This window comes from Corvus cornix, chromosome 13, assembly GCF_000738735.6.
Source record: "Corvus cornix cornix isolate S_Up_H32 chromosome 13, ASM73873v5, whole genome shotgun sequence".
In the NCBI taxonomy this organism is placed as follows: domain Eukaryota; kingdom Metazoa; phylum Chordata; class Aves; order Passeriformes; family Corvidae; genus Corvus; species Corvus cornix.
The window spans coordinates 2269889-2551117 of NC_046343.1; the positions used below are offsets into that span (position 1 = coordinate 2269889).

Consider the following 281229-nt stretch of genomic DNA (forward strand, 5'->3'; position numbering starts at 1 on the left):
TTTTCAGAGAACTGAAGTCTGCTTGGTCAGATTGACCAAAAAGCACTGAGTTTGCTTAGTCTTTATTTCAAACTGGCAATCTGATAACAGTGGGGTGGGTGGCTGGGGCAGAGATTTATCTGAGCGTGGACTTTCTCTTCGTGCGCAGAGACAAATCACAGAATCACAGAGGGACCTTATGGCTCATCTTATTCCATGGGCAGGGACACCTTCCACTGGAGCGGGATGCTCAGAGCTCCATCCTTGAACGCTTCAGGGATGGGGCAGAGCACAGCAGAGCACGGGGGAGCCTCACAGTGAGGAGAGAATAAACACAGCCCGGCACCCACGGCCGCGGGGACCCTCCCGGGATGGGGGCGCGGGGGTGGCCCCGCATCCCGGTGCCGGTCCCAGCGCCGGTGGCGGTGCCGGTCCCTGCGCCGGTCCCGGTGCCGGTGGCGGTGCCGGTGGCGGTGCCGGTCCCAGCGCCGGTGGCGGTGGCGGTGCCGGTCCCTGCGCCGGTGCCGGTCCCTGCGCCGGTGTCGGGGCGGTCCCGCGGCCGCGGGCGGGGCCGGGCTGCGGGCCGAGGCCGCGCCCCGGGGGCGGTGTTGCGGAGCGGGGAGGCGGCTCCGGAGCCATCGCGCCTGCCCGGCCGGCGGCGGAGCTCGGTGCAGGGGAGGGGGGCGGGGGGCGGCTCGGCGGCGGGTCTGCGGGCCCCATGGGCGGGTGTGTGGGCTCCCACCACGACTCCTCGGGCAGCCTCAACGAGAACTCGGACGGCACCGGAGGTGAGCGGCGGCGCCGGGCCGGGGGGGCCGCGGAGGGACCCCGGGGCGGGCGCTGCGGGCCGGGGCCTGCGGCGGGCGGGGGAGCCGCGCTGTCGCTGCCGGCCTCGGGGCGCCGCGTCCGGCTGTGCCCCGGATCATCCCCCGGCTTGTCCTTCAGGTTCTCCCCCGGATTCGCCCGAACTTTGCCGGGGCGGCGGGGCCGGGCGGGCGCTCGGCGGGCGCTGCCCCACGGGCGCTGCCCCCGCCCCAGCCCCGCGGCCCCGGCGTGGCGGCGGCTGTGCCGGGGCTTCTGCCGGCGGATTCTGTCGCTGGGCAGTGCCGGGGAGCGGTGTCGGGTCTGTGTCGCTGGGCAGTGCTGGAGGGCTCCGAGACGCGGCCCCTGCTGAAATCAAGCCAGGCTGGGGAAAGGGCCTGCCCGGGGCTCCCGAAGTTTGTTTTCCTCGGGCTCCGCTCCTTGTGGTGTGCGGAAAATGATTCCTCAGCTCGCTTAGATCCTGGCACTGCTGCGGGGCCGGGGCTTGTTTTTCAGCCGAGAGAGGTGCTTTGCTCCAGCCTCAGGCGTGCGAAGGGAGCGATTCCCGGAGGCTGGAGATGCTGGAGCAGCGTGGTCTCTGTCCCTCGTGTGCAAGTGCACCCCGGCTTGGGGAGCAAAGCCGGTGTGCAAGCACTGCTGCGGTGTCAGCAGCCTTTCCCCTCCTGTTTTTCTCCAGCTAAATGCCTGAATGATTGCTTTTTCAACGCTCTCAGGTTTGTGGACCCCTGATGTTCTCCAGCTGAGCTGTGTATGTTTTATAGTCATTTAAAGTCAGCCTACCAACAGGACACTTGACTTATAAGTAGTGCTCACACATGCAGGGTCCCCAGATTTCAGGAGGAGAATTTCTGACCTAGGTCTGCGTGTTCCCCCGTGTCTTACAGAATGTTACTTATCGGTCTGGTTTTATTTCGGATGTCCCAGTTGATGGGTGTTCTTTCTATCAGTGAGTCTGCTGTTATTTCATAATGTTAAAATATGCAGCACTTGGAGTTGTATCTGAACCAACCATCTGCTGACTAATGCCAGATACAGAGTTCATGGAAATACCAGAATTCCAGCTGCTAAGAACTATGTGGGATTTCACAGAATCCTGGAATACTCGGGGTTGGGAGGGACCTCTGGAGATCATCCAGTCCAACCCCACTACCAAGGCAGGGTCATCCAGAGCAGGTGACAACAGGGACACATCCAGGTGGGTTTGGAATGTCTCCAAAGAGAGAGGCTCCACAACCTCCCGTGGATTTAATCACATTAGTGTCATTACATGGAATTGTATAGCTTTGAGTAGTCTTCCTTACCCTATTCATAAAAAGGGAAGAAGTCGGTTACCTGAAATACATTTGTACTAAGCAGATTTATCAACCAGTAAAAACCTGCTTTTACCAGTAAAAGCAAACCAGTAAAAAGAGTGCTGAGCAGAATGGACCAGTCAGAGAGAAGGAATGGCAGGAATCATCATATACCCCAAAATTTGACCAAAAAGATAGCATTAAAAGCTCCACTGGTGCTTGCCCTGAGATGTGCTTTGGTAGCTAGGTGTTATGAGGTGAGATCATGTCACAGAAATAGGCTCGGTTTAATTTCCTCGCTCTTATCTCACCTGTGATATCAAATAAGTGAGATAGGAGAAGCACATTACCAGGGTTTGGGTGATATTGTAAAATAGATTGCACAGCCCAGAGCAGCGTGTGAGGTGGGCAGGCTCCATCCAGGGTTTCTGTGTCCCTGCCTGGTGCTCCCGGGGCATGGCACTGCTGCTGTGGGGTTAAATAACCCATTGTGCCTGTGCATTACAACAGCAGCTGGGCTTTCAAGATGTAAGAGATGTGAAATTCGTGTCAGCTGGCTCGTGTTGATTCATGCTCTCAGGATAATGTTCCTTAAGGTTGTCTCGCTGAAGTGAGAAGCGCTGAAATTTCACTTGAATTATGAGCTTCTTAGGACTGTCTTAAACAATCAGCTCCAGTGTGCAATAGGCTGTTTTGTAATGCTACAGATCTGTTCCTGCCTCTCCACAAGCAAGGAAGGGGGGGTAGGTTAAGCTGGAAGAAGCTCTGAGTGTCTTCTCTAAACGTGACTCCCCAGATGTCAAAGTCCAGCCTGCGCTGAGTCGGAGCTTTACAAATTCCGCCAGCGTGCCCTCGCCAAGCATGAAACCTGACTTGCTCTCTCAGGGGAGCTTCTGTCTGGAGGCATCAGCCAATGAACCAGCTGAAGCACAAGTGAAGACGATTTGGAGTCTAGACCAGTGCAGAAAGATGACTTTTTCCTGTTCCCCAAGTGAGGCTCATTTCCTCCAGCTCCGGGGTTGTGACCTAACCTGCTACATTCGCTTTCAGATTGCTGTCAGTGAGCAAGGCCAGAACATTTCTCAATCCTAGGAAGGTGTTTTGGAACAGAAACGTGATGCTTCTGACTTGCCACTGATGGACTTATTTTAGAAAGGCTTTGTCTTTTCCCCAGAATGGAAAAGTTTCTTGGAGAATTGGGAGCGCTCAAGAGATCGATCTGACAGCAGCGGCCGTGTGCGATGCTGGGTGAAAGTGAGAGCCAGATCTCCAGTCTGATTCATCCCAGTTTCAATTTACTGCAGGGCAGTGGGGAGTGGCAAAATCGTGCTCAATTGTGTTACTGGAGTTGAGAGGAGGGTTTGTCACATCCCTGTATTCTCCTCAGTGCTTTTGTCCATGGCCGGCACTTCCCGTTACTCGTGTGCAGCTCAGCAGAGCTGACGGCATGTCCTGGCCACGTGTGCTTCCTTTGTCTCTTACTCTGGGCATTTTTCAAGGTCAGGATGCCTGTGTGTGTCAGGAGAGCTGTTGTGTATCCTCAGGTGTGTCTGCCTGCGTGAGATGGAGCTAATCACAAGCCCAGTTTATTGCAGGGTTCTGTTTGCACTGACCGGAGCAGGAGGAGGCGGTTCCTCACCAAGAATTTAACAGATGCTGCTCTGCCCATCGGGCTGGAAATGAAATGGGCTTTGCAGATTGGTACCAGCTGTTTCATTAGCACTGCTCTTTTTGGCAAGTTCTCATTTCACCAGGATGTTGTTTGGCATAGACTGGAAAAGTTCTTGTCTTGGTGCTCGATGTGTTGTAGCCTGGCAGAGCCAAATTGTGGGTGTCCTGGGGGAGTTATTGGGGACTCATTAAAGGAGGATAAAAGGTGATCATTATCTGGTTTATAGACACAGGTTTTCCCCACTTCATCCCTTTAGCTCAGCCGTCTCCCACCTAAAATTCCAAGGTTTCAGGAGCTGAGCACTGCACCTTTTCCAGCTGTGCCCTGTCAAAGGTGACCGAGTTCCTGCAGGATGGTGAGACAGGGAAGAAACAGCTGCTCTCCAGCCACTTCCAGGCTGTGTGACCTCTTCACTTGTGTTCCTGGAAGAGCTTTGGGCTTGGAATTATCTGCTGGGAAACTCTGCCCTCGTGCCTGTACATCAGGTATGTTCAGTGGAGCAAAATCAGGAGAGCTGTGCCAGCTCCTATCCCCACAGGCAAGTCCTTCCTGGAGAGCTCCTCAGTTTATTTCTTTCCTCTCTTCTGAGGGGAGCAGTGAGAAGGAAAAGGAGGAACCTGTTCATTCTCTCGTGGCGGACTCTGACCCCTCTCAGGAGTCACATATTACTTTGTCTTACCTGGTGAATGAAGTTCAGTGAGACAGTTCCTTGTGTGGAATGAGGGAGAAGCAGGGAATACAGTGTCTGGAAGCACAAGTCATTCCAGATTAAGGCTTTTGGCTGCAGCTGTCTGATTGCTGCTGAGCTCTCCTTGACGCGATGCTCGCCTGCCTGCTGCAGTTCTTATCGCCCTTCCTTGGGAGCAAAGATGCTGATTCTGTTTGAAATTTGTCTTCTTTCCTGCTGCCCCCATCACCCAGCAGTGAGAACAGGGCCAAGTGGAAATAGGGCTGCCAGAATGGGAGTTTATTCAAACCATCAATTCCTCCCGTGGAGCTGGATGCGGTGCTGACGCTTCATTAACTCGGAGAAAGGCAAATGTTGTGCTCCACCTCTGCTCTCAGCAACTGGACAACAGTTTCTTAAATATTTTCCTTGAAGTGCTGTGCGGGGCTGCATGTCACATGGCTAATTGGGAGTCACAATAACTGCTTTCATGGAGCTGCTCTGCAAGACTGACCAGGGGAATTTGCATATTAAGCAGCGAGATTTGTTGCTCACAATGGCACTAATACAGTGGGGCTCTCTGCCTGCCTGGTACGGGGGGGGGTTAAACAAGCAGCTCCTGACTGAGCACTTAAGAGCATTTGGTGCCTCCCTTTTGTAGTGGAGCACACAAAGAGGCTCCCAGAGGGATTTTGCGGTGGGTTGGAGATGTTGGGTGCAGGCTGTGATGGTTTTTCCTGCACACAGCACCTGGCTGGGCTTCCACTGGCATCTGAAGGAGGCACCTCTGGGTTTCAGGTAGTTCCTGCTGGTCTGGAGTACAGGGCTGGATGTCTTTTGGCAAAAATATTAATAAATCAGAGCTGGGTTTTGCTGTTAGGGCCCACTGTGGGGTGTTTTCTGTGGTTTGGTTTGGTTTGGTTCTGTTGGGGTTTTTTTAATGGAATAATGAAAAAAGTTTAGCATGGCTCTGAAACTTGCTCCAAATCCTTCCTGCTCCATCCCTGATGTATTTGTAGGGTGTGTAGATGGAGCACACCATGGGGCCATGGTTCAGAGGTGGCAGTGCTGGGTTAACAACGATCCTAAAGGTCTTTTCCAGTCTAAATGAGTCTGTGATTTCCACAAAATGGGGGAAATATGTGGGTTTTATCAGGGCTTTGGAATAAAAGTAGCCCTTTATAACTCTGTTTCCTGAGGGCTGGGCACCCACAGCCTCCTGGAGATTATTAGGATCTGGGAATTAGTGCTGACAACTCCTGATAATTCAGTCCCAGGTATTCGTCTCCTGGCATGTTATTCTGATGCTGTGACACTTTTCATTTGTAAATTCTAGATTTGGTTTTGTTTTCCAGGTGATAACAAGGAGCTCTCAGAAACTGAAACAAGGTGTTATTTTTGCTGTTAATAAGGGCTGGCAAATGAAGCTGTTTGGTTTCCTTTTTGGCAGGTTCCTCCATGTAATTGTTTGTTTGGCTTCTAGATTGAAGTGATTTATTTTAATTTCTCTGTTTGGGATTGCAGTGTTGAAAACAACAACATCCTCCTTCACTGAATGTTAAATACAATAAATTGAACAGTCATTGTGCTTTGGAGGTCTTTGATAAATGGGAAATATTATTAGTTGCCAGTTTGAATAAACTCTACAAAGCAGCCATCCTCTCTCATTGCAGCAAGTAATATGATAGCTATTATTTTTCATGTGAATGTTGAATAATATAATTTATGAGTCACAAATTACAATATAGTTGAAGCCTGAAGTACAGATCTGCCTTGCAGTTAAGTCTTGCAAATTCCTGTGAGTTTCCTTGCATGTACAAAGAAGGGTCAAGTTGGCCTTAGTTGCTGTGGTTACCTCTAAAAAAGAAAGAATATAAATATGTAGAAAATTTGTGGCCAAGTGACCATAATTGAGAAGGGAACATAAATGGGTTTTTGCTGCTTTATCAGCAAAACAGGACTGTGGTAATTGAGGGTGTGATGTAACAAATCACCTTCATCCTTTTTTCCAGACTCTGTATAAATGTCTGATAGATATTTAAACAAATTATTTTCAGTTTGCCGCCTTGGCTTTCGCTGCCTTTGATGCAAATATTTGAGGTGGGTTTTGATGCAAATATTTGAGGTGGGTTTTTCTCTTAATCCTAATTTTTTTAAAGTTTGGGGTATTTTGCCCAAATTTCTACAGGGAAGTATGATGTATTGGCTGGTGGGTGCTTCTTGATCCTCCCAATTCTTTCTCACCACGTTCCAAATGACTTTTTGTGGGTGGCTGGTGCAAGATTCGTCCTATCCTGTGGAGAAGCCAGATCCCAGTGCTCCCACAGCCTGGCTTTCCCAACTTCTGCTCTGACAGTAAATATGGGAATTGCTTGTTTTTCCTTCCATGGGCTGCTCCCTATGCAGAGGCACAGCCGGGTGTGTGGCCAGGAGATTTTTTCCTTCCCAGAGCTGCTGGCATCCCTGTCTGGGGAAGGGAAGAGCATTTCTGGGGGGAAGTTGTCCCTCCCAGCAGCCAGGATGGAGCAGGGCGGTGTCCAGGGGGCATCTCCTGGGTGGTGTGGGTGCCCAACCAGGGAGGATCCTTTGGTTCACCTTCACCTTTCCTACGTGCAGGAGCTTTTGGGTGGAGGTTTGTGGGGTTTACTGGAAGCTCGGTAGGACTCTTGCTTCTTTTGCAAGAGTCACGTTATGAGTGGTGAGGTTCAGTCACCCAAAATCAGGAGGGAGAGGCATAGGGTGACCTGTTCTGTGGGGGAATAGAAAAGCTGGAGTCACTACCCTGGTTCCTGACAGTCAAATAAAACACTTTTCTTGCACTCTGAGGTTTTCAGTTACATTTTCATCTGCTGCCTCTGTGTTGTCTGGCAATTTAGAGTTGAAAAAACAGAAATGTTCCACGACTTAGGAAGTAAATGAAGTGTCAGTTTTGGTAGGGATTTTTTTTTTTTTTTTGGCTAGTTTGTTTTCTTGCTTTTTAAGAAAACAAAAAGGTTTCCCCTCACGTGGGGATTGTGTTTGCAGTGTAATTCACTGTTTCAGACTTGAGTTGTCTGTCTCAGAAGAGGTGATGGATCCAAAGCATCCTGCAGGGCTGCATCCCAAAGGAGCAGGAATGCTCATGGCACTGGATGTGGAAAACACCTCTGAGCACAGGATGTCAGCTGGTACTGCGCTGTTTGACCTGTGTGCTGGGAAAATGCCTCTTGTGGTTTAGTTAAGGTTCAGCTGGAACCTGAATTTTGCATTTGCTGCCTTGTGGTGACCCTGGCACACTCAGTTTAGTGCAAATGAGAGCTGGACAAAGATTGGGCACAGCAAACTGCATAAAGTGTTTTTTGTTCTGGTTCCCACCTTAGGAGTAAATGAAAAGCTCTCTTAAATGCTGAGCGAGGCTGAAGTTTTTTAGACTACCTTAAATATTTAAAATGCCATCAGTCTCATCCTGAGACTTCCCAGCACTGGGAAATGCAAGGGCACTGCAGGCTGGGCAGGTAATACATGCAGGAACAATTATGGGATGCTATCAATTTGCAGGAGCTGCTCCACATCCAGTTGACCTCTCAGGCCTCATGGAAAACATTTGGAAATTGTCCTTCCTAAAAGCAGAAATACTTCTGGGGATCCTTGCTGCTGGGATTGTGGATTAGAGCAGTTTTAGCAGCTCCTCCCTTCAGCCTTTTCTCAGTGTCCTTTTCCCTTCCCATCTCCCCCTCTCCTCAGTGAACAGGATTTAAAAAGGAAGATTCAAAGCCCTGCTTGAAAGCCATTTGTGGGAGGAGATGGGCACAGTTCTGAAGCGCTGATTTTTCGCTTCTGGAGAATCTCAGACATGCTGGAGGATTTTATATGTCTGTCTCTAGATGTGTGTCTGTGTATAAAGACATCCTTGTGCTGCAGATTAGGTGGAAGGGAGGGCATTTGGGGAGTTTCTGCATGATCTGTCATGTGGTTTTCCCCCACATTCTCCAACATGAAAGCAGAGGCACTTCACAAATGGTAGTGAAAAATGCTTCAGTCGTTTGCAGCAAGGACAGGTAGTGCCCAGGGGGAAAAAATGAGAGGCTGAAATGGGAAAATGCATCACACACGGCCAAGGATTGCGTGGTATCTCTGCACATGTTTAATAGGGAAAGTTCACTCTTAAAACATATAAATTCAGCCTAACATTACCAGCACTTTTCTATAAATAGCTTACTTTTCATCCCCCTGAAATGATAAACATTTTATAGCTCGTAACAGCTTCCAGTTTATAATAATGTATAATAAATGTAGCAACTATAAATAATTCTCTTAGTTCAGACAACAGATTATGGAGGAAGGCAGTTTTCACCTTTTCCCAGAGGAGCTGTGTGCTCTTTGAGAGCACTCCCAGGGCCTGAAATGGCATCGGAAGCAGAGCACAGCACTTTGGGATGGGAAGCTTGTTACCTTTCTATTTTTAAAATTCAGCCGTGAAGCTCCATGTCTGCTCCCATGCTGTGATGAAGGGCACGGTGGATTCAGCAGAAGAATCTCTCCGTGGCATTTACTTTGTTGCTTTGTTTCCCTGCCACAGAACTCTCATCTCCTGTGATTTCCTGCCTGTGTGGGTAAATACAGTCTCTTTGTAAAAGAGCACCTACAAAATAGCAGAGGGCACCTGCAGCTGCCAAATGCCATTTTCTCCTCTCCACCAGTTGTTTTCTTTGGCCCCATGCTGCTGTGGGAGCACCTGAGCCTGCAGCAGAGCATCAGCAAGCACAGGATAATGGCTGGCTGGAGAAAAGGGAAATGATTTCAGGAAAAATTGCTAATTCCCATGCACTGACTGCACAAAGCGTTTCCTGGAAGAGCTGTCACCAAGCACTGCCTGTGTCACGCATGCTGGATTTGTGCCTTCAGAGTGGGTTTGGATGTGTTTTTCTCCCTCTCTGGTGCACACAGAAGCTGGGTATGGCAGAAGAGTGGCTTTAATGCAGAATAGTGAGCTTTCAAATGCTCCTGAGCCTCTCTGAGCCATTGCTCTGCATCCCTGTCCCTCAGAGGGGACATGCTCCGAGTGGGAAGGGGACACTCAAATCTTTGAACATGCAAACGTATTTTAGATATTTTTTTAGTGCAGGTACAAATCCCATTCCTACCCAGCACAGCTTTGGCTGCTCCCAGCTTGTTACCACTCCCCAGGGTGAGAAGAGATGGGAAGGAGCAGTTGGGAAGTGTTTTTGGGAAGCAGAGTGTGGCGTAGCTTGGAAAGCACGACGGTTATCCGAAGGTTGGATGCAGTTTCCGTGGCTGGATGTATTCCCAAGGAGAATGTATTTGGTGGCAGCAGGAGTCAAACACATTCAGCTGAAGCTCAGCTGTCCAGTGCTTCCCACTTCCAAGGAGCAGCATTGCCAGATTTGCCTGGGATGTGATGCCAGTGTCCCACTGGCTGAGGGTGAGCCAGTGTCTCCCTTTCCCTGGGCATTTCCATCCTTGCCGTGCCTGGAGTGAGCAAATCTGCTCATGAAACGGGTGGGAAATCACAGGTCCCAGCTGAGGGGGAGCTCTCGGAGGGCTGAAGGAGAGGAAAGCTGTCACAGAGCTATTTAAGCTTTATGTTTTTTAAGAGTTGGATTTCACTCGTGAGTTGCATGTTGATGGCTTGGCTCGGTGGAACACGTAGCAGACTGATTTTTTTGTGTGTGTGATTTTATTTTTTTTTTTGCTCTGTGCCCACAGAAGTTCGTTGAAAGCACATGGGTTGCTATAAATACAACTGCTTCTAGAACAAAAATACCTTCTGTGAAGTGCTGATCAATATTGGATATTATCCTGAGACAGGTTTAAATGCTCATTTGAGATGAGTTCTCACACACATTTGTGTGTTTTTCACATCCACAGATCTCCATTGTGTGTTTAGCCAGATCTAAAAGTAGTCCTGGTGCCAAAAAAGCTCAAATTTCACCAGAAAACCACATGATTATTGCTTGACTGAAGTCACACACTTCCAGTCAGGCACACATTGGATGGCCCAGCATGGATGTTACAGCAAAATCCCATCACTGCCTTAGTGCATCCCCAAAAATCACATTCCTTGTGTGCATCCAGCTGCTCTGTTTATAATACAGTGCTAAAATAGCTCAAAAAATACTACAGGCACGAGTTTGGGCTTTATCTGAAACTCCTGCAAAGTAGAACAGGGAATACATGATTTTAGTCTGGCGTCTGGGAATAAAAAAGGAGCAGCAGCATTGTCAGAACAAGTGAGCGTGGCTGTTGTGGTTTGGTGTTACAAGGCAGTACCAGAATAAAAATCCTTTAGTAGTAAATAATCTTTTCATTCTTGAGCTCTACCTCATAATAGAGACTTTCTAAAGCAGTGTAGGCAGAGATTATTTTCCTGTAAACCTCTGAAAACACTTGAACTGTAGTTGGGGTATCATTTTTTTCTCCTAAGTAACACAAACCTTTAGAAAATGTAACAGGTTCTTCACGGCTGTTGTTGGAGGTGAATCTCAAGGGCTGTATGTGCTTTGTCTCCCTGGGAAGTTTTGTGCCCTTTCTAAGTCTCCAAAATCTTGGTGATGTAGGAATTAGGTTTAAGGTGAGGAGGAGAAGTCATGGCTTTTGATTAAATTATCACTCTGGCAGCTTGAAAATTGAAATTTTAGGTAGCTTGAAAATTGAAATAATCTGCTGGTTTGTGGAGTGTTGGTGCCCAGCAGCGGGGAAAACACAGTCACCCAAATTTCTTTTTTATCCTTAACATGACAGCAGTGGGTGGGCTCTAACCACTCCCCATTCCCAGCCTTCATCCATCCTGGGATCAGTCACGATCAGTTCTCAGGGAGCAACTTTTCCTCAAGAATTTTTAAGTAACCTTACTTAAATTGGTGCTTACCACAACTTCTTCACAATATTGCTTTGGGTTCCTTTATGAAATTAATTTTTCCTGCTTTATCCATCCCAAAGAAGGTGTTTTATCTTAGGAATGCAACTGCAATTCTTTCTGACTGATCGTGTTTTTTCTGATGATTGGTGTGCTGCAGGAGTGGGAAGGAACAACATTAGCATTTTATCTTATTGTGGTGGGAAGCTTATTACCAAGAGTTAATCATTTGCATTGAGCTCACATTAGTTAGGAAAATACTGTAGATATTTGGGGGTGGGGGAGGAAGCATTTTGGTTCCTGCCAGTGTCCTGCTTTAACATCTCTTGGCAGCTCTGTCCAGAGGGATGCTGAGATCCTGATCTGATAATCGAGCCTGTTAAAAATCTGTTTTCTTAATTAGTGACAGTTCAGCTTCAAACAAAGTTCTGCAAAGTCCAGGACGGCAAAGGTTTCTGTATCTCTGCTTCAGTGCTGTGTCAAGCAGAATATTCTGGCTTAGAAATTCCACCAACTGATCTAATCTTGCCTTGAAACTCTTTCCAGGTTTGCCTACTCAAGGATTCTGTCGCTATCTGATTGCTCTGCCTGCCAAATTTCCAGGCTGAACGCATCTTCCATTGATGAAGTGCATTTCTCTCTGCTCACTGCATTCACCCTTCCTCCTTTCACATGTCTCGTTTCATTATTATGAATTAATCAGGGGATTTTTTTCCAGCTGAGGGAACTCTTGCCATGCAATTCAGGTTTAGGGATCTGCACCATTTCTTTTCCTGTGTTTTGAAACTTTCCAACTTTTTTGGTTTATGTTGAAGGTTAATAAATGAGGAGCCTTTTTTCTCACAGAACATTTCCTATCAAGGTATTTCAGCGGGGACTATTGTGTGTTAAAGGCAGTTTTGATGATACAAATGGGGGAGCTGTGTGGATGCTGCTCACATGGGAACATTTTTTAGTGCATTTTTCTCCTGCTCATCCTCAGCTTTTACCCAGGTCTGAAATGTGGCCCCAGTTCTCCTGGGCTGGGCTTTGAGGTGCCTTTGTTCAGAGCTGTGGAATCAGCACTTCCTGGGCATGCTTTGCTCATTAGAGCACAGTAATTAGTGAATTTGCCATGGACTTGCATCCAGCCATTCTTATGAATTCTTTTAACTGTGCAGTTCTATCAGCAGGTTTCCATGCGTGGGGTTTTATTTCCCCAATGCTTTTCATGAGTTCCTTTACCTAAACAAAATCGTCATACCTGCCCTGAAAAGCCATGGGAGAGGTGGGCTCTTGTTTCCAGATGCCTGAAATAAGAATCTCTTTTTAATAATTCTCATTACCAGTCAAACTTCTCATCCTCCAGTTTGAAACTACTTTCCCTTGCAGAAAGGGGAGCAGGGGTGAGAAGAGGCTCTAACAGTGGAGACGTCTGCTTGAACTCAGAACTTTTTTAGCAGAGCTTTCAAGTCCAGTATCTTCACACACTTATTTAATCTGCTGTTACATCAGTTATGTCTGAAATAATGAGTAAAAGTAGGAAAAGTGCATCTGGCCTGACAAAGAGGTCTGCTCTTGCTTTGGAGTGGATAACACAGGAGAAATAAACTCCTTGAGCTTTATGGTGAGGACCTTTTTAGAAAGGACAAGCACAGGCCATGGCCAAGACCTGCTCCAGCTCTTGCTGGATATGTCACAACTGAGAGCGTTGCCAGCATCATCGTGGTGCTGCCAGTTTTGAGCCTGCCCTGAGTTGTGGAGAATTAAATGTGTTTTCAGTCAAATTCTGCGATCCCTGCCTTGGAAAGGAAGTTACTTAAGGGCTGTTATGTGTTGGAAACACTGAGCAAGCATCGCTCAGGCCATTAATAGAGCTAAAGCCTCGTGTGCTCAGGGACTTCTGAAAGAGATCAGATTAATTTGCTAAAGGTGGAAAGGCTCTGGCTGCTTTAATCTCGTTTCATTTCAGCAATTTAAATGAAGAGGGCAGTTTCCTGTGCTTCTTCCAAGGTCCTTCCATCTCACCGAGAGCAGCAGAAGTTGCTGTCTGTGCTCGGCATTGCTGGGAGGAGGAGGTCTTGATTATGTTCCAATTTGGGGGATTTTAAGAGCTTAGGGTTGGATTCACTGGCCCAGAGAAGCTGTGCCTGCCCCTGGATGCCTGGCAGTGTCCAAGGCCAGGCTGGATGGAGCTTGGAGCAAGCTGGGGTAGTGGCAGTGTCCTTGCTTGCAGCAGGGGGTGGCACTGGATGTCCCTCAAGTTCCCTTCCAACCCAAACCATTCTCTGATTGCATCAATAATCCTTGACCAGAGACTGTAACAGGGCTATTTTTTCCCCAAGTACATCCACAGGGGGATAAAAAGGCCTTGAAAGGATGAAGTTTTAAGGTTGCTTTGTTCAGTGCTCCCATTTACAGGATTGGGTTGGTTTGGGGTTTTTTTTCCCCTGGATGTACCAGACATTCAGATATTTATACAAGTTGCAACAAAGGCTTGGACATTCTTCATTTTAGCTTAGATTGCTTTCTAATTATCTGAGCAATCCACTGATGTCCTTATCTGCTATTACTTGTGTCAAACTCTGGGATAAATATGGATTTCTTAACAAAATATGTACTTGAAGGGTAGGAATTCCTTACGGCCAAGAGGTTGGTCGTGTTCCTACCCCAAATTCCAGCTGCTGAGCTTTATCCAGCCGTGAGTGCTGGAGTTTCTTGGGAGATGACTGTCCAGGAGAACACAGAGGAGTTGAGTTTCAAAACTAAGTGTGAAATGTTAACTTTGCCATGAAAATCTACCCTGTAAAATAGGGCTGAATAAAGCAGCAAGTATTGTGAGAAATCCAATTTCTTAGAATAAATCTGTGTTTATGTGACTTTCACTTTCACTTCTCTTTAAACCAAGCAATTGCTTTTCAGTTTTCCTCAGGCACCTGAGGAATGTAATATGGAAGCGTAAAATTAAATCATTAAGATAATGTATGTTTGGGATGTGTGACAGGTAAGATTCCTATTTTCAGCTTACACTGAGCTCTTAATTAACTGATGAGCTTAAGCAGCTGAGATACAGTAATAGTGCATTTAGTTAATTGGCTCATGTGAAACTTTATCCCTGCCAATAACTGTGACACTGGAATAAATTCAAGACATGGTGTTAGATCCTTCAACTAAGCTAATTTAATCGTTGGTCATTGCAAAAACAGTCTCCAACTTGGAGGCTTTGTTTTTGTTCCTTCCCTCCTGGAATTTGTGACTGCTGTGCTGGCAGGAGTTACATGGCAAGCGTGGCATGTCCAGCCAGATAGTCCTTGGGAACATGGAGTTGGCCATCTGTCCTGTGCATTCCACCTTGAATTACCCAGATTTCAGGGCTTGCTGGAAGGGTTTCATGCAGCAAAGCCAGATGAACGCTGTGCTGAGATGGGACCTGAAAACTCTGCTGCCTTCTGAGCTCCTCCTGAGCAGATTTACTTGAGGGAAAAAACAGAGAAAGATGGAGAGGGAAGTTTACAAGAGCATGGAGTGACAGGATACAGGGAATGGCTTCCCACTGCCAGAGGGCAGGGTTAGATGGGATATTGGGAAGGAATTCTTCCCTGTGAGGGTGGGGAGGCCCTGGAATGGATTTCCCAGAGAAGCTGTGGCTGCCCCATCCCTGGAAGTGTCCAAGGTTGGGGCTTGGAACACCCTGGGGTAGTGGAAGGTGTCCCTGCCCATGGCACAGGGTGGAATGGGATGAGCTTTAAGATCCCTTCAAACCCAAACCATCCAATGACTTTATGAAGTCTGGGTTTACTTGTGATAAAGTAAATTCCCTGGTGGCATCATCCAGAAGGTTCAGCCCCATGTTTAAACACACTCAGCACGAGGGCCTGCTGAGGAGGGTGTCCTGGCTGGCTTTCAGCACGCTCACACCTCATCAGGGTTTAAAGAAAATCATCAACCTAATATTTTTTGTCATTCTGGCAGGGTGAAAGATAAGGCTGCCTTTGATTATTTTCTTTATCCCCGAAAATTTTGCCAGTGTTGGAAGCACTCATGGTGTGTTAAACGCAGCCCAGATGTCCAACAGATGGCCCTGTGTCACTTCCCCGGCTCAGAATTTGTGGTGGCCTCGTGTGGCCGGGCTGTGGCTGCGTGACAGAGGCCAGCGGTGGCCACGCCGCTCCCATGGCTCAGGCCAACATAAAGCCAGGCTTTGTTTTAAGCCCTGCTGAGCCAAACCCCGACTTGGCCTTGCTCAAAGCACACAGAACTTGCCTGTCAGTGTGTGGGGAAGCATTTGGGATTGGAAGGTTTTTGATGCTGCTTCTTTTCCTTGGAGGTGTCCAAGGAAGGTCTGGAGGTGGCACTCTGGGCTGGTGACAATGGTGCACATTAGTCACAGGTTGGACTTGGTGATCTTGGAGGTCTTTTCCAGCCTCAGTGATTCTGTGATATAAGCCCCCAGTAAACTTTAAATCATTTTATTAGCAGTTCATGCAGCTGCTTGCTGTGCAGAGGTCAGAGGGAGAACATTATCAAGGAGGAAGGGAATTTGTGAGCCTGAACTGTTCGTTTGCAGCTCGAGCTGGATGTTTCCTGGTGTTAAATCCGTGCTGCACATGAGCCTGGAGCAGTGGGCAGTGCCCTGTCCCAGCAGTGCACCAGCACAGGTTATCCAGTCTGGAATTCACCCTTTCCACTTTCATCTGATGTGTCTAAAGTTCCCCTGTTAACTGACTGGACAGCGAGACACAGAAGGCTTTTAGTACTTTAAAAGTGAAGTTGTTGAGTTGCATTCTTCCTCAGAAAGCGCTGGGGTGGTTTTATTTTCCTTTTAGATAAGCTCTGTGCAGCTTCCCACTGCTCTGCCGTGCTCTGTGCTGCACTTGCTTTGCGTGTGGGGCTGCCCTGGTGCCAAGCCCTCAGCTGCAGTTGAGTTCTAGCTAAGCTGCACGCTGCAGAAGTCACAAGAAACGTGTACTTGATGCAGCCTATCCTAAACAGAATATTTTTCGTGTTGCTGACAGCTTCCTTAATGGTTCTTGTCATAGCTTTTAAAAAAGGGAGCCCAGTCGTGCGCTGTAGATGGTGCAGATTAAAGGTCTTGGTGCTTGCACACTGCGAGTTGGGAATGGGTAAATCTTTATCCCAGTGCTGTATCCAGCTGAAAGCATTCAACTGCCAGAGATAGGAGCAGTTTAAATTCCAGTGTAAACAGTGCTGACAGGTAATTGTGTTGATAATGTCTGTCCCCCGGAGCTACTTCACCTCAGCCCAGGAGGCTGGGGCTGGAGCTGAGCGCTGTTCTACAGCTCCTGCTGCTGGTCCTGCTGCCTGGGGAAGCTCAGATTGGGCCTCCAGGATTCCTGTGCTGGGAAATAACAGAGACAGATGGGCATCCCCTGGCCTGTGCCCTGCCTGGCAGGGTTTCTTTCTCATCCCTGCACACCCCTTGACTGAGGTGTTCCCTCCCTGAGACGTTTTTCTCTGTCCAGAGGAGCTGTTGTATCAGGAGCTTAATCAGGATGATTGAGAACTCCTCTGCTTGTGCTTCCAGCAGGAGGCTGGGTGGGCAGGCAGGACTCGGGAGTACCCACAGAGCTTTTGTAAATAATAATCAGAGAAACACAGAGTGGTTTGGGTTGGAAGGGACCTTAAAGATCATCTTGTTCAGGGCAGGGACACCTCCCACTGTCCCAGGCTGCTCCAAGCCCCAATGTCCAGCCTGGCCTTGGGCACTGCCAGGGATCCAGGGGCAGCCCCAGCTGCTCTGGGCACCCTGTGCCAGGGCCTGCCCACCCTCACAGAGCACAATTCCTTCCTAATATCCAGCCTAAATTCTGCCCTTGCCAGCTGGCTCTGGGCTGGGAATGCACCTCATGTCAGACAAAATGCACTGACCTGGTTTCAGTTCCTGTGTTGTTCAGGATGTCGTGGTGCAGAGCAGGCACCAGGGCTGGGGTCATCTGAACAGATCCTGCCTGTGCTGGGATGAGCTGGGATCTCTGGATCCAGAATACCACCGAGGGAGCAGATTTCAAAAGCTGAAGCTTTTATTTCTTGCTGTAACACCGCCGGCTCCTTTGAGGGATGATGAGTGATGAGCTGCCCGGAAATTCATGATTTCTTCTGCAGTTCCTGTTGAAAATGATGGGAGAAATGGAAAATACAGTGTAACAGCTGGTAATTAGAGTCAGTTTTTCTCTTTGTCCAGCTCATTCATATACCCTCATCCTCTCATGTTTTATGTCCCATGCTGAGAAGCCTCTGGATTGATGCAGGAATATTTAACGTGTAGGCAGAGGCAGGGATAAGTTGTGGGGGGAGGACTTGTCCAGAGCTGCCTGGAATTACCAGAGGAACTTTCATTTTACTCCCTGCAACTTCTTCTGGGCAATTTTTCATGTTGGATAAGAGCTGAGGAGAGCCTGGAGGAACAGGGAAGGATTCCCTGCTCCTCTGAGCGATGCTTGGTGACGTCCCTCGTGCAGCACTGGGGGGACAGCGCTGTGTGCCAGCCTTGGAGCACTGGGGTGGCACCAGTGATTGATGGTCCCCCTTGTCCCCAGAGGCACCACATCCATCATTTAGCACCAGCACATGGTGTCTGGCACGAGCACCAGCCTGCCTTTAAGTGCTGCTGCTCAGCCTCATGTCCCTGCTGATTCTTCCCCTCTCCATCTGATTTTTTTTTATTTTTTGTTTATTTTCTTCCTTTCTTCACCCCCTTTCAGGTGGGAGAAAGGGGAAATTGCCCCAGGGGTTGGGTGGTGGGTTTATTTCTTGTGTGCAGATGTGTCTCTGCTGGGTTTGCTGCTCTGAAAAGCTTCACAGTTTTGTTACTTGGCTCAAAATTAATGCCTTTGCCTACACCTTTATAATACTGCTTTGAGTTTGTAGCCTGGTGTTTCAGCACACAACTGTTTTAGGGTATAACTTGAATTCCTACCAGGGAAGTAGAGTTCATTTTACCCTGTGCAGTCTCATAAAAATCCATCAAACTCAGTTTCAAACATTATATCTGTCTATCTGTATTTATCTACACACAGCATTTGGAAAGCTCACACAGGCTCCCTAGAAATGTTCATTCATTTCCTTGTTAGGAAAGCCTAATTGTCCTAATATTTCATTTTTAAGTCTTTACCACTGTCTAGTTCCACCTCCTTTCCAAAATCCTCTTCTTGCCTTGGAAAAATGTGACCACCTTAAGAATAAAATTGCTGAAAATTAGCAATAAACAGATAAAATTCTGCTGTTTTCCTGTTGTTGTGCTACTTAATGTAATTTAAATTGTGTAAGCCTATGCTGTTTAATGTAATTCAAATTGTCTGCTACTTAAATGCAATGAATTTTCCCTTTCTCCCTCCCTGTTTTCCCTGCTTTTCTGCACTTTTCCTTTGTCCTGGCTCTTGCAAGCACCGTTGTAATTCAGGATTACACCGGAGAACGACGCAAAGAAAATGTTTAGGGTGAGCTGCGTGATACTGATACCAAATTGCAAGACACCTTATGAGGAAATTGGAGCAAAATGGATTTAAAATGGGACTCATTTGATGAAGCAGAGAACTGCTCAGTGATTGTGGGGAGGGGAGCCCTTGGGACTATTACTAAAAGAAATTTTATAGGTAGTAAACTGTTATTTGCATTTCATTTATCATAGAAAAATACTTCGGTAGGAGCCGAGCCTCAACAGGGAAGCAGTCTGGTAAAGAAAATAGTTTTGATCATTGGTTCAGTTTGTAAAACATTTCCTTAGCTTCTCCTGGCTGGCTTTAGGTTGTTCCCAAGGTTTTTCCAGCTGTGTCTCCCTGGGTGGATATCCCTTCTCCTGCTGGGGCTGTGAGTGCTTCAAACCAAACAGGACCTGGCTGTTCTCCTCCCTGGCCTCTGCAGCTCTTGGTCTGTGTTGTTCCCTTCACAGTTCATCGTTTCTGTCCTCTTCCCATGGACAGCCCTCAAATCCCATCTTTTGCACTGACAGCAGCTCCTGAACGTGTCATTCCCATTCAAGAGATTGTCGTGGTGATTTTTTTCCTTTTCTTGGGCATTCCTGCTCCTTTCCTCACGCGTCACTCCAGATCTTTTCCAGCTCTCACCGCTTAAGCAGTTGGCTTCATCTCTTGGATATTTTCTTAATCAAGACAAAGAAAAAAAAGAAAATATTATCAGGTCTTGCCAGATTGTCCTGTTACAACATTTCCCCATTTTGATCTGGGAATATTTGCCTGTGTCTGCTCTTAACTCGTGTCCCACCAATGGAGTGTCCCTGCCCAGTACTTTCTGGTTATGTGTCCATCTTCCCACAAATCTGCAGGGATTTGGAAGCACAGCCAGGCCCTGTTCTTGTAATTCCAGGATGCAGCTGCTGCTGAATCCTTGGAGATCAACAGCCTAAAGTGGACCGTGTCCAGTCCAGGTGTCTCCTTCTGGGTTTTCCATGCCCTGGGTGCGTTCTGCATGCCTGGAAGTTTTTCCACCACCAGACTGGGCTGGTTTCCTTGCTTTTTACAAAAGCTGTAAAGGACTAATGCTGCAAGCAACATATGCTTGTGTTTCCAAGGGAAAGGAAGGAATTTGCTGTGGAGCACTTGCAGGGATTGAACAGCCAAATTTACGTCCTAACTTTTATTTTTAGAAATAGGTGAAAGATGCTTGAAGGAATGGGGTGGGAGGGAAAAGCTCACGTAAGGCTGATGACAGCAGAGGTGTTTCCACAAATAATTAGGATTTTAGCTCAGCTGCTTCAGGGCTGTTCCAGGTGTGGGGTCTCATACAGGGTTACCTGGCAGGGCAGAAACTGGGGAGGAGGAAGATCCAGGTCACACCTGAAGCAGAGATCCTGCCCTTCTCTGGAGCTCTGAGCTGTCCCATGGCTGAGCTTTGTGGTGTTTGATTTAACAGAAAACCCTTTGAGGCTGAAATACTCCCAGTTTGATGATGAAGTGCTGTAGTTCAGGGGTGTATAAATTAGGAATTATGGATTGTGTAGCTGGATATTGGTTTTTAATACCAGAATCTTGTGGTAGCAGCTGCTCCTGCTCATCTGGTCGCCCTCGGAAGAGGCACCAGTGATATCCACAGTGATATCCACAGTGATAGCGATGTAACAAACACACCAGCTGTTCAAAAGAACTTTCACATAGACATTTTTGACATTCTGTTGAGAAACTGATTTAAATATCTGGGTTTATCTGCATAAGCTCACTCAAAAGGAGCGCAGATAACCTTACAGATTCATTGCTTTGATGGGAAGCTGCGGGGAAGGGAAATACATTTACAATTCAGGTTATAAAACAGTCTGCAAGGATTGGAGAAATACATTTTTCCTTCTGAAAAAGACGACTTTGTTGATTGCCAGGAGTTCAGTGGGGCAGACAGGAGTAGCTGCCTCGAGGATCCCAGGGTAGCACTCTGCCTGTGAAGGGAAAACAGGTTAGGCTGCTAAATCCTACAGATGGCACAGGAGCAGCCCATGGCTCGTGTGCCACTGGTTTGGGGTCACTCTGAGGTGTTAAACAGAATCATTAAGACTGGAAAAGAACCCCAAGAGCTTCTGTCCAGTGTGTGATCCATCATCATCACCTTTTCAAGCAGATGTTGGCAGGGGCTGCTCAGGGAAGTTTGGACTCCCCACCCCTGGATGTGTCCAAGGAATTCCTGGAGGTGGCACTCAGTGCTCTGGGCTGGGGACAAGGTGGGGATTGGGCACAGCTGGGACTTGAGGGGCTGGGAGGACTTTTCTGACCTCAATTCTGTGAATTTCTTACCCCTCTTTGCCGTGCACAGCACCACCTGCACGCCTGAACTGTTGGAACAACAACCTAACTTATTGTGGAGTGTCGCTGCTGATCTTTTACTTTTTGAAAAGTAGACTGGCACTGATTTCCACACTCCCTTCTAAATAAATCCCTTGCCAAAAATACCAACCATTGCCCTCTGCTGAGATGGTGACTTTGAGAATTGCTTCAGAGAGAACGTGCTTTCTTGGCATTTAGAAAACAATTCCTGCTTTCGAGCAGGGTATTAATAATTTCTTACTCATGTCGAAGTGATGTAAGATGAAAAATTAATGGGGACGCTGCTTTCTCTTCTGGATCTTGCAAGCTGGTGGTGCCTCTGATGTGTATGGTCTTAAATGAAGTCAAGGTTTCCTTTTGAGCTCTAATTTCCTTCCAAAGTGAGGAATAGAAAACTGACACTGTAAATACTTTAAAGTGGTTCCGACTGTTGATGTTTGTTTCTTTATCAGCTTTGTTAACAGAAAAGGGAAAGTCCTTTGATGTGGTCCAAAAGTTTGGTTGTAGAAATTCTCATGTTTTGCTTTGGTGACTAAAACATGGCCTAGAAAGAGAAATATTTGGGCCCTTTTACACATGATTTTTTTTACATGTCCCAAGTTTCTCGCATCCTTTCTGCCCCATCTATCCACACAGCTAAAGAGAGGAATATTTCTTCAGGGAAGGCATAAAGCTTTTTGGGGATCCTTGAAGCACTTCTAATAAACGATAAACACGCCAAAGACCTTTTTAAATACTGGCTTGTGGTGAAGCCACGTCGTGTTTAAAGGCTTAGTCCTGGGATGGATGGCTTGGTAGAGTGGGTTTGGCTTTTGAGCCATTTCTAGCGCCACTTTATTCCACCACTCTTCCTTCCAGCTTGAGGAAAAAATGAATTTATCACTGGGTTTATCATCACTGCTGTCTGTGTAGGAAGGATGGGATCTCCAGGGAGGAGTTCTTGGAGGCTGTGAGGATCTGTGCCTCTTGTGGAGTGAGGAGCAATAAATCTGAGTGCTGTCTTGGGCACAGTGGGAAGCAGGGAGAGGAATGGGCTGTTGGATTTGCAGTGGGGCTGCGGGAAGTGCCTTTAACCTGCTTCCATAATTCATGTTTGGGGACAAGGAGCGGGCCCCGTGGGAGAAACCAGCATTCACCGAGTGCACGTGCAAACAGATGTGAGCTAAAGCGGAATGGAAAGGAAGATGCCCACTGACCCAAATTTCTTAAGAGTGTCCTGTTGTGTCTGGCTGAAGATTTCATGCTCTGGCTGCTAAGCCGTAATAAGGAAACAATTCCTTGCTGGAGTGTTTTCCCCCATATGTTTTTGCAATTTCAGAATATCCAGTGTTTAATGCGTGCAGGGCTGCCTCCCTCCCCACTGTCTGAGGCTGCCCCAGCAGCATCTCCCAGGCTGCGTGTGCTCAGCTGGGCTTTGGACTGGGAAAGGCTGGGCTGTGCCAGGAAACTTGGTGTTTTGTAAACACTGGGGTTTGCTGCTCTGAAATCTGCTAAACGGTCAGCACTGCTTTGAAAAGCAAATGGAAGCAATCCCGTGGAAACAAAAAGCAATAAATGTTTGTGGTCACTTGAAAGGATTCAGAAGTTTATTATTGTTGGGTTCTGCGTGGGATTTGGAGGGACAGCTGGGGTCGGTGGATGTGGGCCATGCAATTGTCATTTGCTACTTTTAATTAGGAGCTTTGTTTCTGTGCAAATCCTCCAGAGGAGGCCACCAGGATTGGAGGGATGGAGGAAAGGCTGTGAGAGCTGGGATTGTTCAGCCTGGAGAGGAGCAGCTTTGGGGTGACCTCACTGTGGCCTTGCAGTGCCTGAAGGAGCTGCAGGAAAGATGGAGAGAGACTTTTTATAAGGGCTTGGAGTGACAGGACAAGGGGGAATGGCTTCTCACTGACAGAGAATAGGTTCAGATTGGGTATGAGGAAGAAGTTCTTGGCTGTGTGGCCCCATCCCTGGCAGTGTCCAAGGTTGGACGGGGCTGGGAGCACCCTGGGCGAGTGGAAGGTGCCCGTGGCAGGGGGTGGCACTGGATGGACTTTAAGGTTCCTTCCAACCCAAAGCATTCTCCGATGTTTTTTAATCTAAAGAAAGCTCATTCCTGTGCCTAGGTGGCAATGTCACCTCACAAAATCCTCTTTTCCATGACTTACACCCCAGGTTCACAGACTCTGCCATCCTGAGTTACCAAAGGAAGGAGGTAATTCTTTGGTCATATGGGGTCAGATTGAATAAGGTTAAACCTTATTTGGGTGTATGGCTTAACCTCCTGTGGGTTTTCTGTGAACTTGGAATCTCTTGCTCCAACACCAGGCACTGATGGGGAGGTGAGCAGGGAGTTTTAATCTATCAACTTTATACCTGTGCGATTACCTTCAAGTGGCCATTACACAAAAATAGCTGTAGATAAAGCAAAACAAATAGGTTTGTGTTTATTGAGGAGGAGGTAAATTCTGTTTAAACCCTGATGGATTCCTGGGTTTCCACGGGGAATCAGCAAGCAGGAGGATACATGTGCACAAAACCAAGGTCAGATCCTAATTAAAAGTAGCAAAGGACAATTGCATGGCCCACATCCACATCACCTCCCTTCTCCTAAGCTCCACGGTGGTTTGACCTCTTGGGAAGATTGAGGAGACTCTGAGTCTGTTTCTGACCATACAAGAAACTGGTAAAAACATAATTCTCTTAATAAATGAAAATTGGAATGAGCATTGTATAAATAACGCCCCTCTTGCTGCATCACTTGGGAGGCGACCAACAACACTGAGGATTGCCTGGGAGCAAACTCAGCTCTGTAAATCCTAAACAAAATAACCAAAAGCTGATTTGGTGCTGTTCTTTCGATGAATTCCCCTTTCCCTTTCTCCCCCACAGTGGCTCTCGGTCGTAACCAACCGCTGAAGAAAGAGAAGCCCAAATGGAAGAGCGATTACCCCATGACGGACGGGCAGCTCCGCAGTAAGAGGGATGAGTTTTGGGACACAGCCCCGGCCTTCGAGGGCCGCAAGGAGATTTGGGATGCCCTCAAGGCTGCTGCCCACGCCTTCGAGAGCAACGACCACGAACTGGCACAAGCAATCATTGATGGTGCAAACATAACACTACCACATGGTAGGTGCAGCTCGGGAGGACGTGGCCTCCCAGAAGGGGGGAACAGGTTGAAATAATGATGTTTCTACCCCAAAAATCAGTGGATGGAATGGTTTAAAATATCTGGGTTTCAGTGTGGGTGTGTTCCTGGTTGGAGTTTCCAAGCACATATAGAGGGACCAAGAAAACCTGCTTTTTTTTTTTAGAGTTCCTGCAGTTGGAATGGATGATCTGGTCCGTGGGGAATACTCAGTTTGAGGCTGATCTTTATGGGCAGCTCCTGGGACTTGCTGTAATCTCTTGGAACACCTGGATGCTCCAAGGCACGATTTTCATAACTTTTTTTCCAGCTTCTCTTTGTAAGGAAGTAGATTATTTTTCCCCTCTTGATTTTATGGGTTTCTTTGGCACTTGAACTGTTGGGGATTTTTTAAAGTTTCTCTTCTGAAGAGTTTGGAAAAATTTCCCAAAAATTTGGGGCTGGCAGTCTGCTGTTAGATCCTGTGTGAGATAAACTGCAGGCTCGTATTTTGGGTACTTTCCCCTTTGTTTTGTTACTCAGAATTCTGCTGGGTGGGGTTTTTTTTCAAGCTATTATTTCCCTCACTCCACAACTCTGAAATTAATCATTCCCCCATATTCCTAATAGAAATACAGTGAGAGGGGGCTGACAAGAAGTTACTGATTAAGTCACCATTCAGATAAATGGAAATAATGAATAACTCAAGAGATTGCATTTTTGCAGACCTAAGGGAGTTGCTGCATTGTTTTTAGTTGCTAAAATAGAAATAGTAGGTGCCAGGAAAATTCAATTTATATATGGGGAAGGTGGAGTAAAACACAGGTTACCTTTCCCTGGGGTCTCTTCCTCACATCAGGCTGCAGCTCAGCCCTCAAAAATTGTCTTTAATGTGGGAAAGTTCCTCTCTGGGAGGCTCTGAGCCTGTTTTTGGCCATACAAGAGACTGGTAAAAACAGAATTCTCTTAATAAATGAAGATTTGGAACCAGGAGCAGCAAGAGGGGATATTATTTCTCTAATGAATTTGATGAGCCCCCATTAACGAGCTGTTTTGGCAGTGTTGGGTTGTGCGTTCAGCTGAAATGTTGCACGAGCACAGATGAGCAGCACTTGAGGGGAAAACATTAAATTTATGGCATGTGAAGAAGGTGTTTGGCACGTTGAGACCCTGCTACCTCTTGTTAGAGTGGCATAACTGTGAGGGAGGATTTTAAGAAATGGCAGAGTTGGAGCAGTTTAATCCTGCCTGGAAGTTCCAGTCTGGCTTTGGGGTCAGAGGGGAGCCCCTTGTGTGTCTCAGGAGAAGACAGGATGTGTAATGTGGAGTTTCAAGGCTCCCAGATTTGGAAGAAAATGGATGTGAACTCTTAAATTTGTTTTTTCAGCAGTTTGTTTCGAGTCCTGCCTACTGCTGGCAGGTTATAATCTGCTTTCTAAGGCCCACATGCAGAATATTCAGAATATCTCAGAAAGAACTCGGAAATCAAAGCTGTATCAGAGGCTCTGCTGCCCAAGCCAGGCCTGGCTTGAGGCTGAATTCCAAACAGAGAGAATATTTAGATTTTTTCACCCAGGATGTGGATGTTTACTGGGGATTTTTGTATTGCATTGTGTGCTTTTTATTCAAAATTGTGACCCTTTTGTGCATCAGCTGTTGGCACAGGTCTCCATGCAGTGTGACCTTCCCACTCCAGAGAAAGCTGCTGCTTCTAGAGATTCAAATATTCCTCAGTCATCAGGCATTGTTAGTGCCAGGTATGAATAGATGATGAATCAAATCCTTTATTTATGGACCCAGGGATGCCTTTTGTCAGCAAACTGAGCTTTTCTCTGGGCAGGTAGAGAAAATGGTCTCTCCTTGCGCTGAGTGACACCAACAACCTCTGGGGTTTTGTTTACAAAAAGCTCATTTTGGGCAGAAGTTGGAATGAAGGGAAAATAGCAGTGAAGAAGTGCAGCTGTGGTGTGTGCAGCAGGATCAGATCCTGTGGATATTCCATCGGATTTCCCCATGGAGCTGCTGTGGTCATTCCCACCCTGCCCTGGGCTCTGCGTGGGGACCCAGAGTGTGGCAGGGGACCAGTGGCACTTCTAAAATTCACCTTCTCTACCCACTTCTTTTGTCTGGAGCTCTTTACCTGACCAGGCTCTGTCTTCTGTAGCAGAGTTTGGATGAAAATTAAACCTCAGGCTGGGCCAGGGCAGGCTCAGGGTGGACAGCAGCAGGAATTTCCCCATGGAAAGGGCGCTCAGGCCTTGGCAGGGGCTGCCCAGGGAGGTTTGGAGTGCCCATCCCTGGAGGTGCCCAAGGAATTCCTGGAGGTGGCACTCAGAGCTCTGTATTTGTGATAGGAATCAAAATATTTTCCTAAGAAAACCCCACATTTGCTGGATAAATTCCTTTAAGTCTATGTAAAAAATGAAAGATCTTTCACTAATTTTTGTCTTCTCCCAAAGGATGTCTGCAAAACGCTGCAATGCCAGGGGCTGTGGTGTTTCCTTTCATTCATTTGCTGTGTGTACAACAAGAGACTTAAAAAAACCCCAAACCTCAGCCCTATATCCACATTTGACTGTCCCTACTGTGCTCAAGCCACGGATTCCTGAGAAAAATGAAACCTTGCAGGAAGTGGAGGAGTGAGAAGAGAGGGGGCTGGGGAGTGAGTAAGGACTGACAGATACAGATTTTGCAGATAGAGACTCGGGCTTAGCTGATGCTGCAAAAATAAAATTGCTTTTTTATTCCAGAATCCTACAGGAAAGGGAGGGGGAAAAAAACCCAAAAAACCCACCTCGTCTCTTCTGAGGCCGCTTTCAGCCAGATCTGTCACTTGTCTGGTGTGAGGAAAACTCTCACCAGGGTAATTTTTCTAATGGATGTCTTTTGCTGGCTTCTGCTGGTAAAAATAGCATGTAAGAAGTATTAAATAAATAAATAAGCTTGTGGGATGGGCTTAGCACTTCTCATCTATCTTGGGTGACTCTGTGGGATGGATTTAAAAATAGAAATAACGTTATGGCCGATTTATACTTTTTTTTTTTCTCCTCCTCCTGTCTTAAAGTAGCACATCCTCCATTATTTTATTAATGAGTCCGTTTAAATTTAATGAAGAAGAGTTTTCCACACTTCTCAGCTATCAAACAGGAAATGTTGGAGTGTGTAGTATTTTATTATAATGTTAATGTTGAGCTGAACTTGGCCTGCAAGTCGTTAATATTAATTGCAATCTGGCCGGGGTGGAGTTTTGAAATTCCAGGATGGAACACTTGCTGTGCTGCAGCAGAGCTCCCAGGATATTGGGGTTTAATGTCTCAGAGATTGCAGATTTGCAGACCTGGCATTGTTTTGCTTGGTTGCTAAAACAGAAACTGGATTTGAAAAACTCCATTTCTACAGGGGGAAGTTGTAATAAAATGCAGGTTACCTTTAACAGGTAATAAAGTTCAGGTTACCTTTACCCTTAAAGCCACTCCACCCTCAGCTTTGGGTTGTTTTGGGTGTTTTTAACACTCATCAGTTGGAGGCAATAAATTCCAGCATGGACACTTCACCTGCCGCTGCAGAGTTCTCTGGATTTTGGGATTTAACTCCTTCAGTGCTGTTTGAGTGATGAAAGGGTCTCTCTGCTGAGCTTTCAACTTTTCTGTGCCTTCAGACACAGCTCCTGTGGCTTTTCCAGGGAGCAGCCTGGCAGCTCTGGCTCTTCAGTTGTGCTGAGACTCTGAAAAGTGGGGGTGGGAATATTTCACTGCGATGCTGGGGAGAAGTAAAGGACATTTCTGAAATGTTCCCACTCTGAATAGAGCAGTTTCTTCCCCTTTGGCGGAAATAATAAATAGAAAAGCTTAAAAAAAGTCCTAAATAACAACAAAAAACCCCCTCAAAGCCAAGAGTAGCAGTGTGGGGAAGGCATGGTGTGTTTCCCCCAAATTCCTAATTCCAGCAAAACTCTACTAATTCAATCACACGCAATCCCAGAATCACTGAGGTTGGAAAACACTTCCAAGACCATCGAGTCCAACCTGTGACCAGTCCCCCGCTTGTCACCAGAGCACTGAGTGCCACCCCCAGGTTCTCTCAATCACAGATTCGTCAGTACAACAGGTAAGTCCAATATTGCCTTCACACAAAAAGCAGAATTACAGAATTCCACCTCTGGAGCTGCCTAATTTCCAGGAGACACACGTAATTCCCTGGAATCTGTTCCTTGGACACCTCCAGGGATGGGCACCCCACTGTCAGGTTTGGGTTGTGGGTGTTTTTAGCACTCACCAGTTGTAGTCAATATAAAAAGTTGCCCTTTGCTATGTTGAAAACTCCATTTTTATTTATGTTGATGAAAATCTCCATTTATTGAGTCCATTTATTTTATTTTCCATTGAGAACTGAGCTGTCAGTGTGTGCTCCCAGCCCAGCAAGCCAAGCATTGATATTTAAATTTGCACAGTCATTCAGAAATATCTGCCACAAATTGATACAGGAGGTTTTTGACCATTTCATGGATGGCTCCTGGAAATTCAGTGGCTCCAGAAGTGGAACTGTGTGACTTTGCAGAGCTTTTTGTGTGGTGCCAATATTGGACTCACCTGTTGTAGTGATGAATTGGTGATGGAGTGAATCTGTCCTGTGAATTTTGCTGGGGCATCTTTAGCATTTAAATTGAATCCCCTGTGAACTGCTGCCCCTAAAGCCACGAGGTCCTTGTGGTTTTTCTTCCTCTCGTCCCTGACAAGTGCTGTGTCCATTGCTGGGAATTGAAGCTGTAGGAATTGCTTGCTTGTCTCAAGAGGCTTTTTAATTCTCATTAAAAATGGTATTTTTTATGGTTTACATTCTCTCCACGCACGTGGAACGTTGTTGGACAGTGTGTTTTTCTGTGAGGACCCCAAATACTTGCTCAGCTTTCCCTAAAGCCCCTTTAAAAGGGGAGTGAATGATATTTTGGTGACTGTGGCTGTCTAATTTTAGATTTCAGCAGAGTTACGAAAGCTTTGGGAGGTCGGACTATCAAAGCATGTCTGTCAGTATGATCAGCAGTAGTACTCAGAGGAAAATGCAGGCCATCAAAGTGAAGGAAACTCTAAAATCTGTAGTGAACATCATCAAATTTACAGCTGAGCCTCCTGGTTTGTTGCTTTTTGGGTTGTATTTTTTTTTTGCCTAAACTCTGCTCAGGAGACAGCAGTTATTGGAGGGAAGGTTTTTCTGGTTTGTTTTTACTTCAGTTAAAAAAAACACACCCAAAAGGCAGGGATTAAAACCCAAAATTGCTGCTGTCTTGTAAGGAAGCAGCCAAGCTGCTGCTGGCACTGAGGCCCTGTGTGCATTAGAAGAGTGCTTTTATTTTGGTTTTTCTTCTACACATCAATGTCTATTTTAAACCACCTTGACGTCAAGTCCCCTCTGTAGGCTTAGCTTGACTGAAATGGGGAGTGAATACACTGAGTCAAGCTTTCATAAACCTGCCCCCAGGCTGGTTTAATCCCTTCCTGCCTCACAGCACCCGTGGATCCTCTGGAAGAGGGGTGGGAGCTGCATCCCGGTTTTGCTGCTTGGCACCTCAATTTTGGTGGTTCCAGTCGTGTCATGGCCTCGCTCTGCAGCACAGGGACAGGGACAAGTGTGACAAGAAACCCTGCCATGGCACTGCTGGGTGTGCTCTGCTCCTCTGGGCTCCTGCCAAGCAGCAGGGGAGCCCAGCTCATCCCAAAATCCATTTCCCAGAGTGGGGGACTCCAGCTCATCCCAAAATCCATTTCGCAGAGTGGGGGACTCCAGCTCATCCCAAAATCCATTTCCCAGTGTGGGGGACTCCAGCTCATCCCAAAATCCATTTCCCAGAGTGAGGGACTCCAGCTCATCCCAAAATCCATTTTGCAGAGTGGGGGACTCCAGCTCATCCCAAAATCTATTTCCCAGAGTGAGGGACTCCAGCTCATCCCAAAATCCATTTCCCAGAGTGGGGGACTCCAGCTCGTCCCAAAATCCATTTCCCAGTGTGGGGGACTCCAGCTCATCCCAAAATCCATTTTGCAGAGTGGGGGACTCCAGCTCATCCCAAAATCCATTTCGCAGAGTGGGGGACTCCAGCTCATCCCAAAATCCATTTCCCAGAGCAGCCCCGCACGCTCTGGCTGCCCTGGCTCCTCACAAAGTGCCTCCTGCTGAGGAGAAATCTCCCAAAGGCTCTGCCTCTTTCAGTGCCCAGGCACAGGAATTGCCTTTCATTAGGAGGCTCCATCTGGATGAGGGATCTTCACCTCCAGGCCCAGTGCTCCCTGCCTGGCTGTGGAATTACCCCTGCTCCAGCTTCCCCCAGCCTGCTCGGGGCACAGTGGCAGCTCCTCCTCCTCTGCTGTCTCTTACCTCGGTGATTCTTGGCATTTTCCACATCCATCACCCCTGGAAAAGTGGCTCATTCCCCTTGGGAAGTGGCCCTGGTTCTAGTGAAGGATGTGCTGTGTTGCTGTGCTTCACCAAATTCCTCCTAAGCTTGGAAAAGAATCACTTTCCTCAAAGCCTCCTCCAATGAAGATGCTGCTTTCCATCATTTCTGCTGTGATTAATACTTTTTTAAATAGATCTCCACATCCTTTCTGAGGGATGCTGAATTCCCAATGTTTTCTTCAAGTGGAAGGAAAATGAATCAAATCCTCAGGATGCAAAGCAATCGTGGCTGGCTGAAATATTTATATATCTAAGTGCAGGTTAGAAACTCTCAACCCTTCAAATAAAAACCCCACTTATGGCTCCATCCTCCAGTTGTTTTCCTTAAATATCTTTAACTTCTGCTCTTGTGTTTTCAAAGGTATTTTGAGGAGCTTTGTCAACATAATTGCTTGGACTCTTCTCGAGTCTCTTCCCCTGTAGCTCTTGCCTCTCTGTTTCCTGTCTTTGGTTTCAGTTTGTGTTTTCTGGTGTGGGGAGGATGACTGTGCAACATCTTTTAGAAATGCTCTTTTTGGTTGGCTTTTTTTTTAACTATTAATGCATGACCAGAAAATTGCAGCTAATTCCTTTAAGGAAAAAAACCCAAAAAAGCCAAAGCAACAAACCCAAACTGGCCATGAGATGCTCGAAATAAACCCACGTGACAAAAGAACATCTCAAATTCTTCGTGTGAGAAGCTGCTTGTTGGTCTGGGTGCTGCAGATGTTCCAGGGAGGAGTGTGTCTGCCTGAAGTGAATAATAGTCCTGTGGTATCTGATAGTGGTCAGGACAAGATGTCTGGTTTATTAAATATTCCCCAGGAGTGGACTTCTACTCCATTACTGGCTGCTTACAGTGGGGGAATTGGCTATCAGCTTCATCTGCCTTGGTCTGCTTGGGAAATGAGGAGAAGAAATGTGAAGTGTTTAAAATGGAAGTGGGAAATGAAGTTTAAAATGTGCTCCTCCCTGAAGATTCCAGTGAGAGTTCTCCAGGGGTGGCTTTGCTGGCTTCTGGAATTGTGTTTCGCAGTAAATTTGGCGTTCCTGGAGGAATTGGTGTCCTCAGGTTGGTAAATGAGGGGCTCAGCCAGCCCTAGGGTGTCTCACTTGCTCCTGGCCCATCCCATTCCTCCTCCTCCATCATCTCCAGCTGATTGTGGCCAAAACATTTGGCTTCTTCTGCTGGTTTGGCTTCAGGAATATAAATAATAAGATGGTAACTTTTCTCCAAAGCCAAGGCAAAATAATTTGCCTATATAGACATAGAAGTGTCTGAGCCCCAGAAGGCTTCTCCCTTTAACATTTTAGGGGCAGGTGATGGCTGAGGAAATCCTACCTGGATGGGCAGCACTCAGGAGGTATTTCAGTATTGTTAAATCTCCCACAGCCTCCTTTGATAAATACCTCAGGCTGATAACTTTGAGTCATTATTAGGCTTCAGTGGGTGTGTGTTACAGACAACTTGACCTCTGGAAAAATCCTCATTTCTAAGAATTTTCCTGGCTTTGCTTGCACCTAGAGCTGGGAGCTGCTTTTTGCTGGCAGTTATCACTGAGAAGCCCAGTGGGGCTTTGCTTTTTTGCTGAACCAAGTCTGAGCCCAGCCCAGAGCAAGCAGTGTTTGGTTTGTAGCTTTATCTGCAGCAAAATGAACTCTGGGTTTCTATCCTTGGCATTACACAGGAACAATGAAACCTCTGAGGTGTTTTTAATAATTCCTGAGTGATCAAGGAAGGTTTGTAGAGAAGGTCACAGCTACAGCAAGGCCTCGAATTTTTAACCTTTCTGGGCTCTCACCATCTGTGCAGCCTCTGCTCAGTGCACGTTCAGGGGCAGCACCAACATTCAATCTTCCACCTTTGTGCTTAATCATGAATTTAGTTGTTTATTTTATTTACTTTTTTTATTTTATTTCCTCTGAAGGAGAAGCACCTTGGAGGTGAGGAGCAAATAAAGCGACGCTGCTGCCTCAAATCTCCCCTGTGACCTCCTTTAATCCCCTCCGCCCCCACAGCTCGGACCAGCCTTGTGTTGTGGTTTGATTTTAGGATGTGGGCAGTAATGTGGGATCGTGTCAGGCTGCTTGACCTCCCTGGAGCCTTTCACATTTTTGCTGGTGATCCTTGGAGACTGAGCATGCAAATGAGTGACTTCCAGGCTCATTAGCAGGTCTTGGAATGCCAGCACAGGGATACAGGAGTTTGGGAGCAGGCAGAACAAAAGCGCAGGGCAAACCTTTGGGTCATTCTGTGCTTGCTTTCTCTCCCCTGTTGCACACAGGTAGGTGCTGGGGAGAGTTGTTTGGTTTTAGGAGTTTTCCACCTCTTGTTGTCCTTGCAAACAGCTGGGAGAGCTCTCCACACTCCCATCAAAGCCAACATTTGCTTTGGTGTTCAGTCTGAGGGGCTGCTGCTGCCGCTGTACCTGGAGCTTTAATAAGTGCGGTGTCAGCACAAATTTCCTTCCAGATCCTCTTGGAGCTCAGATTAAACTGTCCAAAATCTCATTTTGAGTGGGCACCGGTGGGCAAGGGATTGTTTGGAGGTTGAACTCCCTGCCTGGAGTGCACAGGAGGTGGAGCTGCTCGAGTTCTGTGGTCACCGGTTGCTAATGGAACATCCCAACGAGTCATGGGCAGGCTGTGCCTCCTCTCTCTCTACAGTTCCCTGGAATGAGGTTGGAGCCAGGGGGGGTCGGGCTCTGCTCGAAGGGAACAGGGACAGGAGGAGAGGGAACGGCCTCAGGCTGGGCCAGGGCAGGCTCAGGGTGGACAGCAGCAGGAATTTCCCCATGGAAAGGGTGCTCAGGCCTTGGCAGGGGCTGCCCAGGGAGGTTTGGAGTGCCCATCCCTGGAGGTGCCCAAGGAAGGTGAGGACGTGGCACTTTGTAGACTTCCAGGGACAAAATCTGTGTCTGTCTGTGGTTGGCAAGAAAAAGGAAATCTCTATCCCTGCTTAATTTTAACCTCCCATTTAGTTTTCCATTGGAACCACGTTAGTTAAGGGATTTGGGATGCTGAGTGCCAGGTGCTCACTCTGGATTTATGGGAACAGCAGACTAAAAAAATCAATGGTAACTAGGGCAGTGACAACTTCTGTAAATCTGAGTTCAGCTTCACCCTGAACAGGTGACCTGGGGCCTTTAAACACTGCCAGGGTTGCTGTGCTTGGAGGAGTGCAGTGCAGCCTCAGGTGATGATGATATTCTGCTTTCTTTTTCTCCTCCAAAACCTTCCAGCCCCTTGAGGAAGCTGGATAATGCAGAACAGCAAATGTAAACGAAGGGGGTACACAGAGCAGCTCTTTTCCCAACCATTTTATTTTTACATTTTTATCTAAGAAGCCTGTCTAGACAGGCATCTATTTTCATGACATGCAAAGCAGAGTAGTAGATGAATACTTCATTAGTAAAATGACTTGTCATCTTTGAACCCTGATGGAATATCTCTTGGAAGCTGTTACTTCCATGCAAGATTAGATCCAAGTTTTACAGGGATATGGAAGTGGCAGTACATACGGCGTTGTTAACATGACAACTACCGAGCATTAATGCCTAATTACTTTATTTATCAACCCCAGTGATGGGAACCCGATGAACTTCACAGACTGGGGGTATTTGAGCTCTAGTAAAGCTGTATTAGGGAAGGATTAGCTCATGTGTGGAAGTTACACTACTGGCAAGGTTGGAGACTTCTGGTGTGGGTCCTTTTTTCCCTGCTTTCCCCTCTTTTTCTGTCAGGTCAGCGAGGTGGGGTGACAGATTCCAGCTCTTCTGGCAGGGTTGCCACTGCTGTTGTTGGCATTTGTGTGGATTTTTAAGAGAAATTTTGAAGGATTTGGTTCAGGGCCCTGAGCCCCCCTTTCCAAAGTGTCCCATCCCTCTTCCCTCTGCTGATCCCTCCGCTCTCCCCGCTCCAGCACATGGGGCACAGTAAGGGGTGAACACCTGGGAACTGGGGCTAAAACCTCAACAAAAGTGGCTCATTCATCCAGTGCAGAAATGTATTTGTTTTAGTAGACTGTTAATTATCTTTCACCTTCAGCTCAGTTAATTAGTGCTAATGAATGAAGTGATGCTGGTGCTCTGCTGTGCTGAAGGGAGAGGATCAGGAAGTCCAGTGATGCACATGGTATATGTGCAGCAGGCTTTTCCCAAAATCTGGGTTGGAAGGGACCTCAAAACTCATCCCACTGCATCCCCTGCCATGGGCAGGGACACCTTCCACTATCCCAGCTTTTTCCAGCCTGGGAAACTTCTTGGACACTTCCAAGGATGGGGCATCCACAATTCCTCTGGACAATCAGTTCATTTAGGAACCTGCCCTGTATTAGGGTGAGCTGTTCTCAGTTTGAAGCAGGAGGGCTTAGATACACCTGAGGGATCTTTGGTTGGATTCTCCAACTGGGATTTGCTCTTTAAAAGTATTATTTTGGTATTACAGCATGAGGAAAAACTTCTTTCCATGGAGAGTGGCAGAGCCCTGGAACAGCTTCCCAGGGAAGTTGTGGGATTCCCTCTCTGGAGACATCCCCAACCCACCTGGACACGTCCCTGTGTCACCTGCTCCAGGTGACCCTGCCTGGGCAGGGGTTGGACTGGATCTCCAGAGGTCCCTTCCAACCCCAGCCACTCTGTGATTGCAGGGAAGGCAGCTGGCTGGGACTGTTGGGGTTGGGAAGGATGTTGGAGACTCTTTATTTTCCCCTCTTTCCCCTTGTGATGTGCCAAGCACAGTCCCTGCGTGTCTGGTGCCAGTTGTCACACGTGGGAATGAGCTGCTCCTGCCCACCAAGCAGCTCCTGGAGCACTGGGATCTCCTGCTGGCCCTGGGAGTTGTTCTCCAGCGTGGAATGGAGCCAGACTGATAATGTTCCCATAATGGAAGAGCTGTTTTTCAGGCAGTTGGGAATGAGAATTATTAAATGCTTAATACTCATTATCTGCAAACCCCATCCTTTCAGGAGCTGGAGTAACAGAGGGAGGGTGGGGATGAGAGCAGGGCTTTGCATCCAAATTGCACCTTTGTCCAGGAGCTTTCTGGCAGTTAAAATTTGCATAACCCATGGAAATTTTGGGTGGAAGAAGCATGGGGGGGTGGTTTATTCTCAAGTTTATTTCCCCCACACCATTCATTCTTGTAGCTGCCTTACTGTCCTCTGTACAAGGCACTGGCTTGCACGAGTATTCCCACACATTTCCCTCTGGAAAATGGGAAAACCACATTGGTAACAGCAGCCTTGGACACTTCCAGGGATGAATTGAGCAGTTTTTAAGTCAGGAAGAGCTTTTTGGTGTGAACTCCTCCCAGTCTGGGCTGCTTGGAGGGGAGTGGAACAAAGCACTGCGTATTTGCTCTTGTCCCAGCCCTGCTCCCGTTCTGCACGAGCCACCTTTCACCTCTCCCACATCAGGACAGGGACTTTTTTCCTTATGAAATCTTGGATTTCCCAGCTCTGACCTGGAATCAGCAGCTAATAAAGATGAAGAGCTAATTCAGCTTTTCTGCCTCATCTTTGCTCTCTAGCAATTTCTGTGCTGTCAGACCCAGAGACCCCTTTGTTTTCCTACTGAATTTCAGGCATCAGTGATTTATGTTGGGTTCAAATCAATACTCCACAGGTGAAAGCTCTACTATTCCCAATTTATTCAGCAATCCAGGCTCAGCTTGGCTTTGGAATGGAGATTTTCAGTCAGAAAAACAACTGAACCAGCTGTTCCTTGGGCAAATGTGTTATACACAGACAGTCTCCTTAAATTAGCTGAGTCTCGCTGCAACGCCACATTTTGGGTTGTGTTGTCTTCATTTCTCTTCCTGCAGCAAATCTCTCTGGGAGAAGGGGAAAAAGAAAGATGGAAATCTGCTCAGTTTTTAAGTTTTGGTTGTTTCTGAGCAATGCTTCTCAGGATTGCTCTAAAACTTAAAGTACAAGGCACCTTATGAACAGAAAATCAGAATTTTCCTGAAGAGGATGGTGTGCAGCTTAAGGAAATGCCAAAATGCCGTTTCAAATGCAGTAAACTTTTCGTGTTTTCAGGTGAGTGTGGCCATATTTGCTTGACTTAATAACTCCTGTAAAAGTTGACCTTCCTGCCATTGAGATCTCTTAAATTGTTGGTCCTGCAGGAGGATAAGTAAGTGCAAACTCTGAGCTGCTATGGGGTGGAAGCAGCATTTTAACCAGTCCATTTTCGTGTTTTCCCTTCCCAATCCAGTGAAATACCCTAATAGTCTTCATAAAACAAAGTTTTTTGTGGCTTGCAAGGCAATTGATTTCAAAATGTTCCCGTTCCTTATGCTTGATGATCACATCTGCTTATTTTTCTCTCTGAAATTCTCAAGCTGTCTCCTACCTGGAGAACAACCAACAAGAAGCTCTGCCTTCCAGAATTCCTCACTCTCCAAGCCGGTGTTACTTCTGAAACATTAAAATAATCCCATCTGCTGTTGTTTTTGCGTTGTATCTTCGTGTCTGCCACCCTTCCTTCCCTCTCCTTTCCTCCTGGAATCTGCCCCTTCCAGGGCTTTCTTTGGATGATCCAGCAGTGAAAACTCCCCAAGTACCACCTCACCTTCCAGGCTTTGGCATCTGAACCTGCTCTGGTTTGGGGAGGGAAAGGGAAGCAGGGAAGGGAAATGAGGCTCACTTGGGCTGTGGGATGGTTGTTCCCTGCAGCTCTGAGCAGCTCTGTGCTGCCTTTTCTTCCTCTGGTTTAAGGAGGCTGCGTCCTTTCTATGCTGGAAGGACCCTGGTTGCCTAAGTAACAGAAAAAACCTGAAAAAATATTTCTTTGTCTCTTGTTTTCCTCTTTCTCATAAAAGCTTGATATTCTTTTAGTGCCCCTCCCAGCTGAGTGTGGTCCAAGCTGATGCATCCTGCAGGAAGGATCAGAAGTGTGATTTTCAGGTAGAATAGCGATGTTAGGAGGTGTTTGCTGGGTGGGATGTTTGATTTCCTGTGGTGCCTCGGTGAAGAGCTGCCACCTGGCTGGTGGGATTGGCCTTGCTGTGGTGCCTGGGGGTGATTCCATCACGTCTCTTCCTCTCCAATAACTCATGTTTGCCTTCATCACTTCAACCAACCTCACACTTAACTCCTGGTTAACTCAGCCATTCTTCACTTTGGAGCTCCACCGTGTCACCCCCTCATGTTCTGCCTGTTTGTGACACCTTGGAGGGTGTGAGGCTCCCCAAAGGTCACTTGACCCAAAGTTGTGATGGCCTGAGGGAGTGAGGTGGCTGAAGGGGACTGTGCTGGGTGTGCCTGGAGGGGCTGGGGCGCAAATCCTGTGAGAAGCAGCTGGGAAAGGGGCTCAGGCTGGAGCAAAGGAGGCTCAGGGGGGACCTTGTGGCTCTGCACAAGTCCCTGACAGGAGGGGGCAGCCGGGGGGGTCGGGCTCTGCTCGCAGGGAACAGGGACAGGAGGAGAGGGAACGGCCTCAGGCTGGGCCAGGGCAGGCTCAGGGTGGACAGCAGCAGGAATTTCCCCATGGAAAGGGTGCTCAGGCCTTGGCAGGGGCTGCCCAGGGAGGTTTGGAGTGCCCATCCCTGGAGGTGCCCAAGGAAGGGCTGGAGGTGGCACTCAGAGCTCTGGGCTGGGGACAAGGTGGGGATGGGGCACAGGCTGGGACTTGATGCGCTGGGAGGGTTTTTCCAACCAAAATAATTCTGGGATTCATTGGAGTTGGGGCCCAGCACCTCCTGTCCTTGGAGCTGTGGCTCAGCCTCAGCAGGTGCAGAGTGCTGGTGTGGAGGGGATGCTGCTGCTCTCAGTAATCACCTTCTTTAATCAATAGATCTGCTCCTAAAGCCCCTGATTGGCAGGTGAAGGGACTTGGGACATTTTCACCAGGATGAACAGAACACTGGGATTACTGGTGAGGTTTGCAATAACCTGTTCTTACATTACCAGTTTGCTGTAAACCATTCCTTGGTCTGGGATGGGACTGTGGGGTTTTATTGGCAAGAGCTTTCCTCTGCTGTGTCTTTTTTCTATTTATTTCTTTTTAGCCACAGACCTCCAAGTTAGCTGCTGTTGGAGAGGATTTGTTTTAATATTGCTTATCTGATGATGATTAAGGAATCCAGTGTTTATAGCATAAGCTTTGACCTTGATGTTAGTTCAGCTGGGCGATGAGATAAATGATGAAGAAATTCCTCAGCAAGCTCCCCCCATGTTATTTAAAATTAACTCTTTGAGGTGCTCTTCTAAAGCTGATGCATTCTTTTTAACATAGGTGGCTTTTGAAGAAATTTGAGCTGCTTTAGCTGTATTGAAAGGCTGTTGAGGTTTGGATTTTGGCTTTTTTTTAGCAGCAAACTTGTTTCTATGTCTGGAATTCAGTCCTGTGCCATTTAGCAAATCGATGAGGAGTGAAATGAATGTTGTAAAACAGAACTGAAGTGTGGGAACTTCAGGCTTGGGTCTGTAAATGACAAAGAACATTAAAGGGTTTGGGTCCAATACAGCTTTGATAAAAGTTGGTTTGCTCTGAAATTCATTAATGGTAAAACACTGTAATGAGCTGATGTAATTATATCTTTTTATTTCCTTTTTTCTTTGTTTTTCTCTCATAAATCTCAGGGCACAGCTGCCTTGGTGCTACCTGCACAAACAGAAAGCCTAAAGACATTGATCTTTTTATTGATTTCCTCTGTGTGTTTCCACCAACACAAATTATCCTTAAAAAAAGAGGATTTCTGTCCAAAAGTTTCCCAGCAGAAGATGCTGCTGTTATGCTGGGCTGGGTGACACCACATTTCCCTGTGTTATAATTTTATATTGTGATAATTTTGCTGATCAAACAGCAAAGTTAAAGACAACTCAGTGTCAGCACAAAAAAAAAATTCAAACTAAAAAAACCTCTTAGTTTCTAACAAGGAGCACTTGGCTGTGGTGTGCAGAACAGAGTCAAAGAGGTTTTTTAATATGCTGTAGCTCAAGGACTTGGCTCCTCTTCAAACATTCCCAGCTCCACAAGGATGGGTAATTTGGCAAGTGACCGTGCCCCCTCTAGGGGCAAAAATGTGGAAATTTGGTCTACAGGTAAGTTCAGACCAGGGGAGAGAGGGAGAAGCTGGGGGTTTAACCACAGAGAGAAGGGATTCCTGCTGGGATTTGGGATGCAGCTTCCTCAGTTTGCCAGGCTCTGCTTTCAGCCTTCTCTCACTTGAATTCTTTAAACAGCCCGGAAAATGTGCTGCTTTTCCAGGGTAGTGCTCAAAATCTATTTTATAAACCGGAATCTATTTTATAAAGTTACACTGTGCAAAACTCAGCTTTCATTTGATGCTTCAGCGTGTGTTAGAATTCCTGTGCTCACAGCCAGGTTCTCCAGATTATCCCGAGGGAGTTCAGGGAAATAAAAATCCCTCCTGACACTCCAGGGCTTTGAAGGTGGGAGTCAGAGATGCTGTGGAAATGCAAAATCCATGCTGGGCGCCGCTGCCGTGGCGGCGATGGAGCCGCAGACTTGGGTGGCCGCGTTTGTCCTGGCAGTGCTCTCTAAACATGAGGCCTGTACCAAACCATTTCAGCAATTTGGGGATGTTTGAGAAGTTCCAAAATGCTCCTTTCACGGCGCTGTCCTGCATTTTCACAGCTCGGGGTCAGCGTGCTGGAATTGGTCCAAGTGGCCTTTGCTGGGTGCACGCGTGTCCTGAACCTTGGCCATGCTGCTGCTGAAAGATTCCTCCTTGAAATGACAGCAGCACATCCTCATCCCTCCTCCCTGCTTTGGAAGTTTATCTGGAGGGGAGGAGTGTTTGGCTTTTAGGGGATGCTTTTATCTCAACCCCAAGTGTGCAAAGATGGGGCACTGATGCTTTTTGGTGATTTTTGTCTGGTCCTTTAAAAGCTGAATTCAGGCCTCACCTCTTGGGTGGTTGAACAGCAGGATAAAACTTCCCAGAGTGACCACATCCAGTGTTAAATGTACCAGGAATTCCCACTCATTCTCCCCCTCTTCTCTCCTAAAGGTGCTCTTACGGAGTGTTACGATGAGCTGGGCAACCGCTACCAGCTCCCCGTCTACTGCCTTGCCCCACCCATCAACATGATCGAGGAGAAGGGTGACCTGGAGACTCTGGATATTCCTGACCCCCCTCCCAATTCCGGGCACGAGTGCCAGCTCCGCCTGCGCCTGTCCACGGGCAAAGACCTCAAGCTGCTGGTCCGCAGCATGGACACCGTGTACCACATGAAGCGGCGGCTGCACGCCGTGGAGGGAGTGGAGCCGGGCAGCCAGCGCTGGTTCTTCTCTGGGAGGCCCCTGGCAGACAAAATGAAACTGGAGGAGCTGAAAATCCCAAAGGACTACGTGGTGCAAGTCATTGTGAGCCAGCCCTTAGCAAATCCCACCCCGGTGGAAAACTGATTTCTGCTCGTTTATGGATTCTTCTCTCCTGCGTCTCTGTTGTGGGGTTTGTTTTCGCTGCCCTCTCTTCTTCTGGGGTTGTCCTGCTCGTGGATGGGTTGCAAGGAATGACCAGCAAAAATTCCATCTGTGATGGAGATCTGCAAAAACATAAAAATGTAACCTGGCCTCTGGGGTTTGCCTGATCTCGTATAGAACACGACAGCAGGAGGAACGGGGCAAGGGCAGAGGAAGGAAGGGAAGGGAAGGGAAAGGAGGGAGGGAAGAGATTTTTCACTTAATACAGCTATGTAATGATCCTGAAACTATCAGTGGTGTCCTGATCCATGAGGCCTGAGCAATAGAGAGCACTTTTATTTTAAAAACCAACTTCGAACCGAATCAATGTATCCAGTTCCCTATCAGCAGCACACACAGTTCCTGCAGGAAGGAGCCGCTCACGGGGATCCCTCCGGGCGTGACCGGGCTCTGCTGGGCACGGCCAGCCCTGGGCCCTGGGGCTGGGCTGGGGTTTGCTCTCTGGCAGCTCCTGGTGATGCTCAGAGCGAGCAGTTGTACATTCCAAGGTGGCAGTGCAGCCCTGTGCCACCGCTGGCTCCCGAGCTGGCGCTCAGGCAATAAGTGAGGCTGTCTCCTCTCACGTACTGTACTGTAACTCACCTGCTCCAACACCGGCTCAGCCTCTGTTTCCTGGCTCGTGGGCACCTGAGCCTGTGCCTGCTGAATTCCCTCAGAGCACAAAGGGACGCTGTGCTCAGGGGAGCCGAGGTGAGCGATGCGCTGTGCCCCCGAGCCCCTCTGTCCCACAGCATCCCAGGGCCAGGTTACTCTGCACTTCCTCCCAGCTGCAATGGATTATGGATTGCAGCTCCCCATGCTTCCCTAGCGGGCACAAAGCATGGAAGATGGTGAGGATGCAATAGCACACAGTTCCCAGCTTTCGGGGTGTCACTGGAAGCCAGCCTCGGAGCTGTGGTGACTGTCCAGGACAGCTGGAGGTGTCCCCACCAGCACAGAGCATGGCCCTGGGCTTCCCCAGCCTGCAGAATGTAACAGGGGCCCTTTCAGCAGATGACAAATCCTTTTGTAGTCTCAAAAATCAGAGCACGGTGGGGCTGGGGGGATGTTCCCCCAGCTGGAGCTGCTCTGTGTCGCCCTGGCTGCTCTGCACTGCCTTTGGTGGAGATCAAGGCCCTGCTCTTTTAATCAGGATTTCTGTTTGCTTGGGGTTTAAGCCATCACTGAAAGCACTTCCTCCAAAGTCAAACGTGCTACTAAGATGGGAATAGCAGATTCTTCCTGGTTTCTGTCTTCCCTCTGTGAATTAAGTGACGCTGGGGGGTTACCTTGACGATTTTAAACTTGTTACTTCTGCTCCTTCAGTAATTCCATAGAAGTCAAGGTTCTGGCCCTCAGGAACTCTGAGGGAGTTCTTGCACCAGAGTCAGGATGATGGAGGTCACTTGGACATCCCAGCAGGTGGAAGCAGAATTTCACTGATGGTTGGGAAACAGAGCCACGTTTTGTTTGCATTTCCTACCCCACTCAACTACAGCTTTTTTTGGTCTTCATTTTGTTTCAGACCTGTGACAGCTCCACTGGCTCCACAATTTTAGGATGCCTGAAATGCAGTGGCAGAGCTGTGGAAAGGAAAATTCCCTGTTCTCATAATCACCAAAGTGACTTGCTTTTCTTTCCTATTTTCTTTTTTTTTTTTTTTTTTTTTCTTCCCTTTATTTTTAAAGGTGGAAGTGAGCTGATCAATACTAACCTGGAACGAGTGTTCTCTTGTGGAGGTTTTTTTAGGCAAATTTGATTTACTGTACTTGAGGTTTTTCGCAGCCAAATCTTTTTGCATTCCAGGGGAGGGGGAAATATTTGCTACATAAGCAAGTCAAAAAAAAAAAAGAATCTCTCTTGGGTTTTCTCTGGGCAAAGGATGGTTTCATGCCAGGAAGACACTACTGGTCTTTTAAGGCATAATTTATATGTCTGGTGTGATGGGTTAAGGAGGAGCAAACCAGGAGCTGTGAACACTAAAACATCACTTTTTTATTTTTGTAGGATCCTTTTTTTTTTTTTGTATTTTTTTTGTTTGTATTTTTTTTTTATTTTCATTCAGACAATTGTCACCAGGTGCTGGTTTTGAGGTGTAGGGGCTGGCATTGCTCCTTCTTTCCCTGAGCTGGAAAAGGCTCTGTTTTACAGCACTGTTCAGATGATTGTGCTGTATATGAATTGGTTTGATGGCAGGGAGAAAAGGTGATGCTCTGAAGGCCACGTTGTGAGTGGGTTCTGAGTAGAACAGAGATTTTGTTTGTGAGAATTCTCTTTACCAGCCTTCCCCCTCCTTAATCACATATCAAAACCTGAAAGAATTCGATGGTGAAATGCTTTTAGAGGTGACAGTGAAGAGTTTGACCCTCTCTGTATAAAGTGACAGCAGAACTGAGCACATAACCCTGCAGAAACACAATTTTACAAGATTTCTGTTAGGAAAGAATTTAAAATTTCAAAATAAATGTTAAAAAATATCAGTAACAAGCTGTAAAGGTACACGGCTGACAGGGCCACGTATAGAACTGGAGGTTGTGACGTCACTGGGAGAACATTTGTGTCTCAAATGCCTTGAGGTTGCCCTAAAAGCTGGGGTTTGGTGCAGATTCCAGAGCAGGGGAGCAGGTTGGGAGTGTGGGATGAGTTTTGGAGCAGAGGGGGTGTCCCCTGAGGGGAGGGAACTTTATTGGAGTGCAGGGTATGGCTGAAGTGGCACCAACCAGGGGCTGCTCAGGAGAGGGTGGATCACCCCCAGGGGAGGATGGATAACCCCAGGAGAGGATGGATAACCCCAGGGGAGGATGGATAACCCCAGGGGAGGATGGATAACCCCAGGAGAGGATGGATAACCCCTGGATTGCAGCAGGAGGGTGCTGGCAGCATGGTCTGGCTGGGTTTTGGCCCTCGGGGTGCTGTCCCCACCCTCCGAGCCAGGGGTATCCATGATGTAACAGGATTTTAACGCACACCACACAGACCAGAGAGGAGGAGTCAGTCTGGGCTTTTTAAATCCCCCCCCTCAGCCCTCTGTGCCATTCCTGCTCAGCTCTGCCTGGGAACTGATGCCAGGAGCATCTTTTTTACCCTGTCAGCGACAGCTCTGTTTGACACAGCTCAGATTTTTCTACTCTTCCTTGTCGCTTCTGCCTGAGCCAGGAGTAACGACCCGATGAAAGTCACGCTCCTGAAGAGCTCTAAGGGCAGAGAGGCACAAACACCCAGAGCCTGCCAGGGCCAGGGAGCCCCAAAAAAGCCCCAGGTGTGCTGCAGGTGCATTTGGGGCACTGCAGGAGGATGCTCAGGGTTTTATTCCCCACCCAAGTGACAGCTGCTCCTTCAGAGCCCCCCCAGATGTCCCTGCCTGCCTTGGTGCATCACAGTTTTTGGGGGTCCTCTGCACAAAACACAGCTTGGGCTACATTTTCGGAAAGCCTTTGCTTCTCTGGAGCTGGGGAATATTTTGGGAAATGAAATGGTGTGAGTTGGTGGTGTAATAAGGTGGGTTTTTAATAAACACCCTGAATTTGGGGTGTAACAACACCAAAAAACCTCAGCCCGGGAGCAACCAAACCAACCCCAGCTTTTCTTTGCCTTGCACAGAAAGTTGCTTTGGGGAGGAAAGAGGGAATCTTGGGAGCAGCTGTGCATAATGTTTGGTGAAGGTCAGTTGATAACTCGATAAAATATTGCTGTAGTGTGATGTGCTTCTGCCTGTATATCCATTGCTAGTAAATAATGTAAACTCCTTTTCTGAAAAGTATTAAAAATACAAAACTACTCTTTGTTACAATGCTGGGATGCTTTTAGCCACGGAGCTCTGGGAGCATTTTTGCTGTGTAGGTGTTGACAAAGTGAATGCTGAATGTTTCTCCATGTCTGTGATGCTTCAGAAGTGGAAGGGGCAGCTGCATTTCTGGCTCTGGAGCTCTTTCCCAGACTTTTCCATGTTCCTGTACAGACATCCGAGACCCTGCACCTTATGCAGAGAATGTTTACATTAAAAAAAAAAAAAAAGGAATTTTTTTTCTTTTTTTTTTTTTGGCTTTTTCCCTGTGCTGCTCAGATCCTGTCACTTTGAAGTGAAAAAAGTCTCTGTTAGAAGAAGGGGCTTGGTTTTTTTTTTTTTTTACCTTTGCCCTTCCCTGTAATCAAATCCCTCCTGGATCGTGGCTGGAAGCTCTGGGACAGCTTGGACTCTTTCTGGATTAGAGGTGTTTGAGAAGGGTGTTTTAAAAAACAAAACCTGCTTTGGGTGTGGGCATGAGCTGTGTCCACTCTTGGACTTCCTTGGAAAACAGCAAAACGTGCTCCAACCCCTCTGGATGTCGGTGGCTGCCTCGCAGATTCCCTGAGAAGCCTCGGAGTTGGATTTCCCGGCACATCCACGTTTGTGTTTCCTCCCCAAATGACGAATGTCCTGCTGTTCTCTCTGCAGCCACAAACACTTCTGGTGGTTCCTGATGGAGACACAAGTCTGCTCCAAGACTTCCCTTCTCAGGAATTGTTTGAGATTGCTGTGTCCTGCAGGTGCCTCTCCTCTCCCGAATTCTGTCTGCGCGGATCCTCTGGAGGGATGGGCTTGGAGCTCTCCTTCCCAAGGGAGACACTTCACTGAGCCTACACCAGGCAGGCAGCTGGAAAATGAGGTGTTTTAACCAACACGCTCCTTAAAGTGGACTTTGAGACTTTTAACCAACGTGTCTGCTGGATTTTCCATGGAAAATCGTGTCCCAACCCTCCGGGCAGGGCCACTCTCCGAGGGTCGCTCCAGAGGAACTCTGGATTTGTCCACTTCCCACATGAAGACCATTCAGTCAGAGCCACGGGGCAAAGAGACAACTTCAAATCCTGACTCCTGCCTTAAAACCTTCCGTTCATCTTGAGCTCCAGAAAATTCTGCACCTGCTCATTCCCAAATCCCGTTTTTTGGGTTTTTTTTTTTCCCCTTTAGGAAATCAGAATCCGCTCCAAAGGCCGGAGACAATTTAAGGCAATTGAAAGCAAAAGAAATTGGAGCTGGTGGCTTTATTAAAACAACAAACTGGTCTTGGCTTAAAAAAAACCCCCCTATTTGTGCCTCTCAAGTCCAGGGAATGTTTCAAAAGAGGTGAATTTGAGGAATGATGGCCAGGACTGCGTCGGGGACACTTGGGGACACTTGGCTTCCGTGTGCTCTGAGCAAGGGGCTCGGCTCTGTGTCCTCTCTGCCTCATGGGAATGGCTTTCAAAGATGGCTGGTACCATCAAATTTGTACTTCTTGAATAAATACCTTCATTTTTATGGTAAAGCTCTCGGCTGTGCGTTTGTTTGTGCCGTGGGATTGACATTCCCGTTCCCTGGCATTTTGGGATGGACCCAGGAAAGAGCCAGCATGGGGGGATTCCAGGGGTGGAGCTGTTTCTTTCCCCTCTTAAGTTTAGGAACACTTTTAGAATCAAATATTTGTGTAAAAAAGGCTTTTTAAATATTTTTCCCCTCCCCGCTTAGGGAAGAATTCCAGAATTCCAATTTTATCCTGCTTTGAACACCGAGTAACTTCCAAACTGCTTCGTGGATTTTTATCTGGTGCTTTATTTCACAGATTATCTCCAGATTGATAAATTACATGAGTTTTTAATTTTTTATCCTAGGAAAGATCTTTTACTGCTGAGAGCAAACCACCCTGAATTTCCACTGGAAACGCTGTGCAAATTTCCTGTATTTCAACCAAAACAAAACAAAAACCAAAAAACTTTTTCTTCCCCTGCATTTAAAAAATAAAAATAATCCTGGCCGTGCCATGCCTTAAGAAATCCACTCAGTGTTCATTTTCCTCCTTAAATTTCCTCAGTGGGGCTTTTGGTTGAGAGCTGGAATTCTCCACTTCCTCCATTACCTCTGCTACCCTTGAGGGACACATTTTCATACGAATTTGGGGCTGTGACAATGTTTTGTCTTGCAGACAAGGTGTGAAATCCGTGGAGAATGCAGGGCCTGGAGCTGTGCTCAGACACCCAGGGTGGGTTTGTGCCTGGCTCTGGATCAGCTCCTTGCTGAACAAAAATAATGGATCTGGGTAATTGTCCTGTAATTACATTCCCTGACACTTTGTCTTAATTCAGGTCACCGCTTTCATAGTCTTGATTAACTAGCAGAGGTATCAGAGGAGTAGGAGTAATTCTTTGTAGGCCACAGCTAAATATTTCCATTTTTTCTTAAATAAAACTCAAGAGGTTAGGGTGATTTCATTGTAGAATTTGGGATGTGAGTTACAACCAGCCAAGGGTGTGATTTTCCTGGAAATGTTTCCCCTTACAGATATAAACCCATACAATTTTCATTCCTTTTATACGGGAGTGTGTGCATATAATGTCTTTAATTTATCCATACCCCCCTTTTTTAATAGATACACATAAAACAAAAGGTGCGAAGCTTTGTATGCAGCCATTCCATGGAATCACAGGACACTTGGGGTTGGAAGGGACCTTAAAGACCATCTTGCTCCAAACTTTTTCCAAGGGCAGGGACGTTTCCCACTACCCCAGGTTGCTCCAAGCGTTCCATGCGGGATTCCAGCCTCCGTGGGAGGCCAGGGGAGGCCCTTGGAGGCTGGAATTTTGTAATTTAATGAATCCCTCATGCCGCAGCCATCCCTCTTCCTCAGGGAAACTCCGGTGGCAGCGTTGGGAGGGGGCTCCGTGGCAGACTGGGCTGTGGGTGAGGTGAGAGGGGGAAAATAAACCATGGGGTGATGTTCCAGTTTGGCCCAATTTAGAAATACATCCTCTGAGATATAATAATATATCCTCAGTTTAGAGGCATAGAAAGGCACAGGAATTGATTTCTGGGCATAGGCAGCGATGTGGGATACACACCATAAGGTCACCCCAAGACGGGTGAACAGCCAATATTTAGCAAAGGAGACAAAACTGCCTCTCTTCCCTTCTCTCCACGTGGCCTTAATTAGGTGGGTTCATTAACGAAGCCCACGGCGTTCCCTGTTGTGGGGCTGCCCCTCAGCACTCCAGCAGGGATTCGGGGGGATACGGAGCAGGAGCCGCCCCTGGGAGTGACCGGAGCCTTGGAGAGATCCCAGTGCGTCCCAGTCACACCAGTGTGGCTCCGGGGACAGGAGAGGGGCGGTTCGGGGAGGAGGTGACACCTGCAGCAGGCCTGGGGATGCTGTGGGGGCGGAGGCTGAAGTGCAGCTGCATCAATCCCTCCCGATGCTGGAGAAACCCCCAGGGAATTGCCGGGCTGCAGCTCTGGGATTTACTCCCTCTGTGAATCGCTGCCTCTCCGTGGCGACCGAGAGCTGAGCCCAGGGGCTCGGGGATGTGAGGCCGTGGTGTTCCTGGGGAAAGGATTCCCTGGGGGCGTTCTGGGAGTGGGCTGCTCCTGCTGGGAGGCTCTCCGGGATCCCTCCCGTCCTCTTTTGTTGTTGTTGTTGTTGGTTTTTGTCCGTGCAGGAGACTGCAAACATTTAGGATTCCCTGCAGTTCAGCTGCTAATTTTGGAGAGGAGATAGATCCCACCTTACCATGAGTTATTCCAGAGAAAGACCCCAAATCCAGGCTCTCCTCCCTATTTCCAGCAGTTTCCCGACTGACTTGGGAGAAATCAACCCCAGCTGATGGCCTGGGGCTCATCCCGGACGTGTTCCCGGCTCCCAGGGCACCTCCCTGGCACACGGCTGCTGCTCTGCCCTGCGAAACGAGCTGCAGATGTTGGAGTGATTCACAACATCTGGATGCTGCAGTGGCCGGGGGAGCGGGAGGAGCCCTCACAGCTGGGGCACAGCCCCTGCTGAACGCGGCCTTTTAACCAGGCAGCCCTGAAAGGACACGATCGACACAATTTGGGGCTAAAAATCTTCATTCCAGGAAAATACTGGGAGAGTTTTAGAACTGCCCAGAGGATGGAGGCTTTGGTACCTCCCTGGGCTAAAAACCACCCAGGGCGGGGGCTGCAAACCTGCAGGGCTGAGGTACAACCACCTCCAACAAATAATTGAGGAGACTCTGGTTGGACATAAAGGAGAATTATCCATAAAAACAGTAACCCAGGGACCTGGCAGCAGAAAGGAGGAGCAAGTGCAGTGATCCTCCTCAGTTCCTCGTGCCCCTGCAGCAGGTGGGGATGCTCTGCTCAGGGCAGGAGGGTTTAGGAACAGACGATGAGCAGTGATTTCCTGCTTGGAAAGAACACGTGGAGCACCAAGCAGTGCTCACATCCAGACAATGAAGGGGATCTCCTGCTTCTCCCACCCGCAGGAAATGCCAGAATCCTGCTGCTTCCTGCCATGGAGCTGCTGCTGCTGCTGCTGGGTTTGGGATGTGCTGGGAGAGTGACCGACAGCAGCCAGGCTCCAAAGCTGCTGTCAGAGAGTCACGGAGTGCTTTGGGTGGAAGGGACCTTAAAGCTCATCTTGTTCCAATCCCTTTGCCATGGGCAGGGATGCCTTCCACCATCCCAGGCTGCTCCAAGGCCCGTCCAACCTGGCCTTGGACACTGCCAAGGATCCAGGGACAGCCACAGCTGCTCTGGGCACCCTGTGCCAGGGCCTGCCCAACCTCCCAGGGAAAATTCCTTCCTAATATCCAATCTAAACCTGCTCCCTGCAAGTTTGAATCCATTCCCCTTGTCCTGTCCCTCCATCCTTTATCAATAGTCCCTCTCCACCTTTCCTGCAGCTCCTTCAGGCACTGCAAGTCCACAATGAGGTCACCCCAGATCTTCTCTTCTCCAGGCTGAACAATCCCAGCTCTCGCAGCCTTTCCTCCCAGCAGAGCTGCTCCATCCCTTGGATCCCCTGGTGCCTGCTCTGGACTCTCTCCAGCAGCTCCACATCCTCCTTTGAGAGTTCCTTTCCCACCCCTCCTGTGCCCATGGTTGGCTTCTCCCCTTCCTCCCCAAATCCCACAGGGGACACCCCCAACATTGACCCTGGGTGGTGCTCCTGCTCCAGAGCAGAGCTGCAGGTCGTGCCCAACATCAAAGCTGAGCTTTAGGGGTAATCCTGGCCTTACCAGCCCTCTCCCTCCCCACAGCATTTCAGCCCACTGGCTCAAAGAGCAGCAGGATCTGATCCTTTTTCAGGTGGGTCCCATCCTGGAGAAAGCCATAAAACATCCCTCAGGAGAGCAGGGAGCTCTCAGGCATCGCCTGCACAACGCTGAGAGCAATAATTAGCAGGATTTATTCCATTTGAAATGCCCACTGCTCCCAGTCAGGCTGCACAGGCAATTAACACCCGGGAACAGACACGAGCTGCTGCTCAGGATTCATGGACAGTATTAATAAGGTGATTTATGAGAGAGCCACGTGTGATTTCTGCACAGAGAAAATGTGACAGTGCTCATTGCTGTCTGCCTGTCTTCTCTTCCTGTCTTCTTCTCCTGTTTTCTCTTCTTCCTTCCCACCTTATCACTGGAGGAGAACAAAAAAAAAAAGGACTTTTCCAGCAAACCAGAAACACTGAAAAAAACCCCACGTTTTTCTTTTGCAGGTCTTCTTTTTCTTTTCAGTCTTCTTTAATCTCCTCCAGTGCAGTGCAGAGGAAGAGCCGAACCAGCTCTGGAATTTCAGTCAAACTTCCCAAAGTGCAAGCACAGAGCACAAACTGCCCCTGCTAAAAAGGAAAAACCAAAAATCTGCAGCCTGGGATGATTCCACTCTCCTTAAACCTTTTCCAGTGGGGAAACCTGTGGGAAGAGGGATGATTTGAGCTGGAGCACCAAGGGGAGCTCGCAAAAACATCTTAAAGGACAGCAGAATTGCACGTGTGAGGTGGGGAAGGGCGGAAGCAGCGGGTGAGGGGTTGCAAAAGGCCTCATGTGGAGGACTCTTGGCAAGAAACCCAAAAAGTGCTTTTTACCATGGAGCATGGCTGGGTTTTGGAAAGGATTGCATGTGCAGTACTCAGGAATGAGCTCCAGTGAGCCAGAAATCCCCTCTTGCCCCGTGCCCCTGGCATCCTGCACAGCTGGGAGGATCTCCTGCATCGCTGGCCGGGGCTTCTCCTACATGGATTTTGTGCTCCTTGTGCCAGGGCCTGGTTATGGTGTTTGGACAGCCTGGCCTGCGGGTTTCACACTCTGCTGGGACACAGGGGACAGGCACGACATGAATTCAAACTGGGCTTGGAGGCTCTTGGGGCTTTGTCTGTCTCACAAAGGGGAGGAGGCGGTGGAAGGGGGAAGGAGGATCCTCAAGCAGAGCTGAAATGGATCGAGGTGGCTCTGCCAGCTCCCTGGAGCCTCACACCCTTCAGGAGCAGCCAGGCCGTTGTCACCTCCCCGGGGCACGACGGAGCAGGGAGGATGCAGAGCTGTGTCTGAAAGCTTTCTGGGGAATTGCCAAGCCCCTGAATTAACCAAGCTGCTGGTTAATTAATATTACAGAGCACTGCTGTTGTTGGAACATCTGAAGTGCAGTATTTGTAATGTCACTGATCCCCGGTCTTAAACCCCAGGTGATGCAGAGTCCCGTGCATCCCTTCCCAAAACATCACACAGGGGCTGTAATTTCAGAGCATTAATGCCAATCCCGTTTCGCTGCTCAGGTGATTCTTTCAATCAACCTCCAGGAGCTGGAAATACTCTGCCAGTATTTTTTTTAACAGCAAGGACAAGGAAAGATGACAATCAGGCCAATGTTTTAGGGAATGATGTGTCAGGGAACTTGTAAGACATCGCTAAGATCAGGTGTTCTCAGAGAGAGAGCCTGTGCTGAGTTTTGCTGGAATTATCCTTCAGGATGGGGCGTGCAGTCCGCCCCCCCTCCCCGTTCCTGTGCCCTCGGCTGGGCGGTGGGACACGGATTTGGGGCAGAACGCTGGCGGCGCGGGTGTCACCGGGGTGTGCAGGGACAGTCCGGTCCCTCTGGGAAGCGCCGGGACGCGGGGCTGCACCGCCGGGGGGGGTCCCCTAGATGTCCCCATTCCATACGGGATGGCGGAGTCAGTTTTCCAGAGGGTTTGAAGTGCCACCGTGGGCAGGATGCGAACTTCCCACTGGACACCCGCTGGGTCACGTCTTCTCCAAAACCAGCGCGTGGCGGTGCCCGCGGGGCGGACTCGCCGAATCGCCGCTCCTGGGAGTTTGAAATCAGCCGTGTCCGCCTGCTTTCCCGGGAGAGGAACGGCGGGGAGCAGGAAACGGGGCTCTGCTGCCAGGGCAGGGCGGCACCGGGGTTTTCCATGCGGGGGTCGGACACGGCCCCGGGGATGCTGTGCGGGGGTCGCTCCTTCCCCGCCCGCCGGTCCCGGGATTTGCTTTGTTTGGTTCGGGATTGGGGACCCCCTGGCTGGCTCAGCAGCGGCGCCGAACCGAGCCGGGCTGGGCCATGGCCCGATGCACCGGGACGGGCAGAACGGAGCCGGGCTGTGCTCCGGCTGAAGCGAGCCGAGCCGGGTGTGCCAGGCTGAGCCGAGCCGGGCCGTACCCAGGCTGAACCGTGACGGGGCTGAGCGAACCGGGGCTGAGCCGTGCCGGTCAGGGCGAACTTTGACCCGGCTGGGCAGTGCCGGGCTGTACCCAGAGCGAACCGTGCCCGGGCTGGACCGTGCCCGGGATGAGCCATGACAGTCTGGGCGGGCCGTGCCCTGTCTGTGCCGTGCCCTACCCGGACCGTGCCCTGTCTGAGCCGGACCGAGCCGTGTCTGTGCCGTGCCCGGGCCGGGCCCTGTCTGTGCCGTGCCCTGTCTGAGCCGGACCGAGCCGTGTCTGCGCCGTGCCGTGTCTGTGCCGTGCCCGGGCCGTGCCCTGTCTGTGCCGTGCCCGGGCCGAGCCGTGTCTGTGCCGGACCGAGCCCTGTCTGTGCCGAGCCGTGTCCGTGCCCTGCCCGGGCCGAGCCGTGTCTGTGCCGGACCGAGCCGTGTCTGTGCCGTGCCCGGACCGTGCCCTGTCTGAGCCGGACCGAGCCGTGTCTGTGCCGTGCCCGGGCCGTGCCGTGTCTGAGCCGGACCGAGCCGTGTCTGTGCCATGTCCGGGCCGTGCCGTGCCGTGTCTGTGCCGTGTCTGTGCCCTGCCCGGGCCGTGCCGAGCCGTGCGGGGCGGTGCCGGCCGGGCGGGCGGAGGGCTCGGGCGGCCAATGGCTCAGTGGCGAGCAGCCCAGCCCAGCCCAGCAGGTGGAGCGGCTCCGGCTCGGGCTCCATGTGCGCGGCTGGAGGCGGCCCCGGCCCCGGTCCCGCCTCGCCGCTCCCCGGGCGCGCAGCGGCTCCGTCCTCCCGGGGCCGGAGCGGGCGGCGGCTCCGCAGCTCCCGGGGCCGCACTCCGGGATGGCTTTCGCCAATTTCCGCCGCATCCTGCGCCTCTCCGCCTTCGAGAAGCGCCGCTCCAAGGAATACGAGCACGTCCGCCGCGACCTGGACCCCGGCGAGGTGTGGGAGGTGGTGGGCGAGCTGGGCGATGGAGCCTTCGGCAAAGTCTACAAGGTGGGTGCTCGGAGGGGCTCCGGGAGCAGCCGCGGTCCCGCGGCCCGGGCTCGGAGCGGCTCCGCTCCCCGGACACACCGGGGCCGGTCCCGCATCCCGTTAGCCGGGAGGAGCCGGGCGGGCACAGCGGCTGAGCTGGGCTTGGGAACGCAGCGCTCCGGGAAGGGGAAAGGAGCGAGAAAAGCTTTCTTCTTTTTTTCTTTCTTGCCTTTTAAAAATTGTTTTTATCGCCCTGAATCGCCCGTTTTCAGAGCGATGCTTTTGTGAGGAGACCCAGGCGCTCCTTGCCAAGCCCGCCGGTGCAATGAATGGAGGGAGGTTTCTTGGAAGTCGACACTTCCAGGGCTGTCTCCCAAGTTTTTTGAGCCTCCGGGGGTGGCATGGGATTCGTATCCCCGCGGTCGTCGCCGGCAGGAAACTTGGAGGGCGAAGAGGAGCCGTGTCCAGGGCCATGAATGTTTAACCTCGGGGTTTAGGGATGGGGGTTTCAAAGACCAAAGCTTCCCTGGACTTTGCACTCCGAAGCAGCGGCGTTCTTGCTGTCCCCGGCTCTGAAATGTCCCCTCTCCCGTGCAGGGGTTGAGCCGGGGGGTTTGGGGTGCAGGAGCGGGCTGGGGATCCGAAGGCTCCCCAGGGCACACCTGTGTGACAGGCGCGGTTTGGAATGGGGGTGGGAATTGTCTCATGGGCAGCTGGGGTTTGATGGCCTCGTTAGATCATTTGAGAAGGTATTGCCTTTGAAAAACGGAGAAATAAATAGGCCAGGAAGGGAGGCAGGTGGCTGCAGGTCAGGACTGAGGGATTTGGTGTTTATTTCTTGTGTCTACCACGTCATTTGACAGAAACTCTCTAAAAAAGTGAGTGCTAAACGCCCACTGAGTGGAAGTGTTTAGTGAAGGATCCTGTCTTCTAATAAAACACAAGTCCTAAAAATCGTGTTTAAATCCCTTTTCCCTTTATCCTTTTGAAAGCAGCACCAGTAGAAGTCCTGTTGCCAGTCTGCTCTGTGAGGTGTGTTGGAAACCCATTTGTGTGTAGCAACACTCACTCCTGGATGATTCCTTGCTTTTATTTGCTCAGGTTTCTCAGGCGGTGACAGGAACCAGGTAAACACTGTTAAATAACTTAATTGGCCTCTGAGAGAAAGGAAAACTTAAATAATTATTTAAATGCTTCCTATTTTAAACATGTATAATGTATCCAAAGTAGGTGACTTAGAGAATAAAGCTAATTTAGAGATGGCTGGTTTGGTTTTTAGTCTGTTGTCATATCTGAATGCCTCAGTTATTAACCCCAGCCTCACACCAAGAAAAACATTGTCAGAGAAACTTAATTTACTGTAGGATGAGGGTGTCTGCCTGCCAGGCAGTAACATCTCATCTTCAGCTCCTTTCATCCCCATTTTCACCCACATGAGCATAAAAATGTCCCAGTGGAGACCACACATCTACAACCAGAAGTTCACTCCTTCTGGAACTTGAATATTCAGGCAAATTTTTGCTTCTGTGGAGTTTTAACCCTGCTGAGCAGGGTGAGGTTTAACCTTGTGCCAGAAATCAAAGGGTTATTTTATTGTATTTAGCGACATTTCACTTCCATTGCTTTGATCTCTTCTCCACCTGTTCTCCATTCCGGCTGGCAAATGGACATGGGCGGGTTTTGAATTCTCATGCAAGAGTTTGTTTGTTCATTGACGAATCCCAAATTATTTGGGCGCCCTGTGCTATAAATCCTTATTTTAGGTAATAACCAGAGGCACAATTTCCCTTCATCTACGGGGTTTTTTTTGTTGCCTTCCTTTGGTTTTTTTTTATATCTGGAGCACTACCCTAAGTGGGGATGAGTGCAAGATGGGGTGTGGAAGAAGAGGTTTGCTCTCTTGTGCTGCTCAGCTGCCAAAAACCTGCAGAGTAACCCACTAAAAACCTGCAGAGTAACCCACTAAAAACCTGCAGAATAACCCACCATGCTCCAGGAGACCGGAGCTGCCCAAAATGCAGTGAACAATTTGAATCATTCTCTTGTAATCACTTTAAAGTCCATTTGATCTTCTCACTGAAGGCATTGCTGGGAGCAAGGCTGAGTGTTTGCAGGGCCCTGAGCTTTTCAGGATGTTTGAGTGAAGTTCCTGCCTGTTTTCCGCCCCTTTTCCACACCCGGAAGCGTGGGGAGGTGACGGAATCCTGTGCCTGCATCCTGCCCCGTGTGCCATATGTTGTGTTCCCTTGGAAAGGTCTGGCAGCCCTCAGCAGGGCTTTGCACCCTGGACAAATTTCTGGGAGGAATTTAGGTGTGGAGAGGTGGAAAAATGGGCTGGGTTTAGTAGGATTTGCTTTTCTGAGGCCGGGTGTGAGCAGGAAGAAGGAGGCCTCGGGTGTTTGGGGTGTTCCTGCCCTGTGAAATCCCGTCTGGAGCTGTGTCCTGGGCTCCCGTGCACTCAGCTGAGCAAAGCTGAACTGGCTTTCTGAAAGTAGGACAGTCTTCATTTAAATACATATTAATTTAAAAAATGAAATTTATGGTGGAGTCTGGATCGTACACAGCAGAGCTAAAGAAACCTGCGGCCAGCAGAAACGACTGGGATTTCCCTGCTTTTACAGAAAGTCTCGTTGCAGCAAAAGAGGATCTGGCTGCACGAGGAACCAGTTGGGCAGAGGGTAATGAAGCTGAAAAGTAGGAGGGGGTGGGGAGGAGCTGCTTCTGCCCAGCTCTCGTTCTATGAATGCCGTGGCGTTGGCGAGGCCGGAGGTGCAGTGAGGATGTGGTGGCAGCCCCCAGGTGACCGAGCTTTGTCACCACCTCACCCAAAGCTCATTAAATGGATGATCTCCAATCCAGCAGTCGGGAGCTGTGGTCAGCGGGTGCCAGCCTGGGAAGGCCTGGAAAACTTCCTAGCGCAGACCCTTCCCGAGCTGCCGTGAAAGAAAAGCACAGCTATTTTCCTGGGAAAACACCTAAGATGCCGTTCATAAGCTCAGAGGATCTGTGCTGGCGCTCCAGAGCTGCATCATTTGGGAGGGACGCGTGGCAGAGGCTGCCCCTGAGCTGCTGTGCTGCTCTCAGGGCAGATGCTCAGGGTGAAACCAGCAGTGCTGGCTGCTTGGAGCCGCAGCATCACCTCCCCGCCCTGCAGAACCGGGGCTTTACTGCTTCACCCTCGCATTAGTGCCAGCAGCAAGGGATGCCCGAGGACTCTTGCGGGCGTGGAGAGCTCCCACGTTGGCAGGGGCTCCTCTGGCTCCTGGAGGACGGCCAGGGCCTCGCTGCCTTTCTCGTGGGGGGATTGTTGTGCCGCTCCCCTGCCTCTTGTGCAGCGCTATCTGCCCTCCCCAGCGCCCGCTGATGGGGACATTGGCTGCCCGATAAGGCGGCAGGGTGGGGACAGGCTGCCCACAGCCCCCGCACGCTGGGAAAGGGGGTTATTCACTTTATTCACTTTATTCCCTTCAAATCGCCTTCAAACAGCTCCATCCCGCCGAGCCCCGGGGCCACGGCGAGTCACCAGCGCGTCTTTTGTGCCCTTGTTCTCCTTTCTTCTCCAAGACGAGCTTAAAAAGGCGAATTTGGGTTATCTGATGTGTCGTGCTGCTATCGGTGCTGTACATGCTGCGGACTAGAAACGCGGCTTTGAAACCGGGGTAATAAAAGGCTGATTGTTGGATGTTGTGCAGCTGCCTCGCAGCAGCAGCAGGGCCGTTTGTGGGCACCAGGGTGTCCCTGTCACTCGAGGGTGTCCCTGTCACTGGCACACCTCTCTGCTCATCATCCCAGCCTGCACCATCCGGGTTTGCTCAGGTTGGCTCAGGTGATTCAGGCTCAGCTCTTGGTTTGATCCATGAGGGAGCAGGTTTAGATGGGATATTAGGAAAAAATTCCAGCCTGTGAGGGTGGGGAGGCCCTGGCACAGGGTGCCTGGAGAAGCTGTGGCTGCCCCTGGATCCCTGGAAGTGTCCAAGGCCAGGTTGGACGGGGCTTGGAGCAGCCTGGGATAATGGAAGGCGTCCCTACCCATAGCAACAAAATGAGCTTTAAGGTCCCTTCCAGCTCAAATCATTCTGTGATTCTACGATTTAACCTGTAATTCCTGGAAAGGGTGTCACGGAGAGATGTTAATCTGCCGAGTTAACTTAGAAAAAGAAAAGAGAAGGAAAACAAAAGCAGGGGAAGTTTGAGCTGATTGGCCGCAAAAAATGTAGGATCGAATCGTGGTCTTGTCCTTTAGAACAGCTGAAGGCTTTCCTTAAAATTAAATTTTCCTTAAAAAAGGTTTTCCTTTTCGCTTGGGAAAGAGGAATGGGAAGGTTTAACAATGTTAAACCTGGCTGAACTTTAAACTTGATGCTCACTTTCAACTCGTGGAGCCGTGGGATGCCCCATCCCTGCCGCAGCCCTGTGCTCTGCGGCCGTCTCGGTGTGACAGGGGACGGGGATAGCTCTCCATGGCCTAAATATTTGGACAATGACTTCAGTGGCACAGCCCAGATCTTGGCAGCGCTGCTGCCAGTGGGAGCTGTGGGCAGCTGCGTGCAAGAGACAGCTCAGATGAGCCTCTCACCCTCGAGCACGTGGCGATTGTTGCTGCTCAGAAAAACCCTGCCTAGCCCATCTCGTGATTTTTAAATGTTTTGTCTCTTGAGAGTCCAGCTTCCTCGGAGAACAGGTTCTTCTTCTCGTCCATGGGGTGCTGCTGTCTGTAAATGTGGGGTTCTCCTTGTGAGTCTCGGGTGAAGCCCCCTGTGGCTGGGGGTCCCCACGGGCTATGGGGGGTGGCTCTGCTGTCCCCCCATCCACTGGCACAGCCTGAATCCAGCGGGAGCAGGGATTCAGCAAGAGGAGCAAAGGCACACTTTGCTCCCATGGCAAAGGGAGAGCGCAACTCCCTTCAAGAGTAGTGTCTGGAAGTGCCACCCCCGGGATTGGGGCTGGAAGGGGCAGCGTGTCCCTGGCACAGGGCAGAGCCATGGCACCATTCCTGCTGGAGCTGCATCCCCTGACTTCTGCCTCCTGGCTGGGGAAAAGCACCTCAGTGCCGCCTCCCAAACATCTGCTCTTCCCAGCCAGCACATGGAAACCTTCCCGACCTTTCTCACCTCCATGTGCTCGTATTCTCGGGGCTCCTCTCCTTATTTGCTCAACCAAACTCTGGGGAGGTGGGAGAGGCAGAGAAGGGAGCTGTGCCCAGCAGAGCCAGCTGGTGTTGGTTCTCCTCAGCACTCGGAGCTGCTGGCATCGTTGTGCTGCTCCTGCCCCATATTCCTCCTGCCATGGGAAGTGCCAGCAGTGCTGGGCCACCCTGGCAGCCCTGGGCTCTGGAGACAGGGAAGGGCTGAGTTCTTTATTCTGCTTTTCAGCCCAGTATGAGAGGGCTGCCAGCCAGCCAGCCCTGCCACTGCCAGCCTAAACCCATTCCCTGGCTCTTGGGTGTTGCAGCCATTCAGCCCCTGCTCCCACAGCCCTCCGTGGACCAAATTTGTTGCAGGAAGTTGCTAGGAAACTCAGACCTGCCTGAAAGGCTTTTCCCCCTCTATTTTTTTTTATTTTCTCAATGTTGTGGCACTGGCTGAATGAAGACCAGGCCAGGAATGATCACTTGGAGCACCGTGCTCTTTCAGGGACGGGGATCTGAAGGATGTTCAAGTTGGAGGCTGAAGATGCTGGGTCAGTGTGGAACTTCCCTCTCCTCAAACCTTGCCTGTTTATTTGCACGTCTCTCCCAGCCCAGGCCCACGAGGTCTGCCTGGTGTCTGTGGGTGGTTAAAACACAGCAAAACAGCCCCAAACCCTCTTGCTGCGCCTGTTTCTGCGGCTGGTTGGGTGCAAGGTCTGAACCATCACGTGCTGTGCTGCTCTGTGGGCTTCTTATCTCTGCCCCCCCTTTCCTGGGCCACTGCTGAGCTTTTAAGGCCAGAAGAGGTGTTTGTGCTGTGCTTTGGTCACACTTGTGTTTGGCAGGCCTACCCAGAAAACGAGGCCGTGGCTGTAGCTGAGCTCTCTGGTGGGGCTGCTTTCCCTGCCCTTTGCTTGTAAAACCAAAGGAAGGCAGTTCTGTTTTCTCTTTTTTTTTTTTTTTTTTTTTTTTAACGGTTTTTGGGTGTTTCAGAAGCCACTTCCCCTTCCCTTGCTGAAGTGTTGCCACAGCTGCCAGAGCAGCAGTGCTGGTGCTGCCCGACGTGGGGGCTGAGGGACCAGGGCTGTGCTGCTGCCCCCATCCAAATTGTCACCAGCTGCTCTGTTTGGTGGCACCAGGGCCTGAATCCAGCATTTCAACAAACCCCAAAGAGGCCTCATTTATTGAGACTAACTGAAGTGGCTCTTGGGGGCTTGTTAGGCTTGGGAGTCATGGAATGGTTTGGGATGGAAGGGACCTTAAAGGTCACCCAGTGCCAGCCCTGCCATGGGCAGGGACACCTTCCACTGTCCCAGGCTGCTCCAAGCCCCGTCCAACCTGGCCTTGGGCATTTCCAGGGATCCAGGGGCAGCCACAGCTGCTCTGGGCACCCTGTGCCAGGGCCTGCCCACCCTCCCAGGGAGGAATTCCTTCCCAATATCCCATCAAACCCTGCTCTGTCTGTGTACACTCATTCCCTCTTGTCCTGGCACTCCAGTTCCTTGTGAAAAGTCCCTCTCTGGCTTCCCTGTAGCCCCTTCAGACACTGGAGGAGGCAACCTTCCCTTCTCCAGGCTGAACAACTTTCTCCGCCTGTCCCCATCGGGGAGGTGCCTTCATTCCAGCTCCCATTGATTGATTATTTGACACCACCTCGAGCACTGACTCAAGCCTGGCTATCTGTGTTTGTTTACTGGTGCAAGGAACTGGGGCCAGGTTCATCAGGAGGCAATTAATTGTTACATAATCCCCGAGAAGTGTGTGAGGGAGCAGTTGCACACAGAGACACAGAGCAGGAGCGCACTGGGGTGGGACAGGCCCAGCTGTCACCCCCCAAATGCAGCATCACTGCGACCTCCAGGCTCTTTGCTCCTGGGGCTTTAAGTGGGTGATATCTGAAGCATCAGCTCTCCTGGCATGAGGACAAGGCTGGCAAGGAGGGGAAGAAGAGCTCACGCCAAAAATATGGTGGCACGATAGCCTGTAAGGGATGATCCCGTGGCTTGGGAAGATACCGGGTGCAAAGGAGCGGAGGTGAAGCAATGGGGGAGCTCTCAGTTCCCCTTTTTGTGGCAGTGAGAGTTCACGCAGGGCTTTCCTCTGCCTCACCTAGAAACTGGCCGTCCTGAACCATCCAGCCTTCCGGTAATGTGTTCTTTCAGGGCTTAAAATAGTTCCTGTGTTTGTCACACTCTGGATTTCACAATAGCTGCGGGGTGAGTCACAGGCAAAGGCCAAACAGCCACTTCTGTCACCTGAGCAGGCACCTCTCACCCCTCAAATCCATAAACCCAGCAGTGGTTTCCCTCTCTGCCTTCTAGGAGCAATCCTACTCATCCCCTATTTCCTGGTATTCCCGGTGTGTTCAGCAGTGGCAAGGCCAGCACCCAGTTTGCTCCAGAGTTCTCCAGGAAGATCCTTTGCATTGTTTCCTGCTTGGCTCCTGGCAGGACCCTCTGGAAGTGGTTTACTGAGTAACTTTTATGTGACATTTGTGGAATGCACGTTCCAGCCCCATTCCTGCACGGACCTGTCACCGTTGACTCGCCCAGGGGCTGGTGGTGGCCATGAGGGGTTTTTGGGGTTTAAGTGACTGAAATGAACCCCCCTGTAGTTCAGCAGCACCTCCTGGGCACCATGCTGGCAGCTGTCTGCTCTAATTTTTTGGGGGGCTAATTAGCACCCCAAGGACCAGTTATCCATGGGGTTGAAATGTCCAGGAGTGGAGGAGGAACTGGCATCGAACAGTTTCTTGGGATCTCACAGTCTGGGAGGCTGCTGGGGTGTGGCTGTGGCCTGGTGTCAGGGCTGGGGGATGAGCAGATGAAGAAAAAGGGAGAACTGGGCAGAAGATCCTTGGAATTCCAAACCTTTGGCGATGACAAACGTGACTTGCTGAGCTCAGTTCAGGAGTGCCCGTGCCAGGCACCGTGCATCTCCCTCTGTCGTGTGGTGGGAACAGGACAGCTGGAATTTGGGCTCAGAGGGGCCGTGGGCACCTCAGGAAGGGATGAACTGTCCAGCCTGTACCAGTGTTGGTCCTCCCAAAGCTGCTGTGTGGGGTAACCAGTGTCTTCTCCACGCTACAGGGGAGATAATTTTCCAAAATCTCCTGCTTGCCCCGTGATCTCAGGTCTCCTTCCTACTCCAGCTTGTTCTGCCATCCTGAGGGTCAATTTGGTCCCTCCTGGGAAGTGCCCTTGGTTGCAGCAGTGACATTATCACAGGCTCATGCCCACACCATGCCTGTGCCACCCCTGCCCACGGGAGCTCGCTGGCTCTGAAGTGTTGTTGCATCAGGAGTTGGTGATGACCTGAGCTGATTCCCCCTTGGAGATGCTGCTCTCACTCCTGCTGGGGTGCCCAAGCTGTGACCTCCCTGTGCCAGCTGGGGGCACGTGGGACATGGGATGGTGAAGTGCTGCTCCCCCTCTGGAGCTCAGGGAGCAGGAAGTGGGGAAGGGAGGGTGAACACTTGTTCAGGACGGCTCAGCGTGGTGGAGAAATGCAGAGGTCACTCTGTTCTGGTCACCTTTAAAGCTGAGCACCAGGCAGGTGCAGGTGGGCTCCCAGCTGGGCAGGGACTGGTCACCCATGGGATGTAGGAATACCAGTGAACGAGGCCAGGCTGGGCTGTGGTCACTCCCCCACCACAATTTGCAGGGTTTGCAAACCCTCACCCCCAGCCCAGCTCCGTGCTCTGCTCCTGGATTTTTCCAGGTGCCTGCTGGGCCCCAGCATCCTGCAGGGGCTGAGCTGGCAGGGCCCCCACCGGTGGGAAGCAAAGCTCCAAGGGAAGCCCCACCTCTTCTCACAATATTTACTTCCCCTCCCTGGAGCTCTCGCAGCCCCGTAAGTGCAGAGCAAACACAGTGGGGCACTTCTGGCTCCCGTTGGAAGGGCTGTGCTTCTCCCTGAGCTCCTTCCACATCTCCCTCTGCCCTGCTCTCTTGGTGACAACCCAACCAAGCTGAGCTACAGAAACCCCCTAATTTCTCCTGAAACCAGCGGGAGCTGCTGTCCTGCGTTTGGGCAGCGAGCCCAGATGGAAATGGATTTGTCCCCTGTGGTAAGGACACAGCTGTCCCTGCCAGCTCCTGGAATGCAGCAAGACTTCAAAACACAGCAGAGACTCAGGAATCCCTCATTTTCCTCACTCTGTTTTCCCAGTATTCCTTCCTCCCCTCGCCAGCCTGTCCCTTGGCACACGGTTATAGTGTCACCCAAGCTGTGTGAAGCTCTTCAGGGGGGCTTGTGGTGTTTGCAGCAGGAATTAATCCTCCTGAAAGCTCCCCCGCAGGTTTTCCAAACACGGAGATGTAAACTGGAGAGCGGGAAGAAAGGTCACAAGCAGAGCTTGGCTGGCTCCTCCAGGGATTCCATCCACAGATGGATTTGTTTCCCTGCAGGAGAGGCAGCCTGGGTGTGATGGAAGGAAAATGGGGGAGGAGCTGGAATTGTGTCAGTGGGGAGCAGGGGGTGAGCTGGAGGGAATCCTGTGCCGTCATCTGCTGACTCAATGAACTTCTGGGAATGTCGGGATGCTCCTGAGTCAGCAGCTCCTGTCTCACCCCTCTCCCACGTGTGACACATCTCCTGGTGCAGCTGGACTGTGGATTTTACAAAGTCACAGAATCCTTGAGTTTGGAAAAGACTTTCAACATCATCGACTCCCATCTGTGCCCCATCCCCACCTTGTCGCCAGCCCAGAGCACTGAGTGCCACCTCCAGCCCTTCCTTGGGCACCTCCAGGGATGGGCACTCCAAACCTCCCTGGGCAGCCCCTGCCAAGGCCTGAGCTCCCTTTCCATGGGGAAATTCCTGCTGCTGTCCACCCTGAGCCTGCCCTGGCCCAGCCTGAGGCCGTTCCCTCTCCTCCTGTCCCTGTTCCCTGCCAGCAGAGCCCGACCCCCACCCCGGCTCCACCCTCAGATAGGTCTCGGTTGTCTTATTTGCATGTTTAGGATTTCTAGTAATTCACCTGTGGTATCATCAGAAAAATTCTACATTTTGAGGTTTCCTTGCTTCCTTTTTTTTTTCTCCATGCTACAAACAACAGGATCCATCTTCTTTCCTAAAAGTTTCCATGTCCCTGTGATGGGAAGTGGTGTGGGCTTTGGAGCCTGGAGGAAGGAAGGAGCATCCAGCCACTCTGCGAAGCTGTGGGCAGCTTTAGGAAGCTGAAATGCCTCTGCAAGTTTCCCTCCTGGTTTTATTGCTGGGGCCAGTGGACCCTGGCAGGAATTGGAGCAGCAGGAATTTTGTGCTCCAGCCTCTCCTCACTTTCCCTGGACTCACCCTGGTTTTGTCTTGCAGGCCAAGAACAAGGAAACGGGTGCTTTGGCAGCTGCCAAGGTCATCGAGACCAAGAGCGAGGATGAGCTGGAGGATTACATGGTGGAGATCGAGATCCTGGCCACCTGTGACCACCCCCACATCGTCAAACTGCTCGGAGCCTTCTACTGGGACGGCAAACTCTGGGTAAGGGCTGTCCCCAGGAGGGACCTGTGACATCCTCACTCTGCTCACAGAAAGGGGCTGATCATGGTGAGCAAAACCTCTGGAGCTGCTTGAAGATCAGCAATGAGTCACTGTGGGATCAGGGCCTGGGTTTTCCCTGCTGTCTTTATGACCAAACTCTCCTCTAACTAAAGCTGCTCGTAAATACCCAAGGGAAGGCCAAGGGATCTTCACAGGGAAGCTGAAATTGTGTTTTTTCCACCATTTAGGGTTTGTAAAGGTAGAAAAAGCATCACCAGTAAGTTCCTCTCTCCTTTAAATCCCCCCTTTTACAACATCAGCTGGAAGGGTAACTCTTCCAATGGATTTTTTGGATTTGGGGCTAGTTTCTGGCTCAGCACTTGTAATGCAGAGGCACCTGATAGCAAGAGCTCCATTTCCCGTGGCTGTGGAGGTGCAGGGACATAAAATGCAATCGAGTGGGTTGGTGCAAGGGCTGGAACAGCAGGTTCCTGCATCTCCCTCCCCTAGCCCGGCAGGTTTATTTATTATTTTTTATTTCCCTGCCTGCTGTTTTCTCGGAGTGCCTGGCAGCAGAGGAAGCTGAGTGTGAAAGGCACCTTGCTGTGCTGTGCAGGGGATGGAGAGGCTGAGGGAATGAGCCCTTGGATACTCAACTCTGTGCCTGTGTCAGGATTGTGGAAATCAGGTGAACAGGAGGATTTCCAAACCCGTCTCCTCGGCCAATTCATCTGCTCCTCCTTCAACTGCAGGAAGTCAGGAGAGTGGCAAAGGCTGCGTTCAGCAGCTGTGGTACTCCTTCCTTCCTGTTTTTAATGTCTCAGATGCCTTTGTGGCCTCCCTGAGTAAATTTAATAGAGTTAAAGAAGAGATCTCAGCTTTGGGGACTTGCACTTGTGTGAGCTGAGCTGTTGGAGCCGCCGATCCCTGCCTGTGGTGCCGAGAGCTGAGGGGGGTAACACAATCCCTGTCTGGTTCATTCCTGGGCTGAGCAGTGCAGGAGAGGGATGTTTCATTGGGCTGATTCAGCAGCACCTTTTGCAACGTCAGCACGTGTCTTCTTATTTAAAAATCCGTGGATAAAGCCCCCAAGTTCTCTGGGACACCCAGCTTGGAGGGCTGGAGAGTTTCTGCTCTGTTTTCTGCTCTTGGGGGAGCTGAGTTGTCCAGTTGGTATTTTGGATGGATTCTACGTTCAAGAACAAAGTAAATACGTACCCTGCTAAGGAAGGGAAGGACAAACATCCCTCCTAGGAGGGGACTCGGGATTTGGATGGATTGCAACTGCAGCCAGGATTTATCTGGCCTAAAGTAAAAAGGCAAACGCACCCTGAGCCGGGGTGAGAGGTGAGGCTGCTTCATCTGCCTGGTTTTACCTCCCTGCTCTCCTGCATCCTCCACGTGGGCCTTGTTCCTTCTCTCAAATGTCAGCCCCCCCCCTTCCCTCTTCCACCTCCTCCCTGCCGTAGGAAGCTTTGCCTTCCTTCCTGGAGGGAAGACGGATTGCAGAGTTCCTTGGCTCTGCTTTGTCCAGGGACTGCTTTGTGATGTCAAGTGCTCGCCGACCTACTAAAATTAAACAGCCTCTCTGGAACCACTGCAACAAGAGCCTCCTGTCTGAGCTCTCCCACGAGGCCAGGAGCTGGGAGTCTCTCAAATCCACGTTACAGCCCCGGCCATTGTTCTGGGAGCAGGATCCTTCTCTTTATTTAATGATTGGAGTAGCATTTGCATTTCATTGCTCAGGCTGGTTTTGTTAATGCTCCAGTGTTTTCCTGGCTTGGAGGGGAGTCACTAAGCCAGGCTGGTTTACTTCTGCAAGGCTTTTGGTCCCTACCAGGTTTTCCCTAGAGTCAAAAGCTTCCTTTTCTTGGTGACCAGTGCTGCTGGGGAGAATTTGCATCCAAATATAAACACCAGCTCTTATTGTTCTGCCCATATCCCATCCCTGGTTCCGTCTGTGCAGTTGTTTGAACCAGCATTTTCCTGGATCATTTGCATGCTGGATGCCTGGCTTCTGCTGTGCTCTTGCCTCTGAGTGGCTCTGGCTAAAACTTCTGGGGGTGCCCGTCTGGTCAGGAGCCCACTGTGGCTTCCTTGCTCCTCACAGCCCAGCGTGGAAAGAGAATATTCCAAGTGAGCAGGTCCAGATGTGCCCAGCCCCCTGGATGGCTCTTGAATAATTCACAGCTCAGTGCCACAAGCAGGCTCGGCCCGAAGGGGCTTTTCCTAAATCAGTCTGGCTGCTCTTTCCTTGAATTAACAAGGAAAATGTGGGAGGAAACCTCGCCTTTGTGGTGGCTGCTGCAGAAGCCTCCTCATCCCCCTGAGCTGGGTCAGGTCCCCGTGGCTCCTCTGCCAGGCTCTGTGCTCCAGCAGCCGGGAGGGGACATGAAATATTTATGGAGCAAAAGCCCTTTCTGTGCAAGGGGAAGCGACTCGTCCTCCAGCAGCTGCTCGGAAATCCACAGCACTGAAAGGAAAGCACAAACCAGAGAATCCCTCTGGGTTTTATACCTGATTGGCATCAGGTATAAAAGGAGGAAAACCCCAGCTCTTGTGTGGGATGGAGCAAAGCCCACTGTGAGCAAGGGTTTGGAGACCCCCAGTGAGTCCCCAGGAATAAAACTGGTGGGGTAACAGCATCCAGCGTGAACTTTCTTGGCAAATAAATCCTCTGCAGAGAGGCTGTGCCCTGCCAGCAGCTCCTATCTCATTCCATCCCCCTCCATCTCCTTTTCTTTGCTCGTGGCAGAGGCCAAGAAGTCTTGTGCTGCTTGCAAACAGCCCAGGGAAGCTGCAAAACTGCCCTGGTGGGAGCTTTCAGGATTTTATTTTATTTTTATTACAAGCCCCGTGGCATTTCATGTTCTTTTGCATAAATCCCGGCTGCTGGAAATGGGGGCACCAAATGAAAGCTGAGAATCTCCTACTTTTTTAAAAAAAGAGTTTGGTTTGAGTCCTCGTGGCTGGGACACATTTCAAAGTCTCTTTTCCTGCAGTGTGATGCAGGACTTGGAAGCACAGAAGCAAATCCCCCTCACCCAATATAACACAGCTTTAAAAATGGACTTTTTAAAGCTATGTGTGGCTGAGGAACGGGACTGAGATGGCCTTTGCTTGCTTTGAACAGATTTTTCACTGATAATTATTACAACGTGGGAAAGAAAAACAACAGCTCTTGTGTTTTGTGTCCCTCTCGAGGGCTATGTGTTTGGGGTTGGTTTTTTTTTTTTTCCCCTTCCAAAACAACAACAACAAAAAAAGACTGAGACCTCAGAGGAAGGGAGGAACTTTTGATCTGCTGCTGCTGAATCCCTCTGCTGTTTCCGAGCGTCTCCTCCCGCAGCCAGAGCAGTGATAAGATGAGCGGGGAGGAGAGTTTTGTTTGCTGGGAAGAACTTGAACTTTCCTGCAGGAAACCTCTGTTCCCGGGGGATGGTGGCTGTGTCCAGACATCCCAACAGGATGGCAGCAGGGCAGGAAACCCAGGAACCTGTCGAGATGCTCCAGCACTGAGTCTGCAGGATTCTCTGGAAATTAATTAAAACATCATTTGGCCCCAGTGCTGAACCACTTTGCTGGTGATGGGACAACTTTTCCAGGGAAGCCCTGGGGAATTCTCTCCCCCTCCCTCCTTTTCTCTGCCCCACGGTTGCCATGGCAAACGGGTTTTTGAATAAACAGCCGTTTCCTGGAGATCAAAGCAGGGATTGCTGTACCGTGCAGGTAACCCTGCCTGGCTGGGCCGTTCGGGGAATGGTTCATTTAATCAGCTTAGGGTTTCCTCTGTGTGGGTACAAACTCCTCCAGCTGGCACAGAGACACCGGCTCTGTGCTGCTCTTTGTACTCGCCTTAAAAAAAGCCCTTTGCATTTTCTGTGGGCAGGCCCTGACCTGTTCAGCCGGGGACTTTTGGGATTGCTCCCCCTTTGATATGGATGCTGACTGGAGATTTGGGCATTCTTGAAAATCCTGTAGCATAAAGCAGCGCTCATTATCCCATGCACTCGACTGCTGGGCTATGTAAAGCATCTGCAGCGTTCCGTGCTCGGGGGTTGGCGATGCCTTTTCTTTAAAACAAACAGAAGAGCAGATAGCAGGATCAGGTTCCCCGCAGCTTTCCTTAGCAAAGGGAGGTTAGCACAGCTTGCAGGGATGTCTTGCAGGGTGAGCAGCCTGAGCTTGGCTGGATGCCTGTGGGGAGCCGTTTGTGTGAGTGCTGGACCCGAGCAGGGCTCAGCCCTCTGTCCCTGAGGAATCCCATGGCTCTTTGTGTCCCTTAAAAACTCCACTTGGCAGGCAGCAGAGCTGCAGCCCTTCCTACTTGGCCTCCTGCTCCTGGAGCTTTGTCCCAAACTTCCCCCAGAAGTTCTTGAACTTTGTTGTTTGCAGCCGAAGCCGAGGGAAAACCCAGGAAAACAAAGTGATCCCAAACTTTCTTAAACAGCTCACCAGCGTCCTAGAGGAACAGCAGTCCTTTCCCTTCCTCCTTGCCCCAGCTGCAGGAACATAAATCCCAATCCCTCCCAGCTCTGGCTGTTCCCTGGGACACGCAGGGCTCCGGCACTCGGGAGCTGCCGCAGGATCAGCCCCACTGGGAAAACCAGTGTGGGGGTGGGGTTTGCTGGACCGGTTTCCAAATTCCTACCAGTCCAGAATTTGGGCAGAACGGCAAAACACCCCCAGGAACTTCAGCAGGGTGGGTAGGAGAGGAGCAGGTGTGGGCAGATATCAGCACACATCGGAACATGGCATTGCTTGGAGCTGGGAGAGAGGCAGGGATATCACAGTGTCCTCTCCCTGTCCTGAGGGGCAGCTCCTCATCTTGGCCAGAGCTGCAAAGTGGAAAAAGTGATGGAGCCCAGTGGTTTTTTGGCACTTTCCTGCATTTTCAGGGTCAGCAATTTGCTGTTCAGAGTAGCGCAATTGAAGTTGGTGGTCACTTCTGCTCCAGCTTTGGGACTGTGTCTTTGCCAGCTGGGATGCTGTGGATCAGAGATTTGGGTGACATCCTCCTTCCCTTCTCTCTGCCTGGCCATTCCCAAAGACCTGGAGGGCTAAATCATCTTCAGCTGGAAATCTGGGCAGCAGCTTCCACGAGTGCACTCCGTGCTGTGAACGTGAGCTTTAGCACTCAGCCCCCTGGCAAGTCACTCTAAATCCTATTCTGGGTAAAACTGGGGGGTTTTCCCTTAAAACAGATGGAAACCGGATGATTTTTAGCAACTCCCCAAATTGATTTATGTATCAGGAGAATTGCCACAGCCCAGCCGAGTTCAAGAGTGCTCCTGCAGGTACCAACATGACAACCCAAAGCAGAACAGAAGCCTTTGTCTGCAACCTTTTGCACAGGATAACACTGCATGAAGAGGTTATTGAAGCCATAATAATTCCTTGTGATTGCACAGCCTTGTCATCTGAACACCCTGGAATGCTTTATAAAAGACCTGGTGTCATTATCCTGGCTCTGAGAGTGGAGGCACAGACAGGGATTTGCCTAACGTTTCCCCAGGGGGTAAATGGCACTTGGGAGTAAGTCCTGGGTGCTGAATCCCAGTCCAGGGTTATAACAGGAGGCCGGAGTTTCGTGAAAAGAAAAGCAGAGCAGACAAGAAGCCTTATAGGCAAATCAGTTTTCAAAGCACTTGGAAACTTTGTTTAGGACTGCATTGCAATAAGCCACGTTCCCACTTGGCTGGATCTCCAAGGGAATGCTAAGGAGCAGTGTTTGCATATAAAGGAATATTTATGAACTCCCTGTGGATAGGAGACAGTGCCTTGAAACCCAGCTTCAGCCTAAACCCTGCAATGAGGGATAGCTTGCAGGTTTAAACTTTATTCTGTTTCAGATATAGCCTGAAAGTTGTCCTTTGGAGGGAGGGAGGGATGTCCTTTTGCAGACCTCATGGCCTGGAGTGATCCATTGACTTCAAAGCTGAAACTGTTAAACAGCAACACTCAGCTTGTGTGATGGATCCAGGCACCTTGTGCTGGGAATCTGGGGATGATTAGGACCGATAGTTGTTTCTAGGGAGATGCCAGGCAGGAGTGGAAAGCTTTTCAAGCCCTTTGCCACCCCTTCACTGAATTGTCCCCGTGGCCAGGCAAGGCTTTGGGGCTGTGCTGGAACTGCTGACTTAATAAAAGACACCGGGAAACTTGTCCTGGGTCAAACTCCAGCTCACCCAGTGAGCTTTGCCCTTCTGAAATGCATCATCTCTTTTAGATGCTGACACAGTCTCAGGGCACTTGAGGTTGGGGAATCTTCCCACTGAAGCAGCAACTTCTTCCTTTTTGCTATTTATGTTTGAAATTATTCTTGGAGTTTTGCTTCCCATCCCGTAGCAAAGTGAACTCAGTGGCCTCAAAATGCTGATAACTTGGTGAGAAAAGGGATCCCACTCACAGCCCTCCAAGCAGCAAAAGATGCTTTTTGCAACATCAAAACCGCTGTGGTTGAACTCAAAGGAGTTTTAATTTGTTCTCCCAAAATTGCAGTAGGCATGGGAATATTTCTGCCCACTGTGGGGGGCAGTCCAAGGAAATATTTTGTCATCTTGCAGTGATTTAAATGTGAAGAACTCGTCCCCAGTTTCCTTAAGATCAGCAGGGAGCTCTGCACTTCGCCAGGAGTATTGACTTTGTTCTCCACAAAGTTTTCCTGCTCTGAAACTCCCTAAACTTTGTGTTCCTCGTTTCCTGCCCTGCACCATCTTCCCCCCACCCCTTATGGGGGACAGCCTTTTTTCATTTCTGATTTCAAATATTTTTCTCTGTAGGTTATTTTGTCCAGAAAAGGGGGCAGAAAAGGTTTATTATATTTAAAGTCTCTGAATGGTGTCCTTGTCCATGAGGGAAAATTGGCAAGCTCGGAGCCCTCTCTTACAGAGAGTGAATTATTTCGCTTCCACCTACAGCATACTTGCCGTGTCAGGCCAGCTTTTGACATTTGTGCTGCTCTGGGCCAGCCAAGAGGCTTTTGGTGGCTTCTGGATTGTTTTGTGCCCTCTCTAGTGGGTGCTGAGGGCCGGCTGCATCTGGAGCTGGTGGCTTTTGCAGGTCCTGGCAGCTCTTGGGTGTTATCCCCTTTTGTCTTGGTGCTGCTCTGGCCTCGTGGGGCTCTAGGAATGAGGCTGGGAATGGTTTTGTGCCTTGCCCTGTGTTCAGGCCCCAGCAAAGAGCAGGAGCAGCTCAGCCTTGCTCTGGGTGAGCCCATCTGGTGGTTTATGAGCAACACCGGTGGAATCTGCTCCCCGTTTTCTCCCAGCCCTTTGGCATCGTTTTCTCCCAGCCCTTTGGTGTGTGGGGGGTGAAGAGCGTTGGGCAGGAGGCTGGTGGGGAAGGTGCCAAGTGAAGTGGGTGTAGGAATGTGATCCACCTCCTCCCTCTGCTCCGTAATGTAAACTGAATCCTTGGACTTCAGTCGGAGCGGGGAAGGCTGGGGAGATAACAGGGAGGCTCAGCCAGAGCTGCTCCAGCACAGCCTGGCCGGGAGGGAGGGAGGAGATCCGACCAAATGGGCCTTAAAAGCCAAGGTGGTGCTCCCCAAATCCACCCCCCGTGGTCCTGCACACCCCTGTGCTGTGAGGGGAGAGGGAGCGGCTCCCAGAAGGTCTGATCCCACTCTGATCTGCTCCTGGAAGTTCTGATCCTGTGTTCCTTATCCTGCCTCCTCCTGCAGCCACCAGGACGGCGTAGCTTCACTGCTAACCACCAGAACCCTGGGTTCAGATGTCACACAGATAAAGGATGTGGCTCTTGACCCTCACTAAATGTGGTTCCTGTGCCTCACTCTTTCCACGAGTGAGGAATGGCTCTGTCTCTGGTGTCTGTGTCACTCCGAAGCTGAAGCCTCTTTCTCAGTCCTGGGAAGTAGAAATGTGTCCAGAGGTTTTGCTGGAACTGTGATGGGCTTGGAGGAACAGGAGATGGAGCCAAGTGACCCAGGTGTTTGGAAGTGTTGGGAGCAGGTGAAATCCCTGACAGATACGTGGGGCTGGACATGAGCTGTTCACATATCCAGGCCGTAGCTGGGCTGTGGAGAAGGTGCTGGAATCTTGGAGGACACAGGAGATTGCTGCCTGTGTCCCAGTGGCCACTCTGTGTGTAGGACTGGGCCTCTGGCTCAGAGTGGCCTCAGGATGGGGCCTCAAGTCTGTGTCCATCGTTTATCTGGGCAGCTTTTGGACAAATGACCACCTGTGTTTTGTGCTGTGCTCTGTGTTTGCTGCAGCCAGTGTTGCTGGGCCAGGATCATCCCCTCCATGGGATTTGTGTGGATATTGGCTCCTGGTGCTCCTGACTTGTCAGAGTCCTCTCAGTGCCGTGGTGATGTGCAGAGTTTGAGAACAGAGCCAGCTGCTGCCTCTGCCCTTTCTTTTCCACAGCATCTGTGTTGTGGGACTTGGCAGTAGCGAGGAAAGCTGCTGGGTGCCACTGATGCTGAGGAGCTGGGTGGGAAAGCTGGAATTCAGCAGCCACTGTGGGTAACGGGGCTGGGAAGTTCCTGCATTGCTCAAGCCAGGCCTGAGGGCTGCAGGAAGATGCTCTCCTGGGCTTGCTCAGTCTGCTCTGCCTCTGAGTCAAGACCAAAAGCCCTGGAGACTGTCTGGGCTCTCAGCATCCCCCTGCTCCTGCGGGGCTGGGGAAGGAGCCTGTCTGGCCTGGGTTGTTATCCCAGTGCTGGGAGCAGGGACTGGCCTTGCTGTGACTCCTCTGTCGCTCATGGACAGGTCTGGACCATTTCCTGCAGCTTCTCAGCACCACCTGTGATCCAGGGCAGTATTCCCATCCCGTGTGGGCTTTGAGGAGCCTCCAGGAACCCCAGTCCTGTCCTGGGCTCATTGCACTGAAGGGAAACCCTGTGCCAAAACCAGAGAATATTTTGGACTGGGGGGCTGTACCTACGTGGGGCTCCTCCTGTATGGCCAGGAGTGGTGTGAGGGGTCCTGCCTGTGTTTGCTGTGCAGGGACAGAGGAACAGGAGGAAGGCACCAGGCTGGTGCCTGGAAGAGGAAGGGAGGCACCCGATTTCGTGACCAAAACCTTCATCTTCATCACTGGCAGCACAGGGAGCTTGGCAAATGTTTTCCAGGGGTTCTCTGGGAGGGACAGCCCTGTCCCTGCACTGATGACAGGGCAGCAGGGTGGGGAAGGGCTCTGCAGCTGCTCTGTTGCTCAATGCACTCCTCTGTTGAAACCCAGGCAGGGGGACGCTCCCCGTGGGTTTGCACCGAGGTGATGCTGCCATGTGCTGCTGCCTCGGTGGCTTCTTGCCTCCCAGCCACGAGTTTCACTGCAGCAGGAGGAGGATTTAGACTTCCCCCTCGGGCAATCCCCCTGTGGAAAAGCAGGGGCTGCTGGCTAAAAAGCAGCTGTGTAAAATTCACCCTTGTTCCCTCACAACCTGCTGCCTCCCAAATGAGGCAGCTTTGGAAGAAGTGTCCATCACCTGGACATGATGGAAGGGTGGGATTCAGCTCACAGCAGTGCTGGCTCAGCAGATGGACCACAGGCAGGGTGAGGGCAGGGCCAGGCAGCCTGGAGAATGCCAGGCCAGCACGTGGAGCAGGGAGGTTCTGTAGCTGGGAGTTCCTGTAACTGTTCTGTGCCTCTCTCACTGCCACCCTCACACCAGGCAGCTCATCCCTGTCTGCAGCACCAGCACAGCCAGAGGCAGCCAAGGCCCCAGCTCGCTCTGGCTCTTTCCCTTTTCCCTTGGTTGTGGTTTTGCTGGATGTGAAGGATTCCTGCCCCTCTGGACCATGGGAGCTGCTGGTTTTGCTGTATTTCATCTGCTTTTGCTGTAAGTGGGTGGTGGTGCCAGGACAGCCCTGCTGTGCCCTGCTGGGGCACCCACGTGGGCACATCTGGCTCCTCGCTCCTGCCCCTCCATCCCAGCTCAGCCCAGGGATCTGCTGTGCTGTCCCTGCAGCGTCAGCTCCACGGGGAGCAGGACCGAATCCTCAGCTGCTGAGCGTGCCTGGTGACACACCCGCTCCTTTGCCGTGCTTGGAGAACACCCAGGTGGAAATTACTGCTGCCAACAGCAGCAAACCCCCAGGAACTTTGTGCCAACTCCACACTCTGGAGAGAGGGAAGGTGGACCTGCTGTGATGGGTGGCAAGGAGGGAACCCGACAGCATTTCCTTCCCCAGCTCTCTCTGCAAGTGGAGCACAGTTTCCTTTATCAAAATCATTTTTCTTATCTCCCCAGCCCCTCTGCACGAGGCTGTGCCGGGGGGTGCTTTCTGCTGTGGGTGACAAGGACACCTCTGAGCTGCCCCGGACACGTGGCAGAGCCGTGAGGCCACACGTGGGTGCCGGAGGTGGCCGTGGCAGCAGGATGCTGTGGGTTCTGGCAGCTGCTCACAAAAACAACGTGAACCCCTCTGCTGCAGATCAGGGGAGGAAATTGCCGAGGTGTTTCGGTTCTGCTGCAGTGTCTGGGCCAGGCGGGGTGGGTCTGGGGGCAGGAGGATGCTGGGGGCACGGTGCCGGTGCTGATGCCCATGGTGGCTGCAGTTCTTGTCACGGTGTCCCCACACAGGAATGGCCCTGGGAGCTCTGGAGCACCTCTGTGACCCCAACCTCCTCAACGTGCCCTGCACAAGCAGCAAAGTCCCAGGGAAAGCTGCAGGCAGCCGCCACCTCGGGTGCCTTGGCAGCCACTGGGCTGCCAGCCAAGGGCTGCTCTGTCCTGAGGGGACCTGGTGGCCTCCGGTGCCCGTGGGAAGTGCCTGGCACCCAGGGGTGCCCCGGGCAGGAGATGCCCCCACCTTTCCCAGCTGATGGCTTTTGTTTTCCGCCCTCCTGTCCCTTTCTGCCCGTGAGAGGCTTTTCTGCCGTGCTGCCAGGGAAGGGTTGGTGGGCACTGCCCTCTGAGTGCCAGCCAGGTGAGTAAGAGCCGGGCTGAGGGCGCGTCCTCCCCTCTTAACTGGGCTTCAAACCCCGCTCAGGGCCATCAGCTGTTCCACCCCTGGCGACTGGGCAGTGTTTGGTGATATTATCTTCGAGATAAGCTTTTTGTGTGTGGTTTGTTGGTTTTTTCAGCGTTATAGAAAGTTCCAGGAGTTCAGACACACCCGGGAGGCAGGAGCCGTCCTGCCCAGCATGGGACGAGGAGCCGGGACCCGGTGCCACCTGGGGGCACCTTGGTACCTGGGCAGGAGATGCTGGTCCTGCTTTGTCAGACCCAAAATGCTTCCAGATCCTGCTGTGATTAGGCCAGGATTAGGATGAGCCATGGGAAAAATCGAGGTGGCCAGCAAATCCCTTTAACTTGATCGGACCTTCGCTTTCAAATTTAAATTTAATGCTGCCCGTTGCAAAGGGTTTTTTGAAAAGGAAAGATTTTGTGGTGTCTGCATGCACACCTCTGCATTTTTGTTTTGTTAAAGGTGTAGGAGAAAAGGACCTTTTTTCTTAAAACTTTTAATCACAAAGGTTTTAAGAGGCAGTGAGAGCAAACTCCTTACTCTTTCAACCCAGCTGCACAAATCTGTTCCTGTGTGCAGCCAGAGCATCCCTTGGAGCTGGGAGTGAGCCCAGGGGCTGGTGAGCTCCTTGGCTGTGATTTTGGAGCTGGGGGCTCTGGCTGTGGCTGTCACTGCGTTGTGTTGCTCAGATAACTCAGAGATCGAGCCACCGGTGAGTTTTGGTGCGGTTGTAACTGGAAACTAAAACGTTGCTGGTGTGTGATCCCTGGGATTTGTAGCAGCTTTGATGTGGCACAGGAACGCTGCGTGCCCCCAGCAGCCTTGGGTGAGGAAGTCCCTGCATTTCTTGTGCAGAGGAAATCATTATGGACAGGATGTTTGCTCCCGGCTGCTCCCTGCACACCCCACAGGGCTCCCGGACCCCGAGCAGCAGCAGCAGGAGGAGGTGTGGGTGCTCCCAGCTCGCACACACAGATGCTGATGTCACCAGCCCTGCCTTCCCACTGCTTCGATGGCAAAACGTTTTCCAGGCTGGCCCTGCTCCTGGAAGGAAGTGTGCTTGGAGGATGATCTGGGAGATTGCCGGCTGTGTTTGTTTAAATAGGATTTTCTGGCCTGAAACGAGCTCGTTATTTTTTTAGCTGCTCGGACCATCTGGCCACACCCATCATTATCCTTTGGCATCTCTGCCCTTGTTGAAAACGCCTATTTTGAAGCTTTCCGTGTTTCCCGTATTCCCGGTGCCCAGCTGCAGCCTGCTGTGCCTGGATAAACCCACAGGGTCACGCTGCTTCAGAGGGACTGATTTCCTGGATTTTCTCATTGCCAGCCTGCAAACCTGACTGGAATTTTGTGGGGTTCGCTCTGAGGAGCCTGGGAAGGGCTGGTGGCCACCGGTGGTTTCAGTCTGCTCTGATAAACGTGAGGAGGAACACCACAAAGACAATGGGTTGAAATGAGCCTCCCTGAGCTGTTTGGGGTGATGATGGGGCACAGGGCAGTTCCCTGCCTGGGGAGAACTGTGGCAGGAGGCAATTCCTGCTTTTCCATTTGCTCGGTGAGCTGCTGATGCTGTGGTTCAAGGTATTAAACAACAAGGAAAGTGTTGATATGTCCCACTGGTGCTCTGCTGCCAGGCTCTTGCTTGGATCTGTGCCACGTGTTTTGGTTCTCCTGGTTTGGGAATTGTTCAATTGTTTTCCCACATTGCTCCTTTCCACCTGCCTGTTTCAAACGCTCCCCCAGCCCTGGCCCCTGGTTATTCTCCTCTGATGGTGCCTCTGCCACACCTTTCCTGGGCTTGTCACCTCAGTTTGTCCCCTCTCCGACTCCTTGGACCTGGGCTGATTCCCACAGAGCAATTCCAGCTTTGCTGCATCCCAGCTCCCGCTCCCCGTTTTGCTCCAGGACAAAGCAGCTGTCTCCCACCCGCTGGTAACTGCATGTCCCTTGATTGCAGAGGAGCTGAAGGGTGGGATGTGGCTTTCCTGGAGCTCCAGGATCAAACCACAGGAAAGAGGGAGCTTGAACCTTCTCCCCTCAGCTCCTGGGCCAGAGCTTGGAGCTGCTTTGAGTAGCGTGGCCCCCTCTTGATGGGTTTAGAGAGCTGAGCTGGTAAACACGGCTCAGGCGCTGTCCTCGGAGTAAACTCTGGCATTTCACCGCTCTGGAATGCTGCCCTGTGTCACCTCGGCAAGGAGAAGAGCTTGTCGGAGAGGTGAAGCATCTCTTGGCCCTTGTGATCCCTGGCTGCTTGAAACTGTAATCAGTTTATCTGAGCAGCCCCCGAGGGGAGCGGGGAACTGAGGCCGGCAGCGGGGCGGCTCTGGGTGACTGTGCAGAGCTGAGGGGAGAGGAGCTGCATCCCTGAGGTGCTGGGGACAGCCGGGAGGGATGGCAGGGAGCAGGCAAGCAGATGTGTGGGGCTGCCAGGGCTCTGCACATCCCTGGAGAGAAATGGCAGAGTCTGGTGAACGTGCTCACCCTCTCTATTGACACAATTTCCCCTCAAGTTGCTCCAAAGAAGAGAGCAATGAACTACTGAGCAATGCGGGGAAATAAAAATAGTTAAAAAAAAACCAAAAAAACCAACCAACCACCCTAAAGACACGAGAGCCCTCCCCGTCCCTCATTTGGCAGGGAAAATCCTGCCTGATGCCTCGCAGCCACGTCAGCTCCCAGCTATGACAGTTATCCCATCCTGCTGGCAGGGCTGCTCCCAAAGGCAGCGGGAAGGGATGCAGACAGGGGCAGCTGGAAATCCTGAAGCTGCTGCTGGGGTGGGCGTCGGGTGCGGGGCTGCTGGGGGGTCACAGCCACGGCAGGGTCCCTGGGAGGTGGGCAGAGTGTGGCATCTGCCCCCGGGGCTCGGAGATCCTTGGAGTGCCCAAGGGATGTGTGCTGGGGAGCTCCCACCCGCCGGCTGGGGCTGGGAGGCAGCTTTGCCACGCAGGGAAGCAAACGCAGCTTTTGTCTCCCCTTCCCTTCCCCAGTGAGGCACAGCCTGGCTTTAACCCTCTCTCTTTGTTCCCCCAGATCATGATCGAGTTCTGCCCCGGCGGGGCCGTGGATGCCACGATGCTGGGTGAGTGCAGCTCTGCCCTGTGCCCGGAGCGATGCTCACAGGGCATTTCCAGCCTCCTGGCACCACCCCAGGAGCAGCCCTCAGACAGATGGCAGGCATGGGTGCCACAGCTGCCCTTTCTCTCCCAGGCGTTCCCCTGTTTTCATACCCTGAGCAAAAGGTGTGGCCGCCCTAGGGTGGTTTTGGAGCTACCTGAATGTCCTTTTGTGATTTAAATGCTGCTGGGATCAGCAGATCACAAGGCACGGGGAGCAGGGAGAGTCTGGCTGCGGGGGAAAGCTGAATTGAGGGATTTATCTGCTCGGGGCACTGGGTGCTTGGGCTCCCGTTCCCACAGCTCCCCGGGAAGGGCAGCAGGGCTGAGATGTTTAAGCTGGGTGCCTGTCACGATGACTGTCCCCAGATCTTCCTGCTGACTCCTCCGTAGGGTATCAGTCATCTGGTGAGGCAGCAGAGCTCTCATAAACTGCACTGGGCAGCAATCCCTTTTTAAACTCCTCCCTTCCACGCAAAGAGAGCTGCAGGGAGCAGGGCTGTGGGGATGCACCCCAAAACAGCCCTGGCTGGTACCTCAGCCCCTCTGTGGATGGACCCGGGGGGTGCCATCCCCTCTGCACAGCAATGAGACGCTCTGACATCACCTTGCCCGGAGCCCTGGGACAGAGCCACTTCTCTCTCCCCCGGGGGTTATTCCCTGTCAGCCCTGATCTTTCCAAAGGCCTCGCTTTCTTTTTATTTCCAGGAACCCAATTTATCATCTTTGACTCAGCCCTGAAACCTCGGCCCTCCTTTAGGGAATTTCTTTAAAGCGGGTCCAAGTCACGGCGTGAAAAAATACCTTTCCTGAGGTGCTGCAGGGAGTGATGCCTTGTCCATGGAAAACCTCAACAGGAGGGGTTTTTTACTCATCTCTTGGGACATGAAAATGCTCCTGAGTGTTTGTGGGTCCTCTTTAGAGGATCTGGCAAGGGCAGCACAGAAAACCATGAGAGAGTGGCCTGGCTGTAGCCCTGTGACCCCTGAGCGAGAGCCAGGAGGAGCTGGAGCTCAGGAATGCTCCCAGAATTAGTAAATTCAGAGTTGCTGAATGCTGCCTGCTCCATCTCCCCAACCCCACCAGCAGCTGGGGTTTGCCCCTCAAAAATGTACAAAACCCGTGGCCCACTGCAACTCCCTTTGCCAAAAAATCCATGGAGAGTGAAAATCATCAGCTTCTCCCAGTGCAGGGGAGATCTTGGTGAGGAAAGGAGGAACAAAATGACTGACCCAGCACCCCCAGGCTGTGGTTAAGATCCTTTCTCTGGACAAACATCTGTCCCAGTGGCTGGGGTCCCTCCATCAGCCCCATCTGGTGCTGTCTGAGCCCTGCTCTGCTTTGCTGGAGGAGGGATCTGCACTGCAGAGGCCTTGCCGAGGGAGGGAAGGCAGCTCAGGAGATGCTGACCATCTGGAAGGGTGATGCTTTGCAGAGCTGTGGCCTCGGAAGGCGCTCTGGGGTGGTGGAGTGGCCCAGCAGAGCTCAGCAGGGAGGTCACACCAGTGCCTGTGTGTCCCTGCGAGCACCAGGAATAGAATCACAGAATCACAGAACATCCTGAGCTGGAAGGAACCCATAAAATCCAGCTCCTGACCCTGCACAGGACAGCCCCAAAAATCCCATCGTGTGCCTGAGAGAGTCCAAACACTCCTTGAACTCTGGGACACACAGAGTAAGAACTGGTGCTACCCAAAAACCCAGCTCGGAGCGTTTAAATCCTGTTCCTTTGGGAAGTGGTGTGTCCCTGGTGATGGTTAGGGGGCTACACTGCATCCCCACAGCAGGGATGACTCCCTAGTTCCCCTGTTCCCTGGGGAATGAGAGCTGCTGATGTTCATGCCTGTGCCTGACCCTGCTGTCCTGCAGCCCAGTTCCGCTCCCTCCTCTCACAGCAGCTGGGTGACACCCAGCTTGTTTGTGTTCCCAAATTGTCAGGGAATTTGCAGTTCAGACCCCATCCCGAGCATTTCTGGCTCCCCCTCCTCGTCCCCCTCATCCACTGTTCCAGGGCCTCAGCTGCACATTCCCAGGAGGGAGCTGTGAGCCAGCAGCTCCAAGAGGTGGAAATTCTGCAGCAAGTGCTGGCTTGGGGAATAAATCACCTTAACAAGCTGATTTCCATCGTCTCCTGCTGCTCTGACACAGGGACAGAGGCTTTGCCATGCTCTGCTGGGTAACCTGGGCCTTCCTGCTGCTCAGCTGGAGCATCACTTTGTCCCTGTCCTGTTTAACATCCCTGTCCCTCCCCGCAGAGCTGGACCGGGGCCTGACTGAACCCCAGATCCAGGTGATTTGCCGCCAGATGTTGGAAGCTCTCCACTACCTGCACAGCAAAAGGATCATCCACAGGGACCTGAAGGCTGGGAACGTGCTCCTCACCCAGGATGGGGACATCAAGCTCGGTGAGGCCCTGGCAGCACTCCGTGCTCCACCAAGGACAGCTGGAGCTGGATGTGGGGGTTGGATGTCCCTGAGTGTGTTGGGATTGAGGGGTGCTCGTTGCTGCCTGAGAGGAGCAACGAGGGGAAGGTTTTGTTCCACAGAAGGCAAACGGAGCCGTGTGCTGTGCTAAGCCCCCAAACCACAGCCACGCTCAGGTCCCCGATGGATTTTTTTTCTTCCCCGAGTTTGTTTAATCCCTCTCTGAACCCGATTCCTGTGCGTTTTGGCCTGCTGAGCATCCTGTGCAGGGTGCCAGTTGGCAGTGCTGGGAGCTGGAAGAATTCCTCTTATCTGCACAGCAGGTTTGGTGGTGACAGGGGGACTTCTGCCAAAGGGTTGCTTTGCCAGCTCGCTCTGGTTTGGAGTTTAATTGGCACCCAGCGACCTGCTGGGGGAGGAGAGCGCCCATTTATCTGCACAAACTGCCCAGAGGGTGACCCCCAGGCAGGGACACCCTGAGCTCAGGCTGCAGGTGGGTGACAGCTCCTCCAGCTGCCACCAGGGCTGTCCTGGAGAGCAAACCCAGCTGGAGTGGGCTCGGTACCCTCTGCAGGTCTGACCAGTTTGATTTGGGTTGACTTCAGCTGCTCTCTACGGAAGGGGCAAAATCAGGGAGAGGCATCTCGCAGTGGCTGGAGGGGAGAGAAGGAATGGAACAGCACTAGGGTTTTTCTGCTCTAAAATCAGGCTTTTTGCTAGGAAATAAGCCCTGAAATCTGCTGTGGAGGAATGTAACAGCACTTTGGTTTTTCTGCTCTAAAATCAGGCTTTTTGCTAGGAAATAAGCCCTGAAATCTGCCATGGAGCTGCTTTTATTTGAAGAAAAGAGCTCAGCTTCCTCCTAGATGCGTCAGGTTTGGCAGGAGGGAGTTGTTGTGCCTGTTTTATAATGGGAGAGGAAAATCCTGGGGGTCATGGACCCCAAACCAAGTTCCATTCCTGATGCTCAGCTCAGAGGACACGGCCTGTGGTATCACGTCCTTGCCTTCAGTGTGTGTTTGCTCCCCAGTCTGTGTCTCAGCCAAGTGTGCTAACTCAGAAGGGTTTTTCAGTTTTCCTCTGGCCTCTAATGTTACTGCTCTTTGCAGCTGACTTTGGAGTGTCTGCCAAGAACATGAAAACCTTGCAGAAGCGAGATTCCTTCATCGGGACCCCTTACTGGTGAGTCCCTGCTTGCTGAGAAATCCTGTGCTCACGAGGAGCTTGGCTCCTGAAAATCAGCTTTGCTCCAAAGCGGGGTCTGACGGCTCTGGGGTGTGTTGGACCACAGTGCCTTAGGGTGGGAGGATTTTTATGCGGATTCTTGGCCATTTCCAAGGTTTTTCCTTGCCTGAGCAGAGCTGTGAGCAGCCTCAGTGGTGTGGGAGCTCTGTGTGGTGCCACAGAGCCAGCACAGGGGTCACGGTGCGAGGGGCACACGAGTGTGCTCTCCCTGCTCCCCCCACCCCGGGGGCGGGATGGGCTTTGAAGGCACTCCAAGCACATGGGAGTGAGTCTCCCCAGCAACACAACCTCTAAATCACCTGCCTCGCTGAAGGAATGGAACCTCGGGGATTAATTGATGCTCTGGAGCAACATCCGCACCAGATGTCAACGGCCTGGGGGTTTCCAGGCGCTGTCTCGGCTGCTCTGTGAAGGAGGGAGGGGGTTGCACCCCTTGGAAAAGATGCTGCTGCTTCTGAAGCCCAGAGCTGGGGGGAAAGCTGGGTTTTTGCAGCGCTGGGGATTACTTGAAGCGTTTAATTGCTGCTGCCAGGCTCGCGCTGGGTGGCAGCGGCGTCACCCCGGCCCTGCTCTGCCCTTCGCAGGATGGCCCCAGAGGTGGTGATGTGTGAGACCATGAAGGACACTCCCTACGACTACAAGGCCGACATCTGGTCCCTGGGGATCACCCTGATCGAGATGGCCCAGATTGAGCCACCCCACCACGAGCTCAACCCCATGAGGGTCCTGCTGAAGATCGCCAAGTCCGACCCCCCCACGCTCAGCTGCCCTTCCAAATGGTGAGGGGGGGCTTGGGGCAGCACGGGGAGCAGCTCCCAGCTCACACACAGAGAAAAACCAGTCGTTTTTAGCAGTTTTGTTGAATTTGAGTAGGATTTTAGCTGTATTCCAGGCCCAGCTGTGTGCAAGGGGCTGGGGAGGCACTACTGGCTAAGTCTGGATGCTCACACTGAACAGCACAGGGAGAGCTACTGCTCACCCCCAGCCCCTCCAAAACCAGGGGTGACTCCTTGGCTGTTCTCAAGACATCCCGTGGGTATGAAAGGCAGATTTTTCTCTAAAGGTGGAGATGGCCAAGAGCTCCAGAATTGCTTTCCCTGAAGTCTGGAAAGCCACTTCTGCATGTAAAAGGAACCGAGCCAGTTAATTTTTATAATTTATTTATTTATTTGTTTGTTTGTTTCATTCATTAATTAATTTACTTATAAATCATAAAACCTGCAGCAGCAAATCACTGGCAGAGCACTGGAGTCCCAGCATAGCCCCAGCAGAGCAGGGTGGGAATGCTGCCTCTGGAGTTGCTCAGAAGCCAGGAGTGACATCAGGGACACGCTCTGGAGCTCAGAGCTGCACTTTGCAGGCTGAGGGTGCCCTCCTATGGGGTTCCTGGTCCTTCACAGCCACCCTTTCCCACTGGGCCTGTGGGGATGGCTCCTTGTCCCCAAGCAGCTCCTGCTGTGTCCTCCCCGTCTCTGTCTTGGCCCTGGGGCACAGGGGCCAGGGTTCACCAGCTGTTGCCATCACAGGTAAAAGCAAAACCTGGTCCCTGACCCGGCCCTGTGGATGATTCTCTTACAAATAATCGGAGTAACTGAGCACAGGGTTTTCCATGAGAGAAAAATGCTCTCTGTGGCCAGTTGCAAGCTGGGACAGAACCTGCTAAGGGATCAAGCTGACCCCTGTGCCATTTGAAGCCTTTCCTCTGCTGAATTTCTCACCACCACCTGTGTTTGAAGGTCCCTGGAGTTCAGAGACTTCCTGAAGAAGGCGCTGGACAAGAACCCGGAGACCCGGCCCAGTGCTACCCAGCTGCTGGAGGTAGGGACCAGCACCAGCCCCAGACTGGTTTCAGATTATTCTTTAGACAGTTCATGGCACTTTTCAGCCACTGAAACACTCTGGAAAAGATCAGCAGTGTTTTTCCCTTCGGAGCAAACTGCAGGGCCCCTGTGGACACCATCTGGGATAGAAACAGCTCCTGCTGCCTGAAGGCGCCCATGTGGCAGCCAGCTCGGGCTGTACCTGGTTAGCCCTGATTGAAATTCAACTCCTTTCCTCCTGTCCCTTCCCAAAATCACAGCAAAAGCCTGGGAGCTCCTGTTCCCTGCTGACTGCACGCCCTCATTGTGTGCTGGTGCACCCACCCCAGGGACTCCCCGGCCTTTTGCTGCAGCTCAGCACCAACACCCCGCTGTGAGCGCTGAGTGATTCCAGCCCCGTTCCAATTAAACCTTCCCCCAGGCTCTGTTTGCTCCCAGGGACCCTGCAGACTGCTCCTGGTGACATTTTGTGGGCAGATGTCCCCTTGTTTAAATGCTGCTGCTGCTTTTTTGGAGGGGGCTGCTGCCAGAAAGCAGCTTTGGGGAGCATCTGTGTGCAGAGTGTGCCCTTAACCTCAGCACCAGCGTCTCTCCTGGGAATTCCTCTGGGGTTTAATCCCGGTGACACTGGAAAGAACCACACCCTCAGGTCTTTGAAAGCCAAAAGTCGTCCTTGAGCTCACAAAGTGTGGTTTTGGCCACCTCACACATTTCACTGTGCTCGGTTTTCAGCATCCCTTCGTCAGCAAGGTCACCAGCAACAGGGCCCTGCGGGAGCTGGTGGCTGAGGCCAAGGCTGAGGTGATGGAGGAGATCGAGGAGAGCCGGGATGAAGCAGAGGAGGATGATTCCTTGGAGTCTGCCTCGGTGAGCAGTTTCACCAGTGTGGCTGTGCTGGGGGAAAGAGCCTGGCAGCTTTTCCAGGCTCCAAAAGCTGTTCAGGACCACATCAGGTGGAGGGGAAGTGGTTGCTCAGCCAGGGAGGGGCTGGGTTTGGTGGCTGCCAAGGGCATGGAGAAACAATGGTGCTGGCGGGTGGCCCAGTGCCCGCTCGCAGGAGGGGCTGGTGAAAAGTGGCTAAAAATCAAAAGGAAAAGGGAAAAAAAAAAGGAAAATAAGCCCTGATGCAGGCTGGGGAAGCTGGAGTGGAAGCAAAGGGGACAGACTACCAGCCCAAGGAGGGAGCTGGGCAGATCTGCCCCTGAGCTTGGCTCTTGGAAGGGGACATCTCAGAGCTGCCTGGGGACATGTCTCGACCTCCCTGCTCTGTCACAAAGGGAAGTGGTTCATCCATAGTGGAGTTAGGCTTGGGAAAAGGAGTTTGGTGTGCAAATTCCTCAGCTGCCTCTTCAGCATGTGCAGGTTCTGGAGTTTTTCATAGCTCCCCTTCCTTCCACCCAGGATCCACAGTCCTTGGGGCCACAAACCTGGAGAAGCATGGAACTATCCCAGGGCAGATGTCCCAAAAGGGAAACTTCCTCCCGATAACTCTTTAGCTGTGGGTGACTTTGCTCTGAAGAAGGGCCTTGTAGCCCCTGCAGTTGTGTTGAGTGGTGGTGCCAAACCCAACATTTCCCTTCCCTGTGTTTGCAGCCCCCTGGGAAGCACAAGCGGGACCCCTCCGAGGCGAGCCAGCTGAGTTTTGACGGGGAGAAACCTCTGGACTCCTCCTTGCCCAGCGCTGTGAACGGCTCCGTGGGAACTGGCAAGGATGGCCAGAGTGGCAAAGTCTCGGATAAAGGGATGAGCAGTGACAATGGCAAACTGGAGAGCAACCACTCCACAAAACCCCTCACCAGCTCGGCCACCCAGGACAAGCCGGACATCATCCTGCAGCCTGGACATTTGGGTAACTCCACGGAGGAGAACAAGGAGCCCAGGCCGGGCAGGGAGGAGAGGAAGAGCCTTGGGGAGAGGAAGAGCCTTGGGGAGAGGAAGAGCATCGTGGAGCGACCAGAGAGTGTTCTCCTGGAGAACTTCAGCGAGGAGAAGCTGGCCAATGGAATCCTGGATCCCCCGGCGCCGTTCCCCGGCAGCCGCTCCAAAGGGGACTCGGATTCCGGCAGCACCTCGGCCTCCGAGAGCATGGACCTCACCATCTCCCTGTCTGCTGACCTGTCCCTCAGCAGGGAGAGCGGTTCCATCTCCCTCAAGGTGAGAGTGGTGCCAGAGGGTGCTGGAGGACACAGAGCAGGGAGGAACCCTTCCCTAGGGAAAGCTTTCCAGGGTTTGTTTGCCGTGTTGCCTGTCCTGGCTGGACTCAGGCCAGCACAGCATTTACAGCTGGGTTGAGCTGTGCCAGGGGGACGTGGAATGTCCTCAAGTGAAGGAGAAGCTCTCGGTGGAGCTGCTGCAGGTTCTCGTGTCCTCTGCTGTCCCACACCACTGAAATCGAGGGGAAGTCTGATGTCTTGTGGCTATTTTGTGTGAAGTAACCACGCCACGAGCCTGACTTGTCCTTGCTCAAGTGTGAAGCCCCAAAAGTGACTTCTAAACCTTATCCATAGCCCATCACTCTGCTGCTCTTCTCTAGGACACCTGGCCCCAGGAAAAAGTTCATCTGGGCTTGTGCCTCTCTCAATTTTCCCAACCTGCCCTACATCTGGCCTGGTTTGTGTCAGCAGGGGCTGCACAAAGACCTCCCAGGCTTCCTGGCTTTTGCTGAAGCTTCCTGGAGGCTGGGAATGCTTGGGACCTGGAGCTGACCAGGTCATCATGGCTTAGAGGAAGAGGCAGAATAACTGGAATGGTATTTGCTGAGCTCCAGGAGAAGAAATGTTGTGACTTGAGGGGGCAGGGGGATGTGTTGCACAAGATCTTTATCACATTGCCTGCATGAGTGAGAGCTTCCCGGCACAGAAACGTGCCCAAAAACCTTTCTTGGCAAAACTTTCCCCACCTCCTAGTGTGAGCTGGAGAGCCACCATCCCCCACAGGAGCTGCAATCCCTAATGATTGGAAATGTGGAATGTTCCCCTCCTCACGACCTTTCCCAGGACACCTGGTCTCCGTGAGGAGGAGGAGGAGGAGGAAAGCGATGCCACACACAGAATTGCTCTCTGAGTTGGTCCTTTAGAGGGGGAAAGGAGTTATTTGGGTTTTTCAGGGAGTAAGCCATATTAGATCATGGTGAGGAAGGGTCTTTGGCAGGTGGGTCTGGTTTCTTCAGGGTGGAAGTCCTGCAGCTCTGTGCTGTGGTGGCCAGGCTGGATCTCCAAATTCACTGACAGGTTGTGCTCCATGTGGATTATTAAAATTGCTCTGAGGGCTCCAGCTGTTGCAGCCCTGGGGAGCTGCTTCACGGGCTCCTCCTTTCCTCCCTGCCCACCCCAGGATTCCCAGATGCACAAGAAGACCCTGAAACGCACCCGCAAGTTCGTGGTGGATGGGGTGGAGGTGAGCGTCACCACCTCCAAGATCATCAGCGAGGACGAGAAGAAGGATGAAGAAATGAGGTTTCTCAGGCAAGTGGGGCACTGGGGTGGAGGGAGGGCAGGGCTTTCCTCTCTGTGAGCTAATCCAGGAGTGACCTGAAGTCCTCTTGTGCCCTGTCTTGCTCCCACTTGGACAGGGGAAGGAGGGATGCAGCTCAAGGTGCAGCAAGAGTGTGACAAGGGGAGCTTTGCTGTGCCTGGCTCTGTCCTCTGGGGATGACTGAATGCGTCCCCAGGGCTGGAGATGCCTGGCTCAATGGAAATAAGCTCAGAAATCTTCTGGAGAGGCTCCTCTTCCTTTTGTTCTCGCATCCCCTCAGACTTCATTAACAGGAAGGCCAAGGGAGTCCTAAACTCCTGGAGCATCATTTAATATTCATGGGTGTTTCCTCCCTCCTCGATGACTCCTCTTGCAGCTTTCGAACCTCCCTGACTCACTCTCAGAACGAGGAGCTGCAGTTTCTAGCACTGAAATGAAAAGGCCCTTAAAATAATTAAAATACAAATTGTTTCATTTGATGCCCAGTACCAGGCTCCCTCGTGCTGCTCTTGGGGGACTCCCTGAGAGGATAATTTGTCCTAAACACTTTGTGTCCCTGTGGCTGCCTTATTCCTCGGCCCCAATATCAGATTTATGTGAAAGCTCATTAGCAGAGGTCATTTGCTGGTGAGCTGGATGAGGGGAGCGATGCAATGTCGTGATAGATGGGTCAGAATTTGGGAAAACTGCCCTTTCTGCCCCCCAGGAGTGAGTAAGAGTGGATGTGGAGCACAGGGGCTGGTGCAGAGCAGTCCAGAGCTTGGCTTGAGTTGGGATTTGAGGACCACTGAGTACTAACCCAGCTGGCAGAATGGGTATTTGGGGTGCTGGGGGACACCAGTGCCTGCAGAATCACTTTAAAAGCTTTGCCAGGGCTTGTTTGAGAAGCTGTGGATGCTGACGGGCCTTACCTGTGGAAGCTGATGGTTTTCCAGCAGTTCCCAGAAGTAGCATCCTGCTTCCTGCAGTGTCCCAGCGCCCAGGAGCACATCAGGCAGCTGGGATCTCCCTCCTGCCTGTGCTCAAAGCCAGGGCAGGGTGCTGTGGGATGGAGGTGCTGCTTCCACTCGCTGCTGAGATGCTCTGCCTGTGGCTGTGACCATCTCTGCCCATCCCATCCCTCCGACCTTGCCTGACTCTGCATTCCTCTGTCCCCCTGCCCCTCTGCAGGCGCCAGGAGCTGCGGGAGCTGCGTCTCCTGCAGAAGGAGGAGCACAGGAACCAGGCCCAGCTGAACAGCAAGCACCAGCTGCAGCTGGAGCAGATGCTGCGGCGCTTCGAGCAGGAAATGATGGTACGAGGGCAGGGAAATCCCCTGGGAATCAGCTGGGAACCCAGCTCCTCACACAGGGGGGCTGCTCTCCGGGTTGTGACAACCTTGGGCATCACAGGACTGCTGAGGAACCCCTTTGGGATTTGAAGCATGGATGGAAGGTGGAGGTTTTGTGGGCATCAAGCCCCCTGCAGCTTGGGAAGCACGGGTAGCCTTTGCTTGGCAGGGTGTAACAGGGGGAGGGTTGTTCTGGACTTTCTCTCTTTAATGGTCTTTTCTTTCATGTCTCTTCATGGCTACTGTGAGAAACAGTTTATAGTGCTGTTGTAATTCACAGGGAAAAAAACCCCTTTGAATGAGAAAGCAGCATGGCCTGAGTGTGACAGAAAGAAATCTGGCAAGGCTTTGAGTGTAAATTGAATAAACTGGGCTCACACACTTGGTCCCTCCACGGGCAGCTTCTGTGGAGGGAGAATAATTTGGAAGTTAATCAGAGAATGGTTTGGGTTGGAAGGGACCTTAAAGATCTTCTCCTTCCAGGGCACTGTTGGAGCAGAGAGCTTCAAACCGTGTGAGGTGTTGGTTGGAAGTTTCCCTCCTTTGTAAAGAGGCTCAATCCAAGCAGGAGCAACCCCTTTTTTTTCTCTTTTCCCTTTTCCTTTTTAACTTTTGGAAGGCAGTGAAGCAGAGAGGAGGCTGAGGCTGACCTGTTTCCTTTGTCGCCTTCCCGGCCAGGCAAAGAAGAAGTTCTATGACACGGAACTGGAGAACCTGGAGCGGCAGCAGAAGCAGCAGATCGAGAGGATGGAACAGGAGCACTCCCTGCGCCGGCGCGAGGAGGCCAAGCGCATCCGCCTGGAGCAGGAGCGGGACCACGCCAGGTTCCTGGAGCAGCTCAAGCAGATGAAGAAGGAGGTAAAAAAGGGGATAGGAGGGAGGGAAGCTGCTTCCCTGCAGCTCCTTCTTCCCAGGAGGCTTCGGCATTTCTCGTGGCAGAACTTGCGAGGACAGCAGTTGGTGTTTCATGGGGGAAACCCTTGCTTTTGGGTGATTCCTGAGCCGTTCAGTGGCACGAGGTGGGGTTGTTCCTCACCTACAGTCATCTGCAGAGAAAGCTCATTTCCCTTCCCACAGGTCAAGAACGAGGTCGAGAAGCTGCCACGGCAACAGCGCAAGGGGAACCTGAAGGCGAAGATGGACGACTTCACCCAGAAAAAACAAACCATGGTGAGGCTCAGGGCAGATCCCCCCGGTCCCAGGACTGGGAAGTGTGCAGTAGATGGAAGCATCCCTGCTGCTGGAGGGACTGGCAGGTTCTGAACCGCCAGCAGCTGCTTTCCAAGCTGCAGCAGGAGGAGGGCTCATGGTGACCCTGCTGGTTTTTTAACAGGAACAGGAGTTTTTGGCCAAGCAGAAGGAGGACCTGGAGCAGGCCATGAAGAACATCACTGCCCAGAACAAAAAAGAGATCTGCGACAAGGAGCGTGAGTGCCTCAACAAGAAGCAGCAGCTCATGAGAGGTGGGTGGCAAAGGCTGTGAGGGAGGGGAGGGAATGCTGTAACCATGGGTTTATCCAGCCCTGGCTCTTCCCACACAGCAGATGCTGTGACAGGGTTGCAAGCTGGCAGGATGGGATGTGGAAAAAACCAGCCTTGCCAGGTCCTGTCTAAATGTTTAGCAATAATAATACTTAGTGCTTTTATCTTCAAAGAGCTTTACAAATATGAACCAATTAGGCTTCATAATTGAAAGAAATCAGGCTCCAATATGGTTTGCAACCAATTTCTCTTGGAAAACAGGAGGTGAATGATCAGCCCCAACATCTGCTGCACTGTTTGTGTGCACAGAGGTCTCTTGAGCTCGGGACACTTTGTGTGACCAAGCTGAGAGGCCAGGGTGGGTTATCTCCTGCTCCTTCTCCTCCCCACAGACCGGGAAGCTTGCATCTGGGATCTGGAAGAGCGTCAGCAGCAGGAGAAACACCAGCTTGTCAAGCAGCAGCTGAAGGACCAGTATTTCCTCCAGAGGCATGAGTTGCTCCGGAAGCACGAGAAGGTGAAGGCTTTGCACCTTCCCACCCTGGTGGGGGTCAGCAAAGTGTCCAGGTGTCCCTGGGGCTTTCCCTTCCGGGCTGTAAGGGGGGAAGGGTGGGCTGGGAGTTAAAGGGCTTGGTCATTATTGGTGAAAAAGGACCAGATTAAAGCTGGTGGCAAGAAGGCAATAAAGCTGCCTTGCTTTGTGTTGTGTGCATTTGATGTGCAAGAAGTTGGGAATTTTGGGGGGCTTTTCTGGAAATCTGCCACTGCCCAGGATTTAACATGGTTGGTTCCCAGAGCAGGGAGTGCAGACTTCCAGCCCCTTCTTTCACAGCATGTTCAGTCCTTGCCACCCCCTCTTGTCCCTCCGGAGTGTCACCAGCCACTTCCACGCTAGTCCCAAATCTGCTCTCCAGCTCTCTCTGTTCTCCCCAGGACTCTGGAGAGGTGTCCCTGCTCCTCTGACCCCTGTCTGTCTGCAGGAAAGGGAGCAAATGCAGCGCTACAACCAGCGCATGCTGGAGCAGCTGAAGGTCCGGCAGCAGCAGGAGAGGGCCCGGCTGCCCAAAATCCAGCGCAGCGAGGGCAAGACACGCATGGCCATGTACAAGAAGAGCCTCCACATCCACTCCAGCGGCAGCGCTGCCGAGCAGAGGGAGAAGATCAAACAGGTCAGGGCCTGAAAAGGCACCAGGAGTTGAGGCTTGGCTTGGTGGGAGAAGGGAATTTGGGAAAATGCGGATATTTCCAGATTTTAACCCACTGCTGGGTTAGAGGGCTCTGTTTTGTGGCATCACGCGTGGTTTTTCAGCGCTGTCTCCATCGTGGCTTGTCTTGGGAAGCATCCTTGGGGCTTTTCCTTCTTTCCTGTGTAATAATGGAAGCTGGGCTGGTCTCTCAGCCAGCCCCAGGGACCAGGGCAATGCTGCCTACACGGGCCCCTGCTTTTCTCTCCCCCAGTTTGCTCTGCAGGAGGAGAAGAGGCAGAAGGCAGAGCGGCTGCACCAGCAGCAGAAGCACGAGTCGCAGATGAAGGACATGCAGGCCCAGTGTGAGAGCAACACCAACGAGCTCCAGCATCTGCAGGTACTCATCCCTCATGGCTTGGTCTCCCAGAGCTGCCTGTGCAGGTCTCAGCCTCTTGAGAGGTGGCTGCAGAGGGCTGTCAGTGAGTTGATGTCCCCTTGCTCTTGCCTTGAGAGGCTTTTGTTGCCGTGTCTAAACGTGGAGCTCAGGGCTCTGAATGTCTCTGGCCAAGACAAATCCTGTTTGATGCACAGTTCTAGCTGCTTGATGGGTGTTGTGTTTGCTGATGTGTTTTTAGAATGAGAAGTGTCACCTCCTGATCGAGCACGAAACCCAGAAGCTGAAGTCCCTGGATGAGAACCACAACCAGCACATGAAGGAGTGGCGAGACAAGCTGAGGCCACGGAAGAAGGTGGGGCCTGCTGAGTGTGATGTGAGCAGGGTGTCCTGGCTGGCTGGCAGGAGGGGACAGTGCCCATAGCTCCAGGACAACCTCAAACACAGCTCTTGTGTTGTTCTCTTTGCTTAAGGCCCTGGAGGATGAGCTGAACCAGAAGAAGCGTGAGCAGGAGATGTTCTTCAAGCTGAGCGAGGAGGCCGATGGACAGACGCCAGTGTCCCCGACCAAACACGCCAAGTTCGTCCCCTTCAGCTCCTCAGAGAGCTTGTAATGCCTGGCAGGCCACCAGCTGGTACTGGCTGTGTCCTCCTGGGCTGCAGGGGGGTGACTTGGACTTGGAAGATCCTCTCAGCAGCCCCTTCTTACCACAGCACCCTCCTGTCCCCTCGCTCTGCCTGGGATAAACGTGGCCTCTGTGCTGAGGGAATGCTGACTGGAAGCTGGGGTGGCTTTCCCAGGAGCTCCAGGCTGGGAATGGGGGCAGGGCCCTCTCTGGATCGTACTTGCACTGTTGGCTGGATGCCTCCCTCCCGGCTGAGCCTGGTGCTCACTGGGTTTGTCAGCTCAGACTGGAGCAGTGACCACTGTGATCAGGAGGAACAGCCCCTCAGGGCAGGGCTGTCACCCCCTCTCTCCACCCTGGCTGCTCCTGTCCCAGTCCTTTGTAAGGCCTGGCCTGGGGCAGAGCAGCTTTGGCATCGTCTTAAACTCACCTTGGCCTTGAGGCCCCCAACACTTGCTTACTCCTCTCCACAGGGCCCTTTTTTGCCACAGAGAGACAGTGATTTGGGGGTTTTTGCCTAGGGAGGGCTGGGTTTTTTCTTTCCCCCTCCTCCCCACACAGACTATGCAGAAACGGAGTCGATGTCCTCCCAAAGATGCTTCTGCTGTTCCTTTGCCGTGACCACAGCCCCTCTGGCACTGAGCTAACACTGTGTTAGCAGGATTCTGGGGTGATTCAAGTGTCCAGCTGGCTGCAGGCTCTGGTCCTTGAGGAAGTGTAAGTGCAGGTGCAGAGGGAAGGTTGGGGACGGCGCTCGGTCCCGCGGTGACACGGTGAAGGGTCTGTCACTGTCATGTGCCTTCGGGATGAGTGGAGGGTGAAGGGTGTTCGTGCCAGAGCTCTCAGGATCACACAGGTGCTTGAGACTGGTTTTTAAGTCCTTTCTGTGTGGAGCTGTGTGGCTCAGCCAGCCTGGCCAGCGGGTTACGGCTGCAGGGCATCGGTTGGGAGGAGTAAAGGAGCGGCAAAACAAGGGAAGAGATGCAAAGGGAAGAGATGCAAAGGGGACATCTCTTTGTCCACTGATGGCTCATCTCCTTGTGATGTGCCACAGCTTTTTGGATGGTTCTCCAGGCTGGGAGTCGTGGACAGAGTGGCAGAGCAGGTCCTCTGTCCTTTCTGTCCCGTCCTCCTGCACAAGGCAGGGCTTGGCTGAGCTGCTGGGTGGGACTCGGAGCACAGAGCTGGGGAGGGGGTCAGGGACCTCACTGGCAGCACCTTCCTCTTTACACAACCCAAAGGTGTAAGGCAGCACTTAGGTTTTCCTCTGGACAACATTGTTTGTTCTAGGCCTGTTTCTCAAGCAAGAAAAAAATATTTCTGCTTAAAAAAAAAAAAAAAGATAAGAAAAAGTTGTTATTTTCAAGTCTCCTCTGTTGATATACTGGCATTTCAGAGAAAGGTGGGATGTGATGTGCCTCACTTCTAGGTACTGGGCTGGAGGAGGCAGCCCCCAGGTCTTTAACTCTGTACCTGGGGTGGGCATTTCCTACCCATTTAGAGCTCCTGATCCATATTTATAAGCTTCCTGCAAGCTAGCAAGGCTCTGTCTCTTTGGGCCAGTCCAGGTTTCCTCTGATTTCACAGCAGTGATGTCTCTGTTAATGAGCATAGGAGGGGTTCCTGCCCCATCTCCAAAGTGTGCATTGTACCTTTGAGATGTGGTAATGCCAGGTTGGGAACTGATGTAAGGTTGATGAATGCAAAGGGATGTTCCTAAATGGGACAAGGGGCTGATTGGGGACTTTTAATCACGTTAGGAATGTGTTACAACAGCCCCAGTGGTTCTGATCCTGGTCCTGTTGGGGTCAGGCTGGAGCTGTTCTACGAAATTGTGTCACAGGAATCAGAGCCCAGTGCCTGTCCCTGAAGGGGCCTGCGGAAGCTGTCCTGCAGCACTCTGTCACCACATTCCTCCTTCAGCTGAAGGGCAGTGCTGCCTCTGGTGCCTTCTCCACCAGCCCAGGGAGCATGGTCCCTCTCTGGACATCCTGCAGCCATGAGGAGGAACTGTTTCTGGGGGCTCTCAAAGCTGATGCAATGCCCCCGTGGTAAATCAGTTGTCCCTTCCTCCAGTCCAGCTGATTTTCATCTTGGAGAGGGCAACACAGCCTTGCTGACAGAGGTAGGAATGGTTCTGTCCACTCCTTTTCCTATTTAGTGTTCCCTCCCTGGGTGTGCCAGGGCTCCAGGACCGTGTCCCTCTCCTAGAAGGGGAGCACATCATCTGATTGTCACGTTTACAGTGTGGTTATCATTTTCCCTCCTTTCAAAAGAGGATGTTTTTGTTGTTCCCTGATCAGAAGGAACCATGATTAAACCCAGCTTGCTTTTTTTGGGGGGACACCATTTTAAAACATGTGGCTTTGAATAAAAAGGGTTTTTTTTTTTAATATTTTGTAAAGTATCTCCAGTGGGGCTACCACTCTGATGTAAAGACCTCTCTAATAAAGTAACACTCGGAAACCTGGGCATGGGTCTGATTTTGTGCCTGGTTGCCAGCTGTGCCCTCAGATCAGCTTTGCTTTTGGTCTGGATTCTACTGATTTAGGGAAACTGCTGGCATTTGACCTTTGCAAGGCTGAACCTCCAGTTCTTTAAAACTGAGCTGGAGCCTCTCCTGCTGCTCAGGGGCAGGGATAGGCTGCAATTCTGGTGGAGCTGAAAGCGAAGCAGCCGCTCCCTGGATGGCTTCAGTGCGTGTTCCGATGGTGCTGGGCTGACCCTGCTTGGTGAGGAGTGAGTATTGCACCCTGAGTGCAAAGCATGTCTGCCTTGTTCTTCCTTTTGAATCAGCTGGCCTGGCTTGAACAGGAATCTCAGACAAAAGCCGCAGTTCCCGTGTTTCTGTGGGACAAAGAGGTCCTAGGGATGCCTCCCTGTCTCCTCCCACGCTCTCCTCTGCTCGGGAGAGCTTGGGGTGTGTTGTAGGACCAGGATGCAAATCATGTTTTGCCCTGTCAGTGCAGGGGGAGATCTCTGCCTCCTCCCTTGGGCTGCTCACAAAAGCTCCCACCACCTCTGTAACCCACCACGGAGCCCACGTGGCCTTTGTTCCCTGCTCAGAGCTTTTCACCTGCCGCTCTCATGGATTTCTCTCAAGGATGCACCACATTAAATTCGGGCAGCTTTGACACGAGCCCATGGAGCTGGTGTGGGTTTGCCCTGATTTTTGGAAGGTTGTGCCAGAAGCTGCCAATTTAACCGTGGATTTCAGGCAGGAAGTGACCTTCCTGGCAGTGTCCACTCCAGGGAAAAGTGCAGGATGTGAGTTCAGGTGAGGTGCTGAAAAGGAGATGGAATTGGGACTGGAAATTGTTGGTGGTGAGGTTTTAAATGAGCAGAGAGAGAAGGATGAGCAAAGCCTGAGGGTTCCTGTCTCCTTGCTCCACAAGACAGTAAGGAATGGAGTAGCTGAGGACATGTAATTAATCATTTTGTTTGTGTGTACTGGGACTGCACTGGTCTCACTCCGTGTATCCCAGTGAAGCAGGAGATCTGGGAATATTTAACTTCATCTGCATGTCCTTGGCAGTGCCTGAGGGGAGCTTCAACCATGAAGATTCAACATACATTTATAAATACTGTATATTCCAGAAATAACTGCTAACTCCCATTTTGTCCCGGTGCTGTGCTGAAAACAGAGCAAAAGTAAAAATCTTTCCTAATTTTTAAAAACAGACCTGACAGCCCTGAGGAGTTCCTGGTGCTGCAGCAGCTGCAGCATTCCCTGTGGCTCATGTCCTGTCACATCTGGACTCCAAACTCCTCTGGGCTGCCCAAGGGCTTTTGCAGTTCGGGCTGATGGAGCTCTCTGGGGAAAACAAAAGCAGGGCAGGCAGGGAGAGTCTTGGGGCTTGTGCCTGAGTGCTTTCCTCCCATGGCTGCATCTGTGCTCCCTTTGTCTCTGCAGGAGTCCTTGAAAATCACCCACACCCTCTGAAGCCAAACGCTGCTGTGCTCCTGCTGCCCTGGCCCTGCTTTATTCTCCTGATGCCAAATCTCCATGGCTTGAGCAATCCGAGCCTCCCCGGAGGTGCTGGCCCTGCCTTGCTGTGGTGGTTGTTGTTGCTCCTCTCCTGGCCGGCATGGGGCTGGGTTTCGGGGGCACACTGCCCTGGCAGCCCATCCTGGGCTGCTCTGGACCCGATTCCCAGGCTGGCAGGGGCTGGACGTTTGCTGCTCTTCCTCTCGCTCACTAGATGGCACAACCCTGGAGCTCCTGAAAGGCTCTCTCGCTCTTCTCCCTGGGTTTTCACTCTCTGTGGCACCCCCTCCACCAGATCTCTGCTTCTCCTCGGGGTTTCAGGACTTTTCTTGCATTGTCCTCAGGGCTGAGCATGTGCCCTGCATGGGTTCTGTTCTCCCTGGGCAGGCTGGGTGCTGCCTGCTGCCAGCCTGGCTGTGATGGGTGGCACCTAAACCCCGCAATTCAGGGGTCACAGCAGTGGAAAATCATCCCTGGTGGCAGCTGGGAATCAGTGACATCCACCCCTGGTGTGGTCCCAGCTCTGCTGTGCTGGGCTTCAGCTGCAGGGATTTGTCCCCTGTAGGGGTAGGAGCAGAATTTTTGACTGATCTTTGTGAGGTGGCTCAGGGAAGATGGATGCATTTGTTCAGTACACAGGGAGGACCAGGACATTCAGTCACCTGGCACAACCTCCCAGTTCTAAAGCTGAGAAGTGAGCAGCAGCAGCGGGCTCTCCATGCCAGGACGACTGCAGACAGCATTCCCTCTGCAGCTCAGGGCTGATGGTGGGGCACTGCTTTCTCTTTCCATTCCCTCCCTCACACCAGGCAGACCTCAGGGACTGCCCAGCTGTGCCCAAACAGCTGCAGTCCACTTAGAGCCGTGCAGAAACCCGTTTGTACACCCGAGCTGAGGGGTGGCTTCTCAGAAGTCATTTGCCCTCTTGCTTTAAATCGCTCAGCTGATCCTGACAGACACGGGGGAGAGCGCACGTTCCTGACTCTTGTATCGGTCGTGACCTCTCCTGTGTAGTTATTTTATTATAGTTATGTTATTTTATTTTGCTTCATGAAGCTTCAGCCTCTGGTTAGGGCAGCAGGGGATGACGTGTTAATCCTGAAACTCCCCTCAGTTGCACCTGTACCACCCAACCTTATCATGGGATGTGCTGCTGTCCTGCACAGCATCCCCAGGGGTGTGGGCCGGGGACAGGACTCCCAGGTCACTCACAAGCCCCTCATTTGGACTCCTTTAGTAAATCCTTGACAGATTCCTTGATAAATGACCAAGGCACAGCAAGGCCCAAGGCAGGCTCTGCCTCTCCACAGTCGCTTCCCAGAGTTTCTCCCTGGGGAGGTGATGTGGGCAGCATGCAGAGCCACTCTCCTCTCAACAGCCCTCATTAGACTCGTTAATTAAACACAGGAGCCATTTTGCAGCCTGAGCTGTGATTCTCTCCAAGCCCTGCTTGTTCCTGGGTGCTCATTAGCTGCCAGCCAGTGCCTGGTGCTGCCGGGGGCCAGGAGTGATGGAATCGCTTCAGCAGCTCAGGGGGGAAGGCCATGCTGATGCTGAACTGCTTCTCTACCTTAATTTTTCTTTTCAGCATGCGAAGACCAGAAATTGTTTTATTCCTCTCTTAATCTGCTTTCTCCGTTGCTCCACATCTCAGTGTACACTCCCTCTCTTAGCAGCAGCTTTGGATGTTTTCCTCACCATCCTTTGGAGGATTTGTGCATCTTTTGGGGCTTTTGAAAACAGTAAAACGCCTTCTGCTCCAGCTTGGGCACTCCACACAACATCAGGAGCTGCAGTTCCAGGTGCTGGTGCTATCCCAGGCTCTTGATGAGCACTTCCAGGTCCAGCCCCAGCATCCCACATGAAGGTCAGAATGACAGAAGGGAGGGAGGATTCCACAGGTCGTCTCCATGTCCTCCACATCTGGCCGAGGAGCGATGACTGGGGCAGGGGTGCGGGTGATGTACAGCTGGTCCACAAGTAACCCAGCGCTGTGTCTGCACCCCAGCAGGCAGCAGGGAGGTCACCATGGCCTGATGCCCCCTTCAGACAACCCAGCAACCTTCCTGCAGCCACCTCTGCAGGGGCACTGTGGTCTGGGGCTTGGCTGAGGGGGAGGAGGATGAAGACGAGCCCTTGGGGAGGGGCAGTAAAGCACTGGCAACCTGCCTGCACCTCCATTAATTCTCTGGGGTGGCTGTAGCAAAGTTAATAGTATTAAAAAGAGCCACATTTAAGGAGCCGCTAAGGAGTGAGATGAGTTGTTTATGATTAAATTAAATTCATATGAAAACTAATGACCTGCCAGTGTAAGCCTTGAGTAACTTTATAATGTAATTAAAAGCCCAACGGGGGAAGAGAGCTGTGGTTATGCCACGTGTTGAGGAGCTGCTGGGAAGACGGAGGCCACGGGTAAGTGCTGATGTAGAGAAGTGCCTGGTCACTGCCCCGGCTCCTCTGCTGGCACAAGGGCACAGCTGGACACGGAATGTGGCAGAGGAGGGAGTGCCAGGAGCAGAGGTGGGTGTGGTTGGTCAGCTCCTGGCTCACAGGGATAGAATCATGGACTGGTTTGGGTTGGAAGGGACCTTAAAAATCATCCCGTTCCATGGGCAGGGACACCTCCTGCTATCTCAGGTTGCTCCAAGCCCCGTCCAACCTGGCCGCGGACACTTCCAGGGATGGAACTTCCCTGGACAACCTGTGCCAGTGCCTCACCGTGCTCACGGTAGAGAATTCCTTCCTGATATCCAATCTTAATCTACTCTCAGTTCGGAGCCATTCCCCCTTCCTGTCGCTACACGCCCTTGTACACAGTCTCTCCACGCAGGTATGCGACTTGTCCTGACCAAGACAGACCTTTCCCTGCTCATCCCCTGCATCCTTTAGGGACGCGGCTGCTGGCGGCCAACCCACGGCCGCCTTGGGGCTCTTGTGGCGGGACAAGAGCGGGGTGCAGAACCAACACGAGGTAGCGGAGCGCAAGCGGGGCAAGCCGGGACCCCTCCCCGGGAGGGATCGGGAGGCGCTGCGCCCTCTGAAACATCTCTCTCCTCCGGCGCTGAGCTCGGACGCGGAGCGGATACACCGAGGGACGCTCGGTGCCGGCCGCCCCTTTAAGCGGGCGGCGGTGGGGCCGCCCCGCCGGCCGGGATAGGCCGGGCCGGGCCGGGGCCGCCTCCCGCCCCCGGAGCGGGCGGCGCGGGGAGGCTCGGCCGCGCTGCAGCCTCCGGTCCCGGCGGCGAGCGCCAGAGCGTCCCCGCTCCCCGCGGTGTGAGGGGCACGGCGGCGGCGATGCCCAGGCGGAGCATCGCCGAGGTGAAGGTGCTGGACGTGCAGAAGCGGCGCATCCCCAACAAGCACTATGTGAGTGCCCCAGCCCGGCCCTGGGCGAACAAAGGCCGGGCGCTGCCGGCCCCGCTCCCGCGCGGAGCTCCGGGAAGGGAGGACGGAGGAGGAGGAGGAGGAGGAGGAGGGCGGCAGCGCTGCCGGGAGTGCTTCTCACTGGTGTCCGTGGGGGTCCCGCGGTGCCCCCTGCCAGCGTGGGGATGCTCCACCGCTGCCCCCCAGACGCCGCTCCCGGTGCCGACCCGCGGGGGATGCCCGGGGGATGCGGGCGGGGGTTGCGCGCATCGGGCAGCGGCCACGGGCGAAAGCGTCCCCGCTCAGTGGCTTGGCACCGGGGCCGTGGGACCTGTCGGTCGCAGAGTCCCGGGGCAAGGGACCACCCGGCTCTTGCTTTCTGCTCCCTGGGTAGTGCTCGGTCCCTAGGAAGGATCCCTCGTGTCCCCTGCATCCTGCCCAGCGCCTTCCTGCGTGCTCCGGGGCATCTTCCAAACTGTTGTGGGTTTGGCTATTTTTTTTTTTTTATGATTTAAACTTTGGTGTGTTTCCAGGCACCCGTGGAGAGCTTGTGGGTGGATCTTGGTAACAGCCGTAAAACAAAGACCAAAATGTTCTTCCCTCCCGTTTTGCCTTAGACCAGGGTGACCCAGTGACACACTGTTCGTGGCACATTTGGGTTGTGCGGATTTGGTGTTTGCTCTGCCTGGAGTCTGTTGTCAGAAGAGCCAGGCTTTCAGAGCTCTTGGGAGATCAAGGGCTTCTCCAGGTCCCCTCGGCTGGCCTGTGGCATTGAGCAACAATTGGAGGAAAGCCGAGGGCAGCCAGCTCCAGGAGGGGAGGGCAGAGGGGTCTCTCCTTACATCAGGGATGCGGCGTGGCTGCTGCCACCCACCTCCTTATCACCCCTTCTTCCTGCTGCCCTGGCCTGGAGCTTTATCAGCCCTGGCTGAGCCTGGCGCCGGCTCCAGATGTGCCCTTTTCCTGCCGTGTCCATCCCGGCCTTACTCATCGCGGCTGTGCCGTGCCCCCCGCTCCGGAGCAGCGCGTACGTGCGGAGCTTTGTGCGCTGCTGTTTGTCTTGGCGGATCCGGGGCTTCGCCGTCAGGTCCCGTAACGAGGCCGGGCTGGGATGGTCTGTGGCAGCTCCTCTGCTCTCGCTTCGGCCCCTCCTGTGCGCCTCAGCAGCGGTGTCCCCACGGCTGGGCCACGCACCCCGAGTGCCGCACACGACCTGCTTTGTGCGCTGTCCCTGCTCGCCCTCCGCCCGTCATGGAGAAGTCGGGTGGAGTTGGGCATAGCACAAATAATCCCTGTGAGGCTGGAAAACTGGGACAGCGATGTTTTCTGAGCAGAGAGCTGGATGGCGGGGCCATGGGTGGGGACACCGGAGCTCCGGGAGCGGTGGGAGAAGGCGGCTGCTCACGGTCCGTGACAGCTGTGCAGCCCGGCCGTTCGGCCTCCTCAGCGGATCCCTCTGCCTCCAGCCTTTCCCTGGACTTGTCTTGGACCGAATTCCAGCAGCGGGAGCCAGCGTGGCTCGCAGAGGGCTGAGCCCAGGGAGGGGCCGGCAGCCTGCAGGCAGCTGCATCCCCCGAGCAGCGCTGGAGTGATGGGAGCGCTCGCCTTGCTGGAGGAATCAATAGAACCAGGCAGATTCACAAAGCCAGTTAATTATATGAAACCAAAACCTTTTTTTTTTTTTTTCCCCCCTTCCTCCTCCTGCGAAGAGAGAGAGAGGCAGCAAATCATGGCTGAATCATCTGTAGGCAGTGGCTGGTGGCACAGTGTGAATCCGAGGCCACCACCAAGTGTCCATGTAAAACCTTTGCCCTCTGCCTTCTTCCTGTGAGCACAGATGTGCTCTGCTCCGTCCCTGAGGCAGCTCTCCTGTCCCTGGGGAGGCTGGAGGAGCACGCTGGCTTTTCCTCCTGTTGCTCCTGTGGTGACCTGCCCTGCTCAGGCTCCTCTGCATCAGGTGGAGGCTTCTCTTTGCTGGACAAAGGTGCGCTTGTGTCGCTCGTGTGAGGCCACAGAACAAAGTTATGAATTCCACTTTCCCAGAAAAGTGAGATCGAGCCAGTGTTTCAACGTCCTTGTTGCACCTGCAGTGGGGAGAGCTGGCTCTATTCAGGCTGCTGTGGTTTGCCTTTCACCTGGGTAATTGATACAAAAAGAATTGCATTGCCTGAGACAAAAAGCTGTTTTTTTGCAGCTCTGCTATGAAGCAGGAGGCACAATATTTCCCCAAACGGCAGGGCAAGGACCCAGCAAGGTGCTGGGCAGGATTTGGGTAGCTGGCTACAGGTGCTGAGCTGGGGTTCAGCTGGGGACCCAAGCACAGCCTTGTGCCCTCTAACTCCACTTGTGTTTTAAAGCTTTTTTTCATGGGCATTACCCGAGGCAGTGAGAAATCCTTGTGCAGGTGTTTGTTGCAGGATGCTCTGGCTCTTTGCAGCCCATTATCCAAGGAAAAAGGCGACTCCATCCTTCAGGCAGTGGCTGAGGTAATGTTTTCAGTAACGTTTCCCATCCAATCCTGTGTGAAGTGATCACAGTTCAGGGATGCTGCCAGCGAGGCCTCCGGGGCCATCCTGCAAATCTGAGAAGGCAAAGTCCAAGAGTAAAGTTTAAAAATAATCATTGTGAGAGACAGAGTAGCAGACTGTCATTTCTCTGGTCTGGCCAAGTCTCTGATAAATGAATGTTTATTCAGAAAAGACCCAAAACAAAGCCATAGTTGACACAGACTGGATTTTCCTTTAAAGGACTTCACGCGGGACCTTTTTATAGTGTTGTGTTTGTTATTCTCGAGTAGAAGCCCTAAAATAAAGCTTTTTCCTACTAAATCCAGATTTGGGTGGTTTTCTTTCCCTTGGGCAAGCTTCAGGATATTTTGTTCTGATACAGCTGCAATGTGTGTGTTTGTATGTGTTAATAGCAATGCCTTTGAATCCCGTCTCCATTTCTGCCTACCAGGAACATTTCCATGGTCACACAGGTTTAAATAGTTGTTCTGGAGCACCATCCAAAATCCAACATATCCATTCAGTAGGAAAGAGAGAGCAGCATGCTGTTTGGGTGGGTTCATTTATTGGGAAAGCTGGGTTATGTTCTCACTCCCAGCCTCCATGTATCCATGAAAAGGGGAAATTTAAAAGAAGTGTGCAGCATTTATTTTGCAAGCCCAGTGAACAAGATGGCAAAACTTCCAACAAGGTGAAGACCTCATTTGTGGCAGCTTCGTTGTGAAAGTAATTAACAGTGTGTGGTGGAATCTGGTTGATGGAATCTACAGGTATTTTAAAACAAATTTGAGGAGAACCACATTCAAAAAGTGAAGGTGTTACATTTTTGATGTGGAATCTGTGCTGTGATGGGAGGTTAGGGTTAGGGTTTTCTGTTCCTTGTCACGGTGGGGCCGTTTGTGGTTTCATTCCTCATCCAGCCCAGCCCCATTTCTTATCTGGAACCGATTATGGAGTGTTTGAATGACAAGAGGACAGAGCTGCCAATCTACAGCCTCAGTAGTTCCTTGGTGCCTTATATTTGTAGAGCTGAAGGTGTTTCTGAGGAACTCGTGCCCCATGGGCTGTGTTTTGTGGTGCCCTGGTTGCCCAGCTGGAGCAGAGCTCGGTGGGCACCTGGCACGGTGTCACCTGGTACAGCTGAGTTATTCCCCTGGATTTTCGGTGTTATTTCTGCCCTTCTGAATCATTCTGGCTTCAAAGGGGCACCAGGGGATGACTCCCCCTGTGCTGTCTCCACGGGAAGGGTGACCATGCCCTTGGTATGGTGGGAATGTCCTGTGGGCAGCCAGAGGAGCTGAATGAGGCAGGAGGAGGTTGGCATGAGTAGTGTGAAATCCATGCAGTGTCGTGTCCCCAGATAACCAAACTAGGAATGAAAGAGAGCCAGGGGGAAGCTGCAGTCTGACTCTTGGTGGCCTCTAAAGGTTTGAGGGCTTTCTCAGCATCCTTAGTGGTGTTTTGCTGCTGTATCCTGTGGTTGTGCCTTGCCTCATCCCGTTTCCTGTCAGCTGCATGATGCTGTCCCAGCGAGGCAGGCCACAGGCAGGGAGTGTGGTAGGAATTTTGCCCTGTCCTCGTGCCTGGCCCTGCTCTTCTCCCCAGAGCTCACCAGTCTTTTCTCCTCACCTCGGCAGAGTTGGGGTTTAATGGAGCACTCTTAGCTTTGTGGATGAAAACCAGCACTCCAACTCAAATTCTCCTTTGTTTTTCTTCCCCAGTCACGTTACTCAAGGCTGTTGAAAATCTTGAATGTGGAAGGGCCAAATCCTGCCTGGCCCATGTCTGCTGAGGTGGGAGCAGCTCCGTGTGGGAAGCTGATGCTCACACTTGATTCCAGCAGTGAGCCTCAGCACTGGGGCCATCCCTGGCCTCTGCCTGCCCCCAGCTCTCTGACCTTGCTCCCCCACAGCTCAGCTTTGGAGGGTATCTCTGTCTTCCGGCTGTTTCATGCCGCAGTGGGAAATAGGAAACAGAAGAATCCATACGTGTGACCTTCGCTGTGACCGGGGGCAGGTGCTTTTGTTGTGACTGAGGGGTCTGAGCCGGCCCTGCTGGGTTGTCCTTGGGGTCCCTGCCTTTGGCACAGCCTTGTGTGTGTGCCCTTTCCATCCCAGCAGTGCTGGCGGTGTGCTCAGGCCGTGCTGTGCCCGGTCAGGCTGTACAGCAGTGGGTGGGAAGAGGGTACAAATCAAAGGGATCAACTGGAGCGAGGGGAGGCGGCTGCTTTGCAGTCCTGGGTCAGGCTGGTTTGGGTGGTGGTGAAGGTTTGCCTGCCCTGGTGCTGCTCCATCCCAGTCACCCAGCCCCCTGCAGCTCTGCCTTGCTGCTTCTGCCTCCCCTTTGCCACAGGGCCCGTGGCAGCATCCCTGGTGCCCGGTAGCTGCAGTGCCTTCTCCGTGCCTTCCCCAGGGCGGGCTCAGCCAGCATCACCCTTCTCCCAGTTCCCCAGCCACAAAGCAGCAGTGAGGGGCTCACAAGCTGTCTGCTCGCTGAGCTGGGGGCTGGCTCTCCCTCTCCTGCTCCAAGCTTTGGCATCCCATGGCACGGGAGCCCCCATCTCCCCTCCCCAGCCCTGCAGCCTGCGGCAGCGAAGGCTGATGGAGAGGGGCCAAGCACAGCAGCGTGGTGCCAAGAACTTTCTTTGTTTCCAGCCACCTCCCTCCTTTTTTTTTTTTTTTCTTTTCCTCTTACAATTTCCCACTCCCTTTTCTATATTAAACCCGCTCTGGCTTGGCTGGATTGCTCAGCTCCTTTGGTTTCTCTGCCCCTTTGGGTTTCTCGTGCAGTGGGCAAAGGGAGGGTGAGTCTCTCACATCTCCCCTCGTTTCAGGGTCGGGGTATCGTGGGTGATATCAAAAGCCTGATGCTTTTGACTGACGCTTTTTCCCTTTGCTGGTGAAAGATGCTTTAAATATGTGGAGTTTTCCACAGAGAGGTTTATTGTGCAGAGTCTCCCTGGACCCGAGACCACACAGGCTCCAAGCCTTTGGAAACAGCTCTGCAGACAGCTCTGCCCCCGCTGGAGGCTGTTATGTCTGGAGCTGCTGCAGGAGCTCTGCTGGAGGCTGGGGACCTTCTCTGGTGTCCCTGCATTCCCGTGGAGGTGTCTTTGCAAGTGACCGTGGCATTTCTTTCCACCCTGCCCATGTCTGCGCGCAGGAGCTCTGGGCACAGGGATGCCAGGGAAGCGCCAGGATCGCTGCAGAGCCCCCAGGGAAGGCTGTGCCGTGCCGGGAGAGCCGCCCTTGGCATGGCTGAGCTGCTCCTGGGCTCCGCCTGGCAGAGCTGGATGGTGCTGAGCTTGGGGTGGCCTTGCTGCCTGGTTCAGCTGGGTGCCAGGCAGAGTTCTCAGGCAGCTGCCATCTCTTTGTGGGCTTTCTGTGTGTGTCCCCCAGCCAGGATGCCGTGCAAATAAATCTCCGTGCAAAACTTTGGGACACTCCTTTAGGAGGAGAGAAGCTGAAGCTGCAGCTCTAGGTTTTCCTCACCTTCACTCTGCCTTTTTCCTGCTCCCATTTAAGCAGCCCAGGCTGCTTCCCAGCTTGTCCTGGTGTGTTTATGCAAGGAGTCCAGAAGTGATTCTTCTGCGAGGTCACACGGCCTCGTGTTTAAGAACGGGAAACTGGTTCTGTTGTTTTATTTTTTTTTCCAGTATCTGTTCTTAATTTCCTTGCCTCAAGTCAGCAGTTTGAATCAGCTCCTCTCCCTCCCCATGCTGTTGTGTGGGACTTTGTGCCTTTTCGGGAAGAGCAAGACCAAGGATTTGGGAATGGCTCTGGAGCCCTGGGTCCCTTTGAGCAGTGGAAGTCGCCAGGAGCCACTGCTGTGTGCAGCACCAGGGCTCTCCAGCAGCCCCTGGAAAAACCCTTTTGGTGGCTGACTGCTCCCAGGGCTTGCTGCTTCATTTCTTCAAGAGGAAAAGAAAGAGAAAAAGATGAAATCTCTGGCTGCCCTTTTCGCACTGGCTTCTCATCCCCTCTGTCCCCGTGACTCCCATGGCTCTGGATGTGTCTGAGCTGGCTCCTGAAGCCTCCCAGGAGTTCCCGTCCTGCCTGGGCTGCCCTCCTGCCCAGGAGGGATGTCCTGGATCTCCCCGTGGCTCTCTCCTGCCATGAGCTGCCAGCGTGTTCCCCCCGGGAGCTCCCCCTGACAGCTCTGTCACGGTTGGCCAGGTGCCGTTCGCATTTCGTGTAGCAAACTGTCGTTTTTCTGACACTTCCCATCCAAAGGTTTTCAGCCCCATTTCCCACTGGCCCCTTCTCCCTCTGAGAGAGCTGCTGGGGAGGGGACAGCAGTGACAGATGCTGGGAGATGATGGAGGGGACCAAGCTCGTGGTGCCCACTGGGAAGGCGCCCCGGGGATCCCCAGGGACTCTTTCCACATTTTATTTCCATTTAGGGCATTTAGTGTGACTGGGGAGAACCTTGAGCAGTGGTTGGTGGTCCTGATGTCACACTTCTCAAGTGGTCATTTTTAAGTAGTTGGTTTGTGACCATTTCCTTGTAACATAGGGAGTTTGGGAGCCCAATCCCAGTGGAGTCTGTTGTATTCGGCCTTGTGCATCTGCAAGTTTCCATTTTCTGTGAAGGATCTGTTCCATTTCTGCCCTCCAAGGGACGGGAGCATGGAGAGGGTTTGGTGGTCATGAGAAAGGCTCCTCTGACCTGGCATGAAACAAGATCCACCTGCACCTCAAAAATTGTCCCTGTGGCTTCTGTACCTCCCAGGATTGGAGGCTCTCAGGGCTGGGAGAAGGGTCAGGTGTCCTTTCCAGAGGGAGGGAGGAAGGGGAGCCACCATTTCTGGCTCTCACCGACTCAGCTCCTTCCCTTCCCTGCTGCAGACCGCACAGCTGGCCCGGGGAGGGCTGTAGATATTTGGATATTTGGGATTTGGACAGCTCGGCTGTTGATTTTGGCCAGGGGCCTTGAGCCCCCTGCCTGGATCCGGCCACCCCTCCCTGCCATCCCCTCGGCTCCCCCATCCCTCAGGAATCCCTGGAGCAGGATCCAAGTGCCAGTCGCCATCCCTGTGGGGGCACACCCCAGAGCTGTGCCAGCTGCAGCCCGGGGAGATCCCCTCTCCACGGAAAAGCCCTGTGGTGGTTTCTCCGTGCGATGTCTCTGAAGGGCCGTGGAGGTCAGAGCTGGAGAAGACCCGTGCAATAACTGCTTCCACATGTCCTCACCCCCACACGGGCTGGGAAAAAGCCTCTCCTCGGAGCAGCCTCTGCAGGGCAGGGGGCTGAGGGGGCAGCCGATGGGGTGGCTCCTACTGGGAAAAAATTTGGGCTATCGAGGTAGCTGCTTCGTGGTGGCTGCTCCTGGCAGGACACGGTGCAGTGCCAGGCCAGGAGGGGAAACTTCGGACCAAGTGCAATGGCTTTAAAGCTGTCTTGATCGCTGGAAGTTGGATCATTCCAAAAGCACCTGAGGAAGGGATTTGTGGGTCTGTAGGAGCTTGGTGCCTCATGTCCAGTCCCTCTGGAAGCCCTCGCTGGGTGGCTGAGGGCACTGTTCATCCCTTTCCAAACCTGCACCGTCGTTGTTGGGTGAGGAGAGCACCAGAGTTGTATTTTCCAGTGGGTGTTTTATTCCTGGGCCAGCAGGGGACTGGATCAGGTAGTGGCAGAGACCAAGATCTGGTGGGGTGGGGCTGTTGGAAGGACGAGGAATATCCACAAGCAGAGAGGAAGTTGGCTTTCCCCAGGTTTTATGGATACTGAGGAGCTCCCGTTCCCGTGGGCTTCCCCATCTTCTCTGCCTTCCATAAGTCGGTTGAGGAGATAACCCTGGAGACCTCTCTGCTGCTGGAAAGGGCTGTGCAAGAAACTGCTCTCCTGACTCCTGGGAGATGTGCCTTCCAGCAAAACACCAGTGAGCTCAGCCCTGAGGAGAAACGCTCCTTCCCTCTGCTGCAAAGGGCACAAGGAAGCCTGGGGTGCCCTCGGACCTCGTGGCTTTGTTACCCTGAAGAGCTCTGAATTATTTTGGCTCGAGTATATCCATATCCTGATTAAAATCCCAGTCTAATAAGCTGTTGACTCCAAATAAAGGCAGGATAGGAATAAACAAGGAGGAAAAGTTGGCTCCTCCTGCTGCCCCAGTGGAAGGCTCTCTCCAGGCAGGCGGCCAGCGGTGATATAACCCCGAGGAGTGCTGTGGACTGGTAAGAAAACTGGGATATCAGCTGAGCTTCCAGCCCACATGAGCTCATGCTGGCCCAGCAGCAAGTCCTGGGGAGAGGGTAAAGGAGTTTGAACGTGTGTTAACATCGGGTTAACCCTTGGTTTTCTGCTGGGGTGCTGCCTCCCCTGGAGCACAGCGTGGTCCTTCCAGGCCTCCCCAGCTGGAGCAGATGTTGCCTTGGAGAATCCATCTGTGTTCCCTGTGTTCATACGGAGGAAGTGCAGGTCCTTCGTCTCAAAATCAGAGTTTGTGAAGGAAAGCAGAGCAGGGAATGGCTTCAGGCTGAGAGAGTGGGTTTAGATGGGATATTGGGAAGCGATTCTCCCCTGTGAGGTGGTGACGAAGAAGCACCACAGGGTGCCCAGAGCAGCTGTGGCTGCCCCTGGATCCCTGGCAGTGCCAGGTTGGACACTGGGGCTTGGAGCCATCTGGGACAGTGGAAGGTGTCCCTGCCCATGGCAGGGGGTGTAATTTAAATGATCTTTAAGCTCCCTTTCAACCCAACCCGAGTTCAACAAAAGTGGGCCTTGAATTACTGGTTTGAAAGTAAGGAAGTTGGTTCTTTATTTTGGCAATAAGAACTTGATCCCTCTCGCTGCCTCGTTTTCTGCCTTAATTTGGAAGTGATTCCACTGGGAAGAGTTTGTCACCCCTCAGGAGTGTCCTCACCTCGGTGGCTCAGGCTGCGTCCGCCCTCTGAACAGCAGAGCGAGATTTGAGGTAGATTTTCAGTACAGGACTGGAGCAGGTTTGATAAACTCAAATAATTGAGTGCTGAGCTATCCACGTGAGACTCCTGGTGTTGGAGTTTGGATATGGGTTTAGGATGTTGGTCACATTTCCAGAACCTGGAAAAATGGGCATCTCTGTGGGAAAAACCTTGTGGAACTCCTGCGGGATTCTGTTTTCAATACTAAACCATCAGCATTTAAGAGCCTTCATGCTTGATTCTGCCAGCAGAAGTTCCAGCAGGTCCCTTCACCTGGGCTTCTGCATGTTTTGGTCCTTCTTCAGGGAACTGATACTTGAATTTCTGGTGGAAATACGCACACGAGTTAGGAGAAAAAAAAAAAATCCCGGTGGTTCTGCTCAGCCAGTCTGTTATCAATTTGAGATCTGTATGGCTTGGGTGTTGCACTGGCACCTCACCAAGGGTTATCTCTGCTCTCCGTGAAAAACAAGGGAGGACATCAGAGCAGTAATTGCCTCATTCTGTGATTTGCTTGTTGTCTTTCAAGGAAGAATTAATGCCGAAATGGGCTGGGTTTGGTGTTTTGTTTTGCACTCATCACCAGTTAAAGCCTGGACATGGGGGTCTGTGAATAACCTGCAATGAATAGGGCTGATTGTGGGGTATTTTAAGGATCAGGAGGGTGATTTGCACCCCAGCAAGTGTAAGAAACCCAAACCTCGGAGCTGCTCATGGCAAAACAGGTGGAGTTTCAAACCCTGGGGGCTTGAGCTTCTGCAGTCCCAGTCCCAGGGGCCAGGCTGGTGCAGGTGCTGCCCTGGGATCTCAACACCTGCAACTGTAGGTGGGATATCCAAGGTTTAGTTCTTAGCTCCTGTGTCTGGAGGGCTCTGTGCTGTGTTTTTACACTGAAATGTCATTTCACGTTCAATGTGTGCCCCTCTTTGGGGCCACAGAGCTCAGTTCACCACTAGAAATAACCATTTGGTTAAGCTGCAGCAGTGGGGCTCAATAATTTAGGCTTGCCTATGTTGTGGTGTTGCTGAAGTGATCTGAAGTGTTGTCACCCAGCCGTGGGGGCTGCACTGGCGGCTTTTTGGGTTGTGGTGGGGCTTTTTGGGTCCCCTCTCTCTGATTTGTCCCTCTGTCCCTTCCAGGTCTACATCATCAAGGTCACCTGGTCCAATGGAGCCACGGAGGTCATTTACCGGCGGTACAGCAAGTTCTTCGACCTGCAGGTAGGGAATCCTCCAGTTCCTGGGGGTTTGGCTGGGGAGGATGAAAGGCTGAGGTCACCTGAGCAGCTGGGTTCTGCTTTATCTCTGCAGCTGCTGGGGGTTTTATTGGGGGCGGGGGGGGGGGGCGGTTGTTTGCTTTGGGGGAGGATTTTGTTAGAGTTAGGTCCAAATTCCATTCCTGTGGCTTTCCCAGCTGCTGTCACAGCAAGTCAGGGCTGCCACTGGAAAACAACTTGATTCCCGGGAGCAGGGCCTGGGGAAGTGCCCACTCCCTGCGCTGGCAGCCCAGAGGGCAGCTGGCAGCAGCTGCTTTGGTACCTGGAGGAGCCAACAAGAAAGATGGAGAGGGATTTTTTACAAGAGCATGAAGTGACAGGATAAGGGGGAATGGCTTCAAACTGAGGGACAGTGGGTTTAGATCAGATATCGGGAAAAAATTCCTCACCTGTGAGGGTGCTGAGGCCCTGGCACAGGGTGCCCAGAGAAGCTGTGGCTGCCCCATCCCTGGAAGTGTCCCAGAAGAGGCTGGATGGAGATGTGAGCAAGCTGGTGTGGTAGAAGATGTCCCTGCCCATGGCAGGGGGTTGTAACAAAGTGATCTGTAAGGTCCCTTCCAACCCAGGCCATTCCATGGTTCTGTGACTTCTTTCCCTCCTGATGCAGGAGGGAGCCAGGAGGAGAATGGAAGCGGGAGGGAGGAGACTGGAAAGGCAGCTGGGGTGGGCTGGGCTGCAGAAAACCCAAACCAGTGCTCTGGGTGAGCAGGCAAAGGGTGTTTTCTACCTCCTCCTTGGTGGAGATGAGCCAAGGGGTCTGGCTGGGCTTTATGAGCCAGAATGCAAACCGAGCTGCTGGAACAGGCTCTGTGCAGAGGAGAAAAAGCGCACAAAGGGATCTCTGGACTGGCAGCAGCTGCCAGAGGGGCCATTGGAATGCCCTTCCTGGGCTGTTTGTGGCACCAGGGGAGGAGCTGGGCACCCTGTGCCCCCAGAACCCTCTCACGTGAGGCTGTGAGCTGCATTCCAAAGGGGAAGGAGAAAGCCTTTCCTGAGACCTCAGCATGCAGACACAAACACTGCTGAAATTACAGCCTGCCCAGCAGAGCGAGCCCTGGGGAATGCAGATGGCTTTCCCAGCTTCAGCTGGCTTCTCCAAAGTCTGGGATTGGGGCAGATGCTGCTCACTGCCATCAGTGGTGCCCTGTCCCCTGCCCAGCAGGACACCTTCAGCAGAGCTGTGGCCGTCACCATGAGCTCACCAGCTTTGGCAGCACCCTGGGCATCCCTGCCCTGCCCTGCACTGCTGCCACACAGCCCCAGCCCCAGGTAGGGTGGCCCAGGCAGGGGTTAAGCTGTGTGCAGCTGCTTGTGTAACCAAGGAAATATTAAAGTAAATAAACAAGGAACAGCTGTTGGGCAGCAGCCAGGGCTGGAAGGAAATGGAACTCGTGCTTCCTTCTCTGCAGCATCTCGTCTTCTCTGGTGCTCCACGGTGGTGGCCAAGCTCGTTCCGTTGTCTGCTGCAAGGGGGGCACGGCCTTTTGGGGCTTTTGTTTGGGGTTTTTGTGCCTCCAGCTGTGCTGTGTCCCTGGGCTGGGGAGGGAATGTGGGGAATCGTGGCTGTCCTCCCTCTCTCCCTCCCCTCCATCCTGGCTGGAGCTGTGCACGCTCCTGAGATGGAAAACGTCGTCACTGGAGCCAGAGGCTCTGCAAAACACCCTGGAGCACCTCTAGATGCAGGAATACTTTATAAATACATATATTTTATATATATATATGTATGTATATGTCGTGGTGGAGGTGGGAATGTCTAAAGCAGAGATCTCCCCCCTTTCGTTGCTCCCCTGCAGCTTTTTCTTAAAAAAAAAAAATAATAAGAACCACTCCTTTTTGGCTGTGTTGAAAGAATGAAAGAAGCTGTGGTTTTCCTGTTCCTTCCCCCTTATCACACATGCTTCCTGGTGTCCTTATTTTAAACTTGTGGTGCAGGACAGTGGAAATTGGATTGAGAGGCGAGGAGTGAAACAGATCCTCTGAGCACAGTGGAAAAAAATGCTCTAGGTAGGCTTGGTAGCACTGACTGTTGCCATTGCTGGAGGCCTTTCTTGTGTGACTCTTGGATGATTCCATGCCAATTTTAGCTCTTTAGGCAGAAGTTTTCCATGCTGGAAATTATTCGTGCCTCTGGTTATTTATAAAAAAAACCCGAAAAATTCCACACAACCCCCCACAAAAGAAGTGAGGGACTGAAACGGTTCAGCTGCTTCTGAAAAAAGCAAGAGGGGAAAATATTTTTCCTAGGTCCAGTTCTGATGATCTTTTTGATGCGCTGGAGGAAGAACTGGAAACTTGAGTCGCAGGTGATCTGTGTGTCAAGAATCTGTCTCTCATGTTATCCAGGGAAAATCCATCCAGATTTATCCATCCTCACAGCCTTGAGCAATCCCAGTACATGCATGTTTGGGTCGGGATATTTGTTCATTTAGCAATGTTCCCAGTGGTTCTGGCTGCACTTTCCATGCTCCTGTCAGAGGCTGAGCAGGGTTTGTTTGTTCAAGAGCAGCTCTGGCTGCATTTGGGTGAAGGTTGGTGCACCCTCCTTGGCTGTCAGTGGCTGTTCCTTGTCAGGGACATGGAAGCTTCTGGATCCAAGTGGGAGAGAAGAGCTCGGTGGGGCTGAGCCTGGGCTGAGGAGGTGCTGCAGCTCAGTGTGTGAGTGGCTGGGGAGTTTCTCCTGATATTCCCAGTGGGGAATCCACAGCTAAAATCATTTGTCACCTTCCATCGTGGCTAAACAATTATTTCAGGAGCAGGGCCAAGGAAAACACGAGCACGCTCAGCGCTGACAGCAGAGCCACGGGGCAAAGTGTTCTCCCCTCCCCAGCCAGGCAGGAAGGATGCTCCAAACACCCACTGAACCAGGAGTGAAGCCTGGAGTCTGCTGGACTCTGATTCCACAGAATCCTCGAGGCTGGAGAAGAGCTCCAAGATCAGAGTCCCACCTGTGCCCCATCCCCACCTCGTCCCCAGCCCAGAGCTCTGAGTGCCACCTCCAGCCCTTCCTTGGGCACCTCCAGGGATGGGCACTCCAAACCTCCCTGGGCAGCCCCTGCCAAGGCCTGAGCACCCTTTCCATGGGGAAATTCCTTTGCCTTGAAGACATCAGAGCAGCTGCATTCCCTGTGCTGGAATGAGGAGTGTCAAAAGCCACCTTGCTGGCCACAGTGATGCCACAGGTTCCGGCCAGGAGCATTTGAGGCTTTGCCTGGGCGCTGTGGGCTTGCAGAGCTCTTCTGTTTCCTGTCCTTGGTAGCCAAACCTGACCCTGTCCTGCAGAATTCCAGGCTTCCAGCTCATAGCTGCAGCAGCCTTTGTACCCTGCCTTTCTCTTCCAAGGGTGGCAGGACCTCCTCTTTTCCCCTAATTACCTCTTTCCATTCCTTGGGCCACACCAGGGGCCAGTCACTGTCCCACAGGGAGCTGTCACCTCCTCTCGGGGCTGGTGACCAACACTCGCTCCTGAATTGGGCTCAGCACGAGGCACTGGCTGCTTCCTCCTGGACCCAGGCCCGCAGTTGGAGCAGATGAAGTGGTGGCTCCCATCCCTTGGGAAGTCCTCAGGTCGTGCCCTTTCCTGCTCCAGGGCTGCCATTCCAGGTGCTGAAATTGGGATGAGAATTCTTAAGCCGAGGATCAGCTCCACCTCCTGCTCTTTGCAGGAGCTCAGTGAGCTGGGCAGTGCTCAGGAGGGGTTTTGCTGTGCAGATGCTCTGCCTCTCCTCCTTGTGTTCTCCATGAACGCTTTCTGTCACATGGCAATTTACATGAGAGCAGCTTGGAAGGAAGGAAGGAAGATAAAATTGTAATTCTGAAGTTTAAAACGTGGTGTAACTGTAGGATTTGTAGTAAATTTGTAACTCTGAGTCCTAAATTCGGTTCTGCATAAATCTCTTTTCTGGAGGAATAATTTCCTTCAAATAGCACTGAGGCTCTTTCACAACGCTCACTGTTCCAGATGTGAGCTGCTGGGAGCAGATGGATGCTGTTCCTAAGAAATAAAGGGAATGGGATTGATGCTTACAGGGATGCCAGCTGTATCCAGGACACTAATTGGGGCTGGCAGGGATGCTGGGAATGTCAGCTGGCATGGAGGGTGGTGATCAGACATGGGAGTGGCTTCTGTGGTGGCCAGAGAGAGAGGATCAGGCTCTGGTCCTGCCTGGGAGATGTTTCCAGCCCTGCCAGAAGTGGAAAAGCCATGGAGTGACTGTGGGACTCACTTGGATCGCGTGGGATGCACCACGTGGGAGGAGCCTGATGAGTTCCTTGGAAGGATCCTCTTGAAACCCTTGGCTACAAGGAGTGGCACTGCTGGTTACAGAATGGATTCTGGCTGGTCTCTTGTGGTTTCTCATGGAAACCCCCAAAAAGAAACATTTTTTCCCCCCTTTGTCATTCTGAGCTCATCAGGCACGGCTGGCAGTCACTTCAGGTCTTCATGTGACCGAGAGCCACTGTTGTCTTGCTGCACTCCTAAAACATCCTAAATCCAACCCTTTCACACCTTTCCTGCTCTTGCCAGCCCCCCATGGAGCCCCACTCCATGTCCTCAGCATCCTCTGCCTTTTGGCTGCAGCCACATTCTCAGAATCCCAGAATTACTGAGGTTGGAAAAGATCTCTGAGGCCACCAAGTCCCAGCCTGTGCCCGGTCCCCACCTTGTCCCCAGCCCAGAGCTCTGAGTGCCACCTCCAGCCCTTCCTTGGGCACCTCCAGGGATGGGCACTCCAAACCTCCCTGGGCAGCCCCTGCCAAGGCCTGAGCACCCTTTCCATGGGGAAATTCCTGCTGCTGTCCACCCTGAGCCTGCCCTGGCCCAGCCTGAGGCCGTTCCCTCTCCTCCTGTCCCTGTTCCCTGCGAGCAGAGCCCGACCCCCCCCCAGCTGCCCCCTGGCACGTTTCAGGGATGCCCCTCTTTGGGACAGGTCACCCCTTTAGGAAGGTCAAAACCCTTTCCTTCAGTCCTTGTCCCAGCTGAAGCTGCAGCAGAGGGTGATGTTCTGTGGCCACTTCTTTGCACAGAGCTTCAATTTTGAGGCCAGGGCTCATGTCAGGAGACACGACATAGGCTGGGCTCAACGTGCTTGCTGCACAATTCAGGGACAGAAAAACTGGGAATTGGAAGCAACGTTAAAACTGGCTCTGGTTCTCTCTGCCATTCCTGTCTGTCTCTGCATCCAGTGTGTTTCCCAGTGCTCTTGTTTGTCCATATGTTTAACAAATCCTCCAGGTTCTTAGCTGGAAACTCTCAGCTTTGACCCACCTGGAGCTGTGTCATCTTGGAGAGAGTCCTGCGGCCCTGGGGCCAACAGCTTTGTGTGGAACACCGAAAAATAAATAGTCTGTTGAAGTGGTGCCTACTTCCATGAGAAAACTGGCAGCAGGCAGTGGTCTGTGCCTGTCAGCTCCGTGTGGAAGGGAGACTGCTCCTTCTGGAGGGGGTTCCTCACCTCCTCACAGGCGCCAGGGAGAGGGGAAGGTCTGTGTCTCGGGGATTCCGAGAGGTTTTCAATAATCCACCACATTTAATGGGCTCGGAAGGCTGGAGCTGGCACACAAAGAGGAATTGTTCTCATCAGCTTGTTTCAGGCAGTTGGAGGCTTGAAAAATTAAAATGAGCCTCTTGCTTCCATTACTGGCAGCTCAGTGCTTGCCTTCCTCTGTCTTCTTCTCTTCCTCCTCCATTTTTTCCTCCTCCTCCTCCATTATTTAACCCGGGCTCCTGGCAGGAGTTCTCAAAGGTGAAGTGAGTGTTATTCAAAGGTGAAGTGAGTGTTATCTTAATCCTCCCGATGAGGAGAGCAAAGAACAGCCTTGCTGAGTAAAGTGCCCCCAGCAGCACAGGGCTCCTCCAGGTGGGAATGCCAGCCTGGATTCACCCCTCTCCTGGCTCATGCCTGCTCTGGGCCGGCCTCTTTGATGGAAAAGCCCTGAGGCAGCTCAGCCAGGCTGTGGCTGCAGGAGTTGGATGGTTTTTTGTGTCCAGGGATGGTAAACAGGGCTCTCTCGAGAGCTCTTTCGTAACAGGAATCTTATTTCAACACTTTGGGGATTTCTTTTGGTTTTGTTGTGTTTTTCTTTTCTCCGGGGTTTATGGAGTTCAGCAAAATTCTGAGCAGTTGTGTGTGCAATGAACTTTGTGGTTTCACCCTCCCACAAAAATAAATCAGCAGGATCTCAATCTCAGGCAGTTGGATCAGGAAAGGCAGGACAGGGAAAAACCCAGAGCTTCCTCCAGCGAGGTTCCTGCTACAAAGCACCAGCAACTGCTTTGTCCTCTGTGCCCAGGCTGCACCCAGAGCCACGAGCTTAAACAGCACATACAGAAGTGCAGGAATAGTGAATTCCCATCCTGGAACTCGGGAGGAGGAGAAACTCTTCCCATTAAATGAGGGCTCCCTCTGTTTGCAGAGGGAGCAGCCGCTGTTTTTCCAGCAGTGCGTCAAAAGACCTTCACCATTCTCCTCCTCTCTCCCTCCACAAAGAACATGCACAGCCCAATGCACTTCAGCCTAGTTAAAAGTTGGCTCCTTAATGTTTTCTCTCTCCAAATGTCTCCCATTTATAGCGTTCCAGCCTTTGGCAGCAGCAGCCGGCGCATTCCTGAGCGTGCCAGCGCCGGGGCAGGTCAGGGACTCAGCATGGGCTGGAGCTGGCACCCCCTTCTGTGCCTGGCAGCTCAAAGCTGTGCCTGCCCCCGGGAATCAGCAGCCTGTGTTCCCTGGAGCGGTGCTGGATGAGCATTCCCAGGCCAGAGCACACCCGGGACGTGCAGCGGTGCTGGGCAGCACGGCCGCAGGAGAAATCACCGTCGCTTTGGGGAGCTGAAACCTGTCTCGAGCAGTGCTGGGAACAGCACTCCATGGCTCTTGGCTCATTCCAGGCTGGGAACAGCACTCCATGGCTCTTGGCTCATTCCAGGCTGGGAACAGCACTCCATGGCTCTTGGCTCATTCCAGGCTGGGAACAGTGCTCCATGGCTCTTGGCTCATTCCAGGCTGGGAGCAGTGCTCCATGGCTCTTGGCTCATTCCAAGCTGATCTCCCTTTCCTTTTGCTCCGAGTGCAGCTTTGGTTTGTTGTGAGTCCATCTCCGCCTGCTCCCATCGGCTGGTCCCTTGTTCCCAGATGCACCCAAGGCAAAGGAGGGCTGGCTCCTGAGCCTGCCCTCTGTTCATTCATCCCTCTTGGCACCCCTGCTCTCCTTCCCTCTGGAAACTTGGCGGAGCAGCTGCAGGAGACAGCACTCCCAGCCCTGTGGGAAGGACATCCTGGCACATCGCAGCGTCTGATCCCGGAGGGAGCCTGAGTGAAACCCGTGGAGCCAAAAGATGGGAAGGATAAAAGTTCCATCCCTTGGGGATGGAGCTGAGGTCCTGTGCTGACAATCCAGTGTGGATTTTTGGGGGAGTTTTTGGATAATGCAGTGGTTAAAGGTTTTCCTGTTTCCTCTGTCCCTGAGTCAGGGGTGAGCTGATGCCCTTCCACTCCCCAGCTACTCATTGGAAAAGCTCTGGAAATTCAGCTGCCTCCTTCCTGCCAGGGCCCTGGTGGCCCCTGTCCTGCCCTCTGCCATGGGCTCTGTCCCTGGGGAGGTGCCTGCCTGTGCCAGGGGGTTTCGATGAGGTTTTGTGGGTCTGGACTGACGTGAGCCCAGCATCCCTGTGTGCTTTTAATCAATCTAACACAGCCCACTGTGCTGGTGGAAAGACTCACAATTTATATCATGTGGCAGCAACCCTGGATCCCAAATGAACCCGTTTCAAGCTGATTGATGCTGCCTGGGGAGAAGCTGAGGATGGGGAGCAGTAAATCAGTGTGAAGGAGTGCTGTGTCTCAGAGTGGGGGATTTTCAGTGAAATGCCCAGGACCTGTTTCTGTTGTTAAATCCTTCTGGTACAGCACAGACTGCTGGGAGCACCACCCACACACCCTGGGCAGCCAAGAAGTGGATCTGTGCACTTGGATGGGGAGTGGGAGACAGGAATGAGAGCTGGGCTTGTGCTGCCCCTGCAGGGGAAGGTGATGAAGCTGAAGGGACAAGGTGTTTCCCCCCACTCCTGATTCCTCACTCCTTTCCCACCCTTTCAGCGGATGACATCAGGCTCTCACAGGCTGCTGTAAATCACTGCTCCTGTGCTGGCTGCTGGAGGTGCTTTTGGTGAGGGATTTCTGGCAGTTTGGGGTCCCTTGGCAAAGGGCTGTGGACCTCTGCAAAGATCTCCTGGGGGGCCTGGGCACAGGGGAACAATTTAACCTGTTTTGCTCCATCCTAGAAGTGATGCTCATTTTTCGTCGCTTCCCTTGCACGTTTTTCCCATTATCCAGCATGCCCTGAGGCTTGCCTGTCTCCTCATGCCCATCACTGGCATGCAGCACAGACTTTTCCTGGGTGGGAGGAAGGCTGGATCCATCAGCTGGATTAGGGGAGACCTGGTGGGGTGGGGAAGAGCTCAGGATCTGCCCTTCCTCTGTGACTCACAGCTTTTAGCCAGAAAATGGAGGGGAAAATGGGAGGTGGTGCCAAGTGGGTGGATGCTGCAGGGCTCTGTGGGGCCATGCTGACTCCAGGGTTTTCCTGGATTCATGGCACCCCTTCTGCTCATCTTCCCACCCCCGGCATGCTGCTCTGCACCCTGTTGTGGTGACTTCCATGTTCTGGTGTTTTCTGGGATTGCAGAGTGAGCAATAACCACATCAGAAATGATCCCTGGTGGTACGAGGACACCCAGCATCTTCCCTGTCACAACTCCACCTCCATGAGCCTTTCTGCCTCGCTGGGACCACATCTCGAGGCCTTTGCAGGAGGGCTGAGTCACTGAATTCTAACTGGGGTTTGTGGCTCTCTTCACCTGGCAGCGTGGAAATCAGATCCTGGGGATGAGGCTGGGGAGGTGTAATTAAGGGAGGTGAATTTATTGTTTTAATACTGCCTTTGACTGAACATTTAGGGTTTCACTTGGATGCCATTTCTCAGTGCTGACATCACATTAAATTAGCCAAACCAGGTATTTTTCAATACTCAAGGTGCTGTTGTGCAACTAGGGGAGAATTCCTTGTGCTCCCATTTTCCTCTGCAAGCTGATCCTTCACCATCAGCCATGGGCTGGTACTTGGCATTTTTGGAGAGGAAGAAGATGGGTTGTTATAGCAGACTTAGAGAAATGCCTCCCTCAGCGAGGAGTTTGGGTGTTGAAAAGAGGGTTGAGACCCCTCAGGACTGCAGTGGCTCCTTCTGCACCCGTGCATTGCCCTGGAGCTGCTCTTGGTGACACCACCGTGAACCCAAACCATGAAATCCTCCCTCGTGTGGAGGCAAAAATCTCTCAATGTTGGCTTTTCTGCTGACTTGGAACATGGGGGTTGTGTTTGGGGAAGGAACAGCGGGGAAAATAACAACATGTGTGATGCAAGAAGAGGGTCATGAGGCTGCTGGTCCCGACCAGCAGTGCCCTCCCACTGGGGAGGGTTGGGGCTGCAGCTTTTGCTCAGCTCAGACGCTGCCTCCTCCTCTGTCTCATCATGTTTGGGCCTGCCACAGGTTTAAAACTCGGTATTAATTTCAGGGAAGGAATGCACACCGGTCTGCTGCTGCTTGTCTTGAGGAGGGGAGTGTTTGGGGAAGGGAGGGGTGGAGGAGGAATCCGATCAGGAGCTATTTGGAGGAGGAGCTGGGCACAGGTCATGCTGAGGTTCTGGAGTCTCTCTGTGACCCTGAAACCCTTCAGTGGGGTTGGCTCTGGGTGTGAAGCACCGTGTGAGGTGTGAAACTCGATCTGGTGGAGGATGTGGGCACAGCCCTGCTGCCCCTGTCCTGCCCCGGCCTCACATGAAATGGGGCAGATTTGCTGGTCTTTCTCCAGTGTTTCCATTTCCACAACAGAAACTAAAATCTTATGCATTCCCATTCTTCCCAGCATTTGGGAAGATGCTGTTTTGGGATGTTTTGGGATGCTGGAGGGGAGGATGTGGATGAATACGACTCATTCGTGCAGCTTTCCCGACGGCCGTGACGTCTCCGGCGATGGCTCTGGTGGTGGTTCTGTGGGTTTTGGCACCAGCTCTTCCCAAGGCTGTTTCCAGGGGCACATCCTGTGTGACACAGCCCCAGCTGTGCTGCAGGGATGTTCCCATGGCTGCGAGGGGGAAGAGGAACTGCCGGGTATTGCTGCTCTGTCCCTGAGCACGTCTCCAGCAGCAGTCACTCCCCACAGCTGGGTGAGGTTATGGGTTCAGGGTTGGTGCTTTGGGGTGTTGGTGCTCTGCTCCTTGCTGTGCTCATCCCTGCAGCCTGGGCCCTGCCACCCCAATGCCAAAGAGAGGCTGCAAGTATCAGAAATTAAGTGGGAAATGGATTAGGAGAGTAGTGGCATGAGAAAGGTGACTTCCAGGACTTGACACGAATGGAATGGCTTCAAACTCACAGAGAGCAGAGTTAGATGGGATATTGGGAAGACATTCCTTCCTGGGAGGGTGGGGAGGCCCTGGCACAGGGTGCCCAGAGCAGCTGTGGCTGCCCCTGGATCCCTGGCAGTATCCAAGGCCAGGCTGGACGGGGCTTGGAGCCACCTGGGACAGTGGGAGGTGTCCCTGCCCATGGCAGGGGTGGGATGGGATGACTTTAAGGTCCCTCCCAACCCAAACCACTCTGATTCTGTGGAACTCTGAGTGCTCAGGCAGGAACCATCTCCTGCCCTGAGCAGTGGAAGCTTTTTGCCCAGCTGCTTTTGGAGACCACTGTCCTCAGACCTGACCTGGAGATGCGAAGCTGCCACATCCTCAGAGCCCCCGAGTGCAGGTGGAGCCCCCTCAGCTCCCTGGGTTTGTTCCATGTGCTTTATGGGGTCACACAGAGCTGGTGGTGGCTCAGTCCTGGGGTCCCCACGGGTGTAGGGTGTGTCCTGCCCAGCCCCACTGCTCCCCACGCCAGGAGCTATTCCCAGGCACCAGCGTGTGCCTAATGCTTCCTGTGACTTCATAGGAAACTTCTCCTGCGGTGGCAGCCGCTGACGATTTGTGTGGCCCTTTCATTTTCCCTCCGACCTCAGTTAATTCTTTATTTGTCGATTGCTGAGCGATGCTTCAAGTTTTCCATGAGGCTTTTCACAATCCTGCCTCTGTGATGCCATTTCCTCGTGCTGGGGGGGCCGGGGTTGCCTCTCCTGGTGGTGTGTGAAATGCGCTTGAACTCCTCACGCTGTGAACACCCAGCTCGCCTTGGCCATGGAATGGGAATTATGTGCTGCCCCAGCACTGGCATCCCGCTTTTGGGATCTGCGCTCGCTCCTTGTTAATCCTTTTATCTCCTGGGCTGCTGTGGGTTTTTTGTCACCCCCCGTTTGTTCAGACAGCCCTTGAGGATGCAGGGAAGGTGCCTCTTGTAGGATCACAGAGAGACTAAACATCAGTAGCCTGTGAGCTGCTGCCAGATGTCTCTTTCCCAGACTATTGCTTGGCAGAGCTTTCCCAAACCAGCTGATTCCAGTGCTTTGATCTGCAGGAGCACTTTGAGGAGTCCCTGGTTCCCAGCGGGGCACTGTGTCCCTCATCCTGTCCCTTTGGGGCCGGGTGCTCCCGCGCTGGCAGGGATGGCAGGAGCTGCATCCCTGTTCCGCCTCATCTGGGGATCAGTGGGATGCTGGTGACTCCAGTCTGGAGTGGGGCTCTGCTTCCCTGGCTGATGGCCAGCTGGGCACGTGGGGTCAGGGAGAGCAGTGGCTGGGAGTGTCCCCTCTGGAGCTCGCTCCGCAGGGACAGGGACACACGGGGTGTGCCTGGCTGCCTGTGGCGTTCCCTGCTCACCAGGGATGGGGCCCATGGGGAGCTGGGGAGTGTGGGATGAGAGCAGGCTTGGCTCAGGCTCATCTTTCCTCCGTGGCAGGCTACTGCTTGTGCTGTTCCTGCCTTCCCTCGGCGGGGCTGTGTCCTTCTCACAAAGAGTCTCTTGTGATTCTGCCACCACGCTTGGCCAGACTGGGAAGTCTTTTGTTGAACTTCTTTTTTTTTTTTCCCCCCCTTTTCCCTTCAAGTGGTGTCAAAAGCTGGCTGCTCTGCTCTGGATAATAGGCCTGGCTGCTGGAGGCATGGATTAGGGCAGCTCTCTCTTGCTGGGCCACAAAGGAGCAATGTGGTTTTAGGCTGAACCTCTGTCAGTCAAGCAGAGCGAATCCCGGAATCCCGGAATGGGTCAGGCTGGCAGGGACCACAGTGGGTCACTGGTGCCACCTCCCTGCTCCAGCAGGGCCATCCCAGAGCACAGGGCACAGGATGTGTGCAGTTGGCTCTGGAATATCCCCAGGGAGGAGATCCCACAGCCTCTCTGGGCTCTGCTCAGGGCAGCAGTTCTGCCTCCTGTGCAGGTGGAACTTTCTGGGCATCGGTTCCTGCCTGTTCCTCTTGTCTCATTCAACAAATCCTCTTGAAAAGAGGGAAAAACTCTTCCACTGCACTGTGGAGATCAGAGGAGAAGCAAAGCATGGCACACCTTATTACCTGCTGGCACTTGGCTTGAGGCTGCGGGTTTTTGGCAGCGATTTCTGCACGCTTTTTCCAGCTGGGAAGTGACATGTCCTGCTTGCAGGCTGTGACACCTGGGGCCCTCTCCTGCAGCAGCCAAGTCTCTGGGGTCACCCTGTCTGCGTGGTGTAAACCCCTCTGGCACTGCACCAGCAGCTCTTTTTGGGGCAAAGCCCTCTGCTTCCCGGGAATCCTGCTGAGCAGGGACATTCCCCTCTCCCCAGGATCCCCTGCAGCCCGCAGCACTGCTAATTGGTCCAATTAGGATATTATCTTATGAGTTTCCTGTTGATGAAGCAGCTCTGCTGAGCTGCTGGTACGAAGCTGCTTTTCAAAGGCTGCCCATCCCTGCGGGTGTTATCCTGGTTTATTTTTCCTGGATGATCCTGTTAATGGACAGCTCGGGATGGGGACAGGGGGTTCCCACCGTCTGCCTCACTCCAGACTCACTGGCCAGACATTCCTGGGTTCCTAAGGAAAACAGAGAACTGATAAGTTGGTGGTGGAGATAAATGTGGATAAACATGCCCTGTGCTGGTGTGGGGAGCCTGGACTGGATACCCCACTTGGGCTCTGTGCCCCAGTCCTGGCTCCAGGGCCTGGCAAGCTGTGATCCCTCTCCCTGCTGCAAAGGGGTCAGTGAAAAGTGGGATACAACAGCTTCCCACATCCTAAAAACCACCAAATGTCTTCAAACTGCATCCACTCCAATCTTTTTCTTTTTTTCCTTTCTGTCACAAATACTTAAAAATAATCTTGGAAGGGGAGAAACAATAGATTAATTGTTGCTGGGGGATGTTTTTTTCCCTTCATTTTTCTTCCTGAGCTGGCTGAGTGCATTGCTGAGAGCCAGACTTGGCCTCTCCATGCTCTCCCATGTTTTGTGTCTGTCTGCATCTCCCCTGCCCTGTCTGCCCATGTCCCCGGGATCTCGGGTGGCCCCTTCTGGGAATGTGGTGAGAGCAGTCCTGTTTGGAGCTGGGATGGACACCTTTGCTGCAAGGAGGGTTTGTGGGAGTGTCCCCATGCCGACCTCCCCCCTCGCACAGCTCTTGTCCCCGCATGGCTGGGGAGAAGGGTGCTCTCCCAGGAAAACTTGGCACTGCAATCTGCAGACCATCTTCTGGTGCCTGTCTGTGCATCCGTCCCCAGGGTTTGTAGGGTTGCTGCACTTTTCCCCTTTTCCCATCCCTTTTCCAGAGCTAGGGCTGCTTTCCTTGGCTTTCCTTGGCAAGAGCAGCGTGACGGCCCCTGCTGTATCCCCATCCTGCACAATCAGCAGCAGCAGGGAGGACACAGGGAACCTCAAAACCTGGAGCCCTGCCAGCTGGCTTCTCCTTGTCTCTGGTGGCATCCCTTTGGTCTGGAGCTGATCTTTTCCACTCTCTGTTTTGTGCTTTTCCGTGTGTGTGGTGCTCTGGAGGAACCCTCAGCCCCAGGCTGGGTTTCTGTGGATCTGGATCCGCTCTCCCAAACTGCCTCCCGTGGTTACAGCCAGCGCTGGGCTTGTTTTCCTTGGAGTGAGGTTTCCAGCTGTTCTTCCCACAGGCTCATGCCCAGGAAAGCTGATGAGCTGGTGTTGGCTGCAGCCTCCTCCAGAGCTGTGATGTGGCAGCCAGGCTGGGTGGGATCCATGGGATCACCCCCCCTGCCTTCTCCTCTTCCTGTGAGTGCCAGAGAGTGCTCCAAGCACTCTGCAACCTCTTTCCCTCCTTCCAGCAAGAAAAAAGAGCATTTGGTGACTGCCAGGCTTCTGAATGGTGCCAGCCCAGGCAGGTCTGGTCTGACTGGAGTGGTACTGGTGGCACTGGGTTGGGCTGGAGCAAAGGGTCCCCACACTGAGCAGCTGCTTTGCAGCCCAGCAGAAGGAAATGGAGATGGTCTGGGCTGGAGTTCTGGATGGATTTGGTGGGATCACATGGCTGGGAAGGGATCTGGCCAGAGGCACAGCCCAGGCACGTGCTGCTGGGAGAGGCACAGCCTGCACCGTGCGTGCCTTGGAGGCTCACGGTGCTCCGGGAGCGAGGGGTCCTCAGCTGGGGCTCCAGCAGAGGCAGGGAAAGCTTCCAGTGCCTCCAGGATTGCTTCCAGTGCCTCCAAGATTGCTTCCAGTGCCTCCAGGATTGTGTTGTTTAACCACAATCAGATGTGCAGCGTTCATGCCTCGTTTTCCTCACCCTTCCCCAGTCCCAAGCTTTCCTGAGCTCTTCCCTGCAGGAAGAGCAGGGCCAGGGGCACCTCTCCACCACAGCACAACAGGAGGGTTGCACAGAGTTAGGGGGATGTGGTGGCAGCCTGGATTTTTGTGGATTGAGGGAAGAACAAGAGATCTTGGCATGCCCAGGGAGGCTGCAGTGCCTGGGGGAGCCGAATCCTCCCTGGGGCTGCTCTAATGTCACCACAGTCCCTGCTTGGTGCCAGGTCTGGGGACATTTTCCTTCCATTTCCTTCCATTTCCTTCCCAACTGTTTTGAGAAGCAGCTGTGAATGCAGCCCAGTTGTGCTCAGTGCCACCCTGCTTCTGAACTCTCTCGTTTTCACTCTGAGAGCTCCTTTTGGTTTTCCTGTTGTCTTTGGGACTCTTGGGGGAGTTTTTAATTCTCGAAATGCAGGGAAAAATACCTCCTTCCTCCTGCCCCCTCTGCTCCAAACCTCAATAATTTTATCCCAATCTTTGAGATCCAAGGAAAAAAAGTGTAACTACTGCGTGTGCAGGGCTGATGAGACTTTCTAGGTGCTCAGCACACTTCCTGGGCAGGTTGTCTCCAGTGCTCCCATAAACGCTGAATTATTTAGGCACAGAGCTCCAACAGAGACAGACAGACCCATTTCAAATATCCCCTAGGCACCTGTGAGCTGCAGAAATCCCGGGAGACACTTCAGATCCATGCCCTAGGGAAACCAAGGGAGAGTTTGCATCTCCTTCCCCTTCCTTCCAAAGGAGGGGGTGGTTGGAGGTCTCTGGGCATGTTCTGTCTCCTCTCCTGCTTCGTCCCCTCCTGGGCAGAGTGGCCTCGTGTTAATCCCTGCCTTTCACCACCTCTCTTGCATTTCCTTTTCCAGATGCAGATGCTGGACAAGTTCCCGATGGAAGGAGGCCAGAAGGACCCCAAGCAAAGGATCATCCCCTTTCTGCCAGGTAGGAGAGTGGGCTCCAGCAAAATCCGTGCTGGTTTTGGCACGGCAGGAGCTTTTCCCAGCCTGTGTGCGAGCATACACGTAGTTCAGCTCTTATCTGCTGAACAGCCTGAGTGCTGGGCCTGCAGTTTGTCCTTTAAAACCTCTCTGTTTGTTAGCAGAGTGCCCAGTGAGTGTTACACCCCTCAGGATTTCTCTGGCCCTCCAGAATTCTTTAGTGGAACACCAAGAACCCCGCAGGCACAGCACAGGGCTGGGGGTGGTGTGAGGCTGCCCAAAACTGCTCCCACGCTGCTTTCCCTGTCCCAGGGGACATCCAGAGAGGAGGAAAGAACAATGGAATTCCAGCTGACTGACAGCCTCAGCTTCCTCCCGTGGTGTTTGGGGCTGGCTGCTCAAAGACAGGATTTCTGTGGCATGACATGTCCAACATGAGGGGTTTTATGCCCAAAGAACAGATGGGATAATCCATGGCACTCTGTGGTGTGGGGGATTGCTGGTGGCTGCTGCTGTGGGGGGGAAAAGGATCCCTAATATCCTTTGGGAAAACCAGCAGCCTGAGGGGAGTCTCTTTGACCACAGAGCTGTCTTTACCCCCAGCCCCGAGTAGCTAATGAGGACATTTAGGAATGTCGTAGTACCATAATCACTTCCAGTGGCTCTCAGGTCTGTTTAGTGCAGCCCTTTGTGCTGTGCTCTGCCTCCTGGCTCTTCTAGAAACATAAAGGCTTTTGTGGGCTTTGCTTTTTCGCTGAGTGGTGTGAGGAAAAAAAATCATTTCCACCCCTTTCTGAGCAGGGGAATCTGCTCTGGGTTTCTGATTCTGCCTTGTCCTGGCATTGTAACATCAGCAAAAGCAAAGCTCACCTGATGTTACAGCAGGAAAGCCCTTGCTGTACAAGTGCTCCTGCCAGCAGGGAAAGGTGAAAGCCAAACTGGCAAAGGGCATCACTTGGAAAAATTGGATTTGTGCTTTGGCTGTGCTGCACTCACAGAAAATTCCCACCAAAACGCTGCTATTTTTGGAAGAGAAGCCTGGTCAGAGCTCTGCTGCTCACACTCACCAGTATTTGTTTCTCCTTGGTGTTGAAATAGTTTCCCTTCGCTCAGAAACGTGTCATTGGGATTTCCACTGCGGGAAAAAAAGGGGGTGGAAATTGCTGGAAACGAAAGGCTGGGACAGCTTCAGGAGCCCTCTTGCTTCGGGGAAGTTGTGTTATTGGAAGTGGGAATCGTGGTGCTTTTGCTGCTCCTCCTGGAGCAGTCAGGAGCTGGTGGCTTTCCCTGGAGCAGTTCCGTGAGCCAGAACCTCCCCAGTGCGAGGCTGTGCAAGCTCTGCTTCTGAAACAGGATTTCACCTGGGGGTAAGGGAAGGCTCTTTTGGTATTTGCTGGCTGTACTGGAGCCTGATTCCTTTCTGGAGCAGTTCTTTGCCTTTCCCAGTTTGAGATGACAACGAGTCTTTTACAGCTGAACCCCACCTTTAGCTCTTTCAGCCCAGGGGTGTTGTCCAGGTGAGCTCAGTCAAGCAGCCTGGGACTTTTTTTTTCTGCAGAAATGTGGTTCTGTGTCCCTAGATTTGCTGGGGGTTTGATTGTGTTCAGCTTCTGGGAATACTGGAGCTTGTTCCCAATCCCATTTTGAGCATCTGAATTTCATTACCAAGGGGGATTTGGCTGCAGTGATTTCCTGCAAGGCCTCTGCTTTCTGGGAAGCCCCTTGCAGAGCAGCATCAGGCGCTGTGGCCACTGCAGTTCTTAAGAATGCCTCCTGCAACTCTGGCTTCCTTAGCAAACCCCAAAGTGTCCCAAGCTCAGGGTCACCACCACGACCTGAGAAGGTGCCACTGGGTTTGTCTGTCGGGCTGGTTTCCTGGAATGGGAAGAGAGTTCCAGGGTTGCCCCACATTACAACACCCAGCTTGCAGGAACTCTGTTTTGTGAGTGCTGCCTTTGAGGATTTGACTTTTTATGGGAAATTTCTGGAGACTGTGGCCTCTTGAAGCAGGTCTTTGATGCTGTCAGAAGGGGCTTTTGTGAGTGCAAGTCCTTCAGCCCACGCAGCTCTTGTAGAGTGCAGCCACAGAGGTGGGTCCTCCGAGGCAGAGCAGTCACACTTGAGCTTTGGGGCCGGGGTTGTCCCTTTCTGGGTGTTGGCACCACGTTCACCCCATGGCTCGGCACGGTGGGGGTTTGGATTTTCCTGGCAGTGCTCCTGCTCTGTGCCTGCAAAGCTCTGCTCCCACAGAGGGGAATTTGAAGTGCTCTTTGAGCTCTTTTAGCTGGCCTTGAGCCCCTGGTAGAGCTCCGTGTGGTGCTGGGGTGGCTCCTGGAGCAGCTGTGGCAGCCCCCAGCCTGTGCCTGGCACCAGCTGTGCCCCTGGAACGGCTCTGGAGCAGCTGGAGAGGGCGCAGAGCCCTGCCAGCGCCCAGCTGGGACATCCACCCCGGGGTTCCACCCTCGCTGGCCGGGAGATGACGGCGTGGAGACCCCAGGAAAGAACGAGCTGAGAGAACAAATGAGCTCAGCCAGGCCTGCCGGGGCAGGGCTGTGCCAGATCCTTCAGGAAACAGCTTTTCTGAGGAGAGCCGAGCCTTCCAAGTTCCGTGCAGCCCCAGCGGCCTGGAGCAGATCCTGGCCAGTTTTCCTGCCTCGCTGGAAACGTGAGCCTCGGCAAGGAGGGGTTGCCTGAGGCTGAGCTCACTTTGGCCGTAAAATTGCTTTTTAGGAAGATTTAGCTGCAGACAGGAGTGAAATCCCAAAAAGGGAGCAGGAGAAAAGGGGGTTTGGGGAGGTCATTTTTAAAAGCAGAATTAGGCCTCCTTTCTGCTCCCTTCCCAGCCCACCAACCTGCTCAGTGTCGGCATCAGTGCCACCCTGGTTTTTCTCCCAGGACAGCTGTGGGGACGCTCACAGCTGCCCACAAAGGCCCTGTGAAGGAGGTGGAGGAAAACTCATCCATTTCCCAGCTGTTGTACCTGATTTTCCCCAGTCTTGTTGCATCTTCCTCTGAGCTGGAGAAGGGGCAAGGGTCCTAATTGTTGTTTTCTGCTCTAATGAGGTGGGATCTCTGCCATAGCAGGTTGGGAGGGCAGCCCCAGACCATCCTGAACCCCTGCCCAGAGCAGATGCCAAGCATAGGACTCCTGGAAACCCCATCTCTCATGCCTGATCCCCCATCCCAGGAATAGCTGGCTGCTCCAGGGGCTGGGATTGATTATGTGTACATTTGGGGCTGGCTTTTCTTTTTGGAGCGAGCTTGGAACCCGTGCCAGGGAAAGTCTGGATGTGATTTGAAAGGTGCAGAGCAGTGAATTCTTTCCGAGGCCGTGGGGCGGGGGCAGAGTGGGGGGAGTCCTTCAGGGCAAAGCAGGAGGCACAGCTGCTTTTCCACTTCTGGAATACCTGGCTTGGTTCACAGCTGGCAGGGCCAGGGGGACGTGTTTGGGGTTCTCAGCTTGCTGCAGATCCAGCCTTTGGCTCCAGAGGAGTCTCCACAATTTTGCTGCTTGAGGTCCCTCTGCCTTTTTTTTCCCAGTTCCTTGCTCCCAGTACAAGTCCAGCTCTGCCTGGAGGATTCCCACAGGAGGGAACAATTTGCAGAGCCCTGTTTCCCTGTTTTTGTTTGTTTGGAGAGGTTAACCCCTCCTGAGTCCTGCCTGCTCTGTCTCACACTGCTGGAGCCCCAAATTCCTTATCAGCTTTTCCCCAAGATTCCCTGACTCTTTTCAGTCCCAATGAAGGCCTGAGGCAGTGGGGGCCACGCTGCATTTTTTGGCAGTCCCCTCTTTGGAGCTGCTCCATCAATTTTTTGCTCTGGGTCAATCAGATAAAGCAAATCAGCCACAGAGGAGTTTGGTTCTTCCACTCCTGGGAGAACAGATCCTTTCTGGCACTGGCAGAATTTTCGTGGCCAGACAGAATACCTTTGGTAGAGCTTCTCTTCTCCTTTGTAGGGATGAACAGGTTTATAAGGTCCACAAAAAGCAGGCAGCATGTCCTGGAGTGTGGGTGCTTGCACAGCCAGGGCAGCCATTGTGTGTTAGTGCCTTATCTCAGTCGTCTCTCTCCAAAATCAACGTGTTTGACACATTCCCGGGTGATAAATGTTCAGTCCCCTCAGAGCTCTGTTTGTTTGTGTGAAGAGTGTATTTACCACTCTTCCTGGTGGAGGGAATTCCTGGTGCCAGCAGGGAGGGAGCCTCAGTGCTCCGCTTGCTCATGCATAACGTTATCTATGGAAATAAGGAAATCTAATTATTTCTGAGTCCTGGAGTCGTGACGAGAGAGAGGAGCTGGGCAAGTGGGGCCTGCAGCAGCACTGACCTTTGCAGCTGGTGGAAAACCCCATTCTCAGCAGAGCTGCCTCCCTTCACATGTCTTGTCCTTGGTGTTCCTCATCCTGAGGCAGGAGCGGTGCTGGGAGGGGAGAAATGAGTTTAGAATCCTGGAGCCATGGGATGGTTTGGGTTGGAAAGGATCTTAAAGGTCACCTCATTCCACCCCTGCCATTGGCAGGGACACCTTCCACTGTCCCAGGTGGCTCCAATGTCCAACCTGGCCTTGGGAACTTCCAGAACCAGGCTGAGGATGCTTACAACGTCTGGAAGCAGCCAAGAAAGCGTCAGGGAGAGAGTGCTCGGAATGAGGTGGTGGGGAACCATCCCCTGGAGCTGCAGCATTATTCCTGTGCTCTCTGCACCCTCAGTCTCCTGGGTTTCCCTCGAGTTCTGCAGCTTTGGCCACGGGAAAAGCCCCACTGGACAGCGCTGCTGTTCCCAGGTTTAGGTCTGCCCCAGGGAGAACGTGCCCAGGGAAATGCTGCATCTCCCTGACCCAGCAAGTGTCCCATCTTTCCCTTCTGGCAGGGAAGTGGTTTCCTGCTCTCTCTTGCCTGTCAAGTCAAGGGTTTATATTGCTGGAGTTGGCAGCACTGAAGGGCCTGCAATTATGTTAATTAGGCATTTTGATTAAAATCAGCTTTTTGTTAGAAAATGAACTTCCTTGTTGAAAAATACTAGATCTAGAGCGAGTGGGGAGAGGAGCTGCATTTCCTGCTGCTTCATACACTCCGTGCCTGGGCTAATTTAAGATCACTTGTGATGAATTTATTCCCCCAAACTGTATTCTTTTGATTATTACTCACTAGCATATGTTTGTTAAACATTTCAATATTCCCACACCCAGAGCTCATTATTTCAGCCATTTATAACCTACCCACCCATCAGTGATTTCATTTTGGCAGACCTGGAACCAAAACAGCCTTTCCTTACCACTGCCAACAGAACGGGTGTGACCCATTCATCTTTTCAGAAATCATCACTCAAGCAGAATCCTCGGCAGCAAACACCCTGGGATTGCTGATGGGAAGGGAAAACTTGATCATTCTCTTGTCAGATGGAAAATAATTGCTCAGGGCAAGGAATGGAGCTCCGGCCTGGGTGCTGTTCCCAGTCTTTCCAGACAAATTCCCTGTTCCCAGGGTATTCACCCTCAAAATCGAAAACGATTGAGTAGAGGGGGATTTTTTTTTTCACTGTATCACAAAGACTGCCAGGTTTGGCTCTTCTTGGTGGGCTTTGAGAAGGACTGCACTGCAGAGCAGAGCATTTCCCACCAGCAATGGCCCAGCCCTGCTGCCAACGGCACAGAAATGAGGAGCAATCCTGGGATGAGCTGGCCTGACCCCATCCCTCTCACTGCAGGGCAGGGAGGGAGCTGACACTGAGTGGATTCGCTGTGTGCTCCTGTTTCAAAGCATTAACTGAGCCTGGGAGGAGATTTGGCTCCTCCAGAAGGTTCTTGCTCGTGCTCTTTGCAAGCTGAAGTTGGCTTGGCTTTAGTTCATCTCTGTTCCAAAAATGCATTGGCAGCTTGCACAGGTCACCCGTTATCCAGCTCCTGGCCAAGTCAGGGAGAAGCACAGGGGGTGACCCAGCCCTGGATTTAAAACTGGGATAAACGACCCAGGCCTGGATTTTAAATGGTGATGATCATGTGGCCATTTTCCTGTGTCCTGTTCTTGGCAGCCCCCAACCTCTGGCTCCTGGGAAGACCCACAGTAGGGACCAAAGCCATGGTGTGACTCTCCAAGTGCTCTCACGCGGTTTGCAAGGATGGTGTTGGCGATGGGAGATGGGAGTTCGGCTTCTGGGTTGCCCCATGGTGACCTCTTTGATAAATGAAGGGGTTATTCCATGGACGTTGCTCTCCTTGGGTTCAGGGGTGGGATTGGAAACCCAAGCAGGCACAAAAACCACTTTCCTGTGGTATTGGAGATGTCAGGAGGAACTTGAGGGAACTTCATCACCACCCACCCCCCCAACGCACAGTTTTCCAGGTGACTGTGTTGCAGAGCAGTGCCAGTTCCTGGAGCTTTGGGAAGAGGTCTGAAATCCTGCCACGTACCAACCCTTTTGATCACGGATCTGTTTCACTGTCTGCTAATGGCTTTTGTCTCGTTAAATGCCAAAGAAGCTGTTCCCTGAGAGAGCAGCTTGAAGCATTTAGGACTCATTAGGCTTCAAAGGAAAGAGGCCTGTGCCACAAGCCAGAGGGGAGGAAACGGAGTGGCAAGAGGAGCCCATTAATGAAGAACAAAAATAAACCCCAGACAGGAAGGAAAATTCTATAGGTCTGACTCAGAGCTGCAGTCCCGACACTGTGGCTTCCAGGACCAGGAGCTGCCCAGGGAAAAACCCTCTGGCTTGGCTGCTGCCCACACTAGACCTGGATGCCCTGGACAATGGGACAAGGGATGTCCTGCTCTGGCGAGCCCAGTGTTTACCAGGGGTTTTGTCCACCCCAGCAAACTGTGAGGGGTCAGGCACGTGCTTTGATGGGGGCTGTTTCCTCTCATTGCCATACAAAGACCACAGGGACGCAGTTTGCTGGGAATTGTTTCCTCTTCTCTCTCCTGGTACATCCTTGCTGCTTTAACTGTGCCTGATTCTGACAAGGTATTTAATCGGTGTGAGGAAATGGGCTTTTTTGGGGGGGCGTATGGGGCTTTTGGCAAGGAGAGGGTGTGCAGGGAATCAGAGGGATTCAAAAGAGTGTGTGGGGGCTGTGCTGACCTGCCCTTGTCTCCTGTTTCAGGGAAGATCCTCTTCCGCCGGAGCCACATCCGCGACGTCGCCGTCAAGCGCCTGATCCCTATTGATGAGTACTGCAAGGTAAGAGGGGCTTCCAACACCCACCAAGGACAATCCCAGCTTGATCCAGCTCAATCCTGATGGACTGATAGCATCTCATGGTGTGCCAGTGCTGGGAGCACGGGGAGAGTGTGGGTTATTCCCTACTATCAATTCCTTTTTTTGGATTGAAACCCATTCACGGATTCCCTTTTCACTCCTCGGGATTCATGCTGGGGGTTTGGAGGCCTGGCCTTGCAGGGGGCAGAGGTGCCCAGCCCCATTTCAGTTTGCACCCTGCTGCTGGGCTTTGCCCTCCTCCTGTCCTTTCTTCAGCTGCAAAGCAGAACCAGCTCTGGAAGGGCTGGAAAGGACTTGGCTGTGTCCATCACCACAGGTTTGGAGTGAAGTGGTTGCATGCAGGACTTGGTTTGAAGGACTCAGCTCCCCTTTCCTTTCCCATCTATTAGGAAAAGACCTGTTTTATATAGCAGGCAGCACTTGAGGCTGTAGGATGAGGGGGTGGTTCCAAACTGGGATGTGAACTCCAGTTACTGGTTACAAAAACCAGTTATTTGCACAGGGTAAGATGACTTGTACCTCAGAAAATTATTGGAACAGAGAGAAGGCTGAGACAATTTGCTCCATGCTCTTGAAGGATATAAAACTGGGCTTAAGTGCAAGGGAAATTATGATTTACGGGCAGATTTTTTTTTTTGGCAGGGGAAACAAAATACTGAAGTCCACGACAAATTATTTTCACACAAATCAAATCGAGTGTGTCACATCTCGTCACGTCAAAGACTTGATGATCCCAAAGGTCTTTTCCAACCTAGTTCATTCTGTGATTCTGTGGTACTTGCAGCAGCCATGGAATGGCCTCAAGGTAGGACTGGTACCTCAAAAATCCAGTCTGAATGTTGTTGGAAATACATGCAAAGACAGTAAAACGCATGGGACAAGATGGGAAAATGGTAAAATATCCATCCCATCCCTTAGGTGAGGGAGGTGTGGGAGAGGCTGTGGGGTTTGGGCCTCAGCCATGGCTGGAATAACAACTCCAAGGATGGGGCTGAATCAGGAAATGCATCTTGACAGCTCTGCAGAGGGGCTGCAGATGAGGAACACTGCGGGCCAGGACAGCAGGTGAGAGCAGAGTGATGGAGACGTGGTACAAGGTGTGCTCTGAGCTGTCGTGGGGGAAGCTGATGGTGCTTGGCCCCTTGTCTGCTGAGCCACTGAACTGTGTCAGCTCCACAGACAGTAAATTCAATTTTGGGGAAGAAAACGTCCCTCGGTGATAAAATGCTGCAGCTGCTTCTTTCAGAACGATGCCATTAGTGGCATAAAATATAATGAAGCCATCTGACTTAACAACTGGAACGTAATGGCTGATGTTATATGACCCACTTAGGGAGCTGTGCTCTGCTCCTTCCGTTAATGCATCACCGAGGAGTTCCGAGCTCTCCCTGCCTGGCCTTGAGCTGCTGCTGCTTACCCGGAAAGCAGCTGAGCTGAGGTGGGTGTGGGACTGACCAGAGGCTGCAGAGATGTAAAACGAGCAAGGAATTAGCAGGAGAAAGCTGTGAAAGGAAGTTTCTGCTTTATTGCCATCTCCTCTGAGGGAAGTTGGGCGTCGTTGTTCTCTGGGAGAGCCCTGCAAAGAGGATGGGTGAGATTTGGGGTGGAAGCAGGGAGGAGGAGCAAGGGGGGAACCACGGCTTTCACAAGGCAGTGCTCCTGCTGAAGGGCTCTGTTCCAGCTCCTGTTGTATTGAAAAACGTGGCAATTTAGGATAAGGTGCAGGAAAAGCAGCGAAGGAATCAGAGCAACTGGTTAGAGCAATGAGCTGCTGAATGAGACTTCAAGCAGCCGTAGGAATGACAAGGACAGGGAGAGGGAGAGGAGGCCTGAAATGTCTTCCCATTTCTCCACTTTATTCTCTTTGTCTTCCACATCTGTTGGTCTTTCTCGTGGTGTGGGATCTGCCTGCCTCCTGCCCAAGGGATTTTGAGAAAGTGTTAGAGGGGGGTTGATGAAGGAGTGGTGATGCTCTACCCCAAAGAGACTGGGTGGCCCACTAAAAACACTGCTGCTAGAGAATAATCCTTTCTCACTGCTTGCAAAATGGATTTGGGGCTAATTTAATCCAACAAGGATTCCCTGTCTTTGGTGAATGGCTTTTCCCCTCAGGCCTGCAGGGGGATGGGAAAGGTGACTTTGCTGTGGCTCCAGCACCGTGGGCTGAAGCTGTGTCCTAATGGCCCTGCCCAGGTCCCTGCTTTGGGTGGCAGGACCAGAGGTGGGACAGACATCAGGCTGTTTGTGCCACTGTTTTTGATGCAGTGGCCACAGCTGCTGTAGGCCATGGCCAGCGGGATGGCTGCTTGGCTCAGCAGAGTCTGCTCTAGGTGGGCTTCCTTCAAAAGGTCCTGGGAAACGAGCTGTGGGCCTTGTCTCTCCTCCTTCCAGCACAGGTTGCTCTCTGGGATCATCCCCTGCTTTCAGAGGGCACAGAGCCTTCTCCAGGCCACAAAATCCAAGTGACTTTGGCATGGGGGAAATCGCTCAGATCATGGGATGCTGGAACTGGGGAGTGGTACCACATGGGAATGGCATCCATGCAAAACCTGGTATTTGAATAGCCCTTCCCTGGACCCAAAAGCCACGCAGGGAGTGGTTTTCTCTCTGCTGTGTCTCACATGATCCTGTTCACATCTGGCCCATGATTAGTGGTCTGACAGTCTGCTGTGCTGGCACTGAGGGCCTGGCTGCTGGATGGCTGGAAGGGCTTTGGGGCCAGCACTTGGGGCAATAAGGAGCCACATCTGATGGCTGTGGTAACCCCGAGGCTCTGCAGCTGTGGCTTTGTCTGCAGTAGAGAAATGAGGGGAGGTTTGCTTTGCCCACACTGCTGTCACCAGACTGCTGGGGCAGCAAACAGAGGGGAGGGGGAATTACACCCAAAACTAGTTAAAAATCTGCTCCAGGTCTGGCTGCAGCTCTGCTCCCTGATTTTAAATGCTCCCTTTTTCCATTAGCCCTCCAGCCTGGCACTCTCACCCTGCAAGTCCCACTGCTGAAGCTTATTTGCAGCAGATTTCCTCGAAGGGAAAGAAGCAGAGGGAATTTTACATCTCTTGCCATTGCACAGCAGCAGAGCAGCCTCCCAGCCCTGCTGTCCGTGCTTTTGCCTCACTTGCTTCTCTCCCTGCTTCTTCCCAAGCTGCCATTGCCCAGTGGAGCATTTTTGGGATGTGCTGGGATGGCACTGAGAGTGTGCCACGCGTCAACTGGCCAGCCTTTCCCAAGGATGGCTGCTCCATGCTGGGAAAACTGAGCTGGGAGGCTGGATGCTGGGATGGACATCCCTGTGGCTCTCACCCTGTGACACAACATCTGCCCAAAAGGCTGGAGCTGCTAAGCAGGGCCTGGGCAGTCTCTGCTTGTTCTCCTTTAGTCCTGATCTGCAGCGGCGTGGGGTGGTGGGTGGAAGTGTTTGCTGTGGTTCTCCCCAGCCTGTGCCAGCAACCCCATGGGTGCCACTCACATCCCAGGTCCCTGCACTCCCAGGGGTCCTCACTGGGCTCCTTGCACAGTTTCAGTGCTTCCCATCACCGCTGTCTCTGTTTCCTCCTCAGGCTCTGATCCAGCTGCCTCCCTACATCTCCCAGTGCGAGGAGGTGCTCCAGTTCTTCGAGACACGGCCTGATGACCTGACCCCCCCCAAGGAGTAAGTGGGGTGGGGGGCTGCCACTGCTGGGATGGTGGTGAGACACAAACTGGGATGGGGATGAAGCACAAACTGCCGTGAACTTGCTGGTATCCACGACCCTGGTGTTCATCAGCAATTCCATCACGGGTCACAGGTCTGGGATTTGGAGACTTCCGTGGAGAGGCTGTGCAGCTCAGTGTGGACACCTCTCTCCAGTGGGGAAGTGGAAACGCTTCTCTGGGACCCCGTGAGGTGCTGGTCTCCTCCTGAGCCTCTTTCTGCTTGCACATACCATTCTCAGGAGCATGATCAGCCCGAACAACCTCACTCCACGCATTTGCAGCAACCTCTGCCTCACTGGAAAGGCATTTTCCCTCAGCCATATCCACGAGCCCCATCCATAACAACGCTCCAGAGCCTCTCCACGCAAACCCAGGAAGGTTTGCAGGGACTCTTGCGTGCCTTACGCAACTCTGTGTGGTTCTAAGTCTTGTGACTATGAGCTGCTCTGGCCAGGAGCCACCCATCCCTTACTAATCATGAGCAGGATAAATCTGAGCAGCCGCCTCCGTGTCCTGCTCTGCTGCTCTCCCTTTTCCTGCTGCATGTGACACGGCTCCAGCAGAGCCTGAGCAGTGGAGGAAGCCTGATTAATGGCGAGGGGCAAGGCAATAAATTGATTTGACACTGTTCTCGATTGGAAGGGTGTGGAGGTAGATAAAGGGATTTTGTTTTTCTCCTCTGAGCAGCGACTGAGCCTGTCAGGTCTCCAGCTCAGCGTCGTGCTTGTGAGGACTACATCTTCTCCCTGGCTTTTTGATTATTTTCATTCCCTCTCTTAATTCCCCCTTCCCCCATCCCTGCTTTCCTCCTTTGGCTCCTGTTTCTATTGGCTTGGCCTGTCATCATTTCTCCTGCAGCTCCTGGTCACTGATGAGATTGGTCTGAGAGCTTCAGAGCCCATTAACTAATTGCTTGCTGTCGCTGATGCTCTCATCTGTCCTGCCCAGCTATTGCTCACCACTTAACCTGCTGCCCCATGGGTCATCCCTCAGGGAAGGTCATCCCTCAGGGAAGGCTCAGCTCAGGGGCAAGCGAGGGACACCAGGACAAGATCAGCTTGCAAGGACATCAGAGAGGAGGGACCATGAGGGTGGAGCTGTTTGAGGATGTGGGGCACTGCCTGTGCAGGGATCTTTGGGACCTGCATGAGGGGGATGGAAGGGTGGCTTCAGTCCCACACCCGCACCCCTCACCTTTATTCTGCCTTGTAGGCTGAGCCAGAAACGAGGCCAGAGCATTCCTGTGTGTGGGGAAACCTTTGGGTGCTGAGTGGGGTGGCCCTGTGAGCTGCTGTGTTTGCAGCTGGAGCTCCCAGCCCTCCATCCCTGCAGCCATCAGTGCCAGTCCCCTGTCACCTCCCTGCTTTGGGTCCGAGAGACAAGGGGCTGGCCCAGAGCCCAACCCCAGGCACGTTTTTGTGGTGTGGGGTCCATCCTCAGGGACACTCCACAGGGTCCTGGGTGCAGAATTCTGTGTGTTGGTGAGTTTTGGCCATTGCAGGGCTGGCTGGGCGAGCAGGTGATGCTGGATCCAGTGGTGGCCGTGCTCCCTCTCCTGCCTGCTCCTCTCCAGGGAGGAGATTGAAGCTCACAGCACACAGAGGGACTCAGTGGGTGCCTCTTGTCCCTTTGCCTCCAGCAGCCAAACCCTACAGCATCTCAAGGACATCCCCGCTGTGTGTCCCCATCCCACTCCGAATGCCAGAGGGGTATTTATTAGCTACAATTCAAAATGCTAATTAATAAAAGTCCTTGACTCTCTCCTCTGGAGGGATTGGGAGCCCATTCCCGAGGCCTGGAATGCTGCCAGCTCAGCAATAACGAGATGGGAGCCGTGAGAGACGGCTGGGCTGGATCAGACGTGATGGCGTGTCTGGGGTTTGGCCGGATGTCATCCTTCATCCAGCAGATAAATACTTTGCTCCGGGAATTTGAAAGGGAGCCAGGCCATGAGCAGAGTGGGGGAAAGGAAAAAAAGAAGGGGAAAGACAGATTTTTGTGCTGGATGGCTGAGAGGTGGGAATGAGGGAGGGGAAAAGGTCTGGTCAGCACAATCAGTGCCAAGGCAGGCAGCCACTCTCGCTGGAGCCTTCCCGCTCCTTGTCCCTTCCCTTGGCTGGCACCTCTGGTCACCCCCTGCCCACGAGGGTGGCAGCTGGTGGCAGTGAAGGGGCAGCCTGTGAGTGCTGTTGGATCCACCCTGTGCTTGTTCTGTCTGGGGTGCAGGGGAGGGTCCACCCAAACTCACATCAGCCCAGGATGGCAAATCCCTGCCAGTGGCCAGAGCTGGCTGCAGCTCCTGGAGCTCTGGTTTAACTGCAGTTCATGGAATTCTGGCTTAACTGCAGCTCCTGGAGCTCTGGTTTAACTGCAGTTCATGGAATTCTGGTTTAACTGCAGCTCCTGGAGCACTGGTTTAACTGCAGTTCATGGAATTCTGGTTCAACTGCAGTTCGTGGAGCTCTGGTTTAGCTGCAAAGGGTGAATTCAGTGCTTGGTTCTGGCAGTGTTTGGGAATGGAAAGAGGAGGTTGGACAGCCCCTGCATTTCTCTCCAGGCCCCTGTGGTGTTGTTTTCCCCAGAGCTGGAGCTCTCCCTGCGCTGAGCCAGGCCTCTCCTGCTTTTCCTGCAGTGCAGCTCCCTTCAGCAGCCCTGTGCTGAACAACACAGGTCACTGCTGGCTCTCAGCTGAGCTCCTCAGCCATTCCCGACCTCCCACCTGCTCTCCAAGCCCCAGCCTGTCCTGTGGAGAGGAAAAGGGTCAAATTCTGACATTATCCTCCTCCTCCCACCATTGCTTCCAGCAGGGATGTCACAGCCAGGAGTGGAGTTGGGACAGGAGCCCCCAGCAGCTGGTGGGTGGGAGAGGGAGGTGAAGCCCTTCCTCCATCCCCTCTTTCCTCATCCCTGACTTCCCTGTGTGCTCCTGCTTGGAGAGACCACATCAAACAGGAGAGCAGAGGGAGGTGGCAGGGTTTCTACTGGCTGTGACAACTGGTGGCTTTTGTGATGTGGATCCCTGTCCAGCAAGCTCTGGACTGGGATTACTCCACTGCTTCCAGCTCGTTCCGTCTGTGCCCAGTGGTGGTGGGTCAGAATGAGGCTGAATCCAGAAGAATTTGTGAGGAGCAGTGGGAAGGGGGTGGGGGAAGAAGGAGAAGAGAAATAAATGGTTATGGAAAAAGAAATCTCTGGAAAGTTAGCAATCTAGGGGATGTGGGATTTTTCTCCTCAGTGTTGGATGGAAGCCCTGCAGCTTCAAAGAAGAAAAGTCATCAAATTCCTGCTCCCCACGCCTCTGAGCAGGTCTGACCAGCACAGGATGCTGGGCTGCTGAGGTGGGAAGCTGCTGTGTGCACCCCCCTCACCTCCCATCCACCCTGTTTCAGTTCAGAGCCGTTTGCAGCCGCAGCAGAGTCGCTGGAATAAGGCTGGGGAAGTCTGGAGGGCTGGGCACGGAGCCACTGCTGAGTCAAGGCATTCAGCTGCTCTCTCTCCTCCAGCTGAATTTCGGCTGTGGGACATGCAGGAGCCCAGCTTAACCCTGTAGTGAAGCAAGGCCCTAATAGTCATTAATAAGTGATTAATATTCATGACTAACAAGCTGTTAATGTTACCAAGGAGCTCTTTATTCTCTGCCCACAGTCACAAGTGGGATGTGTTGGGGAAGGGGCCATCGTGGTGCTGTTCCCAGAGGCTGGGGATGGGATGTACCTCAGGCTGGGAGAAACCTCTTCCATTAAAAGCATCTTTCATTGGGATTTTTTGGGAGCTGAGCAGCCCATCATGCATAAGACACTGAGAAAAGTTGTTGCTTTGAACTTTGTCCCTGCTCTAGGATGGAGGAGCTGTAGGAAGCCACTCCAGGAGCTTTGCTGGTAAACCAGAGAGCCATGAGTTGACGGATGTTGGTTGGGATGAGGATCCTTGCTGGCTTGTAGCTTTTGGGTCGTGTCCTGCTCTGCAGACAGATCACAGCTTGTACACCAAGCTGTTTGGGCTGCAGTTCTCCTGATGCCTACGTGCACATTCTCCAGGAGCTGGGGCTGGATCCCAGCTCCAAAGCAGCCTCCTCCTTCCCTTTCTGCTGAGAGCTGTCTTTCCTGAGTGACAGCAGACAGAAATACCCAATTCCTGCAGAAATCTGCTTTGTGCCAGGTCCCTGGACAGAGCACTGGCTTTTCTGAGCTTCCAGGGCGGGCTCTGAGCCCGAGGGCTCAGCTTGGCCGACTCTGCAGTGGCCCTGGAGTGTGGGGACAGGAGCTCCTTTCAGTGCTGCTGGAGCATTTGCTAAACATCACTTCTCCCAAACAAGGGCTCTGTTGTACCCCATTCCTCGCCTGCATAAATTCTGCAGAGCTCTCCAAGCTTGCTGAATGCTCAGGAGATGAGCCCCCTCCTGACAGCTATTTCGGTGGCATTACTGTATTACAGAAGGATATTTTTTTTTACAAGAGAGGGGTTTTTTTATACGAGGGAGATGTTTTCTTGGAATGCTGACCTCAGATCCGTCTCATTTGCTGTGGCTCCTATGTGGGTTTGCAGCAGCTGGAGTTGTTTTCCTCATGTTGGTGCTCCAGTCCTTCACCTATTCCACGAGCTGGCTGTGGCAGCAGGGACAGTGCTGAGGTCCCCAAAGCCACGTGTGAGGGCATTTTTCTCCTGTGAGTCCCACTGCAAGGTGGGTTTTTCTGTGTGACAACCTCAGGGCCACCTCCCCGCAGCTCAGGGACCTGCCTGGCCCAGCAGCCACTAAATGGAAAGGGTTTAAAGTCAAGCCAGATTGTAACAACTCTTCTTTAGACCTGAGTTTATAATTGATGAATTTTAATTAACATTTCTTGTCTGAATTATGACCCTGTAAGTCCACAAAGACTTTCAGTGTCCCAGAATCCTGCAGTGAGTAGTCTAACAGTTGTCTTACAGGTTGTTGAAAAGCAGCCCCTTTGTATTTGTTTTTAATTTACCTTCCAACCTGCTCACTTTGCTAAACCCCTGTGCTCCCCATCTCACTCCTTCCCATCCCTGGATCCCCAGGGATGCTGCCTAGAGAAGATGCTGGAGAAACCTGACTCTCTTTTCCTAAAAAAACATGGCATGGGGGTTATTAAACGAGCTAAGAGTTCTCCATGTGTCAAAGTTTCCTTTCAGGGGATTATGAGGTTCTTGAAGGACGCTGAGCTGAGCCCACTGAGACTGTGGTGCTGGCTCAGAGCTTTAAGTGAGGCTCCAGTCACACAGGAGCCCTTGCCTTCAGAGTTCTGGGGAGCAGCTGGAGAACCATTCCTGGGTTTTGCCACCTCTGTGGGGCTGGTTGGTGTCCCCCTGTCACAGCTGTGCATCAGTGCCTTGTAACTGTGCTGGGGGGGCTGGAGCTAAACGAGATTCACAGTGCAAGGCAGAGTGGCTTTTCCTTCTCTTCTGGAGCCATGAGTTCCCAGGGAGCCGAGCATGTGAGCTCTGCCTCTGCCCTTCTCTGCTCCGCAGGGATCCGAGGAGGAAGAGGAGATGCTGCCGGGGGTTTATTGCTGTTTCCTGTCTTGTCTGAGCTCCTGTCCCCTCTGAGGTGGTTGGGCCGGGGCTGCTGCTCTTCAGACCTGCAGCTCTTTGTGTCCCTGCCAGCAACATCCCAGCAGCAAAGTGAAATTGCAGCTCCTGCCTTGCCCCCTCAGCCAGACGGAGCAGCCGGAGAAAGGAAGCAGGGGATGAGTTACAGTGATAGGTTTAGCAGAAGGCAGGGGGAAAACACCAGTTATTGCCATCAGCATGAGGGTGCCATTCCCACCTGCTGATCTCCAGCCTGCTCATCTGGCCTTGCTTTGCCTCCCTTCCCTGTCGTAGCTCTGAACTGGGGGAATTTTAACTGGGCTTATTAATTAACTCTGATTTAGCTCTGCAACGCTGCCTCTGTTTAGAAATCTTTGGGATGCTCTGTCCCATCGATTCCTCTGTTGATCTCTGCACCTGGGACATGGCATTCAGGTCTTTGAGTCTCTGAACTCAGCAGGCTCCAGTTTCTGTAACAATGTCCTGTTTGTTTCTACTCCATCTTGGCTGCATTTTATTTAATTTTATTGATACTTCCATGGATGAGTGCCTGAGGTGGTACCAAGTGGCTCGGTGGGAGTTGCAAGGCCAGGCCAGCAACCCAAGCTTACCGAGGGAAGGACAAAACATTAAATTTCTAAATGAAAAGAGGCTGTTTGAAGGGTGGGTGATGCCCAGGGAGACATGAGCTGGCTGAGGGAGGTCAGTGGCCCCACCAGAGCCATCACAGCTGTGCTTTCCTGGTTGGCTTTGTCACTCGACCAACACCCCAACTGTCTCCTCGCTCTGCTGACACTCTTCCTTCTCTTTTTCAGGGAGCCCACTGGAAAGAAGAGGTCTGGTAAGGACTCCTTTTCCTCTCTGCTGGTTACACCAACTCCTCCTTTCACCCACAGCCGAGGTCTCCTGCTGTGGGGCGAGCTCCCAGCCCCATGGCAACCCAACCCCTGCTCTGCTGCCCCGTGGGGCTCCCCAGCACAGTGAGCCCCCTCCATCCACTGGGATTTCACTGCAGCCTCCAAGCCCCCATCCCGTATCCCCTGAACCTCCGTGGCGCTCCCCAAGGTGGGTCAGATGCCCAAAGCTCTCAGCACTGCCCTGGCCTCCCCCTCCACCCCTTGAGGTGTTGTACCCACTGCTGGACACCCCAGTCCATCCCCTCCCTGCCTCATGCCTTGTCTCCCATCCTTTTGTTCCTCCATCAGGGATTATCCAGAGAACGGCCTCTTTCCTGCAGAGAGGTACTAACAGCTGCTCCTGCCTTGCTCTGCTTTGCCTTTCTCTGGGGGGACACCTGCTCAGCTGGTTGGGGGGCAGGAAGCTTGTCACCCTTGCCAGAAGCTGTCACGTCCCCTGCAGCTTTCTGTGGTGGCTGGTGGACACGGGGAGGTGGCACAGGGGCTGGGGCTTGACTCCTGGTGCCCCAAGTCCTGCTGAAGGTCTGCATGGGTGGGGATGTAAAATTTCGGGAGACCAGAGGAATGTCTGAGCTGCCTGGGGGCAGCGTGGGGCTGAAAGTCTCCTGGTGCAGCCAGGACCTTCTCCCTCACCGTGGCACCAGCTGGGTGCCTTGGGGAAGGTGGTTGGGTCTGGGATGCTCTGCCCTTGCTCCTCAAGAGAGGGGACGTCCCTGAAAGACCCCCTTGTTGGTGTGGTTTAGGGTTATTTGAGCTTCCCAGAAAGAGCAGGAGAGAGGAGTGGAAGAGCCTTTGATCTGTGGGTTAGGGAGGCATCTTTCAGCTCCTGGTGCTGCAGAAGGTATGAAAACGGTGTGAGGTTGTTTGGGAAGGAAGGTCTGAGCTTTGGCTGCGTGGAGATTCTGCTGAAATTGGTGGTGGAAAGGATTTTGGCCAGAGAGTTGGCACTGCCATCACCTGTGTGAGCAAACCCACTTGTAGGTGAGAGGGTTCCTCCTGCAGGAGAGAGGAGAGGCACAGGGCAGACCCAAAGACCTGATTCCACTTTCTGTTCCCCTGGAGCTGCAGCTCATCCCTCCCTCAGGAGCTGATGGTGTCCCAGTGTCTTCACTGAGCCTGGCTGTAGGCTGCAGATGGGAAGCTCTGATGTTGTTGGTGGCTCCTGGTTTTATCTGTTGTCATGGGCTGAGTGCTCTCCTGAGGGACTCGTGGGGTTTTAAATGGTTAAAACCTTTGGACAGCGTTTTCTCCTCAATCTCTGACTGCTCTCTGCCCAAGCAGGACACTGGGATGGTCATTTTAAAGCTCTCATGAGCCATTTGCAAGCACAGCCTGGCTCTGTTCTGAAGTGCTGGGGACAGGAGAAGGGAAGGCTTCTCTAGGGTTGAGAAGAAGAGGAAGAAAACTTCTGCTGCATAACTCAGTGCAGTGAGGGCGAAATTCAATCTAAGGGCACTGCCTGTTGGAGAAGCAGGAGTTCTCCATTGGGAAGGAAGAGTTTGGATAACATCCAAGGCAAGGCAGGATGTGCTGTTCTGCCCCTGGGAGCAGCCAGCAGGGAAAGGTGTTTGCTGTCAGTAATGTGACACAGGGCTGATGCCTCGTGCCAGACGTGTTCAGAGACTCCTCTCGCTGTCTTGCATTTCCTGGCAGCAGAATCAGGGTTTGGTTCAGCTGCTGCCACCCCAACTCCTCCTATACCTTGAGGAAATCCCTGATGGTTCATTGGGTCTTCAAGCCAGGCCTGCTTGGAGGCAGCAAATGTGCAGCAAGGCACAGAAAATACTCCTTCAATCCAGGATGTCCCTGAGGAGGGGTCATCCAGCAGCTGCTAGCAAACAAAAATCACGAGGATTTTCCACAGTAAGCTATTTCCCAGTTGCCAGAGAGGGGGTGAACTGCTCTTGAGGAGAGTGTTGGAAAGAGCTCTGAGTTCCTGGCAGCAGCAAGCCCGGTTTGGAAATGGGATCTGAGCAAACACTGGGATGCAGAGTGGGTTAAAGTGCTGCTCCTGTGGTGACCACGAGACTCAGATGACATTTGGAGTTTTGAGGAGGGCCCGGTGTGTGTGAGCACTGGAAATACAATCTGCTGTCTTTGCTTAGCTTTTTTTACCAGCATTTGTAATCCCACCTGCCTGAGCCTGAGGCGTGGGCTCTGCACAGCCTGCAGCTTGCAGGGGGTGGATTATTCCCCAGACTTTGGGGCTCTGCCTTGGCCACTGATTTGGGTTTGTCTAAAAGTAGTCATCCCATCAGTGCCCGAGACTGTTCTGAGCGTTTCTGCTCTCCCTGCCTCTCACAGTTCCACAGAAAGCACAGATGGAGAGCCATGGGTTCGTGCAGGCAAACCTGAAACTCCTCCAGAGTTTATATTTGGGTGGAGCTGCCCGAGGAGGCTGGCAGAGACCTCAAATGCCCCTCTGCCAGTTGGGTTTTTGCTGCTTTCTTGTGTGCCCACGTCCCTTTTGCTGTGCTGTGGGATGTCCTTGCAAGGGCAGAGAGACCCCAAACCACAGCGTTTGGTCTGAGGGGAGGCAGTGAAAACACAGCAGCCAGAAGGGGAGCTTTCTGAAACTGCACTGGTGAATGGTATTTCCATGTGATTGTTTTCCAAATTCTGCAAGAATCCCCGGAGAGATGAGAGGGTTTGCAAGGAATTCAGCACAGCGTTCAGTGCCCGTCTCACGTGAGAGCAGGAGGAAGGGCCCTCTTGCAGTACTGATCATCACAAACTCCTCAGGTCTGGAAGAAGAGGGGCTGTCCTGAGAGCTCTGGATTCAATCCACACAAGCAGAGGGGGAAGGAAATTTATCCAAAGAATGACATTTTTGGGAGATGCATTAGGCAAAGGCTGAAGTGTACAACAGGCTGCAAACCCAAATACCTGTGCCCCTAATTCAGGGCTGAGCTCTTCGTTTCCCTCTGGCAGCACCAATGTCCAAGCTCTGTTAGAAGTTCCTCTCCTTTGGCACTTGCAAAGCTGAAGCTGGAAAGGCTGGAAACCTCCCAAGCAGCCCCATATCTGTAAGGTTCCCTGCGGGTTTTGTACATCTCAACCTCTGGGTGAATGGGCAAACAAGAAGCCCTGGGGTTGGTTCTGGGATGTGCTGAGTGTCTCTCCTGCATCCAGGGTGAGCATCAGTTCTGCAAGCCCAGCCCAAGGCCCTCAGTGGTCCCTTGACTCGAGGGACTCCCCTTTTCTAGGCCACGTTTGTGTCATTGTCACAGCTGGGGAGTGCTGAGCCTGCACAGTCTGTGCTCCTGCCTGAGCAAACCCCCTCTCCTGTGGGATGAATTCCTCCTCTCTCCCCAGCTGCAGAGCTTTCTGCTGTCTCCCATCTCCCTGGGAAGCTTTCCACTGTTGCTATTTCGGAGGAGCCCGAGTCTGGCCGTGCACAGGATGCTGCTGCTCACTCCAGGCTGTGTTTTTGTGGTTGAGGACGATTATGCCAGGTGAAGATGCTCCCGAAATTAACGCCTCCTTCTTCCTCCAAGCTCAGTTTACGGTTTCTCTTGCCAGTGTAATGGGCACATTGGAGGATCCAGAATTGGCTGCTGAGACTACAAATAGCCTCAGAGCCAGGGGTGTAATTACAGCGAGGGAGGCAGAAAGGGGAGTGTTTATCCCTTCCTAGAGTAGTTATTCTTCTCTCAGGGGCTGGGTAGATCCTCAGCTCGCTTGAAGCACAAACCTTTAATTGAGCTGGTAGAACAGATAGTGCCAGCATCCACCATTCACTTTGGGGGGCTATTTTTAACTCTGTCTGCTGCCCCACCTCTGGGTTTTGGTGTGGAGGAAGCTTTCATGAGCAGGAACAGATCCTCTGCCCTTGGCCAGCTCACCTGGAGCTTTGCAGAGTGCTGTTTATAGCAGCTGAACACAGACAATTTCCTTCCTTTTCCTTGGAATAACACCATCCTGCAGACCTTATGGTCTGACTTTCTCAGAACCAGCTGGAGAGGTTGTGACCTCATGCACAGAACTTCTCCAAGAGGCAGCAGAACATCCTGGGAATCCTGAAGACCTTGTCCATGTCTACTCATCACCCTTTTGGGGTGAGAATGGCACCTTAGGTTTCCTATGCCCTGGAATGGGTTCTCCCATAGGAAAGACCTTTTGAGAGGCTGAGAGCTCTGATGTGATGGGGCAGCACCTGGTGCAGGTGCACTTGCCATGGAAACTCATTCTTGGTCACAGTCTGAATTTCCCTGCTGCATTTCACCTAATTGTCCCAAGGAACCACCTCTCTCCATGGAATTTCACACCCCTTGGAGACTGGGAGGGGATTGTCCTGTGTTTCTGCTGTGCCTGGCCCAGATGTGATTTCTGCCCTGCCAAAACTTGAGACTCAGGGTAAAGCACAGGCCCTGTGAACTCAACACCTGTAATCAGGTGTGTGATTCTTCCATATCACTTGTGCTGTAGTAATTAACACTCCCCTACTTCCAGAGCACTTTTCAAGTATTAATTAAACCTTACCACAGCAGGGGAGACTGGAATAATGGAACAGTGTCTTCCTTGACAGGCTGGGACGCTTCAAGGCTGAGTGTTGGGTTGGAAGCCAGAGCTCAGTGTCAGGAAAATCCACAAACGCCAGAGGTTTATGTCCAAAAAGGAGACAGAGGAGTCCTGCAACTTTATTCGAATAAAGAGGGAGAGTCCACCGGGGCACACGCCCGCGGGGTTTTGGAGGATACAAGGGAAAGGAAGAGGGACACATGTGGCTGGGAGCTTAAAAAGGAGGCTGGCCTCTCTCCCCTCCAGTGACAGCAGGGGCTGGCAGTGGTCCTGGGTGTCCCGGTTACCCCGCAGTGCTCCCGGTGTCCCGGTTATCCCGTGGTTGTCCCGCCTTATCCCGCAGTGCCACCTGCCGCCGGTCCAGCTCCGTTTCCCGGCGATCCCGCAGCTCCCGGCGATCCGCCGGCTCTTCTCTTTCTGCCCACAAGAACGCTTTGTTCCCGCTGTGTCCTGCCCCCTCTGCTCCTCCTCGGGCTGGTTTTTTTCCCATTTTTGCCACTAAATGGATGTGCAGCAGGAGGAGCCGGGCAGGGAGCAGAGCAAAGCGAGGGGGCTGAACACAGCGGGGCCATGAGGACGGGGGATGCTGCCCTGTCCTAAAACACCTCCTGCCGGGGTGCTGGGGCTCCTCAGCCCAGCAGAACCCGCTGCAGGCCGTGTGTTTTGGGCTGGTCCGTGCCTTGGGGCAGCTGATGTGCACAGGAGAGCCCCCTAAACCCAAAGCAGGTCCAGGCTGCTGTGAGCTCCTGTGCTGCTGGTGGTGAGGTCGCTTGGGTGGCTCTGGTGGGCAGCAGCGGAAGGTCTCACCTGGCTGTCCCCATCTCACCTGGCTGCTGGTTTGATCTCTCTCCCCCTCACTCTGCCCAAATCTCTGGCTCACCCCTCTCACGCTGGGGTCCCCGGGGTGTCCTGGAGCTGCTCGGTGGCGGTGGCCGTGCCCTGGGGGCTGTGCTGACCTGGCACACGGGTCGGTTCTTGTCCCCCCTGTGCAGGAGCTGACGGTGCCTCGGCTGAGCCCCTGGTGCTGGAGCAGTATGTCGTGGTGGCCGACTACCAGAAGCAGGAGAGCTCGGAGATCAGCCTGTGCGTGGGCCAGGTGGTGGATATCATTGAGAAGAACGAATCAGGTACAGGGAGCTGGGCTTGGCAGAGGGCTCCGGGGCTGGAGCAGGGGCAGGAGGAGCAGTCCTGTGTTTCAGTGTTTTCCTTAAGCAAAACAGCCCCCAGGTACCCCACGGGGATGGTGAGCTGAGGTGGGATGTGGAGGAAGCAGCTTTGGTCTGTGTGAGTGTGGATGAGGCTTCAGGGCTGGCTCTAAGGGCTGATCCCCCCCGTGCTGAGCGCCAGGCGCCGTCCACCTTCTTCAGTCTCTACTTTGTGCTTCTTCGTGCTGAAAAACTTGGCTGATGTGTCCTGAGGACAAAAGCCATCCCTGGGCTTGGCAGGCTGGTTTCAGTGACAGAGGGGGATGCTCTGGTGGTGCCCATGAAAGCCCCCTTTGTCCATTCACAATTCCTGTGGGCAGGCAGCTGAGCTCTTCGCTTGCTTCAAAACTTAAACTTGCTCTTAACCTCTGCAAAGGGACCGAGCCACGCCGTGGGCCCAACTTGTGGAGAATTTATTCCCTGAAGCTTACAGAAATTGCTTGTTGGGGGCAGTTAAAGATAAACCATGAAAACAGATTTTAGCATTCTGGAGAGCTGGTCCCCAGAGGATCAGCTGCACCAGCAGCTCTGTTTGAGAACGAGAGAAATAAAAGCAACCCTGAAGCAAATGAAACGATTAGCACAGCCAGCTCAAAAGCTGTGGAAAATCATTTATTCATCAAAGGTCAGCGCTGGTTTTCACTCCCATGCAGGTAGCTGATTCCCTCCCCGACAATCTAGTTGTCTTTCTCAATGACTCACTGAGGGTAATGCTCAGTCTTTATTTTCCCCCCCTAAAGACACAAATTGTGCTTTTAGCAGCGAGCAGCACGGGTTGGTTTTGACTGGACACACAGGGGGGGTCCAGAATTGCTCTCTGGAGCTGGCTGGGCTTCCAGTGGGAGAGCTGATGTTTTAAATCCTGCATTTGCTCGTAGCTTTTCAATATTGCTGTTTCCACAAATGTAAAGAAGGCGAGCGCAGCAGGACTCAGCTATCGATTCACACACAGGGTATTCATCTCTGCTAATTAGCCCAGGCTTGCTGACCCACACTGGGGGAAAATGAAGCATGAAGGGGCAGAAAAAACCAAAAGCAATTGCAGTGGCTGGAGCCATTCAGCTCCCAGAGCCTCTCCTGCTTTTCCTGGGGAGGGAATTGTAGACGTCACTCAGCTGCAGTTCTCCCGTGCTTGGCTCTGTTGTTTTGGGGTCACCCCAGTTTCCCGTGGAGATGCAAGAAAGGGGTCACAGCCCCTCAGGCTCATGGTTTGGAGGGAGGGAGGGAGTTTTTGGCTGGTGTGAGCCCTTGGCTGATCCTCCTGCTGTTTTCTCCTCAGGCTGGTGGTTTGTGAGCACGTTGGAGGAGCAAGGCTGGGTGCCAGCGACCTGCCTGGAGGCCCAGGATGGAGTCCAGGAGGAGTTCTCAATGCAGCCTGATGAAGGTACGAAGCTGCTGGAGGCATCTGCCCCAGCTTCCCCTTGCTGAAGTGCACAGAGCTGCTGGAAGCACTGCCTCACCCTCCCTGAACGGGGCAGGGCACGAGCCTGGGGGAGGACAAACCCAGGAACAAAACCTGGGAAAAGGAACAAAACCCCAGGAATGGTCCTGCCTGCCCAGTGCTGCAGCAGGACTGGGGCAGCTGGATACTGGTGGTGCATCCACTGGCCTCTCTGCTCCCCACAGAGGCGCTGAAACCCAAGGAGTGCTCACCCCAGTGCCTCCTTTAGTCCCAGGGAGCTGTTTTACCTGACCTGGAGGAGGAGCAAAGCCCAGGTCCTCAGCCAATGCACGTGACCTCAACATGTGCAGAACAAAGAGCCCACAGTGCAGGAATAGCACGGTTCCAGCCTGTGCTGGGAGCAAATCCAGAATGCCCCTGGGTAACACATCCCAGTGACTCTGTGTGCTCAGAGCAGAGCAGGAGCTGGCTCAGCCCCTCCTCTGGGCAGCTGGAGGTGGAGGGGGGCTCAGACTGGGGAGGGCTCCAGGTGAGCAGAGTCTCTGTACCACCACTCTGTGGCAGCCCTGTCTCCTCCTGGACCTGAAGTGCTGCCTCCTGACGTCCTCTCTTGTCCTTCTCCTGCTTCCCTGCCATGCTGTTCCCAGTGCCATGGAGATACTGGTCTCTGCCCAGGCACCTTGGCCGCCGCCGGACTCTTGGGGACTTGTACACCAGCAGATGGGGTCAAGGTGGACCACACAGAGACTTTCTTGGCTGCCCCTGTGTTGTGCATGTTGGTTGGCTGTGCATGTGTCAGCCCTCAGTGCGTGCCACCCCTGCTCCTCAGCCTTCCACAAGGCCCCTCATCCCTCTCTTCTCTCAGCTGTTCCTTCTCACGTTTTGTTTCGGGCTCAGAAGCTGCAGTTTCTGCTTTTCCCCAACACACATATTGTTAGAGGATGAGGATTACTCCAGAATTCTTGGAACTGCTGCCTTAGTTCCTGGAATAACCATGAGCCCTGGGGTTGGTGCCTCAAGGTGGCGTCAGGAGAGAAGAGCCACTTTGGTCCTGCTGGATGTGACAGGACATTCTCTGCTTGGATTCTTCTGCATGAAGGGGTGGGAAATCAGGCCCTTCCAGAAGACAAATCCAGGAAACCCGCATGGTGGGGATATAGGGATGGCCAGAGGGGTGGATTTTGCAGGCAGATTTTACCCCAAATGGCCTTCACCCTATTGTGGCACTGCTGGAAGCACAGGCAACGCTTTCCCTGTGTTTCTTCCAGAGAGGACAGGACAAGGTGAGGGAGAGGGGAGGATGGATGGACCCATTGTCTGACATGTCTGCATGGCTTTTAGGATGTTTCTCCTTACTCCTGAAGGGAAGAACATCCATATCCCTGCTTAACATCCTTTGCTCTGGTGGCCAGGATGTCAGGCTCTTCTCCAGGCTCCCCACATGGCTTTGACTGATGTCCTGGGGGTTGAATGGTGAAGTTCCTGCAGCTCTGGAGGAATGGTGAAGAATCTGCTGCTCTGGAGCAGTTTGAGGGCACTTCTGTGTGCATGGGGTTGCCCCCTCATGCCTGTGGGATTACACTCCCCTTAGAGAGGACAGTTCCTCTTAAAGGCTCTGAGAAAGAAATCTGAGCTGAAATGGATGCATGGAAGAGCTTCTGTGATGAGCTGTGAAAAGTCTCTAAGTCCTAAGGGAGAGGAGAACCTGTTTTTTAGGGAACTTCTTGGGCCAGAGTCACTCTCCAAAGTTAACATTTCCAAACGCAGCCAAGTTTGATTTGAAATACATTTCACTGTCATTTCCCTTTGAATGGTTGTGTATCTCTGTGTGTTTGCACCGAAATTACAAGAATTATCATTTATATAGAGCACTTCATAGCCATTTTTCAGCTGAGGCCAGGCTTCCTGGGAACAGTTCCTCGGTGAAACTGCGCTTTCTTTCCAACAGAGGAGAAGTACACGGTTATTTACCCCTACACTGCCAGAGACCAGGATGAAATGAACCTGGACAAAGGGGCTGTGGTGGTGGTGATCCAGAAGAACCTGGAGGGCTGGTGGAAAATCAGGTACTGTCCCAGGCACTGCAGCTGGGCTGTGGGGTGTTCAGTCCCAAGGCAAGTCTGTGAGCTGGGGAGGGCGGAGTACCAGAACTCATTTCTCTCCATCCTGACAAATCTGATGCTCAAGCACAGCTTTGGTTGAAAACCTTTGAAATGCCCTGATTTCCTGTGCTGGGAGGTGGCTGTGCCATCCAGCAGTGCCAAGGTGTGAGAGCTTTAGTGGGCAATGTGAGAGCATTCCCATCCTGCTGAGGGGAAAACCCACGAGTGTGCCAGGGCAGGCTGGATCCCCTGGCTCTGGTGGGAGGCTCCTGCAGGGAATGGCCAGCTTGGGGTGTGTGCAGGGCGTGCTGAGCCAAAGGCTCCAGCCCATCCTGAGCTGAGGGTTGTTTTCTGCTGGAAGCTCATTTTCTCTTCTCTGTGGTCGAGCAAACTCAGGGTGGGAGCACACACTGCAATTTTCTTAACCTCACACTGAACCTGTGCTCTTGGCAGCAGCACAGCCCAGAAACACATCCACTGACGTTTTCAGCAGAGGAGAGCTGCCACAGGAGCCCTGAAGGCAATTACAAGCTCAGTAGTTGGTGCCATCTGAACGAGGTGGCTGCGGCCCAGCCAGCGGGGAGAGTCTCTGGCATGGCAGGGGCACTGTGGATGTGGTTTTTCAATCAGCTCACGGGGCTGGTTTCTCTCCTAAACCGATTTAGAGCAGGGAAGGGATCCAGGCTGCCAGCAGGGAGAGGGCTTGTGCTTTCTCCAAAGACCAGGTACATCAATCCCAGCAGCAGCCCTCTGGTTTTTCCCTCTGCTTCCCCTGCCAGAGCGCTTCGTTCCTGAACTGGTGCCATTGCTGAGGTGAAAACTGGGCTTCACAGCATTCCCAGCCCCTGGCCCTGGCTGGGGCCAGCTTGTGTGGGAGCATTAGTCATGAGGGAGCTCTCCTGGTGCCATGGAGAGCCTGGCAAGCTCCTGTTGCCCAGAACTGGCAGTGCCTTCAGCCAAGGTGTGTGCTGAGCTCTGGGCTCGTGGCACAGGGGCTCTGTGCAGTGACACTGCCGTCCTTGCCCCCACAGGTACCAGGGCCAGGAGGGCTGGGCCCCTGCCTCCTACCTCAGGAAGGGGAATGGAGATGTGTTCCCACAGAAGCTGGGCTCGGGCTCCTCAGCTCACTCGAGTGCCCTGGATCTGGACGGCGTCTCCCGGCAGCAGGTCCTGGCCAGCAGGGACAGGGACGGGCCGGGGGGCCAGAGGGACGGGAGGTTCGAGAGCCGGCCCCCGCCCAACGCCGACATCCGCCGCAGTAAGTGCCGGGCGGGATCAGGAGGGCTCCAAACACAGCCTTCCCCACAGGTTTTGAGCAAAATAAGAGGCTCTGAGCTGACAGAGACTTGCAGGGCCTGTGGGTCCTGCAGCGGGGTCTGGGGGGGCCGTGGCACACACACTGGGGGCACAGGGACAGCGCTGCCCAGCGACCTGCTGAGGGTCAGCAGATGGGGTGGGCATCCCCTGCCAGGCTGCAGGGTCAGCTGGAGATGGTCTCCTCTCAAAAACTGGGACACCTGAAGGGAGCCTGCCAGAAAGATGGAGAGGGACTTTTTACAGGACAAGGGGGAATGGCTTCAAACTGACAGAGCAGGTTTAGATGGGATTTTGGGAAGAAATCCTTCCCTGTGAGGGTGGGCAGGCCCTGGCACAGGGTGCCCAGAGAAGCTGTGGCTGCCCCTGGATCCCTGGAAGTGTCCAAGGCCGGGTTGGACGGGGCTTGGAGCCACCTGGGATAGTGGAAGGTGTCCCTGCCCATGGCAGGGAGAGGAATGGGATGAGCTTTAAGGTCCCTTCAAACCCAGGCCATTCCATGATTCTGTGATTCTCTGATCTTAACCCCTCTGCAGGCCAGGTCCTCTGGGTCAGCCCTGCAATGCAGAAGCAGTTTCACGTGGTCACCTCAGCTGCATTTCCCAGGAGAACCTGACAGCTGGGATACCCTTGAAACCTGGGTGGCCTGGGTGACTCCGCGTTCTGGGCTGATGGGTTCTGGGCTGAGGAGCTCCTCCTTCGGGTTCCTTTCCCCTGGGGCAGATTTGGTCCTGGCCTTTCTGTTTTGTCTGTCACTTGTCTTTCCTGAACACGTGTTCAAAAGCGAGAAACTCATCAACATCTGCAATTCTTCCTCCACAGAGTCACCAAAGATGAGGCAGAGGCCACCTCCTCGCCGAGACCTCACCATAGTAAGTGCCAGCTGGTGCAGGAGGGCAGCAATGGCACAGGGGGTGGGAGAGGAGCTCTGCTCCAAGGCTGGGGCCTCATCCCCGTGCCTGGATGTGGTGTCACAGCTGCTGTACAAACACTGATGGGCTTTCTGTTCTCCTGTCACAGCCCCGTGGTTTGAACCTGCCGAAGCCTCCTGTCCCCCCTCAAGTGGAAGAGGAATATTACACCATCGCTGACTTCCAGACCACCATCCCTGATGGCATCAGCTTCCAGGCAGGAATGAAAGTAGAGGTGAGGCTGTCACCTTCCCCTTCACACATCTTCACTTCAGGGCAGTGCTCCTGGCTCCCATTGTCCTGGCACCTGTTTCAGGCAGGAGCTCCCCTTCCAGGCAAGGGAGATCTGCTCCCGTTGGTGTTCTGGGTGCCAATGAGCCGTGCTTTTGTCTCTGTTAACATTCCAGGCTCTGAGAGTGGGATAAAAACCTGTAGGAGCTCAAGAGACTTTGTCCCCACACAGTTCTTGGTGGCCTTCTGTCCCCCAAGTGTGAGTGCTCTGTTTGAGCAAACGGAAAATAAACCCACACCACGGATGGGGTTAGAGATGGGAGTTTTTCCCCTTAGCTAGGCCAGGTGTAAAGTTAAAAGCCCTTCCAAAATTCCTGGCACACCCTCATTGCTGGCAGAACCCCTCCTGCAGATGTGATTTTGCTTTCTCCGTGTGCGGATGTGATTTCTGCCTCTCTGGGGGGATTTTTCCTTCAGGGCTGCCCCAGTCGGCCCCTCCCAGGCCCCAGCCCCGGTCGTGGAGCTGCAGAGGGGCTGGGCAGTGTGGGATCCACACGGGATCGCTGCTCCAACAGTGCCACGCTGTGGCCACCGCCAGCACCCTGCTCCGGGAGGGATGGAAGCAGCTCTTCCTCAGCCCTCTGCCTGCCCTGGCAGCCAGGACCAGGTTCCCCTCCCCTTAGGATGGAATCACTCCTGGGATTCCATGGCTTTTGGCTGGAGCAGCACCAAGGCCACGTGTCGCCCTACCGTCGTTCCAGAGTCCCTTTAGTGCACAGCGGCTGTCTGAGGTCTCCTTTCGCCCTGGCAGGTCATTGAGAAGAACCTGAGCGGCTGGTGGTACATCCAGATCGAGGAGAAGGAAGGCTGGGCCCCTGCCACCTTCATTGATAAGTACAAGAAAACCAGCAATGCCTCCAGGCCCAATTTCCTGGCTCCCCTTCCCAACGAGATGGCGCAGCTGCGGCTCGGCGACACCGACGGCAGCGCCGGCGAGGAGGCGACGGGGCCCTGCCGACCTCTGCCAGAGGCTCCTCCCAATGGCATGGACTGCACTGGGAGGTGGGGCAAGGACTGGAAGGGGAAGGAGGCTCCCGACAGCGGGGACCTGTCCTTCGCCGGGGGCTACGAGGAGATCTCGGACCGCGACACGGAGGAGAAGCCCAGCCTTCCGCCCAGGAAGGAGTCCATCATTAAGTCAGAAGGAGAGTTGCTGGAGAGGCAGAGACCTCCCCCCAAGCCGCCGGGCATGATTTTGCCCATGATCCCACCCAAGCAGTCGGCAGCCCCGAAGGACAGCAAGAAGCCGGAGCTCAAGCCGGAGAAGGGCAAACTCTTCCAGCTGAAAAACGAGATGGGACTGGAATGTGGACACAAGGTGTCGGCCAAGGAGGTGAAGAAGCCAAACCTCCGGCCCATTGTCAAGCCAACCAAGCCAAAAGCTGAGCCTGTGGAGGACAAACCTGACCCCATCACCCAGAACCCGTTCTTGAAGTCAAGACCTCAGATCAGGCCAAAACCCTCTGCGTCCCCCCGCGCTGACCCACCCCCAGCCGATGACAAACTGGACATTTGCAGCCTGCGGAGCAAGCTGAGACCTGCCAAGTGCCCAGAGAAACCCTCGGAGCAGGACCCCGCTGCCGGGGAAAGCTCCTTCAGCAATGCCACAGAGGCTGGCGGGAGGTTTCCGGAGCGGCCGGGTGTGGAGAGCAAAGCCCTGCCCAAGCTGGACAGCCACGGCCCCAAAGAGGCACTGCCCAAATCTCCCCTGGGCCCAGCAACCCCACCCTGTGCCAGGGACGCCCCTCTGCAGCGCCCTGTGGTGCCACCTCGCAGGCCACCTCCCCCCAAGAAGATGGGGGGTCCTGGCTCCGTCCCCGCCGAGCCCAGGGCCCCGGCACGGGAAGCTCCCGAGATCAGGCCCTCTGCAGTGCCAGGGAGGCCCATGCTGGTCCCTCCCAAAGCCAAGCCCTTCCTCGCTGCCTCTCTCCAAGACGAAGCCAAAGCCAGAAGCAGCGTGAACCCAAAGGTCATCTCCAAGCCTGTGGAGAGAGCGGAGGCCAAGGAGAGGAGCTCAGCCCCCGTCTCCAGCCCGGACATCTCCAGGGAAGCTCTCTACGTGGCAGTGGCGGATTTTGAAGGTGATGAGGAGACCAACAGCTTCAGAGAAGGGACTTTGTTTGAAGTTCGTGAGAAGAACAGCAGTGGCTGGTGGTTCTGCAAGGTCCTGACTGGGGGGCCCTGCTGGGAGGGCTGGATCCCTTCCAATTACCTGCGGAAGAAGCCGTAGCCACTCCTCGGCCTGCACGGCCTGAGGCTCCCTTGTCTCTCACCTGAGTATTTAATGAGCAGATTAATTTATAGTTTTCTGTAAGGCTGGCTTTAAAAGGAAAGATAATAATTGAGATCCCACTCCTCCCAGCTGGAGCCCCTTGGCAGCAGCTGGAGGGAGCAGCTCGGCCTCCCCTCCCCACCCCTGTGCTCCCACCCACCCTCCTCCCCACATTTTCCCCAAGGACTTGGCTCCCGTGGTTCTCTGTGCTGGGGAGATGGACCTTGAGTGACATTTTGCCACCTCTGTGGTGAATTAGAGAGGAATCCAGCAGCAGCCAGGTGGAGTGGTACCAACGAAGGAAATCACAGAAGGATTTGCCTTTCCCTGAAGCTCAGGGTCACGGGCAAGAGTTGCAGGGCACATTGCTTAGTCCAGGGATGTGGCAGAGCCACTGGGAACGTGGCAAAAAGGAGGAATGATTGCTGAGAACGGGTTCCTGTAGCTCTGTCCCTGGTAAAAGGCTGTGCCTTGCTCCCCCTTCACGGGGATCATCCCTCAGTCCTTCCCTGCTCTACCATGACAAGTGTTAACTTCAACATCCTCCTGGTGGAAAAAAATAGGGAAAAATGCACCCTCATCTAACAGGTCCTCTCTGTCTGGTCCAGGACAGCTCTCAGGCTTCTCCCCTGCAGTACTGCAACTCAACATCAGAGGGGTTTTGCTTCTGGAGCTGAGGAATTCTATGCAAGGCACAGAGGACCAGAACGACCCCAAATGCCCTGGAAAAGGGATGCTTTGCTCTCCTCCCCACACAGACTGCCCTGCCTGTTGGACTGAGAGGGGACCACCCCTTTCCACGACCCACTGAGCTCCCCGGGCTGGCGGGCAGCAGCCAGGAGCTGGGTCCTTCCCTCGGTGCTGAAATTATCAAGTGCAATGCAGAATGTGGGAGCTCAGCTCCTCATCACCACCAGTTCTGAGGTGTGTCTGGTGCTCAGGGGCTGCCAACCTTGTTTGTCACCCCACCTGCCTGTCCTCCAGGTACTTGCATTTCACCCTGTGGGCCAGGTTGGCCTGGGGGAGGCTTCTGGGCAAGCAGAGCCTGGGGTTTTTCCATGCTGACATTCCTGCCTGCCAGTATCTTGCCCTCAGTGCTGCTTATCCCAGCAGGAGGATGAGCGTGGATGAGCTGTTGTTCCCCAGCGCTGCTTTCTTCCTTTCTCTCCTTGGCTTTTTGCAGCTTCGGGGCCACATATCTCTCCAGAAGAGCTTTAAACCCAGCTGTCTGTGGGTTTCACAGAGCCGCAGAGTTTTTGGGGTTGGGAGGGACCTCTGGAGATCATCCAGTCCAGCCCCTCTGCCAAGGCAGGGTCAGGTTTGGTGTTAACCAAGCCCTGTTGCCCTCTCTGGTCTAATTGTGTGTGTGAGCAATGCAGCCACATTGTTTTGCTGCTGAAAATAATGACAGTTTTCCCTCTCATTTGAGGCTGGCTGAATCGAAGGAGCATTCTCCACTCCCCCAGATGCTCACTTCCTTCTCTCACCCATGTTTTCCACCCTGGGAATGTGGAGTTGAAGATCCAGACAACAGTGGTGCCTCTGACCAGGATCATTCTGGGAGGGCTATGGGGCAGTTTGATCAGAGAAGTCCTGACCGTCCTCATCTCCAGAAGCCCCAAAATTCTTTTTCAGCCATGGGAATTCACGCACCCCGGTGTGTGGCTGATTCCTCTCCCTCCCACCTGCGGTTTTCTCGGGTGGCACATCAGCCCCTGATCTGGCTGACTCACCTGAGCTGGCAATAAGCACCGCATTTGCAACCCAGTGCAATAACAAAGCTCCTTGCGTGGCACATCGGGAGGTGTTGATGTGCTCCCGGGAGAGCTGCAGGGTGGGCTGAGACAGCGCTGCCTTCGCTCTGCCTCGCTCCACTCAATCCCTTCTGCTTTGGAAAGGAGTGGGGACAGGATGAGTTAAGCCAGAGCTGCTCCACAGCCAAATCCAGCTCCCACAGTATCTGGGAAGGAGCTGGACCTGCATCCCTGCTCTTGACAGGGGATGGAAGGGCTGTGTGTCCTTTTCCCGGGCACCGTGCCCTTGCCCTGCCTTTTCTGGATGGCCTTTTAATCTCAGCTCTGCCTCAGAGACCTCTCTGCCCCGGCTCTCCTCAGAAAGTCCTGTGCTATTTGGGTGGCCTCGGCTCTAAATGAGGGCTGTTCCCTCTCCCCTCCCAGCCTGAGCCTCGGAACTGGTAGTGCTCCATTTTCCTGACACAAGTACTGTATTTGGCTCGCCGAGCGCGTGACAGGATCGCTCCCTCCTTCCCAAAGAGCTTCCAAGAGGGAGTGCCCCCGTGGGATCACCCTCAGGAGGTGCCCACACCTGCAGCCTTAGCCCTTTTCCCACTCTCCTGTCTGCCCTGGGCTGGCCAAGCTCCTGTGGGGAATGTGCCAGGAGCCACTGGGCTGGCAGGCCTTTGTCCCCCACCTGATTTGTGCCCCTGGTCCTGCCCCAAGCCCGGCTGCCTCTCCTCGCTGTACCTCCCTGACTACCTCGTGAGGAGGAGGAGGGTGGCCAAAAGCACCCCAACCTCGGGGGTAGCCCCCCATCAGCCAAAGCCCAGCCTCCCAGAGCAGCCCTGGGATCGGGCTTTGTGGCAAGGGGGGCACTGCCGGGGCTTGGGGATCTGGGCACATCCTGGATGGGCATCAGCCCTGCTGTGCCCAGCTCCTGCCAGGCTCCCCAGGCCCATTTGTTTGTCCACGTGTCTCTATATTATGTAATGTGTATAAATCTCCATTACGGGGGTGGGGGGAGGGCAGCAGAAGGTAGATGTAGCTGTGTCCATGCCCTGTCTATACCTTCACCTTTAAGGGATGGATTTTTTTTTTTTTTTTTTTAAATTTGCTGGGGTTTGGGTTGGTTTTTGTTTTGGTTTGGGTTTTTTTTGTTTTCTTTTTGTAAGAAATAAAAAGAAACTGCTTGACTGGTTTCAAGCACCCTGGTGAACCCGTGTGTGTGGCTGGTGGAATTCTGGGGTGCAACTTGGGGTGCTGCTCTTGTGTCTGGGGCTGGTTTTGGGGTCTGTCTGTCCGTCCATCCTAGCAGGGAGGCTCATGGGGATCCTGACAGCTCCTTGTGTCTTCCTTGGTGCCCAAACTTTATGTCCCAACAGTGGAGTGTAGAAGTTTTTACTGTGAGTTTACTCAAACCACCAGGGTCTGGTGATTTTCAGGGAGTGCAGAGAGAAAAAGAGGCACTGCCTGTCCTGAGGGGCTTTGGGGGTTCAGGCTGGCCAGGGATCAGCTCTGTGGATAAAGTGGGGCAGCAGAGTGTCAAAAAAGGCATCTTGGCATAAATTGTCAGGGTCCTTCAGCACCTGGAGCGAGCGAGGCGTTCTCGTGGACACTCAGCTCTGGCAGGGCGGAGTTGTGAAGGAATTTTTCCACTGCACATGAAGGAAAAAGGAAAAGGGAAAAGGAAGCAGGAAAAGAGAAAGGGAAGGGGAAGGGGAAAAGGAAACAGGAAAAGAGAAGGGGAAAGGGAAGGGGAAAAGGAAACGGGGAAAGGGAAGGGGAAAAGGAAACAGGAAAAGAGAAGGGGAAAGGGAAGGGGAAGGAGAAAAGGAAACAGGAAGAGAGAAGGGGAAGGGAAAAGGGAAGAGGAAAAGGAAACAGGAAAATGGAAAAGGTAAGAAGAAAAGGAAAAAGGAAAGGGAAGGGGAAAAGAAAAGGGAAGATGAAAAGGAACAGGAAAAAAGAAAAAAATGAAAAGGAAAAAAAGAAAATTAGCCCTCCTGCCCTGTCTGCATCACCCCTGGCTGCCACAGCCACAGCAGGGCACAGGAGGGGGCCAGGCTGGCAAATGCCTTGCCTGAGATTGGATAAGAAATTTGGGGCTCTTTGTGACGGCCACCAAACCCTTTCACCTCTGTAGCCCTGAAATACACCCTTGTCCCCCAAACTTTAAAGGATTTGCAAGGTTAAATGAGCAGCAAAGCCCATGGAGGGAGTGAGCAGCCACTGGGCAGTGACTCCCAGGAGCAAAGCTCAGGAAAAGGTTTGTAAAGTGTCTTTTTTGTGTCTTTTTAATTTCTTTTTTAAGCAGAGGTGCCTTCCCCTGCCCCTCTGGATCAGTGCTGCCCCACTTTTCAAACAGAGGACGTGCTCACCCCCTCACTCCCCCCCCAGTTCAAACTCTTTGAAACACTTCAGAGCACTCTGTACAAGCCAAAGGTTTATTTGTTTCATAAACAAGTCAAATTATATTCATGGAAAACAGGTAAATGGACAAAAGGAAAACACACAGCACTGAACACTATAGAGCACTGACATGTAGAGGTGCAGCTCCCTCCCTCGTGCGATGCCCTCCCTCCCCAGGCCCCCCAAAAATTTGCTTGAAAAGCCTAATACAGAGGTCCAAAATCTGATTCAGCTTCAACAAGATAATACAGGTCACAGTATTGAATCATAAACGACAAGGGAGGAACTGCCTCAGAAAGGGGGAGAGGTAAAAGAGTTCCCCCATCTCGTTTCTTTCTTCCTTTTTCTCCTTTTTTTTTTTTTTTTTTTTTTAATTTTCAAACAAAGGTCAAGGAGGAGAGGAGGGGAAAATCCATGGAAATAAACACTTTTTCACTCATATATATATATATATGTATATATGTGTACATATATATATATATATAAAGCAGGATTCTCAGTGAACACAAAATTCTATAAAACTACCATTGATCTGTGTTGGTTTTCTCCCCCCGTCTTTTTTTTCTTTTTTTCTTTTTAAAAGTTGCTTTAAAAAGGATAAAAAGTGCACAGACACCCTTATAAGGCACAAACAGATCTCCTGTACAAATCATATATCATTGGACTGTTTAAAAAAAATAGCAATACGAATACTAACAATGAAATCTGTAAGAGGCTACCTTTTCCTGGAAATCTTTTTTTAATTTTTTTTTTTTTTTTTTGAGGCCTATTTAGGAAAATTCCTGTTGCTTTTGGATAGGCAGGGCCACAGGTCCACTGCTCTCCCATCCCGCTCGCCATGCTGGCCTCACTGGGTGCTGCCCCTTCTGCAAACTGGTTTTGGCTGCTACAGCAAAAATTCAGCCTCTGCAACGTGTCCTGAACAGCTCCTGGAGTGGATTTGGTGTTTCTCCTTGCTGGCTTCAAAATACAAAACAGAGCTACACCAAACAAACCCCACCCAGGCTGCGCCCACCCTGCTGCTGGAGGTGCTGAGGTGGCACCAAGCAGAGGGGCTCTGCTGTCACTGTGAGCAGTGAGCAGAGGGCACCCCTGAGGCTGGGACAGCAACCCCAGAGCTGGCCCAGACCTGATCCAGGCTGGGCATTCCAACAGCTTCCCTTGGATTCCTCCCCATGGAAAGGCTTCCCGCTGCAGGCTGTGCCCAGGCAGGTGCTGACACACCCTGGCACTGTTGTGCCCTTGGTGCTGTGCCCACTGCTCACAGCTGGACCTGGATCTGCCAACGTGGGACTGGGAGATCCCTGGGAATGCAATCCCTGTGGTCCCTGGGGTGGAGGGAAGCAGGACAAGGCTCCAGAGGCAGGGAAGCTGCCCTGGCTGCCTCCTGTGGCAAAGGTGGATGTGAAAGGTGCAGTGGCTCTGCTGAGGGCGGTGGCACAGCCAGTGGCATGAGCCAGCTCTCCGAAAGGGGCTCTGCAAAGCTGTTGGGCCCTCGTGCAGGGCCATGGCTGAGAGATCTCGCTCCACAGCAGCCTCTCGTTGATACTCTCATTAAAAATGTTCAGCAGCTCCTCAAGGATAAAACAAAAGGGTTTGGGGTGCCCTGTGAGCATAGCCCACTGCAGGAGGAGGATGAGCTGCTCCCTGGGTGTGCCCTCCCCGATGGCAGCAAGGGACAGGGCTGGCACAGGGCCGGCACAGGGCTGGGACAGGTCAGGACCCAAACCCAGCTCTCCTGGCACAGCCAAACCACCACCTGGGCTTCAGCACCGTGCACCCACCGCCTTGGAGGAGAGGGGGAATGGCCACAGATCCCTCAGGCTGCCCTGCTGTGCCCAGAAGCCCTGACATGTACAGGAGTTATTATTCTATTTTTCCTTTTTCCAGACTAAAATGTGGTAATTGCACCTTTCTAAAAGCCGTTCTTACGCACTCGGGAGCACACGGTCACCGAGCTGCAGTGACACAGCTCCTCTCATCCTCCCATTCCCATCCTTTTCACCCCTCTTTAGGAGCCTGGACCAGCTGGAAACTGGCCAGGCTCAGGCTGAAGGACTGTGCAGAGGGCAGAGGATGGAGACTGGAGGGCAGCTCCTGCTGGAGCAGCCGGGAGGAGGATGCTGAGCTCCTCACACCAGCCCTAGTGCTGCACAGTCAGATGCTGCTCAGCTCATCCAGCTGCTGCCTGTAGCTGGTATCACACCCTAAACCCATTCACCATTTAAATCCCAACATCTAATAACAGCCTCAGGGCATTTTCCTTCCTCCTCAGTAAAGCCAAGTGAGATAGTCCCTGTTTTTCTCAACAAGGTCTCATCTACAGTTGAGACCCAGCGTGCAGGCAGCTGGGAGCTGTGCTGGGAAACCTGGAAAGGCAGGAGAAAACAGGTAAAGTCGGCACATAGAGTCCCCAGAAAAAAGGGTGAGCCTGATGGGACTGGGTCAGAAATGAATTTCTCACCAGAGCCTCCAAAAATCCCCGTGGTGGGGCGGGAGGAAGGCTGAGCCCTGCCATGGCACCGGCTGCAGGGGAAGGTCAAGGACTGGTGACAGTCAGGACGGGGTGACACGGCAGCTGTGCCACCTGCCAGGAGGGCAGAGCAGAATGCAGGGGTGTGTGTGCCTGGAGGTGACAAATCCCCTCACTGCAGACAGCAGCATCTCGAGCCAGGACTGCAGTGTGCCCACCCAAACACCCCTGTCGTCCACAGGCTGTGATTTATGGCTTCAGAAGGCAGCAGGGCCGTGCCTGAGCTGCCCCTCACAGCTCCCTGCAGCTCCTTCATTCGCTGCAGGGGCTGCCTGGGCTCTGGGTGGGCTCGTGCTCCTCGCTGCTCCCCCAGGGCAGCTCCCTGGGTCTCAGCCTCCATGGCCAGAAGTCTCTGTTCTGCCACAGAAAGAAAAAGCTGCTTTATCTAAGCCCAGACCAGCTCCTCCATGTCCCCACGAGCCAGTTCATGGGGACACAACCCAAACAAGTGACAAGCTGGCTGTGCCACTATCTGGCCTGAGCTAGTTCTCCTTACATGACATTTCCAGATCCGTTCTGTCCACTTTGAACCCTCCCGCTGGGCCTCGTCCCAGTTTTGCTCCACCACAGCACAAGCCCCTGGCAGCAGCCCAGAGCTGTCGGGTTTTAGGGTCGGGAAGCCCAGTGGCACCCAGCTTTGCCCAAGTGGCAACTTCCCCATCCCGACGCGCACCACAGCGAGCCTCCCCCGCAGTGGGAGGAGGGAAAAAAGAGCCTTTGCACGGGAAATTTCTCATCTGCAGCTGCCTCGGGTCCCGGCGATTCCCCAGTTCGGCCTGGCCGGCACGGCCCCACACAATCCTCAGCTTTGCTCCCTGAATTGTGCCCTACCAGTCAAATAAGGAAACACAGATAACGAGCCACTTGATAACGACTGACCAGCACGATAACCCATAAGCAGGGACGGAAAGGCGTGGTTTGCTAGCGGCGTTCCCCCTTCCTGCAGCCCGGGACGGGCGCTACGGGCGGTAGATTTTGATCACATCTTTGATGACCCGTCGGCAGATGGGGCAGCAGGCGTTGAGCTGCTTCTTCAGCTTAAGACCACAGGTGTTGCAGAGGCACATGTGTCCGCAGGTGTAGATCACCGTGTCCACCTCGCTGTCAAAGCACACGGTGCACTCCCCGTTCTTGCTGCTCGATGGCTCCGGAGGGGAGAAGACAGGAGAGATGGGGGGGCTCAAAGGGGAGCTGGGGGCAGTCACTGCAAAAGAGGAGGGGGGGAATGAGGTTGTTTAGCCACCAGGATGGGGCAAAGCTGACTCTGTACAGTGCACACATTTAAATCTGTTTTTAAGGCTCTTCAGCGGGATGGGGCAAAGCTGACTCTGTACCATACACACATTTAAGTCAGTTTTTAAGGCTCTTCCTTCCCCAGTCATGGCCTGGTTCTTTGGCCAAACAAATCCCAGTGTATTCCAACCAGCAGCAGTTACAGCTCTGGAAGAGCCTGTTATCCCTTTCCTACACGTGGGGCAGGTATCCACACATTTTTTGAACACTTGTAGGGATAGCGATTCCTTTCCTGGGCAGCTTGTTGGATACCTGACTCTCCTTTCCATAAAGAAATTATTCCTTATATTCAAATTAAACCACTCCTGGTGCAACCAGATGCTGTTTCCTCCCTCCTGTCCCTGTTCCCTGCCAGCAGAGCCCGACCCCCCTGGCTGCCCCCTCCTGTCAGGGACTTGTGCAGAGCCACAAGGGCCCCCCTGAGCCTCCTTTGCTCCAGGCTGAGCCCCTTTCCCAGCTCCCTCAGCCACTCCTCCTGATAGGACTTAATTCTCCTGACCCTTCCCTGGACATGCTCCAGCCTCCCAGTGTCTTTCTTGTCATGAGTGGCCCAGAACTGGACACAGCCCTTGAGGTGCCTCAGCAGCGCCCAGCACAGGGGACAGTCACCACCCTGGTCCTGCTGGTGCTGATACAACCAGCATGCAACCCTTCTTCAGGCCATGAAAACCTTTCCAGCACTGGGTTTTCTTCCCATTCCTTCTGTTGGCCTGGCAGGAGAGGTAACATCCCCCCCTGAGAGCTGAGGGCTGCCTGTCCTTACCCAGCGAGGACTCCGAGGCCGACGAGGACCTGTTGACGCTGAAGGCCATGTCCGAGTCGCTGTCGTACTGGGAGCCACCGGGGGATCCTGAGGGAGACACCGTCACTGGGCTGGACTGCACCGTGCCTGGGAACACAGGAGAGAGCTGAGCCCACAGAGGAACACCCCAATCCCAGCCAAACCCCCTCAGCCTGCTGAGCTGCTCCCACTCCATCTGCACAGGGGCTTCAGGGCAGCTCCAGCTGCTGAGTTAATGCCGCCCTTTATTAAGGATACAGGTCAAGATTTTGGATGTGACCCCAGGGCCTGGACCTCGTTATGCCTCTGTATGAAGCCTGTTCAGCTTCAGTGAAGCAAGCACCAGGTTATCCAGTATTTGCCTTCCCATTTCCCCAAGGTCTCCCTCTCCCCAGCAGCAGTGGGCTCAAGCTGTAGCTGTCTCACTGTCAGCTGGGAAAGGACATTGCTTTGGATGAAGAAAACCTGCTTTACAAAGTCATTAACAGCTGCTTTTCTGATGGAGTCCTTAACAGGAGGAAAGGACAAAAGCTGGAACTGGTCACCAGCAATGGATCAGAAGCGCCAGCTGATCCCTGAGCTGTGGCAGTGCTTCAGGAGCAATTACTGTCCATGCTTAAACCAGAGCTGTGCTCACAAAAACCATCATCCCTACCAAGGCAGAAGTTTAATACCCGTTGGCTGGAATAGGGAGTTTATAAAGAATCCCTCCTAAAAACAAACCCACTGAAAAACAGCTTTCCCCCACAGCCATCCCTGCCTCCCTGCCTGCTGCTTGTTTCATTTCTCAAGTCTCATCCTTTCCTGCAGGAATCATAGAGGCTGCACACATCTCTGTGACAGGTACCATGTCTCGCTCACTCTTGTTTGCAAACACAAGGAGCTGCATCCTCACATCAGTGAGCACCGTGAGTGCAAGCCCAGAGTTCTGCTTCTGGCCCAGCAAACTTCCCCAGCCAGATACTCTGTTATCCTTTTTTTTTTTCTGGCTGCACTCACCCAGGATTTTGAGCTGGTTGATCACACCATGGATTGTAAAAAACACCCAGAGGGATTGTGAGGTGTCCACGCACATCAGCATCCCCCGGCTGGCCCCGTTGACCCCGTGGTGCACCTCTCCGTTGGGCAGGACCATGAAGCTGAGGATGTCGCCGCTGTTGAGGACCGGGAACGCCCGGTACACCACCCAGTACTCCTTGCGGTCCAGGAGAAAGTCTGGATCCGCCGGGAGCTCGTTTGTCCGTAAAGTGCTCGGATCACACGAGGTGATGCCGAATGAGAGGGCCCCGTAGTACGGCAGCCCCAGGTGTCCTACTTCCACAAAGAGGCTCTCCCCGATGTGCAAAGGCCGGTCAGAAAACACCAAAGTCCTATTGCTCTCCTGCCAGTTGGTGCAGGCCACCATCCTGTCCTGGGAGAAGGTGATGTCAGGGCCACGGGTGGGGTGGAACCGCAGGTCGGTGTCCAGGAACGCCGGGACTCCCTGGGCGTGCTGCCGCCGATTGGGGCAGCAGGGGATGATGTGGTTGTCAGTCCCAAGGCCTGGTACCCGGCTGAGGTTTAGGTTTGCAATTTTGGCCACCACCTGGTTGTTCTCGAGCTCATTGTTGTTGAAGTTGGCCGAGTCGTGGTTGCTCTGGGGAAGGCAGGTGCTGAGCCGGGCGGTGCTGAGCCGGGCAGTGCTCATGGTCTCTGCAAACATGCTGTCTGTGAGAGAAACCCAGGCACAGAGGCATTAGTCCAGAGAAAACCACCTGCTTTTATGCTTACAATCATTATTGCAGCCTACAGACTCTGCTCCTCCGAAACGAAAAATCAGCCACAGGTCAACCACTAATGAACAGCTCCTGGTGCAGAGTCATGCGTGGAGCAGGCAGAGGAGCGGCTGCATCTTGGCACCAGCCAAGGAAAAACAAGTGTTCCAAAGTACTCGTGTGATCTGGGAGTTCCCTGCACTGGGGAACTGGGAGAAGCTGTAAACCAGCGTGGTCCTACAGCTTCCTGAGGAGAAAGGTCTGATAGTTTTGAGGTAAAAAAAGAAAACGTCTCAGTATTTTGTTGTCCCGAGGTCTTGTGCAAGACAAATTCACAAGTGAGGGGTGAAGGAACACAAGGATGAATGGATGTTCTTTCCACACTCCTTGTCATTGCCTTACACCTGTGTCCAGGCACAGGTGTGTCCAAGAGAGGTCATTTCAAGCCTCATATTTCAGCGGTGTTCACAGCCCTGCAGAGGTTTTGAATGGAGAGCTTGTGACAAAAGCTGCTTCCTGCAGGTGTTAGAAAGCTTTTACAGCAGAAAGTTGTTTACCCTTTTCACAGCAAAGGGAAAGTCAGGATGTTGATCCTTAATTAATTTCCCAGGTTTTCACTTGGGCCATGCCAGGCTCAGGGGTGATGTAAAGGTGTGGGAGAGTTTGGGAGTGTTCTCCCTTCTACCTCCTGCCCTGCCTGGGGCAGCCTGGACGCTTCACTCTGAAGGGTTTAACCCACTGAGCAAAGTCAAAGCACGTGGAATTTAAGAGTCTGTGTGAATGACACCTGGTCTTCCCAGAGATGGAGAGGGGTGAAGCAGGCCAGCACCAACGCTGCCTGCTGCTTGGAGGAGAGAATCCCCAGGCCTTTGGCAAAGAAGGAAAAACACCCAAATCCATCCAGCAGCTGCAAAGCAGAACCTGCCTCTCTCAGAAGCGCAGGCAGGAGAGGCCACTGGGGTGGGCTGATGGCTGGAGCAGCTCCTGCTCAGCCAGTGCAGCGTGTCTGGCAAGAAATGCTCCCGCAGAGGAGTCAGACACATCCAAGCTTCATGATGGATGCCCCATCCCTGGCAGTGTCCAAGGGCAGGTTGGACGGGGCTTGGAACAACCTGGGCTAGTGGAAGGTGTCCCTGCCCATGGCAGGGAGCTGGAACGAGATGATTTCTAAGGTCCTTTCCAGCGCAAACCATTCTGTGATTCATGATGCTGAAAGTGGCATTTTGTGCCTCAGAACTGGAGCTGTATTTCACAATTGTCTCAACTCGCAACATTTTGGGAGGAAGAGGCAGAGACAAGCACATCCTCTATGACACCACCACTCAAGCAAGGAGTTCGGGTCCCCTGGTGCCCCAGATGGCTGAGCATGGCCCTGATTCCTGGGGCAGTTTGTGGGGTTTGGTGTTTTAATCAAAAAAACCCCATCAGAGCACAGGTGCTCTCAGCCTGAGTCTTGGGTGCTGCAGACAGGACTGGGGCTGGGGGGCAGAAAGGAGCTGCATTTTATTTTTCTATCTCCAATTTAATGAGGAGAAAGGAGAGCTCTGGTAAAGCAGCTGCCTTGGCCAATACAGCAAACACTCCTTCTCCTCTGTGACGAGCACCAGAGGCTGGAGTATGTCGCAACTGCAATTAGAGGACAAGCTGCTGCTGAGGTTTAATTACACATTTGAGGCACAGCAGACAGGGAAAAGAGCTGTTTATGTGTGGCCTTCTCGCCTATAAAATAATTGGCACCATTCAGAAGGATGTGTGATGGAGCTGCCTGCCCTCTGGACTTGCCATTCCACAGCTCATCCCTGGCGCCTGCTCCGTGCCAGGCTGGCAGCACCATCCCCTCGGGCAGGTGCAGCTGGCTTTGGCTGTTAAAACTCCATCAGCTCCCAGGAGCCTCTGGGAAAGGGCAACTCTCTTGGATTTTCAAAGTGTTCCCTGTGGTGTAGCCCAGTTCAAACACTCCATCTAACGCTGAATTCATTAGAAATTTCAATGCTGTAAAAGGCACGAAAGGAAAATCGTTCCGTGGCCATCAGCTGGGCTTGGTGGTGGGAACAGATCCATCCCCTCTTGCAGCCCTCCCTAAGGGTGAGGCTGTAAATCAGCCAGACTCCACCTGATTCCAGGGGTCTGAGTGATGTCCCTGTGCCAGGAAGGGTCACAATGCAAACACAGCCCCTCAAACTGCCAGCCTGGGTGGGACCACGGCCAAGAGCGGAGAGAGGGGCTGGGGAAGGGCCCCAGGAAACTCTTGGGCAATGACCGGTGGTTTTCCAATGCACTGGCAGTAACTGGTAGCTGGAAAAGGCCAGATCAAGTCAGAACTTGTCCTTTTTGTCTCCTCAGTCCCTGGGACCTTGCTCCGTGTTTTTCCATGCCACAGCAGCACATCCAGCTCAGAGAAAGCTGAGTGGAGTTACAGGTAAAGATTTCCATTTATCCCTTCACAGAATGTGCAGCCTTAGGACTTTCCATCACTGCCATCTCTGAAATACATTTCTTTCTGCATCCCTACCGCTAGCAGGAGAAAAACGATGAATTGGAGGTACAAAACCAACAGCAAATTAATTTTCTTAAGTGTCCCATAGAAATGATCATACAGATCATGCATCTTTCCTACAGGACCAGAAAGAGCGACCAGAAGAGCAGCCCACAGGCCCAAAGACACACTTACCTAGGATTTGCACTTCGTGGGTAATTCCATAGACGTCTATGAGGGCCCAAAGAGGCCCGGAAACTTTAATACCACAGTGAAACAAGATTGGCTCCTCGTCATTAATACTGTAGAAGACTCTCCCGTGCCGGTCCACCCAGAAGGCCAAGATATTGTCCCTGACCGCAAACCTCTCCGGCAGAGCCTTGGCCCAGTAGCCGGGGCGGGTGACGAGGTCGGGGCAGGCGTACTTTGGTATCTCCTCGGAGCTCATCTGCGAGGGGTCGTGGATGGTGAAGCCGAAGCGCAGGGCCCCGCTCCAGCCGTGGTGCACGGCCACCAGCTTCAGGCGCACCTTCTCGTACAGGTGGATGGGCCGGTTGGTGAAGGTGACGCCGTTGCAGAAGCTGTTCCTGCGCGTGGCCTTGCGCGAGTGCGCGTCCAGCCGCACGTTCTTGCCCTTGGCCTGCGAGTGGAAGCGCGGCGGCTCCGTGATGGCCAGCACCGAGCGTCTCTCATGGCTGCTGTTGGGCAGGCTGTAGTAGGGCCGGCTGGACACCGAGCGGGTTTGGTGGCTCGTGTCTGCAAAAGGACAAAGCAACATCTGTCAGGAGGGCTTGGCCTGAGGCACGTGTTGGTGTGATTTACACCGCCCGAAATATTTCACCTTAAAACAGCATGCTTAGCCACAGCCTGCTCTTTGCTGTCCCGGTTTGGCCCTCAGCTTTCTGCAAACACGTGTCAGGCAAAGGTTAGGCAGCTTCCCTGCAAAGCTGGATGGGAAGGAACATCCTTTGTTCCCATCAGATGCTTCCTATTGCCCTCGGAAAAGCGCAACACCTGTGGCTCCGAGTTTCCTCCTTGCAGTGCACGTGCTGTTAACTCACATGGTGGCCAGAGACAGGAGCTCTGAGGACTGTGGCTGTTAAAAACCAGAGATGCTCCAGATGAGCATGGATTTTAAGAGATTTTTATGGGATGTACAGCCAACAGCTCCTCTGTGCCCTGGTTTTGTAATGATGAACAGGAACTCTTGACCAACACAAATAATCCAAGACATTCAGCAGCTGGAGCACCTCTGCATCACGAGACTGTTCTTCCTAAACCTTCAACCCAGCTCCTGGCTCAGATACCAGATGCAACTGGCACATTCAGGAACATTTCATCCTGCACAGCCTTGCCTTTACCCAGAACCTCCCATTTGAGCTCAGAGCACTCCATAAATGATGATTGTTTTCAGCTTCACAGCACCGCAGATGGCACAGAAATCCTGCCATCCTCGTTTTACAGATGGGAGAAGGAGAATTGATGGGTGAGATCTTGCACCATTTAAAGTCAATAGCAATTCTGAGACCGATTTCAAGAAAAGCAGATTTGGAGCCTAAAGTGAAGTTCACACAGGCATGAAGCAGAAATGAAAAAAAAGCTCAACTTTTAATCTTAAACCTTAGCTAGAAGCTCCCTGAGGTGGAGACAACCTCTTTTGCATATCCCTGAGCACGTGGGGACTTGCTCCAGGACCTGGGCTCCCACCACCACTGTGGTGTTCCAGGGAATTTGGTCTCCTCATTCCCCACCCACTCCACCTCTCCTCCTCTCTCTGCACCTGGCTTTGTAGGTTTTTAAAGCAAAAATGGAACACATCCTGAGTGCCCAAAGCCATCCTGTTAAACATCAAACCCCATCACATGCTCACATTCATTCTGAACTCTTTTTTAGCCACATTTGAAGCATCAGCAGCCGCCTGCCAGGCCCTTCCTTCAAGCTGCTTCCTCCCTGTGTGTAACCCCAGGCTTTGCTTTGTGACAAGGGAAGGATTTTCTGGCGTCTTCCTCTGTTGGAAAAAACCCACCAGAAGATCCTGGGAGCTCAGCTGGGCGAGCTTTTTCTGCAAGCAAAACCCGAGCAGACAGGGCAGCAAGAGGCTGGGACCTGCACTAAGGCACTGAGCAAAGAGAAAAGGGGTTGCAGCAAGATCTGAGCACAGGCTTAGCCCTTCAAATGAGGCATCTGTAACAGGAGTCAAAGGGCTACGAAGGCAGAAAGCTCCCGTTCCAGCAAAATAAAAATAACAATCAGAAGGTGTTTTGTCTCTTGGTTTGTCCTGCATGTGACAGCCGCTGTGTGATGCTTAATTCTGTCATACACCAGTATAAATTAACACATCCTTGCTCTCACACCAGTGAGGGGAGGGTGCCAGTTCCATGCCAGGGCTGTGGAAAGAGCCCTGGAGCAGATGGGGAAGGGAAAATCCCCCCCAGGTGTTCAATCCCCCTGCCCAGCACAGCACCTCTGCAGGCCAGGCATCCTCCACGACTGTCCCAGCACAGGAGGGCTCCCGAGGAAGGGGCATTTCTTTGTGTATTTCCAGGAGAAATCTCATTCCTTGCCTGCTGAGGAGCTAAAACGCAGAAATGGCTGCTCCCAGCACAACCCGCCCGTGGCTCATGTGGGTGCTGCTGCAAAGGGAGCCTGGACTGGGGCTTCCTGAGCAGGGACAGGCAGGGACCCAGCCAGCACAGGGAGGGTGAGCCCTCTCCTGGCCTTGCTTCCCCACCCAGCTCCCCATTTTCCGTGTGGGTTCACAGAGCCTTTGTGCTGTTCAGCTGGGACCTGGGTCCAGCAGAGCTGGGACAGATCCCAAGGGGCTCCTGTGGGACTGGGTGGGCTCAGTGCCACCTCACACCCTGCCTGACTTGACAACAGCCTCCCCTGGCAGAGAAACCCTCATTTTATCACCCACTGAGCTGCTTTTTGTTTCTAAAATGGTTTAAAAAAACCCCCCCTGTTGTTGCAAGTGCCATGGCCTCAATGTCCTCATGTCGGCCAGGAGAAAGAAGGAGGGAAGAGAGTTTTTGTCCTCCTCTCTGCTATCCCCAAAATCCCCTCCTTTCCAATCCCAGAGCAGCACCAGCCTTCCTCCCACAGCCACCTGATGGAGAAAAGACTCCTGCCAGGGATGTGATGCCTCTTGCACCCAGGCAGATTCTTCGCATGCCCCTCTCAGAAGGCACAGGGGACTGAGGTGGCAGTGCCAATGCCACCAGCACGAGTGACAGGACAACAATGACGCTGGCACCCACTTCAAACACAGCTTTGGGTCCACCCTGCCAGAGGGGAACTCGGGGTCGGGGTCTGGCCCTTTTTGTTTTGGTTTTTCTTCTAAAAAAAAAAACAGGAAAGCATATTGTGGCTAAACAATAGGAAAAGCACCCGACGGAAATTAATGGATAATTTATTTATAACGCTGTTCCCCCCCCTTCACGTGAACACCTGCTGGAGGAATAAGGCCTGACATAACCCGAGGCAGGGAGGCAGAGTTTTCCCACTGGAACACGCCTGGGGCTGAGCTGGAGCATGTGCTTTGCTCATTAGGTGCTGCCGGGGACTCGCGAGCTCAACAGGATGTTTGTGCCTTTCAATTGTGCCTTTGAATTGCCCTAATTTGCAGCTCGGCTTCCACAGCTTGGATCGCATTTCTGTCCCTCTGCTACTGCTCCAAAGCCTCTCCTCTCCCGGCTGTGCATTCCCACCCAAAAGATGGGATGACGACAGCCAAGCTCGTGGCAGAAGTGCCACCCTACCCCAGGGTGCCTGACAGGCAGTGAAGAGCTACGCCAACTCTTTTTTTTTTTTTTCTTCAGCTGCGAGATTCCTACAACACTCTGGAGCAAGTAGTTTCTTCCCTTTCTGCCTCAGTTCCCTGCCTAAAAGAGAGTAACACTCTTCCTCCACCTCACGGGGAGCTAAAAGGATTGAAAAATGTAAGGTTCTCAGGCACTTCAATCCCTGAGCCCTGCGAGCCTGGCTGCATCATCACAGGGGACACAAACCTGCTGGGTCCCCCTGAGGGATGCCTTGAGGTTCCATCCCTCCTTTTATTCCTGAGTTTTCCACCTTTCGTCCCCACCCTCACCAGTTTCAAACATGACGCTCACAGCACATCCCTCAAACGCATGAGCAAATATAAAGGCAGGAAAATGGAAGGAAAAGCTGAAGTGAAGGGTGAGGAATGGTCTGAGGCTCCTCACTGAAACCTGAAGGATAAACTCTTCTGGCAAGGCAGCATTTCCATCCACATCCTTGTGGTGTCAGATGGCACTGAGGCAGATTTGGGTTATGGGGTCCCATGCTCTCATCTGAAGCTTCACCTGCTTTCCAAAAGGCCAGCACACTCATTCCAGAGGTTATGCTGACCTTTGGAGAGGTATTTTAACAGACATGCACTTTGCATTTCAAAAAGGTGCAGCAGGCAGACCCTGGACAAATTCCACATATTTATCATGGTTCCAGTTCTAAAAATAAACATTTTTTTCACCCATTTGTTCACAGCCCCGGGTTTGCAGTGGCACTGTAATCCCACTGACAGCAGCAGGCAAAATTCAGCTCCAGAGCCCTCTCCGAGGCTGCTGCTCTCCCAGGGGCGTGGGATGGAGGAGGCTGCTCAGCTGGGGAGTGACCTCAAGCCACATCCATCCTGTCTTCACTTGCCCTGACAAGCTGGGCAGGAATAATACCCCTAAAAAGGGGGAGAAGGGAGTGATGTTGAAGGAGGCCGGAGCTACAGCGAGAGCAGCCTGGCAGGAGGAGGAGAGCGCTGCCATCCTGATGCGTCACCGGGAAATCCATGGTCTGCACCAAGCGCATTCCCTGGCTCCCACAGCCCTTTCCTGAGGGCCTTTCCCAAGTAAATCCATGACAAAAGACCCACGGGCTCGCAAGGGGCAGTTTGGTGGCCAACAGGGATGTGCAGTGGGTACAGTGAGGGAGAATTACTGGGAGCATCCCCAGCTCGCAGCAGACACGGCCCACGCTGTGGGAGCGTGGCCTGCCCTTGGTCAGAGAAAGGCTGAAAGGTTCAGAGAAGTGGCTGAAAGGTTCAGAGAAGTGGCTGAAAGATTCAGAGGAGAGGCTGAAAAGCTCAGGGGAGAGGCAGCAGCGTGCAGCCTGAAATCCATGTCTCAAGCCTCGTGCCCAGCGAAAGGGAATCCACTGCACACACCCAGGGCTTATCTTTATGGGCTCTGCTTTATCTGCAGCACTGGAACCTTCTCCTACCACAGCAGATCCTTGGGTGGCTGCTGCTGCTGCTGAACATTAAACAAGGTGTCTGCAGACAGGGGCAGGTGGCTTTGGCTTTGTGACAGGGAAACCCTGACCGGTGGGGACAAGAAGGGCGAGTCCACGGTGTGACAGCGAGCTGCTGGAAACAGCCCAATCCCAGTCAATCCCAGTCAATCCCAGTCAGTCCCAGCGTGCTCCAGTCAAAGCACAGTCCTCAGCCCACGGCATCTCCACTGGAAAAGGCTGGAAGAGGCAGGGGAGGCTGTTACTGCAGATACCAAACATCCCCAGCAACACGGAACAGGATTCTGCTCCGACACGATCTTATCTTCTGAGGACAAGAGATACAAATCTGCTCACATATAAATTTAGTGTGCTGTCTAGACATCTATTTCTTTTTTTTTTTTAAATACAGAAAATGTGTCAGGGAGCTCTGTGGGAAGCACTGGGGTGGCCTATTCCATGCTCAACGTGGAATTTGGAAAGCTGGGCTACCAAATCCGACAACAACAAAAAAATCTGCCTCATTTCTGAATGTCCTGCTGGCTCAATCATTGGAAAATCCAATTAATAAATAACCCCCCATGTAAATTCCTATGGTTTGCACAAGCAGTCTGGAGCCCTGTTCTGATGGTCCTCTAACCTGAAACAAACTTCCAGGGAATTCAGAAAAGGTTCATTTGCAAGAGAGTGATACAGAAATTGAGGTGTTAAGGGGACATGGAAGAGCCTGTGATGAATTACAGGAAACGTGACGTTTTTGAAGAAAGGCTTGTGAAGGAGGGGAGGAGGAAAGACAGACAAAAGTCACTTTTTTTATTAAAAGAAGCTGTGTTGTGGCACTGAGGTAACTCTCAATGCAAATATCTCATGGATATACATCCTTTCTCATTGCAGAACAGTTCAGAAAAATCCCTGGCAGACAACAGGGGTTGACTTTAGCTCACAAAATCAAGTTGTGCCTGTCTCCACAAGAAAACCCTCTAATGCTTGAAATCAAACATTTTATGGGGGATTTTTTAAAAAAATGCTACAATCCTTTTTTTTTTCCAGGCAGGGGCTAATGACATATTTATTCTGGACTTCTAGGTGTTCCTCCATAAAAACAGAGGTGTTTGCCAACAGCATTAGGCAAAATCTTTTAGTTCTGATCCCTTTTCCTCAAACCAGCAAACACAGGCAACTCCAGCAGGACCTTGCAATATTTTCCAGGCTGCTCCACCTCCTGTCTCCCACTGTGTCCTCAGGAAAAGAGCTCCTGCATTGCTGCTCCTTTCAACTCAAACCCTTTTCTCGCAGTGAGGAGCTGATACCAAAGTTCAGCTACATCCCATAAAAGAATGGGTGCCCTGAAAGGAAAGCCAAGACCAAGGCTTCGCTCTCCTGGTTACCCCAACATCTCCTCGTGGCAGCAGCATTGGAGCCAAAAGATGGGGAGTGCAGCTGAAACTCCAATGTCTCCCTCCCGGGAACCACCAGCTGGCTCCAGGCAGAAAATAAACCACGACAGAAGCTCTGCTCTGAGGATAGAAAGTGCTGATGGCAAATCCTCCATGACCTAGAAGTGATCACAGAGCCCCAAAGGCTGAGGAGAGCCAGGCAGGAATACTCTCCCAGCCCTTCTGCTTGGCTTTGCTCTCGGCGTAGAAGAAATCAAACATGTCACAAAGCAAGCCAGTGCATGACTTCGATGGAGAGGCATTTCCAGAGCAAAGTGGGGAGCCCTGAGCTAAACCAATCTAGGTGAATCAGGCTGCAAAAGCAGGGGCTGCTCCCCAAAAAACTCCTGCTGGGTCTGCAAGGATGGGAACATCCACCCACACTCACCTCTGCCTCTCTCTCTCTGGGCACGCAGGAATTTTGCTGCAAAGTTGGCCCCATCTTTATTACAGGCTTTTAGTCCTCCTGCATATAAATAGCACCAAGTATACACAGAAGCCAGCGATCAAGCACGGAAAAAAAATCTCCTCTTCCCTGTATTATTAGGGAATCTGGGTCAATGAGTCTGCAACTCGAGTAACAAATTCTTAGAGCTGGTTAATGAGAGACAGAGCGAGCGGGATGGAGGAAAGGCAGGGTTCATGCCATAATCCCTGCTTAAGTCCTTCAGTGCAAGCGATGAAAGCAGCTGTGTGATGGATGAGGAGCCCTGGAAATGGCTCAGCTCCTTGTGAGCTGCTCCACAGGCTCGACACCCAAGTCCTGGCTCGTGTCGCTCCCAAGGCCGCGCGCCCGAGCCAGAGAGCGCCGAGAGATGTCAGGGATTTGAAAGTCATCGTGCAAAACTCGCTGGAACTTTTGGCTACTGGCTACAGATAAAAACATCTTGTCAGGAATGATCAGTCAGCCACTCTCACTATAGCTCTTAGTGGGGATTTTTGGGCTGTGCTCTCACTAATCAGCTGCATGTGCAACACGTACAAGTTCATACACCAGCAGAGCAAACCCCTGCCCTTGATGTGACGTATTATGGTCCTGCAAAATTGTTACCTTCTTCAGAACGTGAAGCTTAGCTTGGGGAGAGCAGAGGGCTGCTCAGCTCACTTCATCTTCTCAGAGTCCATCGCAGAGTTTTGGGAGGTGACCAAAAGCAGCGAGAAGTGAGCAGCTGACGGCTCTTAAAGCAGCTCCACAAATGGTTTCTGAGGAATGCTGGGCTGGAAATGATCATCACTAGGTTGGAAGAGTGAATATTTTCCGAATCTAAGTGCTCAGTGATTGCCAGTCAAGGATGAAAAGATTTCTTTCCATGATTTATTGTTTTCGTTGTTTTCTAGAAACAGGCAACGTGCACCAGAAAGCAGAGAGAGCATTAAAATTTGCAACACTTCAGGCTGGAAAGACTGGTCTGGGAGGAATGAACACAGCTGGAGACCCCAAGATGGGAAGAGAGGGGCAGAGATGTGAACAAAACCCTCATGTTCTCTGGGGTGGCTGGGTTCTGCTTAGATTTACTAAATTCAGACAGAAATGAGGTCCAAGCTGGGGCCACAGACACAGCCTAAGAGCAACCCAAGAGACCCCAAAAACCTCCTGTATCTGTGAGTGCTGTTGGCCCCTGGAGGCCACCCCATTTCTCTGTGTGAGACCCATCCCCTGCTCCTGACTGATCCCCTTGCACAGCCAAGATCAGAATATTCCTCACAGATTAAAAAACCTGGGTTGATCTCCTTGCCCCCAGTTCCTCTCCATTCATTTTTCACTTCCAAGACAACTTCTCCCCCACAGACAGGATGAACAGCTCAGGTTTTCAGAGCAACGCATCGCTCCAAAAGCATCGTTCTGAACGGGTGTTTTCCAGTCAGGACTGGGATTTGTTGAAAAGTTGCAAGAACTTCTGCCTGCCATAATCACTGACACTGAAATGCTCCATGCCCTCAGCCTCCTCCTGCTGCCAGAGCAGCACGTAAGGACCATTAATGCAAATAAACTCCCCGTTTCCATTGAGCCTTTTCTCCTGGCCAGCTGCACCAAGTCATCTGCACCGGGGATTTATAAATAGTGACCATGTCATTCCAATGCTAATGGCTTTTAGTGAAATTGAAGGATGGCACGCATTCCTGTTTAATACCCTCGGAGCTGCAGTTCCATTCCATGCCACGGTTTCAATCCAGCGCTCATGGAAAGAGCGCTGGGACTTGGCACATCCTTCCCACAGCCCATCCATGTGCTGCTTCCAGCACGGACAGGAACACAAAGAGGGAAATCATTTCGTTGTCTCCCTGGCGCAGGAAACCCACCCATCCCCTACAGACAGGCACTGCACCACGAGGGCAGCTTGTGACACAGGGGGGAAAAAAAGCTTTGATGAGCGATAGTGGCGATTTGGCTTCACTTTCCATGCATTGTTCTCCGAAAAGCCCCAAAAAGCTGGTGTTTACCTTATCTTCATCCCTCTGGATTTGGGCTGTACAATCTACACGCCTTTCCCACCTCCCAAAAGCATGTTTGGAGCAAGGCCAGGACATGAGCTGTGCTGTCAGAGCCCTCACGGGTCCGTGGGTGACTCAGGTGGGGCATGTGAGGCTCGAGCCAGGAGCGTTACAAGCCGAGCGTGACTTCCACACTCCCTAAAAACACCAGAAAACTTCCCCGTGAGCACGGGGATCTGCCAGCTCCAGGGCTAGGGAGGAAGAAAAGCTGCAGATAACAACAGGTCTGAGCAACCTGGTCTGGTGAAGGTGTCCCTTCCACAGCAGGGGGGTGCAATGAGATGATCTTTAAGTCTCTTCCAACCCAAACCATGGTGGGATTTTACGAAGGGCAAAGCCAGAAGGTGGAGGGATGCTGCAGGTGCAGGAAGGAGAGCCTGGCCATTCATTCCACCTTCAACTTTTCCCAAAAACCCCTCAAGAGAAAAGCTGCTATTTTTCTTTGCTTCCTCATCTTTACAGAAGCCTCTTTTGTCTTTATCTCTCTTCACAGTGGTTCTAAGGGTCTCTTTTTTTCTCCTCCTAATTACAACTTCTCTACACTCCAAAGAATTTAGTTTAATAGGAAAAAAAACAAACCAGTGGAGCTATTCCAGTCCAAACAGGGATGGATACCCAGAGAGTCATCAGATTTAACAGTGGCACCCATAGAGGGCTTTTGATGTGACCTAACAGAGCCAAAAGCCCCAGGAAAAGGGGGGAAAAGGCCTCTAGGAAGGTGTTCTTCCCAGTAAGCCCCGATTCCAGCATTTTTTAACAGTTCCTCTTCTATTTACACACAATTTAAACAGTGATCTGGCAGCAGGAGGGGAAAATGCTTGGGGAGGAACGCATGGCCGAGGAAGCTAAATAAAGCAGTGGCCAGGTCTTCAATCATCCTATATTTTATATATACAAAGGCTGCGATCCCACTAAGCTTTTCCAAAACAATATGTAAAGAATCCAAAACAGGCCAGAGCAATGGTAATAACTGGTTATAATTAAATCAGGGGGACAGCACAGCTCTGCTCCTCTGCCAGGAATGGCTGAGGGACAGTGGGACTGGTGGGACTGGGAGCTCTTATGGGGCTGTGCTGGTGGGCTGGTGCCTCAGGCCAGCACTGTTCCAGCAGGGAGATTTCAAGTAAATTCAATGCTGGCCAAACCCTCTTTCTGAAGGATCTGAAGAGCTGATGACCTCGCTCAACTCGTGTTCAGTCCCAACTGTACAATAACATCACATATTTTGTTGGCTGTTTTAGTTAATATTCAGACAAATAAGCTGTGTTTTTTTTCTAAATACTTCAGAAACAAATCCAAAAAAAATTTTTTTTAAAGGGAAAAGAAAGAAAAAGTTTTAAAAATGAAAAAGGTACAGTTCTGGTCCAGAAACACAGGAAAACATCCCACTAAAAAAAAAAGATGCAGCCTTCTTTTCCTTTGCTGAGATTTTTAAACATGCAGACTTCTCTGCTAAGCTGTGAAGGCAGTCTGAGAGGCAGGTGGTTGTGCAACACTTGGCTGTTGCATGGCTCAGCTCTGAGATCCTTTACCCTGATATTTGCAGGAATTAACAAGAGGAAACAAGACCCACTTCAAGACATTAAAGTGTCCAAACAAAAAAAAAAACCCCATGGCCATGCCATTACTGGACACGTCATGACCTCTGCCCCCTTCCTTCATCTCAAGTGTCTTCAATTATTTCAACACCAGAAGGGTTGGAGCAAGAGAGGTTTATTTTTAGGCCTCCATGTCAGTCTTAATTCCAGCACACCTAAATCAACATCAACATTTTTCTCCTTTTTCTCTCTTTGTGGTATCACAGCCAAAATAGGAGAGAGGCAGGTGAACCAAAACGATTCCTTGCGTTGTTGAAGAGCCAGAAAATGACCAAAGCCTTTATTTTTTTGCTCCCTGCCCCAGAGGAAAGAATCACTGGGGTGAAGGTATGAATTACAGAGCAAACAGCACTGCAATGTCCTGGTCCAGGCAGTATCAAGCCCTAATTTACACCTTGTTTTCTCACCTTTTTAAGGTGGAGCCTGGACTGTTGTTGAGCAGAACACATTTGGTCAATACCTTCCAGACAGTTCCCTGCAGAGCTGCAAGTTGTTGTTATCATTATAGCTGTGGTTTGGGGTGGCTTTTTTGTATTTCTCATCGATCATTTCCACCTCTAAACCCCAGTGCACAGTCCAACAGCACTCCTTGGTAACTGCAGAATTGGGAATATTAAAAATCCCACATGAAACAACATGAACAGCTGCCTGAACCCTCCCATTTCCACCCAGATGGCTCTTGTTTCAATTAACGGAATCAAACTAATTCCGAGCCATTCACTGGCCTTGTTTGGACTTACTTGGAAAAACACACCTATAAATCACATCTGAAAAATTGTGAAGAGAGAAAGAACTTGTTCCTCTTTGGGCAGTCCTTTTTTGTTTTGTTTTTCTTTTATTGTTTTGTTTGTGGGGTTTTTTTTGGTAGAACAAAATTTTGTTACCAAAATACACAATTATGTGTTGACAGCTCAGAGCCTCTGTGGTTCTGGCCATGATAAAACACAGCTCCACACTGTCCCTCCAGTTCTTCAAAACACAGGGCACCCAGAGGCTCCCATTTGCATCATCTCCCTGGGATTCTGAGCTGGAAAAGGGATGCCAAATGTACAGGAAGCCTGAAGTCATCAAAACAGCCACACCAAGGGATTTCCCTGGTCCCAAATCCATCAGACACTGAGTGGTATGGGTCTCACTGCTCATGGAGCATTTTGAAATGCCAAATCACAACAGCCGGAGCTGCAGGAAAACCAGCACAGAATCCCAGAATCATTTTGGTTGGAAAAGACTTCCAAGCCCACCAAGTCCAGCCTGTGCCCCATCCCCACCTTGTCCCCAGCCCAGAGCTCTGAGTGCCACCTCCAGCCCTTCCTTGGGCACCTCCAGGGATGGGCACTCCAAACCTCCCTGGGCAGCCCCTGCCAAGGCCTGAGCACCCTTTCCATGGGGAAATTCCTGCTGCTGTCCACCCTGAGCCTGCCCTGGCCCAGCCTGAGGCCGTTCCCTCTCCTCCTGTCCCTGTTCCCTGCCAGCAGAGCCCGAATCCCCCTGGCTGCCCCCTCCTGTCAGGGACTTGTGCAGAGCCACAAGGTCCCCCCTGAGCCTCCTTTGCTCCAGCCTGAGCCCCTTTCCAGCTCCCTCAGCCGCTCCTGGGGCTCCAGCCCCTTCCCAGCTCCCTCAGCTGCTTCTCATGGGATTTACAATGAAGCCTAGGAGGAGATGCGGACAAGGATTTGTTCCCAACCTGAAGGACACACACCTGCTGGCGATTTGGGTTCACGCAGCATTTTCTTCTCCAGAATCTGAGGATTCTTAACAGTGCTCCCAGTACCACTGTAAAGCCTGGGATTATCCAAAAGACAGGGAGAGCTTGGGAAGAGTCTTGCCTGGGTAGGGCAGAGACCCAAGGAGTGAGTCTGTGGTGATGAGTGACAGCTGGAGATGCACAGCAGCAACCTCTCCAAAGGGATGCAGGAATGGGCACAGAAAGGGGAAATGCAGGAATTTGAGCACAGAAACATCCTCAGCACTGCCCTACCCAACATTTCTGCCCATCACCTTTAGCCCTCTGCAAAGGAGGAGAGCAGGAGTGCAAGATGAGGAGGCAGGGAGTGAATCAGGGAGGGGGGAAATATGGCCAAAACCCAGAGGCACACAGGGAAAGCTTCTCCCTCCTTCTGGGACTGTGCAACGAGGTCACACCATCAATCTCATCGCAAAGGAAAATCTGAGCAAGTGCTTAAGGGCTGCTTGACGTGGTTTGGAGAGCGATTCCCCAGCGTGCCCACAGCCTTTGGTATTTACAGGAGTGCAGCTAATTTGCACGGGGCTATAAACATTGGCTAAACAGGAATGCATACAGAAAGATGCTCTGAAAAGAGTTTGGTTTAAAATGAGAAGTGGTGTTGACCTCTCAGGGAGGAATGTCCCTCTGCTCAGAGATGGTCAGCTGAGTGCTCAACGAGGGTGGGAGAATCAAGGAGCTCGCCCAGGGAGCTGGGAAGGAAATTCTTATTTTTGTTTTGCTTCTCAAAGTAGCTTTTAATATTTCCAAGAGCAAGAGGCATTCTGAAAGAAACACAATCCCTCGAAACATAACTTTGAAAAGGGGCTCGTTTTGAATCAAAATAAATTTTGAAGAGGAAATATGTGAACACACTCATACTAAGTGATAAACTCCAGCTGTTCCACACAGGGCTGCTGTGGCAGGGAGAAATAACTCACAAATAATTTTATTAATTAACCATCAGAGTGTCCTCGTGAGCTGATGGGAGACCCCCCACCCCAGGCTCCCCACAAAAGGGAAATAATCTGCCCTGGAAACCATCAGATTGAGGGAGGAAAGGACTGTTTTAATTGATTAATTATGAATATTAAACAAATCAAGCTTTGAAGCTTAGTTCATAACGAGCCAAACTTCCACTATTGTTTTGCTTGGAAAAATCCAACTCTCCAGACAGCATCTGTCAATCTAATCATTATGTAGTTAAATGAGGGAGAAAAAAATGTGTTCTCTCTCACCTGCAAAAGCTATCTGAGCCTTGTAATTATTTGCCTTGATAAATTTAATTCAAGTTTTCCCTTCCAGATTTGACTGGTCAAGTTAAACTATAAAGATTATTCATGGAAAAGCAACCACAGTTGGTTACTAGGATACAAAAAATCACTTAGTATGTTCCTCCAATGAATAATCCCAAGCAGAACACACACAAATTCAATAAATTATGAATTTCTCGGTCTCTCTTACATAAACATTGGGGTTGCAGAGGCATTTCTTGGAAGCCTTTAATATAAATTCATCTCTTAATGACTGTGCACTAGCAAAACAAACAGAGGGGATGGCTGAGCCCTGCAGGTGAGCTGCATCCTTTGTCTAGACATGGAAGTTCTGGCAGCAGGCGGGGTGCCCAGGGCCAGCAGATCCATGGCTGCCATATCTCGGAGCAGACCCTGGAATCTGGCACGCTCCCAGGCCGTGGCACAGCGGCTGACGTCAGCAGCAGACTAAGCTAATTTGGAAGAAAGCAATTCTTATTCCAGAAAAAAAAAAAGAAAAAAGAAAAAAAATCTCCATTTCCTGCGCAATTCCATGGATCTGAAAGGTCTTACATAAAGCACTTGTCAGATGTCTGAAGGCACGAGGCAGAAAGAATTACGGAGCTGTTTAGGCTGGAGAAGGTCTCGGAGATTATCGAGTCCAACCTCTGACGAAGGCAGGGAGAAGTTTTCCTGCATCCATGCGAGGCCCCCAGCCCAGCACAAGGACAGGCAAAGCACCCTGGAATCAGACAGAGCCTGCCCCGAGCCACTCTGACATCCTTTGCAACACCCCTCGGGCTCAGGAGGCTGATTGTGGTCACGGAACAGCGTCTGGGCTCTGTGCGTGTCTCTTCCCATCCCTCCCGATATCCCTGGAAAACGGCGATCCCCAGGCACGACCCGGCACAAACCGCTGCTCCAGGCTGGGGTGTTTACAGCCCCCTACAGGGGCTGAGATCACTCCCTAGAAACTTTACCCGAGACGGATTTCCTTGAAATTGTGCCTTGCGATGCTTCCATCCTTCTCACCCTCTGCCTCTGATCACATCAGCGGCTGGAGCTGCTCTGCTGCTGCCAAAGCACCCGGGAATTGCGGCTTAAGGCTCACGGATCAGCTGCCAGGACCTTGCACCCCGCAAAGGACACCTCCCTGCCTGGCATTCTGAGGTACCTGCGAGGGGAAGATGGTCTTTATCTCTCCAAGCAACAGCCACATAGTAAATTATTTCAGTTTTCATTCTTGGAAACCTTTTTAGTTCGCAGGACAAAATAATCGAGAGTTTTTGCTGGCGTCCTGAGGGAAGCACCACCACAGAACGGCCCCTAAAGAGGTCACAGGGGGACATGGCTTTTTGCCAGGAGCCTACAGAGATCATCAAGCCCACCTTTAGCCCTGGTAGTCCAGTTCTACTCATTCTGTTCCTAGCTGATTGATAACAAATAAAAATAACAACTTGTTCTTTAAGATCACCAGTGATAGAAATATTTATTGTATTCCACCAACGCTTTGCATCGGTGTTAACCTGCTTGGCTGCATTCAGGGGAGCACATGCTCAAAATTCCTGGTCCTATCTTCTCCCCAAAATTCACTGCAGCCTCTTAGCTCTTCCTCGAACAGAATTTTAGCCACCCCCAGGACACCACACCAGGCAGATCTCAAGTGGTGCTTTGTGTTCCCAGAAAAAAAAAGCTCCATCAACTGTGTCAAGGTTAAGACCCCAAGAAACAGCAATTTTCCCTCATTAGGAATTATGCTTTCAACCTGAGGAGATAACTTCTGAACTGCACTCCACAAATTCCAGAACACAGCAAGCCGAGCAGCCGGTGTCCCGATGAGACCAAAGCAGATAACAGGCTCAGGAAAGCTGCTGCCACTGTGTCCCTTATCTCTGAGCAGAGCAAGATAAACTTGAATGAAATTATTTCATTTGCGCTGCCAAATGGGATATTCTATCTTTTATCTTTGGCTTCTCCAGGCAGGGCCTGGAGGATTTAATGTTTGAGTTATGGAGGAGGGCAAAAATCAAAAATCTTTATTCCCTGGCATTTGGAATCCTGACGGAAAACTTTTGCCCAAGGTAATTCTTTCTCGACTGACTGTTTTCCCTGTGTTGCCACATGGGAAACAAAAATCATGTTTTGTTGCTTTTATGTGTCTATTTATTTTATAGATTTTACTTTTATGTGTCTATTTATTTCTGGCACATAACCATTAGACATTATCCTGTCAGGAGTGCAATCACAGGAAAATGGTCAAAACAGAATTCCTAAAGTAAAAAAGTATCATTATTATGTAAAAGTCCACAGTAAGACCAGCAAACTTCAAAAATGAAACCTGTTACATGCAACTATCCAGCCAACAACCCCACAAACACAACTCCATCCATCTTTCTCCCTTCAGCAGCTCTTCAAAAAAACCCTCTATGTGATTTCCCAGCTGCACTGGGAAAGCTTTGGAGTGCAGTCGGATGGTTTTGTCTTGAAGGAATCTTGAAGGAATCAAGGTAGAAATCATTTCTTATCTTCTGATTTGGTTTCCTTACAGTAGAAAGGTGCAGAAAGGAAAAAAAATTAGACATGGAAAAAAAAAACCCTCCAGGTTTTGCTGGAAAAGGGGAAGGACTGGGGGCTGATCCTCCCAGAAGGAGATTTCTGAGCTGCTCCATTGCCAGAGGTCTGAAAGAACCCAGGGAGAAAACAGCTCCTGGGTGGAAAGCGAGCCCTGCTTACACAAAGCAGAGGAGGAGATCTCCCTGGACACAGAGGGGAAAACAAATTAACAAGCAAGAAATCACTTTCTCCTCCCTCCCTCCCTCCCCAAAGCCCCACTTCAACTGCTCAGACACCAGGAATTCATGTTCCAGCACTCAGTAATTGAGACAACGGGGCATGCAGGTCTGAAGGGAAAAGCTGGCACAGGTGAGCTGAAATAAAGCTTTCAAGCAGACATCTCAGTGCCAGTGATTCATTCTTTTTCTCATACACAGGGAAAACAAACACAGCCATCATCGAGATCGGGAACAACACAGAGTAAACAGCATCTCCTTCCCACCAAAAAAGTCCTCCCATAGGCAACAGATCTTATCTAAGGGAGCCTTGGGAAGGGCCTGGCCCTGCTGATGCCTCTGGGGAGAAGAGGTGGGATGGGCAGGAATGCGGAGAAGTGGTAGAACCTCACTAAAGGCACCAAAAAACCACGGGGACCACTGGCCCAGGGCCTGTCCCCTCCAGGACACAGCAGCTCGGTGACATCGAGGGCAAGGGTGGAGAAGCTGCCTGAATGAGAGGACAGAACAAAGTCTGGAAATCCTCCTGCAGCCAAACTTCCTCCAGCTGCCGCAGACAGAAAAACTTCCCCAAGATGTGAGGAGGAGCCCGGCCCTTCCCCACGGCCCTTCAGGCTCCCACCTCCTTCCGCGCTTGCTGGCAGCTGAGCACACCTCTGCCCTCTGGGCAAGTCTGGAGAACGGTGCATTTGGGTGCCAGGGAGCCCCAGATGTGGCCCAGGAGCTCCTGAGGAGCGGGCAAGGTGCAAGTCGTGAGTCAGCCCCGTGTTTTGGCTGCTGTGCCCGGCACGGGACTCCAAACTGCTCCCAAAAACTGCTGCGGGCAGGGGAAGGGTGACAAACACAGGAGATAAGACCCATGGAAATACAAAGAGAAGAGATAAAGGAGATCGCACACACCTTCCCCGTAGGGAAATTCATTTGGGATCCGCCACGTGTTTCAGGGAATCTCACCCAGCCTGGTCCCATCCTGCAGCACATGAAGCCACCCCAGCCAGCAGCCCCTGGGCTCTCCCTGGCTCTGCCCCTGCCTGGTGCTGCCAATTTGCTTCCCTGCCTCTCTCCTGAACCCACCACATCCATCACGGTGACGTGCACGCTCCACCTTAGGAAAGCCTGCTCCTAATTTAGCTGCCGAGCCGCACAGATAGGCTCTGTAAACAGTGGGATGCTGAGGAGAAGGGAAATGTTTCCTTTCAAGGCAAACCCTGCCGCAGGACACTGACTGCCCGAAAGCGCAGCTCCAGAACCCAAGGAGCTCGGCTGCTAAATCCACTGGAGCTCAGGAGGACAGAGGTGCTTATTATTTGCATTCCTGATTGGAAAGCCAGGGAATGTGACTGGTGAGGAGGATCCGCGCTAGGACAAGGGAGAGAAACCCGGCATAAGCCTCGCAAGTGACTCATCCTTCTCCTGTCAAATAAACATTAATGCCCGCACATCCAAACCTGACTGCCGCCGGTTAAACACCTTAAACATCCTTAAGCACTTCCATAGGTTGTCAAACGATAACGTGCTGGGAAGCAGCGATTTCCTCTGCCTGCGGGGAGGCCTTTCCGAGGGTTTTGCCTACACACACAGACTCTGGGGTGGGATTTCAGGCATCTACAGGAGGGTGAGATGGTGACAACACGGGTCCTCCTAGTCTGCAGCAATTATCGGAAGAAATAAATAGGAATAAAAGGGGGGAAAGTGCTGTTTGCCAGACCTCTGAGCAAAGCAATTCCCCTCTGGAGCATAAACAATAAAAGAGAAGAGAGGGCACCTGCCCAGCACTACCCAGTGGAGAGCAAGGGAAAGCTCTGGCTTTAATGACACACTTGGCACCGTGCTGTGTGTGTGTGACAGCCCATGGGCCACGGGGAATGACACAGCTCCATTTAACGCTGGCCTGGGAGGGGATGCCTGCCTGGAGTGGAGCACAGTCATTCCTCCAGCCTCGACAGCCGAGGTGCCAAAGGCAGCGCTGGATTCATCGTGCCAGTTGGCTGCAGCAGGGTTTGGGGCATGCACAGTGGTTAAAGAGAGTCCTCAGTACACAATCAATCTGTTCCAGCTCTAAATCACACAGAAGGCTGAGCAGCTTCACAGGTTTCCTTTTGGAGAGTGGAAAAGCAAAAGGCTGCTAAGAAGGCAGTGAATTTTTTTTTTTTTTTGCACTTCTATGACCTTCCTCCTGGAGATGCTTCATAATTAATTAACTCTCGTACCCCCATGTGAGCTAGGGTTTCCTACCTTCCTTACATTCAAAGCAATTCTGTGATAAAGCCACTTGCTCAAAGGTCACACGGGGAGTCATCAAAATCCAGACTCTCAAAACCTCAACTCCCAGCCTAAGGATGCAGAAAAACAGGCGGAATAGGGCTGGATTAACGCCTGCAGTCAGTGTTGATCGGCGCTGAACCAAACCCAAACCAAAAACTGGTCTGAACAGCTACCTTTTTCACTCAAACCAGAACAACCTGAAGTGGTATTTTGTAGTTTTCTTGAAGTCAGACTGGATCCAAATCAAACAATTTACTGAACTCCTGACAAAAACAAGAACTCCTCCCACAGTGCATCACTAGCAACTGAGGGAGGAGGGACCAGAAAACAAATCTAAACAAAAGTGCTCCTTGAAGTGAGATTATAGCCCCTGGAAAAGGCAGAGAGATCTTTTCCCACTGAGTGGACTTGGCTCCTCATTTCTTAGAAGAGAAGTGAGTCGGTATTTTGAAAAGGAGTACACAGAAATGTCATTTTTAACCCACAAGCTGTAAATCCTTGCTGCTTTGCTGTAACCAGGACCTTCCAAACATCCCTGTTTCACCTGGCAGATGGGAGCACCAGCCTGATGAAGGTCTAAACTTGGGATTGATTTCTGCCTTGTTGAGAGATGATTTTAATGATTAGAAGCCTTTTCCTTAAGAACACAAAATAATTTCTTGCAACGAAGTCACTTCTGCCAGAACAAGCCCCATTCTCCCTCGTGTTTACCAGACACAAATGCCACTCATACTTGGTATTCCTTGCAGTTGTGAGGAAAGCTGTGGGAGAAGCACAGCAATCAGATCCCAGCCAGATTCTAAAAAGGGAATTTGGCTCCTTTGTTAAATACCAATGTCCCTATTTGGGTCAGGACCAACAACTGGATCCCAACTGGAAAGTCCTGCACTTGGTGAGTGCCTCCTGCCCACCCTGCCTGTCCCAGCAGCTGTCCACCTTCACCCTGTCACCACGGGGACGCTGCTGCCGTCCCAGCCTCCAGGACGCTGCTCCTCAGAAGGGTTTCCATGGATCATGGGGATTTTCCCCTCTCCCAAGCCTGCCCCGCTGAGCTCCCAGCATCTTCCTGCTCACACTGGTTCTTAACGATTTTCTGAGCCCTGTGCGTGCCACGGAGAGCAATCAGCCTGGAGAAATGAGTTCCATGGAGGAAGGAGCCCCATGCACGACACCAGGGTAGTTTGTCATGCTTCCTGCTCCTCTCACCCCAACTCCAGAGCGATTCCCTGCGCAGCCCCACAGGAAACCAGGCACAGAGCCATGAATCCCACGGAACCAGCAGCCCTCAGCCTCCCAGCAGCCAGGTGCTGCCCGTCACCTGCAGTGCTGCACAGCCACTTCAGCACCTGCAGGAGCCGGGAACACGCCGTGCCTCAGGAACCAACAATTCCCTCCTGCCTCCCCAGCCGCCCGCAAACCACCTCGGACAGCGGGGAGGCGAGGGGAGCAGGGAATCAGCGACATCCAAGCGTGAATTCCCAGCCTGGGCTGGAGATGCAGTGGGAGATCCTCCTCCTCCAGGAGATGCGGGAGGGCCGGCGCCGCTCCCGGAGCATCCCAGAGGCAGCATCCGTGTCATGTCGTGTATCGTTTAGCTGTCACCCAGATAAGAGCGGCTTCCAGCAGCACCTCAGGCCTGTTGTTAAGCATATCTGACACATCCCAGCTCTTTTCCCTTCAAATGCCTCCTCACCCCGTTCAAATATAGAAGCTGCCTCTCATTAGCCACAGCCTCATTACTCATTTCAGCGCCGCTCCGGTTGGAACCTCGCTGTTAATTTGACAAAGCCTGGGCCCATTGTGTGTTAACCAGAGGGTACTTGGCAAACACGAGTTTCCCAAGCTGCCGGCACAAATCCCTCCGGCTCCGATGGCGTGTGCTCTTGTATCATTCCATGGAAATGTGGGGAGAAACGGATGAGGCTGGGCAAGGATTTAAAAGATGCAACCAGCCCGGTTTGCCTCAAGCACATTTGGACAAAGGTAAAAAAATGAGTCGTCTTCAATAGGATTTAAAATTGAGTTCTGCTGTTTGAGGAAAGCATTGCCCTTTCTATATAAAACCTGAATTGTTGCTTGTTTGGCTTTTCCAGGAGCCAGGTCCCTCCACATTCCGTCTACATTTGATTTCATTGAAAAGGCTTTTCCTACCTTGAGCTATTTATGGTGAACAAAACGACAGAAGTGATACTGCAGTGGATCAATTTAACACAAGTAAGCAAATTTCAGTTTGAAGATGTTCTGTTTGGTTGTTTGGGTTTTATTAAGAAGTTTCTTCAGTCCGTGGGACAGAGAGCAATTTCTCTGTTAGGCAAAATGAGAGGGAAAGTGCCTTGCTCAGTCTGCAGGGTGAAGAAGGAGATGCATTTTGGACCAAGAAAAGGAAAGACTTAATTCTGACTGATAATCTTTTGAGTAATTCTAAACAGCCCTTGCATTTATAAATAGGATTTCATCCAACCATTCAGTCTTCCGGAAAAACTTTCTAATTTTCAAAAGGACTGTTCCAAGAACAGTTCTAAACCTGCTTCCCCTCCGCAATGCCATTTGGATAATGAAAGACAAACAATCCATCTGAAATTCAATTTCATATGAAAAATTGCTGAATGGGGTCCAACCCGACAAAAGACATTTATAAACTTCCAAATTGCAAACATCCAAAAGCTCCTCTGCAGCCACAGGTTAACAGCTCCCTTGGACTGTCATTACTCTTGTGAAAAGCAAACTGAATTTGGGGGAAAGACACGTTTCCAGCGTCATCCAGCCCTCAGCAAAGGCATTCAAGTGTCTTGCATAGCTCTGCCTTGCACAATTTGACAAATGTTTGCAAATGGACCATCCCCAGCGGTGCAATCCTCCCAGACAGCCTCCACCTGGAGGGACACCACCGAGATTTCCTAGGCCACCAGAATAAATGTTTGAGCTGGGAGGTTGCCATAAATCAAGCCTTCATTTTTCCCCCATCAAACTTTTCCTTTTTAACGACTCCTTTTGAAAGCACCGCGAGGAAGTCCTGAATCACGGAGCTGCGGTGCAGCTGATGTCATCCCTTTTTTTAAATTCACGTGTGTAAGGCTGAGCATGTGGAGGCTGCTCAGGAGAGACTGTTCTAGCACCAGGCAGAAGGGCTGATACAACTCCCAGCCTTCTGGAACAGAGCTCTCAGCGAGATCCCACGGCCCAGCAGGTACGGATATTTTTCCTTTGGGAAGTTCCAGCCTGACCGAGGTAACCTCTGCTGACCCAAAGATGATCTCCTGGCTTTTTCTCCCCCATCCCAGGTTTTTTGCATGTGCCCCCAGCTGAAAAGCCAAGCCGCAAAATAAAATTTCTCCAAGGTCATGCACTCCTCACGACGCCTTTATTTGCCAGTTGGTGAAGTATTTAAAAAAATGAAAACTTCCTTATTGTGAAAGGAGCTAACGTCCCATTTAAATGTAACAGAGAACGGGAGGAGATGCAACTAGAAATCTAACCACTGCTTCATAGCTAAACCACAAGCTTAGCAGCTTTCTTTTGTGCCCTCAAGGTCCCAGGCACCGTCTCTTCGCAAAGACAATATACGGCGCATCCAAATGCAAATCTATTCCTCTCTTTATTTCTATATTCAGCTCCCTGGCTGATTACAGGGAGACGTGTATGTGTTCAATAGGTCCTCCTGCTTCTTTAAATAAGTTTAATAATACCCTTTTTATTTATGGGAGCCTGAAGTACAAAGGATGCAATGCAGGAGCTCTGCAAGAGCAGAAAAGAGAAGAAAAGCAAAGTAGCTGAAGATACAGCCTGGCAATGGCTCAGTAATTCAACACTGTTGATTCTATAGAGACCAACTGTTTTTATTATGCACAGATTCTCCGAGGGGGGGGGGAAAGCCCCACAGTTACGAACTTGCAAAGGAAAAGAATATGTACAGCTCTTGTGTAAGTGCAGAATTGGCTAAAAAGGCAGTTTTCAAACCAGGGCAGCCCACCGAACATTTCAGACCCCACTGCAGTTTTCTTCCGGAGACTCCGAACAGCTGCGGTCTCTCCCCATTAAAAAGTTGGATTAAAAAAAACCCAAAACATAACGAGAAGGGGAAATGAACCAGAAAGCCCCTCCAAGGACTCGGTCCGAGGGCTGGGAATCGCCGCTCCAGCTGCGGGATCAGCCCCGCTTCACCCCGCGGGCGCAGCCGTGCCCCGCGCTCAGCATCCCCGCCCGCCGCGATCACCGAAAACGAGCACATTTTAAAAATTCCTGGAACGCCCGGCTTCTCCCGGGATTGCTGACGCGCTCGGCTTCTCCCGGGATTGCTGACACGCTCGGCTTCTCCCGGGGAGCCTCGGACCGGGGGTGGGGAGCACAGCTGCCGCCGCTCGCCCGCAGCATCCCCGGGGCAGGACGCGCCCCCCGCCCGCAGCCCCGCGCCCCGGCCGGTACCTGCCAGCGTCTTGTGCACCGTGTTGCCCATCGCTCGCTCGCTCGGCGGCGCGGCGGAGCCCGGGGCCGCCCGGAGCTCCGCAGGGCCATGGACAGCGCCCGCCTCCCGCCGCCGCTCCGCGCCCGCCCCCGCCCCGCCCCGCGGAGCCGCCCCGCCCGAGCCGCGGGTGCTGCTGCTCTGCCCCCATCGCTGCCCCGGTGCCTCTCCGGGATGTGCTGCTCTGCCCCTCTCCGGGATGTGCTGCTCTGCCCCCATCCCTGCCCCGGTGCCTCTCCGGGATGTGCTGCTCTGCCCCCATCCCTGCCCCGGTGCCCCTCCGGGGGTGGGGAGCTCCGGGGAGCACCCGCTGGCATCTATGGGAGGAGCTGCCGGCCGGGGCTTTGGGCAAACGCGGGCCCGGCTCTTCCCCGGAGCCCGCAGAGATCCCTGAGAGACCTTTTGCCTCTCCCTCCTAGGAAAAAAAAAAAAATCCTCTTTGTCCCGTAGCACAAGCACACCTGTGCATCAGCAACACCTTCCCGAAGGGCACCGCCTGCACTGGGGGACACCGGAGGTCGATAAAGCTGAGCTCTTTCCCCCTCCGTGCCATTTCCTTGCGGGTGACCTTGGATAAGCCACTTTGCGCCTCGGTGACACGGCTTCCCCACCTGGGAACCGAGGGAATTAGCGGGAGTGTTGTGCCGGCAAATGCGCGATTAGTTTGAAGCACGGCGGTACCACGGCGACGAAGGACAGACACCTCAGCCCGCGGCCAACAGCATTGACAAGATCGGCTCCACAATTTCCTTCCCTTCGGATCTCAGGCAGAAAAACACGTTTAGAGCCCCACTGGAGAAGAGCAAGGCTCCCTCCCTCCTCCTGGCCACAGTTCTGCTGCCCGAGGGGTGATGATGCTGAGAAGTGAAGGTGCCAAGCCCTCCTTCCCTGAGGCAGCTTCCAGAGTTTTAAGACTGGAGAATTGGGAGCCTCAGAGCTGCATAAATGTGCTGCAACCAACACCTTGGGCTCACGACACCTTTGGGAAAAGCCGCCGTGTCCCTTAGCAGAAGTCACATCTCTGGACTATCACAAGTCCTGGGACACAAAAGAAAAAATGGGAAGAGGGGGAGAGCCAAGGAACAGTAGCTCAATAGCCTGACAGACATCAGCCTCTGATCTATTATAGAGCAGCTAAAATAACAAACCTTTAATCCCTAGATCATATTGAACAGGTCAAGTGTGGCTCAGGAGATGAGAGAGGACAGAAAACCCGAATTTCCAGCATTTTTTTGCTATCATATGGATTCGTTCAAAATGGGATTATTGAATGAGACACCAGCAGCTGTTCTTAAAAGCGCCTGCACCCATCTGCTGTCTCCTTAGGTTAGCACACGTCTCCTTCTCCCTTTGGTGCAGGAGCTGTCAGAGGGCAGCAGGAGCCCAGCGCTCCTCTTGGGGAGGAGAGGAGGGCAGCAATGTCACCTTAGTGACACAAAGGGGAAAGTCCTCGTGTCACCAGACAGCGGGGAATGGGAGGCTTCGCTAATCGCGGCTGCTTTCCCTCAGCAGGGAGTGGCAGTTGTTATTTTAGGGCTTAAATTCGCCTTCAAAAGCCGGCGGCAGCAGCCGGTTCCGCACAGCCGGGGGTTGCTCATGTGTGTGCCATGTGCGGGCTGGGTGCCACCTCCCGAGCCCTGTCCCTGTCCCTCCTGCCACACCCCGGCCACGCAGCCCACAGACTGCCCGTCCCAAGGGTGTCCCAGCCCTTCCTCCTCCCCAAAAGGAGGTAAAAATAGAAGACAATAAAATGGAAATGCACATCCTTGGGACGCGGAGGCAGCCTGCAGGAACGCAATCAACGCTCCTGCTTCTTGGCATTGTAAAAACGGGGAGTTTGTTAAAATAACCTTCTTGTCACAACGCAAAACAACGCTCCTGAGAAATGGTTCAGCGAGGAGGATTTTCACCCTCCCCAGAAATCACTCTGAGAGAGTAAAAGAGAGCCAGGAGCGGACGCTGAGCAGGGGCTGCAAAGTCAGCCTGGAGAGAAGCAGAGAGGAACCCAACTGGCCCAACCAAAGCTCCACAGATGAAAGCTCACCAGCATTTTAAGATTCTTTCGGCTCCAGCAAGTTTTGCTAACTCTTGATAACACACTTCAGCAGTTTCTTCTGTATGGCTGGCACACGGCTGCTCCTCTGAAGAAATCCCCTTCCCTCTCTCCCCCTCACTCTGACCCAGGGACAGCCTGACCTGCACACATGGGTGTCACCTGCTTTGCTATCTGCATTCCCATAAATATAAAACAGTAATATCACCTCAGCTCCTTCCAAGCAATTTTTATCACTAGACCTCAAACCGTTTTGCAGACAAGGTGAGCGACATTATCCTGATTTCATAAGTGATGAAACTGAGCCACAGAGAACCCAGGAGATTTGTCCAAGGTCACAGGTTGGCCACTGGCAAACTTGGGAGCAGAGCTCTGGAGCAGCCACAAAACTGAGTTGGATCCAACTTGCAGGACTGGACACTTTTAGCTGCACACATTTGAGTTGCTTCTCCCTCTGCATTTTCTATTGCCCCTCATAACAAATTCATCTCAGTGGGATCCGAGGAGTATGATCAGGATAATACTATGCAAAGGAAAACGTCTCTGCGAGGCTTTCTGTATCCCACTGATGTCAGACAGCTGCTTCCCAGCTCACTGCAATCACTCCTAAATCTCACTGTGCAGGGTGTGTACCCAGGCCTTTAAAATATGGACCAAAAAAAAAAAGGAAAAGAGAGACAAATTTCTTTCTGAATCAAAAATGTGATGAATTCCCCTTGAGGTTTGTCGCAGACAGGGGTCTGACACAAACCCTCCTATAAGCACCCACACAGGCCAGGCCTCTCACAAGAGAGGAAATATTAGCAGTCATATAAACACATTTGTGTAAATGTAATGTTCCCAGGGATGCAAATAGCTTACAAGGAACAGCTAAATTTCCACTGATTGTTACCAGCCCGAGGAGCAACTCTTCTTACGGCATCAAATGGGTTGCATTGTCTTTGTAAATCCCCCGGGGGCTCGAGTTTTGGGGGCTGAAAACCGTTGTGAGATGCGAGGTATCACTGGGAGCAGCTGCCATTCGTGTCTCTAACAGATGGCAGGAAATAATGACAGACTCGGCTCTTCCAGCGACAGCGAGATAAAACACCGAGAAATCCGAGAAATCCGCCTGCCTGTGGGGCAGGGAGCCCTCCTGCCCTTAAGGGGAGTCTCGTCCCATCCCAGATCCCAGGGCAGATCCCAGCAGATCCCCTGCTCCCGGCTGCCTCCCAGAAAACACCAGTTCTGCTCCTCCATGCTCCAACTGGGCAGCTCTCTCTCTGTCACAGCTCCACTGAAATCCTGTGGACTTCCCAGAGTTATCTGTCTTCCCCAAAGACCAGACTGCTGCTTGCAGAGCTGTGCCCAGCCCTGCTCCACAGCCTGGGCGCTGCCAGCTTTCTCCCGTTTCACACCCTGCACCCTCAGCTCTGGTTTTTTCCTTTCTCCGTGACTCTAAATCCGAGGAGATGCTCAGAGCATCCATTTCTCTTCCAGCTCCATCTGTCTGGAACTCTGAGACTGCCCAAACTGCTTTCCCTTCCATCACACCTCACCTTGAAACCTCCCTTTCCCTCCCCTGCTTAGCGGGAGCTCCCTGGGAATTCTCAGAGGCTGCAGATGGAAAATGCCCTGGAAAAAGACGTGAGGTGACTGTCCCAGCCTAAAATGCCCTTCCAACTTGCAAACACCACCATGTCCAAGAGACTGCAGTTCCTCTGAGTGCACACCAGTGACATTCAACACATTTTCTTCAACAGGTTTTTATCCAGCATGGAAGCAGCAGCACGGAAATAATTCCTTCCTCCTGACACGAGTTCATTTCCGTGGCTGTGCTCGATGGTGTTGTGTGCTTCCCCCTATAGCTCCTGCCTATAGCACTTTGTGCTTGCTTTCCTCCTCCTCCTCCTGGCTGAAGGGACTGTCCAGGAGAGAGCAGATTTGCCTGATAAAAGCAAATGTAACTCGTCTCACAACTTCCCAGCCTCCGCATCTTGCCTATGGAAGGAGAGTACTAATAAGCCTCTCTCCTACTTGGAGACGAGTGGAAAAGGAAAAAAAAAAAAGCTGTTCCCTGGATTCCCATCATGCACGCTTAAAGAGGTATTTGTTTAGGAGGGATGCATGTACAGAGCATCCTCCGGCAGCACACAAAGCCCTCCTGCCACCCACGCCTCCCGACTGCTGAAAGCAATTCCTTCCCTCCCCTGCTCCCAGCACCAGCACAGGATGCTCAGGGTCTCCACAGGTCACGCTCACAAACTGGTTCTGACTTTTTTTTCCCCCTCCAAGAAATGAAGGGAAGCAGGAGCTTCCAGCACAACAGTAGGAAAATCTTGCAAAGAGCTTCTTGAACTGGCCTTGACCACGCAGCGATCGAAGCTGTTTCCTGATCCTTGCCCTCAGTGCCTGCTGGAGGTTTGGCTTATTTACCCAAAGCTGGGAGATTAATCCACACTTTCTGGAATATAGGGGAGAGTGGTGCTGGGCCAGAGGTGACCCATGGGATGGGGTGCAGACGGGGAAGGGGAAGCCTGCAGGGATGGATGGATCCCGTGGTCAAAAGTGCAAAGGAGCAGTGAGCACCTGCCCTGACAGAGCTCTCTGTGCAGCAGGGTGGCTGTGACGTGTGCCAGCCACACAGGGACGGAGAAGCCACCTCTGACGAGATGCCAGAGCAGCTCTGAGCTGAGGAACATGTGGGCATTCCTGGCAGAAAGGGATTTTGCCACGGATTCCTCAGCTGCAGGAATTAAAGCCCAGGCAGGGAGAGGAAAAGGAAACGGTGAAACCACAGCGCAGCAAACACAGCTCAGTGTCACTCGCACCAGCCACATCCCAAATGGCTTTGGGAAGGATAATGACAGTCCCCAAACAGCAGCAGAGGCTGCCAGGAAGGGCAGGAGCTGGGGTGGAAGCGAGGATGATGATGCAGGGAGGAGCAAGGAGAGCAGAGGCAGCAGAGGCAGCAAGAGGGAGACTTGGTGACAGCATCTTTTCCTGGGAAAGGTGTAGCTGGGCTGATTCTGCCATGGTATTCATGCTGTGGATAAACAGAGGTGCTTTCTCTCCACCCTTCCCATGGGTGTGGGGAGGAGAGGGGTTTCTGGCCGTGACCAAACAAGGGCCATCCCTGCAGCCCAGAAGCTCCAGCCCTGCTGGGAGATGCTCCCCTGCCAGCCCCAGACAAGTGCCCTTTCCTTCGGCGGGGGCGGAGGGTGGGCTGGGCCCATGTAAGGAAGAATTTCCAATTTAGAAACAAACAGAGCCAGTTCCTATTATTGTTAGTGGAATGTCAGCATCTCTGCTCCCGAGCACCACTGTCAACAAACAGGCTCACAAATGCTCCTTCAGCATCAGCCAAAATAACATCCATGAAGGCATCTATAACTCAGCATTCACTACACACACAACAAGCTCGCCTTTTTCTTTTTAAATCCAGTCTTGTCCACGTAATTTTAACATAAAGGAACCGGCTGTGGGCTGTGTTACCAAATGAGTCATCGTTTTATGTGGCAGTGTAATATGATTTAGAGAATTCTTGGCACACCAGTGTGGATTATGCATTATAATCTCTTAATTTGGACTCTCAGTGCTGCGGGCCAGTGCCTGGAGCGGGAGGGAAGGAGCAGAAGGGAATTGCAGTCCGAGCTCTGCTCCTGCTTTGCTGTGTGACCTTCACAAATTTGTTACTCTGCTCCTTCTTGCCCTCCTTCCTTCGTCTGCAGAGCAGGAACACGCCTGTGTCTTCAGCAGGGTCAGCTAATGCTCGCCCAGGAGGTTTTAGGAAAGTTACATCAATGCAAATTATTGTTTCAGTAAGGGGAGGAAAGCAGAACGACTTTGCAGTGCAACAGGCTGATCTTGGGAAGGGCTGGGTACAATCCCTGGGTGCTGGATACCAATCCCAAGCGAACTGGGGGTAAGGATTTTTCAGATGGTGAATAGGAATTCCTAACAGGAAGCCTGGAGATTTGCAAACTGGGACCCTTTGGAAAACCAAGATTTCTGACAAATATTGATAAAATAAAGAAATAAAACCCTTGGGGAAACTCCTCTCCCCTTCCCCTTCTCCCTGCGGAGGCTCTCAGTGTCCGTGTGGTGACGAGCAGCCACCCCAGGGGAAGGGGAAGTGCGTGTGGATCAGGGGCTGGGGACACGTGTCCACTTCAGGCTGGACTAAAATTCCGGAATCAGTTTACCCCGAGCGGAAAAGTTTGGGATCAGAGCGTGCTCTGGAGATGCAAACAAACAAACCCAGAGGGCAACATCTGTGAGGGCTACCCCTGACCCCCCCCCAAGCTTTCCATTCCCTCTGCTGGGAAATATAAACTGACCCATATTTAGCCAAGGGTCACTGGGCAGGCAGGAGAGCAAGTGCCCATTTCCAAATCCACCCCTGAATCCCTGACATCTGCCTTTGCACCATTCCCACAGCCCCTGGTCTGGGATGAGCAGGGAGCAGCATTTCCACAGGCGAGGAGGATGCATTTCATGAGACACGAATACCACATGATGAATTTTGGGAGACTGAGAAATCCTCCCCAGAAGGAAGAGGAAAATTCTGCGGAAGAAATGAGAAGAAAACCTCCACATTTGCTGGCGGGAGGGTTTCTCCTGAGTTCTGTGAAAAGCAGCCAAGGCGAATGTGTCAGAGCTGGGAGGCATCTGGGGGAGATAAGCGGCCTTTCCTGGGGCTGCCTGGAGCCCAGCTTTTCCCCAGGAAAGCAGGACAGGTCTCAGTGACAGACAAAGCAGGCAGACAGAATTGTTTGACCTCTGGGAGCTCTTTGGGGAGCAGATGACAAGCGAGAAACACAAACAGAGGAGCTCCTCTGCTCCTGCTTGGAGCTCTCTCACCTGTTACTGATTTCCCCAGGCAGAGCAATGACTGAAAGGCTGCTTTTAAATGCAGCAGTTGATAATATTTTACATCTTAGGAGCTCATGGGAAAACCCAACCAAAACAAGACAAATACTGCATTTACTGCCTGTGTCACCTTCTAAAAATGGGACCAACTTCTTAAATCTCTACTCAGGAATTATTCCCTTGAAATGAAGCAGTAAGGGAGGGCACAAGGCTACTGGATAGGCAGAAAACTAGCAAGGAAAAAAAATCTTTCACTTCTTGCTCGACCTTCCTGATCTTTTCATGCATAATAGAGCAAAAGGGAGCTGACCCTTGGTGACTTGTAGTTAATTTATAAGCAGGAAGCTCTGTGCCCAGGGGATGCCTGTGCTCCTGTGCAGCTACCCAGGCACAAAGCCATTGCCTGATGGACTGTGGGACAGCTTTTCATGGGCCAGGGGCAGAGCACAGCCCACCAAAACCCTGCAGCTCTGCTCAGCTGGACCTGCCGTGCCAGGGCCACACAGGGACTGTCCCCAGCGTGTCATCTCAGAGGAAAAATACACGTGGGGTGAGCCAGGGACACAGAGTCACTGTGATATTTGCCTGGGACACCCACAGGATTTATGGAGAGAACCCAACCCAGCATGAGATGCTCAGATGTCCCTCAGCCTTGGCTGTGGGCTCACATTTGCTCCCACGGGCACTGTAGGGATTCCTGTGCGGTCTCGCAGCTTTTCTCCGGGGGTTTTCCTAGAAGGGACTCCCCCCTGGCACAGCCTCAGCTGACAGAAAACGGGTCTTTGGCTGAGGGGTTCAGGTTTGTTCTGCTGTGGGCTCCTCTGGCTTGCTCTGAGGAGGAGGACACGCAGAGCATCGTTTCTGCTGGCACCACAGTACTGCCCAAAGGCCAGTTTGGGGAGCAGGAGGGCTCTCTGAGGGACACATGTGGCTTCTGAACCCTCCCCTCCCTGCTCAGCATCTCCCAGGGGACCCCTGGTCACAGCAGAGGTCCTTCAGATCCCTTCTGCAGCGCCTCTCTCTTTTTTCTGAGGTTGGTGCCAGCTCCTACCCCTCCTCCAGACCCCCCCAGTGGGGCAAAATTCACCAAAATTCCAGCCAAATCAGCCCAAACAGCAGAGCATCCCTGAGCAGAGGGGCAGCAACAGGCATGGCAGTGCAAGGGCTGGGCTGGGCAGTGACAACTCACAGCAGTGGTGCCACCAAACGCCCCAGGAGTTCAAATCACAATCCACACATCAGCTGGCAAAAAATGGTTGGGATAAAAGAGAGCCCAAATGAGAGACACTCACCAGACTTCCCCTTGACTGAGAACCCATCAGGGCAGCAGGAGGGCTGTTACCCCTTGGTGAGCTGGGCTCTCACACAAATGCCACCTCCTCTTGTCCACAGATTGTCCTTCCGGAGCCGTGGCATCCAATCCTGACCCCGTGCGTGGGACACTGCTGCCTTTATCCCCAGCCCTGGGAACACGAAACCAAGTGACAAAGAACCCAACCTCAGCTGTCCTCTTTGGGGCAGAACAAGACATGATTTATAGATTTATATACACACATGCCCATCTATTCATCCTTTTAGCAAACAGTTCATGAAGTGTGCCTTAAGCCTTTCTGAATCGAGCAATTCTCTGCTCAGACAATCAATTCCTGACTGAGACTCTGCAGGGAAAGACATCATGTTGCAGGAATGCTGCAGAAGCTGTTGCATATACTGTTTCCTTTGTTGAGAATAGCATCTTTGCCTTGGATATATATTTTCCCCCCTCCTTAGCCATTTAATTTCATGAAACGGGGCCCAGTTCCAGCAGGCAAGAAGATTTTGCTTCTTCTTTCCTGAAAGGCTGAGAAACCAGATTTAAAAAATGTGCTTAGTGGGCGTTTGGTGGGACGAATTCTCTCCCAGAGTTCGGCATTTTTGAGATAGAGCAAGAGCTACATTGCATATGGTGCCTGGTTTTTCTTCTCTAGCAGGTAGCCTAGAGATTTGCTGGCTTTCCTGCCATGAAAAAAAAAACCAAAGTAGCTGCTTTAATTAAAAAAAAATCCTGCAAGAGGCTTCAGGTTAGACCTTTTGACCAAAAGGCTTGGTGCAGGAATCTGTAGAAGTGCTTGTCTGTAATGAAAAGCAAATTATCCCCTGAGAGCCACCTAAAGGGCAGGGCCTGGCAGGTTCTCTGCAGCCCAGCACCAAACTCAGCAGGGATTTTCCCACTGCAGGGCTGTGTGCTCACCTATAACCATGGAAACAACAAAAACCCTTCTGAGGAACCACGGGTTCATGTCTCAGAAGGGCTGTAAAAACAGATGGAGCTCCCTTGGGTGACAGCAGGATCAAAGTTGAGTCTAAGGGGATCTCCCATCGTTCCTGGCCTGCAGGGCTGGCAGGAAGGCAGAAACGGGGCAGTTTTCGGGCTTTCCCTGCCCTCTGATGCCACCCAGCAACTCCAGCCAAGCCTTTCCTCTGCGGCCCCATTGTGGGGAAAAGGGCTTGGGGCTTGGGTGGACACATCATAAAGCCCAAAGGTGGTTCCAGTGTAACCAGTGACCTTAAACCAGTGTAACCAGGGATCCTAAATCACTGTAACCAGGGATCCTAAATCACTGTAATCAGTGACCTTAAACCAGTGTAACCAGGGATCCTAAACCACTGTAACCAGGGATCCTAAACCAGTGTAACCAGGGATCCTAAACCACTGTAACCAGGGATCCTAAACCACTGTAACCAGGGATCCTAAACCAGTGTAACTAGGGATCCTAAACCACTGTAACCAGGGATCCTAAACCAGTGTAACCAGTGACCTTAAACCAGTGTAACCAGGGATCCTAAACCACTGTAACCAGGGATCCTAAACCAGTGTAACCAGGGATCCTAAACCACTGTAACCAGGGATCCTAAACCAGTGTAACCAGTGACCTTAAACCAGTGTAACCAGGGATCCTAAACCAGTGTAACCAGTGACCTTAAACCAGTGTAACCAGGAATCCTAAACCACTGTATCAGTGATCCCAAACCACTGCACGAGGACTGGTGTGAAGCCCTGAGTGACCACAGGGGCGTTGCAGGCACGGGCGGGTGGAGATGCGAGCGAGGATACTACCCAGGGAAGAGGCAGAAGGAACAAAGCAGAAAGTCCTAACGAATGACACTCCTGTTCCTGTGCACCCTTATCAGCAAAACAAAACAAGTGCCAAGACGTGCTACATCTGCACAACTGTCTCCAAATTAAATGTACATCCACGTTCTATAAAGATCAGTAATTCTCCTATAAAGCATCAGCAATTCTTAAAACCTACTGGGATTTCTTTTTTAGCTGCCAATTTTAGAGTCTTCCCAGGAGATACTGGCTTGAGCCTTCTATCTCAGCTATTAAATAAAGAGAGGATATTTTTGTTTAAAAAACCCAAAGCACCCCCTTGAGACTCAACAGTTCAGGCTGGAGATAACAACCCCTTGAGTCATACAACGGGGTTTTAAAGAGACTCCAATAAATCATGGAATGGCTTGGGTTGGAAGGGACCTTAAAGATCATTTTGTTCCAACCCCACTGTCACGGGCAGGGAAATCTCTGCAGCTACAAAATCCTGCTACACCTGCATTGGCCTTTTTTTTCCAAATGCAAGGCTGAGGGGGTGAATCTCCATGTTTTTCCCTCTGTGCCTTGGAGGGGGATACAGGATTGGTCTCCTCCTTTGGGAGGCACTTTGAGAGAGGCAGCTGAAAGACAGCAACTCCAGCCCCACGTGCCTTTGGGGATGTTTACAGAGCCACAGGAATCAGAGCTGTCTCATAGAGGGAGAAGGCTGAATTCATTACACCCCCAGGCTGGGTTTGGGCTCAAAGACATCTCAGATGTTACAAAACTTAGGAGGACTTTAAAGCCTATCCTTTGTGGTGCCAGAGAACCAGAATTTGGGATGACATTCAACCTTTCCCTTTGAAAAGCTCCATGCCAGGCTTTGGATGCTCACAGATGAGGATGACACTGGCACATCACAGCACAAGGCAAGAGGGGAAGCAGTGACCTGACTTTCCTGAAGCCAACACCAACACGTGCACTCCTGGCAGCTGGTTTTTCCAGGAGAAGGGCCCAGCAGTGTCTGGAAAAGAAGCTTCCCAAAGCATCTCACCCAGATTTACAAGGAAAACAAGGCCTCCCCAAGCAGCAGGATATACAAAACCTTTCTGCCAGGTTTTTTTGTAGCTTTTCCCATTTCAGTGCCCCAGGCAGCACATCCAGAGGAGGGAGGTGAGCCACAGGAGGGCTGGTGACATCGGCCAGGAAGGGACGTGGAGTGTGGGCACAGCTTCCTGGGCTGCCTGGGAGGTGATGCTGGGACACCTCAGCTGTGTCACACGCCCTGGATGGATCTGGGATGCCCCTGGATGTGCTGAGGGTGGGGAGGTGTCTGCAGGTGAGCTGGAACTGGGCTGTGTGGGGCTGTCTGGACCATCCTGGCTGGCTCAGAGATCTCAGAGGTCGTGGCAGAAGCTCTGCATTTGAAGGAAAACTGCATTGATGGGCACAGCATGGAAGGGGCATTCAATCCCTGCTGGTTCAGCTCTTTTCCCCTTGGAGCAAGCAGATCTGTGGCTCCAAGTCCCTTGGTTGTGGCAGTCAAGTTTTCCTCTTCATGCACCTCTTCTAGCTCATCTCACTGAGGGCATCCTTTGGCCTGGGCAGGGTTTGCCCAGAGCAAGAACTGCGCTGAGGTAAAACGAGGTGAAATCAACAGAAAACCACTCGCTGATTTTCCTGTGACCATGAATTCACTCAGCGTGTTTTAAACCCACATCTCTCCTGAGGGAAAGGCCCCATTCTTGCAGTGCACGTTGTCACTGAAGTGTTTTATTTAAAGAAAAGAGGAAGCAGCATCTTTTATAGATCTCTGTGCAGTAAAGAGGGGGAGACGTCTCACGATACTTGTGATGCCTCTTGGTATTAAGGACACTTTGCAAGACATCATCTCCACTGCCTGGCAAGGACTGAGCCTGCTGCCTTCACTCTGCTCTTGGCTTCCACCAGCCCATCCATCACCTGCCTTTTTATCTGGCAATGATGAGGAAATTATGCATGTGAGCAGCCACGTGCACCACAGGGTGCAATTCCTAGCGTCCCACAGCAAACATTTTTCCTGGTGCCAGCAGGTGTTTCAATCCTTCATCTGGATTTTATGAACGGCACTGCCGTGTGTCTCCTTCCAGCTGCTCCCACCATGCTGCTGGCAGCTGTGTGCCAGCTGAAAAAGAAACCAAACAAGCCCAACTAGGGCAGATTTTTGGGTCACTTGGCACGGTTTGGTGGCACTGCCATCACCCTGCAGCCCCGCTGGTGGAGGGAGAAGGCACGAGGGTGGTACCAAGCCCAGCTGCTGGCTCCTCGTGCTACCTCAGACTTGAAAAAACCTTGCAGCACAGCACAAAAGTCCTCACCATGGCCAGGAACAGGCCCCTAAGTCATGGGTGGGAGTGTGGGAGGACTGGACAATGGGGTCACTCAGCTGCTGTCCCCAAATTTCCCCAAGCAGATGTCCCCAAGCAGAGGATGGTTCCCTTTCTTCCTGCCTCCAAGCAAAGCTGCCCACAGCAGGTGCCACCACCCTCCAGGCTTGTCCTGCAGCTCAGCACAGCCACAAGAGCCCAGGCTCTGCCTTCTCAGGAGGGATGTTCGTGACACGTTATTCCCACACGTCTCAGTGCTCCAGAAAATCCAAACAGCCCCAGAGCACTCCAGGGAGGTGGTGGCTGGTGGCTGTTGCAGTCTACGCCAGGAAACCAAGGCACAGAGGTGGCACAGAGCTGGCACAGAGTGGCACAGAGTGGCACAGAGGTGGCTGCAGCACACTGAAGGCACTGCGGAAGTCTCCTGCTGCTTCAGAGGGAATGTGTGGGCTGGGACCTCCAGCCTGCTCCAGGCAGGGAAGCCCCTGGCAGGGGTGAGCCCCTGGCACAGATAACCAGGGGTTGCTCTTGCACAACCAGGGAACGGCACCCCTTGAGCAGCTCCCAGCATGTGAGAGGGCTCCACCTCAGGAAAGAACAGGATTGAGTGGCAGCAGCACCACTTCACATGGCACCAGTTCTGCATCATGGCTGGCCAAGTCCCCTCTGCACTCACCATCCTCACCCAGCCTGGGAGAAGGTGTTTATTCCCCATATCAGTGGGATTTATTCCTTTATCAGTGGGGTTTGACCTGCAGTATCTCTCTGTATTTCTGGGCCACACACAGTCCTGCTCAGCCTGGAGCTGCAGCTCTCTCCTGCCCTGGTCCTGGAAAGGTCTCGGGGTTGAACTCTGTCTGGAAAGGGCTCAGGGCTCCCAGCAAAATTCACATCAGGCTCCAAAACCTCTCCATCTCTGAGCTCTGTCAGTCCCAGAAGCCACTCTCCAAAAAACCAAAGGTCAGACAGTGCATTCAGAACATTCCCATCACAGCAGCCTGGGCTGGATGGTGCTTCAGGGTCTGCAGCCTTTTAAAGTCCCCAGAAATTATAGATACGGAGTCCTGAATCCTCCTCTGGAACAAGGATTTACAACTGATTTACAAGAAACGGAATAGGGAATAACAGGACATGGGTTTGCTTTCCTAATTTCTTTTGCTGTAAAAGTTCCAGATCTGTCCAGGGAAAGTATCCCTCAGGGCTTATCACAGCAGCCACCACAAAGCAGAACAAAGGAAACACCAATCATTTCCAGTAAATCAGAAAAATGACAGGCTTTAACCTTCAGAAGAGAGCGGATTCCTGCAAAGGGTTTGGCTGCTCTGTCTTTGAGTTTCCTTTTCCCCAGTCCCAGTTTCCTAGCAAAAAGCTCCTCAAACAATAGAGATTGGCATCAAAAGAAGAAAAGGGGAAAAAAAAAAACTGCAAAGAGCCCTCCTTTTACAAAGAGGCTTAAAATGGAAGGACAGGAATTGTCCCTTGTGAGCTGTTGGTCCCTCCTGGCAGTGCTGGGGACTCAGGCCAAGCCCTGCAGCCCTGTTGTGGTGTCACACGGGCCAGAAAGATGCTCTTGGCTCCATCTCCCTCCCTTTCCATGAGTAGGAGAGTTATTAGGGGCTGGGAAGGGGCTGCTCACACCACACAGAGTAGGAGTATGAGCTACTCACACCTCACAGAGCTGTTGCAGAGAATGACAACACAGCACATGAGCCCCCCCAGAGCCACCAGGAGGGGCTGGGAAGGGAAACACAGCCCAGGCAGCACCTTCCAGGGGCTCAGAGGAGAGCAAATCCTTCCTCAGACACAGCCAGGCACCATCAGGGGGGTGGGATTGTTCTGGTCTGGGAAATGGACACAACCTCACCCTGCTCCTCTCTGGCACTAATTCCCCCTGTATTTTTTCCCAGCTCAGGTGCATCAGCATCCTCAGATGTGACACAGACTTTGATGGGTCTCCAGAGGCAAAACCAGCTCAATGTGGCTATTCTGGAAACGAGGGATTGGCCCAGACACCACCGACACTGCTGTCCTTCCAGAACATGCCGAGCAGCACATGCTGCTTATCCAGAAGTCTGTAGGAATTCTATCCAAGCTGGGATGTGCTGGTTTAAAAACCAGTGTCACCTAAATCAAGAGGAGGAAATAAACCACCCAAACACACCTGGGACACCAGTCAGAAAAGACAACAGGCATGGGAAAGGAACCCAGAGATTCCTTGGGAGCTGCAGATATTAAACACAGCTGGATAACTGCTTGGGTTGCTGCAAATCTAAACTCAAGGGCCTCTTTTTCCATGGAGGAGGCTTTTTAAAGCCCCACAAGGAACAGTTAAATCCTTCCTGGTTTACCCACACGTTTTTCCCGCACCTAGGAAGAACAGAGGTACCTCAAACCTTGCTGGTGGGGAGGGAGGCACCACCAGAGAGCCACAGAATCATTTGGAAAAGCCTTCCACGACCAAGCTGTGCCCGATCCCCACCTTGTCCCCAGCCCAGAGCCCCGAGTGCACACCCATGGCTCAGACCATGCACGTGTCTCTATTTTCCTCCTGTCCCAACTCAGTCCCCGTTGTTTCTTCACTTTTAAACCCAGCCGGGCAGTTAATCACAGGAAAGGTTTGTTCTGGGGAGTCACTGGGGAAAACACAGCAGCAGCAAAGCACAGCTGAGGCGGGAGCTGTAAAAGGGCAAGTGCTGCTCCCAGGAATGTGCCCCGACCTGAACAGCAACGGGGTGTGCAGAGGACTCTCCTCAGACCTTCGCTGGAGCCAGAATGGGAGCAGCAGGGACAGCACAGAGACTCCTGGCAGCTCCTTTGGGCTGTTCTGGCTCGGTGCAGAACTCCCCGAGCTCAGGGCACAGCTGCTCTGGGGGAACCTGCCTGAGCTGGGGGATTGGACTGGACATCCTCCCGAGGTCCCTTCCAACCCCATTCTGTGATTACAGCAAAGTGCATCTCCTGGGATTTCCCCCGTCCCCACAAATTCTTATTTGAACGTTTGTTCAGCAGAGGGACGAACGAGGGGTTTGCTGAAGGGGAAACAGGTGATAAAAGCTACAAGAAAACCCTCAGCAGAACAGCTCAGCTGCTGCTGAACTGAATTGTGACCAGGGCGTTAGAGGCATAGAAAGGCACAAGAATTAATTTCTGGGCATAGGGCAGCGATATGGGATATACATCATAAAGTCACCCAAGACAGCATCACAGGCTCCTCTTTGCTTCCCCAGAGAGGCCGTGGCCAGGGAGGTTCCCTGGGAGAATACGACTGCACTGATGTTTCCTTATTAAAAATCATTCATTTTCTCCCCTTCAGTGAGCCAGACTGTGGTAATTGAGATACCCTGAGCAGCACTGGTTTGGCCAGTTCTGTGTTTGAGAAGTGACTCAGAGCACATTATCAACTCAGTGCATCGTGCCACGGCAGCGGCCAAACACCCCCAGGAGAAATCCTTCCCTCTGCCCTGGCACGGGCCAGGCCCTTCCAGCATACCTGCAGATGTTTTCAGGACATTTTTTTTCTTTGGAGAGGAAAATATTATGGTTTTACAGCTGTGCTGTGCTTATTGGAGCCAGGGGTGGGTTGGGACAGTGAGGACAAGGCCCCAGCGGGACTTGTGCTCCATCGGTCGTGTGGGAGCACCTCCTTCTCCCACATCTCCAGGAGAAGAGGATTCAAGGACAGCTTGAATCTGCCCTGTGTCTTTGCAAGGATGGTTTCCAAAGGCCCCTGAGCTTCCCTGGCCCATTTGCCCGCTGTGCTGGCAGTGCCTGTCAGGCTGGAACCGCTGGAGGGTCATTCCTGTGCGGTGGAGATTGGTCATTCCCACAGTGACCACCCCCACCAGCTCCTCCATGGATGGGGGGCAGTGACCCCTTCATCAATGCCAGGTTTGGCCCAACAGCTTCAGACGAATCTGTTCCCAGTGTTAGAGAGGCTGCAGAGGGCTGCAGGCTGTCTGCAGGAGAGTAGGAAAAAACAGGAAAGGATCCTGGCATTCCCTGGGTGATTGAGCCAAACACAGATCCCCTGTCTCTGGAGCCTGCTCTGATAACACCTCCCAGGTCCTCACCCCCCAAAACCCAGCTGCAGGAAGAGAAACGTGCAAAGGAACCGAGCTCCCACCCTTGGCAGATTTTCCCAGTCCCAAACCCAAACTGTCCATCCTCCCAAAAGCTCCCTCATCCCAAAAATCTGCCACACCCCCATTATCTGCTGCTCAGAGGCTCTGGATCCACAACCCTTCGGAGAGTCCCACTGGAAGGACATTAATGCCAGGAGCCAAAGCTCCTCACTGAGCAGCAGTGGGCTGCCAAATCTGGCCCACACGGAACTCCTCACTCAAGTGGATTTTGTGCCCAGGGTCAGGGTGGAATTAAAGTGACTGGAGTGAAATAAAATCTCAGGAATAAGCCAGGCTTAGAGAGAGAATTTGCTAAAGCACTAAAGCAAAGAGCCTCTTGCTCGCTGCACACTTTGCCTTTTCTCAGTGGTTCTGCTGGAGTCAGTCGTGCTCCTTCACCCAGCCCTGCTCTCTGCTCCAGCGAGCCCTCACTGAGACAGCGCTGCCAAAAAATTCATGGAAATGAGGTGGATTTTCTGTCCAAACATTCAACTCCAAGGAAAAAAATCCATTGCACAAAAATAACAAAGCTTTTGGTGAGAAAGTCTGAAATGTTGTGTAGAGAAAAGGCTTTTCCTCTGCATTTCACATGCTCTGATATCAACATCACTGTTGTACAATCACTTCTGCTTTGAAAATGGACAACTTGTTGATGTTTCAGGTGACTCAGAGCAGAGTTAATTACGTTAATGAGAACCATGTGACACCAACCAGACTTCTCACTGGGTGCATGCTGGAAATCTGTGCAGCTTTGTGGTTTTGCACTGTGTGCTTGCCCTGCCATCCCATCAGCTGTGTGAGAGTGAAAAGTCACTGCTCTCACCACGCTGCTGCTGTGCTGTGGGATCACTCCCTGCACGGTTTGGGATGGAGTGAAATAAATAATAATTGTTTTTTAATTAACCAATTAATTTTTTCTCCAAACAGGACAAATTCCCAATGAATGTGCCCAGGTGGACACAAAGTGATGCCCTGAAGTGACAGTACCTCATTTTCCTTTGCCTCAGAGCGGGCAGTGTGTGGCCAGGCCATGGCTATTCCCTGTCCTCAGTTGGCCAGTGACAAACACTGGAGCAGGACACAGCCTGCAGCCCACCCAGCCCACACTGGATTTGTCTCATTCTTCATCTTTAAAAGGGCTGGTGGGGAGAAAGAACCCCTATTAAGGAAATGCTAATGTAGGGGTGAACCAAAAAGACTCCTAAAATTATAAACAAAACAAAAAAAATACCACACACAGCTGTCATTTTACGCAGATGGAACTCTGGGCTGTGAGAGCCTTTCAGATCCCACCCTTGGAATTCCTGGTTCTCCTCTCCATGTTACTCACGTGCCAGTGTTGTTCCCTGTGATTTATCCTAGCCTGACGTTATTTTTCAAATATTTCCTTTTGAAGACACTTTTGGCCATGGGGCTGCAGTAAAACAGAAGGAGCAGACTCTGTGAGCAGCCTGGTAAGTGAGGACAGGCCACTCGTGTCCCCAGCAGAGAGCAGAACCCTTTGGGAGCACGTGTTGGCTCCTTTGACGTGCCATGAGCATTGCAGATAGGGCCAAGTCCAAGAAAAAGGGCCAGGACAGCTGCCAGGTTTATGATTTCTAGGATGAGGATGGTCTCCAAGAATAGTCCCCTTGTTCTCCTAAAATGAAGTCACAGCAGGGGAGGGGCAAGGGGAGAAACAGAGCAACAGCCAGAATATCTGTGTGTAATCAAAGGCACGAAGATGTGCTCAAGCCTCTGCTCCTGGCTCTAGGAAAGGGCACAAAGTCTGACGTGTGGTTATTTGCTTTGTGCCTGCCGTGCCCTTCAGGCTGGAAACTGCTGGAATTAATGGGCTGAGAGTCACTGCTGGGAGCCACCAAAGGTCCCTCCTCATGGGGACAGGGAGAGCTGCAGACCCAGCTGCCCCTCTCTCCCTTTCCCTCCTTCCTTCTGCCGTCCCCTCACCTTGTCACCAAGAGGGAAAACTGGCATTTAACCCAGGCAGCTGCTAATTAGGAACCATTGCCTTCCATGCTCCTGTCTCTGATGCCTGTAATTACAAGGTGGGGGCCTCAGCTCCATTTGCCTCCTCCCAGGATCAGGAAAAGTTGGAGAGAGTTAAAAGAGCTCACCTGGGACAGTTTTCCTTGTGTGACTGGGCACAGCGGGGACAACGTGCCAAGGGCAGATCCACATCCCTGTGCCTGACAATTACAGAGGTGCTCTGGTGTCTGCACAGGTGGCACCCTGGCATTCCAGGCCTGGCTTAACTTTGCTCCAGTTTGTCCCTTTTGGGACAGTGCTGCCAGGACTGGGGACACAGGGCAGCGCTGGTGTGTGGCATCAGCCATCCTCTGTCCCCTGCCAGCCCTCTGCCCTCACCCCTGGGCACAGAGCACTCAGCAGAGCAAGGTTCAGGTGCCTGCAGCCCCTGCTGCTCCTTCCCACCCTTGTGCCCTGCCAAAATGTGCTTATACCCCTCCTTTTCTTATCTGAATCAATAAAATTACCCTGGGAGTCCTGTGAACCAGAGAAAAAAACTGTTCCAGTTGTAGAAAGGAGCCTCTGCTCCAGCTCACAGTCAAGCCTTGGCAGAGGACAGGAATAGTGTGGGGCTTCCTGCAAAGAGTTTATGACATAAATCTGTGCTTTAAATCAATCTGCAGGACAGCTCATGGTGGCTGAGCATGGTTGGATTGGGGACTCAGTTGAGTGCTCCCAGTGCCAGCAAGACCCTGTGCCCAGAAATTATCAGCAGCCCTTGAAATAAATCCCCCTGAGCACAGCACCTGCACTGCAGACCCTGGGCAGTTCAGGAAAGAGACATTTTCAACCCAAAGCCTAAAGATAGAAAGGATGCACTTGGAAAAGGGAGCCCTAAACATATCCTGTGGTAGGCAGGATGTGGACACAACCCACAATTGTCAGTCCTTGTTCTTAACCCGAGGCATTCATGCAGCTTAGAGTTGGTCCTGAGTATTAAACTGGAGCCTGTGTATGCTGTTAGGGTTAAAACAACCATGCCAGATCTTGATTTTATCACACTGAGAACTAAACACATGTAATTATTCTATTCCTAACTCAATACTAAGCTGAGCAGGCTGGCTGCTCTCATTCTGAGCAGTACGGGGGGATGCAACCCCATCCCACAGGCAGATTGACATGGGCAGCAGGAGCTGGTGGTTCCAGAGAATCAGGTATTTCCCAGCAAACAGCATTACCCTCACCTGCATGAGACAGATGTGTTTTCCCTGTGGTTCCTTGCAAAAACACCCATGCTGGCTGCAGAGTTGTAGTCCTGTACAGAAGAGCCACCAACTCACTACAAAAAATCCCATGCCACACAATCTTTGTTTCGTGCTGTTTTTGCTGCTCACAGAATGTGAATCACTGCTGATAAACCCCAAAGCACCTTCCCCAAACTAAAATCTAAAATGAGAACCTTTGATCTCACCCCACCCCTGTGTTATTCAAGGCTTTGCATCGACCAGCAAACAGAACCTCTGGATGCTTGGATCACGTTCGTCCTTTGGGAGATTGGACAGAGCAGGGATCAGCAGCTCAGGAGCGACACAGCTGTGAGACAGCAAAAGATCCCTCAGCTCCAGCCTGGGGGTTTACTGGAAATCATGTGCTTGAGGGTAGGAACTCCACCGAGGTTCACAACCCTGCACAGAACGGCCAGAAGTGGTCGTGTGATAGTGAAATAGTGAAACTATCTGGGTTTTCAACAGGAAATCTATTTCAGGACCTCAACGGAGGACTCCCTAACCTTCCCTCTTGGAAAGAATTGTTGATGATCTCACTGCACGGCTATCAGTGTCCTGGGCCAAATACTCCTTCTGCTCTTGGACTTCTGATCCGCTAACAAAGCAGATGCAGGAACTAATTAAAGAAGCAGAGCCTGTGTTTTCTGCTTCTTGCAGCTCTAAATTCGGTAGCTGGTACATGACACCTCGTGAGCTGATGCTTGTCTGTCTGTGATCTAAGATGAAAGAAACATTCACCAAATAATCCCGGGGGATGGGAGACTGAGCTCTTTCTGCCGGGGCTGTTCCGACAGATGGAGAAACAAAATCAATTGCAGGATCCCAGATTCACAGGCACTAGTTCTCAGGAATGCTCTTAGGAGAATAACCTGATCTCTGCTGGCTGGAAGGATTTCATACCTGAGATGACATCACCTGGAATTCATAATCCTGGGTTTTGCAAGAGGACAGACTCTGGGGCCAAGTAGCACAGGCCTTTTCAAGCTTTATTTATGGCAGCAGATTCAATCCTATACCATATTTCATAGGATGTGAGAGACAAAAATCAAGTTTCCTTGGCTGAACACAGAAAAAAGAGCACAAGTGATTTCAGTGCCACTGGCCTGTCACTCACTTGAGAAATGTTACAAGGCACACGCAAGGGACATCATTAAAAATAAAGCAAACTAACCTGTAATTTAGAAAAGAACCCTTCTCTTCCCTGAGTTATTTATTAATCAGTTAAGAGTCTGTCAAGCCCTTCTTAACTATTAACCAACAGTTGTTGAGGCTGGGACAGAATGCCAGGCCAAACTGCACAATTTAATGAAATTTATTGCTGTCCTTGTGCAAACATCGATGTGCAGCTGCACACAAGCACCTGTCCCCCAAACCTCCAGGAGGAGCTCAGAGCTTGGGGTCCTGCTCTCTGCAAACACTGCAGGGGCTGTTCCCAACATGCAGAGGGGACGCAGGAATAAGGCAGATAAACACCAATGAGGGTGATATTCCTAAACTCCCAGTATTGAAAAATGTGTTTGTCTGAGAAATACCACGGAATCATGGAATGATTTGGGTTAGAAGGGACCTTAAAGATCATCCAGTGCCACCCCCTGCCACGGGCAGGGACACCTCCCACTGTCCCAGGTTGCTCCAAGCCCTGTCCAGCCTGGCCTTGGGCACTGCCAGGGATCCAGGGGCAGCCCCAGCTGCTCTGGGCACCCTGTGCCAGGGCCTGCCCACCCTCACAGGGAACAATTCCTTCCTAATCCGTAATCTAAACCCACTCTCTTATCTGTTTGGATATAGAAAACATACAATTTATCTAGCAGGAAGCCAACAGAAATGCCAGGCATGGTAGAACAAGAGCTGGGAGAAAGAATGACCAGGAAACCAAATCTCTCAGCCTTAAATGGTCACAAAAGCTCGTGCTTGGGGAAAAAAACCCCAAACAAATGGCAACGAAGAGCAGTGACTCTCCCACACCAGGTGTGCAGCCACCTTTTCACAGCACAGCTCTCAAATCAAAGCAGCAAATTTTCCATGATTGCTTCAGAGGCTGGGAAAAAAGGGTTGACTGGAGCAGATGTTGAGGGTATCGTGTCATGAGGAATTTTGGGTGGAATATATTCTACACTAAAAGCAAGCATGTGAGTTTGCATCCCTGCAGATGCTTTTGAACCTGGTGTCTCCTTTCTCTTCACATGCTCCAGACCTCCCTCCCATCGGGATATTGGAGTGTTTAGGATAAGCCCACTCCTGGGTACAAATTTGCTCAATTTTCCCCGTGGTTACAATCTGGATGTTCAATTAAAGTCCCATCACCCATACCCAGAGCTCACCTGACGTGGCTCCAGAGCTGCCAAGCTCCAAACCCACCCACACAAGCGGTGCCTGCACAGGCAAGGGCAGGAATGGGGAAGAGCTCTTCCCCTCCTGAAGCCTGCTGTTAATATTTCCAAGGAGATGCCCAGCTGTGCCCTGTGGGAGAGGGAAGAACCTGACAATGCAACCAGCTGGCCCAGTTTTGTCTCACGTACAATAATTCTTTGCGTGAGAGGGAAGAAAAACTCAGTGTGATTTGTTTCTCACCAGACACGTGTCTCTATAAAATAAAAGGACTCAGTTCAATCCGAGACTCCTTTGGGCAAGGACATGGCATTTAAGTTTTGTCTATGAGCAAAAAGCACATGGCTGATGTACCATGAAAATAAAAATGTTCTCTTAACCATTATCCACAAAAGGCAAAGGAATCAGCAATGCTGGAAAGCTCTGCTTTGACATTTCCTGCCCCCTACCACTCTCATGGCTATCCCTTTGGGCTGGTCCCAAATTAAATGTGAAAAACATCCTCTGCCTCTTCCTTTTCAATAATGTCTAAGGATTTGGGAGTTTCAGTCCTGGCTGGGGGATATAAATGATCTTTGATGTCCTCTCCAAAGACTGCACTAGGGCATATCCACCCTCCTGACTGGGAAAAATCTGCTTTACTTTGTCTTGTCCCTAGAAATTTCCAGCAATGCTGCATTTTGATCGCTGAGAACGTAGTAGAAAGCTGAATTTCCACCCAGATCCAGCTGTATCTGAGAACCAATGACAGCAATCTGGAAGGAAACCTTGCTGCAAATGTTACTGGGAGGATCTCAAGCAAACCAGATCTTTCAACACAATAAAAACAAGCCAACTCCCAGCTGCAGGTGGAGATCAGATAAGGGGAAAAAACAAACCATTGGAAGTAGAAAAAACCTTTACATCATCATGATTTTTGTAGCGTGGTTATCTTAGGTTTCACCTCCAAGTGGACATAATCAATTCTGTCTTCTCATGTCTGTCTTCATCCTTCAGCTGAAAAATGTCCAGGCACACTCCTCTTGGAAAATGGTTTTTCCTCCCCACCATCTGGAACATGCTCTTCTGAACCGAGAACAATTACTCTTTTCCCCACTGATTTCATCCCCTTCCACTTGAAAAATATCAGCTTGTGCAACTTCCTGCCTTTCCCAGGGGCCACGTGCCACAACAGCTCTGCCTTGTTATCTCCTTCTCCAAAATCAGCCTCAACACTTCCCATCCACGCCGAGGACAACCCGGAATCACAGCTTCTAAACCAGCAAGGCACGCTCTGCTCTGCTCAGGGGGGAGAGCACGAGTCCCACAGAGTCCCAGGGACTCCTTTTTGGACTCTGGGATAGTCAGGAGAGAGCTCACCAATTCAGGATGCTCTCCCTGCCTGTTCTACAGATCCTATGAACTGCTGGAACCACCCAGTTGTATTTCCCTGCACCTTGGACCATCCCCTGGAACAGGGAGTCAGTGATTGGGACGCAGCTGTTGCGAGGCACAGGGTGAGCTGAAATCCAGCCGACAATTTTTGATCGTTTGGTAAACACACACAATGTGTCAGCCCAAAGCAAAGAACAAGGAAGGCATTTTGGGTAACAAAGAAGTGGGTTTTAGCATCATTTTAACAGCAGCCACGTCTCCCATGTGCAGTTTCCTCCAGGCTCTTTATTCCTCAGCTCCAGGTGGTTGTTGCTCCCTGGTTGCTCTGTCTCTCACACAAATACCCACATGGGAACACTTTTCTGCCTCCTTCTCTCTCTCCTTCCTAAATGCCTTCAGAAAACAAATTTCTTTTTCACTTACATTTTGTTTATGGGTACATTTGCTTTGTACTCCTGAACTTTCAACATCCATAGTCATGCCTGGGGCTCCTGGTGGGTTTTGCACTCTGGTTTGTGTGGTGTCACTCCCTGTCCAGTGTGGGGCCCACCCACCCCTCACCAGCACAGCCCCACTGGGCAGCAAATGGTGTCTGGGGTACAACTGCTTGAGAAAAGGGAGCAGAGAAGAGAGACCCAGTTTCTTCCCCAAATGCTTCAGAAGTGCCAAAGTACCACCTTTGCCACCTCCTCAGCTGCTCAGTGTCCTCATCCCATCTCAGGGGACACAGCCACCACCCCACTGTGTAAGTGCCTGATAACCTCAGGCATCAGTTCTTGGAGAAGTGTTTTAGTTCCCACAGCTGTGATGCTGCTCTTGGGGCAAACTCTGACCTCAGCCACATCTGTGCAATTTTGGGGGTGGCAGCACAGAGGGGATGTACAGACCAGAAAATCCTCATTGGTGGAATGTATTTCAAAAGAGAGCTTCACTTTCCTTTTTCCTTTCTAATTTTTACCTTAGCTTCCTCAGGTGAATCCATGTTCTCTGTACATGAGCTGTACCTGAAGGGGCTCCACCTTCTCCAGGTGAGGTCACTCATTCTTTTTTCTAGTGCCCCTTATTTTCTTTAACTTAGATCTTTCAGGACAACTGTCCATTCTGTTTCCTTAACTGAAAATGCTTTTTATTTGCCAGTGCCTTTCAGCCTTCCAGGGGAAAACAGTGAAGAATCCTGAACTGCGTGGGGTTTGTCCCAACATGAGCTATCCTGTGGAAATATTCTTCCCCAAAAGAGAACTCATCTCTACATTCAGCAAAATTAATTGTCCCATTGACTCCAGGTGCCTCCCCAGACCACGCACCTGGCTACGAGGTCTGCTAGCTGGAAATCTGGATGGACAGGCAAAAGGCCTGGCAAATATTCCAAGGAATATTGAAAATAACCATCAACCTGCATGGCTCTTCTCCTTCCCTAGAGTTTGTTTGCCTCGTGGCCATAAGTGTTAAAAATGTTCAAAATCTCCCTGTTACATAAAGCCTTTGGGAGATGAGGATTCCAACTGAACAAAGATGGAAAGGATGAAGTTTTCTCTGCCAAAGCCTCACGGTTCCTGAGGACAGAGCCCAAAACCAGCTGGAGCCCACATCCTGCTCCCATTGCATCGGGATTAACCCCCAGGGCTGCTCTGCTCACTGGAATTACCTTTTGGTTTGGGAACAGAATGAAAAATGAAAAGCGGGACCGACATCTGCGATTTCCACTGTTTTCCTGGATGCTGTTGGAGGTCAATCCATGCATGTGGGATTCAAGAACACCATGTCAACCCCAAATGCAGTCTGTGGGGTGAGATTGGAAGGGAAGGTCTAATTCACAGAACTGGCTGGGTCTGGGATCCAACTTCCCATTTGGAGATCTGGGAGTTCCGCTGGCGGGCAGCAGAGCAGGCCTCTCCTTGGTCTGATAGCACAGTGATTAAGCACTGAGGCAAAGAAAGCTCCCAGCTGTTGTGACAAAGAAGGAAGAATCTGGAAAAGCAAGAAATGTTCCCCCCACACCCTCATCCAGAAGGACTTTGTGCTCATTAAATCAGAATTTGCTGACAACTCCCAACAGTGTGGGGTGACCTGGGGGACAGCAGGCAGAGATAGGAATCACCTTGGGGCCTGAGTCACATCTGACTGTGCTCATGCTTATGAACCAGAGGGTTTTACAAGGCAGTGAGAGCTGGGCTGGCTGACCTCAGGCCGTTCCCAATCCCTTCACTAAGACAAATCTTTGTGTGATGTTACTGATATCCCTGACTCACTCCCTGCACAGGATGTTTGAGTGGCTGGGCAGCCTCATGAACTGCTGACCCCACCTTCCAGCTCCAGTGTCACTTCAATTACAAGAATTATTCACAAGAATTCCTGGTTCAGTTCACAGGTCTCTGCAATTGTGCAAAGCACTGGGACAGGTTTGCTTGAAACTCTGCAATTACATCAGGCACCCTCCAACATCACCATCAGTCAAGGACCTGGAGCAGCGCTGTTCAGATTTCAGCCCTACAAACACCTGTACATTCATAGAATCACTGAATAGTTTAGGTTGGAAGGGACCTTAAAGCTCATCTCATCCCATCCCAGCCATGCAAAGCCAACACAACTTTAGACCCTCTGCTGAGAGTCTAAAAATCCAGACCTTCATCCAGAGAGCAGCCTGCAGACTGTTCTCTGTGTTATTTTTACTTGCTTTCTAGTAAGAGAGACCTTCATCCAGCCAAAGAATACCCTTTTCTACACACATTTATCCCTAATCCCCTGCCAGGCCTTCAGAAAGCGTTGCTGTGGAGACTGGAGAATGGTCAGAAGCTCCAGCGTGGCACACAGGAAAGGACTGAGGTTGTGCTGGCCCCCATTCCGACTGCAAGGCCAAAGTGCTGCCTGTGGGGAAGGAGATTCTGGGCTGAGAGCTGGAATTTGGGGACCCACCAGCTGCTCTCAGGTGGCCCCAGCAGAGCCCAGAATGGGATAAAACCTGCCCAGCCATGATCTGAGCAAACCCCCATTGGCAGGGGCTGGGATCCAGATGCTCTTTAAGGTCCCTTCCAACCCAAACCATTCCATGATTCTGTGATTCCAACAGTCTGTGAAGGTAATGCCAGGCTTTGCCCTGGTGCCACTGTGCTCTGAGTGACAGAAAAAGCCAAGTCTGCTCCTCCACTCCAATGCTTTGAATTACCAGAGTTTTTCTCAAGGGAAGAAGAAACCTGATTAAATTCCCTGTTAGGAAAGACACCAAAGGAAACCTGGGTCCTGAAAGGCTCTCAGTCTTCTGTGGGCAGGTGCATGTCTTTACCCCTGTGATGGTGCTCAGATCTGGGAAAGGAAAAGGGAGAAAAAAAGATCCTTGAAAGACTGATTTCAAATCAAGACCCATGATCTTGTTACCAAGGCATTTAGGATGTTAAAAAAGACAGACTTCTGTGGGTGGAAATGAGCAAAAAGATCAACTGAGCCTCCAGTTCCACGTAGCTGCCTTCAGCAGAATACAGCATGAGAGGGGGGAAAATTCCCTATGAAAGAAATCCAGAAGATGAAAGGAAGCTGGCTGGGAAAGGGAATGATCATCAGAACATCATCTGCTCCTTAACAGCAGGCTGAAGGCTGTACAACTTCTTTTTAGGAATTGCCATAGACTAGGAAGTATCTTGAACGACCTAAAAAGAGATATAGGAATATATGTATATAAAATATATAGATACACCCAGAGATATATCCAGTGAGGGAGCCTATATATAAGGACAGATCCCTGCATCCTTGAAGGCTTGGAGCCAACTCACTTCCTGCTGTGCTCAGTCATTGAAGCTCCCCAGCTCTCAGGACTCCAGAATTGCTAAAATTGGGCAGCTCCAGATCTCCATTTTCACTCAATCCCCTTTCCTGAAGCAGCAGAATGCAAGTGGGACCCAGCTGAGGAGCCGCCTCTTCTCTTGGCACACGGGAGCAGCTCATGGGAGCCACGGGGCCCATCTTGGAGGCTCCCACAGAAAGGATGCAGGCTACAAAATGGGAGCTGTTGCTTGGGTGAAACTCAAAATTAAAGGCAGAGGCAGCTGTTTTCTGCTCTGTGTCACAGGAGGAATCTGTGAGCCCCCTGCAAAGTGCCTCAGGTGGGTTGGGGGTGTCCTGTAGATGTGAGGGGTGGCACGAGCACCAGGCTGCACCTTGAGGCAAGAGGCCAAAAAATTAACAGATCAAAACACACCCAGTCACAGACTCATTTTCAATGCTGGGCCATTGCAAATCCCAGCTCCTTAAAGCCCAAACTGCTGTGATTTGAGACAAAATCTTGATATGCACAAGCCCAGTGGAAAACTATATTGAGTTTTTCCATGGTTATTAATGGCACTGGGTCCAAACAAGGGTTACTGATGACATTGAGTTCATCACCATGAGATTTAGTTTGACAGGAAAAGAGGGAATGGCCTCAGGCTGGGCCAGGGCAGGCTCAGGGTGGACAGCAGCAGGAATTTCCCCATGGAAAGGGTGCTCAGGCCTTGGCAGGGGCTGCCCAGGGAGGTTTGGAGTGCCCATCCCTGGAGGTGCCCAAGGAAGGGCTGGAGGTGGCACTCAGAGCTCCGGGCTGGGGACAAGGTGGGGATGGGGCACAGCTTGGATTTGATGGTCTGGGAGGGCTTTTCCAACCGAAATTATTCTGGGACTCTATGAAGTGGGCTGTGATTTCTCTCTCTCTGAGCAGATACCACAGAGCTCAGGGGGGATCCCTCCAAGCCAGCAAATCAACACCTCCATCCCCAGGAGACTCTTGCTCAGCCAATCCAGGCAGGTGCATCCCCACACCCCTCTCTACTGCACGGCAGAGTCTTTGCAAAGGCACAGCCCCACCACTGCTCCCCACAGAGCACAAAACCAGGATTTTCAGCTCCCAGGGACATCCTGTCCTCGCCCTCAGGGAGACACTGCAAGACAGAGTGGGCACGAGTGAAGACACACAAAGGAGAGAATGTCCTCTTTGGTTCACGAGCTGCAAACCCTGCAGTCCCCAGCTCTGACAGGAAGGAGAGTCTATTTTTCTCTTAATTCCCAACCTGACACTAACACTGACACATTTCCCCCTATATTTAGAGGCCACATTACCTGGCACTCCCTGCTGTGCTGTCATGAGCAGCTTTGGTACGTGGCAGAACAGTGGGAACGTGGAGTTTTCCTCTGTTTGGGTTTTTTTTCCTTCCTCTTCCCTTCTCCCCAAAACACTCACACAAATTTCTTGCAGCATAATCCTTCCTCCCTCCCGGGCAATGCCATCATCTGTCATCCTGCATCATGTGCTTCTGCCTTCTCTGGATCACTCACACCCCCCACACCACTTTCCCCAGGTCTGTCACAGTTATTAAAACCTCATAACAAGCTGCTTTGCATTTAATCCCATCTGTCATCAGATCCTGTTTAAACACCAAGAATTACCACTTTAATGTGACTGCTTCCTAAGATATGACAGCTTTCTTCCACGGATCTCAAAGAGCTCTGCAGGAGAAGCTGAGCATCCCTGAGCTCCCTTCTTTTTTTTCTTTTTTGGATGATAATTGAGACAAGAGGAAATAGGGCAGCCCAAGCAAAATGAACAACCCAATGCCAGGACACACAAGAAACCTCGCTGAGATATCCCAGCCTGGACTTGTGACTGTCACATCAAGCTGCCTCTCTGTGAGAAGAAATCCCCTTTTCCCCGACACAGGAGGGACATGGAGCTGCTGGGCTTCACCAAGATGATTACAGGGATGGAACACTTCTGTGAGGAAAAGCTAAGAGAATTTGGAATGTTCAGCCTGGAGAAGGGAAGTTTAGGGGGGACCTAATTGTGACCTACAAGGGATGGGAACTGAAGGGAACCTACAAGAAAGATGGAGAGAGACTTTTTACAAGGGATGGAGTGACAGGACAAGGGGGAAGGGCTTCACACTGACAGAGAGTAGGTTTAGATTGGATATTAGGAAGAAATTAATTCCTGTGAGGGAGGTGAGGTACTGGAACTAGTTACCCAAAGCTGTTCCCATCCCTGGAAGTGTCCAAGGCCAGGTTGAACAGGACTCTGAGCAACCTGGTCTAGAGGAAGGTGTCCCTGGCCATGGCTGGGGGTTGGAATAAGGTCTTTTTAAGGATCCTTCCTACCCAAGCCATTCTGATTCTCTTCCTGCCCACAGAGAAGGGGTGTTACCCCACACGAGCATTCCCATTCTGCCAGAGAGTCTATCCCAAGCCTTCAACACAAACTGCAGGGCTTAGCCCCTCCAGGCCCCCATCCCTGGGGCAGAGCGTGGGGCAGGTTGCTGAACAAGCCACCAACACGTTATTTTGTAAGAGAATGGAAAAAAAAATAATTGAGAAAGCGCATTTGTTATTATTCATTAAATGTACTGGAGCTGCCTTATGTGCTACATGTTCTTCCCCTGATGATCTTAGCACCTAATTAAAGGAGACTGATGAAGCATGATAGAAGCAGTGTGTGGGTACATCCAAACTACCATTGGAAAATGGAGGCAGGGAGAGCACATGCACGAATTACCCACAGGAAACAGGGAGAGAGCACGAGGAAAGGAAGCCCCATTCCTGCAGATCAAAACACTCCTTCCTCCCTCTGAAACTCTGAGCTGGAGTGACACAGCAGCGATGTGCCCCTTGCCAAACTCATTACCTGCCCTGGAGAGTCCAAGATTGATGCTCTGGTAGCTGGTGAGTATTAAAGCTGGGAGGGTTTCAGTAGGAATTGTCCCAAAGAAACATTGGCCTGGGGCCACTTTTGGGATTGAATTTGAATCAAGATTTCTGGAAGGGCTTATTTATATTTACATGGGATGATGATACCGAACATTGGGATACCACAAGAGAGCTGGTTCTCATGGAGTTTTCCATCCTACTTTTAGGACGCTCTGGTCCCGTGTCCTTTGAAGGAACTCCAGCTCTGTACCTTTTGGGTTTCTTCCAGAAATCAGCAGGAGGAATAGGGAGAGCTCAAGTTACAGCTCCAGTTCCCAATACTCCATCCAGATGAAAATGTCCAGGTTAAAGGACTAAGCTGGGACTTGGGTATCGTAACTTCAGCCAAGGAAATGAGTTCAGAGACTTCCTTACCTCTTCAGTCCCTAATTAACTTATGTCGGTGTATTAATTGCTGTGCATACTCAAAAAGCAAGGCACAGAAGTGTCAGATATTCCTGCAATGAAATCCTTGGCATCCGTACCACTGGCCATAAATCTGGTGAATAAATTCCTTGTGATTTAGCTCCTACTTCGAGCCAGACTGGAATTCCCAAAGGACAGTGTCTGTCAGAAGCTTGACATCAGAAATTGCACATGGTTATGAAAATGGAAACAACTTTGAGAAAAGCCGACGTTATTTGTTGGGCTTTTTTTATTCAGATTTCTCAAGAAATTCAGTTTAAGGCCAATTCATCCATCTGGGCCGATTCCTTCTTTATCCGAACCTTCTTGACCTAAGCATGGATCTTATTTTTAATCACTTCAGAAGAAGGAAGCTCAAGTCCAACAGACACATTAAAAACCACAAAACACGTTAGATCTTCGGATTCTGGTTCCTCAGCCACATCCCAGACAAGAGGCCATCCAGCCTCAACGATGTTTGGACAGCTTGATATTTAACCAAACTATTTGATGGTTCAAAACTCCTCTGATTGCAAGCAGTGCTGGGCTGCCAAGTTTTAAACAAAAGATGCTGTGTGTGATCTGACACAGAGATGGGACGGGACACAACCTGTCCCCTTTGGCACGTGGGATCTTTCCCTGAGGAGGGAAAGACCCTCTCCCCTACAGAAAGGTGGGGAAGGAGGTGGCAGCGAGCCAGGAGAAGGATTTGGTGGAGAGACTGCAGGGCAGGTTCCACCAGCTCGAGATGCTGAAAGACAGACAGAAAGAAGACCAGCTGGCAAATGTGTGTAGGTGGGGAGAGTCATGTTGGCCGTGTTTGCCAAAGGGGCAGGGAATAACACATGTTCCTGTGCCTCAGTGGAAGGGGAAGTTCCCAGAAGCTTGCCTCATCTGTCTTTCTATTCTTAACCCTTCTCTGGCACCCTCTCAAGTCTGGGTACTGGCAGAAAAATAAGGCAGAAAAAGCAGCCCTTGCTAGCCTGGCAGAGAGCAGGCCCTTTTTGCCTCTCCAGCATCAGAAAGGCAAGGGCTGAAACGCTTTTCCCAGTATGAACCAGCCTCAAAAGCCTTGTTTACAGAGAAATGGGTTGTGGATGTCAACAGGGAACAACTGCTTTTGAGCAGAGGTAGGACTGGAAGGCCTCCAGACCCTCTACTGCTGTGAGTCACCTCCAGGACTTGACTTGCATCAATGCCAGAGGGATGCAAACCCTCAGGTGTGAGGTAAAAAAAATCCTAAAATCTCTTTAAAATTCCCAGGGCAAGAAAGAGGCTTTCAAAGCAACAAACTTGAAAAGGATTTTAAAAGAAGCTTTTTTTTTCCCTTCTGGGAAACAAAAATTCTTCTCTCTCTGCTTTCCTCTGCATCATCCCCAGGTCACTGCTGTGAGACACTGTCATGACAGTGAATTTGGCCGCAAGGGCTCAGCTCCACCTCATGTTTGGGACAAGCTGTAAATCCGGAGCAGAGACAGGAGGTCACTGCTCTTTCCCAAATTCCCAGCCACAGCACTCAATGAAGCTGAGAAAAAGCCATGGCAGCACTGAGGGGGAAGCTTCTCTCTGCCTTGGAGGATAATTTGTGTAGGAGCCAGACTGTCCTTTGGGGGCTGTGGTCATTCAGTCACTGGGTTAATCTCAGCTTCTTTTCCAAACTGAGTGGAAGTTTCCAGCATTTGTCATTCCAGCCTGGAAAAACATGAACTGATCCCCTGATGGGTTTCTTCTAAAAAAGCTTGGAAAAATTCAGCTTCCTCCAAAGGAGCTACCAAAGCTGGAAGGGTCAGGAAGGTGGGGATGGCAGATTGGGGCACTGTTATAAAGTTAATGAATACAAAAGCACTTTTCATCTCCAGGCCTGAAGGAAGCTCACACCAGATCCTTTTCCTCCACTGCAGATGGAAGGCAGGGAAAACCTGGCAGAGAGTTGAGGAGGTGGAAGAGCAGGAGGGGGACCTGCTCCTCACCAGACCTAAGCAAGGAGCAGGTGATGGGGATGCATGCATGGACTCAAAAATCTGTGTCAGAAGGAGCTGGAAGGAATAGAAGTGGATAGATAGAAGTAGATAAAATAATGACCTCCCACCCATCCTCTGGCACAACAAAAAAAAGCTGAGGCAACCCAGCAAGGCTGTGCTGGTCCTGTCTGGGGTGAGCAGGGCTGAGGGGAAGGGAAAAACAATGTTCTGAGGAGGGTACAGTTCTCTCCAGGTTCACACGTAGCAACCCTGCAAGTTTCTATAGCAACACCGGAATTATTTTTAGCATTAGTCACATTTTAACAGTAGCAACCCAACATGGAGCTGGGGTGGAGGGCTGCGTTTCACCCTCTCCAAGGCTTTTTCCTTTCCTCCCGAGGCTGCAGGAGCCCACCCTGACAACTGCTCAAGTGCTTGTACACAAACCAGCCATGCCTACGAATAAACGTGGAAGGTTTTGGGCAGAAAAGCCCTTTTTTCCCTCCTTTGTTGATGTCCCTTCAGTGAGGGCTCAAAGGCTGCAGTCCCAAGCAGCAGTGGGGCCACCCAGCCCACAAAGGACATTTCCATGGTGTTCCTGGAGCTCTTCCAGCCTTGGTGGATTCTATAAACACCCAGGAGAGCAGGGAGGAACCGGGTGCCTCATTTTGCTCTTATTTAACAGCAGAGGGGGTCAGGGATGGCTGCCACAGGTAGGCTGTGCTCAGGGGGTCATGGACTGCAAGAATTTGCGGCAGGAGGAGCTGAAGGCAGCTCTGAGGCACAGGAGGGTGCAGAGTGAAAGGGAAGGTGCAGAGCAGCTCCCCAAACACTGGACCCACGTGGAAAAAATGCCCACAGCCCTGCAGAGCTGCCTGGGACAGGGGTGACAGTGGGATCCAGCTCACAGCTGAGATCTTTGACACTGCACAGCATCCACAGGAGGCCAAGCAGACACAGCTTTCCAGCTCTATAAATGGGCAAACCTCTTCCACGATCCCAGTCCCCATGGCTGTGAGCAGGTGACCAACTACTCCTCGGAATTTCTTGTTTTACAAACCCCAGGGCAGCACAAGTGACGGAGCAGAGCAGATCCACGACAGACCCGGCCAAGCAGAAGCAGGAATACAAATTATAGCATCTCCTAAGTATCTGTTCTCCGCCCACACACCCGCAGACAGTTCCTATTGCCGCTCAGAACAACCCAAATCGTTAGCCATTAAAATGTGGGCTGTGATAATTAACAATTTCCCTTGCGTGCCGTTCCTTTTATGCAAGGAGAAGCCATTGGTGCTCCACAATTCCTGTGGCCACTGAACTTCAAGCACCTTTTTGTGGTGTTTAGATCCCACAGACTAAACCAGGTTTTAAACACCCATCGAGTGAGCCAGATTCTGACCACATCCATGGAAAGCAATCCCTGTCTATTCTCATCTCAAGAAGATTCATTTCTGCTCCCTCCAAATGAAGTTTCCCTGCTTGGAAGAGCAGGGAAACTCCTGGAAGTGGCCACAGCAGCCAGCTGGGGCAGGAAACAAGATTTCCACCTTTATTTTCCCTACTGAATACAATATTTGCCACACCATCAAGGTTCAAATGGCACTTTGCTAGGTGGGAACCACCTCTCATGGTTCCCAACACCACTAAACCACCAGATTGTCACTGGCACCTTGTCCAGAGGAGCACAATGCCCAGAGGGACTGGGGAAATTGGTCCTTTTTTGCCCAGTGGTTCATACAATCTGTGGATTCCCCAAATATCCTGGAACTGGCAGCAAGCACAAATGGCCCTGGGAAAAGGCCAGGTTGGTGTGCAAATTGATTGCCCAGGAAAAGCATCCCAAAAATCCCCAGAAGCTCCTTAGAGTCAAGGCTGCTGCCTCGGGAAATTAAGGATGCTGCTTGACCACTTCAGTAAGAACTCGGTGTCCCCAAAAAAAGGGGAGGTTGGTTAAAACAATTTGCTCTTCAGACTTTGTCCATCTGCTAAACCACACTGATCTTTCCCCAGGAACGCTTCGGCAGAAGCCAAGGCAACGGGAGCAGGGAAGGTGGGAAAAGCTGGGATAATTGGGCTGTCACTGCCATGAGGGAACTGTACAATCTGGGAGAGACAGAAGAAAGGCCTGGTGGCCGCCTGCCAGGAGGTGTCACAGCCCCAGGTGAGCTGATTTGGGACTGGGAATGGAGACAGGAGGAGGGATTGGGGCTGCTCCCACTCTGGCTCCAGGGAGCAGCTCCCACGCTCGGCCCCGCACACGGCTCCGTGCTGGGAGCCTTATCCAGGAGCCTTATCCAGAAGCCTTATCCAGGAGCCCTTCCAGGCTGTGACAATGACAAGCAGAGAAGCCTGTGGTGGCCCAGCTGAGCCAAGGAGCTGCTGTGGGCACTCCTCAGCACCTGTCACCTCTGGATTTGGGATCCCTGCCCCAGGCTCCCTATGGAGAGGATCCCATCTGCTCTTCTGGTGGAGTTCCGACATCTACTTAGCAGTGAGTTGTGTAAAATCCCTAATAAAGAAAACCTTAGCAGAACACAGAGAATTCAAGGATGCTCCTGCTCGGGAAGATGGGGATCACTCCTGCTGGGTGTCATTCCTTGTCACGGCTCTGCTGCTGATCTCAGACCAGACCTCATCCGTGTTTGCACTGAAAGCTCTGCTTGGAAACCACCGGATAAAGGCCAGGCCTCCAGGTGTTCTGGCAGAATCCCAGAGTCGTTTAGGTTGGAAAAGCCCTCCCAAACCATCGAGTCCAAGCTGTGATCCCCACCTTGTCCCCAGCCCAGAGCTCTGAGTGCCACCTCCAGCCCTTCCTTGGACACCTCCAGGGATGGGCACTCCAAACCTCCCTGCGCAGCCCCTGCCAAGGCCTGAGCACCCTTTCCATGGGGAAATTCCTGCTGCTGTCCACCCTGAGCCTGCCCTGGCCCAGCCTGAGGCCGTTCCCTCTCCTCCTGTCCCTGTTCCCTGGCAGCAGAGCCTGACCCCCACCTTGCCACAACCTCCTTTTCTTGATTTCTCCAGGTCACCAGGGCTGTGCAGAAGAAGAAATCAGCATTTCCTCTAGCCAGTACCTCACAGAAACCCTAATTCAGCACAAGCTCCCCCCAGCCTTCTGTTCTGGGAGAAGAAAGGGCAAAAAAAAGGCAAGTAACAAGGTGCACTTTTGGAGAGCTCTGTTCTGCCACTGCATTCCCACAGGGATGCTGGGCTGGGCTGAAGGAGCTCAGTGGTGCCTTGCGTGCCCTCACTGACAGTACGCTTCACTCTTCCCCAAGGAAACATAGCATTTTTCTAATTAAGCATTAAAGTGATTCAATTATGAGGAATGCTCTCTTGTGGAGCTAAAATCCGTCCCAGACAAGAGTACAGCAAGGCTTTGGACAATCCTGGAGAGGTTTTGCTGACCGGGGGGTCAACAAACAGCATGGCTCCAAAATGGGATTTTTTTTCCCCTCGTGAGAAGCGCTGAATTGTTCTCTCTGGAAGTGCAAAAGGCAGCAGAAGAACAAGAAAAGATTACACAGACAGGAATGCCAGACACAGACAGGCTCCTGCTGCAGAAGAGGGGCCAAGCAAAAGCACACACACGGGGATTTCAGGCTGCTGGGGCTGAGAGTGGAGGTGCTGCCCCAGTTCCTTCCAATCTGGCATGGACAGGAGGAGGTTGGATTTTGGGCAACCTCACAGGGTTGCTTTTGCCAACAGAGCCCTCACAACAAATCACAGAGGCCTTGATGAGCCTGGCTAATTGGCACATCCAACCACCCTGACTGACAGCTGTCAAGGCAGCACAGCCCAGTGTCAGCTCAGCGAGGCAGCCGAAGTGAAAAACATCCCACATCCCAGGAAAGGTGCATCGTTATTTTTATCCTGATGACGAACAGCCCCCCCTCCCCACAGGGCTGCTGTCTCTGGCATGGACCACCCCTCAGGTGCCCAGTCCCAGGAGGGGCTGCCAGTCCTGCCAGGACCTGGCTGCAATGGATTGTCCAGGGAGAGCAGTTATAAAAATAAAATAAATAATCAAAAAATCATTACAGACACTGTCTAGACAAACGCAGCCACCTTCCAGGCCTCCCTTCCCTCCCAGCCAGTCCATTTGCCTTCACACACTCCAGCTGGCCTGTCCAGCTCCCTTCCTGCTCTGCTGCTCTGGGTTAATGATGTCTCCATTTGTTTCATGTCCGGGGAGCCCCTTCCCAGCACATCCCACACTCGCAGTCACCCCGCTGCACTCCTGCAGCTCCTGAGCCAGCTGTGCCCAGCCTGGAGAGGGCACTGGGAATGGTGGAGCTGGGGCAGGTTTGTAGCCCAGTCCAGAATCTTGGAAGAAGCTGAATAATTGGATTGATGGACTGAGGGAAGGGCGTGAGGTTCAACAAGGCTGAGTGCCGGGTCCTGCCCTTGGGTCACAACAATTCTCTGCAGCTTCAGGCTGGGCAGAGAGGCTGGAAAGCTCCTGGGGGAAAAGGACCTGGGAGTGCCGGTCAAAAGTGGCTGAACATGAGCCCAGGCGTGCCCAGATGGGCAAGAAGCCAGTGGCACCTGGGCTGTATCAAAAATAGTGTGGCAGCAGGAGCAGGGCAGTGACTGTCCCCTGTGCTGGGCACTGCTGAGACCTCGAGTGCTGTGTCCAGTTCAGGGACCTTCAGTTCAGGGGGACACTGAGGGGCTGGAGCGTGTCCAGGGCAGGGAACGGAGCTGGGAAGGGGCTGGAGCCCCAGGAGCGGCTGAGGGAGCTGGGAAAGGGGCTCAGCCTGGAGCAAAGAAGGCTCAGGGGGGACCTTGTGGCTCTGCACAAGTCCCTGACAGGAGGGGGCAGCCGGGGGGGTCGGGCTCTGCTGGCAGGGAACAGGGACAGGAGGAGAGGGAACGGCCTCAGGCTGGGCCAGGGCAGGCTCAGGGTGGACAGCAGCAGGAATTTCCCCATGGAAAGGGCGCTCAGGCCTTGGCAGGGGCTGCAGAATTCCAAACTGTATTTACCTGATGAGGCCAGTGAAACACTGGACAGGTTGCCCAGAGATGTGACGGGTGCCCCATCCCTGAAAATGTTCAAGGCCAGGTTGGACGGGGCTCTGATCAACCTGATTGAGTTTAAAAAGTCCCCGCTCTTTGCAGGGGGTGGGACTAGATGAACTTCCAACCCAAACTATTCTGTGATTCTGGAACCTCTCAGCAGACAGGTTGGATAAAGAAGCTCCAGCCAGAAGCCACCACAATGGATGTCCTTCCCAAACTCCCCCTCCACGGTTTCACTTCATTTCACTTTCATTTCAATGAAAATACGTCATTTCTTTTTAACTTTTCCCCACCATTTTGGGGACGTGAGTTTCTGTCCCGAGTGCTGGGTGATGCAATGTCCCGTGTTCCCACAGCTCCAGGCCACCAGCTCCCATGGGAGCAGAGCCCAGAGGGCTGTGAAACAAGTGCACAGCAGCAGGTGACCTTCCATGACCCAGATAATTTGTGCCCTACTTTACTTAATCCCTGGAAATCCTGGACCATAACCTCAGGACCTGCCTTCAGCACACTGAGCTAAAATTAAACCCAGTTTTTTCCAGTGAGGTTTACAGACCTCAGGCATGTCTTTTTCTCCTCAGAAGCGTGGCAATTTAACTGTTTCCAGCCCGGAAAGGTGAAATGTGGCTAGACCTGGACGAGTGTACAAAAACCACCCCTGTGGGAACAGGGTCTGTGGCACAGCAGGTGAACAGCAAGAGTTGAAGGCCACCTGCAAATTAGAGATGATGATCCCACCTCCACAGAACATCTTCTGTTCCCCAAACAAAAGTGTGAGGAAATGTCTAAGGACTGTTTTTCTGAAAAGTTACCAGCTAAAAAGTTGAGGGCAGGAGAAACTCAGAGATTGCCACTTGGGAATAAGGAGAGATCGCTGCTGGTGCATCCTCTCACCTAATTCTCTGTGTCCATCACATATCTTGCCTCACTGCTCCAAGTCTGTGTCCCCTAGGCAGGACAGAGACTGTTTTTCCACCCAGCTGGAGAAGATCTGGTAGCCAAGAAGTTCCTTTTCTCTTAGCCCCACCAGGAGCAGATGCCACATTGTGAGGCAGGAGGATGCACCCTCAAAGGGATGGACTGTATCAAATGAATAGCTCAGCACAATCTGGCCCAGGTTCAGCTGACCTCAATTCTGCCTCATTTACAAGCCTGTGGTCCGTGGGAAGACCCACAGCTTTCAGCAGCATCTGCCAACAGCAAACATCAGACAGAGACAAAGGTGGAAATTAGGGCATCTGAATCTGGGCCAGTGCTCTTCAGTCATGAGATCCCACCCTTGGCTGTGGTCCTGTCTCAGATGGGAGGCCCAGTAGTCCAATCATTCACCATCCTGAGGATCCAGGATGGTTTTTGCTTCTACCGTTGGACTGACAGCAAGAATTTGAGAGGGGAGAGCAGCGTTTTGAGGGAGAGAAAAGGAAAGAGAGCCCATCAGCAGCGGGAAAATAACACCAAAAACGTGGTGTGGGAGAAAATCCAGACTGAAACTTCATTCAGTCACACTTTGCTGATCGACAGCCTCCTGCCATGGTGCTCAGTGCAGGCTGTGTCCCTGCTGCAGGGCTGGACCATGTGCAGATGTGCAGCTAAGGGAGGTCCCAGAGGGGTGACCCAGCAGCCAGCCCCACACACGTGTCACCAACGCTGCCAGCACACAGCCCTCGTGGCCATGCCCATCTCTCCCTGTGTGTCACTGGGTGATGGAGCCCTGGAAGCCTCAGCTGAAAACCAGGAGCCACAACTCACCAGCAAACTGCTTCCCCATTCATTATTCATCCATTCCAAGCACTGCACACTCCTTTTTCCTGCCACTTCGCCACATTTCAATCATTTGCAGCAAAGCAAATCAATCATTTACATGACTTACTATTTGCTTCATCCTACACACAGCTAAAAAAGACAAGGGCTCTCCTTGAATGAGGACAGCACGCTACTCCAGCGAGGCTGACAAGAACAGGATCTCTCTGGCTCATCTCCTGCCACTCACTGACAGCAATTTAGAAAGGTCTGTTTGACAGTAATTTCCTCTTTACATTCTTATCCCGCTCAGACTGTAAAACTACCAGTGCAGAAACAAAACCACTCAGGAGAAGCCAATCAGCCATGGGAATCAGGTGCCTCTCCACTCACCAGCAGAGATTTTTGAGTCATTTCTGAGTGAAAGCAGGGGAGCCCCTGGGCTCTGTGGCATGCTGCCAAAGCAGGTCATTGCTCCTGGGCATCCTCCTCCTCCTCCTCCTCCCAGGGATGCTGCCACTTTTAAGTGCAGTGTGTGGCCAGGGTGTCCCTCCAGTTTGGGGGGCACAGGCAGCACCAGGAAGCTGCTGGGATGGTTTGTAGCACTTGTTCTGGGGTGTTTTTCACTTTTTGGGCTCGCTGCTCAGGGCACTCTCAGCCCTGGGCTCAGTTACATATTCCACAGATGCATCTCCCTGCCACAGAGTCTTTCTGAAGATTTATTATTCCTGAGATGTCCCCTCTTGCAATCTTTTACCCAGGCTCTAAGCCACTCTGCTGCTGAGCTGCCAGAGGATTTACTTTTATACGTGTCTTCTCCTTGGAACAGTCCCAAAATCCGTGTCAGTCATGATCACACTCAAATTCCACATCAGGCAGCTTTCCTCACCTGCCTGGAAATGTTATTATTTTCGCCTGCTGCCATAAAGAGACAGATTGGAATCAATTTTAGATCAAGCTATTTAAAATACCCCATCCTCCTTTTCAAAGCTGACTCAGTGCAGGCCACACACACCCCCTGGAGATGCCTGGACTGCTGGAGCACATCATGGGCATAAATCCCCCTCCTCTACAGGTTGCACCCACAGAAGGGAAAGACTGTGGTGGAAAATTTAGCCCTTGAGCTGTGATGTTTCAATGAGGAGAAGAATTCCAACAGAGGAAGGAGATGCCTGAAATGATGAGAAAATAAAATCAAGGATTTGACAGGAGGAGAGGAAGCCTTGCAGAAGAGTCAGCTCCTCACAGATGTGCTGCCCAAGGGCTGCAGGCACTGCCTGAACGCAGATAGGATGGAGCAGGACTGGAGAAGCCGGGTGAGACTGAGGTGAGCAGGAAATCCCTTCTGAGAGTGCAAGAAATCATCTTCATCACAGCTCTGGCTGTGCCTGCCCAGCCCAGCCCAGCCCACACTGAATTCCTTACGCACACTGATGAACCTGTGCTCCCCACTGGAGAGAGAGAGAGAGAGAGGGAGTCCTTCAGCAACACCAGCACCTTTGCTGCACCTTTTATGACACCCTTGGGCATGAAAATCCTCTGCCCACACCCCCAAGGAAGCAGTTCCATCAGACATCTCTCTATCTATAGCTGCAGAGGTCGGCACATTAATCCTGGCCCTTTTCAAAAATCCGCCCACTGGGTTTTCCCCTCAGAGACGTGTGTGGGGCTGCAGATCTCGTGTGTGGGGCTGCAGAGCTTGTGTGGGGCTGCAGATGTCATGTGGAGCTGCAGAGCTTGTGTGGGGCTGCAGATCTCATGTGGGGCTGCAGATGTCATGTGGGGCTGCAGATCTGGTGTGTGGGGCTGCAGATCTCATGTGTGGGGCTGCTGATCTCATGTGGGGCTGCAGATCTCATGTGGGGCTGCGAGTTCACCTCCCTGGAACATGAGCTGGGAAAGGAGGAGACGTTGCAGGCCTGATCACACCACTGACACTTTGTCACCTGTGCAGGACATCAGCAGCAGGGACAGGCTGGGGACCATCCCTTGGGCTGTCATTTCTTATCTCAGCATTGCCAGAAAATATCTTGGAGGGGCATAAAGAAACAGCAGGGATGAGAGAAACAACAGGAGAGTCGGCAATGAGGAGGAGAAAGCACCTTTAACACACACAGAAGGAAGATGAAGGAGAGCATACTTTCCTCACGCGTTTAACTTCAGGACAGGCTGAAGACATTTCATATTCCATCTTTTCTTTGCCCTTTTCAGTAAAAATATTCTGGGTTGCTCTCTGGTCAGAGCACAGAATCAGGAGTACAACAATACCAGCTTGCCCTCTCTACCCAGGAGAAGCAAAGAGGGAAGAAAAGCTTTTAAGAACCTGCCCATTTCCAGGCTGCCTTTATGTGCTGAGAAGAAGGGCACAAGGGTCAGCACATCTATTCTTTCAGTCACCTTCAGCGTGAGGCAGGCAGCAGGCTGTGGGGCTCAGGAGGAGAAATGACTGATTTATGGGATTGTGGCCTTGCTCCCAGGCCAGACACAAGCAGAGGCTCAGCACTGGGATGTCTCACGAGGCATTAGCCTGGCTCCCTTTCCTGCTGGCCTTCTGTTTGTGCAGGCAGGAGCCACTTCCGCCGTGCTTTGCTGTGCTTGGCAGCATCCTGGGAATGCTAAGGCAGGCACATTGCCTCTCAGGCATGGGAAGATCTCTGCTGAGACCAGAAATAGACTGTGTGTCTTCATCCCCAGATTACGCCGAGCTTATCAGCACATAAAAACCAGGAGAGAAATGCAGCTCATCACCCACAGCCCCAGGAGCTCCTCCGAGGGACCTGCACACGAAACCTGGACCTTCTGGCTGCTCCACGAGCCATTTGCAGGACCCACTGGAAGGGCTGATGTCTCCAAGCCCAGGAAAAGCACCAATCTGTGCCCTGGTATGTGACAGATGTGCTGGTGAGGCACAGAGGGGTAACTCTGCTCCCTGGGACATTTTATGTGCTCGATGCTCCCACTTTCCTTGGCAGCATGGGAAGGCTGGAGAGCCTGAGCATCTAAGAGCATTCATGTAGAGGAACATGCAGTGTTTCTAGGGGCAGTTACCACCCTCAGATCCAGGCATGAAGATGAGGCTATTTTTGACTCTGAGTAACAAATGATTGTCCGTGTCCTCCTCCCTGCCAACAGCTCATCCTGATTTTCTGCATCCATGTTCTATCACCCATCTCCCTTGGCCTCTGCTCAGGCCCAGTGAGATCCCAACACAAGCCAGTGCATTATTTCTCTGCTGCAACACGAACTTGAACCTTAAGAGATTATTAATTCCCTCTTTATGTCGAGAGGGACCCAGTGGTGTCCCCAAGGAGGAGGTGGCAGATTAAAAGGAGAGATTAAAGACAGCACATAAAGTTCACAGAGCTTGGATGCTGCAGAAGCAGAGGCAGGACAGGGAGTCACCAGAGGCAGCAAATTCCCATCCTCAAAGAGTTTTTCACCTCTCAGCTTCTTTCCCTGGTCTCATCCACCAGCTCCTTGCATCCCAGGCCATGGTTCTCCATCCCTCCCCTGGCACTGCATGTTGTTTTTCCAACTTCTCCCAGCAATTTACTCCCAACATTCCTCACAAATATTTTTTCCCCTTTCAGAAGCCATTAGGAAAACACATGGGAGGAAGCAGAGAAACCAAATCTAAACAAATCCAGGGCACTTCAATCTGAACTTAGGATCGCTGACGCTTTGCTCTTAGTCCTTGCAGCCCCCACCTTTTCAAGCTGCAAACCCTTTGGGGCAGCCACCTCTTTTTTTATTCTGCCCTTGGCACGTTCTTTGGGGAGTGACTGAAGTCTGAAATGGGCAGAAATGCAGATTTCATGGAGTTCACAAAAGAATCTCCATCTCTCATGATCCATAGGAGACTGAATGGTTGTGTATGAAACACCAGGAGCAGGAGCTGGGGCTGAGCAAGTGGCTAACTCGGGGCACAGCAGCTCACTCACACCATCTGGAGCAAATCAAAGCAGTTTGGAGCTGGGAAGTGCCAACTGGAACAAGCTCAGCCCTAAAAGCCATGAGTGCAGCTCTGTCAGTGCAGACCAGGCCGTCGGGGGAACTCCCTTGGCTTCAGCTGGATCCTCTTGGAAAATGGAGCTGCTGCAGTCGAGCCCAGAGGGGCTGTCCACGTGCTCCTCTCCAAACCTCGGCAGAGGTGGCTCGAAGGTTCCAGCAAACTCTGCCACTTCCCCTCTTGCCAAGGAACCACCTCCTGTCTCTTGCTGAGCACATGTTGGGACGCAAGAGAGAAGTGCCAGGGGCCTGAGGTCTCACTGGGGGCTCCCAGGTTGTCTTAGGGAGGCTTGGCTTGAGGCCATGTGGGCACAGGCTCAAGAAACTCTCACAAGCCCTCACTCACCCCTAAACAGTGCCAGTGCCTTCAGTGGGGGGAAGGGGTCAAAGGGGAGGTGAGAACACGTGGCAGGGACTGCAGGCCAGCTCCCTGAAGGCCTTTGGAAGGTGCTTGATGCCCCTGGATTGTTTGTGGAAGGTCAGATATGTGACACGGCAAATTAGAGTGGCTGGAGAGAGTTCATAAATTTATTGCTTCTGTCAGCACAGCCCCATCTGATAGGGAGAGTTCTGCTCTTTACTAACCAGCATCCTCCTCAGCTCACACACATCCAGAACTAAACCTCAGCAGCTCCCTCAGCCTGTCCCAGCCCACCCCTGCCCTGTGGACTCTGTCCCACCCAAGCTTGCACAGTTTTGCCCTGTAAATCACACCTTTATCTCTTTTCTTTCCAGTAAAACCCAACAGAGCAGTGCTGTCACAAGGGCCCAGCCCCTCCCCACAAACCCAGCCCTGGTCCCACTGATGTGGCCACAAGCCCCCCTCAGTGCTGTCCCCAGCCTGTCACTGTGACCAGCCATCCCTCTGTCCCATGTCCCCAGCAGATTCCCCCTGACAGGAGCCCTCAGCTCTCCATCCTCGCCCCCAGAGAGCAGCAGCTCTCATCTCTCTCAGCTCTGATCTGCAGCGTCCTCTGCTTTCCCCCTGTTCCTTTTTCCTGGCACTTGGACAAAACACCTCAGTGTTGACTTGTAACATTTTTGGGTTCGTTCCTCCCTAGGAGAGCTGCCAGTCATGTCACACTGACCGACACTGCCCGGTTATTTCTGTCGGGCAGAGCACCCTTCTCCAGAAACAAATGCTGTTTTCCCCCTGTGATCTCAAAACTGATGGGAGCCCAGGTCCTTCCTGGCTGATATCAACTTTATGAGTTACTTACACAACCTCTCCAGCATGTCAGATGGGGGAAAAAAACCCACAGGAGAGAAAAAACTGAATATTTAAGTGACAAAAAACATTCCCAGCCCAGAGTACAGCCACTCTTCCCTGCTCTGGCTCTTCCCACCGTGCTACAGAGGGTGACCAAGCACCAGCAAGTGCAACATGAACCTGTTCCAGAGCTCAACATGACAAATTATGCCCTTAATGAGGGGACCAGAAGACAATGGTGAACTTGTGACATGCCAGATCCTAAGCAGCTCTGACAGGACAATAGAAAAATCCAGAAATAGAGAAGCAGAATTGCTGGGCTGCTTCCAATGGGTGAAAAAAGTGACAGAAGATTTTGAGCCAAAAGAGAGAGGAAGTCTGGATTAAGGAGAAGGTTTGAGAGGAGTTGACAGAAGAAGACAGCCCTGATGCAGCTCCAGCCTCAGCCAGGGCTGGAAAAGCCAAAGCTTGTGTGGAACATCTGCCTGAAATCCTTCCTGGTGAGCAGGATGGGAACCCCATTTCAGATACACGGTGTTACCTAAAGGTTGATTTTTGTATTGTGTTTGTAACATACAGAAACAGGCAAACCACTGCAAGACCTCATCCTAAAGAAAAATTATATCCCTCCTCATTCCCCTGCAAACAGGCTCGTGGTTTTCCCAGAGAAGCTGTGCTCAGTGCCACTTTTTACATCACTTTGCCTGCAAAGCCAAGATGATCAAGAAGAACTTGAATCCAGATCTGTTAGAGAGAGAGGAAAAAAATAAAATTCATAAACTTCTATAAAAATCCAAACCAAAATAGATCCCACATAGGGGATATTTTTAAGATTTAACTTGCAATATTCAGGCAGAGCTAACAGCCGTGGCTGGCTAACAAAGGAAGGTTCCCAGGTGGAGCAGAGCACCCAACATCACCAAAAAACCACCAAACTCCCAGGTCTTAAATTTATCCTGCACATCAAGTTCAATTTGTCCTACACATTAGGCTCCATTTGACATCCAGGAAAATCTCCAGCATCCAAATCCAAGTGCATTAAAGTATTTATCCCTACCATGGCAACAAAGGAAAAGCTGTGAAACACCTCCAGTCTGAGGCACACCCACTGGATGGAACCAAGCACCAGGCCTGGGATGAATTCAGTCATTCTGAGTAAGAGAATTAATGTCACAGCGAGGGGCTCTAAATCAGGAGAGTTAAATACACACTCTGGTACATCTTGTGTTCACCTCCACCTTCAGTTAGGAGCCAACAGTCCTCGGTCAGTGGCCTGCTATTCAATTTGCTCAGTTAATTTTGGGGGCTTAAAAGGCCGTGGAATACCTCGGAGAGAGAAAAAGACACGGGCAAATGTGACCTCATCAGAGCCTCTGCAGCCTCTTCCCACCGGGAAGTGAGCTCACAGAGGGTTAACCAGGGAGACACCCTGGTGGACATAACCCCACAACCAAACCCCAAAGTGTGAGCTTTTCTTTCACACCCTTTTGCTAAAGAGCCTCCTCCGAAGGGAGTTGTGAAATCCCTGCTGCAGAGGAAGGATTCTAAACTGACACCTGCAGTGCTGCACTTCTGGGCATCACTGAGAGGAGACACCACAACTCTGCTCCAGGTTTCCATGAAATTCTCTTCTTTTCTCCAACATCCTGGGCATCACCAGCATCTCCCAGCCAGGGAAAAACCCAGGACTTCAGAGACCAGCACCAGCAATTCCAGCAGGGAGCTGGACACTTCACCCTGACCTGCACTGCTTCCCTACGGTCATCCACACTCTTATGCCCCAGGGAATGGGATGAAGCTGTGGCAGAGGGATTTTAGGTTGGATATCAGGAAAGGCTCTTCCCCCAGAGGGTGCTGGGCACTGCCCAGGCTCCCCAGGGAATGGGCACGGCCCCGAGGCTGCCAGAGCTCCAGGAGCGTTTGGACAGCGCTGCCAGGGATGCCCAGGCTGGGGTTGTTGGGGGGTTTGGGCAGGGCCAGGAGCTGCACTGGATCATCCCTGTGGGTGCCTTCAACTCAAAATTCTCTGTGGTTCTTGCACAGCAATAAACCAGCCCAGCTCCTGAGGGTCCACATGAGCTCTGTGCCTCGAGGGCCACCCCATCTCCTCAGGAAATGCTGGGCATATTTCCCAACTAAGTAAACTTGAACCCTTAGCACGAGGGAAAGAAAGAGGCAGCTCCCACTGGGCTTGGGGTGAATTCTTGGCACTGCTTGTGTTTCTCATCGCCAGCGCAGCCACAGCTTATGTTTCCTTTAGTGAGTTATCTTTACAGCCAGGAAGTGGCTCTTTCCATCTGGACAGTGTCATTCTCCTGGCTGGTTCTGCCTAAATGTTAACAAAACCCTGCTGCTGCCTTTATTTCCCCTCCTCAGGGATACTTGGAATTTTTATTTTTCTTCATAACCACTGAAGAATCCATATTTCACAGAGTCCCATGATCTTATAAAAGGACTAGCAGTGAAAGAAAATCGCAGTGGGCCTCAAGGTTATCTGTTTAGCCTAAAAAAAATGCAGGCATAGTGCAAAACACAAAGACAGGGGTTGCACAAGAAATTTGCAGGGCCTTAGGGGATGAAAGTCTCATTTAGCAAATAGATTTCACAGAGAAATCCCATGAGAGAAAACAGACATAACGAGATCTAAACATATTTGCACGATGTGAAGGTCCTGTTATAAATGGGTCTTTAGAGTTTGCTGAAAGTGAGATGGAGAGGGGCTCGTGGGCAAAAATAAAAGCCATGGCTGAGCTGGCTTGGGAGAGCAAAAACCACAAGGACAGGATGAGAGGAAACGGCCTCAGGCTGGGCCAGGGGAGGCTCAGGGTGGACATCAGCAGGAATTTCCCCAGGGAAAGGGTGCTCAGGCCTTGGAACTGTCCAGGGAGGCTTGGAGTGCCCATCCCTGGAGGTGTCCAAGGAAGGGCTGGAGGTGGCACTCAGAGCTCTGGGCTGGGGACAAGGTGGGGATGGGGCACAGCTTGGATTTGATGGCCTTGGAGGTGTTTTCCAACCTCAGTGACCCTGGAATTCTGAGGGGAGTCCTGTAGGATGGTGCTGCTGGAAGCACAGAGGCTCCTTTGGGTTTGGGGGAGCAGCAGCTGTGCTTGGAAGCTGCAGGTGATCCCCCTAATTAGGGCTGTGCAAGCTGCCTGCGCTGTCAGCCACAACTCAGCTCCTTCAGAGCACAGCCTGAGCATTTCCACCCACAGCCCATCACTGCAGCTATTTCTGTGCCACCCTGGAGGGACCCGAGCTGCTGACTCAGGGGGTCACACAGAGACACGAGAGCCAAACTTCTGAAAAAAGTTGAGAAAAGCTGCTCTGCTCCGAGTCCCATCAGGTGTTGGCCCTCGGCAGAAGCATCTGTGAGGAGTTTTCATCTCCCCCACGCTGGCTGTCATTCAGCCAAAGGATTCTCATCAGCCTCCTCCCATCCCTGCTGCCTCCTTCCACCGGTGCCCCTCAATATCCAGGAGGGAGCCCCTGCTCCCCACCTCTCCCACGCCCAGGGGAAACAGTGACTCTGCAAAGGGAGATGGATTTGGGGAGACATCCTCACGTTACAAGGCACTGGAAAATCACCTTTTCCTCAGCCTTTCCTGCTTTGTCCATGTATTTTACAACAGAGCTGTGCAAATCAGTGGTGCTTTGCTCTGGCTCCTGCAGCAGGGCCAGAGACAGCACCAATTTTTAAGTGGTGAATGCCCCACAGGTATTTTATTTTCTCCTCGTTACTGAACTGGAAAAAAAAAAAAAGAGTCACAGAATCACAGAATGGGTTGGGAGAACCTTAACACTCATCCCATTCCACCCCTTCCACACCTCCCACTGTCCCAGGCTGCTCCAAGCCCCGTCCAGCCTGGCCTTGGGCACTGCCAGGGATCCAGGGGCAGCCCCAGCTGCTCTGGGCACCCTGTGCCAGGGCCTGCCCACCCTCACAATAAAGATTTTTTGTCTAATATCTAATCCAAGCCCACTCTCTGTCAGTTTGAACTGTTCATATGGCTCAGATGCAAAGTTTTGCTCGTCCCTGAGCAGAACGCTCGGGGAACTTTGGCAAAGGATTTGACTCCAAAGGATCAGACTCCTCCACAACAGCTGAAGCTTCTCTCCCCTCTCCCAACCCAGGGGTTAAAGAGCTCACCCAAGGGATGGTCCCACACAAACACACACCTGGTGGAGCCCTCTTCAGGATCCCCTTCCAGAGGAAACTGCCCTTCCATGCTGTGGGCAGCTCCTCAAACCTCTGGATGGGAGTTGAACATCCCTCAGCCCAACCCCCGGTTTTAATTCAGCTGTCCCAGCCCCAAAACATTTGAGAAATGTCAAGAAATGCCCACTGTAGATCGAATTTGTGAAGATTAGTTTAGCCATACTCCAACTACATATTTTTCCCGTGGAAAAATGACTCATCAGGGGCAAAATATCTATTTTTAAGTCCAGTTCAGCATCTCCACAAAAAATAGGTTCAAGGCAGGACCTGAGAGGGCAGGTGGTTGCTATGCAACTCCTGAGAGAGGACAGCAAGTGAGAAAGGTGCTTTCACAGAATTAAGATCTTTATAAAGTTGAACCAGTCCCATAGAGTGCTATTTTCACTGTTTCTATTTAATAATTATAAAAATCTGGCTAATAAACCCAAATAACAAAGGGATGATGTTTGTTGGAGCAGACGAGCCAGGATATTTAACTAGGAAAATTCTGTCTTTATGGAGAAAATATCTATATTTTCACAAGATAAGAACTATGCTTTCCTAAAGGAAAAAATACTAAAAGGCCAAGAGGAGTTTCTTGCCAAGTTGGAGCACTCTGCAATCCCACTCCTAGCACAGGGCAGCCCTCACTGCTCACTCTGCATCAGCCAGAGACTCACAGGCAGCTGCTGCTGAGAATCAGAGGTAACTCAGCGGGATTTGGGAGAGATAAGAGGAATACGTGTGCTTGAATAAAAAAAAAATGAAAAAAAATCTTCAAAACAAAAAGAAAAAAAGAAAAAATAATAAAAAAAGAAAGGAGAAAGAAAAAAAAAGAAAAAAAAAAAAGAAAAAAGAATAAAAAAAGAAAGGAGAAAGAAAAAAGAATAAAAAAAAGAAAGGAGAAAAAAGAAAGAAAGAAAAAAAAAAAGAAAAAAAAAAAAAAAAAAAGAAAAAAAAGAGAAAAAGAGAAAGAAAAAAGAAAAAAAAAAAAGAAACCCAAGGAAAAAAGAAAGAAGAGAAAAAAAGAAAAGAAGAAAAGCCTAGACAATGAGCTGAAGCTACTCTCTCCAAATAGTTGAGAACCACTCACTGGCCCATAAATATTCCCCCAGGTTTACTCCAGCTCAGTGCAGGACTCTGCAGACGCTGCTCTGAATTCAGGCTGCCCTGCAGGACCGGGTGTTTCCATGCACATCCCTGTCACTTCAGGGTCAAAACCATATTTACTCATTCCTGGGCATTTCTGTGGGATCTCTAAACTGACTCCAAGCTCTTTAATCACTTTTCTTCCTCCCTCCCATGAATCAGAGCTATCTCTCCAGTCCTTTCAGCAGTCAGGCACCACTGGAGATGTGACACTTACTAGAAGGAATTCAGGCTGATTTGGGGACTGGCTGACCCATATTTTTTCACATCCTGAAGCTGATGCTTTTTCCTGGTCCTAAAATCAGAGTCAAACACGGTTAGAAGGGAAAAAGGGATTTTACCTTGGATTTATTTTAGGGATCCTTAGGTGCACACGTCCAGGTCGAATGCACCTCCACCCCAATGCCCCTCCAAAAGATCGGGTATATCATTCTAGGTGTTACTAATTAGCAGATCTATCAAAGATTCCCCAATGAGGGGCTCAAGTGAGCCCCCCTCCCCAAGGAGACTTCCCCTGGATGGTTCTATCTTGGTTTACAGAATGTGTTCTGGAGAGGACCTTGGGCTCTGGGGCACACTGATCCCCAGCTACGAAGCTTCTGAGATGTTGAGTCTCTCAGCTTGACAAAAAAGTCCAAGAATGGAGGCAAAAAGCACTGAGAATACAGAAGCTGTAAAAGGGTATAACAGGGGTATAAAGAAAAGCAAAAAATCTTCATGGCATCAAAGCAACATCACCCCCCTCAAGAAATACTACCAGAAAAAGGGAACATAATCCCAGGCACAGCTTTTTAGCTCTTGAAGCAGCATCCCCACACTGCTCCTAGTGACAGTCTGAATAAATCACTCCCATGGGCAGTGAGAAAGGTGTTCATGGGATGAAAAATGGCTCAAAATAGGCCAAAAAATAAACATTTTTGGTATTATCACTTCATAAGATAAGAGATGGTTCTGCGGGCGCTTCAGGCAAGGGCTGCAGAGATGTTTAACCCATAGCTCCGGCTGGGAAGGAGAGCTTTGCTGGTTTCTAATCATCCTCCAGGACAGCCCCCACTCTTTAATCCTTTCCTATTCCTCTCAATCCGCCGCGATGGAGCAGGTCAAATGCCCCAGCCCGGCCCCACCCAAGGCAGGAGTTGTTGTTCTGCAGCCCTGAACAATGCGAGCCCTTTGCCAGCTTCCTCCTCCAACACAAAGGGAGGCAAGAAGGGCCCGAGGCACAGGCTGGAAGGAGCCAGGCTGGCAGAAAAAGCCCCTGTGGGCACCATTGTGTCCCTTATCAGGGGCTTTCCCCACAACTCCAGCGCACGGAGACGCCAGGAATGGCAGCTGTGTTTGTTTTAAATCGCCACATCCTGGAGATGCCCATCAGGAGCAGCAATGACAGCAAGCCTCGAGTCCAAAAGATAGTTTGGAGGCTCAGATTCCGAGGGAATTTGGGCACTTCCCTGTCCAGTCCACCGGGGATTATTGGGGTTTTGGTCCCCGAACAACGAGGCCAAGTGGCCTCTTGTTATTTGGATGATGGTGACTGTAACCTTTTGTGCCAGACACTGGAGACACACCCTCTGCTCCAGAGCCTGCCATAAGCAAGTATTTGGAACTAAAATGCATTTTTCCAAGACAGGGAGGAGGGGGGGATAAAGAATAGGACAAGAAATGAGCTAGGAGCGGGAGCACAGAGACGTGGTTCCTTTCTTTTGTCCAGTGTTTGTCCCAGCAGAATAAACCACCCATTCCCAGCTCAGGACACAAGGCTGTGGCTCTTTCCTGCTGTCCCTGGAAGTGTTAACAGCGCTGGGGAGAGGAGGAGAGTGCTCCATGCAGAATGCAAAAGCAGCCAACCCACAAATCCGAGCATCAGCATCCACGCTTGGCAGAAGCAGAGGAAACCACCACATGCAATTACGGCAGGTAATCTTATTTTCGAGTTGGAAATAATTTGTCCTGGGATGGGAGATGGGCACCACAACCACTTACCCAGCAAACCACAAACAGCAAGGGATGGCTGCAGGGAGGGAAGGGAGGGTATAATAATCTTATTTCTGTCGGCAAACCACACCACTCACTAATATTCCCTCATATTTCAGGATGTCAATGCAAGGGAGCTGCACTTTTTTTCCCCCCTGTCAGAGGAGGAAAGCAAGACAACTCAATCCAGCCTGGAATAGAGCTCTGATAGCTGCTCCCAGATGGGTTCCCAAACCTCCCAACAGGATACTGTTGTGCACTATCAGCAAGGCACAACTTTCCATGTCCATTAATGAGAAAACACTGCTGTTCTACCAATTTGTCTGGCTTGGTCTTGGCAGAATTTGTAGGCTGGAAATCCCATAGTTCACATAACTGGTCTGTTCACCCCGCTGCTTAATCTGTCTTCCCTTGAGGAGATGAACTCCACGTATAAACATGCAATGCTGGATATAAACAGCCCCCAGTCCCAGGGATGACAAGAATTAAGCATTGCTCTGTGTGTGAATGTGTCCGTGCGTGTGTGGGGGCCAGGAAGGAGGCTCTTGTTTGCCTGGTTATTGTAATATTCTAAATTGTAAAAGTTCTCCAAAGCTCAGGCTGGGCTGCAGCCTCAGAGATGAGCCCTGAGCAGAGAAGGGCTGACAGGGGCAGATCACAAGTGACAGGATCCTGCACTCATTGTGGTTGGCAGGTTAATAGAGATTTCACTCCCTCTGAACCAAAATTAGGGGAAAACACCTAAACCCAAGTGATTTCTGGAGTAGAAGATGAAAAGAGGTGCACGAGCCTCAGGAGACTGTGTTGGCTGGTGGGGTAAGGGGTGAACATCCTGTGAGAGGGGGATGTATCCTGGTCCTGTGTCCCAAATCTCCTCGGTGCTCAACAGCCCCCAGAAAACTCATCCCCCACAGCATTTCCTTCCCCACACATGGGGCCCAGGCTGTTCCTTATAACGAAATTACAGCAGGGAAGATCATGTTTTCCTGCTGATTCTTTACAGAATTTGTGAACTTAATGAAAAAAAAAAATCCTTGATTCCTCAAGATTTTCCTCGTGCTTTTTTCGGTTGGTGGTTTAATCCTTTTCTCAGTGTTAACACTGGCAAAAAATGTCAGAAATTATCAATGATGGGGGAAACAAGACAAAACAAACCAACACAACAACAGAAGGCCTGCTAAAACCTTCCTGAGTGGGGAGGGAATTCCCACAGGCATCACTGAGCAAAATCCCCTGGATTGGCAGGAAGTACACATGGCTGGCTAAGGGATGCTGTGTGTGTGCCAGCAGCAGCTCTGGGCTGTGCAGGAGGAGGGACAGAGCACACCGTGTGCCTGTGGCAGGCACAGACACGCTGAACATCTCTGCTGGGAAAAGTTCAAGCCCAGGAAATAAGAAATGATGCAGGAAATGTGTGGCTCGAGACCCCCACAGCCAAAGCTCTGCACAGCTCCCCTGCAGTTCACTTTAACTCAGGGCAGAGGTGCCCTTCGAGGCTCACCCACATCTCACTTTTTTTCCTGAATAAACACTGGGAAGGGAAATGAAAGGAAGGGGAAACTACAAAAGTGACTATTTTAAAAAACCCCATGTTTTGAAGGAAGGGTTATCACAGGCAGCATCCACTCCACCAGCACAACTCCTGTGAGAAAAGGAGTGGGTAGAGAACACTGATCTCCAGCTGATTACTATTCTGGGGAACAGAGGAGAAAACACACCAAAAAAAAAGAGGAAAAAAATAAAAAATGTGCCTGTGTGGGCAAGCCAAGGTTTTAAATGCACAGCCTACTCCATGTCACTGCGTGTTGCATTTCGCTGGTCTCAGTCTCTGCTGGCTGTGGCCAGATAACAAATTCCCCCCAGAGAAATAAAGGCAGCTGGAGATGCTGTGTTTATCCTGCAGCCCAGCTGATCCCCGAGCGCTCGGCGCGTTCTGTGCCGCTGCTGCCTCGCTCCCAAGCGTCTCCAAACAGCCTTCAACAAAACAGGAGGGTAAAGAGAAGCCAGGGAGATGACAGAATGAATAAATTAGACACACGTGGCCTCCTGTATTCATCACCCGCTTTTCTTCCTGCGAGCAACAGGAGCTGTGCTGTTACCTAAGCCCGGCCCCACTACAAGGAGGAGGATGCTTGGAGCAGGTGCCTGCAGGCTCTGGGTGTGCAGTGGGAGGAAGGCAGAGAGAAGAGTGCCTTGAACCTCTCTCCAAAAGCCAGACAGCTGCCCCACCTCGCAGTGTGTCACTGCAGCCTCGGCAGAGCCACTTCTGCAAGCACACGGCCAAAAATCCAAGCGCTGGTTCGGTGTCTGAACCCTCCAAGTGGGAGGAGCTGTGCCCCTGTGCCCTGTCCCCCGTGGAAAGCACTGCTGGCTGCAGAAAAGCTGCAAGAATTAGTTCTGGAAAATGTCCCCGTGGGCTGGTGTGCCTGAAACAAGGCCTTTCAAAGAGGTTGGATGTGTCTCAGCTGTGCTGGAAGCAACCAAGGGGAAGGATGTTTTTGGAGAAGGTCACTCGCAGTCAGAAGGAAATTCCCACAAATTCCAGGTGTGCATATAGGATCATAAAGCATTAAAAAATCATAGAATCCCAGGATCACTGAGGTTGGGAAAGCCCTCTCAGACATCAAATCCAAGCTGTGCCCCATCCCCACCTTGTCCCCAGCCCAGAGCTCTGAGTGCCACCTCCAGCCCTTCCTTGGGCACCTCCAGGGATGGGCACTCCAAACCTCCCTGGGCAGCCCCTGCCAAGGCCTGAGCACCCTTTCCCTGGGGAAATTCCTGCTGCTGTCCACCCTGAGCCTGCCCTGGCCCAGCCTGAGGCCGTTCCCTCTCCTCCTGTCCCTGTTCCCTGCCAGCAGAGCCCGACCCCCCGGCTGCCCCCTCCTGTCAGGGACTTGTGCAGAGCCACAAGGTCCCCCCTGAGCCTCCTTTGCTCCAGCCTGAGCCCCTTTCCAGCTCCCTCAGCCGCTCCTGGGGCTCCAGCCCCTTCCCAGCTCCGTTCCCTGCCCTGGACATGCTCCAGCCCCTCCATGAGAGACCTACAAGGAGATGGATACAAGGATTTGTTCTCAATCTGAAGGACACTTCTGCTGGTGATTCAGGAGCTGATGGAAGCTCTCAGCTAAGGAATGCGGCATATTTTCCCCCTGAATTTGAGCATTCTTAGCAGAATTTACTGCCCCAAATTTAAAAAGCATTTCTTTTATGCTCTTCTGCAGATAGGAGCCTACAAAAGAGCTCCAGAAAGGACATGGTTTTTCTTGATCTATGAACAGTCAGAGAAGAAAGTCTGACTGCTTCACAAATCACATTTCAATGGCCTGGAAAGCAGAGAATTTCAGAAACCACTCCACCTCCTTTCACACAGCACATGACAAGGCATTGGACCAGTGTTTGTTTGTCTCTTGTACAATTACAATATCTCAACACAAAATTCAGTACAAACCATGAAGATTCATCAGAGCCCTAAGCCAATAAACCATGGCCCTGCCACATTCTCTCCAGGTTTCTTACCATGCCCATCACCTGAAAGCCAATAAGGCTCTGCTGCAGCAGAGGGGGGGATCTGAGAATTGCTGTTATCCATCACAATCCATTCATTACCAAGAGGCTCCAAAAAGCCCTTCACAAAACACAAATGCACTAAAGGGACAGGGAGATGACAGAGCAAAGAAAAGGGCCACGAGTGGCCTCCTGTGTTCATCTGCTCTGGCCAGGACACACCACAGGAAACCTCTCCTGGTCCTAATAAAACATGAATTAACTGGCACGTTGCAGAGACAAGCTGGGCTTGGCTTGTTTAAACTGTACTCACAAAGACAAGGCCTAAACATCAGCAATTTTCTTGCCAGAGCCCAGAGCGTGCTGGAGAAGTTGAAGAGCAGGTAGCTCACAGCCTGACAAAATCCCACCTCATTTCCTAGGAGGCACACTCAGCCAAGGAGCTGGCTTTAGACCAGGAAGAGTCTGCTTGAGCCAGACCTTTCCACGACTTGCAGCCTGGCCAGAGCCCCGAGCAGGAGAGCAGGGGAGGCAGCCCAGGCTTTCTACAGAAGCCAAAGATCAAATTCTCCAACGTCACCAGCCCAGCCAGTGGGGGAAAGTGGAGCTTTTGCCCCGAGGAGTGATAGTACTTCCAAAGGAAGATCTAGAAATAAAGCAACCCCAGCCAACAGTCACGCTGCCAGTTCGTGTAAGCCGAGCTCAGTCACTCGAGGTGCATCAGCCTACCAGGAGGATTTAATTCAGATCCATTACTCAGCTCTGGGTGCAGCCTGTCCTATCTGGAACGTAAACAGTGACTTGTACAGTCTGTCTGGCTCCTGCCAGCACATCCAAGTGCTCTGGGAGGGTTGTTTTACCCCACGGGAGGAGGCATCAGCTGCTTCAGCAGCACACGGGCCCACTGCAAGTGGAGGAAGCTGTAAAAGTGGCACAGCTTTTCCTCTTCAGACTCAAAAAAAAAAAGTCCCTAAAATTTGTCCAGAACACCAAGGCCTTACAGCTACCCTGAGAAAAGATGCCAGGGGTTTGAAGTGCTGTTCTGTACTTGTTATCTGACTGTTCTGTACCTTCTATCAGGGATGGCACATAATCCCAAAACAACAGATAACCACTGTGCCAAACACCTGGGTGTGCTAATGATAGAAGTTTGGGGCAGATTTGGCATTCCTACCTTGCAAGGTGCTGTGCTTCCCCCTCTGGGCTTCGTTCCTCAGTGACATCATGCCGTACATGCCCAGATCCTTCTTCAGTTGCTACAGAGAAGCCAAGAAATCCCCCAGCACACTTAAATCCACTCTCCAAGGAGAAACTCGGACTCAGGGAGCAGGTCCTGGCTCTGCTTTCAGCTCTGGGACACTGAAGCACCTTCCCAGGGGCCGAGCAGGGAGTGCTCCTGCCTTCCCATCTCAGTGACAAGCAGGGGAACCCAACCCCAGGAGCAGGAACGGGATCAAATCCCTGACAGAGCTGCAGGCCCTGGCTGCCAGATGGGCACAGAGGGATTCATTTCAGCTGTGCCAGGTGGCTGAGTGTGCAGAACCCGAGCCAGGACACTGGTGAGCAGATCTCTGCACGGGGGCATCATCAATTATGCACACAGGTACAGAGTTAGTGTAGCTTGACCCATCCGTGGGGTTATTAACTCTCCATCTCATTAACTCCAGCTGAAGGTCTGCTGATGGCTAATTCAGATCCCTCGAGGCCCCTCCTCTGAGCAGCTTCTCATCTGTTTTATCTGAAAACATTTGGCGAGCACAGTGAGATTTAGAGAAGCAGAAGTTCCCTTTTACAAGCAGGGAAGTGGAGGCACCTTTTTTTCTATGAGCAACTTCCACTACTTCCCAAAAACCCACAGAGCCAGGATCTGGGAATTACCATCAGCCCCCATGACCCTGCTCAGGGCATGACATGGGCTTGGCACACGTCAGAAGGCAGCAGCAGAGAAGCCACTTGTGAACCACGGAGCAGTTCTGGAATAAACCTGTTTCAAACCATCCCCACAGGAGAGAATTCATCCCCACACTCTGCCAGCTTAGGATCAGCAGGGAGCAGGAGATGCAGATGATATTCAGAGTTAGAGAAGGTGTGACACAGCAGCCTTGGGAATGAAGGTTTCCTCACTGCAGTGTTTTTCCTCCCAAGGCTGTAAGGACCCCAAAATTTCATACTGGCAGCATCCACCCTTTCATTGAGGATATTGGCCAGGAGGCCAACGAGGAGCTTTTGGTGCCTTTGGGGACCAGGGAGAGCAGAGACATCTCACAGTTACCCCGAGGAGCTTGGGTTGAAGTCACTCCAGAGTCTCATTGGAGCTGGCTGGGAATAAGAAGCTTTAATTCAATTTCCCAGTACAAACACAGATCCACCACAGAGGAGAGGCTTGCAATACCCACCAGAGGATTTCAGCTGCAAGGAGAATTCCCTGCAGCTTTTCCATCAGGCCATTGAGAAAATTCTTGTTCCTAACACTGAACAAATAGATGCTGTTTCTGCAATGACTGTGCTACGAGTAACCATATTTTCACTTTTTAAACACAAACCAACTTTCCAGCTGTACTTGGAGACATTCCTCAAGAACCAGAATTCAGACGGCCTCAAAAGGACTGGACCCAATCCCAGATCCAACCCCAATTCCCTGTGACAGTTCACCTCCCTGCTGCCCTCAGCAAGGCCTTTACAGGTCTCAGTGGTGCTGTGAAGGTGAATTGTCCAAGGATTGTGTCTTTGGAAAGACATCTACGCGTCAGTTTTTAAGCAGGAGATTGTTCCAAGCCCAGCTTTTAAGAACAGTTTTAGATGTCAGTGAAAAAAAAAAACTCTGAGAAAGTGTTGGGGGGCGTGTTAAGAAAAATCTTAATTAAGACACTTAAAAGCATAACTCTTTTTTTTCTCTAATTAACACAGACATATGTACCAGGCAGAGGAGCAGCAAGGCAAAGAAACTAAAAAAGGAAAGCAACAAGCACATGTAAAAAAATCCCAAAGGAAAGAAAAATCCACCTTACCCAGAGGTGGCTGCGATATTCCAGAAACATGGGGCGTGTCTCCCTCATATCCTTGTCTGGGAGCAATGGTCCTGCTGCTGCTTTTTGCTCAGAGATTTTATTGATTTCAGCAGCTCAGCAAAGTCCTAGAGGGTGGCAGCTCTTTGCTGCTCAAGTCCTGCCCTTGGATAAATGACCATCCTGCAGAAATCTGCTCCAAGCGGGCAACAGACTGCGTGTCCCCCAAAACGAGCATCATCATTAATAACTGGACTATTTGGGCTGCACTCGCAGAGTTTTGCTCCTCAAAGGAGCTCTTCAGGCTGCAAGAAGTGGCTCTGCTGTTCTGGATGCAAGGGGCACTCCAGCACCCCCATAAAACCTCTGCTAGAAACCCCAACAACCACTCTCCAGTGCTTATTCCCATAACAAGAATTACAGGGATGTCACAGCTAAAGTGTGGCAAATCCACCAAATTAAGGAAAAAAAAAGGAAATCTGGGGGGTTTTCTGCTCTAACCCCACCATTTCACACCATTGCAAAGCCTCCTTCCCTCTCCCTCCACCTGCCCAACAAACCACCAGCGAGGCTTTTCACCCTCTCTTAATTTTCTGACTTCCTCAGTCCCACCCTGTCACTTCTGTGCTGCTTTTCTCCGTGGGATTGAGGCAGCAATCCAGGCCAGAATTTGGCAGCAATCTGTAATTAATTGCAACCACTCTGACAGAGGCTGCAATTTGGGCTGTTCAGACAAGACAGACACACACACACACACACACACACTCTGCAAATCAGGGTTCCAAATCACTGCTCCTGTTCAGCAAGCTGTCAGTGCTGCCTGTTCTTTAGCACATTAAAGCTGGGAGTAGAACATGGGTTTTAAATTAGCCTCTGAAGCTATGGCTCTGCACACCGTGTAATGTTTTATCTAGAAGGGCTTTTCACTTTCCAAGTGTAAACCACTACTGCTGGAGCAGAATGAAACCCATTAGAGCTGACTCAGAGGCAGGTCCCTCTCCAGAATGCCAACCACCCACAGGTAAAGACATGATCTCTGCACATTCTGCACATGTAGGTAGAGCAGGGAGGGTGGCTGACTCTGATTCTCCTGCTACTACACAGCAAAAAAAAAAAAAAAATCAATTAAAATTGTACCAACTCCCCCCCCCCCAAAAAAAAAAAAAAACCCAAACAAAATAATTTGTTTAGGTACTTTAACCCCATTTATTGTCAAGATTTAAGGTCCTAAGATACTTTGGAGAGAAATATTTTGGTGCCTATAAACACTTGACCACCAGGTAAAGAAATAAAGAAAAGCCATGTCATAAATAGACTTCTGAGAGTTCCAAAGCGGGTGAATGATCCAAGGGAAGGCAATCCTTAGAAAAAGTCTCATCTGGCCTCACAGTCTTGGATTAAAACCTCATCCAAATCATATCACTATCAAGACAGAAGGATACTTTTATCTGGAGCCAACCTCCATATCAACAGAGACACTGCTCGGAGAGTTATGCCAAGGCTAGTTAGTAGTTTATTTATGTTTCTCATCTCACACAACTTCCAAGTGCTCCACAAAAGCCTTTAAGAGCTACCAGCATTAGCATTCTGGGGAAGAAATTCAGTTGCAAGGGACACATGTTGCCCAAATTCACATCCTAAGGAAGGAGCAGATCTAGATAGCAAACTCAAAAAATGGCCAAGTAAAATAAAAGTATTCATTTCTCTTATGTGTGCTAGACAAGCTTACCACAAAACCCTTGAGATTAATTAGCTACAGTTGGTAATAATTTATAACCACTCAGAGAAACTTACCAGACCTCACATGCCTAACGCTTGCATGCAAAAAAAAAAAAATAAATTAGGAAAATGCCCAACTCCTGTAGCTTTAGGAGAATTAATTTTGAGAAGCACAACTGCCCAAAGCTGCTGCTGGCTGATGACCCAGCTGGACAAAACACGCTGTCACCTCAGAGATCCATTTCAAGAATCACATTTATTCAATAATTCTTTCTAGAATTATAGAATGAAATGGGTTGGAAAGGATCTTAAAGATCATTTAGTTCCAACCCCCTGCCGTGGGCAGAGACACCTTCCACTCCTCAGAGGTTTTGGGGAGTCACCATGAAGGAAACACAGCAGAAAACGGAGATATTAAGAGAAGACAAACTGAAATTAGGCAGCTGGAAGGGTCACTCTAGCTACTTTGAAAATTAAAAAACCAGACGCACAGGAAAACCAAGAAGAGGCTGAGCAAGGGCAGTTTCCCCCCCATTGTTCATAAATTAAATAAAATGAAAATAATGACCTGTTATGTCTGCGTCTGTCATGAGATGTGTCTGGACTTCCCTGCATCTCCAAGTGAGCCTCATCTCATGCTTAAGCTCCTTATTGCCAGATTATTCTGGGATAGCCACTGGCCAACACCACCCTCATCTGATGACAGTGACAAGGAGATAAAGCTGAGGCCAGCACCGGTGCCTGTCCCTGGAGATGTGCAGGTGAGGGTTTCTGCCACTCCACCACCCCCGTGGTTTGTCCTCGAGGGGTCACTCACAAAAGGGTGTCCAAGGATCAGCAACTCAGAACAAATCATGGATGTGATGCTGGATTAGGTCTCGTGAGAGGTTGTGCTGCAGGTAGGAGAAACAGCTGGGTGCTCCAGCTCCTCTTTTAATTGATGCCAAAACCCTGCCAGCCCTGATGGGAGCTGATCCTAAGTGAAAGGGCACGTGGCACCCCAGCCCAGAGAGGTGCAGCCCTCCTGCACCAGTGTTATCCCCTTCCCAGTCTGGGATAAACAGGGATGTGCTGCACTGTCCTGCCTTAAGGAAAAAACACCTCTGGAGAAACTCCTGCTGCCCTGAAGTCACTTCTGTTTGAAGTTCTGAGGGTGCCACGTGTCCAGACATCCCAAGGAACCACACAACTGAGCGATTCTTAGGGGTAAGAAGAGGGAGGGAGAGGCGTTATCCCACTTTTCACAGGTTGGGAGAACAATGTCACAAGAATTTAAGGGCGTCACCTCAAGACCGAGCTGCAGCTTTCCCCCAAACACTCAAAGCTGGAAGTTTGCACCTTTGTCAATGGATCAAAACTTGATGCAAAACTCGTTGCAACAGAGCATCGTCAGGAAATAACCCAGCTTCTTCCAAGAGCTGAGCATTTGGAATATCGTTCCTTGCACACTGATGTTAAGTGGCTGGAGCAGGGTTTATTAACAGGTGAGATCTTTCTAAGCCACCCCCACCCCCCCTCACCCCTGAAAAAAAAAAACAAAACCAAAAGGAAATGGGGGAGAAAAGGAGACAAAGGCAAAAGGAATGGAAGTGGAGGAGGGTTGAAGGAAACATCCATTTCACAGGGCTCAAGCCGAGCTGCAAAGAGGACAAAAAGCAGATATGAAAAGTCATCAAAGCCTTTTCATGAGAGTGACCGTCTCTCCCTGGGTCTCTTCCTCAGCCTGCCTCTGCTTTTCCCTGGGGAATGCAGGAACTCATCCCAGCCTGCAGAGCAATTGCAAGGGGCCTCTGGGGTTATTTTTAAGACAGAGTCACGATGGCCCTTGTGACTCGCTGGCGTTTAATGATGGAAGTTTGTTGTTTGATCTGCACAGACACAGGCGGCCAAATAATTTTTTTTTTCTGAAAGTTTTTTTTTTTTTTTCCTGAGGGGGAAAAAAGTATTTCACAGAAAATGACAAGAGGAGAAGATGGTTCATTGGAGCAGGGTCTCATGCTGACACACAAGCACAGTGCCAGTTCTACCTTGTTGTTGTACCAGGGATGGCGAGAAATGACACGAGTCCAAGATCAGGAATAAAGTGGTCTAATTTAATTAATTATAAATCCGTTTATATAACTTGGTTCACAAGAGTGGCATGATGTTATTGGTCTCTTGATCAACCACCTCCTAGAATGATTGGTAGAGGCTCTACAACACCCATTCAAAATATTTTCTTCAATGTACCATGATAATACTTGAAAAACAAGTTTGCAGCTGTGAGATAAAGTCTTGGTTTACAAAAACCTCAAACTGTTTCTCAGCTAGCTTGCAGGAGAAAGGAAAACTTCACAGGATGCTGCAGAAGCTGGAAAATTCCTCTGCTTCTAACTTTTTAGCATCCACACTACCTGTTGTTTTAAGCTCCCATTTTTAACAGCTCCTCACTCGGGATGTCCTTGGCTTGCTAGGGCCCATTCCAGGGCTGGCCCAAGGTAGTAACTGGACAGCAGTGGAGCAGAGGACACACAGGGACTGGGATGAATTGGGACAGCCAAAGTAGAAAATAAACCAAATTGAGAGCAATCTCTGAAACACTTCCTGCCCCTCCAGCTCCCTGTCCCCAAGGGCCTTTTGTGAACCACGTTTGTCCTCATTCTCCTTCACAGCTCTTTTCCCTGGATGCTCTGGGGCTGGTTTTCCTGGACAGAAATGGCAGTGGCCGACAGCTGGCAGGAAGGACAGCCAGAGCGAGCCCCCAGGATGCTGCTGGGTGTGCAAATGCCAGGGCAGGATCAAAGTATTGCTTGTTTGATACCCTCCAAGTGAAATTCTTAAATTAGAAGCGGCCGTGGCCCCAAATGCACTTCAGCCACAGCATGACTTGAAGGTTGATTTTGTAGCACAGGCATGAAGGAGTCACTTCAGAGCCTTAAAGGCCACAGCAGAAGCTCCCAGAGCTGAGCCCAGCTTGTGAGTTTTCACTCTTTTTCCACTCTCCTTCCCTTACATAAAGAAGCCAAGCAGAGCTGCCCTGGTTTCTGCTCCATATAAATCATATGGCCGGGGAGTGGGGATCACTTTGACAATGAATTAATATTTCTGGGCTGCTATTTCTGTCCCTTTGTTTGCCCAGACACAAAGGCTCAGCCCTCTGCAGTTCCCAGATCACAATGTCTGTGTTGCATGAGATCATGCTTGTGCTTTTGGACATGGCTTTTTGTTTTTTTTGAACAGCTCCTATTGAATTCCCCCAACTCAGCACTTTCCTTCCTCTTGCTCTCAGTTGATCAAACAATATCAAACGGAGCCCAGGAGCTGTGCAGATACATTTTCCTTGTGTTTTTAATAAGGCTGGAGGAGGTAGTTTGCTCCGTGTGGTAATTTTGGGGAAGTGAATTGGAGGAGAGAGGAAGTACCTGACAAATCAGAGGCAGCTGGAGCAGAGGTGGGCACAGGAGGAGCTGATGGAGGAAGCAGCAGGAGCAGAAAAGACCAGAAAGAGATGACAGTGACAGGAGGGACAAGTGGGACTCAGACTGCATCTGGGCAAAGTCCTGGCTTTGTTCATCACAATCTCCCCAGAGAGAGAACCACGCAAGGGTTAACATCACCAGGCTGACAATCATGGAATGGTTTGGGTTGGGAGGGAGCTTAAAGATCACTCAAATTCCACCCCCCCCCCCCCACCACCCACCATGGGCAGGGACACCTCCCACTGTCCCAGGCTGCTCCAAGCCCCAATGTCCAGCCTGGCCTTGGGCACTGCCAGGGATCCAGGGGCAGCCACAGCTGCTCTGGGCACCCTGTGCCAGGGCCTGCCCACCCTCACGGGGAACGATTCCTTCCCAATATCCCATCTAAACCCAATTTCAGTCATTTTAAAGCCATTCCCTGTGTCCTGTCACTACAAGCTCTTTTAAAAGAATACAGAATATAGAGTGTATAGGAATAAAGAGCAGAAGCAGCTCAGACTTGTAAAGAGAAATAATCTGTTCCAGGTAGCTTTAGAAAAGGGGCACAGGGATGCTGGGAGCATGAGGGCAGCGCTGGCACACCCTCAGTGACAAGCACATGGACCCTGGAGCCCACAGGGTCAGGAGAGGAGCTCTGAGCCTGGAGGGACCCTGGCCGGAGCATTTCTGCCTGTTCACCCCCACCCTCTCAAAACCACGGGACAAATGAACATACCAGAGATCCCAGACAGAGCTGGAGACAGTTTGGGATGGCCTCTGACTGCAGCAGGAGGCTCTCCCCGTGCTGACACTGCAGAGGCAGTGAGCCAAAAGAATACTTAGGGTGCAGCAAAACTCAGAGAAACAGATTTTACAGAGACAGACACTAATTCACTCAGTCAGAAACAAATCTCCAATTTCCTGGTCTCTCTCCACAGCTGGAATTTTCAAGAGGAAGGAGGATCATAAAGCCCTGAAGGAGCAGAAATCTCCTCTCTCCATGCCAGCTCACATCCTCCCCACAGGATCACAAATGCCATATCCCCCAAAGAGGAAAGCAGTAAATCAGGAGAGCTAATTAACAGCGTGCTTTACAAAGAGGGACTCCCTCAAGCCCACTTCTCTCATTAGCATCCCTCCCCTTTTTAATGAGCAGGGGACACAACGGTCCCAGCAGAGGGATGGGGTGGCTGCCACCACCTGCTGGGACACACGAGTCCAGCCCAGCTGTCCCACAACAACAGGGACTGTCTATAAAAAGAGCTGACAAGATTTGGAACAACTGCTCCCAATAACCTTGCCTCGCTCCAGCTTTTTCGCCTGACAGACGCATCTTTGGTTTGTTTTCATTTCTTTAATTGATATCTTATTAAATTCCCTATAAATAGAGCGAGCCAAGAGCGTCGTGCAGGCAGTTGGGAGAGCAGTGCTGGCAGCGAGATGCCCAAAGGGAGGAGAGACAGGAATTCAGGAGGGAAATGAGTCATCTCCAGCTTTCTCCAGCCACCAGCCTGGCATGGGGACAGTGGTGCTACAGGAGACCTGCTTTGGGTGATTTGGTACCAGTGCCACCAGCTCAGCCCCGGCCCTGGTTGTGCTGGGGTGCCATAAAAGCCTTCAGAGAGCACAGAAAAGTCCCACAGCGCTGTCTGAGGGAGGGTTTGGCCTCTGCTGCACAACACACGTCACCGGTGCTGGCAGAACTCCAGCTGACCTCGAGGGATGAGAGACACAAAACATCTGCACCCACCACAACCCTCCAGCAAACGTTTTCTCCTGGAGGAAAAAGGCAAGGCTGAGTTACCCTGTGTTGCTGTGCTGAGGACACAGCCAGGAGCCATCCTGCTGGGCTGCTCTCTCCAAAATAACCAGCTCCTGACTCTCATCCCACCTTGCTGCCACCACATCACCTCCCAAAAAGTCTCGTCATGTCAGCTCCATGCTCTGGACTGGCCGCTCATGAGGAGCCAGTTGGATGCAGGGTAAGAGAGACCTCATTTCATTCACACTTTGCCTAGGACAAGGGAGCTGAGCTCTGAATTTAAGTGCACAAAGCTGCTTTATTCCCATCTTTGAGATGGGGAAACAAAGCAGAGCAGGAATAAGCGATCAGTCTCAGCTCACACTGGAGGCAGGAGGCAGAAAAGGGGGAACCTCAGATCAGAGCATCCTTCCTCTGCCCTCAAGCAGTGCAGCAGGTGAACAGCTTCCCACAGCAGTGAGAGCTGCGAGGACAGCACGAGGATGCACCTGAAGGGCTCATCCAGGGTCAGCAGCCCTGCCTGAAAGCCTGCCCAGGGCTTGCTCACTGCCTGTGTGCCATACTCTGATTCCTGACGTGCAACACTCTCCCAAAGGCCACTCCAAGAGCTTCCCTTCAGCTTCCCAACCTCAACAGGCTGTTAAGAACAAGAAGACCAATAAATAAACCAGGATTTTGCTCTGTTACTTCGCAAGAGCAACTTCAGTGCAGCAGCTGCCCTGCCCCGAGGGCTGCAGGCACAGAACCCCCGTGTTCCCATGTCCCAGCAGCAGCTTTCTCCCAGGGATTAATCACAACGTTTATGATACTTCCCGAGAAAGCTGCCCATAAAAAACCCCCTGGGACATGGACTGACTGCAGGGCACTTTTACTTTCACTGACCACTGTTAGGACCTTTGTCAGGTCGAGGAGAGGGCTGGGGTTTTACCATCAGTCACTATCTGATAACCACATGGAAAACTCGAGAGCTTTTTCCCAAATCAGACACTGTGAAGTCGTTGCTGTAAATCACCATTTCCATTAAAGCCGCACTCCAAACTAAAAGTGGGAAATGAGCCACACTGTGCCAGTTGGAGGTGGAGATGTGAGGCAGAGCAGGAAGCTGAGTGACCCCACCACAGACACGCAGTAAATCAGTCACGAGGAAAAGGATGCCCTAAAAGTCTGCTCTCGTCTGCACAAAACCAAGCAGTGTCCTTATTTAAAAAAAAAAAAATCCACCCAGTGATAGAACTGTGTTTAACAAAAAATAAATTACTGACCATCCAGTGCCTCAATGAGTTTTGGACAAGGTGGGCCCTTCTTGTGCCATCCCATCTTTACCATGAGGCTGGGGAGGTCCTGGCACAGGGTGCCCAGAGCAGCTGTGGCTGCCCCTGGATCCCTGGCAGTGTCCAAGGCCAGGCTGGATGGGGCTTGGAGCCACCTGGGATGGTGGAAGGTGTCCCTGGTTGGAACCAGGTGATCTTTAAGCTCCCTTCCAACCCAACCCATTCCATTCCACCACTGGCACTCCCCCAGTGCCATCCTGCATCAGGCTCTTCCTCCTTGTTACTCCATCAAAGAAAGAAAAGCAGACAGGGATTGATTGCTGCCCCAAAAATCCCACTGGGAATTCTGTCTCCAAGCCAAACACAACAAGCAGAGCCCTCAGTGCCGCACTCAGGCAGCCCCTGACCCCCTCCTGCTGCTCCTATATGATAAATTCCATAGTGCTGTGGTTTGTTATTGTGTTAGCAATGAAAATAACCCTTGCCCAGCTCTCTGGGGCTCACAACACCATCTCCAAACAAACACTGTGCTCGCTGGCAAGGAGCTGTGTTAGCACAACTCCATGTGCTGAACTGAACTGTGCACGGGGTTTGAACACATGCTGGAGTCACAGAGATTGTCTGGAGCCCTCGACCCTTTTTTAAACCAGTCTCTTTTGTGGGCTGCATTCAAACCATCCCCACAGCAGCACTGAACAGGGAATGGGCACCATTTGCCAGCCAGCAGCTGCTCCAAGGGCATCCACACCCAAAAAGGCACAAGAAGGTCTCTTGGATTTCCTTGGTGCCTCATGGAGGGGGAAAAAAAAAGAAAAAAAAAAAAAGAGACAAAAGGGTGAACAAAATTTTAAAAATGAAGCAAGAGGAAAGCTTTTATCCAAGGATTTTCTTCCACATCCAGCCTACTGTCTTAATGATCCTCAAATTGTTTTGCATCCATGCAAAAACTCCTTGTGCTCCATCTTGCTCCGGAGTACGGAGAGAAGTCGGATTCCACTCTGTGCCTGTGGGCATTAATTCAGGGTATCTCAACCCTCTTTTTCCTCCATCCACACCCATCACACTTCTTACCTCCTGCTCTTCCACATCACTTATCTACCAATTCCCATTTTCAATCAGATGTCTCCCAGCATTCCCAAACTCTTACCCTGGGTTTCTTTGCCTGACACGTTGTAAAAATAACCCAGACTGCAAAGCTTAGTTGATGTTTACAGGAGCCTGTGGAAACTCCCAGCTCACAATAATTAACTTCCAATCAAATACAAAACAGAGGACAGTTTGGGGAAATGCTCCAAAATTCACTGGTGGGAGAGAGTGAACTCTGGGAACAAATTAGTGCCATCTATTAATGGGAGAACCCTGGTGGATTAGGTGAACTAACAAAACTGATAATAATTAACATTAATCATATGAAACATAATTGACTTCCAAATGCTTCTGACATTATTTTTTCTAATAAAGATGCTGGAAAATCATCTGAGTTGGCCGGAGAGCTTATCAGAGGCCAGCACAGGCAGCAGGATTAGCTGCTTAGCACGGAGCGTGATTCACCCCGAGGAAGAGCTGCTCGTCCTTCCCAGCAGCAGGAAGGAAATTTTCAGCAGCTGCCTCTTTGCTGCTCTTTCATCCCTCCCCAGCTCAGCCCAGGCAGGGAGACCCTCGTGGGACCCCTGAGGGACCTGTGCATGGAGCTGCCTGCCAGGAATTGCCCTGTTTAGAGCTCCACACTGATTAACTTGTGGTCGTGGAAGAGCCATCCCTCCTCGCTTTGGGTTGGGTTTATCCTGCCTTAAAGCAATGTTTACCTCTGAGAAAAGCTTAACTTTGCACGTGAAGTTGGACAGGGCTCCGAGCTGACTGCTCTGGAATGCAGACCTCTTCCTCTGGGTTAAGTGCCTTTTCCACAAAACCTTTCTGCAAATAGCAACTTGCTCCGTGTTTTGCGAGGTGATTTGTCAAGCCCTGAAGATGGTCTAATACGGCAACCACTCTGCAGCACCAGCCACGCTCCTTGCTGGAACAGGATCCTATGGAAACTGGCACAAAGGGAACAAAGGGTGGCCAAAGGCTCCATCGGGCACAGACTAAATCAATTTCCAGGCAGTGAACTTTGCTTTTGCAGCAGTTTTTCCCAAGCCTGAACACGCCACTATCCCACCACTCCCTGTCTGCTGTGACCCCCAGGATCTCTGTCCCTGCTGACGTATCCAAAACACATCCCCCGGTGCCTGCAAGGCTTCAGGAGTCCCCAGGGATCCTACTCACTCATTTATTAGAGTGTCCCTTTCTCCTACGGGGCATTAGGACTGCTCCTTTCAATTCCCCCATGCCCAGATACTGCCTGAAAAAACTACACAGAAACACAGAATGGGTTGGGAGGGACTTTGAAGATCATCCAGTTCCAATCCCCTTGCCATGGGACACTTTTCACTAGCCCACGCTGCTTCAAGCCCCATCCAACCCAGCCTTGGACACTTCCAGGGATGCAGGGGCAGCCACAGCTTCTCTGGGCACCCTGTGCCAGGGACTCCCCACCCTCATAGGGGAGAATTCTTTTCCTAAAATCCCATCTAAACCCACTCTCTGTTAGTTTGAAGCTATTCCCTTGTCCTGTCTACTCAAGGCTCTTGTAAAAAGTCCCTCTCCACCTTTTCCTGTAGGCTCCCTTCAGGTATCCTGCATCACCCTGATGCCCTTCCCAGCCCCAAAGGAGCCCAGGTGAGCCCTGCTGGGTGCTCACAGCAGGTGACCTCAGCACGGGGCTGCCACGCGCCCACCAGCACCAGCATCCGTGGGTCTGTCCCCAGTGACCGAACAACGAGGATGGCTTTGATCAGCCTCTGTCCCTCCCTGAGGAACAGGGCAGCCTTTCAGCACTCACAGTTCACTGGGATTTAATGTCCCCAGCACGGCACGGTGTCACAGTGTCACACACCCTGCCCCCCTTTGTCTCACACCCCCATTCCATCAGCTCCACCAGCAGTGCCCTCATCAGCACCTCCCCACAGGGTTTGGGGAGGACGTTCCCACCCAGCCATGCCTCTCTGCCCATCACCATCCTCAGGGACTGCGAGGTTTGGACTTTGCAGTCATTGCAAACATCCCGCTCACGCTGGCCCAGAGATCGAGTTTGTTATGGAGAATCCGGATCACATTTTTCCACCCTGAGCACTCTCTTGCTTGTGCCCTCTCCACCCTCCCATCCCTTCCTCTCTCCCAGCCAAGCTGGCAGGAAACACCACGGGGTTTTCTTCCCCCCTCGAGCAGATGTTTCATCTGCTTCTGTTGCTACAAGATGCAGGCCAGGTGCACACAAATCCCGAGCTGCACAGCTAACGATGAGCATCTGCAGCCAGGATTAATCCAGGAGGTGGGAAAAGGCACATCCAGCAAGAAAACACAAATTCTTTCTAATTGCTTTGTGCTAACAACAAAACATTCATTTCCCAGGATTTCCAAGAGGTGGGAGAGGTGCCTGGGTTGCTCAGCACCTCCTGTTTACTGGGCTGGCAGGGGAGTGGGCTTAACAGAATTCCTTGTTCCACATCAAAATGGGAACAAGGGAAATCGGGGATGGCAGCAGAACCCACATACTTCTTGTCCAGTCCTTGCCTGCCCACGACATCTCCTGTGTCTGGAGCATCCTCTGGGATTTCCACTGGCCTCTTGCTGCTCCTTCTTCCCCACCCCATGTTCCCAAGTAGCCCCAGAGACAGATCTCGTGCCGTTTTTGGGGATAAGACTCATAAAAGCTGCCTCACACAACCAGAAGGGGAAGGCATCTGAGAGAGCTTGCAGCGATCCCGCTCCCGTGGGTGATCCATTCCCCAAGGCAACATCTGGAGCAACAGCTGGCCTGCTCCCTCCTGATGGCCTGAGGAGGTCTGGAAGTATTTAACGCCAAAAACTCAGCTCTTGTGTACCCTACCCTTTTTCCAGGGAATTTACAACAAGGATATTTGAAGTAGCAAGTCCAGAGGAACTGCTGACTGCTGCTAACTCACCACTTCATTTTTTTTTTTTTTTTTTTTTTTTAAATTCTAGGGTCTCATTTTACAGTCAACTGTTGTTTTCCTCGTGGTGGATAAATGATCTGTTGACATCCTCAGGGCAGAGAAAGTTCCCAGTGGGCAGCTCTTCCTAGGAGACTGCAACAAAACCAACCCGACATGGCATATTTAATGTTTGTAAGGTTGGGAAAAAGCGTGAGGAAAACAAGCAACACTACTTTACAAAACCCAGTCATTTCCAGGCTTCATAACAAAGCAGAACAGCAAGCAAGTACCCAACAAGTCACCTTTAGGCTACAGCCATCTATTTTTAATGACAAGGCTCGAGTAAATTTTTTATTACTGTTGTCTCAGTGTACTCATTGGATGACAAAGCCTCCTGGAAAGCAGAGGTAAAAAGGAGCGTGAGGAGATCCCAGCTGCCCAGGATAAGGCATCTCCCATGCAGGCTGCTGAGGGATGCCCCTGCGGGGTGTGGTTTCCAAACCCTGGCAGTGCCTGCAGGGCTCCCAAATTCGCAGGGATGGTTTGGGACCAGCACCCAGCCCAGTTCCCGCTGATCACACGGGATCTGTGTGACTCCCAACTCCATCCACAAACAGAGAGCACAAAGCTGAGCATGGAAAGCTCATTATACCTGGGAGAGACCCCTGCCAAAAGCGATGGCCTATCTGGGCTGTCTTCCTTCCTGCTGGTGGGCCAGGGCCAGTTCACAGGATTCCCAGGACACAGATTCCCACATGGACACGGTCCCTCCTCACAGCCCCACCAGGGACTCCAAACTCCCCTGCCACTCTCCCAGGCATTCCTCTGCCTGAGCCACACACACTGGCCCGGGTGAGTGTCCCCAAAGCCACGCGGGGCTGTGGGCTCCGATGTCACTTAAGGAGATGTCCACTTCCTGCCTCCCGATTTTCATTATTTACAGGCACTGACAAATTCGCTTCTTCATGGAGCTGGGCCAAAAGCAGCAAACGACTGCTCCTTCCCCCTCCTGAGGGCCCAGAGCCCAGCACACAGGGAAGGCATTACAACTATGTAACCTGGGGTCACATTTCACCCTGGACTCAATTACCAAGGGTTAAAAATGGAACAAGGCTTTACTTTCCCATAGGAAAGTTGCTCTCTGTTGCCCGCTGCCTCCAGCGGCCTCCTGACACTTCCACAGAAAACAGCATCCTCCTCAGCTCTGCTCCCTCCAAGGGAATCTCTCCAGAGGGCCTTCCATGCTGGCAGCTCCCCAGCAGACAGCTCCTCTCCAGACCACCACATCCTGCTCGCACAGAGCATCCCGGGGCAGCTGCTCCTGCTGCGGGGGGAAGCGCCCGGCAGCCTTCACACCACAGAGGCAAAAACACCCAAAGCAGCGCAGTCCTCTCGTGCAAAACCCCCTCTCACACAGAGAGGCTCCATAGAGAAGATGGAGATGATTTCTGCTGGGAAAGGGGTTTCGGGAAAAATGCCTCTCCAGAGGGTGGCAAGAGCCAGGGCCAGAGATCCACGCCAACTGCAGACTCCTGCTGGCATCCCAGCGGTGGGGATGTGAAAATCACCCCTCTTGGAGCACTGACAGCATCATCACCAAGCCCTTCCCAGCTGCCTTCAGCCCTGGTGCAGACGTGGCCTGTGCCAAGGTTCGTGTCCCACATCCACAGCAGCACAGGGAAGCACAAACACATCGGGTTTTCTGTGCACGGCAGCGCTCGTTTACCCCCCACTGCTGCTCCTTCTGCATCAGCCAGGTCTCCCCTAAAAGCTTCAAGCAACGTGACGCGAATGGAAGAAAAATGAGAGAGACGTTTTAGCAGCACAGCCGTTGGGAGCAGAGTGAGAAAATGCAGCAGCCCTCGGACTGGGAGGGTCGTGCTGCAGTTTGGGAGGGTTCCAGCTGGGCTGGGGGACTCTGGATCCGCTCCTGCACAATGCCTGGGCAGAAGAGATGATCTGGTGGGAGAAGGAAGAGCCCAATCCACAGACAGAGTCTGATGAGTCTCATCTAGAGACGCTGCTGCTGCGTTTGCCAGCCCTGTTTCGCTCACGCAGCCACCTCGCCGTGGAGCTGAAGGAGCCCCAGCCGTGGGCAGCTGTGCCCCATGCCCACCACTCCCTCACGCTGCCCTACAGTGCAGAGGGACACTCAGCAATCAGACACTGGGGCTCCTGGCACCGTCCATCCCTGCAGAGGTGCTGGGACACCCTCGTTGTCACCTGAACACACCCGGACAGCGCAGAGGGAAGAAGGGGCAGCACGGGGCTGTCCTGGGGAGGGGTTGGGTGTCCCCTCGCCCACAGGGGCAGGATGAGGCCAGGTCCCACTCACTGCAGGGATCAGGTTTCCAAGAGCTCTCATTGGGGTCACATCTCTGAAGAGCTCAGCACCCAGCACAGCAGGGGTGGAGGCAAACCTGGTCCCCGGGGTGCAAACCCCAGCGTCCAGAACACTCCAGAAAAACACAGCCAGCCCCGTCTATTCTCTCTCCCACACACACTGCAGCACATATCATTTCCACCACAGCAAGGGGACAGATATACATCAATGATCCTCTTTCATTCCTCTTGCTGAAAGCTGCTGGCTGCAGAATCTGGCAGCCAGGGAGCTGTGGTACAGCTCACAGGGCCGCTCCAAAGGGGAGCATCAGCTCCACACACGGCCCCATCCCTGCCCTCTGCCCTGTGACAGACCAGCCTCATTTCTACAGCTCATTAAAGAGGGATAAAAGTAACCTTTAAAGGTTGCTTTCATGTGAAACAAGAGTAAAACCAAACAATGACTTGGCAAAGAGTGAATTGGATTTTTTAAAGTGATGCATTTTACTGGAAATCTTATTTCTTTCCCTTTTTTTCTTTTCCTTTTTTTCTCCTTTTGAGCCTGATGGTGGATTATTTTTCCTTGACACAATCCCGCCTCCGCTGTGATAGATGACGGCACATTTAGCAGCATTCAGCCAAAACTTTTTATCTCCATATGGAAGATGGATGGACGAGGACTCTGAAGCCCTCATCAATTCCTTCAAGAACAAACAAGGATCCAGCCCAAACCCCCTCCCAGGTTTGTTTAAAATACACGGAGTGTGGGGCAGACGACGTGATCCTGCAAAGCTCCATCCATCTGGCACCATTTTTCAGTGTTTGTGGAGCCAAAGGCAACGTGCACTGCCGGAGACCTCCGGCCATCTCCCTGGAAAACACGAGGGAGCTGCAGTGTGGATGGGCTTTGGGCTGGGGGCCAGCACTGCCTGCACCTTCCCGTGCCTGTGTGGGGCTGAGGAGATGTTCCCAGCTCTCTGAGCAGGGAGCACACACAGCTCCTTGAGGGCAGAGGCTGGAAAAGCCAGAGAGGAGCCAAGTGGCTTCCAGGAAAAAAAAAAAAAAACAAAAAACCACAAATAAAAAACCAGGCACTGCATCACTGCAGCCAGTCCTTCCTAGGAATGGACAGGGCAGGAGAGCCAGCCTGGATCAGCAAAGCAGAGCAGGAAATCACAGAATCATAGAATGGTTTGGGTTGGAAGGGACCTTAAAGATCATCTGCTTCCAACCCCCTGCCATGGGCAGGGGCACTTTTCACAAGCCAGGAAGACGAGGCCCTGGAGCAGCTCTGGGCTTTGCAGGTTGCTCCCAGCATGGGTGACTTCCCTGCATCACCCCAGGCCACACACATTTGCTGAGGTGAGGGAGCAAGCAGGTGATGCTCAGGACTCCAAACAAGTCAAGGACAATGGGAAATCCATCAGTTATCACAGCTCCTTCTTTCCTGTATTTGCTTCTCACACAAGATGAGCCACCAGCCTTTGAACAACAACCCTGAATGCTGCTGTGGGAGTGCCACGTCCCACAGGACCAGCTCCCAGATCCCTGACCACTCTCACAGTGCCCCTTCCCACCCGAACCAGCAAGTGCAAAGAGCAGAGGTTTTGGGTGAACTTCCCTGCAAGATGTTAGCAGAATTCCAGAGAAAACTTGCTGGGAGAGCAAAAACCTGACGCAGGGAGGGCAGAAATGCCACCACGGGATGGACACAGGAGGTGGAGGGGGATGAGAGCTGTCCACCTGTAAGGAAAATGTCACGACCACATCTTGGCACGGGGTGCAGCAGCAGCAGCCATCACACAAAGCAACACATGCACCACAGCACTCCCACACCTCATTAATTATGTCTGGGGCTCCCAGCACAACATGCCAGAGAAGTTACCTAACCAGCAATAAAACCTCCTTTGGCCCCATCCCTGTTACAAAAGCCAATGCTCCCCATCTCATAAAACACAAAACTCCCCCAGATGTTTGTAAAACTCCATTGGGCGGCTCAGTGCAAACGCTGTTTAGCACTGACCATGCAGCTGACAGGAGCTTTGCAGATGCTGTCATGTAGCAGCAGGGTGATCCTCCCCAGCTCCCCTCAGCATCACAGCAGTGCCCTCAAGCCACCTCCTGTCACTCCAACCCACTGACCACAGCTGCTTCCAGTGCAACACCTGCTGTCCAGCAAGAGCAGCCAGCAGGAACCAGTTTAGATGCGGTTTAGACAGGATATTGGGAAGGAATTGTTCCCTGTGAGGGTGGGCAGGCCCTGGCACAGGGTGCCCAGAGAAGCTGTGGCTGACCCATCACTGAAAGTGCCCAAGGCCAGGTTGGACAGGGCTTGGAGCAACCTGGGCTAGTGGAAGGTGTCCCTGCCCATGGCAGGGGGTGGAATTTAAATGATCTTTAAGGCCCCTCCCAACCCAAACCATTCCATCCACTCTAATTACACATACAGATGGATGGACACGCAGGTCGGTGGACGATGCTGCCTACATGTAGCACACCCACAGGGACATCACGGAGCGATTTTCTGCATCCACAGGGCTCCTGCTGTTGCCCAGGCACTCTTTGGAAGGCTGGAGTGCCTGTGGGTGCCCTGCAGCACAGACCTGCAGGGCTGCTGGCTCCACTCTGAGCATGGGCTGAGGCATCGCACTGAGGAGCTCCACGGGGATCTCCCAGTGACAAACACCCTCCCAGCTCAGTGGCAGGGACCAGGCCAAGTAAATACAGAGTATATTTATTGCTCCTAGGAAATGCTTTCATTTTTCCCCCCTCCTCCTCCATGCTCAATGCAAGAGAGCAGCAGCGAGCTCCGAAACGCTCCCTCCATGTGGTGCTGCTAACCATGGGAAGTGAACACACTGCTAGCTTGGACAGATCATTATCCCTTCATGCACAGGGCTGAGGAAGGGGGTGGCAGTCTATAATGACGCTAATTAAGTCCTTAAGTGTCTCGGTAAAAAGCAGGTAAGACTTCAGCAGAAGGCAGAATATTCCATTAGGGCAGGCTTCACCGTAGACACAATGCTGCATAATGGGATCCTGTAATTATGCCTGCACTGCAGAGACTTTTAAAAAAAGGAACCCTGTTTTACATTCTCGAATGCAAACAGCATGAAATGATGTTGCTTAGAAACCTTTACACTCCTACAGTGTGTGCAAAAAAGTTATTCCAGACATCTGTATTTAAAATAAAATTTAAAAACAATCCTACCGCACACACTCACATGGATCTTGGCTTCACATTGAGCGATGAAGCCTATGAAATGTCAGAGGAAATTTAAATTAAAGAGGAAAAAAAAACGACACACGCATTTAAAAAACTTGAACAGCTTGTTAAGTCATTTCAGGTTATGTCTGGTACTGTTCCACCTCACCCCTTCACACAGAGCTGCATCTCCCTGGATTGACGGTACCGTTCGTACCAACCCTGCCTGAGAGGCTCATAATTATTTCCCGAGTCATGCTGACCTCAAATACCTGGAAAATATTTCCTTTTCTAGAGAAGCCACCCCCGGTTTCACTCCAGAACTGGCACACACAGAGCAGAGCACTGTCCAGGTGCTGGAGCCACAGGAAAACCCTGTCAGCACAGAAAATGTGACAGTTTCATGGACAACTCACAGCACGGGGCACAAAACCCAAACACCCACTTGCTGCTGGCCACTGCTCCAGGGCTCACCCCAGGCTGAGCAGGGTGGAGGGACACTCAGTGCCCCGAAATTTCCTACACCCAAGGCAACACAGTCAGATCTGCAGCAGCCCATAAATAGCATTTTCCCAAGCATCATCCTGATCCTTCCCTCCCATAATCCGGGCATCGCATCCCACAGGGACAGCAGGGCCCAGCAGGAAAAGCTTTGCCTCAACCCCAGCAGGCAGGAGGGGATGGGGCTTCCTGCACCCAGCAAAGCAGGAGGGAGTGTCAGCTTCGCCCCGTGAATCCAAACCCCCAGCCAGGGCTGCCACTGCCTCCCACCCACCCATGGCTCTCCCCACCATCTCCTCCTCCTCTCCCAAAAGGTCACCCCTGTGTGCCTGGCAACGGGAAGCAGCAGGCAGGGCTGCTGGATGCGTCACAGCTGCCACCGCGCTGGCACGGCACCGCGCAAAGGCCAGCGCCGGGGACGTGCCAGACCTGACACAGAGGGATGTGTCCCAGCCAGCTGCGCCTGGCACGAGGCACAGCACTGAGCTGATGGCCTCTCCCCCTCCCAAACCCCACAGCTCACAGGTTTGCAGTCATCCCCTTGTCACTCCCCGCTGGCACAGGGGTATGGACACAAGAGATGGAGCCTGTGTGCCCTCAGCAGCAGAGAAATGTGGAGATCCTGAGGGATGGGCAAAAGTGGGAATTCCTACAGGGAAAGTCTTTGCTGATGGAGATGGGGAGCAGCAGGTGTGTCTCTGATGTAGCCAGACTCGAGATTGTCTGAGCTGTGCCAAGGAGTTGAAGCTGTGCCAGGGGAGGGTCAGGCCGGATATCAGGGAAAGGTTGTTCCCCAGAGGGTGCTGGGCACTGCCTGGGCTCCCCAGGGAATGGGCACGGCCCCGAGGCTGCCAGAGCTCCAGTTTGGACAGCGCTGCCAGGGATGCCCAGGGTGGGGGTGTTGGGGTGTCTGTGCAGGGCCAGGAGCTGGATCAATGATCCTTGTGGGTCCCTTCCAACTTAAGAGATTCTATCATTCGATGAACTCTACAAGAAGCAACTTCTTTCAGCCTGCTGGTACCTGTTCTCTGAGGTCTTTTCCAAGACTCCCTCAGTCCTCAAGACTATAATGGCCAGAAGTCATTTATCTTAAAATCACCCTTCAGAAATGGCACTTTTCCCTCTGTCCACCACAAAGAACCTCCTCACAAGAGCAGGTTAACTGTTATGGCATTTTAAATGGCAGAGAAAAGAGGAAGCACTTTCTCTGCACACTGGGAAGGTCCATAGGCAGCATCACTGGGAGCTCCCGCTCACACACTTGGCTCCTGCAGGTGTTTCAGCCTCCTGCCAGGGAGCTCTGACTGGTGGTGCAGGTATCTACAGGCTGCTTCACCCACAGATGCCAAGGATCCAAAGCTGGAGCCTCACTCTCCAAATTCCTTTGCACTGCTCTGGGGCAGGAAGCATTGCTCACACCTGGATGCAACAACTCCAGTCAAGCACTAAGATGCTTTAAAGCCTTCTAGTAAAACAGGCATGAAAAGTTCGATCGAATGTGAGAATTTGAGCACCATCCAGAAGGCAGATGCTGGCCAGCTTCTGAAGGCAAATTCCACACCTCACCCTGCTCTGGTCCGACTGGAGGCAGCTCCAGGAACACATCCTTCCTGGGGGAATGTGCTCAGGGATCTGGGCAGCCCTCCTCTGCCTGCTGCTCCCCCTCCCACTGGGACAGGAGACAACCTCTGCGCAGGCACATTCTTCTTCTATCTTTGATTGTTGCTAAAAATAATCGATAGGAGCGGCGTGGCTCAGCCTGTTCTCACCATTGTTCACGGCAGGGTGAAGTCCAGATCAGATCGAACGCAATTCCATGTGCGGAGCGCTGCTGCTCTCCCAGGGCTCGTGTGTGTGGGAGCACAGGCAGGGGCTGTGCTGTCCCTCAGAGCTAAAGGGCAGCAGAGTGCACACGGAGAGAAGGCACTGATGGAGCCTCCAGCGAGCGGGAAAGGAGAGAACGTGCACAGGAATGGAAAAGGGAGATAAGGAGCTGGGTGTCCCCCCCATGTGAGAAGCTGGAAGTCTTGTGAGCTTCAAAATAATGAACGTTCAACCCATTGTACCTGTACAACATCAGTACCTCACCCTGGTATCTGCAGTCACCTGAAAACTCAGTGTGTGCTCCCCAAATCTCCTGCTCGTTATCAAAGTCTGGGTGCAAACCACAGCAGCTACGAAGTTACTTTTCCTTATCCCTCTATGGTGAGACCAAACAGTTAAAGGACAAGCCCAAAGCCTGAAAGATAATACTGCCAAATAAAACATCCTGGCAACTTCTGCCCATGGCTCCAGAACAAACCTCAGGAGAGCAAGGAGGTCCCACTCCTCTGGGCACTTCTAATTTGAGGGGCCAGAGCACATCTGACTTCTTATGGGTAACTCAGCAAAGTACAGGTTCCATCTGCCTCCCTTTGCATGGATAATGGATATTTTACAGGGGCTGGCTGGGTGAACAGCCAAGAGAAATAAAGCAAAAGCCTAAAATTGCTCTTAGAGATGGGAAGTCGGATGAGCAGCACCTGCAGAGCCCACAGGATCTCTTCACCTCCTGCCCCAAGAACCCAGGACTGTAAAACCTTTGAAGCTATTTCTGCTCTGCCTTTTTTAAAAAGCCAATTCTAAAGGCATGATTCAACGCCCACAGGGATTCAGAACATTCCCAGAAAGAGTTAAACACAGGAAACCTGTTGATTAATTTACAGGCAACAAGCTGCACTAATAAAGCCCCGGGGACCTTAATCAAGCTGTTTGCTGGTTGCCAGACCAAAGCAGGAAGATGGGCAGAGCTGTCAGGATGGATTAGCGTTTGCCCACTGGCAACACTGCTCCTGAATGGAAGAAAGAGGGGGAGAAGCACACACAGAAAGGTCTTTTCCAGCCTGAACCATTCCAGGATTCTCTCCACGCAGCTGCAAAGCATGGAAGGGAAATAACGTGCCTGGCTCTGGCCCGAGGGCTCTGGAGCTCCCAACCTACACAGGGGATGGGTTTGTGTCTTGGGTTTTGCCTCCATTGTTTGCAATTCCTTCTGAAAATCGGGAAGGAGCCATTTTCCTTCCTTTTTAAAAAGATCCCGTCCTTTTCCATTCAATAAATTTCCCTGGCCCCACTTCTGCCCCTATTCCACGGAGAGCTGGATGAAATAAAGTTGTTTCTAACTGACCCCATTTTGAAGGGTTTGGGTGACACACTTTGGGGTCAGGATGTTTTGCAGATTCAGCTGAAGTTCAGAAGGGACCATTTCCTTTCATTATGACAACAAGGCTTGACTCAGCTACCTTTATCTTCCTGTAGCATTTACAGTTCTGACACAGCACCACGGGGTTAACGCAGCAGAATCCAAACAAACCCTCTGCCTTCCCACCCTTTAGCCCACTGCAAGGAACCCAAGTGGAATCAGTGCTGCAATAAGTCAGAATTAGAGATCTGAACTATGCTTCTGGTTACCTGCAGGGAAACTTTTCACCCTTCAAGTAACTAAACTTTACTTAACCTGGCAATCCTTTTCCTTTTCCTTTCCCTGCGTGCTGCCAGGGAGCCTGTGCCTCGGAGTTCCAGTCTAACAGGCTGCTGTGTGGCCAAGAGGATGTGGAGAGCTTGTAAACACCTGACTCCACTCAGGAACCAGCAGAGAAGGCCAAAAGATTGATTTTATTTTGCTAAAGCTCACCAGGCCAAAACAAAGAAGCGGAGAATTGCTCAGCTGCGAGTCTTGCTCCCATCAGGTACGTTTGAACAAGGCCATTTCCCCCAGCAGCTTTCTGCTGTTCCAGCCAGCAGGAATGAAATATCCCATGGGAATTCCTGCAGGTGGTGTAAGTTGCTCCAGATCCACTCATCTCAGCACGGCTTTGATGATTTACACCAGCCAAAGATCACCCTCTCCTGCATTTACAGCTCCTCTCCTGCATTTACAGCTCCCCTGAACACCACAAGGGACACAAGCTGGATGTTGACACCTCAAGACTTGCTCCCAGGAAGGGATGAAGGGGATGGTGAGCACTGAGCAAATGCAAACGCAGCTGAAGATTAACAAAAAAGCAATTATGAAAAACAAGTAGTGGAAATAACGATTCCTCAGGAGGTGAATCAGACGCGGAGCCCAATCCTGCACTCAGTGGATTTGGTGATGGCAGTGAGGATTCCAGGCCTAAAAAAGTCATTTTTAAAGCTATTTAAATGCACAGAAGGCCCAGTGATAATTTTGCAACACTACATTCTTGTCTACCCTAACTATTTTTCAGACAGACCTTGGAAAATGTCTGTGGCATCCTTCTCACCCCTCAGATACCTCTTGAGTCAAGAAGAAGCACTTCATAACATGGAAGTCAGATGGGAAGAGCTGCATGAAAGTTTGCATTGAGCCAGAGGCCAGGCTGAGTGGGTCAGTCTCTGTGAGACAAAATACCATAAATATAGAAGCATAAAATGCTTCCTAGCAGACCTCAGAGCACTTCCAATGATCTTCAGAGAACACTGCCAGTGCCACGGTATCCCCATGAACAGCTGGAGAACGTGGAGACACAGAAATACATGACCTTGCTCAAGGTGAAGAGCTCTTCTGCCTGGTCTAAAGAGGACACTGGATCCTCTCACTCCCTCCCTCCTGGCGAGGAAATATTCCAGGTATTGCCCCAAGCACAGCCAAATTCCACATCAGCTCCAGCTGCAGGATTTCCCATGGGCAGAGACACCAGCACCAGGCCTGGTCTGTGCCTCGAGCTGGAGAGACCCCAATAACCAGGAACACCCTCTGATGACACAGTATTTCCATTGCTCTCACTGGGAACAAATCTGAAGCTGGGGAAGAGGCTGGCACAGAGCCCTGAGAAGGGCTGAGGACCATCGAACCTGGGTTAGCTCTTGTCACGCCAACTGAGCGAAATGACCTCGCTCTGTCCATGTCAGCTCTCCGTCTGCAAAGCTTCAGGTTGAAACATTACAGAATAAAGTCAAGTGTCAAGTGAGTCACGACCATAAAGATGAAATGAGAAAGCTCTACTCGAATCCCTCCATCCCACTCCAGGCTCAGCAGCCAAGACTTTCCCCCATCAGCTGCAAACTTCCTGCCTTGCCAATGAAATCACAAGCAAAAAGCCAATAGAGCTTTTTTTCTTTTTCCCCTCGGTGTTCAAAGCCTGTGCAGCGGTTGGATTCCCACAGGCTGTAATTTCAGCACCCCTCAGACGTCCCAAACCTCTGCCAGAAATCCGTTAACGCCACGCTGACACACAGCACCTGCCTGGGCCAGCCCTGCCAGACCCTTCCGAAGGGGCCAGGCTGGAAATTATTCCTGGTACTCTGCCCTGAGCTAGGAGAGCTGCTGAGGAAGATTTTTGAGGTGGGTGAGCCTCCCTGAGGGAGAAACATGGGCCCAAACATAACACAGGAGGATTTTCTGTCACGAAGAGACTGGTGAGGTTACGCTGATGAGCAAACTGCACCAGAAAATTGGCTCCTTGGAGCTCCCTCACCACCTTCTCTTCCCTTTGACAGAGCTAAGGGTCTAACCAGGCTCCCAGCCAGGATTTAACCCGTGTTTGCACTCCCCTGGGTGCAAAGCTGCCAGGGAGAACTTCTGGGAAGAGAAGAAAGAACATCCTCCAGAGGATTTGTGCCTTTACAAGAAGCACCAGACACAGAGCGGACCCTCAGCAGGTTCAGTGTCCGAGTCAACAGCGCCCAAGCTCCCAGTCCAAGGTCCCTGTCACAGCCACAGTGGTTCTGGTCGCTGGCAAAATGCAAACTTTGCTCAAAGGCTGCCTCAGTCCCCTCCTGTGGTCACTTTATTTGCTGGTCACTCAAGCACTGTGTCCCCAAAGCTGTGAGGAGGCCATGGGAAAGGCAGAACCATGACCCCATCCCAGCTCCATCTCTGGTTAATGCTCCCAAGGGTCACAGTGGTTCTGGGACAGAACCCCAGGAAAGCCTCTGCCTGCAAAGAGGAGGAAAAGCCTGGCTGAGCCAAGGGTGAATCAAAGGCAGCAACTGGAATGCAATTTCCCAGCCAAAAGGCAGGATATAGAGACAGCACAGGCAGTCCAGTGTAAGATAGATAAAGATGATTCAGGAGAGACAAAAATCAGTAGGGAAAAGGGTGAAGGGAAACCCAGTGTTCAGAACTTAGGCCACACCAAAAAAATAAATAGACAAACTACCTATATTTTTCTTCACTTACCGTAGCAGAAAAACAATATGAAAATAAAGAATATAATCTTCCTGAAGCCAGTGGAGCACGACTATAAATTACAGCTGCCAAATGGCTGACAACAAATCAAACCTGGAGATCACTTGCAGGAGAATTTCAGATGACTCTGTGGGTCACCTCGATCTCCAGCAGTTACAGAAGAAAGAAAAAGGTGCAGAGGAACTAAATTATTTATGTCAACCCGGCTTATCTGTCAGAGGGATACACCTTTCCTACCACTGCACATTTCTGAGATTAATGATCAGGCACTATCTGGAGCTGGGCAGAAAAAGAAAAACTGGAGTGAGTTGGTTATTGGGGAGGAAAAAAAAAAAAAAAGATGTATTGCCCAGCTCAGCTAACAAAAGCTGACTTTGAGAGGAATTATCTCCCTGTACCAGGAAAATGATACTTCGTGATAACTAAAAAAATTAAGCACTGAAGGATAGCAAGAACAAGAGCTCTGCTGAAAAGTGCATCCAGGAATGACAGCGGTGCCAATGCCTGATAAACTAATTAAGATGCTAATTAAAACCAGAGCACTTTCCCATCTGGGGCTCCCAGCAGAGACTGGGTTTAGCCTGAGCAGGTCTCACTGGGGAAAGGGATGGGCAGATGAAGGAGGAGATGCCAGAGCAGTGACTGACAGCAGAGGGGTTTGTGCCCAGCTTGCTGAGGCCCTTCACCAGGGGCTGCTGAGGACAGAGCACAGCCACAGGAAATGGCAAAGCAGCAAAGGAGGCAGGGGACAGTGGGGAAAAAAAACCAGGGAGTTTCACCAGGGCAGCCCCCTCACCCCAAAACACCAACTCCCCAGAGCAATCACAGTTTATCAACCCAGAAAACAGTCTGAGCGAGCTGGGGTTAAAATTCCCTCTTTCCCACAAATTATTCCCAAAGGAAAGCTGAGAAAAGCTCAGAGGAGCAGGACAGGAGTAGCTGTGGGTAGTGGTGGCTGCTGCCAAGCTCACCCCTTGGTTCAGCCACCAGCACGGGCAGCACCCCACACTCCATGTGAGCCCAAAAATGGGCGAGAGCAAACTGGAAATCAACTCAGATGTGGAATAAAGCTCGGGAGCCCATGGACACCAGCACTGGGAATGGTGCAGGGCCTCAAAGGGATGAAAAGAAAGCATTGACCTTGAAAAGGCAGAGCAAGGAGCTGACAGAGTCCCAGCTTTCGCTTTCTCCTCTCCCAGAAAGTTACTGATTAAAAACAATACTGATGCTGTGAAATGAAGGTTTGGAAAGTTAGCATGTGCCAAAGTTTGTGCTGGGCATTCCTGGATGCTCCTCCTTTCCAGAACACAGAGCAGGTGTCTGTAAGGAGTGGGAGAAAAAGATGCATTTGAGGGCAAGCACTGTGTGTTTGTCTTCGCAGCCTTTCAGAATGTTTGTTTTGGTTTGGGTGTGGACAGACTTCTTGGAGGAAACGATTTAAAAGATACCACATAACTGCACAAAAGCACATTGTGTGGCAATAATCCTCCCGTGAAATCCATCCCTCGGTGAGCCAGCACCGCAGAGCTGCCACAGAAACCTCAAAGGCTCAGCCCATCCTGTTGGCTTCCACTCGATTTTGGTGGCACTGAGGGACACCTGGCTTTACATGAGTGCCCTGCAAGCAGCTCACCCCAGAGAGTGACAGGAAATCCTGCACAGCACCAGTTGTGGTCACATCTTCATCAAGAGGGCTGGCAGAGCCACTAGCCAAGGAAAAGGTGGCTCCTTCCCTGCCACGCCTCAGGAGCTGAGCTGGGAATGCCACCACCTCCAAAAGAGCAGGAAAGGCCCCCAGGGACCCTCTGTCCTGAGGCACAGCAGGTCTGAAGAGCCAGAAGAAGGTGCTAGCAGGGAATCTCTGCCCCTGGCCAGCAGCCAGGCAGCTCCGAGGGAACAGGCTGCACAATTATCTAAATAACGGGATGATCCCGCATTAGGAAAGATGCTGATAACGAGATTTCCATAAGAACTCCTAGGGCACGGTGCTGCTGCCCTTAGGACGGTCTCCAAAGGATTTGATCACAGTGTGAGAGGCAGGGATACATTATCCCACCTGGAGTTTCACCACAGCCCTTCCAGCATCCCCTGCAGCATCCCAGACTGGGGAGGTTTTGGTCCCTGGGAAAGGATTCCTGCAGCACCACCAGTGCCTAAGGAAAGCTCCCTCCCGAACCACTTCACTGTGAAAAAGGTGGGTGGAGGGGAAGGCAAAGGGCCATTTTTGGTTTCCACTGGCACCAATTACGCCTCTGGCACGTTTATGGAATTTTTTTTTTTTTCCATCATCAAGATAATGAGGTTGGGCTTTTTATTTTTAAATAAACAAAGGCTGCAATGGGCAGTCTGTGCTGGGGCACGTCTGGAGCCTCCAGCTTATCAGAGCTGTCACGGGACGCTGAATTTTTGTTCATTTTATCTGAGGGGAAAAAAAAAAAAAAATCATAAAATCACTGAAGCCCCAGCCCATAAGGGTGGAAGGGAAATCTCCCTTCTCTGCAGCAGATCCTGGATTTAGCATGCCAGCTTTGCCTGGAGGCCACAAGGGAGCAGACACAGCAATTAGCAACCAAACAGCTGCTGCTGCCACCCCGAGCTCTGCTGGGACTCCAGCACTGGCAAGCAATTAAAAGTTCACAGCAAAGCCCTCAAAACCCATCTCCAGGGGCACATTTATCGTCCTGAGAACGGCCCTTGCCCAAAGATGCTGCCCAGGGTGGGTTTTCAGCCCCTACCTCATACTCTGAAGTCCTTGGCTGGTTTAATGTCCAGCCTGGGACTCCCTGCAGCTGAGCCCTGGTCAGATCTGGTGGATCTGGGACAAACTGGCTCCGACCCTGAGACCCCCCCACGGCAGATCAGAACCAGGGAGGGATGCACCAGCAGAGGAGGGCAGCCCAGGTTCTGTCTGCTTGGCCTCTGCCAGCCTCACTCCCCCCATTTACACACCACGGGGGGAGCAAAGGTACTTGACAGCTGCAAAAAAGCAGATAATTCTGCCTGCCATGCCTGTGTTTACGCAAAAGCCGCTGGTTTATGAGGAACAGCTTAGGCAAAGCACACAAAGAAACACCCTGCAATATTTTTTTTGAAGGGGGTTTTGTTGGGTTTTTTTTTATTGCTTCGAGAAGCAAAAGGTTAGCTACAGAAATAGAGAGAACAAAGCAGCCTAAAAAACAACTGCTCCTTGTTTTTCTCATTCTGAGTGGCCTCTCCCAAACCCTGCTCAGCCCCAGCTCCCCTTCCAGCTGCTCCCCACACCCTCAGACGCAGCAAGGAGCACCCAGAGCCTACAAAAACATCCAGCTGGGAAGGGGAAAAGCCTCACAGGGAACTCTGTTTGGGTTTGTTTCTCCACATCAGCGTGAGGGGAATGAGAGAAGTGGGAGATCCTCCCTCCTGCTCACCCTCTCCAGCCTTCTCCAGTCCCCAGCTGCTCCTGCTGACACCAGGACGCTTCAGCAGCCACATGGCACAAGTCCTGCTGTGATCCTGCCACAAGTCCTGCTCTGTGCACATGCAGCTGTGGAGATGAAGTAAACCTGCAGTCAGCATCCCTGCTATCAGCAGGAGCCCTGAAACATCCTAAAAACCACCCTTGAATGCTCTGGTCAGAACAGAGAGTCAGCTCAGCCCCAAGCTGTCACAAGGCTGTGACAATCCAGGCCATTCCCAAGGGACAGGGACCAGGCAGCAGCCCCCGGCCACAGCAGGAAACATTTGGGTTATTGTTACCCTGTGCCATTTGAGAGGGTTGTTTGTCTCAGCCCCACCAACCTTCAGCAAATTAAAGACAGAGGAGGGGGGGGAAAAAAAAAATCATAAAACAAAGTAGTAGCAGCTCTCAGGCTCTGAGTAACCTGTTTTCCCAATTTCCAACGAAGACTGCTCCCAAGACAAAGCACGTTACCCCAGTCTGAGCAAGGAGGGAAGAAATTCCTGTCCCTGCAGCATCCCACCACCTTTAGCTCCTCTCTGCAAGGCACAAGTGGCCAGGACAGGAAAGGGAGGAGAAGGCTCCATATCTCCCAAAATTAAGGGGTTTTGTCCTGCCCAAATGAAGGGAATGGCCTTTCCTCACATGTCGATGGCTCAAAAGGGGAACCACGCTGGCTGCAACCCCATCCCATGCCTGAGCTGGGATCCAGAGCCGTCCCTGGATGCAGCTGAGGCACAGAGGGCTGTGTTCCTTCCGAGGGTTTGCAGGTTGAAGGTTTGGATTTATTGGCACGGGAGTGCCACGCGCAGGAGAAGAGATGCACACGCATCGCTGGGAGTTGGGTTCTCCCACTCACAGGGCTCACAGCGGAAAACAAAACAGGTTTGACAGAGAACAAATTAATTCAGCATGAAGGAGCTCTGAAAAAATAAAAATTATCTTTGACACACGAAAAACAGATAAATCTTCACAGAAGATTCCTTGAACAAGGCCAAAAATCCATCACAACGTGACACGAAGGAGGCACAGAGAAGGCTTTCAAATGGATGCGATGTTTTTATACCCACAGGCACTGGGAAGGCAGCACAGTTCAGAGATGACAGCAGGGATCTTAGCCAGGACTCCTGAACTGCCTCAAGATTTGGGGGGATTGCTGCAACCAGGAGAAGAGCAACCCTCCGTGCTCAGCAGGTTTTACAAGCCCCAGAGAAGCTGTGTCACCTCAGGCCTCGGTTTCCCCGTCACACAACCGGGACAGTGGGACAGCCCCACAACTGGGGCTCCTCTCAAGCCCTTGTCACGTCATGCAGTGTGATATTCAGGGGAGTGCTGTGCCCTGAAAATGCAGCATTTAAAGCAGCCACAGCAATCCGGGTGTAGTGCACATCATTCCCACACCCGGCTTTCCTGCGCTCAGTGCCCATGGCCCCACAGCCAGACACCACAGAACTCTCCCCAATAACTTCATAACCCTCTTTTATCATGCTCTGCCTTCTTGGCTTTGCTGGTCTAAGATTTCATCCTTGAGGGGCACATAAGAGCTACTTTTCAAAGCATTGAGATTGTTTTACAACTTCTTAAATACACATGCTTTACTCTTTGAAAGGCACAGGGCACAGGTACCTCTATCGCCCTCCACAGAAAGAGCAACAACAAAAAAAGTACTCCACCCCATCTCCTCAGTAAATCTCTACAGATTTTTCTTTGCATGGA

At 51.8% G+C, this 281229-nt stretch overlaps 4 protein-coding genes across 8 annotated transcripts; 3 read left to right on the top strand and 1 right to left on the bottom strand.

Moving 5' to 3' along the window:
• The first annotated feature begins 645 nt into the window (after positions 1-645).
• On the top strand, positions 646-46314 carry UBTD2 (ubiquitin domain containing 2). Of its 2 annotated transcripts, none has more exons than XM_039559649.1 (3): positions 646-767; positions 23927-24163; positions 40572-46314. In XM_039559649.1, exons 1-3 carry the CDS (start codon positions 698-700, stop codon positions 40967-40969), a joined length of 705 nt encoding a protein of 234 aa, XP_039415583.1. In that variant the 5' UTR covers positions 646-697; the 3' UTR covers positions 40970-46314. The 2 variants fall into 2 exon arrangements, with proteins under 2 accessions (XP_039415583.1, XP_010397937.1); XM_010399635.3 differs by lacking the exon at positions 646-767 and adding an exon at positions 5106-5230 and having other exon boundaries at positions 40572-41137.
• Positions 46315-53192: 6878 nt separating this feature from the next.
• Positions 53193-94537, top strand: STK10 (serine/threonine kinase 10). The gene is made up of 19 exons (XM_039559703.1): positions 53193-53442; positions 63866-64030; positions 78007-78055; positions 80345-80494; positions 81623-81695; positions 82343-82537; positions 83495-83576; positions 84311-84445; positions 85172-85732; positions 86912-87042; positions 88223-88346; positions 89061-89240; positions 89460-89552; positions 89716-89845; positions 90257-90381; positions 90845-91033; positions 91323-91448; positions 91687-91800; positions 91919-94537. Exons 1-19 carry the CDS (start codon positions 53287-53289, stop codon positions 92057-92059), a joined length of 2919 nt encoding a protein of 972 aa, XP_039415637.1. The 5' UTR covers positions 53193-53286; the 3' UTR covers positions 92060-94537.
• Positions 94538-99290: 4753 nt separating this feature from the next.
• Positions 99291-160105, top strand: SH3PXD2B (SH3 and PX domains 2B). Of its 4 annotated transcripts, XM_039559627.1 has the most exons (14): positions 99354-99425; positions 109970-110050; positions 125688-125763; positions 132860-132936; positions 136536-136627; positions 143034-143059; positions 143424-143459; positions 148649-148783; positions 150141-150245; positions 152212-152329; positions 153397-153623; positions 154502-154551; positions 154700-154825; positions 155633-160105. In XM_039559627.1, the coding sequence occupies exons 1-14, from the start codon at positions 99354-99356 to the stop codon at positions 157109-157111; spliced, it is 2700 nt and encodes an 899-aa protein (XP_039415561.1). In that variant the 3' UTR covers positions 157112-160105. The 4 variants fall into 4 exon arrangements, with proteins under 4 accessions (XP_039415564.1, XP_039415562.1, XP_039415561.1 ...); XM_039559628.1 differs by lacking the exon at positions 143424-143459 and having other exon boundaries at positions 99338-99425; positions 155633-157111; XM_039559629.1 differs by lacking the exons at positions 99354-99425; positions 109970-110050 and adding an exon at positions 133618-133780.
• Positions 160106-161313: 1208 nt separating this feature from the next.
• NEURL1B (neuralized E3 ubiquitin protein ligase 1B) lies at positions 161314-193471 on the bottom strand. Its single transcript, XM_039559659.1, has 5 exons — positions 193356-193471; positions 170331-170891; positions 166905-167612; positions 165888-166013; positions 161314-165035 (listed from the first exon to the last, which is right to left on the bottom strand). The coding sequence occupies exons 1-5, from the start codon at positions 193384-193386 to the stop codon at positions 164791-164793; spliced, it is 1671 nt and encodes a 556-aa protein (XP_039415593.1). The 5' UTR covers positions 193387-193471; the 3' UTR covers positions 161314-164790.
• Positions 193472-281229: the final 87758 nt, after the last annotated feature.

Bases quoted from the DNA above. Each gene is read 5' to 3' on its own strand.
- UBTD2 (XM_039559649.1), top strand. From the start codon at position 698: ATGGGCGGGTGTGTGGGCTCCCACCACGACTCCTCGGGCAGCCTCAAC. The intron at 768-23,926 runs GTGAGCGGCGGC...TCTCCCCCACAG, and splicing joins GAACTCGGACGGCACCGGAG to TGGCTCTCGGTCGTAACCAA. The intron at 24,164-40,571 runs GTAGGTGCAGCT...TCTCTCCTAAAG, and splicing joins AAACATAACACTACCACATG to GTGCTCTTACGGAGTGTTAC.
- NEURL1B (XM_039559659.1), bottom strand. From the start codon at position 193,386: ATGGGCAACACGGTGCACAAGACGCTGGCAG. The intron at 170,892-193,355 runs GTACCGGCCGGG...GTCCTTTTGCAG, and splicing joins GGTGCACAAGACGCTGGCAG to ACACGAGCCACCAAACCCGC. The intron at 166,014-166,904 runs GTGAGTGCAGCC...CTGTGTTCCCAG, and splicing joins CAACCAGCTCAAAATCCTGG to GCACGGTGCAGTCCAGCCCA.
- SH3PXD2B (XM_039559627.1), top strand. From the start codon at position 99,354: ATGCCCAGGCGGAGCATCGCCGAGGTGAAGGTGCTGGACGTGCAGAAG. The intron at 148,784-150,140 runs GTACAGGGAGCT...TTTTCTCCTCAG, and splicing joins CATTGAGAAGAACGAATCAG to GCTGGTGGTTTGTGAGCACG. The intron at 154,552-154,699 runs GTAAGTGCCAGC...CTCCTGTCACAG, and splicing joins CTCGCCGAGACCTCACCATA to CCCCGTGGTTTGAACCTGCC.
- STK10 (XM_039559703.1), top strand. From the start codon at position 53,287: ATGGCTTTCGCCAATTTCCGCCGCATCCTGCGCCTCTCCGCCTTCGAG. The intron at 85,733-86,911 runs GTGAGAGTGGTG...TGCCCACCCCAG, and splicing joins GCGGTTCCATCTCCCTCAAG to GATTCCCAGATGCACAAGAA. The intron at 89,553-89,715 runs GTGAGGCTCAGG...GTTTTTTAACAG, and splicing joins CCCAGAAAAAACAAACCATG to GAACAGGAGTTTTTGGCCAA.